At 48.9% G+C, this 288,358-nt stretch overlaps 2 protein-coding genes and 1 long non-coding RNA gene across 4 annotated transcripts; 2 read left to right on the top strand and 1 right to left on the bottom strand.

The window, feature by feature from the left end:
- Positions 1-22,757: 22,757 nt before the first annotated feature.
- Positions 22,758-25,024, bottom strand: LOC119974165. Its single transcript, XR_005462467.1, has 2 exons — positions 24,914-25,024; positions 22,758-22,858 (listed from the first exon to the last, which is right to left on the bottom strand). It is a non-coding gene; the product is annotated as an uncharacterized LOC119974165 (long non-coding RNA).
- A 48,874-nt stretch (positions 25,025-73,898) lies between these two features.
- On the top strand, positions 73,899-206,430 carry LOC119975129 (flotillin-2). 2 transcript variants are annotated; one of them, XM_038814693.1, is made up of 11 exons: positions 73,899-74,069; positions 126,349-126,430; positions 154,885-154,975; positions 174,914-175,037; positions 182,320-182,438; positions 190,636-190,749; positions 193,240-193,359; positions 194,432-194,646; positions 197,381-197,564; positions 201,413-201,562; positions 203,480-206,430. In XM_038814693.1, exons 1-11 carry the CDS (start codon positions 74,021-74,023, stop codon positions 203,516-203,518), a joined length of 1,287 nt encoding a protein of 428 aa, XP_038670621.1. In that variant the 5' UTR covers positions 73,899-74,020; the 3' UTR covers positions 203,519-206,430. The 2 variants fall into 2 exon arrangements, with proteins under 2 accessions (XP_038670621.1, XP_038670618.1); XM_038814690.1 differs by lacking the exon at positions 154,885-154,975 and adding an exon at positions 155,880-155,970 and having other exon boundaries at positions 73,900-74,069.
- Positions 206,431-257,838: 51,408 nt separating this feature from the next.
- LOC119974351 (pinopsin-like) lies at positions 257,839-281,474 on the top strand. Its single transcript, XM_038813122.1, has 5 exons — positions 257,839-258,184; positions 260,121-260,303; positions 263,590-263,735; positions 268,189-268,428; positions 280,672-281,474. Exons 1-5 carry the CDS (start codon positions 257,839-257,841, stop codon positions 280,819-280,821), a joined length of 1,065 nt encoding a protein of 354 aa, XP_038669050.1. The 3' UTR covers positions 280,822-281,474.
- The last annotated feature ends 6,884 nt before the right edge of the window (positions 281,475-288,358 follow it).

Below are 288,358 nucleotides of genomic sequence, written 5' to 3'. Positions count from 1 at the left end.
ATCACTCGCAATCACAAGGCAGCCTCAAACGTCACCCAAGCACAACGCAACGCCATCCGCACTCTCAAGACCAACCGCAACATCGTCATCAAACCAGCAGACAAAGGAGGGGCCACCGTCATACTGAACAGAACGGACTACTGCAAAGAAGTATACCGACAACTCGACAACCAGGAACACTACAGGCAGTTACCCGCAGATCCAACCAAGGAACACATCCGCCAACTCAGCAGACTGATCAAGACCTTAGATCCAGACCTTCAGAACACCCTACGTGCTCTCATCCCACGTAATCCCCGCATTGGAGATCTCTACTGCCTCCCGAAAATACACAAGGCCAACACACCAGGCCGTCCTATCGTTTCAGGCAATGGGACCCTGTGTGAGAACCTCTCTGGCCACATCGAGGGCATCTTGAAACCCATCGTACAAGGTACACCCAGCTTCTGTCGCGACACGACGGACTTCCTACAGAAACTCAGCACCCATGGACCAGTTGAACCAGGAACATTCCTCGTCACAATGGATGTCTCGGCACTCTACACCAGCATCCCCCATGACGACGGCATTGCTGCAACAGCCTCAGTCCTCAACACCGTCAACTGCCAATCTCCAGACGCAATTCTGCAACTCATCCGTTTCATTCTAGACCACAACGTCTTCACCTTCGACAACAAATTCTTCATCCAGACGCACGGAACAGCCATGGGGACCAAATTTGCACCTCAATATGCCAACATCTTCATGCACAAGTTTGAACAGGACTTCCTCACCACACAGGACTTTCAACCGATGCTATACACCAGATACATCGATGACATTTTTTTCCTTTGGACCCACGGCGAGACATCACTGAAACGACTACACGATGACATCAATAAGTTCCATCCCACCATCAAACTCACCATGGACTATTCTCCAAATTCAGTTCCATTCTTGGACACACTCGTCTCCATCAAGGACGGTCACCTCAGCACCTCGCTTTACCGCAAGCCCACAGATAATCTCACGATGCTCCACTTCTCCAGCTTTCACCCGAAACACATTAAAGAAGCCATCCCCTATGGACAAGCCCTCCGTATACACAGGATCTGCTCAGACAAGGAGGAGCGCAACAGACACCTACAGATGCTGAAAGATGCCCTCGTACGAACGGGATATGGCGCTCGACTCATTGATCGACAGTTCCACCGCGCCACAGCAAAAAACCGCACCGACCTCCTCAGAAGACAAACACGAGACACCACTGACAGAGTACCCTTCGTCGTCCAGTACTTTCCTGGGGCGGAGAAACTACGACATCTTCTTCGCAGCCTCCAACACATCATCAGCGAGGATGGACATCTTGCCAAGGTCATCCCCACACCCCCACTACTGGCCTTCAAACAACCGCGCAACCTCAAACAAACCATTGTTTGCAGCAAATTACCCAGCCTTCAGAACAGCAACCACAACACCACAAAACCCTGCCAGGGTAAACTCTGCAAGACATGCCAGATCATCGACATGGACACCACCATTACACGTGGAAACACCACCCACCAGGTACGCGGCGCATACTCGTGCGACTCGACCAATGTAGTCTACCTCATACGCTGCAGGAAAGGATGTCCCGAAGCGTGGTACATTGGCGAGACCATGCAGACACTGCGACAACGAATAAACGGGCATCGTGCGACTATCAACAGGCAGGACTGTTCCCTTCCAGTTGGGGAACACTTCAGCAGTCAAGGACATTCAGCCTCTGATCTCCGGGTCAGCATTCTACAAGGAGGGCTTCAGGAGACGCGACAACGCAAAATTGCTGAGCAAAAACTTATAGCTAAGTTCCGCACGCATGAATGCGGACTCAACCGGGATCTGGGATTCATGTCGCATTACATTCGGCCCCCACCAACAAGCCTGGACTTGCAGAGGCCTACCGACTGAACTGGCTTGGGACAATTCACACCTCTTTAACCTGGAGTTACCTCTCTCTCTGCATCTTTGATGATTTGATTGCCTGCAGGTGCTCGCATTCCGGGGCATCTCTGACTGTGTCTATATAAACATTTCTGGAACAAGCCTTTCCATTCACCTGAAGAAGGAGCCGTGCTCCGAAAGCTCGTGTTTGAAACAAACCTGTTGGACTTTAACCTGGTGTTGTAAGACTTCTTACAATTAACCCACGTCGCTGCTTTACCGATTTGTCTGTCTTTACAAATCTGGGCAGCACCGTAGCTCAGTGGTTAGCACTGTTGCTTCACAGCTCCAGGGTCCCAGGCTTGGGTCACTGTCTGTGCGGAATCTGCACGTTCTCCCTGCGTCTGCGCGGGTTTCCTCCGGGCGCTCCGGTTTCCTCCCACAAGTCCAGAAAGACGTGCTGTTAGGTGAATTGGACATTCTGAATTCTCCCTCTGTGTACCCGAACAGGCGCCGGAATGTGGCAACTAGGGGCTTTTCACAGTAACTTCATTGCAGTGTTAACGTAAGCCTACTTGTGACAATAATAAAGATTATTATTATTACCCCGGATCCCTTTGTCCCTTGACCACATTTAGACCCTTAGTATCCAAGTAGCAAGAGTCCTTATTCTTCATATCAACATAGACCGCCTCAAACTTATTTTTATTAGAGTTTATTTTGCAAATGACATGCCCATTCTAAAAATTAATGTCTATCTGTCACACACACACTGGGGCTGGTTTAGCACACTGGGCTAAATCGCTGGCTTTGAAAGCAGGCCAGCAGCACGGTTCAATTCCCGTACCAGCCTCCCCGAACAGTCGCCGGAATGTGGCGACTAGGGGCTTTTCACAGTAACTCCATTGAAGCCTACTCCTGACAATAAGCGATTTTCATTTCATTTACATTTCACTTGCTCCTTGGCACTAATCCCCCTCCCCCCAATTTAGTGTCGTCCACAATCTTTGGGATTTGTAATCACAGTCTAAAGTATTCATTTGTATTGTGAACCCTCCATACTGTCAGAAGCAGATCTTCTCTGGCCCCTGGTGATGTTTGATTTAATTTCGATGAGGGTAAGTAATTGCTATTTTGCATTTATTTTTAACTGAATGGAAATCTTGCCGCAGACGTTTTATTGAAGGGAGACTGCGCGTGATGCCGCTGTGTTGGTCAGCTGCTCGACTACTTCTCAGATTTATATTTGTTTGATTGACAATCGGAGTTGGTACCTGCCTCATCCAATTTAAGGTGCTGCACAGAGCCCATATGACGGGGACTAGGATGAGTCGGTTCTTCGGGGGGGAGGACAGGTGTGTTAGGTGTTCGGGAAGCCCTGCGAACCATGTACATATGTTCTGGACGTGTCCGGCACTGGAAGAGTTCTGGGAGGGGGTGGCGGGGACGGTGTCGAGAGTGGTGGGAACCAGGGTCAAACCAGGGTGGGGGCTAGCGATTTTTGGGGTTGGGGTGGAGCCAGGAGTACAGGAGGCAAGGGAGGCCGGAATATTGGCCTTTGCGTCCTTGGTAGCTCGGAGAAGGATCTTGATTCAGTGGAGGGACACAAGGCCACCAAGCGTTAACACCTGGTTAAACGACATGGCAAGCTTCATCCAATTGGAAAGAATCAAATTCGCCCTGAGAGGGTCGGTACAGGGGTTCTTCCGGCGGTGGCAGCCCTTCCTTGACTTTCTAGATCAGAGATAGGAACCGGAGGCCGAAACAGCAGCAACCCGGGGAGAAAAGGGGGGGGGGAAGGGAGGGGGGGGGGGAATAGCAACAAAGGGAGCACGTCAGCGGGGGGTCGCGGGCAAGGACTGCCCGAGGCCATCGGCAGAAAGGGAAAAACGGTTTGGTTGCTAGACTGGTAGCGCGGAGGGGGGGGGGGGGGGGGGGGGGGAGGGTGGGGGGGTGCGCGCGGGGGAGGGCGTGGGGAGGTTTTTCCAGGGGGGACTTGTGGTGTTATAATTTAAAATGTAATAGGGGTAAATGTTTGTATCGAAAAATTTCAATAAAAATTATTTAAAAAAAAAAAAAAGGAGTTGGTACCTGGAGGAGTCACAAATCCACAGCGCGTGATTCAGCCCCTCGCACCCTCCCGCTTGGTTCCTTCCTGGCTGCTGAGGTGAGTTTGGGAGCAGCAGTATAACCCTTACCAGTACTTAAACAAGTAATGGTAACGGTTTAACCGACACTCCCTTCTGAGTCCAGCGATCCATCCTGAGAATAAAGAGGGAAGAGAAAGGGTTTCATTGCAAACCAAGAGCCACAGAGATCAGGAACGAAGACTGGGTTGGGTTTCTCTCCTCTGGATTGAAGATGTCCAAAGAGCTTGTCTTCATTTGGATTGGATTGATTTATTGTCACGTGTACCGAGGTACAGTGAAAAGTATTTTTCTGTGAGCACCCCAACAGAGCATTAAGTACATGAAAAGAAATAAAAAGAAAATACAAAATCAGGCAACACAAGGTACACAATGTAACTACATAAACACTGGCATCGGATGAAGCATACAGGGTGTAGTGTTAATGAGGTCAGTCCATAACAGGGTCGTTTAGGAGTCTGGTAACAGCGGGGAAGAAGCTGCTTTTGAGTCTGTTCATGTGTGTTCTCAGACTTTTGTGTTTTTTAACAATGTTAAGACTTGTAATCATTGAACAACAACTTGTTTTAATACAGCATCTTTAACATAGTAAATATCCCAAAGCGATTGCTGATAGTAACCCAACACTGCTCTTTTCCTCATCCTCCTTAATCTGTGACAACATTCACATTCTCCAGGTTTGCCTTTGTGCTGCAAACTACAGGCTTCAAATCTAAAGCTTAACGTCACTCAATAAATCCACCGAAACCCCAGGAGACCATTCAGCCCCTCGAGCTTGCTCTGTCATTCACTTAAATCATGACTGACCTGAATCTTAACTCCCAATTGGCCACTGTGGTTCTGAATCTCTAAATTCCCTTGCCCAATAAAATATGTATCAGTCTCATCCTTGATTTTTCAATTGACCCCCAGCATCTGCAGCTTTGGCGAGGGGGGGGGGGGGGGGGGGGGGGGGGGGGAGTTCCAGATTTCCGCTCCCCTTTTGTGTGAAGAAGTGTTTTCCGACATCACTTCTGAACATCCTGGCTCGAATTTTAAGTTTGGGCCCCCAAGCAGAGGAATTGGTCTCTCTCTAACTTGATTAATAAGGGGATCAGGGGTTATGGGGAGAAGGCAGGAGAATGGGGATGGGAAGCACCATCAGCCATGATTGAATGGGGATGGGAAGCACCATCAGCCATGATTGAATGGGGATGGGATGCACTATCAGCCATGATTGAATGGGGATGGGAAGCACCATCAGCCATGATTGAATGGGGATGGGATGCACTATCAGCCATGATTGAATGGGGATGGGATGCACCATCAGCCATGATTGAATGGGGATGGGAAGCACCATCAGCCATGATTGAATGGGGATGGGAAGCACCATCAGCCATGATTGAATGGGGATGGGAAGCACCATCAGCCATGATTGAATGGGGATGGGATGCACCATCAGCCATGATTGAATGGGGATGGGAAGCACCATCAGCCATGATTGAATGGGGATGGGATGCACCATCAGCCATGATTGAATGGGGATGGGATGCACCATCAGCCATGATTGAATGGGGATGGGAAGCACCATCAGCCATGATTGAATGGCAGAGCAGACTTGCTGGGTCAAGTGGCCTAATTCTGCTCCTTTGTTTTATGGCCTCACTACTCCAGTGAACCCTTTAATCCGTTTCAGTACCTCAGTCTGTTCACTCCTTTAATCTTCTAAACATTATAGTTTATGACCATTGTGTAAACTGTCCTCTTAATTTAACCCTTTAAAGCCCCGGTTAACGTTCTTCATCAACTTTCTTAGGTTCTAATGGTGCCCTGCTCTATCGACAACGGCCCTTTCACCCCAATGTCTGTTTTAAACGTGACATTTTTCAGCAACAGATCCGAGGCAACTCATTGGTTTGAATCTAACACTTTAATCTAATTGGTTAAACTTTTCTGATACCGAATAAATTCAAAAGAGGCTCGATCTGGCACAACATTAAACATCAGACCCCGGCTTCACAAAGGCCAGATGATGGCATTGTTGGCACCCACAATATTGACAGAAGTTACAGTTTGTTCTCTGTTTGGCAAAGAATTGCGAAACACCCGTTGAACAATGAAGTGTGAATTGTCAGAGGTTAAAAATAACTCGGCTGATTTGAAGGCTCAGTGAGTGGTACAGGAAGGAAGCAAAATGAAGAGGATAATCAAACGGCTCAGGGCAGGAGAAGCAAATGAAAACATCGGCAAACATTAGAATGGAAGCCATTGTCTGAATATTGAACTGATCTTTGCTTCCCTTCCAATCTCTGCCTTCCTATCACACGGGGACGGTAATGTAATGGTAATATCATTGACCTAGTAATCCAGAGACCCAGGTTAATGCTAATGTCTGGTTCACAATGTGATTCAGGGAAGGAAATCTGCCGTCCTTACCCGGTCTGGCCTACATGTGGCTCCAGATTCACACATTGCGGTTGACTCTTAACTGCCCCTCTGAAATGGTCCCGCAAGACACTCATTTCAAGGGCAATTAGGGATGGGCAACACCTACTGGCCCAGCCAGCGACGCCCACCTCCATGAAAGAATTTATTTAAATTAGAAGCTGGGTTTCACTGCCAGTTGAGGCCAGCGCAGGCTGTGATTGGTGCTGCTGGTGGGAAGGTTCACGTGAGGACCAGCTGTGTGGATGACCCAGGGCCTGTACCTTCAGCCCCTAGTCCCCAGCTCAATGAGGACAGGGAGGCAAAACTCGCCTTCGAATATGTCACTTGGTAAATCATTGATTTGTCTGTTCTCTCCTCCTTCTGTGATGATGTGTGGGAGGTGGGGAGATGGTTTACAGTTCTGACTGCACTCGAACAGATAATGTACTATAGATACTGAGCGACAGTGTGAGGGAGCTCGATTAACATCCGTAACACAGGGTACTGGGGGGAGAGGGGTTACTAAGTGACAGTGTGAGCGAGCTGGATTAACATCAGTAGTGACACAGTCAGTAACACAGGATGCTGGGGGAGAGGGGTTACTGAGTGACAGTGTGAGGGAGCTGGATTAACATCAGTAGTGACACAGTCAGTAACACAGGATGCTGGGGGAGAGGGGTTACTGAGTGACAGTGTGAGGGAGTTGAATTAACACCAATACAGATACAGTCAGTAACACAGGGTGCTGGGGGGAGGGGTTACTGAGTGACAGTGTGAGGGAGCTGGATTAACATCAATTGCGATACAGTCAATAACACAGGGTGCTGGGGGGAGAGGGGTTACTGAGTGACAGTGTGAGGGAGCTGGTTTAACACAGGGTGCTGGGGGAGAGGGGTTACTGAGTGACAGTGTGAGGGAGCTGGATTAACACAGGGTGCTGGGGGAGAGGGGTTACTGAGAGACAGTGTGTGCGAGCTGGATTAACACAGGGTGTTGGGGGAGAGGGGTTACTGAGTGACAGTGTGACGGAGCTGGATTAACATCCGTGGAGATACAGTCAGTACACAAGGTGCTGGGGAGAGGGGTTACTGAGTGACAGTGTGAGGGAGCTGGATTAATATCAGTAGAGATACAGTCAGTAACACAGGGTGCTGGGGGGAGTGGGGTTACTGAGTGACAGTGTGAAGGAGCTGGATTAACATCAGTAGAGACACAGTCAGTAACACAGGGTGCTGGGGGAGAGGGGTTACTGAGTGACAGTGTGAGGGAGCTGGATTAACATTAGTAGAGACACAGTCAGTACCACAGGGTGCTGGGGGAGAGGGGTTACTGAGTGACAGTGTGTGCGAGCTGGATTAACACAGGGTGCTGGGGGTGAGGGGTTACTGAGTGACAGTCTGAGGGAGCTGGATTAACATCAGTAGAGACACAGTCAGTAACACAGGGTGTTGGGGGAGAGGGGTTACTGAGTGACAGTGTGAGGGAGCTGGATTAACACAGGGTGCTGGGGGAGAGGGGTTACTGAGTGACAGTGTGTGCGAGCTGGATTAACACAGGGTGCTGGGGGAGAGGGGTTACTGAGTGACAGTGTGGGGGAGCTGGATTAACATCAGTAGAGATACAGTCAGTAACACAGTGTGCTGGCGGAGGGGGGTTACTGAGTGACAGTGTGAGGGATCTGGGGGAGAGGGGTTACTGAGTGACAGTGTGAGGGATCTGGGGGAGAGGGGTTACTGAGTGACAGTGTGAGGGATCTGGGGGAGAGGGGTTACTGAGTGACAGTGTGAGGGATCTGGGGGAGAGGGGTTACTGAGTGACAGTGTGAGGGAGCTGGATTAACATCAGTGATACACATCTTACCTTCGCTTCTTGGTGGCTGCTGAGATGAGTTTGGGAGCAGCAGTATAACCCTTACCAGTACTTAAACAAGTAATGGTAACGGTTTAACCAACACTCCCTTGAGAGTCCAGCGATCCATCCTGAGAATAAACACACGAGAGACGAGACAAAGGTTGTCGGGAGCTACAGAGACCTGGAGAGTGAGTGTCTTGGGACCCACCAAGCAGCAAGAGTGGAGCTCCTGGTTGACCAAGATGGTAAATGGTGACTAAATAGAAAGGGTACAGAAAATTCCATTCTGCACAATATTTGTTTTAAATAGAGTAGATCATCAGATACAAAAAGAATTGTCAATAGACCTGAAGAAAGATGCAAAAGTCCTCATTTTGCACCTGGAACTAAAGACAAAATCAGTGATGCTATTTCTGTCTCCTGTGCTGGAAAATAAAGATTGTTTCTGTGGGGTTTTTTTTGAGAGATTATTCCCGCCACTTACAGTCTCAAGCCCACTGCTTCTTTGGGTTGATGTTGATTGGCACCGTTCTCCCAGCCCTTGTGTTGGCTATGTAAGCGAACACTGAATAGTACATCATCTATACTGTAGTACATTAATAGTGAACTTACAGTATATGATGATATCCTAGCCAGAGCCAAAGGCAGCTCTTCATTCTGTCCTTCACGTACAGCCTGCAACAGAGATCAGTACAATCACTGAATACACACAGTCAAAGCTGAGGCCCTGTGACCCACCCTCACACTTCCATCAATCTGGACCTTACTGACACTCAAGACAAATGTTGCAGTTCAACAATTTTACACAAAGTGAACATGGAATGAAGTTAGCAGACAACCTTCCTTCTCTGGCTCACAACGTGTTTTGAGTAAGCTTGAGACATTTGAGAATGTAGAATATAGAGTAAACTTTATTGACACCCAGGATGCTCGGGGATCAGCTCAACCTGGAACAAGAGACTGGCGTTTGGGCTTCTAGTCCTGGAATTCAAGCCCTCTGAAGAATTGTTGAATACCACACTGCCTCATATTTATCATATTTATCAACATTAAAGGTACATGTCGTAGATAAGGCCTCGTGATGTAACTATTCCCAAATCCTTTTGAAGACAACCCATTCATGTGAACAGCTGTAGTTGTTTACTCCAAAGTTATTTCTCACAAACCCGACTTCCTGACCTAACTGATCATATCCTCTTTGAAGAACATTTATTTTTAAAAAAAATTTAGAGTACCCAATTCATTTTTTCCAATTAAGGGGCAATTTAGCGTGGCCAATCCACCTACCCTGCACATCTTTGGGTTGTGGGGGCGAAACCCACGCACACACGGGGAGAATGTAGAACAAGCTTTATTTACGTTTCTATACCACAGTTAATGGATCCATCTATACATATTTATTTCCTGAACCACAAAAGATACACTTTAAATATTCATGGCTGACATCATTACTGAAATGTGTTTCCTTGCCCAAGACACATTTCCTATTAGAAGACAAGCCATACATTCCTGTCACAACACTATACATTGGGAAAGCTAACAGTCCAAGATGCAGGAGCATCGATCCTTAACTATTGCTGGGTCAAAATCCTGGAACTCCCTCCCTGACAGCATTGTGGATGTACCTGCACCACATCACAGAATCACATCGTGCAGACGAGGCCCTTCGGCCTATTGACTCTGCACTGAAAAGTGAAAAACACCTGACCTGCCTTCCATATCCCCTTTGCCAGCACTTGGCCCTTGGCCTTGAATGTTATGATGTGCCAAGTACTCATCCAGGTACTTTTTAAAGGATGTGAGGGGCAGCACGGTGGCGCAGTGGTTAGCACTGCTGCCTCATGGCGCCGAGGTCCCAGGTTCGATCCTGGCTCTGGGTCACTGTCTGTGTGGAGTTTGCACATTCTCCCCGTGTCTGCGTGGGTTTCACCCCCACAACCCACAGATGTGCAGCATAGGTGGATTGGCCACGCTAAATTGCCCCTTAATTGGAAAAAAAGAATTGGGTAATCTAAATTTATATTTAAAAAAAGGATGTGAGGCAGCCCGCCTCTCCCAGGCAGTGCATTCCATCACCACCCTCTGGGTAAAAACGGTTTTCCCCTCGCCTTGATCTTGTGTCCCCTTGTGATTGACCCTTTAACTAGAGGGAACAGCTGCTCCCTATCCCCCCTGTCCATGCCTCACATAATCTTGTAAACCTCGATCAGGTCACCACTAACCGCTCAGTCTTCTCTGCTCCAGCGAAAACAACCCAAGCCCATCCAACCTCTCCTCATAACTTCAGTGTTCCATCCCAGGCAACATCCTGGTGAATCTCCTCTGCACCCCCTCCAGTACAATCACATCCTTGCTATTACTCCAGCTGTGGCAGGGCCAGCGGCAGGGTTCTGAGGAATGTGGAGGAACAGAGAGATCTTGGGGTTCATGTCCACAGATCTCTGAAGGTTACCACTCAAGTGGATAGAGCCGTGAAGAAGGCCTATAGTGTGTTAGCGTTTATTAACAGGGGGCTTGAGTTTAAGAGCCGTGGGGTTATGCTGCAACTGTACATGACCCTGGTGAGACCACATTTGGAGTATTGTGTGCAGTTCTGGTCACCTCACTATAGGAAGGATGTGGAAGCATTGGAAAGGGTGCAAAGGAGATTTCCCAGGATGCTGCCTGGTTTGGGGGATAGGTCTTATGAGGAAAAGTTGAGGGAGCTAGGGCTTTTCTCTTTGGAGCGGAGGAGGATGAGAGGCGACTTAATAGAAGTTTATAAAATGATGAGGGAGATAGATAAAGTGGACGTTCAGAGACGATTTCCTCGGGTGGATGTAGCTGTTACAAGGGGGCATAACTATAAGATTCAGGGTGGGAGATATAGGAGGGATGTCCGAGGTAGGTTCTTTACTCAGAGAGTGGTTAGGGTGTGGAATGGACTGCCTGCTGAGATAGTGGAGTCGGACACTTTAGGAACTTTCAAGCTGTTATTGGATAGGCACATGGAGCACACCAGAATGGCAGGGAGTGGGATAGCTTGATCTTGGTTTCGGTAAAGGCTCGGCACAGCATCGAGGGCCGAAGGGCCTGTTCTGTGCTGTGCTGTACTGTTCTATGTTCTATGACCAAAGTTCTATTCAACTCCAACATGACCTCCCTGCTTTTGTAATCTATGCCTCGATTGATAAAGGCAAGTATCCCATTTGTCTTTATCACCCCCTTATTAACCTACCCTTCTACCTTCAGAGATCTATGGACAAACATGCCATGGTCCCTTTGTTCCTCAAAATTTCCTAGTGTCCTGTATTCATTGAATACTTCCATCAAAATTATTCCTTCCCAATTTGACTTCACACTTTTCAGAGTTGAATTCCATCTGTTCATTTGACCACCCCGTCTATATATTCCTGTCACCCAAGACACTCAACCTCACTGTTAACCTCCCGGACAATCTTTGTGCCATCTTCCCCATAGAACCATAGAATCATACAGTGCAGAGGTAGGCCATTCGGCCCATCGAGTCATCACCGACCCTCGGAGCACCCTACCTAGACCACTCCCTCGCCCTTTCCCCGTATCCCCATAACCACACCTAACCTACACAGTTTTGGACACTTAGGGGCAATTTAGCACGGCCAATCCGCCTGCACATCTTTGGACTGTGGGAGGAAACCCACGCAGATGGGGGGAGAAAGTGTAAACTTCACACAGTCACCCAATGCCAGAATTTAACCCAGGTCCGTGGCTCTCTGAGGCAGCAGTGCTGTGGTAAACCACGTTATTGTATTATATTCACTGGGGCAGCGCGGTAGCATGGTGGTTAGCATAAATGCTTCACAGCTCCAGGGTCCCAGGTTCGATTCCCGGCTGGGTCACTGTCTGTGTGGAGTCTGCACGTCCTCCCCGTGTGTGCGTGGGTTTCCTCCGGGTGCTCCGGTTTCCTCCCACAGTCCAAAGATGTGCGGGTTAGGTGGATTGGCCATGCTAAATTGCCCGTAGTGTCCTAAAGAGTAAGGTTAAGGGGGGGTTGTTGGGTTATGGGTATAGGGTGGATACGTGGGTTTGAGTAGGGTGATCATTGCTCGGCACAACATCGAGGGCCGAAGGGCCTGTTCTGTGCTGTACTGTTCTATGTTCTATGTGTTGTATTGTACATGCCTGGGCTTGTCCAGGTGGGCTCTGCCTCTGGCTCCTCCCCTCAGGCTTCTGTATAAAAGTGGCAAGTCTCCGAATCCAGACCCAGTTCGGATCCAGAGGCAGGAGACTTGCTGTTTAGTGCATTAAACCCTCAGTTCCGTTTATCACTCATCGTCTATTATTGATGGTGTATCAAGTGCTAACCACCGTACCATCGTGCTGGCTATCATAGTCATCTCTGTTGTTTATATGAATGCCAAATAATAGGGGGCCCAGCACAGATCCCTGTGGTACGTCACTAGTCACTGGCTTCCAGTCACTAACGCAGCCGTCTGTCATCACCCTCTGTCTCCTACAGCTCAGCCAATTTTGAATCCACCTTATTAAATTACCCTGTCTCCCATGTGCATTTGTCTTCTTTATAAGTCTCCCATATGGAACCTTGTCAAAGGCTTTGCTGAAATCCATATAAACTACATCAACTACATGGACTGCAGCAGTTTAAGATCACAGCGCACTCCCCCCACCTCGAGGGCAGATAGAGATGGCCCAACCAGCAACACTCATATCCCATATTCACAAATAAATGGGAAAAGGAGCTTGCTTATTAACCCTTAACTCCCCAAGACATCAAACATTCAACTCTCCAGCATCTGTGGCTGGTGGAAAAAATGAAATGAAAATCGCTTATTGTCAGGAGTAGGCTTCAAATGAAGTTACTGTGAAAAGCCCCTAGTCGCCACATTCCGGCACCTGTTCGGGGAGGCTGGTACGGGGATTGAACCCGCGCTGCTGGCCTGCCTTGGTCTGCTTTCAAAGCCAGCGATGGAGAGGAGTGTGGAGCGAGAGGAGGAGAGTGTGGAGCGAGAGGAGGAGAGGAGTGTGGAGCGAGAGGAGGAGAGTGTGGAGCGAGAGGAGGAGGAGAGGAGTGTGGAGCGAGGGGAGGAGAGTGTGGAGCGAGAGGAGGAGAGGAGTGTGGAGCGAGAGGAGGAGAGTGTGGAGCGAGAGGAGGAGAGGAGTGTGGAGCGAGAGGAGGAGAGGAGCGTGGAGCGAGAGGCGGAGAGTGTGGAGCGAGAGGAGGAGAGTGTGGGGCGGGAGGAGGAGAGTGTGGAGCGAGAGGAGGAGAGTGTGGGGCGGGAGGAGGAGAGTGTGGAGCGAGAGGAGGAGGAGAGTGTGGAGCGAGAGGAGGAGAGTGTGGAGCGAGAGGAGGAGAGTGTGGAGTGAGAGGAGGAGAGGAGTGTGGAGCGAGAGGAGGAGAGGAGTGTGGAGCGAGAGGAGGAGAGTGTGGAGCGAGAGGAGGAGAGTGTGGCGAGAGGAGAGGAGTGTGGAGCGAGAGAGAGGTGTGTGGAGCGAGAGGAGAGTGTGGAGCGAGAGGAGGAGAGTGTGGAGCGAGAGAGAGAGTGTGGAGCGAGAGGAGGAGATGTGGAGCGAGAGGAGGAGGAGTGTGGAGCGAGAGAGGAGATGTGGAGCAGAGAGGAGAGTGGAGCGAGAGTAGGAGAGTGTGGAGCGAGAGAGAGGAAGAGTGTGGAGCGAGAGGAGGAGAGTGTGGAGCGAGAAGGAGGAGTGTGGAGAGAGGAGTGGAGCGGAGAGAGGAGAGGAGTGTGGAGCGAGAGGAGGAGAGGTGTGTGGAGCGAGAGGAGGAGAGTGTGGAGCGAGAGGAGGAGAGTGTGGAGCGAGAGGAGAGTGTGGCGAGAGGAGGAGAGTGTGGAGCGAGGAGGAGAGGTGTGGAGCGAGAGGAGGAGAGTGTGGAGCGAGAGGAGGAGAGTGTGGAGCGAGAGGAGGAGAGGAGCGTGGAGCGAGAGGAGGAGAGTGTGGAGCGAGAGGAGGAGAGGAGCGTGGAGCGAGAGGAGGAGGTGTGTGGCGCGAGAGGAGGAGAGTGTGGAGCGAGAGGAGGAAGTGTGGAGCGAGAGGAGGAGAGTGTGGAGCGAGAGGAGGAGAGTGTGGAGCGAGAGGAGGAGTGGGAGCGAGAGGAGGAGAGTGTGGGAGCGAAGGAGGAGAGGAGTGTGGAGCGAGAGGAGGAGAGTGTGGAGCGAGAGGAGGAGAGTGTGGAGCGAGAGGAGGAGAGTGTGGAGCGAGAGGAGGAGAGGAGTGTGGAGCGAGAGGAGGAGAGTGGTGGAGCGAGAGGAGGAGAGTGTGGAGCGAGAGGTGGAGAGTGTGGAGCGAGAGGAGGAGAGTGTGGAGCGAGAGGAGGAGAGGAGTGTGGAGCGAGAGGAGGAGAGGAGTGTGGAGCGAGAGGAGGAGAGTGTGGAGCGAGAGGAGGAGAGGAGTGTGGAGCGAGAGGAGGAGAGGAGTGTGGAGCGAGAGGAGGAGAGTGTGGAGCGAGAGGGGGGGAGTGTGGAGCGAGAGGAGAGGAGGTGTGGAGGAGCGGAGGAGGAGAGGGAGTGTGGAGCGAGAGGAGGAGAGGTGGGAGCGAGAGGAGGAGAGTGTGGAGCGAGAGGAGGAGAGTGTGGGGGTGGTGTGAGAGGAGGGGAGGTGTGCAGCGAGAGGAGGAGAGTGTGGAGCGAGAGGAGGAGTGTGGAGCGAGAGGAGGAGAGGAGTGTGGAGCGAGAGGAGGAGAGGGGGAGCGAGAGGAGGAGGAGGAGTGTGGAGCGAGAGGAGGAGTGGTGGGCGAGAGGAGGAAGGAGTGGAGCGAGAGGAGGAGAGTGGTGGAGCGAGAGGAGGAGATGTGGAGCGAGAGGGGGGTGTGGAGCGAGGAGGAGGGAGTGTGGAGCGAGAGGAGGAGAGTGGTGGAGCGAGAGGAGGAGAGTGTGGAGCGAGAGGAGGAGAGTGTGGAGCGAGAGGAGGAGAGTGTGGAGCGAGAGGAGAGAGTGTGGAGCGAGAGGAGGAGTGTGGAGCGAGAGGAGGAGAGGAGTGTGGAGCGAGAGGAGGAGACTGTGGAGCGAGGGAGGAGAGTGTGGAGCGAGAGGAGGAGAGTGTGGAGCGAGAGGAGGAGAGTGTGGAGCGAGAGGAGAGAGTGTGGAGCGAGGAGGAGGAGAGTGGAGCGAGAGGAGAGGAGGAGGAGTGTGGAGCGAGAGGAGGAGAGGAGAGTGAGCGAGAGAGGAGAGTGTGGAGCGAGAGGAGAGTGTGGAGCGAGAGGAGAGGTGTGGAGGCGAGAGGAGAGTGTGTGGAGCGAGAGGAGGAGAGTGTGGGGCGAGAGGAGGGGAGTGTGGAGCGAGAGGAGGAGAGGTGGAGCGGAGGAGAGGAGTGTGGGGGAGGGGAGAGTGTGGAGCGAGAGGAGGAGAGGAGTGTGGAGCGAGCGGAGGAGATGTGTGGAGCGAGAGAGGAGAGGAGTGTGGAGCGAGAGGAGGAGAGGAGTGTGGAGCGAGAGGAGGAGAGTGTGGAGCGAGAGGAGGAGTGTGGAGCGAGGAGGAGGAGAGTGTGGAGCGAGAGGAGGAGAGGAGTGTGGGAGGAGGGAGGAGAGTGTGGAGCGAGAGGCGAGAGTGGGAGCGAGAGGAGGAGAGTGTGGGGCGAGAGGAGAGTGTGGGCGAGAGGAGGAGATGTGGAGCGAGAGGAGGAGAGTGTGGAGCGAGAGGAGAGGAGGGAGTGTGGGGCGAGAGGAGGAGAGTGGGGAGCGAGAGGAGGAGAGGATGTGGAGCGAGAGGAGGAGAGTGTGGGGCGAAGAGGAGAGTGTGGAGCGAGAGGAGGAGAGTGTGGCGGAGGAGAGGAGAGGAGTGTGGAGCGAGAGGAGGAGAGTGTGGAGCGAGAGGAGGAGAGTGTGGAGCGAGAGGAGGAGAGTGGAGCGAGAGGAGGAGAGTGTGGAGCGAGGAGAGAGTGTGGAGCGAGGAGGAGGAGAGTGTGGGCGAGAGGGTGGAGAGTGTGGAGCGAGAGGAGGAGAGGAGTGTGGAGCCAGAGGAGGAGAGTGTGGAGCGAGAGGAGGAGAGTGTGGATCGAGAGGAGGAGCGTGTGGAGCGAGAAGGAGAGTGTGGGGCGAGAGGAGGAGTGTGGAGCGAGAGGAGGAGAGTGGTGGAGCGAGAGGAGGAGAGTGTGGAGCGAGAGGAGAGAGGAGTGTGGAGCGAGAGGAGGAGAGTGTGGGCGAGAGGAGGGAGTGTGGAGCGAGAGGGAGGGAAGAGGATGGAGCGAGAGGAGGAGGGAGTGTGGAGCGGAGGGAGGAGGGGAGAGGTGAAGGAGTGAAGTGGGAGCGGAGGAGGAGAGTGTGGAGAGCGAGGAGGGAGGTGAGGGAGCGAGAGGAGGAGAGTGTGGAGCGAGAGGAGGAGAGATGTGGAGCGAGAGGAGGAGAGTGTGGAGCGAGAGGAGGAGAGTGTGGAGCGAGAGGAGGAGAGGTGGGGCGAGAGGAGGAGAGGAGTGTGGAGCGAGAGGAGGAGAGTGTGGAGGGGAGGGAGGGAGGAGAGTGTGGAGGAGAGGGAGGAGAGTGTGGGCGAGAGGAGGAGAGTGTGGAGGCGAAGAGGAGAGAGGAGTGTGGAGCGAGAGGAGGAGGGAGTGTGGAGCGGAAGGGAGAGTGTGGAGCGAGAGGAGGAGAGTGTGGAGCGAGAGAGAGAGGATCGTGGCAGAGAGGGGGAGAGTGTGGAGCGAGAGGAGGAGAGTGTGGGGCGGGAGGAGGAGAGTGTGGAGGGAGAGGAGGAGAGTGTGGGGGGGAGGAGGAGAGTGTGACGGGGAGAGAGGAGGAGGAGAGTGTGGAGGAGAGGGAGGGAGGAGGAGAGTGTGGAGGGGAGGGAGGAGAGTGTGGAGGAGAGGAGGAGGGAGTGTGAGAGAGGAAGGAGAGAGTGTTGGGAGGCGGATAGTGTGGCGAGAAGTGTGGAGCGAGAGAGAGGAGAGTGTGGAGCGAGAGGAGGAGTGTGGAGCGGAGGAGGAGAGTGTGGAGCGAGAGGAGGAGAGTGTGGAGCGAGAGGAGGAGAGTGTGGAGCGAGAAGGAGAGTGTGGAGCGAGAGGAGGAGGAGTGTGGAGCGAGAGGAGGAGAGTGTGGAGCGAGAGAAGGAGAGTGGAGCGAGAGTAGGAGAGTGTGGAGCGAGAGGAGGAGAGGAGTGTGGAGCGAGAGGAGGAGAGTGTGGAGCGAGAGGAGGAGAGTGTGGAGGAGAGGAGTGTGGAGCGAGAGGAGGAGAGGAGTGTGGAGCGAGAGGAGGAGAGTGGAGTGGGGAGCGAGAGGAGAGAGTGTGGAGCGAGAGGAGGAGAGTGTGGAGCGAGAGGAGGAGAGTGTGGAGCGAGAGGAGGAGAGTGTGGAGCGAGAGGAGGAGAGTGTGGAGCGAGGAGGGAGAGTGTGGAGCGAGAGGAGGAGAGGAGCGTGGAGCGAGAGGAGGAGAGTGTGGAGCGAGAGGAGGAGAGGAGCGTGGAGCGAGAGGAGGAGAGTGTGGAGCGAGAGGAGGAGAGTGTGGAGCGAGAGGAGGAGAGTGTGGAGCGAGAGGAGGAGAGTGTGGAGGAGGAGAGGAGGAGAGTGTGGAGCGAGAGGAGGAGTGTGGAGCGAGAGAGGAGGAGAGTGTGGAGCGAGAGGAGGAGAGGAGTGTGGAGCGAGAGGAGGAGAGTGTGGAGCGAGAGGAGGAGAGTGTGGAGCGAGAGGAGGAGAGTGTGGAGCGAGAGGAGGAGAGGAGTGTGGAGCGAGAGGAGGAGAGTGTGGAGCGAGAGGAGGAGAGTGTGGAGCGAGAGGTGGAGAGTGTGGAGCGAGAGGAGGAGAGTGTGGAGCGAGAGGAGGAGGAGTGTGGAGCGAGAGGAGAGGAGTGGAGTGTGGAGCGGAGGAGGAGAGTGTGGAGCGAGAGGAGGAGAGGAGGAGTGGAGCGAGGAGGAGAGGAGTGTGCGAGACGAGGGAGGGAGCAGTGTGGAGCGAGAGGAGGAGAGTGTGGAGCGAGAGGAGGAGAGGAGTGTGGAGCGAGGAGGAGGAGAGGAGTGTGGAGCGAGAGGAGGAGAGTGTGGGAGAGAGGAGGAGGAGAGTGTGGGAGAGAGGAGGAGAGTGTGGGCGAGGAGAGGAGGAGGAGAGGAGTGTGCAGCGAGAGGAGGAGAGTGTGGAGCGAGAGGAGGAGAGTGTGGAGCGAGAGGAGGAGAGGAGTGTGGAGCGAGAGGAGGAGAGTGGGAGCGAGAGGAGGGAGGAGTGTGGAGCGAGAGGAGGAGGGTGGAGCGAGAGGAGGAGAGGAGTGTGGAGGGGAGGAGAGGAGAGTGTGGAGCGAGAGGAGGAGAGTGTGGAGCGAGAGGAGGGGGAGTGTGTGGAGCGAGAGGAGGAGAGGAGTGTGGAGCGAGAGGAGGAGAGGTGGAGCGAGAGGAGGAGAGTGTGGAGCGAGAGGAGGAGAGTGTGGAGCGAGAGGAGGAGAGTGTGGAGCGAGAGGAGGAGAGTGTGGAGCGAGAGGAGGAGAGTGTGGAGCGAGAGGAGGAGAGGAGTGTGGAGCGAGAGGAGGAGGACTGTGGAGCGAGAGGAGGAGAGTGTGGAGCGAGAGGAGGAGAGTGTGGAGCGAGAGGAGGAGAGTGTGGAGCGAGAGGAGAAGAGTGTGGAGCGAGAGGAGGAGGAGAGTGTGGAGCGAGAGGAGGAGGAGAGGAGGAGAGTGTGGAGCGAGAGGAGGAGAGGAGTGTGGAGCGAGAGGAGGAGAGTGTGGAGCGAGAGGAGAGGAGTGGAGCGAGAGGAGGAGAGTGTGGAGCGAGAGGAGGAGAGTGTGGAGCGAGAGGAGGAGAGTGTGGGGCGAGAGGAGGAGAGTGTGGAGCGAGAGGAGGAGAGTGTGGAGCGAGAGGAGAGGAGTGTGGAGCGAGAGGAGGAGAGTGTGGAGCGAGAGGAGGAGAGGAGTGTGGAGCGAGAGGAGGAGAGTGTGGAGCGAGAGGAGGAGAGGAGTGTGGAGCGAGAGGAGGAGAGGAGTGTGGAGCGAGAGGAGGAGAGTGTGGAGCGAGAGGAGGAGAGTGTGGAGCGAGGGAGGAGAGTGTGGAGCGAGAGGAGGGAGGGAGTGTGGAGCGAGAGGAGGAGAGTGTGGAGCGAGAGGAGGAGAGTGTGGAGCGAGAGGAGGAGAGTGTGGGGCGAGAGGAGGAGAGTGTGGAGCGAGAGGAGGAGAGTGTGGAGCGAGAGGAGGAGAGTGTGGAGCGAGAGGAGGAGAGTGTGGGGCGAGAGGAGGAGAGTGTGGAGCGAGAGGAGGAGAGGAGTGTGGAGCGAGAGGAGGAGAGTGTGGAGCGAGAGGAGGAGAGTGTGGAGCGAGAGGAGGAGAGTGTGGAGCGGAGGAGGAGGAGGATGTGGCGCGAGGAGAGGAGAGTGTGGAGCGAGAGGAGGGAGTGTGGAGCGAGAGGAGGGAGAGTGTGGAGCGCGAGGAGGAGAGTGTGGAGCGAGAGGAGGAGAGTGTGGAGCGAGAGGAGGAGAGTGTGGAGCGAGAGGTGGAGAGTGTGGAGCGAGAGGAGGAGAGGAGTGTGGAGCCAGAGGAGGAGAGTGTGGAGCGAGAGGAGGAGAGTGTGGAGCGAGAGGAGGAGAGCAGTGTGGAGCGAGAGGAGGAGAGTGTGGAGCGAGAGGAGGAGAGTGTGGAGCGAGAGGAGGAGAGTGTGGAGCGAGAGGAGGAGAGGAGTGTGGAGCGAGAGGAGGAGAGGAGTGTGGAGCGAGAGGAGGAGAGTGTGGAGCGAGAGGAGGAGAGTGTGGAGCGAGAGGAGGAGAGTGTGGAGCGAGAGGAGGAGAGTGTGGAGCGAGAGGAGGAGAGGAATGTGGAGCGAGAGGAGGAGAGTGGGAGCGAGAGGAGGAGAGTGGAGCGAGAGGAGGAGAGTGTGGAGCGAGAGGAGGAGAGGAATGTGGAGCGAGAGGAGGAGAGTGTGAGCGAGAGGAGGAGAGTGTGGAGCGAGAGAGGAGAGTGTGGGCGAGAGGAGGAGAGGAGTGTGGAGCGAGAGGGGAGGAGAGTGTGGAGCGAGAGGAGGAGAGTGTGGAGCGAGAGGAGGAGAGTGTGGAGCGAGAGGAGGAGAGTGTGGAGCGAGAGGAGGAGAGGAGTGTGGAGCGAGAGGAGGAGAGGAGTGTGGAGCGAGAGGAGGAGAGTGTGGAGCGAGAGGAGGAGAGGAGTGTGGAGCGAGAGGAGGAGAGTGTCCAATTACCTCATGACCTGGACGTGGACTCTTCCTTGCCAGCATGTCTGACCCGTTAAACTATGGTTCCTACATCTTAACTGTCCAGTGTGCAGAGAGAGAGGAGCAACAACCTGTCCAGTTTAAAAGAAAGACTATCAAATTGTTGAGGAATAAAGCACACATTATCCTTCAGAGCTCAACGCCTCTGCATCAACACTGACTCTAGTTGGAAATGGATACTCAGCAAGGAACAGGGACTTACAACTGCTGCACGATTAGATTCACGTTGAGGAATTCACAGTAAAAGCCGTGGTTACCTCACACATTACCCTGTCATTTAGCTTTGCTCTATGTTATGTCCATCTTACTGACACAATAACATTTGTACACAAGAATTAATCATAATAATAATCGCTTATTGTCACAAGTAGGCTTCAATGAAGTTACTGTGAAAAGCCCCTAGTCGCCACATTCTGGCACCTGTTCAGGGAGGCCGGTACCCGCGCTGCTGGCCTTGTTCTGCCTTACAAGCCAGCTGTTTAGCCCCTACCAGCTCTTGTGTCATTGCGACAAAACATCATAATTCATCAAAATCATCTGTTTTGATTGGCATGCATCTGATGTATAGAATTATACAGCACAGAAAGAGACCAGGCTGAGGGTTTGGAAGGTAGGAGTGGGCCCGGCCAATGGGAGGGGGAGCAGAGCTGAGCCAGGGGGGAGGCCAATTCCTGGGGGAGGAAGGAACGGGACCAGGGTAGGAGCCAGATGCAGGGCCGAAGCCTGGGGGCTGTGTTCTGGATGAAGGGTTGGTGAGGGAAGGGGGGAATGGGAAGTGGTGAGCAGGGCTGAGCCTGTGGTATAGGCCTTCTGTCAGCCGCTACTCTCTCACATCGCTGAATGTTTCATTCAGGTTTGGAGGGTTTGAGCCTAATTTCTAAAATGTTTCCCTTTTGATCCCTGTGTCCGGGTCAGCTGGATAAATCCAGGTGGAGAGAGAGGAGCAGTGAATGAGCGAGGCGGGACATGAGTGAGTGGGATGGGAGGGAGGAGATGTATGAATTTGTGGGGGGAGGCGGGTTGAATGTGTGGTGGGGAAGAGCTGATTACAGTATGTGTGGGGGAGAAGTCAGTGCCAATTCTGACACCGTACAACTTAGAGAGTTGGATTGAAACCATGCACGAGTACAGAAAATAAGAACGTTTTTAAAAAGTTCAGATAAACACAGATTTTCATAGATGATGAATTGTACACAAAGCTTAATAATAACATTGAGCTGTTTTATTGCTGTTTGGTTTTTAATTTTCAAGAGTTTAAAAAAATATATAGATTTGTTCATGAGATGCGGACTTTGGTAATAATTGCCCAGCCCTAATTGCCTTCAAGAAGGTGGTGGTGAGGTCACGTTGGAAAATAGTTTGCAAAGTGCTGCCTATGATCTTGCCCACACCTCTCATGTACTCAGCCCAGAAATGATCAGATTCTGTTGTCAGTGAGGACTTCATCTTGTATTACATCCCCTAATCCCATGAACCCTGTAATCCTGGGGTAATGTTTGGTGATTTGATGCAAATGCATAGCTCCGAAGTTGGAAGGGAAATAAAAAGGAAAATTTATGTTTCTCCCACCTGAAGTCTAATAATTCCACCCATTTGAAATGGCCTGGAAACATTTGCATTTCACAACAGGTCATTAAAAAACTAAGTATAGGGCAGCAGGGTGGCGCAGTGGGTTAGCACTGCTGCCTCACGGCGCCGAGGTCCCAGGTTCGATCCCGGCTCTGGGTCACTGTCCTTGTGGAGTTTGTACATTCTCCCCGTGTCTGCGAGGGTTTCACCCCCACAACCCAAACTAGGTGGATTGGCCACGCTAAATTGCCCCTTAATTGGAAAAAATTAATTGGGTACTCTAAATTTGTTTAAAAACTAAGTACACAATAAATTTCCAGACTGTTTTGTCTTTGGCCACGCTCAACCCTGGGCAGTATATTACAGATCACAGCAATTCGCTGAGTGAAAGCATTCTTCATCCCTCCTCGGGCTCCTTCGCCGATCCTCTTAAATCTGCGCCGCTGGTTATTGACCTTCCTTCTCTTGGATACAGTTTCTCCTTTCTTTACTCTATCAAAATCCTCTATGATTTTGAAGACTTCCATTAAATCTCACTCTAACCTTCCCTGCTCTAAGGAGAACTGCCCCAGCTCCTCCAGTATTTCCCTGTATGTGTTGCTCAAATGAAAACTCAGCAAAATTCTCCTCAATCACCGTTAACTGCTGTTCTAATCAACACTCACAAATACTCACGGCTGGAGCAGATTTATTTTTACGCCTGAATCAGAATCCGTGTGTCGAACTCTGAGCTGTGTCCCCCCTCCCTCGACCGTTCCTTCCTTCTCCGTTCTGAGGTTTTTGCGTTCTGTCGCTGCGGAGGTTGGGGTTCAGAGCTGAAGGAGGAGCGTCCAACTCTTTTAATTGGCTAGTCTCTCTCCCTCCATCTGCGGAAGACAATTTGACAATTTTTAGTTCAACAGCAGTTGAATTTTTTTCTTGGAAAAGAGAACTGAAACTCTGAATTGAGTGAACATAACAAGATTTTTTTTTACAAAAAGCATTAAATATAAATTTATAGATGGAAAGATAAACTTCCTGCACATTGTGTGACCTGACTGACGATATCTCACATTGAATGCTTTCTCACGACAATAGGTTGGAAAAATTATTTATTTAAAAAATATATTTTAATTTAGTGCTTCACACAGAGACAGTGTATGGTCACACTGTAATAAGATGCTAAATCTTAAAGAGGAACTCCCTTTTTATACATAACCACACAATCTATAAGAGGAGATGGAGGTACAGTCATAGCATTCTCTCAAGTTCCACTCCATTTCCCACTGAGTAAAATAGACTTCAGATTGCGAGGCATGGCTGGATTTAGGATGGGAGTAAGAGTTTCTCAAATAAGACAGTCACAGACACCCTTATTTTCTCAGTTTGACCTTTCACACCAGTGTCAAACCAGGTTTCGACAATGCTCCTATGGAGTTTCCAGGACACTTTGTTACTATTCTTTATTCGTGTCACAAGTAGGCTTACATTAACACTGCAAAGAAGTTACTGTGAAAAGCCCCCAGTCGCCACACTCCGGTGCCTGTTCGGGTCCACGGGGGGAGAATTCAGAATGTCCAATTCACCTAACAGCAAGTCTTTCAGGACTTGTGGGAGGAAACCGGAGCACCCGGAGGAAACCCAGGCAGACACGGGGAGAACGTGCAGACTCCGCACAGACAGTGACCCAAGCCGGGAATCGAACCTGGGACCCTGGAGCTGTGAAGCAACAGTGCTAACCAAGGCGGTGAGGAAAGAGCATGGGTTGGAAATGAAGTGGGACTAATCGAATGGCTCTTTTAAAAAAAAAACAGCACAGACACATTGGGCTACATGGTCACCTTATGTGCTACAGGATCTAAATTCAATGACATTTCCACGCCTCTGTGAGATCAGACCCTGTATCAAAGACATTTACAACAATCTGCCATACACCTCTCAAGGTCTTGTCCTGTGGTGCGAACAACAGCCTACCTGGGCCTGTACAATCTGCAGAGACATTTAACACTTACCCCCTGGACGAAAATAGGATTGATCTGAATATTATTTAAATGGTGAAATACTGAGAACAGTGGAGTTTTAGAAATCCATGAACACAGATCGCTAAACTCTGGTAGCAATGTAGAACAGAGCAATTAAAAGTCTTATTTTTATAAATTTAGATTACCCAATTCTTTTGTTTTCCAATTAAGGGGCAATTTAGCATTGTCAATCCACCTACCCTGCACATCTTTGGGTTATGGGGGTGAGACCCACACAGACACGGGGAGAATGTGCAAACTCCACACGGACGGTACCCCGGGGCTGGGATCGAACCGGGTCCTCGGAACTGTGAGGCAGCAGTGCTAATCACTGCGCCACCGTGCCACCCCAATAATTAAAAGTCTATTGGAGTGTTATCCTTTCTATCGAGGGGACTGCCATATAGAGGGGAGGAAGCTTTGCTGCCACTCCTGCTCTGGTTAGACAAGATCTGGAGTAATGTTTACTGTTCTGAGCACTGCACCTTTGCATGGATATATTCACCAGAATGTTCCGGGGGCTCCGAGGTTCGACCATAAGGAGAAAACACAAGTATGGTCTTGTATTGCCTGAAATATAGAAAGTAAGGGATGATTTGATTGAGGCTTCAGGAATTTAAAAGGGTCGTTGAGATAATTTTTTTTTGCTGATGGGGTATGCAGAACCAGGTGACATAATGTTGAAACCAGAGCCGGCCGGTTGAGGTGGGAAAGCGGGAAAAGCTGAGGGGAGAGAACGTTAGCCATTGAGCAGCAGCTGATACGGAACGCCTTCTCACTTTAAACTTGCTCACTGTCCGCGGGATAATGAGGCAACACAAAGACCAAAGGAGAATCTAAATTACAAAACAGAAAATAAAGAAAACTGCGAGAGAAAGTACAGGTTAAAGTTTTATGGTGAGATGGCGTGTCCCATCCTACCTCACTCCTCTTCTATCAAAACGTAGTTTCTGTCTTTGGCTTCTTCGGTCAAAGGCATCGGAGATTCAGGATTTGCAGCTCGGACTTTTTTTCTCCACTCCGCTCAACCTCTCTCCCTCTCTCTTTCTCTCTCGCGCTCCCTTCTGTAACTTTATTATGGGCTGACTTCATTTGCATATCTTCGCACCCAGAACCTCTCTGGTTGACCTTCTGGTTGGCCTCTCATTGGCTGGTTGCTCCAGAAAAGGGCAAAGGGGAGGTTGGAATACTGCGAGGCAGGGGAGGGAATGGACTTTGCTGCGGTTTGGGTGGAGGTGTTACGTCACGGTCAACACCCTGGGGGTGAGCAGCCTGATAAGGAACAAGTCACTCTATCTGTCCCTCACCATCTTGTATTCATCAACAGTAAAAAACAAACAGCTTCCAGGAACTCAGCCCCACCAGTCTCTTTGATGACAGAATGTATGGCCTGTGTGTGTGTCTATAGTTGGGTCAGGTATGAATTGATCTGGTATTGACTCTGGTGGGTTTAGTTATTAGTTCTGTACTGTTTCCGCAGCAGTAAGTGATCAATAATTACTGATCTACAGCGAGTCAGGACACACAGACAGGTTGTTGGGCCCAATTAGTCCCTGGTATGTCCTCTGCATGATCTGTAATCCCGATCCCAATATCCCTCACTCTTCCCTTCTTTCAACCGCACATCGAACCGATGTTGAATTTCTTTTTAATTCATTCAGGTGATGCAGGTATCGCTGGCAAGGCCCATCCCTCATCCTTTTACAGCAGAGAGTCACAGGAGAGCATTAGATAGAAGGACATGAGATTCTCCCATGTTGGTGTGGGACTGGAGTCACATAGAGGTGCAGATTGGGTTCTGCTTCCACCTACTCAAGCAAAAGAATGTAACTTTGACAAAGAGTCGTCCAGACTCAATACTTCGGGCTGGATTCTCTGTTTTTGGGACTATGTCCCCACTCCGTCGTAAAAACTGTGGCCTTTCACTCCCAGAAAAACTGGCGTGAAAAGGCCACTTATTCATAGCCCTGGAGGGGGCTAGCTGGGACCCGTCGTGAATCTGGCAGCTTTAGCTGCAGATACGAGCCCCCGCACTTCCGTTCCGTGCTCCATGGTGGCCTGCCGTGAAGCTGGACCCTCCAAATAGTGCCCCCGATCAGCCGCACGCCCAACCCGGACCGCCCGCCCAAACTTAGCGCGGTGGCCCTGATCGGCCTGCCCCCGACCATGGCGGCCGCGGACCATGTTAGATCCCCGCCGTGGGGGCTTGAGCCAGTCGGGGGTGGAGAATGGCGGGATGGGCCTCCAGCAATGGCCGCAGGTAGGCGATATGAGACGTGGTGTACTTGGAGACCACTTTTCGGGGACGGTCCCGATTCCATGCGGGAAACTGGATTCTCCGCCCCGGCGCCAGCCGCGATTTCGGCGTCAGGGTGCGGAGAATCCAGCCCTTTAGCTCCCTTTACTCTCCCTTTACTCTCCACAGATGCTGTCAGATTTGCGGAGATTGTCCAGGATTTTCTGTTCAGAGAGTCTCTGCTGATGTGGGAGCTCTTCCAGGCCGCCCCTCATACCCCAGCAGTATTATCAAGGGGATGGGCATGGCCACGCTCAATCACCAGCCCACCAGCTGTTGGCAGTCCTCGGAAGCGCTGCCCCACCAAACAAAGGACACCTGCACCGTGGCCTTTGGAGCCCACCCTTGTACTCTGCCCCTCTCTGGGCTGAGGCCTCACCAGAGACCCCCACCCCCTCAGGATCACAAACTGTCTCCTCGCCTCCTGGACAGGCTGGCAGCACTGACTGCCTCGGCCACCCCCTCCCAGGAGCTGTTCAGGAGGGCGGGTTTGAGTCTGCGGCCCACCCTGGGGAAGAGGGTGTCCCTCCTCTCCTCACTGGCATCGAGCAGTGGGTTCACCTCAGACTCCTGAACTCGGGGTGGGGGGGGGGGTCTCTGAGCCCTCTTTATGGCTGCAGTGAGTGTGAGGTGAATGGAACATTTAAAAACAGCTCCAGCTGTCAGGCTCTTTAGCACTAATTCCATCTCCAGGGTTACACCGCCCGCTGGGTCGGCAATTGCTTCTAATTTGCACCGACAGACATTGGCATGTCCTGAATTGCGGAATGGATCGCTCCCCCAGTGGGAACGTGAATCACACGCTATTCAATTCAGGCGAGAACACCGAATCCAGCCCAACATCTCAGTATCTGTCCTGCCAAGGCCCCTTTCTTTCAATGTGAATATAAGCCAATTTATTCAGACTCATCCCAGGATTGGTCAGCACGGTAGCACAGTGGTTAGCACTGTGGCTTCACAGCGCCAGGGTCCCAGGTTCGATTCCCGGCTGGGTCACTGTCTGTGTGGAGTCTGCACGTCCTCCCCCTGTGTGCGTGGGTTTCCTCCGGGTGCTCCGGTTTCCTCCCACAGTCCAAAGATGTGCAGGTTAGGTGGATTGGCCATGCTAATAATCCCTCCTAACCTTTTTGCTCACTAAGGACAATTTATCATGGCCAATCCACCTAACCTGCACATCGATGGGCTGAATGGCCTCCTTCTGCACTGCACTGTTTGTTCTATGTTCTAATGCAAGTCCATCTTTCATGAAATTACACACAGCATTCTTGGTATGGTCTCACTAAAACATGGACAAAAGAGCTGAACTCTGGAGGTGAGGTGGGAATGACTGCCCTTGACATCAAGGCAGCATTTGACTGAGTATGGCATCAAGGAGCCCCAGCTAAACTGGAGTCGATGGGAATCAGGGGGGAACTCTCCGCTGGTTGGAGTCATACCCGGCACAAAGGAAGGTGGTTGTGGTGGTTGGAGGTCAATCATCTCAACTCCAGGACATCACTGCAGGAGTTCCTCAGGGTAGTGTCCGAGGCCCAACCATCTTCAGCTGCTTCATCAATAACCTCCCTTCCATCATCTTTTAAAAAAAAATTAGAGTACCTAATTATTTTTCCAATTAAGGGGCAATTTAGCGTGGCCAATCCGCCTACCTTGCACATCTTTGGGTTGTGGGGGTCAAACCCACGCAGACACGGGGAAATGTGCAAACTCCACACGGACAGTGAGCCAGGGCCGGGATTCGAACGCCGTAGGCAGCAATGCTAACCACCGCCACCGTGCTGCCCCCTCCCTTCCATCATAAGGTCAGAAGTGGGGGTGTTCGCAGATGACTGCACAATGTTCAGCACCATTTGTAACTCTGCAGATAATGAAGCAGTCCATGTCCAAATGCAGCACGACCTGGACAATATCCAGGCTGACACGTGGCAAATAACATTTACGCCACACAAGTGCCTGGCAATAAACATCTCCACCATGAGAGAATCATACCATTGCCTCTTTACATTCAATGGCGTCACCATCACTGAATCCCCCATTATCTACATCCAGGGGCTTACCATTGGCCAGAAACTGAACTGAACAAGCCATATAGACACTGTGGCTAAAAGAGTAAACCAGAGACTAGGAATCCCGCAAAGATTAACTCACTTCCTAACAGCCCAAAACCTCTCCTCCAACCAGAAGGCACAAGTCAGGGGCATGATGGCATCCACTTGCCTGGATGAGTGTATCTCCAAAAACACTCAAGAAGCTCGACACCATCCAGGAAAAAGCAACCCACTTGATTGCTCCTCCTTCCACAAGTATTCAAACCCTCCACCACCGACGCACAGTGGCAGCCGTGTGTACCATCTGCAAGATGCATTGCAACAACTCACCAAGGTTCTTTAGACAGCACCTTGCAAACCCACAACCACTACATCTAGGAGGACAAGGACAGCAGATACCTGGGAACCCCACCACCTGGAGGTCCCCCTCACCCCTCACGTCACTCACCACCCCGACTTGGAAATATATCGGCTGTTCCTTCACTGTCACTGGGGCAACATCCTGGAACTCCCTCCCTAACAGCACAATGGGTGGACCTACACCATATGGACTGCAGCGGTTCAAGAAGGCAGCTCCCCAGCACCTTCACAAGGGCAATTACTGATGGGCAGTAAGTGCTGGCAGAGCCAGTGATGCCTACGTCTCATGAATGAATTTTCAAAAGTTGTTGCCCATGCCTAATTGCCCTTGAACTGAGGGTTTGCTGGACCATTTCAGAGGGCAGTTAAGAGTCAAGTACATCACATGTTGGCCAGACCAGGGTAAGGATGCAGATTTCCTTCCCTCAAAGACCTGAGTGAGCCAGGTGGGTTTTACAAGAATCAACAATAGCTTTGAGATCACCATTACTGAGAATATACTAGATTTATTAATTGAACTAAAATTCAGTTATCTTTGTGGAATTTGAACCCTCAGGACATGAGTCTGTGCCTCTGGATTGTTAGTCTAGTGACATTACAGCTACACAACCTTCTCCTCAAATTGTATCAAGGTTTCCACATTCCTGAACTCTAATCCCTTTGCAACGAAAGCTACCATCCCATTTCCCTTTCTAATTGCTGTAACTGCATGTTAACGTTCTGTGTTCCTTGTGTAAGCACAAACAAGCCCCTTTGAAAATTAACATTTACATGTTTCGCACGGTGGCGCAGTGGGTTAGCCCTGCAGCCTCATGGCGCTGAGGTCCCAGGTTCGATCTCTGGGTCAGTGCAGAGTTTGCACATTCTCCCCGTGTCTGCGAGGGTTTCGCCCCCACCATCCAAAGATGTGCAGGGTAGGTGGATTGGCCACGCTAAATTGCCCCTTAATTGGAAAAATTAATTGGGTACTCTAAATTTATTTTAAAAAACATTTACATGTTTCACAACTTGTAAAAATATTTTGCAATTCTATTCTCACTACCAAAGTGAATAATCTTATATTCCATCTACCACGCTATTGGCCATTCACTTAAGCTGTGTATATCTCTTTGCAGCCTCTTTATGTCGTCCTCACAGCTTATATTCTCACCTAGTTTTGTATCATCAATAAACTTGTTTTTTTAAAATTTAGAATGCCCAATTATTTTTTTCCAATTAATGGGCAATTTAGCGTGGCCAATCCACCAAACCTGCACATCTTTGGGTTGTGGGGGTGAAACCCACGCAAACACGGGGAGAATGTGCAAACTCCACATGGACAGTGACCCAGATCCGGAATCGAACCTGGGACCTTGGTGCCGTGAGACAGCAGTGCTAACCACTGTGCCACTGTGCTGTCCATCATCAATTTTTTTTTTTTACATTTAGATTACCCAATTATTTTTTCCAATTAAGGGGCAATTTTAGCATGGCCAATCCACCTACTCTGCACATTTTTGGGTTGTGGGGGCGAAACCCACGCAGACACGGGGAGAATGTGCAAACTCCACACGGACAGTGACCCAGAGCCGGGATCGAACCTGGGACCTCAGCGCCGTGAGGCGGTTGTGCTAACCACTGTGCCACCGTGCTGCCCTCTGTCCATCATCAATAAACTTAGATACATTACTCTCTGTCTTTTCACCTAAAGCACTAATATAAACTTTAACTAGCTGAGACCCCAGTAATGGCCCTTGCAGCTCTCCGCAAGTTAGTCTGCCAACTTGAAAATGCCCCAATTATCCTGCCTTCTATCATTGCTCATATATCATCCCCAACTTCATGAGCTCTTATCTTGTGCATTAACCTTTTGCATTGCACCTTATTGAATGACTTTTGGAAATCAAAGTATAACACATCTAATTATTTCCGTTTCTCTATGCTCCCAGTTACATCCTCAAAAGCTCAAATGAATTTGCCAAACATGATTTCCTTTCTGGAAAACCATGTTTTTTTTTAAAATAATTTTTTTTTCCCAATTAAGGGGCAATTTAGCATGGCTAATCCACCTACCCTGCACATCTTTGGATTGTGGGGGCGAAACCCACGCAGACAGGGGGAGAATGTGCAAACTCCACACGGACAGTGACCCAGGACCAGGATTCGAACCCAGGTAAGGAAAACCATGTCGACTTGGCTTGATCATATTGTTATGTTCAACGTGCATTGTGAAGAACACAGGAATCGGAGAAGGCCATTCAGCCCCTCGAGCCTATCTCGCCATTCGCTGTGATAATGACTGAAATGTGACCTACCTCCATATAGCTGCCTTTGGCCCATATTCCTTAATACCTTTGCTTAACAAAATCTATCTATCTCAGATTTAACATTAACAACTGTTCCAGCTTCAACTGCTGGGTGTGGGAGGGAGTTCCAAACCTTTACCGCCCTTTGAGTGAAGTAGTGCTTTTTAACATCTCTCCTGAACGGTCTAGCCCTCATTTTTAGTCCATGCCGCCTAGAATCTCCAATTCGTGGAAATAGCTTATCCTTATCTACTCTGTCTTTCCCTGTTAATATCCTAAATACTTTCATCACATCACCCCTTATCCTTCTAAATTCTAGCGAAAGTAGGTCCAAATTGAGTAATCTCTCCTTGTAACTCAACCCCTGTAACCCAGGTATAATTTGTGTAAACCTATGTCGCCCTCCCTCCAAAGCCCAAATATCCTTCCTGAGGTGTGGTGCCCAGAACTGCTCCCAGTGACTCTGAGTGGGGTCTAACCAGGGGTTTGTAAAGCTGCAGCATAACCCCCAGGTCTTTATACTCCAATCCTCTACATAGAAAAGCTAGCATTCGATTAGCCTTTCTGATTATTTTCTGCACTTGTTCCAGACATTTTAAGGACCTAGGCACCTGAATCCCTTCATAAGGACTTCCATTATAATACAGTCCAGCACTTTCCCACGATTGACAACAGGCTAACTGGCCAACAATTCCCACCTTTCTGGAATAGTGGTACTTCCAGTCAACCAGGATCATTCTAGAATCTAGGAAATCTAGGGAAAACCGCTGACAGGCACATCCACTATCTCCAGCTATCTCGTTTTGAATCCTCGGTGTGGAGTATCTTGTGTTGCCAACTGTGATTAAAAGTATTCCTGGAGGTTTTGTCACATGACCTGCCCCCCTCCCCCCACTTGAGCCAATCGTTGGTCAGCACATCCATCTTGTGATGCAATGCCTTCCTGAACCAATTGGACAGCTGAAAGACTCTCGACCCAATTGACTGATGGGTGACCAGCAGCCAAACTGCTGATACCCCCCCCCCCCCCACCTATTTTCAAAATTGCGAAAGAGAAATGGTCCAACAAAATGTTTTTTAAAATATTTATTCCGCTGTGCCGACGACTTCACTCCAGGTTTCACACAGCTGTGACATCGACACAGGTCTCCAATTCCTGGAAACTCCAGGCCAATCCTGGAGGGTTGGCAACCAAAAACCAATCAACTTGTGGGATTTTAGGTCTTTATGTTTTTCCAGTACTTTGTTTCTGTTGATGTTAGTTCCTCATTTTTCTCATCCCCTTGGTTACCGTCTATTTCTGGCACCTTCAACTGTGAAGCCAATTCCATTCTTTCGTAATTTTAGAAACTTTGGGTAACGTGCTCCTCAATCTCCATTGGTGTCGTGGAAAAAGCCCAAGTTTCTCAAATATTTCCTCACATTTGAGTTTCCTGACAACCGGCAGTATTTCCGTCAGTCTGTCCTTCCCTATTGCTTCAACATCCTTCCCATAGCATGAGATGAAATAAATCACACAATACGCCAACTGTCATCTCAACAGGTTTTTATGGCAATTCACCAAACCATCGACTTCACCTTCCAAATGGACAGGATCAGTTGGTAGCGCTCCAGAGATTTAAGAACATGTCAAAGTTGGCACTCCCAGTGTAGCACTGTCAGAGGGTCAGTACTGAGGGAGTGCTGCACTGTCAGAGGGTCAGTACTGAGGGAGTGCCGCACTGTCAGAGGGTCAGTACTGAGGGAGTGCCGCACTGTCAGAGGGTCAGTACTGAGGGAGTGCCGCACTGTCAGAGGGTCAGTACTGAGGGAGCGCCGCACTGTCAGAGGGTCAGTACTGAGGGAGTGCCGCACTGTCAGAGGGTCAGTACTGAGGGAGTGCCGCACTGTCAGAGGGTCAGTACTGAGGGAGTGCTGCACTGTCAGAGGGTCAGTACTGAGGGAGTGCTGCACTGTCAGAGGGTCAGTACTGAGGGAGTGCTGCACTGTCAGAGGGTCAGTACTGAGGGAGTGCCGCACTGTCAGAGGGTCAGTACTGAGGGAGTGCCGCACTGTCAGAGGGTCAGTACTGAGGGAGTGCTGCACTGTCAGAGGGTCAGTACTGAGGGAGTGCTGCACTGTCAGAGGGTCAGTACTGCACTGTCAGAGGGTCAGTACTGAGGGAGTGCTGCACTGTCAGAGGGTCAGTACTGAGGGAGTGCCGCACTGTCAGAGGGTCAGTACTGAGGGAGTGCTGCACTGTCAGAGGGTCAGTACTGAGGGAGTGCCGCACTGTCAGAGGGTCAGTACTGAGGGAGCGCCGCACTGTCAGAGGGTCACTACTGAGGGAGTGCCGCACTGTCAGAGGGTCAGTACTGAGGGAGTGCCGCACTGTCAGAGCGTCAGTACTGAGGGAGTGCTGCACTGTCAGAGGGTCAGTACTGAGGGAGTGCCGCACTGTCAGAGGGTCAGTACTGAGGGAGTGCCGCACTGTCAGAGGATCAGTACTGAGGGAGCGCTGCACTGTCAGAGGGTCAGTACTGAGGGAGCGCCGCACTGTCAGAGGGTCAGTACTGAGGGAGCGCCGCACTGTCAGAGGGTCAGTACTGAGGGTGCTGCACTGTCAGAGGGTCAGTACTGAGGGAGCGCCGCACTGTCAGGGGGTCAGTACTGAGGGTGCTGCACTGTCAGAGGGTCAGTACTGAGGGAGTGGCGCACTGTCGGAGGGTCAGTACTGAGGGAGTGCTGCACTGTCAGAGGGTCAGTACTGAGGGAGTGCCGCACTGTCAGAGGATCAGTACTGAGGGAGCACTGCACTGTCAGAGGGTCAGTACTGAGGGAGCGCCGCACTGTCAGAGGGTCAGTACTGAGGGAGCGCTGCACTGTCAGAGGGTCAGTACTGAGGGAGTGCTGCACTGTCAGAGGGTCAGTACTGAGGGAGTGCCGCACTGTCAGAGGGTCAGTACTGAGGGAGTGCTGCACTGTCAGAGGGTCAGTACTGAGGGAGTGCCGCACTGTCAGAGGGTCAGTACTGAGGGAGTGCCGCACTGTCAGAGGGTCAGTACTGAGGGAGTGCTGCACTGTCAGAGGGTCAGTACTGAGGGAGTGCTGCACTGTCAGACGGTCAATATTGAGGGAGTGCTGCACTGTCAGAGGGTCAGTGCTGAGGGAGTGCCGCACTGTCAGAGGGTCAGTACTGAGGGAGCGCTGCACTGTCAGAGGGTCAGTACTGAGGGAGTGCTGCACTGTCAGAGGGTCAGTAATGAGGGAGGGCCGCACTGTCAGAGGGTCAGTACTGAGGGAGTGCTGCACTGTCAGAGGGTCAGTACTGAGGGAGTGCCGCACTGTCAGAGGGTCAGTACTGAGGGAGTGCTGCACTTGCACTGTCAGAGGGTCAGTACTGAGGGAGTGCCGCACTGTCAGAGGGTCAGTACTGAGGGAGTGCTGCACTGTCAGAGGGTCAGTACTGAGGGAGTGCTGCACTTGCACTGTCAGAGGGTCAGTACTGAGGGAGTGCTGCACTGTCAGAGGGTCAGTACTGAGGGAGTGCCGCACTGTCAGAGGGTCAGTACTGAGGGAGTACCGCACTGTCAGAGGGTCTGTACTGAGGGAGTGCTGCACTGTCAGAGGGTCAGTACTGAGGGAGTGCCGCACTGTAAGAGGGTCAGTACTGAGGGAGTGCCGCACTGGGAGTGGGTCAGTACTGAGGGAGTGCTGCACTGTCAGAGGGTCAGTACTGAGGGAGTGCCGCACTGTCAGAGGGTCAGTACTGAGGGAGTGCTGCACTGTCAGACGGTCAGTACTGAGGGAGTGGACTTCCGGTTGCGGCTATGACCAGCTAAGTCGCACATTTGGCAGCTCCTGCGACAAAGGTGTTTAAGGGCCGATTGGAGGGCCCCGACGGTAATGTAAAGACGAATCCCGGTGGGGGAAGGCTCCCTGAGGAGAGTGAGACCAACTTTATGGTCGGTACTCGGAGAGGGGCGACAAAAAAAGCGGCAGCAGCTCCCCGAAAAAAGCGGGGGAAGAGGACCAAAATGGCGGCCGGTGGCGCACTAGAAGATTGGAGAAAATGGGCGGAGGAGCAGCAGGCCGCTCTCCTCCGGTGTTTTACGGAGCTGAAAGTGGAACTCTTAGAGTCCATGAACGCGACGACCACAAGGCTGATGGGGGCCCAGGCGACCCAAGAGGCGTCGATAAGAGAGCTGCAGCAGGAGATGGCGGTGAGGGAGGAGGAAGCCACGGTCCTCGTGGGAAAGGTGGAGGTGCACGAGGCACTCCACCTGAAATGGCAGAGCCGCTTTGAGCAGCTGGATACGCGAATGAGGCGGAAGAACTTGAGGATCCTGGGCCTAGCAGAAGGCCTGGAGGGGCCTGATCTCCCGAAATATGTAGCGGAGATGTTGAGCTCCCTGATGGGAGAGGGGGCCGGTCCATCGCCCCTGGAGCTGGAAGAAGCATATCGGGTCATGGCTAGGCGGCCCAGGGCAAACGAGCCCCCGAGGGCGGTGCTGGTGCGGTTCCAGCGTTTCTGCGATCGGGAGAAAGTGCTGAGGTGGGCCAAGAGGGAGAAAAGCAGCAAATGGGAGAATTCGACGGTGCGGATATATCAGGACTGGAGTGCGGAGGTGGCAAAGCGGCGGGCCCGGTTTAACCGAACGAAGGCGGTGCTGCACGCAAAAAGGATCAAGTTTGGAATGCTGCAGCCAGCGCGCTTGTGGGTCACCTACAAGGACCAGCACCATTACTTTGAGACCCCAGAGGAGGCATGGACTTTTGTTTCGGGAGGAAAAGCTGGACCTGAACTAGAACTTGGGAACGCCGGCGGTCGAGGCCGCCGAGTACCCTTGACTGATCAAGTGGCCCATGTCTTTCTTAGGCCAGGTCGGAACTTGGTTAAAGTTGATGGTTCGTTTGGTTTCTTTGAAACTTGTGTTATGGGGGGTTTCTTTGTTCCTTTTTGTGTGTCTCTTCCCGTTGCCAACTTCCCTTAATTATTGTTGTTGTAGGGGGGGCTTTTTTACTGTTTTTTGATCTGTTCTTTAAGGGTTATGGTTACTGTTGGTTAAGTACGTTATTATTGGGTAGTTATTTAGTTATTTAGTTATGCAGGCATAGTTATGTATTTATGTATTTATTTGCGATTTGTTATTTATATTGTTATATTGTTAAGTTGGGGAGGCGGGACGGGGGGGGGGAGCAAGTGGGTTATGCGTGTTTTCTTTTTCTCTTTTTTCTTCCTCTCGTTTTAAGGGGGCTTTGTTATCGGCGTGGATGGGGACGGGGGTGGAATTGAAGATGGCGGGGTAGGGTGTGGCCGGGCGAAAGCGCGGGCTCTCCCCTGTTTCCCGCGCGCGGGACGGAGGAAGGGGGAGGAGAGAAGAGTGGGGTGGGGCCAGCAATGGCGGCTTTTCCCGTGCTGAAGCGGAGTCAGAGAGGGATGGCAAGGGGGGGGGGAGGCCCCTCCCCCCCCACATCGGGAGGAGTCGGAGTGTGGCAGGGGCAGCCGGGTCAGCGAAAACCAGCTGACTCTCGGGAGTACGATGGTGGATACACTGCGGCTAGGAGGGGTCCTAGCCAGGGGGGGGGAAGGGGGGTTAGGGGGGGATACCGGGTTGCTGCTGGAAAGGCTGAGGACGGGAAGGGAAGAACGGGAGGAGAGAGGGGGGGGGGCCATCGCCATGGGGAACGGGTCAGAAGGGGAGGGTCGACCCGGGGCGAACAGGGGACAGAACATGGCTAATAGACAGGGGAAAGGGACGGGTCGCTCCGCGACCCGGTTGATTACTTGGAATGTGAGGGGGCTGAACGGACCCGGTCAAGAGATCAAGGGTTTTTTCACACCTAAAGGGACTGCAGGCGGATGTGGCAATGTTGCAGGAGACTCACTTGAGAGTAGTAGACCAGGTGCGCCTGAGAAGGGGGTGGGTGGGACAGGTGTTCCACTCAGGCTTGGACGCAAAGAACCGGGGGGGTGGCGATTTTGGTGGGAAAGAGGGTGTCGTTCGTGGCGGCGCAGGTGGTAGCAGATAAGGAGGGTAGGTACGTGATGGTGAAGGGTAGGCTGCAGGGAGAGAATGTGGTGCTGGTAAATGTATATGCCCCGAATTGGGATGACGCGGGTTTTATGAGGCGCCTGTTGGGCCTCATTCCGGGTCTGGAGGCAGGAGGCCTGATCATGGGGGGGGACTTCAACACAGTGCTCGACCCTGGGCTGGACAGATCGAGTTCCAGGACGAATAGGAGGCCGGCAGCGGCGGAGGTGCTAAGGGGGTTCATGGAGCAGATGGGGGGGGTAGACCCTTGGAGATTTGGCAGGCCAAGGGCGAGGGAGTATTCTTTTTTCTCCCACGTCCACAGGGTGTACTCCAGAATAGACTTTTTTGTACTGAGCAGGGGGCTGATTTCGAGAGTGCAGGACACGGAGTACTCGGCCATTGCGATTTCGGACCATGCACCACACTGGGTAGAGGTAGAACTGGGGGAAGCACGGGACCAGCGCCCGCTGTGGCGCCTGGATGTGGGGCTGCTGGCGGACGATGAGGTGTGCGGAAGGGTCCGGAAGGGCATTGAGAGATATCTGGGTACGAACGACACGGGCGAGGTGAAGGTGGGGGTAGTCTGGGAGGCCCTGAAAGCAGTGATCAGAGGAGAGCTGATCTCCATAAGGGCACACAGAGAAAGGAAGGAGAGGCAGGAGAGGGAGAGACTGGTGGGGGAACTTATAGAAGTGGACAGGAGATATGCGGAGACACCAGAGGAGGGGCTGTTGAGGGAGCGGCGCAGTTTACAGGCCCAGTTTGACCTACTGACCACTAGGAAGGCGGAGACGCAATGGAGAAGGGCACAGGGTGCGGTCTATGAGTACGGGGAAAAGGCGAGCAGGATGCTAGCACACCAGCTGCGCAAGCGAGATGCAGCCAGAGAGATTGGGGGAGTGAGAGAGAAGGGAGGGAACGTAGTGCAGAAGGGGCAAGAGGTGAACGGGGTCTTCAGGGATTTCTACAGGGAATTGTACCGGTCTGAGCCGCCCAGGTGGAGGGGGGGAATGGAGAACTTCCTCGATAGATTGAGGTTCCCAAAGGTCCAGGAGGAACGGGTGGAGGGGCTGGGGGCGCCGATAGAGCTGCAGGAACTAGTTAAAGGGATAGGCCAGATGCAGGCGGGGAAGGCGCCGGGGCCGGATGGGTTCCCGGTGGAATTTTATAAGAAGTATGTGGACTTGGTGGGTCCAGTGCTGGTGCGAGCCTTCAATGAGGCGCGAGAGGGGGGGCTCTGCCCCCGACAATGTCACAGGCCCTGATCTCCTTGATCCTGAAGCGGGACAAAGACCCTGTACAGTGCGGGTCCTATAGGCCTATCTCCCTCTTGAATGTAGATGCCAAACTGTTGGCAAAGGTCCTGGCAACCAGAATAGAGGATTGTGTGCCAGGGGTAATCCATGAGGACCAGACGGGTTTCGTAAAGGGACGACAACTTAATACAAATGTCCGGAGGCTGTTGAATGTAATTATGATGCCAGCAGTGGAGGGGGAGGCTGAGATAGTGGTAGCACTGGATGCGGAGAAGGCATTCGATAGGGTGGAGTGGGAATACCTGTGGGAGACGCTGGAACGGTTTGGGTTTGGGGAGGGATTTATCAAGTGGGTGAAGCTGCTGTATTCGGCCCCGATGGCGAGTGTGGTTACAAACGGGAGGAGGTCGGAGTATTTTGGGCTCCATCGAGGTACCAGGCAGGGATGCCCCCTATCCCCCTTACTATTTGCATTAGCGATCGAACCGTTGGCGATGGCACTGAGGGGTTCAGGGGGTTGGAGAGGACTGACAAGGGGAGGGGAGGAGCATCGGGTATCACTCTATGCGGATGATTTGTTGTTGTATGTGGCGGATCCGGAAGGGGGAATGCCGGAGGTAATGGAAATACTAGCGGAGTTTGGGGACTTTTCGGGATATAAATTAAATGTGGGTAAAAGTGAGGTCTTTGTGATACACCCGGGAGATCAGGGGGAGGGAATTGGGCGGCTCCCCTTTAGGAGAGCAGTAAAGAGCTTCAGGTACTTGGGGGTGCAGGTGGCAAGGAACTGGGGGACCCTCCACAAGCTGAACTTTTCAAGGCTGGTGGAGCAGATGGAGGAGGAGTTCAAGAGGTGGGACATGGTACCGCTGTCGCTAGCAGGGAGGGTGCAGTCAGTCAAAATGACGGTCCTCCCGAGGTTCTTGTTTCTGTTCCAGTGCTTGCCCATCTTCCTCCCCAGGGCCTTCTTCAAGAAGGTAACTAGCAGCATTATGGGCTATGTGTGGGCACATGGCACCCCTAGAGTGAGAAGGATTTTCTTGGAACGGAGTAGGGACAGTGGAGGATTAGCGCTACCCAATCTTTCCGGATACTACTGGGCGGCGAACGCATAGATGGTGCGCAAGTGGGTGATGGAGGGGGAGGGGGCAGCTTGGAAACGTATGGAGAGGGCGTCCTGCGGCAATACAAGCCTGGGGGCGCTAGTAACGGCACCATGGCCGCTCCCCCCCACAAGGTATACCACGAGTCCGGTAGTGGCGGCCACCCTTAAAATCTGGGGGCAGTGGAGGCGACACAGGGGGGAAGTGGGGGGTCTGATGGCGGCGCCACTGAGAGGGAACCACAGATTTGTCCCGGGGAACACTGGCGGGGGATTCCAGAGCTGGCACAGGGCGGGCATCAGGCAACTGAGGGACATGTTCATAGAGGGGAGGTTTGCGAGCCTGGGAGAGCTGGAGGAGAAATTTGAGCTCCCCCCGGGGAACACGTTTAGATACCTGCAGGTGAAGGCATTTGCCAGACGACAGGTGGAAGGATTCCCCTTGCTTCCCGATGGAGGGGCGAGTGATAGGGTGCTGTCAGGGGCCTGGGTCGGAGAAGGGAAGGTCTCGGACATCTACAAAATAATGCAGGAGGTGGAGGAGGTACCGATAGAGGAGCTGAAAGACAAGTGGGAAGCGGAGCTGGGAGAGCAGATAGAAGATGGGACATGGGCGGATGCCCTAGAGAGGGTCAATTCGTCGTCGTCGTGCGCAAGGTTGGGCCTCATCCAATTTAAGGTGCTGCACAGAGCCCATATGACGGGGACTAGGATGAGTCGGTTCTTCGGGGGGGAGGACAGGTGTGTTAGGTGTTCGGGAAGCCCTGCGAACCATGTACATATGTTCTGGATGTGTCCGGCACTGGAAGAGTTCTGGGGGGGGGGGGGCGGGGACGGTATCGAGAGTGGTGGGAACCAGGGTCAAACCAGGGTGGGGGCTAGCGATTTTTGGGGTTGGGGTGGAGCCAGGAGTACAGGAGGCAAGGGAGGCCGGAATATTGGCCTTTGCGTCCTTGGTAGCTCGGAGAAGGATCTTGATTCAGTGGAGGGACACAAGGCCACCAAGCGTTAACACCTGGTTAAACGACATGGCAAGCTTCATCCAATTGGAAAGAATCAAATTCGCCCTGAGAGGGTCGGTACAGGGGTTCTTCCGGCGTGGTGGCAGCCCTTCCTTGACTTTTTGGATCAGAGATAGGAACCGGAGGCCGAAACAGCAGCAACCCGGGGAGAAAGGGGGGGGGGGGGGGGGGAAGGGAGGGGGGGGGGATAGCAACGAAGGGAGCACGTCAGCGGGGGGTCGCGGGCAATGACTGCCCGAGGCCATCGGCAGAAAGGGAAAAACGGTTTGGTTGCTAGACTGATAGCGCGGGGGGGGGGGGGGGGGGGGGGGGGGGGGGGAGGGAGGGTGGGGGGGTGCGCGCGGGGGAGGGTGTGGGGAGGTTTTTCCAGGGGGGACTTGTAGTGTTATAATTTAAAATGTAATAGGGGTAAATGTTTGTATCGAAAAATTTCAATAAAAATTATTTAAAAAAAAAAAAAAAGTACTGAGGGAGTGCTGCACTGTCAGAGGGTCAGTACTGAGGGAGTGCCGCACTGTCAGACGGTCAGTACTGAGGGAGTGCCGCACTGTCAGAGGGTCAGTACTGAGGGAGTGCCGCACTGTCAGAGGGTCAGTACTGAGGGAGTGCCGCACTGTCAGAGGGTCAGTACTGAGGGAGTGCTGTACTTCAGAGGGTCAGTACTGAGGGAGTGCTGCACTGTCAGAGGGTCAGTACTGAGGGAGTGCCGCACTGGGAGTGGGTCAGTACTGAGGGAGTGCTGCACTGTCAGAGGGTCAGTACTGAGGGAGTGCCGCACTGTCAGAGGGTCAGTACTGAGGGAGTGCTGAACTGTCAGACGGTCAGTACTGAGGGAGTGCTGCACTGTCAGAGGGTCAGTACTGAGGGAGTGCCGCACTGTCAGACGGTCAGTACTGAGGGAGTGCTGCACTGTCAGAGGGTCAGTACTGAGGGAGTGCCGCACTGTCAGAGGGTCAGTACTGAGGGAGTGCTGTACTTCAGAGGGTCAGTACTGAGGGATTGCTGCACTGTCAGAGGGTCAGTACTGAGGGAGTGCCGCACTGTCAGAGGGTCAGTACTGAGGGAGTGCCGCACTGTCAGAGGGTCAGTACTGAGGGAGTGCTGTACTTCAGAGGGTCAGTACTGAGGGAGTGCTGCACTGTCAGAGGGTCAGTACTGAGGGAGTGCCGCACTGTCAGAGGGTCAGTACTGAGGGAGTGCCGCACTGTCAGAGGGTCAGTACTGAGGGAGTGCCGCACTGTCAGAGGGTCAGTACTGAGGGAGTGCCGCACTGTCAGAGGGTCAGTACTGAGGGATTGCTGCACTGTCAGAGGGTCAGTACTGAGGGAGTACCGCACTGTCAGAGGGTCAGTACTGAGGGAGTGCTGCACTGTCAGAGGGTCAGTACTGAGGGAGTGCCGCACTGTCAGAGGGTCAGTACTGAGGGAGTGCTGCACTGTCAGAGGGTCAGTACTGAGGGAGTGCTGCACTGTCAGAGGGTCAGTACTGAGGGAGTGCTGCACTGTCAGAGGGTCAGTACTGAGGGAGTGCCGCACTGTCAGAGGGTCAGTACTGAGGGAGTGCCGCACTGTCAGAGGGTCAATATTGAGGGAGCGCTGCACTGTCAGAGGTTCCATCCTTCAGATAGTTCGTCAAACTGACATCTGTCTGCCCTCTGGAGTGAGTGTAAACTATTCAATGGCTTCATTTTGAAGTGAAATGAAATGAAATGAAATGAAAATCGCTTATTGTCACACGTAGGCTTCAAATGAAGTTACTGTGAAAAGCCCCTAGTCGCCACATTCCGCCGCCTGTTCGGGGAGGCTGTTACGGGAATTGAACCGTGCTGCTGGCCTGTCTTGATCTAATTTCGAGTCAGCGATTTCGCCCTGTGCTAGACTAGCCCCTTGGAGCACCGGAGTTATCCCCAGTGACCTGGCCGATGTATCAACACTTTTCCGATGTTTCCTATGTTGACCCCTCATTTTAGTTATGCCCTGTGTTGCTCCTGGCCTGGCTCTCCTGCACTCTTCATTGAACCAGGGTTGATCCCTGGCTTGATGGTAATGGCAGAGTGGGGGATATGCCGGGCCATGTGGTTGCAGATTGTGGTTGAATACAATTCTGTTGCTGCTGATGGCCCACAGCGCCTCATGGTTGCCCAGTCTGGAGTAGCTAGATCTGTTCTCAATCTGTCCCATTTAGCACCGTGGTAGTGCCACACAACATGATGGACGGTATCCTCAGTGTGAAGATGGGTCTTTGTCTCCACAAGGACTGTAAGGTGGTCATGCCTTTTTAAAAGAAATTTCAACTGAGGGACAATTTTAGCGTGGCCAATCCACCTACCCTGCACATCTTTGGGTTGTGGGGGCGAAACCCACGCAGACACGGGGAGAATGTGCAAACTCCACACGGACAGTGACTCAGAGCCGGGACCGAACCTGGGACATCAGCGCCGTGAGGCAGCAGGGCTAACCACTAGGCCACCATGCTGCCCTCACCAGGGCTGTACCTTGACTGGAAGCCCCTGTGCCAGTGGGACAGTTCATGCCCAAGGATGGTAGGAAGGACTTTACAGGGTCAATAGGACTGAGTTTACCATTGTCCTTTCCAGTGGTCTATCCATGATCCGGCCCAAACGAGAGTCACATGTAGATTTATTTTGCTAAAGGGCATCAGAGAACAAGATGGGTTTTTACAATAATTATTATTAGACTTTTAATTCTAGACTTTTTACTGATTGAATCCAAAATTTCTCATTTCCATGGTGCAATTTGAACCTGGGTCCCAGGAACATTACCCTGAGTCTCTGGATTACTGTGTCCTGTGAGAATACCACTTTGCCACCGCCTCCCGCCCACATTACAATACTGCCGAAGTATTTCATTGGCTGTAAAGTGCTTTAGGATATCCTGAGGTGGCGGAAGATGGTTTCGAAATGCAAGACTTGGTTTGTTGAGGAGGGAGGTTTCTCTGCGATGGTGGTCACTATGGGCTAGGATGGGCGTCCCTTCCTTGGGGTCTTTCCTCTTTGTCCGGGTGAGCATTGTGTTGGTTCCTACCCAGATCTGACCTGGTGGATCGGGGGGGTGTTTCGCTGGGCACCAATTGTTGGGTGTTTAGACGGTTCTTCCTCTCAGGTTGGGGCCCACCCTAGGCTGGGACTGGGGTAATTGTCCTCTTCCTATTGTGTGATGGATGCTACGTTGCCCTGGATGGGGTTGGAGAGGTCTGGGCTGGGCATGGGGGCAGGTTTTTGAGGTGTCCTGGAGGTCCTGTGGGTATAGTTTCTTGTATATCAGCTGGAGCTGGGTGGGACCAGGCCCAGGGCTGTGGCTGTTACCCTGTGGCCCCGAGGGGTGCAGGATGTCCCTCTCCGAGGCTGCTTGCAAGGGGAATCCTGGGGCTCTGTTTTGCTTCTGTGGTGCACGGGTGCCTGGAGATGGGCTGGGTTCTGTGACTTGGTGGATATCCTGCTGCCCCCCTGGGGGTGGGGGGGGGGGGCACCTCCTTGTTGATTGAATGGCCCATTCTCCTCTTCATTGGTGGGTGCTGGTTGGGTCCAGGGAGGTCTGGTGTCTGGGTTGGAAGCTGACCCTGTCGGATGGGTTAGTTCTGATAGTGCTAGATCTTCCTTCCTTCCGTTTCCCCCTTGGCAGGCCCTGAAGGCTTAATAATAATCCAAACATGTTGTTGTTGTTGCCGGTCCGCTCTTCACAATTCTATGGAACGATTTTTGATCTGCCCTGGGCCTGTATTGGGGTTCAGTTACGTTTTATGGTATGTATGTAACTTCCGGGCGTCACGGTGGCTCAGTGGTTAGCACTGCTGCCTCACGGCGCCGAGGACCCGGGTTTGACTCCGGCCCCGGGTCACTGTCCGTGTGGGGTTTGCACATTCTCCCCGTGTCTGTGTGGGTCTCAGTCCCACAGCCCAAAGATGTGCAGGGTAGGTGGATTGGCCACGCTAAATTGCCCCTTAATTGAAAAAATAATTGGGTACTCTAAATTTAACAAAACAAAATGGATGTAACTTCCCTGAGAACTGGGGTTTCCGCGTATTTTCTTTAGTTTTAATAAGGGTGACAAACCCACTCCTGGCTCCCACATGGGTGCAGAGGGTCTGATATTGGAACGAGGAGGGTGTGATGGGCCATTGATGCATTGGCACTGCTGGAGCTGAGGGGGAGGTACGTTGGCGGCGTCTGATCATGGCGCAGGAAGGTTATTCCGATTTCCCGTGATGATTGCGGGCATGTGCAGGGTGGGGAGGGAGGGGCTGGTGATGGTGCGTGTGTGCCATTTTGTCATGTTTTCATGCTCTCAATCCGTTTCTCCCTCGGTCTCTGGTGGGGTGACATGAATATGGAGGTTTGTCTATTGATTGTATCGAGCTGATTGTGATATCGTTCTCCTGGTCCATTCTGTACTCCTGTACGTTGAGTCGATTTTCCCCTTCCTTACAGCCATTATTATTTTTTTTTAACAATCTTCATTATCCCAAGTAGGCTTATAGTAACACTGCAATGGCAGCACGGAGACGCAGTGGGTTAGCCCTGTTGCCTCACGGCGTCGAGGTCCCAGGTTCCATCCCGGCTCTGGGTCACTGTCCGTGTGGAGTTCGCACATTCTCCCAGTGTCTGCGTGGGTTTCACCCCCACAACCCAAAGATGTGCAGGGTAGGTGGATTGGCCAAACTAAATTACCCCTTAATTGGAAAAAAAATAATTGAGGACTCTAAATTTATTTTAAAAATATATTAACACTGCAATGAAGTTACTGTGAAAATCCCCTAGTCGCCACATTACGGCGCCTGTTCGGGTACAGAGAGGGAGAATTCAGAATGTCTAATTCACCCAACAGCACATCTATCATGACTTGTGGGAGGAAACCGGAGCACCCGGAGGAAACCCACGCAGACACAGGGAGAATGTGCAGACTCCGCACAGACAGTGACCCAAGCCAGGAATCGAACCTGTGACCCTGGCGCTGTGAAACAACAGTGCTAACCACTGTGCTACCGTGCCGCCCATAAGATCCATTTCTTGCCCATTCCAATAATTGATCAATTTCTACTAGGGAAGGACGGCACGGTGGTGCAGTGGTTAGCATTGCTGCCTCATGGCGCCAAGGACTCGGGTTCAACCCCGGCCCCAGGTCACATGTGGAGTTTGCACATTCCCCCCGTGTCTGTGTGGGTCACGCCCCCAAAAGCCAAAGATGTGCAGGTTAGGTGGACTGGCCATACTAAATTGCCCCTCAATCGGAAAAAAAAGTTATTGTGTACTCTGAATTTAATTTTTAAAAATTCCACCACGCAACTTTCTGTGGCCCTCAGAGTTATCCACTGTGTTTTCTAGTTTTGTGTTGTTTCAGAATTTGGCCGTCACTCCCTCAGCTCCAATATCTTTGATGTACACAGCGAAGAAAAGTGGTTTCAGACAGAAAGATGTGGTTCACCACTTCCCGCTTAAATCACTCTGAGAAACTGCCTTAACTCCAACTTCCTCCCTCTCTCCACTTCTGAATCCAATTTCCCGCCTCTCCCCTCCCCCCAGTAAATTCCAGCCCCCCTTCCACTTGTGTTGACTCCAGACTCCACTGTGCCAATAATCAGAGAACATGGCGGTGCAGAAAGAGGCCATTCAGCCCCCCCCCATGCCCGTGCTGCCCCTTCCCTCGCTTTTGGTCCTTAACTCTAAACATTCCTCAACCTCAAGTGCTTATCTTAAATTCTTACATGGGTGTTGATGTCGCTGGTGAAGCCGGCATTTCTATCCCATCTCTAATTGCCCTTCAACTGAGTGACGTCTTCAGCATTTCAGAGCGTCGTGAAGAGTCAACCACATTGCTGTGGGTCTCGAGTCACATGTAGGCCAGACCAGGTAAGGACGGCGGATTTCCTTCCCCAAAGGATATTAGTGAACCAGATGGTTAATGACAACCATTCTTGCTTCATATCCCAGATTCATTAATCGCATTTATATTCTACCAGCTGCCGTGGTGGGGTTTGAACCCTTGTCCCAAGGGGAATAGCCTGGTTTACTGGTCCAGTGACATAAGAACAGAACATTAGAACATTTGGACATAAGAATAATATCCTAAATTATTTCTCAAATCAGTTTCCAACTAATTTTCAGGTGAAGCGATCCAGATACTGACAAGCCTGAGTGAAAACAGTTTCTTCACGTCTTCTTTAAACACCTTTTGAATCTATGACCCCCCCGCAACCACTCACAGGACATGTGTTCAGTATCATGGTTCCGAGAGTAACTCCCTCACCTCTGAGTCACATGGTTCAAGCTCCACGCACAAACCTGAAATTTAAAACTGAGGCATGCAGACCTGAGGGGGTGCCGCACTGTCAGAGGGTCAGAACTGAGGGAGTGCCGCACTGTCAGAGGGTCAGTACTGAGGGAGTGCCGGACTGTCAGAGGGTCAGTACTGAGGGAGTGCCGGACTGTCAGAGGGTCAGTACTGAGGGAGTGCCGCACTGTCAGAGGGTCAGTACTGAGGGAGTGCTGCACTGTCAGAGGGTCAGTACTGAGGGAGTGCTGCACTGTCAGAGGGTCAGTACTGAGGGAGCGCTGCACTGTCAGAGGGTCAGTACTGAGGGAGTGCTGCACTGTCAGAGGGTCAGTACTGAGGGAGTGCCGCACTGTCAGAGGGTCAGTACTGAGGGAGTGCCGCACTGTCAGAGGGTCAGTACTGAGGGAGTGCCGCACTGTCAGAGGGTCAGTACTGAGGGAGTGCCGCACTGTCAGAGGGTCAGTACTGAGGGACTGCTGCATTGTCAGAGGGTCACTACTGAGGGAGTGCTGCACTGTCAGAGGGTCAGTACTGAGGGAGTGCTGCACTGTCAGAGAGTCAGTACTGAGGGAGTGCTGCACTGTCAGAGAGTCAGTACTGAAGGAGTGCTGCACTGTGAGAGGGTCAGTACTGAGGGAGTGCCGCACTGTCAGAGGGTCAATACTGAGGGAGTGCCGCACAGTCAGAGGGTCAGTACTGAGGGAGTGCTGCACTGTCAGAGGGGTCAGCACTGAGGGAGTGCCGCACTGTCAGAGGGTCAGTACTGAGGGAGCACCGCACTGTCAGAGGGTCAGTACTGAGGGAGCGCCGCACTGTTAGAGGGTCAGTACTGAGGGAGTGCCACACTGTCAGAGGGTCAGTACTGAGGGAGCGCCGCACTGTCAGAGGGTCAGTACTGAGGGAGTGCTGCACTGTCAGAGGGTCAGTACTGAGGGAGTGCTGCACTGTCAGAGGGTCAGTACTGAGGGAGTGCTGCACTGTCAGAGGGTCAGTACTGAGGGAGCGCCGCACTGTCAGAGGGTCAGTACTGAGGGAGTGCTGCACTGTCAGAGGGGTCAGTACTGAGGGAGTGCCGCACTGTCAGAGGTGCAGTACTGAGGGAGCGTCGCACTGTCAGAGGGTCAGTACTGAGGGAGTGCTGCACTGTCAGAGGGTCAGTACTGAGGGAGAGCTGCACTGTCAGAGGGTCAGTACTGACGGAGAGCTGCACTGTCAGAGGGTCAGTACTGAGGGAGTGCCGCATTGTCAGAGGGTCAGTACTGAGGGAGTGCTGCACTGTCAGAGGGTCAGTACTGAGGGAGTGCTGCACTGTCAGAGGGTCAGTACTGAGGGAGTGTTGCACTGTCAGAGGGTCAGTACTGAGGGAGCGCCGCACTGTCAGAGGGTCAGTACTGAGGGAGTGCTGCACTGTCGGAGGGGTCAGTTCTGAGGGAGTGCTGCACTGTCAGAGGGTCAGTACTGAGGGAGTGCTGCACTGTCAGAGGGTCAGTACTGAGGGAGTGCTGCACTGTCAGACGGTCAGTACAGAGGGAGTGCCGCACTGTCAGAGGGTCAGTACTGAGGGAGCGCCGCACTGTCAGAGGGTCAGTACTGAGGGAATGCTGCACTGTCAGAGGGTCAGTACTGAGGGAGTGCTGCACTGTCAGAGGGTCAGTGCTGAGGGAGTGCTGCACTGTCAGAGGGTCAGTACTGAGGGAGTGCTGCACTGTCAGAGGGTCAGTACTGAGGGAGTGCCGCACTGTCAGAGGGTCAGTACTGAGGGAGTGCTGCACTGTCAGAGGGTCAGGACTGAGGGAGCGCCGCACTGTCAGAAGGTCAGTACTGAGGGAGTGCTGCACTGTCAGAGGGGTCAGTACTGAGGGAGTGCTGCACTGTCAGAGGGTCAGTACTGAGGGAGTGCCTCACTGTCAGAGGGTCAGTACTGAAGGAGTGCTGCACTGTCAGAGGGTCAGTACTGAAGGAGTGCTGCACTGTCAGAGGGTCAGCACTGAGGGAATGCTGCACTGTCAGAGGGTCAGTACTGAGGGAGCGCCGCACTGTCAGAGGGTCAGTACTGAGGGAGTGCTGCACTTGCACTGTCAGAGGGTCAGTGCTGAGGGAGTGCTGCACTGTCAGAGGGTCAGTACTGAGGGAGTGCTGCACTGTCAGAGGGTCAGTACTGAGGGAGTGCCGCACTGTCAGAGGGTCAGTACTGAGGGAGTGCTGCACTGTCAGAGGGTCAGGACTGAGGGAGCGCCGCACTGTCAGAAGGTCAGTACTGAGGGAGTGCTGCACTGTCAGAGGGGTCAGTACTGAGGGAGTGCTGCACTGTCAGAGGGTCAGTACTGAGGGAGTGCCTCACTGTCAGAGGGTCAGTACTGAAGGAGTGCTGCACTGTCAGAGGGTCAGTACTGAGGGAGTGCCGCACTGTCAGAGGGTCAGTACTGAGGGAGTGCTGCACTGTCAGAGGGTCAGCACTGAGGGAATGCTGCACTGTCAGAGGGTCAGTACTGAAGGAGTGCTGCACTGTCAGAGGGTCAGCACTGAGGGAATGCTGCACTGTCAGAGGGTCAGTACTGAGAGAGTGCTGCACTGTCAGGGGGTCAGTGCTGAGGGAGTGCCGCACTGTCAGAGGGTCAGTACTGAGGGAGTGCTGCACTGTCAGAGGGTCAGTACTGAGGGAGTGCTGCACTGTCAGAGGGTCAGTACTGAGGGAGTGCTGCACTGTCAGAGGGTCAGTACTGATGGAGAGCTGCACTGTCAGAGGGTCAGTACTGAGGGAGTGCCGCATTGTCAGAGGGTCAGTACTGAGGGAGTGCTGCACTGTCAGAGGGTCAGTACTGAGGGAGTGCTGCACTGTCAGAGGGTCAGTACTGAGGGAGTGTTGCACTGTCAGAGGGTCAGTACTGAGGGAGCGCCGCACTGTCAGAGGGTCAGTACTGAGGGAGTGCTGCACTGTCGGAGGGGTCAGTTCTGAGGGAGTGCTGCACTGTCAGAGGGTCAGTACTGAGGGAGTGCTGCACTGTCAGAGGGTCAGTACTGAGGGAGTGCTGCACTGTCAGACGGTCAGTACAGAGGGAGTGCCGCACTGTCAGAGGGTCAGTACTGAGGGAGCGCCGCACTGTCAGAGGGTCAGTACTGAGGGAATGCTGCACTGTCAGAGGGTCAGTACTGAGGGAGTGCTGCACTGTCAGAGGGTCAGTGCTGAGGGAGTGCTGCACTGTCAGAGGGTCAGTACTGAGGGAGTGCTGCACTGCCAGAGGGTCAGTACTGAGGGAGTGCCGCACTGTCAGAGGGTCAGTACTGAGGGAGTGCTGCACTGTCAGAGGGTCAGGACAGAGGGAGCGCCGCACTGTCAGAAGGTCAGTACTGAGGGAGTGCTGCACTGTCAGAGGGGTCAGTACTGAGGGAGTGCTGCACTGTCAGAGGGTCAGTACTGAGGGAGTGCCTCACTGTCAGAGGGTCAGTACTGAAGGAGTGCTGCACTGTCAGAGGGTCAGCACTGAGGGAATGCTGCACTGTCAGAGGGTCAGTACTGAGAGAGTGCTGCACTGTCAGGGGGTCAGTACTGAGGGAGTACCGCACTGTCAGAGGGTTAGTACTGAGGGAGTGCTGCACTGTCAGAGGGTCAGTACTGAGGGAGTGCCGCACTGTCAGAGGGTCAGTACTGAGGGAGTGCTGCACTGTCAGAGGGTCAGCACTGAGGGAATGCTGCACTGTCAGAGGGTCAGTACTGAAGGAGTGCTGCACTGTCAGAGGGTCAATACTGAGGGAGTGCTGCACTGTCAGAGGGTCAGCACTGAGGGAGTGCTGCACTTGCACTGTCAGAGGGTCAGTGCTGAGGGAGTGCTGCACTGTCAGAGGGTCAGTACTGAGGGAGTGCTGCACTGTCAGAGGGTCAGTACTGAGGGAGTGCTGCACTGTCAGAGGGTCAGGACTGAGGGAGCGCCGCACTGTCAGAAGGTCAGTACTGAGGGAGTGCTGCACTGTCAGAGGGGTCAGTACTGAGGGAGTGCTGCACTGTCAGAGGGTCAGTACTGAGGGAGTGCCTCACTGTCAGAGGGTCAGTACTGAAGGAGTGCTGCACTGTCAGAGGGTCAGTACTGAGGGAGTGCCGCACTGTCAGAGGGTCAGTACTGAGGGAGTGCTGCACTGTCAGAGGGTCAGCACTGAGGGAATGCTGCACTGTCAGAGGGTCAGTACTGAAGGAGTGCTGCACTGTCAGAGGGTCAGCACTGAGGGAATGCTGCACTGTCAGAGGGTCAGTACTGAGAGAGTGCTGCACTGTCAGGGGGTCAGTGCTGAGGGAGTGCCGCACTGTCAGAGGGTCAGTACTGAGGGAGTGCTGCACTGTCAGAGGGTCAGTACTGAGGGAGTGCTGCACTGTCAGAGGGTCAGTACTGAGGGAGTGCTGCACTGTCAGAGGGTCAGTACTGACGGAGAGCTGCACTGTCAGAGGGTCAGTACTGAGGGAGTGCCGCATTGTCAGAGGGTCAGTACTGAGGGAGTGCTGCACTGTCAGAGGGTCAGTACTGAGGGAGTGCTGCACTGTCAGAGGGTCAGTACTGAGGGAGTGTTGCACTGTCAGAGGGTCAGTACTGAGGGAGCGCCGCACTGTCAGAGGGTCAGTACTGAGGGAGTGCTGCACTGTCGGAGGGGTCAGTTCTGAGGGAGTGCTGCACTGTCAGAGGGTCAGTACTGAGGGAGTGCTGCACTGTCAGAGGGTCAGTACTGAGGGAGTGCTGCACTGTCAGACGGTCAGTACAGAGGGAGTGCCGCACTGTCAGAGGGTCAGTACTGAGGGAGCGCCGCACTGTCAGAGGGTCAGTACTGAGGGAGTGCTCCACTTGCACTGTCAGAGGGTCAGTACTGAGGGAGTGCTGCACTGTCAGAGGGTCAGGACTGAGGGAATGCTGCACTGTCAGAGGGTCAGTACTGAGAGAGTGCTGCACTGTCAGGGGGTCAGTACTGAGGGAGTACCGCACTGTCAGAGGGTTAGTACTGAGGGAGTGCTGCACTGTCAGAGGGTCAGTACTGAGGGAGTGCCGCACTGTCAGAGGGTCAGTACTGAGGGAGTGCTGCACTGTCAGAGGGTCAGCACTGAGGGAATGCTGCACTGTCAGAGGGTCAGTACTGAGAGAGTGCTGCACTGTCAGGGGGTCAGTACTGAGGGAGTACCGCACTGTCAGAGGGTTAGTACTGAGGGAGTGCTGCACTGTCAGAGGGTCAGTACTGAGGGAGTGCCGCACTGTCAGAGGGTCAGTACTGAGGGAGTGCTGCACTGTCAGTGGGTCAGCACTGAGGGAATGCTGCACTGTCAGAGGGTCAGTACTGAAGGAGTGCTGCACTGTCAGAGGGTCAGCACTGAGGGAATGCTGCACTGTCAGAGGGTCAGTACTGAGAGAGTGCTGCACTGTCAGGGGGTCAGTACTGAGGGAGTACCGCACTGTCAGAGGGTCAGTACTGAGGGAGTGCCGCACTGTCAGAGGGTCAGTACAGAGGGAGTGCCGCACTGTCAGAGGGTCAGTACTGAGGGAGTGCCGCACTGTCAGAGTGTCAGTACTGAGGGAGTGCCGCACTGTCAGAGGGTCAGTACTGAGGGAGTGCTGCACTGTCAGAGGGTCAGTACTGAGGGAGTGCCGCACTGTCAGAGGGTCAGTACTGAGGGAGTGCCGCACTGTCAGAGGGTCAGTACTGAGGCAGTGCCGCATTGTCAGAGGGTCAGTACTGAGGGAGTGCTGCACTGTCAGAGGGTCAGTACTGAGAGAGTGCTGCACTGTCAGGGGGTCAGTACTGAGGGAGTACCGCACTGTCAGAGGGTTAGTACTGAGGGAGTGCTGCACTGTCAGAGGGTCAGTACTGAGGGAGTGCCGCACTGTCAGAGGGTCAGTACTGAGGGAGTGCTGCACTGTCAGAGGGTCAGCACTGAGGGAATGCTGCACTGTCAGAGGGTCAGTACTGAAGGAGTGCTGCACTGTCAGAGGGTCAATACTGAGGGAGTGCTGCACTGTCAGAGGGTCAGCACTGAGGGAGTGCTGCACTTGCACTGTCAGAGGGTCAGTGCTGAGTGTGTGCTGCACTGTCAGAGGGTCAGTACTGAGGGAGTGCTGCACTGTCAGAGGGTCAGTACTGAGGGAGTGCTGCACTGTCAGAGGGTCAGGACTGAGGGAGCGCCGCACTGTCAGAAGGTCAGTACTGAGGGAGTGCTGCACTGTCAGAGGGGTCAGTACTGAGGGAGTGCTGCACTGTCAGAGGGTCAGTACTGAGGGAGTGCCTCACTGTCAGAGGGTCAGTACTGAAGGAGTGCTGCACTGTCAGAGGGTCAGTACTGAGGGAGTGCCGCACTGTCAGAGGGTCAGTACTGAGGGAGTGCTGCACTGTCAGAGGGTCAGCACTGAGGGAATGCTGCACTGTCAGAGGGTCAGTACTGAAGGAGTGCTGCACTGTCAGAGGGTCAGCACTGAGGGAATGCTGCACTGTCAGAGGGTCAGTACTGAGAGAGTGCTGCACTGTCAGGGGGTCAGTGCTGAGGGAGTGCCGCACTGTCAGAGGGTCAGTACTGAGGGAGTGCTGCACTGTCAGAGGGTCAGTACTGAGGGAGTGCTGCACTGTCAGAGGGTCAGTACTGAGGGAGTGCTGCACTGTCAGAGGGTCAGTACTGACGGATAGCTGCACTGTCAGAGGGTCAGTACTGAGGGAGTGCCGCATTGTCAGAGGGTCAGTACTGAGGGAGTGCTGCACTGTCAGAGGGTCAGTACTGAGGGAGTGCTGCACTGTCAGAGGGTCAGTACTGAGGGAGTGTTGCACTGTCAGAGGGTCAGTACTGAGGGAGCGCCGCACTGTCAGAGGGTCAGTACTGAGGGAGTGCTGCACTGTCGGAGGGGTCAGTTCTGAGGGAGTGCTGCACTGTCAGAGGGTCAGTACTGAGGGAGTGCTGCACTGTCAGAGGGTCAGTACTGAGGGAGTGCTGCACTGTCAGACGGTCAGTACAGAGGGAGTGCCGCACTGTCAGAGGGTCAGTACTGAGGGAGCGCCGCACTGTCAGAGGGTCAGTACTGAGGGAGTGCTGCACTTGCACTGTCAGAGGGTCAGTGCTGAGGGAGTGCTGCACTGTCAGAGGGTCAGTACTGAGGGAGTGCTGCACTGTCAGAGGGTCAGTACTGAGGGAGTGCCGCACTGTCAGAGGGTCAGTACTGAGGGAGTGCTGCACTGTCAGAGGGTCAGGACTGAGGGAATGCTGCACTGTCAGAGGGTCAGTACTGAGAGAGTGCTGCACTGTCAGGGGGTCAGTACTGAGGGAGTACCGCACTGTCAGAGGGTTAGTACTGAGGGAGTGCTGCACTGTCAGAGGGTCAGTACTGAGGGAGTGCCGCACTGTCAGAGGGTCAGTACTGAGGGAGTGCTGCACTGTCAGAGGGTCAGCACTGAGGGAATACTGCACTGTCAGAGGGTCAGTACTGAGAGAGTGCTGCACTGTCAGGGGGTCAGTACTGAGGGAGTACCGCACTGTCAGAGGGTTAGTACTGAGGGAGTGCTGCACTGTCAGAGGGTCAGTACTGAGGGAGTGCCGCACTGTCAGAGGGTCAGTACTGAGGGAGTGCTGCACTGTCAGTGGGTCAGCACTGAGGGAATGCTGCACTGTCAGAGGGTCAGTACTGAAGGAGTGCTGCACTGTCAGAGGGTCAGCACTGAGGGAATGCTGCACTGTCAGAGGGTCAGTACTGAGAGAGTGCTGCACTGTCAGGGGGTCAGTACTGAGGGAGTACCGCACTGTCAGAGGGTCAGTACTGAGGGAGTGCCGCACTGTCAGAGGGTCAGTACAGAGGGAGTGCCGCACTGTCAGAGGGTCAGTACTGAGGGAGTGCCGCACTGTCAGAGTGTCAGTACTGAGGGAGTGCCGCACTGTCAGAGGGTCAGTACTGAGGGAGTGCTGCACTGTCAGAGGGTCAGTACTGAGGGAGTGCCGCATTGTCAGAGGGTCAGTACTGAGGGAGTGCCGCACTGTCAGTGGGTCAGTACTGAGGGAGTGCTGCACTGTCAGAGGGTCAGTACTGAGGGAGTGCTGCACTGTCAGAGGGTCAGTACTGAGGGAGTGCCGCACTGTCAGAGGGTCAGTACTGAGGGAGTGCTGCACTGTCAGAGGGTCAGTACTGAGGGAGTGCTGCACTGTCAGAGGGTCAGTACTGAGGGAGTGCTGCACTGTCAGAGGGTCAGTACTGAGGGAGTGCCGCACTGTCAGAGGGTCAGTACTGAGGGAGGGCTGCACTGTCAGAGGGTCAGTACTGAGGGAGCGCCGCACTGTCAGAGGGTCAGTACTGAGGGAGTGCTGCACTGTCAGAGGGTCAGTACTGAGGGAGTGCTGCACTGTCAGAGGGTCAGTACTGAGGGAGTGCCGCACTGTCAGAGGGTCAGTACTGAGGGAGTGCTGCACTGTCAGAGGGTCAGTACTGAGGGAGTGCTGCACTGTCAGAGGGTCAGTACTGAGGGAGTGCTGCACTGTCAGAGGGTCAGTACTGAGGGAGTGCCGGTTCTGGGTCACTGTCCGTGTGGAGTTTGCACATTCTCCCCGTGTCTGCGTGGGTCTCACCCCCACAACCCAAAGATGTAGGTGGATTGGCCACGCTAAATTGCCCCTTAATTGGAAAACGAATGAATTGGGTACTCTAAATTTCTTTTTAAAAAAAGAAATTGGGAGAATGACGGATTGGGGTTTGAGTGTGAATTTGGGAAACATCAAAAGTGGGACTGTGGGAGGTCCGGTGATCCCGGTAAGAGCGAGGCTGGACAATGATGGCACTGGTCAGCAGAATACTGAAGGAAGGACAGTGGGGTTGTGGGTAGTGGCCCAGCTGAGACTGCTTGAGCCTGTGGCGCTTCATCACGTCCCTCGTTGTGTACCCACACCCCCCCTCACACATGTTAAAAAATGATGCAACAGTGTTTGTGGCATTGTAACCGTCCCCTCCCCCAGAACCAAGAACAAGAGGATTTGGAGATAGTGTTATAGCGAGTGGCCAGCTGGAGGGTGCGGTTTGCCGATTCACTATCAGAGGCCTACACTCACCCCCAGAGAACCCATCCAGCTCATCCAGTCCCCGGGGTGTGCACCAAAACCTCTCCACCTTATCTGCCTGACGAGAGTCTCTGCCCGACAGGGGCGGGGGGGGGGGGGGGGGGGGGTGGGGGGGGGGGGGGGGGGGGGGGGGGGGGGGGTACACTTCACAAATTTAAGAATATACAAAGAGGGAATGAAACATTCCAAAAAAGAAAGAAATTGAGAAACGACATAGAGTAAAAGGCCAGCATTTCTGTAGCGACTTCTCCAACCCTGAGGCATCACAAAGCATTAACAGCGAATTAAGTAACGAGCTCCACCATATTTTGTGTTTAAATGTATGTTGAGAAATCCAAAAATTGTTGGGATGCGTTGTTAATTTTTGGAAGGAACACACCGTGGACGACACGGTGGCACAGTGGTTAGCACTGCTGCCTCACAGCGCCAGGGACCTGGGTTCAATTCCGGCCTCGGGTGTCTGTGCGGAGTCTGCACGTTCTCCCCGTGTCTGCGTGGGTTTCCTCCGGGTGCTCCGGTTTCCTCGCACAGTCCAAAGATGTGCAGGTTAGGCAGAATGGTCATGCTAAATTGCCCCTCGGCAGGGTTACAGGGCAGGGTACAGGATTGAACCTGGGTAGGGTGCTTTTTCAGAGGGTCTGTGCAGACTTGGTGGGCCAAATGGCCTCTTTCTGCATTGCAGGGATTCTATCATTTAGATATATAGAAAATAGAAGCAAGAGGAGACCTGTGGAGCCTGCTCTGAGGCGTTTGTTGTGGGATTGCTCAGTTCTGTCTATTACTATCGGCAGCACGGTAGCACAGTGGTTAGCACTGCGGCCTCACGGCACCGAGGTCCCAGGTTCGATCCCGGCTCTGGGTCACTGTCTGTGTGGAATTTGCACATTCTCCCCGTGTCTGCGTGAGTTTCACCCCCACAACCCAAAGATGTGCAGGGTAGGTGGATTGGCCATGCTAAATTGCCCCTTAATTGGAAAAAATGAATTGGGTGCACTAAAATGTTAAAAAATACCTCTGTCTATTACTTGCTGCTTATGCTGTTTGACACAAGAAGTCCTGTGTTGTAGCTTCACCAGGTTGACACCTCATTTTTCGGTTTGCCTGGTGTTGCTCCTGGTATGCTCTCCTGCTCTCTTCACTGAACCAGGGTTGATCCCCTGGCTGGGTGGGAATGGCAGAGTGGGGGATATGCCGGGCCATGAGGTTACAGGTTGTGGTTGAGTACAATTCTGTTGCTGCTGATGGCCCACAGCGCCTCATGGATGCCCAGTCTGGAGTTGCTAGATCTGTTCTGAATCTATCCCATGTAGCACGGTGGTGGTACCACACAACACAATGGACGGTATCCTCAATGTGAAGATGGGATTTTGTCTCCACAAGGACTGTGGTACAACTCCCTCCTGACAGCATATCACTGTGCTGCCACCTCTGCTGGCTCTGCCCTGGACAAATGCATTTGTAACAGGCAGATTGGTGAGGGTGAGGTCCCATATGTTCTTCCCTCTTGTTGATTCTCAGCAGACCCAGCCTAGCTCCTGTGTTCCTTAGGACCCGGCCACCTCGGTATGTGGTGGTACCACCCCCAACTCTGCGTGCAACCTCCAACCCGCCTTCCATCCCCCCTCTCCCTTCAACACCCCCAAACCTTTCCTACACCACCCCCACCTACCCCCCACAGTGAACCACGAGTGTGGCTGACGATACCCACAATCACTGGGAGAGGGCCGAGTCTCGCGGTGGTGTCCCAGATGTAATGATCCTCACCACCTTCGAGGAGCATGGCCTGGAGGTGCCTACATAGATTACATAGAATTTACAGTGCAGAAGGAGGCCATTCAGCCCATCGAGTCTGCACCGGCTCTTGGAAAGAGCATCCTACCCAAGGTCAACACCTCCACCCTATCCCCACAACCCAGTAGCCCTACCCAACACTAAGGGCAATTTTGGACACTAAGGGCAATTTATCACGGCCAATCCACCTAACCTGCACATCTTTGGACTGTGGGAGGAAACCGGGGCACCCGGAGGAAACCCACGCACACACGGGGAGGATGTGCAGACTCCGAACAGACAGTGACCCAAGCCGGAATCGAACCTGGGACCCTGGAGCTGTGAAGCGATTGTGCTATCCACAATGCTACCGGGACTGGTGTGGCTGAGGACAGAGTGGTTACCCATGTGGAGGTTGGCGGACGCCGCAGAGGTGAGGAACCAATGGGCCCAAAGGACCTATCAAACGTGAGTTGTTATTGCCTTACTGACTGACCCATCCCTCCCACTGACCACATGTCCATTCGCCCTCAGGTCCTCCAGTCGATGGCGCAGGGCCCATACCGAGCTGGCCCCTCACTCCAGCCTCCCAGGAGAACACCTCACAGGAGAGCTCCGAGGATGCCACAATCGAGGTCTCACAGCTGTTGTCCCCACCCTCCCCCAGCGCAGATACACGCACCTCGGTGGGAAATGTTCGTGGTCAGGCTTCTGGGCACAATCTGGTGAGCACCACACCGCTGCTGATGCACATCAGGTGGAGGCAGGAACCCCCAGGAGAGACAGCAGTCGGAGGGAGGGCTGCTGGATCCCAGGACCCAGCTGAGTCCCAGCCTGATGCTGAGCCTGTGGAACAGGGTTACCCGGAGCTGTTGGAGACGTTAAGAAGCGGCCGGGACATTCAGAGGGAGATGTCAGCGACACTCCAGCTGATCCATAGTCGCTTGGAGGAATCCCGGAGGCTACAGGTGCAGGAGGTGTCTCCGGTAATGTGTGGCACTGAGGCCAACACTACTAGGGTGGCGACTGGACTGGAGAGCCTGGTGCACAACATTGTCACCGTTAGTGAAGGTGTCCAAGGCGTCGTGTAGTCGATGACGGCCATGGCTGAGGGTCTCGGCAGAATGTCTACCTCGCTGGGGGATGTCACTCAGCACCAGGCTGATCTTGATGAGGTTCTGAGGGACATGCCTGGCTCTCAGATGGGAATGGCCGAGACGCTGCGGAGCTTGTCCCAGTCGCAGATGGGCATTGCTGAGGTGCTGCAGAGCATGGTCCAATCGCTGAGGAGCATCACTGAGGGAGCGACACAATGGTGCGGACCATGGGGAGCCGCCAGAGCCAGATGATGCAGGGGCAGCCTGGGGACACACCTAGATGTAGCAGTAGAGCTATGAAGACCAAGTACATTGAGGATCACTGAGGGCACCGGGGAGAGGGGGTGGGGTGTAGGTAGGGAGTGTTGGGGGGGGGGGGGGTACCATTGGGAGGATGGGGAATTGTTACACACACTAAATACCTTTGTGAACAACCACCGTGACGCCTCTGTCACTTTCTTCCGCAATGCGGGCCGACCTCCGAACCCTTGGCCCATCTCTCCAGGCATCTCCCCCTCCCTGTGGCATCCACCCACCCTCTGGCCGTGGACATGTCCCCGGAGCTATTTCCCATCCCCTGAGTGTTCGGATGTTGGCTGCTGTGTGTGTGGTGTTGCCTCCGCAGTGTTCAGGCATCACGGTCTGATTGGGATGCGAGGCAATGACACCCACATGCTACATGGCCCGCCCGCCCATGGGGATCCACTTGGGTTGTGTGAAGTGCTCACTTAACCACGATTGCCAATTCCTTTTTAGCGATAACCTTCAGCCGCACGGGCAGTGGCCTCAGCAGTTGGTGAGGGTTATGGGGTGGTTGGTGGGGCAGACGGGCAGGGACAAGGGTCGCCCACGGAATGGGTACTCATGATCCAGGGTTGGCATGCTGGTGCCACATGCTATTGCCCCCGGTTGCCCCCCTCCCAGGGCCACCCTTGTGGAGGGTCCCCCTCCGCCAACCCCAGGTGAGGGTCCCTAACCCCCCCGTCGAGCACTGGGGTGGCAATCTCAGCGTTCCCGGGGCTCTTTCCCTGCGAGCAAAGATGGCTACTCCCCTCCTCGGCTCCCCACAGCGGCCCTTCCGCCAGGTTCATGTTTTTCAGGAATTGGCACCAGTGTGAGCACTTGCTGGGGAAGCCGCTGAATGACGGCAGGCCGTTGGATATGGAGTGGCTCTCATTAACTGTGTGGAAATACCCTGCTGCCTCACGGCGCTGAGGTCCCAGGTTCGATCCCGGCCCTGGGTCACTGTCCGTGTGGAGTTTGCACATTCTCCCCGTGTCTGTGTGAGTTTTGCCCCCACAACCCAAAGATGTGCAGGCTAGGTGGATTGGCCACTCTAAATTGCCCCTTAATTGGAAAAAATTAATTGGGTACTCTAAATTTTTTTTTTTTAAACTGTGTGGAAATGGGGCTTCAGTGATGATAATTGGTTTCTCGCCTCGCTACAGTGAGATCCCGATTTCGCCTACGGGAGTGGGACGGTTGCTTCACAAACTGTTTGGTGCGGTTCGTTCTCTTTCTCGGCCTCTCCCGCTATTCACTCGCTTTGTTTCACTCGAGCGAGAGCGCAACGCGGTCGGGAGAATCGCGCCCTAAATCACATTGCCCTGCTTCTAAACTCTCCCCATACTCCTTAACATTTTTAGAGTTTAGAAAATCCATCTAATTCCTTCTTAAATATATTCAGTAACTTGGCCTCCGGAGCCTCCTGTGGTAGAGAAATCCACAAGTTCGCCACCCTCTGACTGAAGTTTCTCCTCATCCCAGTCCTAAGTGGCCCATATCCTGAAACTGTGCCACTTTGAGAAAAGCAAATTACAGCGGACGCTGGAATCTGAAACGAAAGGGAAAATGCTGGAAAATCTCAGCAAGTCTGGCAGCATCTGTAGGGAGAGGAAAGAGCCAACGTTTCGGGTCCGATGATTCTTTGTCAAAGCTGATTGTGTGGAAAGCTGATTTGACAAAAAGTAATCGGACGTGAAACGTGAGCTCTTTTCTCTCCCTACAGATGCTGCCAGACTTGCTGAGATTTTCCAGCATTTTCCCTTTCGTAACTGTGCCTCTTTGTTAGGCCTATCCAAGCCTGATTGAGACTCCTGTGAATCACTGACTGTGTCAGACTGTCGCTTGTTACAAAAGACTGCGGGTGCTGGAACAAAAACAGAAAATGCTGGAAAAACTTCTTTCTTGACTAGTCGGTGAGTCAACTCTCCCAATTCTGGCACAACCCCCCCCCCCCCCCCCCCCCGGATGTTAGTGAGGAGGATTTGCAGGCGCGACAGGGCTGGGTTTGCCGCTGTTGTTTCCGGTGCCAGGGTTGATACCGGCTGGTCCGTCCACTTCCGTTTCTTGGGAGACTTTCCATCGAATGTTGCTTCACAGCGCCGGGGTCCCAGGTTCGGTTCCCAGCTTGGGTCACTGTTTGTGCGGAGTCTGCACGTTCTCCCCGTGTCTGTGTGGTTTTCCTCCGGGGGCTCCGGTTTCCTCCCACAAGTCCCCGAAAGACGTGCTTGTTAGGTGAATTGGACATTCTGAATTCTCCCTCAGTGTACCTGAACAGGCGCCGGAATGTGGCGACTGGGGGCTTTTCACAGATGATAGGTCATCAAAAGCATGTCAAAGAGATATGTCTCAAGAACGACGGCGAGGGGTGGCACGGTGGCGCAGTGGGTTAGCCCTGCAGCCTCACGGCGCTGAGGTCCCAGGTTCGATCCCGGCTCTGGGTCACTGTCCGTGTGGAGTTTGCACATTCTCCCCGTGTTTGCGTGGGCTTTACCCCCACAACCCAAAGATGTGCCGGCTAGGTGGATTTGCCACGCTAAATTGCCCCTTAATTGGAAAAAATGAATTGGGTGCTCTAAATTTATATTTTAAAAAAGGACAGCGAGTTGGAGAGGTTTTGAGAGGAAATTCTAGAGATCTGGAGCCCAGGCATAGCCGGCGATGGTGGAGACTTAAAATGAGGGATGCTGAAGAAGCCACAATTAGAGGAATGCAAAGGGTTGTAGGGACTGGGGAAGATGTGTATCTGCAGACATTTTAAATTGAAGAAATCCCCGTGAGCGTGTTGATATTTACACTGGGTCACCGGGATTGTGTCAGAGGGGGAGATGTGGAAGGGGGAAGACGGGGAGATGGGGGAAGGGGAGACAGGGATGGGGAGGTAGAGATGGAGAGCAAGAGGGAAATGCGAGACATCCCTGATCCTGACATTGTGCACAGGGCCACCTGGTGGGGAAGCGATGCGACAGACACCGAGCGTTTGACTATTCGACTACAGACAGTCCGACACTCTTCCCAGTCATGATGAAGAGCTTGGCTGGTCAGTATTTTCCACATGGAAATCAGCCACAAACATTCCATCCCTGCTGTTTAACAAAAGCCAGCTGATTAATTCTCCACTGAGACAAGATAAAGAATAAATTCCTTTTCTGAAAGCATTTTATTGAAGCTTTTAATTTTTTTTAACAAACAATTTTATTGAGGTATTTTAGGCATATAGAAAAAGTGACATTGTACAGTACATAAAAAAAGTCAATACACAAATTAAACATAGTGCAAACCACGGCTCTGTTCACGCACGGACCTGCCTCAATATCCCCCTACTCTACTCCCCCCCCCCCAACCCCCCGCTGCTGACGCTTACCCCTCTGCGAAGAAGTCAATAAATGGCTGCCACCTTCGGGCGAACCCGAGTAGCGAACCTCTCAAGGCGAACTTGACTTTCTCCAGGCCAAGAAAGCTCGCCATGTCCGATAACCATACCTCAGCCCTCGGGGGCTTTGAGTCCCTCCATGCTAACAGTATTCGTCGCCGGGCTACCAGGGAAGCAAAGGCCAGAACGTCGGCCTCTCTCTCTTCCTGGACTCCCGGGTCCTCCGAAACCCCAAAGATTGCCACCTCCTGGCTCATTACCACCCCAGTTTTCAGTACCCGGGACATGACATCTGCGAATCCCTGCCAGTACCCCCTGAATTTAGGGTACGACCAGAACATGTGCACATGATTAGCCGACCCTCCGGCGCATCTAGCACACTTGTCCTCCAGCCCGAAGAATCTGCTCATCCGGGCCACCGTCATGTGGGCCCGGTGCACGACCGTAAACTGGATCAGGCTGATCCTGGCGCATGTTGCGGTCGTGTTTACTCTGCTCAGGGCTTCTGCCCAAATACCGTCCTCCAGCCCCCCCCCCGAACTCCTCCTCTCACTTAAGCTTCAGGTCCTCGGTCTGCGTATCCTCAGCTCTCATTAGTTCCTTGTAGACGTCTGAAACTCTACCCTCTCCCACCTCTTCCCTAGAAACTACCCTGTCCTGCCTCCCCTTCGGCGGGAGCCGTGGGAAGGACGGCACCAGTCTGCATACAAAATCCCTCACCTGCAAGTATCTAAAGTCGTTCCCTCTCGCCAGCCCAAACTTCTCCTTCAGCGCCCTCATGCTCGGAAAGCTCCCTTCCAGGAACAGATTCCCCCCATCCTCACAATCCCCGCCCTCCTCCACAGTCGATACCCCCCGTCCATGTTCCCCGGGGCAAATTGGTGGTTGCCGTAGATTGGGGTCCACACCGATGCTCCTACCTCCCCTACATGCCTCCTCCACTGGCCCCAGATCCGGAGAGCCGCCACCACTATCGGGCTGGTGGAGTACCGCGCCGGCGGAAGCGGCAGAGGCGCCGTGACCAGGGCTGCTAAGCTGGTGCCCCTGCACGAAGCAGCCTCTATCCGCTCCCAAACCGACCCCGTACCCACCATCCATTTCCTTATCATCGCTATGTTGGCCGCCCAGTAATAGTTGCTGAAGTTCGGCAACGCCAGCCCCGCTCTCCTCTGTTCCTTTCAAGCATCACCTGCTTCACCCGCGGTGACTTCCCTGCCCATACAAATCCCAGAATAATTTTATTCAGCCTCTTAAAGAAGGATCGCGGGATAAAGATGGGGAGACACTGAAAAACAAACAAGAATCTCGGGAGAATCGTCATCTTAACAGTCTGCACCCTCCCTGCCAATGACAGCGGGAGCGCATCCCACCTCCGGACCTCCTCCCTCACTCGTTCCACCAGTCGGGATAGGTTGAGTTTATGCAACTTGCCCCAGTCCCGTGCTACCTGAATCCCTAAACATCGGAAACTCTCCCCCACTAGCCTGAACGGCAATCCCTTCAGCCTGCTCTCCTACCCCCTCGCCTGAATTACAAACAACTCGCTCTTAGCCATGTTCAATTTATAACCTGAGAACCGGCCAAATTCCCTCAGGATTTCCATAATACCGTCCATCTCCACTATTGGGTCCAATATATATAACAGCAGATCGTCTGCGTATAATGAGACTCTATGTTCCATTCCCCCCATGGACCAGCCCTTTCCAGCCCCTAGAAGGTGCGTCTCCTGCAGCAAGACTGTGTCCGCCTTCAGAACCCGCAGATGCGCAAACACACGCGCCCTCTTCACTGGCCCGTTTAACCCTCTAACATTCCAGGTGATCAGCCTGGTTGGGGGGCACTTCGTCCCCCCCCCCTTTGCCGATCAGCCATTCCCTTTCCTTGGCCAGCCCCCCAGCCATGTGTCGCGCTTCATCTGGCCCGCCTCCTGACCGGCTCCACCCATGACCTCCTCACTGCTACCATGCCCAGTTTCCATCCCTGTCAGCAGAATGACTCTCCCCCCTCTCCCCCCGCCTAGAACACCATCCTATCACCTAACCCCAGCTCTAATCTAACTATATGGACACCCCCCCACCTCGGCTTCCATTGACTAGCCCCACTCAGCTAACCTGGGGCTCCCAGCCTCGGCGCCAGCCCGTCTCCCACCTATTGTTCCCAGTCACCCCTTCCCCCGACCCATCCACACCACTTCCCCAGATCAGCCCTACTTAAGCAAACACTCTGTACAAGTCATAACCAACCCCCACAATAGCACAATTCAAGTTAAACAAGACAAAAAAAAGAGATAAGAAGTAACAGGCACTCCCAGTCCTTCCCATACAGACACAGAAAAGATTGCACAAAGTTCCCCTGAAGCATCCCTCTTAACCCAACCCTTTAAACTGTTTTCTTTATTATTTTCCCCCCAGCCAAGCTCCAACTAATCAAAGAGCCCAAAAAGGAAACATTCAGGTAAACCACGCAAAAAGCACGCAAAGAAACGACAAAAACGGACCCAAACATACAGGCAATTTTCCGATCAGGAGAGACACCACATATACTTAAAAGTTCTAACATGAGTCCAAACGGTCTCAGCTCAGGGCTAGCCCTTGCTTCTTAACGAAGTCCATCGCCTCTTCGGGTTCCTCGAAACATTGGTGCTGACAGTTGCGCCGGGAAAAGCAGCCCGAATTTCACCTTGTTTTTATACAGTATCTCCTTCACCTGCCTGTAGCCTCCCCTCCTCCTGGCCGGCGGGCGCGGGAACACCTCATTCCCCAGCAACTTCTGAAACATACCCTCCACAAACGCGGCAGGGCCTGGCCCTTCTGCCCCCTCCGGGAGCCCCACGATTCTCACGTTCTGCCGGCGAGATCTGTTGTCCAGGTCCTCCAGCCTTTCCAGAAGCACTTTTTGCTGGTCCCTATTGAAAGTCAGCCTGCTCCTCCACTGACTTCTCCAACTGCTGGAGCTTCTCAGCCTGATCATCCAGCCTTTTTCCCATCCGGTCAATCAACTTCTGTAGCGGCTCCAAAGTTGTCACACTTCAGAACCAAAAAGCCCTCCTGCATGGTCCGCAGCAGCTGCTCCATTGTGGGCTGGGCTGTCGGCTCCTTGCTCTGAACACCAGCCATGCTGGTCTCTCTCACAGCCTCCACTGTGCCCTTACTCAACCACTTCTTCTGCTGCTTACGGTCCCTCCTGCTTCTTAGGTCCAGACATATCTGTATGGGTCCTGTGCCTGAGTACTATTGCTTTCCAGTTCCGCGCTCAAAAACGCAAAAAACGTCAGGGGAAAAGGTCCAAAAGTCCGACCGATACGGGAGCCACCAAATGTGCGACCTACTCCCTCATAGCCACCACCGGAAGTCCGAAGCTTTTAATTTTTAACGAATAATGCAACAAAAACACAGGAATGGGACAGCTCAGCACAAAGTAAAAGTCTGAACATACATAGATACAGAGAACAGCAATAGAACTGCCTCAGTACAATCATTACATTCAACTTGGTGCCTCTAAACGGACCACTAGAGAATGGGGGGACAGAGGATAAAGCCAGGAAAACATGGTAAAATGCTCCACACCTTTCCACCCACCGATTACTCGCAACGACCACGAGTTCAGGATAAATGTTCACGCTTTAATGTCTCACAGGAGGCTGGCGGTTAACTAACAACAATTTATTTACACTATTTACAAAGGTCGCATTAACCCAGCATCTCACTCCCAGTACAGTCCTAGCTGGGAGGACTAACCACACCAGGCCCTGTTTTGGGCCTGGTTTTCGTTGGCTCATTACGAACCTCAGGTGGTTGTCATCCGCCCCCTGCCTGGGAAGCTCGTTCTCCACGGGTCCCACGCGGAGCTCAATGATGGTTTCCCCGTGGTCCTCGTGGGGGTAATGACACCCCTCTCCCCAAAGTCCGAAACTCCCCTTTCAGCCGCCAACGATGGAGGCCTTCTGTGCCGCTTCGCCCTCGGCTGCGTTTCTGCCTGTGGCGGTTCTGGGTCAGGTGGAGTTTATCGAGTGTAATACACCCGTCGTCCAAATAGACGGCCACCTTCGGTAAGCCCGACAAGATATTTTCCGGGTCGAGTTGTACCTGCAAGTCAGCTTGGCTCATGTGCAGTTTCATGAAAGAACATCCTCCAGCCAAACTGGGGAACAAAACCTCGACCCAGGGCATCGGGTACCATGCAGACACAAAGCCCTGGTCACAGTGAGCTTCAAATCACCGCAGAGCCGGATATCGAGCTTCATCACCAGCACCATAGGTGCAGCTCATTCCGCAAACTGAACAGGGCGTATGACCGCCAGATCCTGCAGGCGCCGTAGTTCCACGTCGACTTTCGGGAGGAGTGTACAAGGGACAAGCCTTGTCCTGAAGGAATGGGACTGAGCAGCGGGATCCACGGAGCTACGGGCCTTGGCCCCTTTATTCTGCCCAGACCCTCCTGGAATACCTCAGGATATTTATCCAGCACATCATAGAGATTCCCGGTGTCCATCCGGAAGACCTGTTGCCAGTCGAAACGTACGACTCTTAACCAGTCTTTCCCCAAAAAGTTTGGACCGGGTCCCCGCACCACAACCAATGGAAGGTGGACCGAGACTGACCGTACGTTACCGCAGTCACGATGGACCCCACGATCTTCAAAGCCTCCTCCATGTAGTTTACCAACCTTGTGTTGGTATCACCCAATGCCAGTGGTATGATGGCACCAAAATGTGCGGATGTCAACAATGGAGACGGTGGCACAGTGTCCATTTCCATCGGCCCTGGATGGCCATTGAGCTGCAGGTGATTTGAATCGGTGCAACTCTCGGAGCTGAGAGACGGTTTAGCGAGTTGCCCTGGTTCACGGCAACCTAAGTGGTTGTCATGGACACATTCCCTATGCTGAACCGAGTGACCCTGACCCTCACGAGTCCTTTGACCACACAGTGGACAATGTAGCTGACTCTCTCCATCGTCCTCTAGCAAAGGATCCCACTGGGTAGCGGCAGCAACCGAGATCCGAACTCTACTGTGGAGCTGCCTCGGGGGATGATCTTTCGGAGGACGTCTGGCCAGACCAGCACCGTCCCGGGGCCTAGAGCGAGATCGAAAGGGTGAGCGGCTCAAACTATGGACACTGTAGTCCATGGAACTCGACACCTCCTTCACACCTTTCTCTGCGTGTTCACAAGAGAGGGCCGGCTTAAAATCTAGAGTCGCTTCTGCCAACAGTGTTCTCTGCGTGGCCGTACTATTAATACCACACATGGGCCGGTCCCTCAACATCACAGAGAGGGACAGCCCGAACTGGCAGTGTGCAGCCAGACACCATAGGCGGGTCAAGATGTCCGTGACTGATTCACCAGGAGAGCGCACCGCCATATTAAAATTATACCGATGCATAAGTACGGGAGGCTTGGGGTCACAGTGTTCCGAAACCAAAGCAACCAGCTCATCAAAGTCCTGGAGTCGGGTACAGCCGGGTAAGTCAGACTTTCTATGATCCCAAAAGTCTGGAGGACTTTGTCCGTCTTCCCTCAAAATCCCGCTCACCTGGGAAAAGTACATCATGCGCTCTGCATACTGGTGCCAACCTTCCAGGTCTGCTTCCAACTTTCCAAATAATGGCATCTCAACCCCAAACAGTGAACTTCCGGTGGCTCGGCGAATCTCTGAGTGAGTCCGGAGTTTCCTTTAATCCTCGTCGCTAGAGGCGGAACGGTGGCGCAGTGGTTAGCTCTGCTGCCTCACGGAACCGAGGTCCCAGGTTCGATCCCGGCTCTGGGTCACTGTCCATGTGGAGTTTGCACATTCTCCCCGTGTCTGCGTGGGTTTCGCCACCACAACCAAAAGATGTGCAGTGTCGGTGGATTGGCCACGCTAAATTGCCCCTTAATTGGAAAAAATGAATTAGTCTAAATTTTTTTTTAAATCCTCATCGCTAATTTAATAACTCAGAGGAGGCAGGTGGTAAGCAAACATAGATTTATTTCACTATTCACAAAGGTCTACATAACACAGCATATTACTCCCAGTACAATCCTAGCTCGGAGGGCTAACCATACCAGGCCTTTTTTTCTTTTTATAAATTTAGAATTTATAAATTTACCCAACTCTTTTTTTCCAATTAAGGGGCAATTTAGCGTGGCCAACCCATCTACCTTGCAAATCTTTTTGGGTTGTGGGGGTGGGACCCACACAGACACGGGGAGAATGTGCAAACTCCACACGGACAGTGACCCGGGCCCGGGGTCGAACCCGGGTCCTCGGCGCCCTGAGGCAGCAGTGCTAACCACTGCGCCACTGTGCTGCCCTTGGGCCCGGAGGAGTTGAAGGAAAAATGCCAATCTCGAGGGGGAGGGGGTTTAGGTATCTGCAAGTACAGGACTTTGTTCACAAAGAAATCTCTTCATTTCCCCCCGTTACCGAGACCTACACTGATTGACATGTTGTTGTCTTGCAATGAGCTGGGGGAAGGGAAGATCTCGGACATAAATAGTGGTTGGTGGAGACGGGGAAAGGTCTGTTGGAGGAAATAAAGGGAAGTGGGAAGAGGAATCTGGCCTGGGGCTGGAGGGAGGGGACTGGAGTGAGATTTTGTTAGGGATAAACTCCAGCTCCTCTTGGGGCCAGGCTGAGCCCGATACAATTAAAAATAGTCCATACGGTGTTCCTGACTACAGCGCGCATGAGTGGGTTCATCCCCAGTGTAGGGGGCAGGTGTGAGAGGTGTCTAAGGTGGCTGGCAAACCGCCCGCACACGTTCTGCCCAAAATTGGTCGAGTTCTGGGACTCGGTCTTTGGGACAAGGTTGGAGGTCATGGGGGTTAGGCGGGAGCTGTGTACACCGGTGGCGATTTTTGGGTTGTCGGATTTGCCGGAGTTTCCTGAGGGGAAGAAGGCCAACACCTCGGCCTTCGCCTCTCTGATTGCCTGCCGATGAATCCTGCTTGGGTGGAGGTCGACGTTGCCACCTCGGACCCCGGCTTGGTTGGGGGGCTTGGCAGAATTTCTGAGATTGGGAATAACCGAATATGCCATTGGAGGGAAGGAAGAAGAGTTCTACTCCGGTGGAAGCCATTCAATTGCTTTGTCAAGAATCTGTTTGTGGTCAGGGAGGAAGGAGGGGTCGACCGGGGAAGGGGGGGACTAGGGGTTCTTGGGGTTTTGGGTTCATTACTGTTAATTTGTAAAAACAAAAAATGACAAAATGTTTGTATTATATTTGAGTGTTTTTTTTATGTGTGTGTGAGGGTTTTGCAATGTTTGGAATAAAAATATATTTTTAAAAGAAGTCAGCCCCACCAAAGTCTAAAATTCTAGTATCTCATGAAAGAATTAATGGACTGTTTCCTACATTACAGCAATGGCAACACTTCAGAAATATGTCATTGGCGGCAGAGCATATTGTGACATCATGAAGTTGTGAAAAGTGCTATATAAATGCAAGTTTCTATTGTGCCCTTGACGTTGTGCTGCAGTTACACCATTCGCCAGCAGAGGTCAGTCATTCAGGTTTCTTGTTGGAAACCCGGTGTAAGCCGAACACAGACAACGTGGAAACTTTTCATACGTGCACAGGGGAAACGTCTTTAAAGCCCCTGAGAAACAACTTGCATTTATCTCGCACCTTTTACATCCTCAGGACATTCCAGAGCTCTCTACAGCCACTCCAGAAAGTAGCCTCCTTGCTCTTCTTCAAAACCACGCTGTGGGAGAGTGGGTAGCTAGGGTTTCATTTTAACATGCATTGCTTGCAGCTCAGAAGAAGGCCATTCTGCCGGTCACCTCTGTGCTGGTTCTCTGTAAGAGCTACTCTGTTGGAGCCACCCAGTTTCCCTGTTGCCTTGAATGTTATTGCTGAGAAAGTGCTGCTCGATAGCCCTGCTGGTGATTCTGTCCATCACTTTGCTAATGACACATAGTGGTTAGCACTGTACAGTGCCAGGACCCGGGTCTGATTCCCGGCTTGGGTCACTGTCTGTGCGGAGTCTGCACGTTCCCCCCGTGTCTGCGTGGGTTTCCTCCGGGTGCTCCAGTTTCCTCCCACAAGTCCCGAAAGACGTGCTGTTAGGTGAATTGGACATTCTGAATTCTCCCTCTGTGTACCCGAACAGGCACCGGAATGTGGCGACTAGGGGCTTTTCACAGTAACTTCATTGCTGAATGTAAGCCTACTTGTGACAATAATAAAGGTTATTATTATGGAGCTGTGAGGCAGCAATGCTAACCACTGTGCCGCCCACACTCTCAGCATTCCTGGTCCTAACCACTTGGTGCTTCAAAAACAAAATCCTCATGTCACCTCTGGTTCTTTTGCCAATCAGTTTAAATTAGTGCCCCCATATGGAATGTGCTGACAGTGTGCTGGGCACCTCACCCTGCAGTGGGAGTGTCCTGGATGTTTCACCACACAACCTGATCCTCACGTTCATCCTTGGAGTGCAATGCCCTCCTACGCCAATTTGAAAGTACAATGTCAGCCAAACACCTTCCCCTGAGCCTTCCGCCAGCTTTCAATCTTTCCGGTGAGTTTTCTCCCGCTTTGCACAAACCTGGAGATTGAACTTCAATTCCTGGAGATGCCAGGTGCGGTAAATAGCGAGGAGGAAAGCCTGAGATTAAAAGACGACATAGACGGGCTGGTCAGATGGGCAGAACGGAGGCACATGGAATTAAACCCCGAAAAGCGTGAGGTGATTTTGAGAGGACTAGTGAGGCAAGGGAATACACAATGAACGATAGGGCGCTGGGAAGTACAGAGGACCAGTGGGACCTTGGGGTGCATGTCCAGAGATCCCTGAAGATAGCAGTACAGGTAGATAAGGTGGTTAACAGGGCATATGGGCCACTTGCCTTTATTGGCCAAGGCAGAGAATCTAAACGCAGAGAGGTTATGATGGAGCTGTATAAAATACTCATTAGGCCACAGCTAGAGTACTGTGGGCAGTTCTGGTCGCCACACTATCGGAAGGATGTGATTGCACTGGGAAGGGTGCAGAGGAGATTCCCCAGGATGTTGCGTGGGCTGGAACATTTCAGCTGGAAAGAGAGGCTGGTTCGGCTGGGGTAGTTTTCCTTCGAGCAGAGAAGGCTGGGGAGGGACCTGATTGAGGTGTACAAATTTGTGAGGGACATGGATAGAGTAGGCAGGAAGAAACTTTTCTCCTTAGGAGAGGGGTCAATAACCAGGGAGCATAGATTTAAAGGCAAGTGGTTCGGACCAGGAATGCATTGCCTGAGAGTGTGGTGGAGCCAGGTTCGATCGTAGCTTTCCAAAGGGAATTATATAATTATCTAAAATGAAGGGCAGGAGATTTCGAGGGGATCTGAGCAAAACCCTTTTCACCCAGGCAAATAAAGAGGCAAATGGAATGTTAGCGTTTATTGCAAAAGGACTGGAGTATAAAAGTAGAGAAGTGTTGTTGCAGTTGTATAGGGTGTTGGTGAGACCACATCTGGAGTTTTGGGAAAGAATGTGGTGGCATTGGAGGCAGTTCAGAGGAATTCACCAGATTGGTTCCGGGGATGAAAGGGTTGGCGTATGAGGAGAGATTGAACAGTGGGGTTTATATTCACTGGAGTTTAGAAGGATGAGAGGGGATATGATCAAGGTATATAAAGTAAACATAGACCAAATGTTCCCCCATGTGGGGCAATCTAGAACAAGAGGACATATATATAAGTTGAGAGGTGGTGGATTTAGAACTGAGAGGAGGAGGAACTACTTCTCGCAGAGGGTGGTGAATTTGTGGAACTCACTGCCCCATAGTGCGGTGGAGTCAGAGTCATTAAATGGTTTTGAGAGGGAGATAGATGGGCAGCACAGTGGCGCAGTGGTTAGCACTACTGCCTCACGGCGCCACGGTCCCAGGTTCAATCCCGGCTCTGGGTCGCTGTCCGTGTGGAGTTTGCACATTCTCCCCGTGTCTGCGTGGGTTTCGTCCCCACAACCCAAAGATGTGCAGGCGAGGCGGATTGGCCACGCTAAATTGCCCCTTAATGGGAAAAAATGAATTGGGTACTCTAAATATAATGCCTAATGGTTGAAACCGGCTTAAAAAATGCCGGGAGCGACCGACTTGTGAGATTGCCGGCTATCCTGCGCATGTCCTCCCCGTGTGTGCGTGGGTTTCCTCCGGGTGCTCCGGTTTCCTCCCACAGTCCAAAGATGTGCGGGTTAGGTGGATTGGCCATGCTAAATTGCCCGTAGTGTCCTAAAAAGTAAGGTTAGGGGGGGTTGTTTGGGTTACGGGTATAGGGTGGATACGTGGGTTTGAGTAGGGCGATCATTGCTCGGCACAACATCGAGGGCCGAAGGGCCTGTTCTGTGCTGTACTGTTCTATGTGTGCTGGATCAAGCAGTGCGCAGGCCCGGAGCCCAGCAGGGTGGACCGCCTCCTCCTGACGTCAGCGTGCTGTCCAGCACCAGTATTCTTTCAGCAAGCGATGAGTGTGGCGGCAGAGAGTAGGTCATGCAGCCCCATGCACTGACATCACGAGTTCTGGGTGCGAGAGCGATTACTCCATTTTGTAGCTGCCAGCAGTACTGGTGTGAACTTCAGGGCCTCTGGTGAACAACCCATGAGGAAGATGCTGAAAACAGGAACAAAGCAGCATAAAGATGATTACTTGAGGTTTGGGTTATTAATTGTTTCACTGCAAATCAGGATTCAATGTTCATGTCTGTTAAATGCAAGGAAGCACTGGCAAGTGAAAGTTTAAAACCCTCAAAACCAAAGACATTTGAAGACTAAACATGGCGAGTTTGAGGACAAACCTCTTTATTTTTTTCAACCGATGCGGAGATCTTAAATCATCAGGGGAATCATTATCAGAAATGGAGCACTGATTAACAAAGCGAATGAGATCGTGAGGACCAAGCAGGCTCACCTGTCACATTAAAGGTAAGTGAAAATGGTGGGTCCTGAAGGTCGGCGGGTGGGGGTCCTGAAGGTCAGCGGGTCACAAAGGTTGGAGGTTAGGGGTCACAAAGGTCGACAATGGTAAAGGGCGGCGGTTGGGGTTGCGAAGGTCAGCGGGTCACGAAGGCCGGAGGTTGGGGGTCACGAAGGTCGGCGGTGGAGGTCGGCGGTTGGGGTTGCGAAGGTCAGCGGGTCACAAATGTCGGAGGTTGGGGGTCACAAAAGGTCGACGGTGGCGAAGGTCGGCGGTTGCAAAGGTCAGCAGGTCATGAAGGTCAGCCAGTTGGTAAAAATGTGTCTCGGGTTAAAGGTTTGATAAACTCTGACCTCCAGGATGATCCAAACCAGTGACTGCGGGGAAGGAAACTTCATTTTAAAAAACGTTGATTTTTCTCCTGCATTACAACCTGGGTGGATGATCTGAGATTGTGACATTAATGTCTGTTAAATTGCTGGAGAATAAGCAGGCGGCAGTTGGTGATGAAGTAACAGCGCGCGTGCGCGCCAAACCTTTCCGGTGCGGTTTCAGTGTGACACCCGAGGCGGGTGTCTCCGAGCGGCTTCCGCCCCGCAACGGGAACAGTGTCAGTGTGACACCCTCCGCCCCCCCCCTCCCCAGAGCAGCTTCCGCCCCGCAGCGGAACAGTGCCAGTGTGACACCCTCCGCTCCCCCCGAGCAGCTTCCGCCCCGCGGGGAAGGGTTTGGGTGTGGCGGCTATGGGGGCGGCGGCGGCAGGGCTGACTGACTGACTGACTTCCGCCCCGCAGAGAGACGGCGTTGGGTGTGGCGAGGCGAGGCGGGTTTCTCGGCCGGGGATCGCGGCCGCTGCCTGTTGTTGTGAAGAGGCGAAGGGGGAAAGCGGCGGGCAGCGAAGATGGGCAATTGTCACACGGTGGGGCCCAACGAGGCGCTGGTGGTGTCAGGTAAACCGCTTCCAGCCTCGCTGACTGCAGCAGCGGCGCGATTATCCCGGGGGGGGGCGAGGCTTTGGGGCGGGGGGGACATTAAAATAAAGGTGGTGGGGGGGCTCCTGAGAAACTAGGCCTCACTGACCCAACCCCAAACAAATGCTCAGATAGTCAGTGGGGTTAAATTAGCCGCAGTCTCTATTTGCTCAGGTTTATTTATTTATTTGTTTGTTTGGGGGGGGGGGGGGGGGGGGGCAGGTTTTTATTATTTATTTTATTCCTTTCCATAAAAAACTTTTTTCCTCCCTCTTCACTCAATGTTTAAAATCGTGAACCATGTTTAAAACTTGATTTCCAAACCACTTGATTAAAGTTTCTGAGATTCCTGACATGGCAATTGGGATGAAATGTGTGTTTTTTATGGATCTAGTGGGTCTGGTTTTTTTTGTTGTGTAGCTGCTGTTGTTTTGCTTTCTTGCTGAGGGGTTTAAATGCCAGAGTTGGAGGAATCTGAATCCCTTCCCTCCCTTCCTTCCTTTACAATCTGTTTATTTTAAAGAACTGACCCCCCCCCCCCCCCCTTCTCCCCCCCCCCCCCCCCCAGGTTCAATTGTTTGGCTTGTGTTAATAATTTATTGCAAAAGGAACGCTTTCCATCAATAAAATACCGAAAGTTTGCTCCATTCCCACAATCTGCATTGGCTGGCGGTTCGAAAGTAGCAGGAGCCTTTCTGTTTTTGAGGTGATTTTTATATGCACCTTGTTCAAATGCACGGCTGCCAACTGGTGTCAATGAACCACAAATGGAAAGCTGCATTGTAGTAGATCACACAATGGTTCTCTCCCCCCCCCCCCCCCCCATTTAAACACAGGCTGTCTTAGATTTTGTTTTCAGTCCAACCTCTTGAATTTTCCTGTCTTGTTTACGTAAGCACACTTGAAGGCTGGCTCATTAACCCTTTGATTGTAAAGGGAGTTTGCATTTAACCCACTGTATAACACCTGTATGTGTGTGTACAGCACACCCCTGTCATGTGTGCAGTCAACGTTGATTGGTGTGCTATGTAAGGAGGCAATATCATTCCAATATGAATTTTTCAGTTAATAAAATTAGCCTTCGGATGCCATTTCATCTGTTAGTTGAAGGGGTGTGGCTTCTCTGGGTGGAGACATTGAATTTGAGACCTTTGCATTTATTTGCATCTCTTGAAGCTGATAGTGGGGGAAATCATGATCACTACCCAAGGTTCTAAGTCATGCAGGCCATGCAACAGTATTAAAAGCAGTAAGAAATAAGAGCAAGAATGAACTGCATAGCCCATTGCCTCAACTCCACTTTCCGACCCCCGCACCGTATCCCTTGATTCCCCTTGAGACCAAAAATCTGTCCATCGCCGTCTTAATCCTACACAATTATGGAGCATCCACAACTCTCTGGAATGGACAAGTCCGAGGATTCATAATCCTTTGAGGGAAAAAATGTACCCTCATCCCACTCTTATCCTGAGAATGTGACCTGTGTTCCATTTTCCCCAAGCAGGTGAAGCAACCCCTGTGTCCACCCTGTCAAACAAACAAAAGGGTGAAATATAAATAGAAAATGCTGGAAACTGGGCAGCATTTACAGAGAGCGAGGACCAGTTTACATTTCAGAGTGATGACATTTGATCCCCTGTTTCTTGTATGTGCACCTTACCTGCTAAGTATTTCTAGCATTTTCTGTTTTTATTTCTGATTTCCAGCATTATTTCCCTCTGAAGAAAAACTGAAAACTAAAATCACTTATCTGTGATAGATCTTGAATTGTACCTATTGTGTGTGTGTTAACTTTTTAAAAGAAATGTTTCCAATTAAGGGGCAATTTAGCGTGGCCAATCCACTTAGCCTGCACATCTTTGGGTTATGGGGGTGAGATCTACGCAGACACCGGGAGAATGTGCAAACTCCACATGGACAGTGACCTGGGTCTTGGGATCGAACCTGGGTCCTTGGCGCCATGAGGCAGCAGGGCTAACCACTGCGCCACCGTGCCTGCCTGTGTTTTAACTTGTTACACTTAACAGCGAGTGGGGAAACTGGATTGGGGTGTGCAGTTAAAAAGGAAACATCAGTGAAGGCAGGAATTAGAACAAAAAATAGGAAGCGTATCTGACATAGAAGAGAGGCAGCTTAAAGTTTGAGCTATGACCCTTTGTCAAAGAAAGCACTCCAATTTTTAATGTATATTTCACCACATCAGGGCACCCCCAAGTGTTTTCCTGCCGGTTTCAGTTTCTTTAGAAGTGCAATCGGAAATCACTGCTGCCAACTTGTGCACAGCAAGCTGTATATTGCAATGAGATAATGGCCAGCTAATCTGTTTTCCGCGTAATGTTGGCCAGGATACCAAAGAGTATTGCCCTGCTGCTGTTCCCTCCAACAAGAGAGAATCTGACCACAACCTTTTTGACATTCAATGGCATTACCATCACTGAATCCTCCATTATCAACATCCTGGGGGTAACCATTGACCAGAAACTGAACTGGACTAGCCATATTAATACTGTGGTTACAAGGGTAGGTCAGAGGCTAGGAATCCTGTGAGTAACTCGCCTCCTGACTCCTCAAAGCCAACCCACCATCTACAAGCACAAGTCAGGAATGTGATGGGATTCTCTCAAGAAGCTCGCCACCATCCAGCACCCCTTGATTGCTGCCCCTTCCACAAACATTCAATCCTACCAGTGAAGCAGGAGTGTGTACCATCGAAAAAATGCACTGCAGGAACTCAACAAGGTTCCTCAGGCAGAACCTTTCGAACCCACGACCACTACCATCTAAAAGGACAAGTGCAGCAGATACCTGGGAACACCACCACCTGAAGTTCCCCTCCAAGTCACTCACCACCCTGACTCAGAAATATATCACCGTTCCTTCACTGTCGCATGTACAAAACTTTGGAACTCCCTCCCCAGCAGCACAGTGGGTGTACTGCGATTCAAGAAGGCAACTCACAACCACTACCTCAGCTACGAATAAACAATAAATGCTGGCATGCCAGAGGCACCCACATCACTTAAATTAATTAAAAAGAGAATAATACCTTGGAATATATTAAATCCACACGAGTGGGCAGACAAGGTCTCTGTGGAATTCTCTCATCTGATAGACAGCACTCTGCAACTGGGAGTGTTGGCTTGGATGATGTGCCGGATGGATCTGCTGATTCTGAAGTGCTGCTCTCTGAGCCTATGTGGATACCTTTTTTCAGAACTCCAGTCTGCCGCAGGTTTACACTCGAGGCTAACTTGTTTTTCCCGCAAACACAATTGTCATGTTTTTACCAAATTTTCAGTTTTTGGATCTCTTGTGGAATTGCTCAAATTCCTGAGGTCAATTTGTGAGGGACATAATAATCATTTATTGTCACAAGTACGAAGTTACTGTGGAAAGCCGCCAGTCGCCACTTTCCGCCGCCTGTTCGGGTAAGCTGGTATGGGAATTGAACCCGCGCTGCTGGCCTTGTTCTGCATCACAAACCAGCTGTCTAGCCCACTATACAATCTGTTAGCGATTGAATGAGTTTTCTATGTTGGGGGCTGGTCACACAGTTGTGTTTCCAAATTCATCTTCCAGTGGTGATCATCGTGGAAGATGACGGGGGTTAGTTTTTCAGATTCAAAGTATGGGTGTTTGATAGGGTTCGATTTCCAAAAAGACTAGTTATCCATTGATAACCCAGATGTTGTACAGCACACTGACTCCCATCAGCACTTGTTGCCTGACCACTGATATTTACTCACCTTTGTAGCCCATCCCTTGTACGTTCAGCAATGAATATGAGCGAGTGAGATTTTGGCGAGCAATGTGGAAAGTTGACTATTCAATCTTAGCCACATAATCTTTATTATCTTATTGCCAACTTTATTTTTAATAAATAAAGCTGGGTCTGTCTCTGTCAGTTCATTGGTCCATTGTGATCTGTCTGGCTTCCAAGCTCGACTACAGACTCCGTCCCAAGCTATTGTCATGGTTGGTGGCAAAGCACAAGCTGTCCTTTGGAGAGATCGAACCTTCTGATGAGGAGTTTTCGATTACAAGAGGATATAGAAGGGCTGGTCAGTGGCAAATGGAATTCAATCCGGATATTCTCCCCGTGTCTGTATGGGTTTAACCCCCACAACCCAACAATGTGCAGGGTAGGTGAATTCACTACACAAAATTGCCCCTTAATTGGAAGAAAATAATTGGATACTAAATTTATTTAATTTAAAGAAAAGGAATTCAATCTGGATAAATATGAGGTGATGCACTTGGGCAGGATAAACAAGGCAAGGGAATATATGATAGCGGCAGGGCCCTGGGAAGCACCGAGGATCAGAGGGACCTGGTGTGCTTGTACACCCATCCCCTAAGGTAGCAGGGCAGGTGGATACAGTGGTTAAGAAAGCATATGGTATACTTTACTTGTCTTTATTAACCGAGGCATAGAGTTTAAGAGCAGGGAGGTTACGCTGGAACTGTATAAACGTTGGTTAGGCCACAGTTAAAGAGTATCGTGTGCCGTGCTGGAATCCACATTATAGGAGGTGTGCACTGGAAAGGGTGCAGAGAAGATTTACCAGGATGTTGTTCCAGTGAAGAGCTGACAAATGCTGGGCTGAAGAACGTCTTTCCATGCTGCCAAAATATTGCAGTGTGAATTAGAGAAGAAGGGAGAAAGTTGGAGTGAAATGTTTTGTAAGAGTAAAGTTTAAAAAAAAATGTTTATTGAAAATTTTCATTATAAATCAATTAATTCAAGTTACAATGACAAAGAACACGGCAAACATTCAAAGTCACTAATTAACCGAACTCCCCAAACCTAAACAAAACTCCTTAACAACTGACGGTGACGAGCTATTTAAAAAGGGAAATGAGTGACTGCCACAGTAAGAGTATAGTTAATTAATTCCCTAATGCGTACTAAGACACAGGCTGAAAAACAAGCTTCAATTTTTCAAAGTTCATGGATACATTTCATTGCTTCTTGTCCAATCACCCTGTTCCCTCACTCTTCACCCCCCCCCCCTCTCGCTCTCTCACGCGCACACACACACACATTTTATCCACGCAGGTTATCACTCTTCATGTGTACTGAGGCATTGAGGGGTTTATTTTAAGCTAACCTGCCCTGATTTTACCGTCCATTGAAATTGCTGTGTAAAGTGGGTGGTTGACCAGATCCCCTTTCGCTCACCTTGTGTGTTAGCTGGTCAGAGGTTGATCCTATTTTCACTTCTAACCTGGCCAAACTCTGATCCTGCCTCAGTTCATCTACTGCTATGCATTTTGTTATCGTTGCATTTAACTGTTCTGACATTGCCCTGGGTGGACTCCCATCCAGCACCCTGCACAAACCTCCCTCCAGCACCCTGCACAAACCTCCCTCCAGCACCCAGCACAAACCTCCCTCCAGCACCCAGCACAAACCTCCCTCCAGCACCCAGCACAAACCTCCCTCCAGCACCCAGCACAAACCTCCCTCCAGCACCCAGCACAAACCTCCCTCCAGCACCCTGCACAAACCTCCCTCCAGCACCCAGCACAAACCTCCCTCTAGCACCCAGCACAAACCTCCCTCCAGCACCCAGCACAAACCTCCCTCCAGCACCCAGCACAAACCTCCCTCCAGCACCCAGCACAAACCTCCCTCCAGCACCCAGCACAAACCTCCCTCCAGCACCCAGCACAAACCTCCCTCCAGCACCCAGCACAAACCTCCCTCCAGCACCCAGCACAAACCTCCCTCCAGCACCCAGCACAAACCTCCCTCCAGCACCCAGCACAAACCTCCCTCCAGCACCCAGCACAAACCTCCCTCCAGCACCCAGCACAAACCTCCCTCCAGCACCCAGCACAAACCTCCCTCCAGCACCCAGCACAAACCTCCCTCCAGCACCCAGCACAAACCTCCCTCCAGCACCCAGCACAAACCTCCCTCCAGCACCCAGCACAAACCTCCCTCCAGCACCCAGCACAAACCTCCCTCCAGCACCCAGCACAAACCTCCCTCCAGCACCCAGCACAAACCTCCCTCCAGCACCCTGCACAAACCTCCCTCCAGCACCCTGCACAAACCTCCCTTCAGCACCCTACTGCCTCTCCCATCTCATTCAGTCCTGTTCACCTGTCACCTGGGGGCTGATTTAGGACAGGGCTAAATAGCTGGCTTTTAAAGCAGACCAAGGCAGGCCAGCAGCGCGGGTTCAATTCCTGTACGAGCCTCCCCGAACAGGCGTCGGAATGTGGCGACTAGGGCTTTTCACAGTAACTTCATTTGAAGCCTACTTGTGACAATAAGCAATTGTCACAAGTAGGCTTACATTAACACTGCAATGAAGTCACTGTGAAAAGCCCCCAGCTGCCATATTCCGATGTATTCGGGACTTGAGGGGAAACTGGAGGAAACCCACACAGGCACGGGGAGAACATACAGACACCGCACAGACAGTGACCCAAGCCGGGAATCGAACCTGGGAGCCTGACACTGTGAAGCAACAGTGCTAACCACTCATAGGTTTTGTGAACCTATCTGAAAACCACCTAATGTGGCTGGCTGTCTTGTTTTGTTTGATAATACGCCTATGAAGACGCTTTCTAAATTGAAGGTGCTACACAAATGCAAGTTGTTATTCCTGCCTAATAGCTATCCACACTGCACTTGGCAGCAGGGTCCCTGGAGAGTGGTTGACGGTGAGAAAACCGGCTTTCTGCTTGTCCCCAGTCCTGGGGAGGCTCCTTCCAAATGTTATTGGCCCAACCACTGTCCCAGCTGTGATCAGCATATTGAATGTAGGGTGGAGACAACAGCTAACTGCCTGATTTTAAAAAAATAAATAAATTTAGAGTACCCAATTAAGGGGCAATTTAGCGTGGCCAATCCACCTCACCTGCACATCTTTTGGATTGTGGGGGTGAAACCCACGCAGACACGGGGACAATGTGCAAACTCCTCACGGACAGTGACCCAGCTAACTGCCTGATTAACCCTTTTACTTGCAGCCCTTCAAAGGATTGTTCAAGCTGCACATATTCTTTGTTTCTACCCAATAGCGGACAGTGGGTGAGGTGCAGTGATGAGATTACAGGAACATAACTGCCCTCATCTCCAGTCCAACTAGTGCCTTGGGGAAGTGCGGCCAATAACCTCGACACTGCATCAAAACACTGAGACATAAATAATCTAGCATTGAACTGTTAAGAAGCAAAGCTAATGGTTGGACTGGGAGCCTGAGTTTGGAACTCCACATCTAACCACATTGTTACTTGCTGATGTGCTGAGTAACTTAATGGCTTCAAGGCGTTTGGCCAATAATGTGCTCAGAGCTGGTGAATAGTTTTGTTCTGATGTTGTTTGGGAATCTGAGACACTTTTACAAAACTGTCAGGCTTATGCAAATTTCGAACAAGTTGGGCAATAATGAAGACAAATCATCAAAGTGGGGAGAAATTTGTATTTGCCTTTCTATCGTCCGAATCATTTGCATTTCATTTTTCCAATTCGCTTAAATTGCACAATTCCTGGAAATGTCTTTATTAGGAAAATATACATTCGACTTTTTAAACTAATTGAACAAAATTTGCTCAGTAAGGCAGCTAGTTTGAATAAAAGCTGGCTACTATCCTGTGGTGCAGCTGGGGAGAGGAAGAGGTGAATTGCCTTTTCACTTTCCTGGTCTGAATTGGGGCAGCAGGGTAGCATGGTGGTTAGCATAAATGCTTCACAGCTCCAGGGTCCCAGGTTCGATTCCCGGCTGGGTCACTGTCTGTGTGGAGTCTGCACGTCCTCCCCCTGTGTGCGTGGGTTTCCTCCGGGTGCTCCGGTTTCCTCCCACAGTCCAAAGATGTGCGGGTTAGGTGGATTGGCCATGCTAAATTGCCTGTAGTGTCCTAATAAAAAGTAAGGTTAAGGGGGGGGTTGTTGGGTTACGGGTATAGGGTGGATATGTGGGTTTGAGTAGGGTGATCATGGCTCGGCACAACATTGAGGGCCGAAGGGCCTGTTCTGTGCTGTATTGTTCTATGTTTCTATGAATCTCCGGTAAGATTTGCTCAGAGGCAGTCCATCAGCCAGAGGTCCCCCCACCTCCAGCTCTGGATGTGGTCCAGTCTCCACAGCAGGAGTCTGGTGGATAAGACTGTGAGCAGGGAATTCTCACCAAAGTTCTGGTCAATATTCGTCCCTCAATCAATAGCACTTCATCCATTACCTGCTCATTATCTTGTTGCTTTATCTGGGTGTTTGCTATGTATGAATTGGCTGTTGCAATTCCAACAGCTCTGATATGAATAGGGCTTTGAGACAACAACGTGAACGCTGCAGGTCTGGTCTCCACATTTAAGGAGGAATATAATTGCACTCAGGGCTGGTTAGCTCCGGTGGCTAATGTGTGGTTCAGAAAAATGCGAACAGCGCAGGTTCAAATTCTGTCTTGGCTGAGCTAGACTTTGGACCGGCCTCCCTGCCCTGCCCATGAGTGGGATGCAATGGTAAACCACCACTGACAACACTGCCAAGAAAATAGCTCACAAAGAAGCTTCAGACAATGAGGCAAGCACCAGGCTTCAGGCAAAGCAAACATACCATATTGTACTTTCATCGGAGGCGGTACATCAAAGGTTCAGATTGGTCACTGGATCAGAGGGTTGTCCTGTGAGAGGCTGAGTAAATTGAGCCTTTAATCTCTGGAGTTTAGAAGACTCGAGTGGAGAACTCATTGAAACCTGGAAGATTCTGAAGAGGATTGGCAGGGTGGATACTGGGATGATGTTTACCCTGCCTGGGCAAGCTAGAACACTGGGGGCACAGTCTCCGGATAACATCATTAGCATTATGATGAGAACTTCCGTCACTCAAGGACAGTGATTCCTGGAATCCTGTACCCCAGTGGGTTGTACTCATCTTTGGGCATATTCAGATAACAGATTTCTGGTGTGTCAGGAATGGAGGGATATGGACAGAGCAGGCAAGTGGATACCGAGTCCAATATCAGTCATGATCTTACTGAATGGTGGAGCAAGCTTGATGGGTTGAATGCTATTCCTATCCCTTGTATTCTTAAGATACCAATGACTACATTTCAAGGCTCTTCACTGTAAAACTCTTTGGAGCATCCTGAGGTCGTAAAAGCTGTGGTCGGGGCGGCATGTGGCACAGTGCCAAGGCGCTGAGGACTCGGGTTCGAATCCCGGCCCTGGGTCACTGTCCATGCGGAGTTTGCACATTCTCCCTGTGTCTGCGTGGGTTTCACCCCCACAATCCAAAGATGTGCAGTGTAGGTGGAATGGCCACGCTAAATTGCCCCTAAATTGTAAAAAATATAATTCGGTACTCTAAATTTATATTTAAAAAATGAAAACTGTGGTCGATTATAGACATGCTGGAATTGGAGATTCATGAAGATCTCAGAGGGTCATCGGGCTGGAGGAGGTTACAGAAGTCTGTGAGGAGTGTGGGGCTGGAGGAGATTTCAGAGATCTGAGGAGTGTGGGGCTGGAGGAGGCTACAGATCTCTGAGGAGTGTGGGTATGGAGGAGGCTACAGATCTCGGAGGAGTGTGGGTATGGAGGAGGCTACAGATCTCTGAGGAGTGTGGGACTGGAGGAGATTTCAGATTTCTGGAGTGTGGGGCTGGAGGAGGTTACAGAGAATCTTGATAAGAGCAGTTTTTTTCACTAACTCCAAGAGTAAAAGCAAAATGACTGAACATTGAAGGAAGTTACAGACAGGTTGGTGCAAGACATTGGGTTGTTTTATTTGGGAAGTTGCTTTTTGTGAATTGAATGAACCATGAACGTTTAAAAATAAACTTTTAAACTTTGCCCTCTGAGTTAGGTCAGGGCAGAAGTAAAGCTGCAGGATGGCTTTGTGGGTCAGTTGGTAGATTGACCAATCTGAATTTTGAAATATTAACTTCACTCTGAATTGTGGGAGGACCTTCTTATAAATGTGCCAATTTTGTGTAACCCCGCTGAGAAATGATTGACTCGATTTACTGGACCAGGGAGAGACTTGGTGTTGTGGATGCTGCACTCAATCCGTGCTCTGTATGTGCTTGCTGATCTGAGCTGGGGCAGTGGAGGACGTCCAGCAGCAACGTGAGGGTGAAGGGGCTTGAATGAGGAAGATAAAGATTGGTCCAAATTTCCACTCCTGGTCCTAACCTTGGGACAGAGAGCAGCAGAGAATGCATGTCATAGAATCATAGAATTTACAGTGCAGAAGGAGGCCATTCAGCCCATCGAGTCTGCACCGGCTCCTGGAAAGAGCACCCTACCCAAGGTCAACACCTCCACCCTATCCCCATAACCCAGTAACCCCACCCAACACTAAGGGCAATTTTGGACACTAAGGGCAATTTATCATGGCCAATCCATCCAACCTGCACATCTTTGGACTATGGGAGGAAACCGGAGCACCCGGAGGAAACCTACGCACACACGGGGAGGATGTGCAGACTCCGCACAGACAGTGACCCAAGCCGGAATCGAACCTGGAACCCTGGAGCTGTGAAGCGATTGTGCTATCCACAATGCTACCATGCTCGACTCTCCTCACCCAGGCTTGACTGGTTCTGACTACATGATCATACCTCTTCCTGTCAAATAGGTCGCCAACTATGCTCTTTGCTATCAAGGCCATACTGCTCACCCTCGCCGTAGCAAGCGGGCAGTATTACCTCCATCACTTGAGTGCACAGTACAAGATTTACTGTTTATCTGGTACAACCTTTCAATCCAGCTTTCCAGCAATCCCTATTAATAATGGGAAAGAAGTTTGTGGAAGAAGCTGGGACCGACATGAGGCAGAGGGCTGCTGTCAAGTTGCATCACATCTATTTGAAGCTAACGGCAGAGCTGTTAGAGTCTCAGGCACCCGAGGATTTTGATTGTGGAGTAGTCGTGCTCAGATAGAGGGAACTGAGCCCACAGCTTCTTGAATGTGAAAAACACCCCAACGTGCTCTACAAGAGTGTATGGAATAGAATCTGACACAGCCACGTGGAGCTATTCAATCTAATAGCTTGGTTAGAGAGGGAGGTTTTAAAGGGCATCTTGGAGGGAGGGGGACGGGAGTGAGGGAGGGGTTTAAGGAGACATTTCCAAGCTCCAGGCCCAAGCAGTTGAAGGCATGGCCACCAATGGTGAAACAATGGATATCAGGGATGCTCAACAGGCCAGAAGAGTGCAGAGACCTTCAAGGGTCGAAGAGCTGGTAGCATTTAGAGATGGGGAGGGGTGGGACCATGGAAGGATTTGAAAATGAGGATGAGTTTTAAAATGTAGGTGAGAAAGCTGTACAGAAACGCTGGTCTTCACGGTGAATTGAGTTTGAGAAATTGCTATCTCCTTGCATTCCAGAATGTCATGAAACCAGTGGAAGATGAGTTGGGCAACAGTCGAGTACATCCTGATCTCTAACCATCCTGTTTTTCTTTATAAATGTAGAGTACCCAATTCATTTTTTTTCCAATTAAGGGGCAATTTAGTGTGGCAATCCACCGACCCTGCACATCTTTGGGTTGTGGGGGCGAAACCCACGCAAGCACGGGGAGAATGTGCAAACTCCACGGAAAGTGACCTGGGGCTGGGATCGAACCCGGTTCCTCGGTGCCGTGAGGCAGCAGTGCTAACCACTGCACCACCGTGCAACCCCTCGAGCCATCCTGTCAACAGTGAGGCTGTGAGTAACCCACAGCTAAAATATTTGTCCATTCTCTTAATTTAATGCCTGTTGAGCAAGGAAGAATAAACAAAATGTGTAACATTATCCTATTTTTGCTCAATGTGAATACAAGAGTATATTATCCTGGAAGCACTGTTTAATGGGGTTCATTTTACTTCTGAGCATGACGACCAGACTTAGCTGCTTAATAAATTTAATTCCACAATTGCATTTCTACCCCTGAGACATCCTGACTGTCTTAATAATTCAATTTAAAATTCAATTTAAAGCACCGTTGTGTAACCTGCTGATTGGGGTAATCGCTATCTGTGTATCAATGTAATACTAGTCGTTTTGTGGTTTTTTCAGGAAACTCGTGGCTCCATCTTGAATGGTATGTGTTTCCCAGCATATGCCAGTATAAATAAACTGACCTTGAACGAAGAAAACTGTTGAGAGTCTAAGGAATTGGAGTGTATCTTTCTCTCCCTATCAATGGGCATAGCCGGGAAATTCTGTAGACTGGCTGCGTGAAGATAGGACAATGACCTGATGAGTGTTGTTCACATGAAAGAATACTTGCTAGCAGTTGGTCAGTTTGGAGTGTAGCCCCGAAAAGATGGATCCAAACACTGGACGAGACGGCACAGTGGTTAGCACTGCTGCCTCACAGCCCCAGGGACCCGGGTTCAATTCCAGCCTCGGGTGACCGTCTGTTGTGAGTTTGTACTTTGTCCCCGTGTCTGTGTGGGTTTCCCTCCGGGTGCTCCGGTTTCCTCCCACAGTCCAAAGATGTACAGGTTAGGTGGATTGGCCACGATAAATTGCCCTTTAGTGTCCAAAGGTTAGGTAGGGTTACTGGGTTACGGGGATAGGGTGGAGCATGGTCTTAAGTAGGGTGCTCTTTCTAAGGGCCGGTGCAGACTTGATTGGCCTCCTTCTGCACCGTAGGGAATCCATGATTCTATGAGACTTGGAGGATTGGGTGCACTCGGAAGCAGGTGTGAAGGAGAGTAGACTGGGGGGCCGAGCGGAGTCTGGTAAACGAGTAGAACGCTCTCTACTTAACCGCTTTCAGCAGACAGTTGATTTGTTTTTAAATCTCCACGCAACTTTTGTTTTTTCAAGTAACCTCTTACAAAGGCTGTACAGCACCGGAGACTGCAAATGACCTATAACCTACTATTCAAAGTGATCAATAAGAAACAATCCCCTGTGGCGGCTGGGTTAGTTCCAGTGCATTAAAGCACTAGACTGTGCTGCATGGGCGATCAAAGTAAATGAGCCAAATACCAGGTTGGAGAAGTCGTTGTGCACACTGCACACACCCATTGTGCAATTCTGAATACTGTACTGAAAACCTGGAATCAGTATCAAATGTTGGTTTAGCACAATAGGCTAAACAGCTGGCTTGTAATGCAGAACAATGCCCGTACCGGCCTCCCGAGCAGACGCCGGAATGTGGCGACCAGGGCCTTTTCACAGTAACTTCATTGAAGCTGACTATTGACAATAAGCGATTATTGTTATTGTTATTATTATTATTGTTATTAGAGCGAGAAGAATATAAGAGATTATTTTAACAATCCCGCAAGATTCATGAATATAATAATGGAGGGAGGAAAGCCATATACCTGTTGTGGCAGAAGTGACGACGAAGTGGATAGAGTGGGGGGAGCATTTGGAGGGAGTTCTTTAAAAAAATTCCAATGGAGGCGCAATTTAGCGCGGCCAATCCACCTACCCTGCACACCTTTGTGGGAGTGAGACCCATGCAGACACAGGAAGAATGTGCAAACTCCACACAGACAGTTACCCGGGGCCGGGTTCGAACCCGGGTCCTCAGCGGCGTGAGGACCTGCTTCACCGTGCCGCCCAGCACGACAAGTTAATTAGGGAGTTAATACAGGCTGTGCTTCAGAAGAAGTGTTGATTAAAATTAAAGCACGTTGGAAAATTGACACACCAGAGCAGTTAGGTAACAGTGAGGTTGACCAGGCAGCCAAAGAGGCTGCGGAGGTAGAAGAGGGGGTGGAATTGTTAAGTGTGATAACCAAACAGCTGGAAGAAATTACAGACGTAAATGCTGTGAGTCTACAGACACAAGCAAAGAGAGCATGGAAGGAACGGGAAGAGAGGGAAGAGTCACCAGATGCAGATGGAGTATGGAAAAAGGAAGGGAGAGTAATGATTCCACACGGAGTCAGACAAACTGTTTGGGAATATACCATGGGAATCAGCATATGAGCGGAACAGCTGGTTAATAATGAGTTGTTGGTGGAAGGGTGTGGGTCAGGAAGTTGCTAAGTACCTGTGCCCAGCATAACCCAGGAAGGGAGTCACAATTAAATTACACCACCAGCCATGGACCATGGGAACAAGTGCAGATTGATTTTACGGGACCATTCCCTCCATCGAAGGAGAAGCAATACTGTCTGTTGATGATTGATCAGTTTACCAGAAGCATTCCCAACAAGGGATTTCTCCACTTTGACGTAACCAAGATATTAGCAGAGGAGTCTAAAACCCAATGGGAGGGTGGCAACACAAATTGATTCAGACCAGGGTACACATTTTACCGGGAAGGTTATTAAGGAAGCATGAAAACAGATGGTGATAAAACAAAAATTTCATAGTGTTCAGGAATGGTGGAGAGAAGGAATAAAACTTTAAAGATACCCATAGCTGAAGCAATCCAGGAGATGGGGAAGGGTTGGGTTATCGTTCTAGCTCGCATTCTAATGCGCCTGCGGGCCACCCCAAATACAAGCACCGGTGTTACTGCATTTGAGTTGATGACAGGACAAGCAATGGAGTTACCAGGGGAAATAATAACTGGGTGGGCAGACGTAGGCCCTCTGAGGCAGGATTCGAGAGGATGGTCGGGAAATGAGTAAGCAATTCCATCAGATTAAACAAGAAGCGAAGGACAGGCAAGCAGTTAGAGATGTAGAGTTAGATCAGTGATTGGAGAAACAAAAGATGCCCAGGATAGCAGATACGGTCATAGTAAGTGTGGGCCCAGAACTCAACCCGGATGACAGTGGCCATACGAGGTAATTATGAAAGGTAATATGTGTACACTTGTAGACATGAAACCTGGGGGTAAATGGAAACATTTTACTCAAAACTATATGGAAACCAAGAGATCCAATGTCGATCCAGGCGACGGGAGCTAATGTTAATGTCGTTACAAGTTTCTTTGTAGCGTGGGAGGCAGAGATACGTTTGGTAGCTCCAGGAATACCAGTAACTCAACCTCTGTGTCTTTGGAAGTAACATACAGTGTAAGTATAATAACCTTTAATATTGTCACAAGTTGGCTTACATTAACACAACAAGTTACTGTGAAAATCTCCTAGTCGCCACATTCCGATGCCTGTCCGGGTGCAAAGAGGGAGAATTCAGAATGTCCACTTCGCCTAACAGCACATCTTTCGGGACTTGTGGGAGGAAACCCACACAGACGCTGGGAGAACGTGCAGACTCCGCACAGACAGTGATCCAAACCGGGAATAGAACCTGGAACTCTGGAGCTGTGAAGCAACAGTGCTAACCACTGAGCTACCGTGCAGCCCTCTGGCCTGGTAACAGCATGTAAGGGCAGTGTTCTCGCCACCCGAGTTCAATTAGATGGGCACATCATTAGTTAGAGCAGCTTATAGGGGAATATAAAACTCAGATTGTCCCTGAGATCAGGAGGCAAGAAAGGTGAACTTGGAATACTGTAGGAAGACTCTTTGGAAGTGCTAACTCAGCATTGAATTCCGCTCAAAGTTATGATGCAAATGGTTATATATCCTCGATGGTGGATGAAACAGCTAAAGGGTTACGGTATAATACCCACAGGATAGAGTACACCTTATCAGCCAATAAAATACAAGGGGAACGACTGATGAGAGAGAGCCTTGAAGGTTTCCAGTTGAAGGATTAGTCAATACTAATGCAAATATGTTGGCCCAGGATTTGATTGATGGAATAAAATCAGATATAGAAGACCTCTGGTTTGAAATTGTATACGATTATTATTTATATTTTATATATAAACTCAACCTCATAAATTTACATCATGACCAACGAGAGCTCGTGGTTACTCAGCCCCAAAATGGAGGGTTACTAAGTTCCTGCTGACGATTCCACAAGAGCATCACCCAGAAACATCCTTTAATGATGGGCGGTACAGTGGTTAGCACTGTTGCTGCACAGCTCCAGGTTCGATTCCCGGCTTGGGTCTTTCCAAGGGCCAGTGCAGACTCGATGGGCCGCATGGCCTTCTTCTGCACTGTAAATTCTATGATTCTTTGAAAGCTAATGATTTGAGTCTTACAGAATCTATTGGGCAGGATCTCATGGATATCTCACTTATCTCAATGACTCCATCTGGATGAACGCAAGGACTGTTGTACAGAATCCAAGAATTGCATTGTATGCATCTGTCACACTTCAGAGTTCTTGACAAATGCAGTAAAGTCACACCTGTTTGTAAAAAAAAATATTTTTATTGAAGAAATGTTTCATTCCAACAAAATAAAACCACATTACACCATCCATACATTAAAAAAAAATTAAAAATACATTTAGAGTATCCAATTATTTTTTTTTTCCAATTAAGGGGCAATTAAGAGTGGCCAATCCACCTGAACCTGTACATCTTTGGGTTGTGGGGGTGAAACCCACGCAGACACTGGGAGAATGTGCAAACTCCACTTGGACAGTGACCCTGGGCCAGGATTCGAACCCAGGTCCTCAGCGCCATAGTCCCAGTGCTAACAACTGTGCCACATGCCACCCATGCATAAAGGTACAATGCAAAAATAGCACAATCAATACTCAACAACCTCACTAAACCCAACCCTTCAAACTTATGGCTAATAAAACTCCCCCCAACACCTGACGGTGACTAACTCTTAGAAAAAGGAAGTGAATGGCTGCCATCTCCAGTAGAACCCTTCTACCAATCCGCTAATGATGTACCTGGCCATCTCCAGATATAAGAACTCCATTTGGTCACCCAACCAGGCCGAGGTGCTGGGCGGAGTTGGAGATCTCCGCCCAAGTAGAGCTCGGTGCACAGCTATCAATGAGGCAAAGGCGAGGACATCCACTTTCGTCCCCGCCTGCAGCACTGGCGAATCAGAAACTGCCACCAGCAGACAAAGCTCCAGCTCGATATGAAGAATCTCTGACATGGTGCTAAAGAAGGCGATCCAGAAATTTTTGGGTTTAGGACAAAACCAGAACATGTGGGTATGAACGATGATCGCACTATTCCTCCCACAGTCCAAAGATGTGCAAGTTAGGTGGATTGGCCATGATAAATTGCCCTTGGTGTCCAAAATTGCCCTTAGTGTTGGGTGGGGTTACTGGGTTATGGGGATAGGGTGGAGGTGTGGGCTTGGGTAGGGTGCTCTTTCCAAGAGCAGGTGCAGTCTTGATGGGCCGAATGGCCTCCTTCTGCACTGTAAATTCTATGATAATGAAGCTGAGCCGAGCACATGAGGAGGTGGAGTTGACCCTGTGAAGTGCCTCACTCCACTGCCCCGTACCAATCCAAAAACCGGGCCCAGTTCATTCTCCACTTCCTCTTCACCAAATCTGATGGAGCCAGCTCTGCCAACAGGACCTGGACATAAATGTCCGAAATCCGCCTGCATCGGCCAGAAATGAGATCCTATTCAAGAGAGGGAGAGCAAAGGTGCCAAGGGATATGAAGAAAACTACGCAAGAAATCACGCACTTGGAAATAACAAAATAAATTAGTCCTCGGGAGTTGGAATTTGTCCAACAAAAAACCCCTGCAAACCTATTCTCCACAATCAGGTCCCCAAACCTCTCCAGACCCCCCTCCCCCGCCCATGGGAAACATGAAGCCGAGCTTAAAATGTCGCCTGAGTTGCCTTCAAATCCTCAAGAGTGGGCACCACTATCGTACTCGAGGGAGATTTTGCATGGGAAAACGGAAGCAAGGCAGTTACCGAAGCCCCCAGGCTGGAACCACTGCAAGAGCTCGCCCCTAGCTGCCCCCATATTGGATTTCGGCTCCTTCAGCCACCCCAGTAACTTTTCAATATTAGCTGCCCAGTAATAAAATAACAAATTAGGTGAAGCTAAAGCACCCGATTGACTCGCTCCCTCTGACAAAACGCCCTATGAATCCTTGTATTCTTGCCCGCTTAAAGGAAGGAAGCTATCATTTGTTGACTTTTACAAAGAAAGGTGGTTCTGTGATATAAAGAAGCAGATCACCTGCGTACAAGGACACCCTATGCTCCCTCCCTCCCCACAACCCTGCCCCGTACCCCTATTCAACTGAAAGTAACCTGAGCTCAAGGCATTTGTGCGAACACTTGCAGTCGGGCCCTGTACAGAAGACTAATTCAGGGTATAAACTTTGGTTCAAAACCCAACCTCCCAAGAATCTCAGAGATACCACCCCCACTCCACCCTATCAAACGCCTTTTTGGTGTCCATTGAGACAGCCACCTACAGTCGGGTACTGGAGAGTGGCTGAGGACGACATTCAATAATTAACGTATATTGGTGGACATGACGACCCTTTACAAAACCTGTCTGCTCTTCCGAGATCACCTCTGGAAGGCAGAGTTCCAACCGCAGTGCCAGCACTTCAGCCAGCAATTTAGCATCAACATATTCCCCCCACCCTCCCCATACCATAGGGAAGGATAACCCATCCAAAAACGGCATCATGGGCGAACTCTCCTCCTGGAGCTTTGATTTATAAAGACTTTGATAAAACGCTTCAAACGAAACATTAACCTTCAGTGAGGCAGAGACCAAACTGCTACCCGAGTCCCTTTCCTGTGCCATCTCCTAGGAGGCAGCCAGCCGCCTCAGCTGGTGCACTAAAAGACAACTGGCTTCCTCCCTGTGTTCATAGAACCAAGCATCACAGGCTGGGTCTCCGTCTTACCCGTTGGGAGTATCTCAATTTGTGTCTGCAACTTCTTCATACTTGCCATCAACTTCAGTGCAGGGGCAAGCGAGTACTGATCGTCCATCTCACGGATGGAATCCACCAGCTTCTGCTGCTCTACCTCCCAATCCCTTTCTTTTGTGCCATGTAAGAAATCATCTCCACCCTAATAACCACAATAAGGGCCTCCCACAATGTAGAAGGTGAGAGAGACTCGCCCTTATTAAACGTAATGTACTCCCTGATGGGGAAGGATATGCGCACGCAGAATCCTTAGTCTGCGAACAACGTTGTGTCCAATCTCCATGGCGAGCGTTGAGAGGGACCTGGCTCTAATACCAACAAGTGTGGGGCATGGTCTGAGATCACAATTGACGAGTATCCCGCTCTCCACCCAAGGAAGGAGAGACCTATCCACCACAAAGAAGTCAATCCAAGAATAAACCTGATGCACATAATAAAAGCCGTATCATCCCAATTTGGCGCATACACATTAAGGAGGACCACTGGGGTACCCACCAAAGGCGCATTGACAATCGCATCTCCTGTTCAGGTCCACCAAGATCTTGGCCACCAAAAATGGAACCCAATTTATTTATTTTTAAAAATAATTTTTATTCAAATTTTCACAAAATATCAATAACAGAAAATACTAAGAACAGAAAGAATAACCCCCCCCCAATGTATACAAAAAGGAAGAAGTAAATTAATGCCCGTCATTAGCAAAGAACATATATACACGTCCCAAAACAAAGAGACGACCCCCCCCGGGTTGCTGCTGCTGCTGGCCTTTTTCTACCGTTCTGCCAGGAAATCTAGGAATGGCCTCCTGAAGAACCCCTGCACCCATCCCCTTAGGGCAAATTTCACCCTCTCCAATTTAATAAACCCCGCCATATCGTTGATCCAGGCCTCCACGCTTGGGGGGCCTCGCACCCTTCCACTGAAGAAGAATCCTCCGCCGGGCTACTAGGGACGCAAAGGCCAGAATGCCGGCCTCTTTCGCCTCCTGCACTCCCGGCTCCTCTGCAACCCCAAATATTGCGAGCCCCCAGCCCGGTTTGACCCTGGATCCTACCACCCTCGACACCGTCCTTGCTACAGCCTTCCAAAATTCCCCCAGCGCTGGGCATGCCCAGAACATATGGGTATGGTTTGCCGGGCTCCCTGAGCACCTAATACACCTGTCCTCGTTCCCAAAAAACCGGCTCAGCCTTGTCCCGGTCATGTGAGCCTTATGCAGCACCTTAAACTGTATGAGGCTAAGTGTCGCACAAGAAGAGGAGGAGTTCACCCTTCCTAGGGCGTCCGCCCACGTCCCCTCCTCACCCAGCTCCTCCTCCCATTTACCCTTCAGCTCCTCCACCGAGGCCTCGTCTACCTCCTGCATCACTTGGTACGTTGCCGAGATCCTCCCCTCTCCAACCCACACCCCCGAGAGCACCCTGTCCTGAACCTCACGTGGCGGCAGCAGAGGGAACTCCGCCACCTGCCACCTGACAAACGCCCTTACCTGCATGTACCTAAAGGTGTTCCCCGGAGGGAGCCCAAACTTCCCTTCCAGCTCACCCAGGCTCGCAAACTTCCCGTCTACAAACAGGTCCCTCAACCTCCTAACACCTGCCATGTGCCAACTCAGGAATCCGCATTCAATTCCCCCCGGGACAAACCGGTGGTTCCCCAGTATCGGGGACCCCATCGAGGCCCCCACCTCCCTCGTGTGCCGCCTCCATTGCCCCCAAATTTTGAGGGCCACCACCGGGCTCGTGGTATACCTAGTTGGAAGGAGCGGCAGCGGCGCCGTTAGCAGCGCCTCCAGGCTCGTGCCCACACAGGACGCCATCTCCATCCTCTTCCATGCTGCACCTTCCCCGTCCATTACCCACTTACGCACCATCGCTGCGTTGGCAGCCCAATAATACCCACAGATGTTGGGCAGCGGCAACCCCCCCCTACCCCTGCCCCGCTCCAAGAACACCCTTCTCACCCTTGGGGTCCTGTGCGCCCACACAAACCCCGTAATGCTCCTGTTAACCCGCCTGAAAAAGGCCTTTGGGATAAGGATGGGGAGGCACTGGAACAGGATCAGAAATCTCGGGAGCACCGTCATCTTGACTGATTGCACCCTACCCGCCAGAGACAACGGCAACATGTCCCATCTTTTGAACTCCTCCTCCATTTGCTCCACCAGCCTTGTGAGGTCAAGCTTATGCAAGGCCCCCCAGCTCCTGGCCACCTGGACCCCCAAGCACCTGAAGCTCCTCTCCGCCCTTTTTAGTGGGAGCCTACCAATCCCCCCCTCCTGGTCCCCCGGGTGTACAACGAACAGCTCGCTCTTCCCCAAGTTGAGCTTGTGCCCCGAGAAATCCCCAAATTCCCTGCGAATCCTCATCACCTCCGGCATTCCCCCCACCGGGTCCGCCACATATAACAATAAGTCATCCGCATAGAGCGACACTCGGTGTTCCTCCCCACCCCGCACCAGCCCCCTCCAGTTCCTCGACTCCCTCAGCGCCATGGCCAGAGGTTCAATTGCCAGCGCAAAAAGCAGGGGGGACAAGGGACACCCCTGCCTCGTCCCTCGGTATAACCGAAAATACTCCGACCTCCTCCTATTCGTGGCCACACTCGCCATCGGGGCCTCATATAACAGCCTCACCCACCTGACAAACCCCTCCCCAAACCCGAACCTTTCCAGCACCTCCCACAAGTACCAGGAACCCATTTATTAATCAACACTGCTGCCAGCCGGGCCTTACCATTGAAACCCAATACCTGTCCACCCACCCCTTCCGTAACCTTGTCTGGTCCCTGCCTCGCAAATGAGTCTCCCGGCAGGAACACGACATCAGCATTGAAACTTTTCAGATGAGCAAATATCCTTGACCTTTTCACTGGGCTGGTCAACCTCCTTGCGTTCCAAGTAACCAGCCGAATTGGGGTCTTCCACTCCTCCATCCCGCCCACGACCCAAAGAAGTGTGAAGTGGTACATTTTGGTCAGTAGAATCAGGAGAGGCGTCATGAAATAAATGGTACAATTCTCAAGGAAATGCAGGAGCAGAGAGAGACCTGGGTGTATCTGCATAAATCATTGAAGGTGGCAGGGCAGGTTGAGAAAGCAGTTCATAAATTATGCTGAATTTTGGGTTAAATGGGGGGGCAGGAACCTTCATAAAGCACTGGCTCAGCCACAACGGGAAGGATGTGAAGGTTTTAGCAAGGGTGCAACATAGATTTACGAAAATGGTTCCGAGGATGAGAGACTTTGGTTATGTGGCTAGACGGGTGAAATGGAGGCTGTTCTCCTTAGCAAAGACAAGGTGAAGAGATTTGTTCGACATGCTGAAAATCATGAGAGGTCTGAGTAGAGTAAATGGGGAGTAACTGTTGCCATTGCCAGAAGGTCAGAACCAGAGGCGATACGAGGAAAAATCTCTTAATGCAACTGATGTCTTGCATCTGAAATGCACTGCTTGGGGTGTGGTGAGATGGATTCAGTTGCGGTTTTCAAAAGAGAACTGGGTCATTATCGGAAGAGAAAATATTTTACGGGGCTACAGGGTATAGGTGGGGCAGTGGGACTGGCTGAGTTGCTGATGCAGAGAACTGACACGCGCACAATGTGCTGAATGGCCCCCTTCTGTGCTTTTAATCATTCGATGAATTTAGAATAGATACATTCAAGGAACTTGTTAAAAACGAGGAAGAAAGATGCTGATGTTCACCATGATAGTGTGATCAAGGGTAGGTGGAGTTCTTCTGTGGAACATAGATTACCCAATAATTTTTTCCAATTAAGGGGCAATTTAGCGTGGCCAATCCACCTACTCTGCACATTTTTGGGCTGTGGGGGCGAAACCCACGCAGACACGGGGAGAATGTGCAAACTCCACACGGACAGTGACCCAGAGCCGGGATCGAACCTGGGACCTCAGCGCCGTGAGGCGGTTGTGCTAACCACTAGGCCACCGTGCTGCCCTTCTGCTTCTGTGGAACATGAGCACTGACATGGTTAAGGTGGGCCAAATGGCCTGCTTCCGTACTGCAAATTCCATGTAAAGCTGCCAGCAGAAAATACAAACACTCGCAACATCTCGTCTTCCGGTTAGGCACGCGACAGCCTTCCGGCCTGAACATCGAATTCAACAACTTCAGATGATCAGCCCCACCTCGACCCATTTGTTTTCATTTCATTTTAACTGTCTTATACCATTTCTTTCTTTCCTGCACCTTTCTCCTCTTTGCTTCCCCCTTCCCCTCCCCCCACACCTACAGTTCATCCTCTGATGTTAGTTTCCCTGCTGTTTGACTGTTCACATCTTTTGTCCTCTCTGGGGACTGCCATTAACACTCTTTCCCCTTGGTTTCTGTGGCCATTAGCGCCAAGTTTCCCTGGGTTTCTGTGGCTATGACTCATCTTTCTTTCTCACTCCACAGTATAAATATTTCCCACTTTCTCTGTCTGTTAGCTTTGACAAAGAGTCATCGGACTCGAAACGTTAGCTCTTTTCTCTCCCTACAGAGATGCTGCCAGACTTGCTGAGATTTTCCAGCATTTTCCCTTTCAATACAAACACTATTTGCATTTCAAATTGTCTGGCCACCACAGACAAGGAATTAATGTTCAGGAGTCAAACACAACAGAGGTTTTAGGGATATTGATGTTGCTTTGGAAACTCTGAAATAGCTGTTGATGAGAAAGTTGTGTGAGGGTAGTTGGAAAGTCTATATTTTATTTTACAATCAGTAAGCTGCAAATGGGAACTTTACTGCTGTTGTTGCTGCTGCACGTTGACTCCCAAGACATTCAGACGAAGCAGCGTGAGGCCTGGTACCCTGGGCCTGGCCATTCCCTCCACCACCTCTTAACCTCCTCGGGCTCCAGATTCACAGCCGCACTTTGAGCTCCCGATAGTCCGGTCAACCTTGAACTCAAACGGCCTGAACTCAAACACCAGGAACTCACGGTCAAACTTGCCCCACATAATACTGCAAGTAGAATCCACTCAAAGTGGTCTCTGCGCCAGCTGCCCCGTATCACAAGTTACGCAGTGCCACGTGATTGCAAGAGGATTTCCCCACAGTTCTGATTGTTGCTGTCAATGAGCCAAATAATGATAATCTTTATTATTGTCACAAGTAGGCTTACATTAACGCTACAATGAGGTTACTGTGAAAATCCCCTAGTCGCCACACTCCGGCGCCTGTTCGGGTATACGGAGGGAAAATTCAGAATGCCCCGTTCACCTAGTAAGCATGTCTTTTGGGACTTGTGGGAGGAAATCGGAGGACCCGGAGGAAACCCACGCAGTCATGGGGAGAACGTGCAGACTCCACGCAGACAGTGGCCCAAGCGAGAATCGAACCTGGGACTGTGAAGCAACAGAGCTAACCACTGTGCTACCAAATCCCCCTACATGTGTAACTCCTGGAAACCAGTAGCTTCCAGAATGAAGGCAGTGAAGATCAAAAGCAACACCAGTCTTACAGACTGAAGATCCAGTCAGACAATTAATGGAGTGGATCCCACTGGGATCAATGGAAGTTGGGTGTATACCAGATGACCAACCAGAGAAGGAGGTACCCTCCAGTGGTAAATAGTAAAAGCTTTAACTAGCAGGTGTTGGAGTGGTGCTTGCCAGCACCGCACCCCTGGGCAACAAATGTTGACTTTGCCAGTGGTGCCCATGTCCCATCAAAGAATGGGAAACATACTGTGCACGTCCCAGGGTGGACTGCAACCTCTCTGGTTTATAGTCTGCTCTGCACTGTGCTTAGAAAACCCCACCCAACTGCTGGAGACTTCACTTTCCATGTACTTGCGCAATCTGATCTCTACTAAACAGCAAGGCTAAATTTGGTGTATATGTAACTTTAAACTCTACTGATGTGCTTCTTCCTGGAACTAATATCAGATTGCCATTCTGTTACATCTAGGAATTTTCCAAACCTTTGTTCCACTTAATTACTGCTATGCACCAACGAGTAGGCTTGCAGCTGCCTATAAACATGTTTTATATCCTTTGTGAGACGATGCATTTGAATCCCAATCCCAAAAGTGAAAATATGTGACTGTCAGCACAGTTTTCAGGGAGTGAAGCAATGACGCACACTAGTGCGATTTGGGAAAATTTATCATTTTTATAGTGCATCATTTAGAGTTATAAATGGTTTGTGAATGTGCTCCACTGTGTTTGTCATAACCCATGAAATTTTGTGCACCATAGTCACTCCTCAAAATGTCTCATCTGTTGAGGCATGTTAGTTATCACATTTCAGTGCTGGTCATAATTGTGTAACATTTTTGCTAGGAATCCGGCGTTATGATACACAAGGTTCCAAAATTCTTTCCGCTAAAATGTTACAACAGCTTCAGCATCTTGTTTGTTCTCTGACTTGTCAAAAAAAAGTCATTTTGGGAAGCGCAAAATAACAAGTGTGAAATTTAAAGGTGTATCATTCTCAAAATGCAGGAGGATGAACAAACACAACTGCTATAGATAGAGAAACTTTGATGGAGGAAAATGTTCCAGGGCACTTAACAAGAATGAGATTATTAAAATTCAAGGTGGTTCAGGAATGGGAGCAAGCTTTAAGAAATAGAATTTTGATAGAGTCCCCACGACGTTTCAATGGGTATTTTCAATGCGGTAAAATGCACTCATTAGGAGGCGAAAATGGGCAGGGAGCAGCATTGGGAGGTGAACGAGGAGAGCTGTTTGAAGACAGTGACACAAAGTTTGGGCTAGTTGTGTTTTGATAAAAGGAAGAACAGCATAGCTGGAGTATTCCACTGCAGAAAACTGAGCTAACTGGAAGCAGTTATTGAAGGTGGGAAAGGCTGGAGAGTGATAGGTGGCTGGATTTCGAGAGTGGAGACCATATTTGTTCCAAAATAAAAGAAAACTTGCATTTACAAATTCCGTCCATTTTCGACAGCGGGAACTTCTGGTCTCGCCGGCAGCAAACCCCTGCCGCGGGTTTCCTGGTGGAGCATTCATGCCTACAATGGGAAATCCTATTGACTACGCCGGCCAATGGTGGGCCACATCCCTCTGCCATGGAATACGCCATTGGGGGAATGGAAAATGCCGCCTATGATCTTTCAAAACCTCTGGAAACCCCAGAGCGCTTTACAGCCACTGATTTGTTTTTCCAAAGTGTAGTCACGGCTGTAATGTGGGAAATGTGGCGGCCAGTTGTTGCGCAGCAGGATCCCAGAAAGAGCCATATAGTAATGAGCAGATAATCTGTGTTTTCTGATTTCGATTGAGGGACAGACATTGGTCAGGGCTTTGAGAAGGCATTCCATTGCTCTTGTTTGAAGTAGTGTCCAAATGAGGGACCAGATTGGGGGTCTTCATTTAATATCTTATCTGAAACCTGCACCAATGTTGACCTAGCCAGCGATGCCCATATTCTGTATATAAATTTTTAAAAATCTGTCAGTACTGCACTGTAAGGTCAGCCTGGATTTAGTGCTCAAGACCAGGAATAGGATTGGAACCCACAACTTTCTGACTCCGGGACGAGAGCGATGCTGAACCAGGTGGGCAAAGACTGGGTAATCGGGGGAATAAGATGAGAGGCGGAGTTTTGGGAAAGAAATGTAGTTTCTGTAAAATAGAATTGGGTAATTGAACAGGGCAGTGGGGAAGGTGATGCTGGAGGCAGCGGGTAAGTGTGGACTCGGACAACCCTATCCAAGTGGTAGTTGGCAGGTTCACTGGATTGAGTTAAATACCCATTTGGCACATGCTTCCTGGTTGAACTTGAGTGGACGGTTGAGGAAATGGGAGGAGTCAGAGGTTCTGTTGGGTGTTTTGGGAGTTGGACAGAATGACCATGAATTTAGAGGCTGAATATCAAATCTCAGAGTACAGTGAAAAGTCAGGAAGGAGAATGATCAATGGGACAGGGTATGAGGGCAGCACGGAAGCACAGTGGTTAGCACTGTTGCTACACAGCGCCAGGGCCCCAGGTTCAATTCCCGGCTTGGGTCACTGTCTGTGAGAAGTCTGCACGTTCTCCCCGTGTCTGCGTGGGTTTCCTCCGGGTGCTCCGGTTTCCTCCCACAAGTCCCGAAAGACGTGCTGTTAGGTGAATTGCACATTCTGAATTCTCCCTCTGTGTACCTGAACAGGCGCCGGAATGTGGCGACTAGGGGCTTTTCACAGTAACTTCATTGCAGTGTTAATGTAAGCCTACTTGTGACAATAATAAAGATAATAGATTATTATACTGGGAGTTTAGGTAATACTCAGAGAATCAAAAACGGCCAATTTTTAAAATTGATCTCTTTTTAAAAAGCCAGGAATCCTGGTTCCATAAGCTTTTCGGAAGCGGTTGATTTCTTAACTGCTGATTGTTAAATTTTAATGAAACAAAATGAAGAACTAAAACAAACTGCCAACAAGTTGCCAGAGGTGGAGTAAGAGAATTGACACGTGGTATCTTGAAGTTGCAAAACTTGAACCCAAATGTAGTTTCGAAATTGGAGCAGGAAAAGCTCACTCCTGACCTTGAAAGTTTTGCAATAATTTGGATGTATGAAGCTGTTTTGAATATTGCAACAGGCAAAGGGGAATGTAATCCGACTGGAAATGCATGTGAATGGAGCAATTTCCTCTTGACATTGACTGCATCGCACCAAAATGTAATGGTAAACAATCTCGGTGTGCAAAAACGTCCATTGTTAACAGCTTGCTATGCAACCCCGATTTCCTTCGCTCCATCACTGGCAGCCGTGCCTTTAGCTTTTCAGGCCCCAAAACTCTGCTGTTTTCTCTGTAATTCCCTCTGCTTCTCTCCTCCTCAGCCCTCCTAAAACATTTCTTAAAATCTGCCTCTTTGATCAAGCTTTTGGTCTAATATTTTATGGCTGGTATGTCAAATTTTGTTTGAGAATCAATTGTGTGAATGCTTTATGGTAAAGTCGCTCTGTAAATGCACATTTTTGTTGGATATGCCCAGCATTTTCTGCCGTTACAAATTGTCTTTTTAAAAACTGCATTTTCATTGGGCCCATCTTCAAAATCCTTAAAATGTCAAATCTCGTGCTAAGTTACTACTCGGGCTCCTGAACAACCAATCTGGCAAGATTCATCTGCTTTAACTGAACCAAACAACAGTATCTAGACATTGGGGTGGTTCAGGCTGTGGTCTTCTGTCCCTGCTGCAAACTCCCATTTCCTAGCCACTGATTCCATCCCTCACTTTAGCATGTCTCTGAGGTTGAACCAGACTTGGTTTGACCACAAGATGAGCTTCAACTCCTCATCATCGCTAAGACCATCTATTTCCATCTCCATAACATCATGAGTCGCTGAAAGCACTGATCCGTCTTTGTTACCTCCAGATTTGACTATTCCAACACCGTCGTAGCCAGCCTCCCAACTCCTGGAAAAGTTGAAGTTATCCTAACTCGGTCAAGTTCCATTTATCTATTCTTCCTGTGCTTGCAGACCGGTTAAACAATACCTTCATTTTCAAATTCTCACCCGTTTTCAAATCCCTCACAGGCTCACCATTTCACATCTCTGTAAACTCCTCCAGCCCCACAGCCCTCTAGAAATATTTGTGCTCCTCTACTTCCAGCCTCTCTTTTTTAAAATATAAATTTAGTGTACCCAATTCATTTTTCCAATTAAGGAGCAATTGAACGTGATCAATCCACCTACCCTGCACATCTTTTCGGTTGTGGGGGCGAAACCCACGCAAACACGGGGAGAATGTGCAAACTCCACACGGACAGTGACCCAGAGCCGGGATCGAACCTGGGACGTCGGTGCCGTGAGGCTGCAGTGCTAACCACTGTGCCACCGTGCTGCCCCTAATTCCAGCCTCTTGAGCATCTCTGATTTAAGCTACCCACCATTGGCTGTGCCTTCAGCTGCCTGGCCCCAACCTCTGGGCTGCCCTCCCTAAATCACTTCCACCTCTTCCAAGACATTCCTGAAAACCTGCCTCTTTGAGCCTTTGGCATTCAAGCCCAATATCTCTTTGTGTAGCTCTGTGTCAAATTTTGTTCTGCCACTGTGAAGCCCATGGGACATTTTACTGAGTTGAAGATGCTGCATAATGGAAGTTGTTGGGTTCTATTGGAACACTTGCTCAGCTTAAAATCCTCTGTTCTCACCACCTTTGCTGCAGCTTGAGAGCGCTCACTGTAAAGATGAGACGTCTGAAGTATAGTGCTTTGGTTTCTACCTATTGAACTATATCACAGCAAAGATTTGCTGCCTTCGAGAGAGGAAAGAAAATTTGGTGAGAAAAGTGTGGGCGTGGGGGATGGTGTGGAAACTCCAGCCCATAACATGAAATATTATTCCCAAGTCATGGCTCTTAAATTTTGTTGGCAGATTCGAAACAGATGGCTGCTGACAATTTTGATGTCTAAATAATCAATCTTCTTTTGGACTGTGTTCAACCATAAACCACATTAGCAGGGTATTGTACAGTGCACCAAGTTTCAGCATCATCCGGTGCCCTAGATATGGGTAGTACTCTGTTGCCTTTGACTATAAAGAGTCTAGCATTAGATGGCTTGTTACAGTTAAGTGCTTAGATAATTGCATCTCAGTTATGTTGCAGGAATATTGTCTTTGAATAAAGTGCTTACTGTCTGAGGCAAATCTGATCGTAAATTGGATACCCAAAGTGTATGGTGAATGAAGCCTGACCTCCTGATATCTGAAATTTACTGGCTGCGAATTTTGGCTCCGTGGTAATGTCAGGTGAAGACTTTTTTAAAAAGATGTACAGGGTAAGCACTGTAATTCTAATCTGTGTTTTGCCATGGTGGGCGGAAGAGGAGGCTCTGTGTTGCAATCAGTGACTAACTAGCAATTTATTTTTGAGACCTTTGTATATTGAAACATAGAACAATAGTGCCACAGATGTGTGTGGGGGTGGGTCCATGGTTTGGGCTATGGAAGTTAAGGGACATATAACCTGTCCATTGCAATGTTCATGTACTCTTGCTGTTTTTGATTTGTCGCTTTGTTAGCATTTTTATGTTCAGCCTTTCCCGAGTGTCTATGAGCAGTCTTCCATGAATAATCTTTGAATAAGCATTTCCGGGAAGTGAGTGGAGACTTTTGTACATCGTAAGATATGTAGGTACTCCACTTGAAAAATGCTCAGCAGTTTAATTATAGATTTTATTCTCAATTTGTGTGGAGAGAACATTTTGAGCTATTGCAATAGCAGGGTGAAATGCTGGTGGTTACAAGTCTGTCATTAGCAGTGGACGTGGTTTGAATTGAGACTATTGCACACAAGAAGGCTATCACATTTTGGAAGACAGGCAAAAATGTATTTTCCCCTCGCTTTCTGCCAAATCAGGTCAGTGACTGCAGGAAAAGGGGCTCAATAAAGTTAAAGGCCTTACTGCAGAAAGTCTGAACTTGGTTTCCCATTTTTATTCTGAGAGAATGGAACAAAGTAAATCCCTTTTAAAACTAGGACGTGCCGCATGTTGCCTGGGAACTGTAAACAGCTCAATTTACTGAGCCATAATTGTGGGGTGCTTAAAAATCTGAAATACCGCCTCCACCATGTAACTTTTGTTGTGAAACTTCAGCTGGGAGATATTTGAACCATCACACACTTCATAGAAAGTACAAAGTTTATTTGAAATCAGTCGTGAAATACTGTGTCCAATTCTGGTTACCACACTGACAGAAGGACGTGGAGGCTTTGGAGAGAGTACAGAAAAGGTTTACCAGGATGTTGCCTGGTATTAGCTATGAGGAGAGATTGAATAAACTGGGATTGGTCTCCCTAGAAAGACAGAGGCTGAGGGGCGACCTGATAGAAGTTGATAAAATGATGAGGGGTATACATAGGGTGAACAGTTGGAGGCTTATTCCCGGGGCGGAAATGGCAATTACAAGGGGGCGCAAGTTCAAGGTGAGAGGGCATAGGTTCAGTAGAGATGTGTGGGGTATGTTTTTTTACAGAGGGTGGTGGTGTCCGGGAATGCACTGCCAAGTGAGGTGGTTGAGGCAGATACTTTGGCGACCTTCAAGACTTACCTGGATGGACACATGAACAGACAGGGTATAGAAGGATACAGGAGTTTGGCCTAGATAGGACATGTGTTCGAAGCAGGTTTGGAGGGCCGAAGGCCTGTTCCTGTGCTGTATTGTTCTTTGGTTCTTGTTAAACTATGCACATTGTACGATACCCTTGGCTCGTGCGCGGTCAATTCCTGTCCCACTTAACCCAGAGTGAATTAACACAAGTGAATTAACCAATAATTTACCCGAAGTAAGGGTGGCATAGTGATTAGCACTGCTGCCTCACGACGCCAAGGACCGGAGTTCGATCTGGTCTCTGGGTCACTGTCCGTGTGGAGTTTGCACATTCTCCCCGCGTTGTGTGGGTCTCACCCCCACAGCCCAAAGATGCGCAGGGTAGGTGGATTGGCCACGCTAAATTGCCCCTTTAGAACAGTACAGCACAGAACAGGCCCTTCGGCCCTCGATGTTGTGCCGAGCAATGATCACCCTACTCAAACCCACGTATCCACCCTATACTCGTAACCCAACAACTCCCCCTTAACCTTACTTATTAGAACACTACGGGCAATTTAGCATGGCCAATCCACCTAACCGGCACATCTTTGGACTGTGGGAGGAAACCGGAGCACCCGGAGGAAACCCACGCACACACGGGGAGGACGTGCAGACTCCGCACAGACAGTGACCCGAGCCGGGAATCGAACCTGGGACCCTGGAGCTGTGAAGCATTGATGCTAACCACTATGCTACCGTGCTGCCCTTAATTGACAAAAGACCCGAAGTCTTTGGTCCTTGGCCGGAATCAAGCTGAACTCTGAAAATCGTTCCAGTGGGATAGGATCCAATCGCCACCTGTTATTGGGCAAAGTCCAGCGTTTTGGACAAATTCATTGGCCAGCCACCAGGCAATCAATCAAACCAAGTCCCACCCATCTCTCTCTCTCTCTCTCTCTCTCTCGTGCAGGCAAGTCTGGAACGCCTGTTTAAACCCGCAGAGACCAGCAGAAGTGTTCTCTGTAACCTTGACTTCTGATGCTTGCCTTAAAGCCATTAATCATCCATGCATCAAAAATAAGAAGGGCAAAATTAAAGAAAGGAGAAAGAAAGGAATAAACAGGAAGGACCCTTGCATCATGGCGATAAAGACCTCTAATGCAGAACCAGGAGAGAAAGTGGCCCTTTATTTGCTTCTTGCAAGAATAATTGCTTAGAATTAGAATTTTGTAAAATAACTAAGTTTGGTTTGAGATGGAAGCTGTCGGTAGAAGATTCATGTTGTTTGTTGGAAATTGCATTTAAAATGCAACCCCAAATAAAAAAAAATTTCTTCATCACCATCCGCTCCATTGGGCCATAATTTCTGTCTTTCTTGTCCCTGTGGATCTCTTTACCTAACTCTTTTCTAGCTGGTGCATATCCAGTTCTCGTTGATTGGGAGTGAACAGTGAGGTTTCAATACTTTCTGTGCCTTGAGTGAATGTTTGCACATCATGATGAAAGATATAGTTGTTGGATGTGAATCATTGACCCATGACTATCAAATAAGAACAAATGAAATGTCATCCCTCCTCCCCCTGAAGAGCTCTGGCTGCTCTGATACCCCGAAGATCGCCGCTACTGGGTCCAGCTCCACCCTCACTCCCACAACCCTAGACTTGGCCTCAAGGAAGGACGTCATGTACCCGGCAAGTCTGTGGCAGGCCCAGAACATACGGGTGTAGTTGGCCAGGCCTCCCACTGTTCACATTTGTCTTCCATCTCCAGGAAGAACACTGTATTCGTATTCTGGTTAGATACGCCCTTTGCATTACCTTTAGCTGCGTTAAGCTCAGTTCTGCACACGTGGAGGTGAAGTGCCTCCCCGAACAGGTGCCGGAATGTGGCGACTAAGGGCTTTTCACAGTAACTTCATTGAAGCCTACTTGTGACAATAAGCGATTATTATTAAAGCTTGCCCAGTGTACTGCTTAGATCCAGGTCTGCTCAATGTCCTGATTGTATTCCTCCCATGTATAGCACCAGGATCCTATATCCTGGTGCTAGTGCAGCAATGATGGCCCGTGGTTGCTCTCCCAGTTTTGGCCTCGGCTGGAGTGACCTGTGGACTCTGTCTATCTCTGGGGTTGGGGAAGTCTCCCCGACGAACTTATCCAGTATCTGGGTCCCGTACTCCGTGGGGTTCCTGCCCTCAATACCCTCCGGTAGGCTCCCAATGTGGAGATTCTGGTGGTGCGACCGCTTCTCCTGATACTCTACCTTCTCCTTGAGTGTTCCTTGAGTCACCACCCATCTTCCGTCTCTTCCGTCTCCAATGGGCGATTGGGTCGCTTTGGTTCCATCTTTTCCAGCGCCTGATTGAAGGAGGTGGCCATGGTTAGATAATGTTAAACTAAAAACCTGTGGATTGTTGGAGGAAGAGGAAGACTGAGAGGTGCAACGTTCCGCAAGCCCTTGGAAATCATGAATTTGAGTTAAGAGCGCAATATTATGATTTCAACATGCAAATAGCGAGTATGGGATGAATTATTTTCAGTTTAGGAGGAACTAGAAAAAAGGCAGTGATCATTATCCGTTCCAATGTTAATAATGTAGGGACAGGACACGTTTTTGAAAGGAGTTGCAGTTGGAGGCTAACACTGCAGGATAGATTGCATTTCTAGTGGGCACAAGCTTTTGGATAGGCTATTCAACCCCTCTAACCTACCCTGCCATTCAATAAAATCATGGCTGATCTGGTTGTGGACTCAGCTCCGTTTTTGTGTCCCACGCCCCAGCCCTACAAATGACCCGTGACTTGTCTATCAAAAATCTGTCCAACTCTGCCTTGAATAGATTCCATGATAGTAACTTCATTGCAGTGTTAATGCAAGCCTAACTGTGACAATAGTAAAGATTATTATTAGTTGTGCCTTCAGCTATCTGGACTCTCAGCTCTGGAATTTTCTCCCTAAATCTATTCCCCTTTTCCTTTTTTTAAAACACCCTATAAAGTATAAAAAGATAAGTTTTAGGTCACTTGTCCTAATATTTCCTTAAGTGGCTTGGTGTCAGATTTTGTTTGCAACATTCCTGTGAATTGCCCACGGTAGGATTTCTATGTTAAATGCACCATATGAAGCTTTCAGTTGACCCATTTGATATCTCCCTCAGCTAAGCATTCATGTTCTTTTACTGATTTCCTTTTTGTAAAGGCATTTAGACTTTTTTTCTGCTTTAAAGGTGATAAGAAAAATGTAAGTTGCCATACAAAAATGTGACTTGGTTCAATGTATTGTCCTTAAAATTGAACACAAACTCCCGTGTGTTCATGCAGTCATTCTTTGCATTTCTTATCGTCAATCTCATTTCCAATATTTCACTGAGACTGATTGACGGCTGGGAAATAGCTTTGAGTATCTGATCATGACCTGGTATCTGCTTTTAAACCTCAGTGATATGGTATTGCTCTTCGAGTGAGCTTGTAAAATATTAAAAAGGACAGGATTGTATTTGGGTGGGGTGGGAGGGAAGATGAATCCAACTAAAGTAAATTAAGGTAAATGGGAGCACGTGGCAGCAAATCTTCTGTCCACACTAATGCACCAATCTGTCTCTCCATCCTTGCCTTTTGGGTTTGTCCAGCGTTAATTAATTATTAACAGAAACAGAAGCTGGAAACTCGGCAGGCCTGGCAGTGGAAACAGAGTTTTTTTTTATTTTTAAAATTTTAAAAATAAATTTAGATTACCCAATTATTTTTTCCAATTAAGGGGCAATTTAGCGTGGCCAATCCACCTACTCTGCACATTTTTGGGTTGTGGGGGCGAAACCCACGCAGACACGGGGAGAATGTGCAAACTCCACACGGACAGTGACCCAGAGCCGGGATTCGAACCTGGGACCTCAGCGCCGTGAGGCGGTTGTGCTAACCACTAGGCCACCGTGCTGCCCTGTGGAAACAGAGTTAACGCTCTTCAGAGCTGTTCCTTTCTCATGTCTTTATTTCTGATTTCCTGCATCCACAGTATTTTGCTTTTATTTTGATTAATTCAAGGGTGTAGTAAATCACTGCAATGCACGTCCAATTTTCCACATAAGGCCCCTGACATGTGCTAAATCACAAAATAACTTTGAACCCATAAAATGAATCTGAAGCTTTAAAATTTTCAAGTGTCAATGTGAGCATGGATTCATGTCTTGAGTCACTTATCTGTTTCTGCTGTTTGAGTTACAGCAGTTTGTAGTTGTCAAATGAAGCTGTGTATTTCTAGCAGGCGAGGGGAGTTCATAGAATCATAGAATTTACAGTGCATCGGCCCATCGAGTCTGCACCGGCTCTTGGAAAGAGCACCCTACTTAAGCCCACTCCTCCACCCTATCCCCGTAACCCAACCTAACCTTTTTGGATACTAAGGGCAATTTATCATGGCCAATCCACCTAACCACATCTTTGGGCTGTGGGAGGAAACCAGAGTACCCGGAGGAAACCCACGCAGACACGGGGAGAACGTGCAGATTCCACACAGGTAGTGACCCAAGCTGGTAATCGAACCTGGGACCCTGGAGCTGTAAAGCTACTGTGCTGCCCACAAGTTGTGTCTGCAATTGGACGCCATTATTCCTCCAAGCACACAGCTCACTTAAACTGTCTTCCCCCTCTGTAAGTTAGTTTCTATGAGTGTGGTCTTCCCCTGTAGCTCTCGTGTGGATCTGCTAACTACCAAAATACCGCATCAGCTCGTCAAAGTAAAATTGCTAACATTGCAGATTTAAAAAAAATGTGTGAACCATATTGAAAGAGCTGCAAAGTGAGCGAATGTAGGAAAATAGGCCAAAATAAAACCACTTCAGGGAGTCTGAAGGATCACCTTGCGGTGCTCCAAGAGTCCATGGTCCTCACTTGTAAACCTGTGTTTATGGCAATGGAGGTTATGGAGTGTTTTAATTGAGTTGTACAAGATTCTGATCAGTTTGGATATGATACACAAGGAAAAATTTCTCGAGTTGACAGTACAAGGGCTAAGCTCACAGATGTACGTTTTTGGGCATTAGATACAGGGCGAATATTAGGAAGAGCTTTTTCATGCAGTGAGTGGTAATGATGTAGAACCCGCTGCCCGTGGCTGAAGCAGAGATGATCAATGATTTGAAAAGGAAGTTAGATAGGTACTTGGAGACGGATAAATAAATAAACTCGCAGGATCATAGGGATTGAACAGTGGAATGGGACTGACTGGATTGCTCTGCAGAGAGCTGGCATGCAGTTGATGCACCATATCTCCTTCAGTGTCATAAATGACTCTTGACGGTATACTTTAAGCTTTTTTTCATTCATTCATGTCATGCTGGTGTTGCTGGCCAGGCCAGCATTTATTGCCCATCCCTAATTTCCCTAGAGAACGTGGTGATGAGTTGCTGCTGTAAACCACTGCAGTCCGTGTGGTGTAGGTACACCCACTGTGCTGTTAGGCAGGGACACAGAAGACACACACACACGGCTAATGGGGAGGGATAAAATAATAATAGGAATTAAAATGAAATGACAGACGAGTGTCCTTGCTTCCGATGTCGAGGTCGTTGCAGCAGGCTGTCCTCCCAATTGCTTAGGGATCAAAGCCACCGGCTGGATAGTTCATGATCTTCTGGCATGACCATTTAATCACAACTCCCAGGCTGTAGGATTCCCTCTGGGGAGTCACTAACCTTTATTAACCTGGGCCTTCACTCAAAAGGATCCACTTCAGGGCTGTTTAATTCTTTCTTGTTTCCAACTCCACCAGAATAACTAACAGCACTACTGACATGAGAACAAATTTCCCCACGTGAGATTTTAGAAATGTGCCTGCAGCTCATGGCTGGACTGAATTTCCCTGCAGTTCAATATAGCTGGAGAGATAAAGGTCTTTACTTCAGATTTTCAGAAAGAGTCCATTAGATGACCCTCCAGCTTCTGATCAGAACGAAAGTAAAAGCAAACACAGTCACACAGAGGAAGCATCATTCCAGAGAACACCCCAACCAAGCAGCAAGGGCCTTTTAAAAATAAATAAATAAATTTAGAGTATCCAATCAATTTTTTCCAATTAAAGGGCAATTTAGTGTGGCCAATCTACCTACCCTGCACATCTTTGGGTTGTGGGGGCAAAACCCACGCAAACAACGGGGAGAATGTGCAAACTCCGCACGGACAGTGACCCAGGGCCGGGATTGAACCTGGGACCTCGGCGCCGTGAGGCTGCAGGGCTAACCCACTGCGCCACCGTGCTGCCCGCAGCAAGGGCCTTTGATAAGGGTTGGCAATTTGAAACAGTCCATTAGCTGACAGCCAAGTCCATCACGATGCATCAGCACTGATCTCCCTTGAATCTGCTGATCTGAAATATAAACAACTCTTTTCAGCCTGCCGTGCCTGAGGTCATAACCAGTCCTCAGTTTACCAGCCACTCAAATTAAAGGTGCAGTTCATCTTAAAGGTATAGGTCCCATTTATTCTAATTGAAATAGCAAAATAACACAAATTAAAAGGGAAAAACAAGGGAGTAACAGGAGTTCCTTACGTAGGTAACACTTCAACCAGAGGAGTGCTTTTCACTTGATTCCAGTTGACTCCAATTTTGCAAGGGCTCCTTGATGCCACACTGTCAAATGCAGCTTTGATGTTCAGGACAGTCACTCTCGCTCCACCTCTGGAATTCAGCTCTTTGCCCACGTTTGAACCAATGCTGGAATGAGGTCAGGGGCTGATTGACTGGGGAGCCCAAACTGAGCATCAGTGAACATGTTGTAGCAAAGCAAGTGCCACTTGATAGCGCTGTTTTTTAAATATATATATTTTTATTAAGGTTTTTGAAATTTTTTTAAATAATGAAATTGACAATGACGTCAACATGGCATAATAAACACCCCCCCAGCCCAATCTTCACACACCCCAACCATAAAACAACCACACACCCTCTAAGCTTCGGGCATGCCTGAAACATATGGACATGATTTGCTGGGCTTCCCACACACCTCACACACCTGTCCTCTACCCCGAAAAACTTGGTCATCCTAGCCACTGCCATGTGTGCCTGGTGGACTATCTTAAATTGTATCAGGCTAAGCCTGGCACATGATGAGGTATTAACTCTGCTTAGGACATCCACCCATAGACCTGTCTATCTCTCCTTCTAGCCCGTAAGCTCCTCCGCTGGAGTTTCCTCTGCCTCCAAAAACTCCTGGTAAAGATCTGAAAACTTCCCCTCCCACCCAGGTACTGGAAACTATTGTATCCTGTTTCCCCCATAGCGGCAGCAGCGGAAAGGCCGGAACCTGCTTTCTCAGAAAGTCTCTCACCTGCAAATACCTAAACTCGTTCACTACTGGCAATTCAAATTTATCCTCCAAGGCTTTCAAGCTGGGAAAGCTCCCATCTATAAATTGATCCCCCATCCTTCTAATTCCTGCCCTCTGCCAACTCCGGAACCCGCCATCTAGCCTACCCGGTACAAACCTATAGCGATTATAAATCGGGGTCCAAACCAATGCTACCTCCACTCTCTTATATCTCCTCCATTGCCCCCAGATCCTCAGAGCCGCCACCACCACCGGACTTGTGGAGTATCGGGCCGGCGAGAACAGACGAGGTGCCGTTATCAGTGTTCCCAAACTGTTATCTTTGCATGACGCCACCTCCATTCACTCCCACACTGACTCCTCCCCCACTACCCACTTCCTAATCATGGCTATATTAGCCGCCTAGTAGTAATTGCAGAAGTTGGGCAGCGCCAACCCACCCTCCCCCCGACTGCGTTCCAGCAACACTTCCTTCACTCGCGGGGTTTTACCCTCCCACACAAAGCCCGAAATAATCTTATTCACCCGCTTGAAAAAAGGCCTTTGGGATGAAGATGGGGAGGCACTGAAAGACAAACAGAAATCTGGGGAGGACCGTCATTTTCACCGTCTGTACCCTCCCCGCCAGTGACAGCAGGAGAATGTCCCATCTCTTAAAGTCCCCTTCCATTTGTTCTACCAACCGGGATGCGTTTAACTTGAGTAGTGCCTCCCATTCCCAGATACCGAAAGTTCTTTCATCTGCGTGAAGCGAGACCTGGTGCCCCTCCCCCCCCCGCCCCACCAGCCCTTTCCAGTGTCTAGAGGCTCTTAATGCCATGGCTAATGGCTCTATGGCCAGAGCAAACAGTAAAGGGGAGAGGGGACACCCTTGCCTCGTCCCTTGGTGTAGTTTAAAATACCCTGACCTCAGCCGGTTTGTACTCACACTTGCGACTGGTGCCTGATAGAGCAACCGCACCCAGTCAATAAAGCCCTCACCAAACCCAAACCGCACCCGGCGCCTCCCACAGGTAATTCCACGCCACCCAATCAAAAACCTTCTCTGCATCCATCGCTACCACCACCTCCGCCTCCACTCCTTCTGAGGGCATTATAATTACATTCAAAAGCCTTCGAACATTGGCCTCGAGTTGCCTATCCTTTACAAATACCTGGTCTGGTCTTCCCCTATTACCCCCAGGACATAGTCCTCTATCCTCGTGGCCAGTATCTTAGCCAGCAGTTTGGCGTCCACATTCACTTGATAACGCTGATGATTACCCTTTCCATTCCTTTACTGATGATCAACAATAGGCTGATAGGGCGGTAAATGGCCTAGCTGGATTTGTTCTGCTCCTTGTTTGCAGGATATGCCTATGCAATTTTCCATATTGCTGGGTAGATGCCAGTTTTTTGGCTGTACTGGAACAGCATGGCAAATTCTGGAGCACAGGTCTTCATTATTACTGCAGTATTGTCAGGGCCAATAGCTGTTGCAATATTCAGTGCCTTCAGATGTTTCTTGATATCACGTTGTGTGAATCGAATTGCCTGAAGGCTCGGATCTATGATGCTGGAGACTCAATGGACCGTATGGCTTCCTTCTGGACTTTAAATTTTATGAACCCTAATAGCTCTAGGCGACTGTATGAAATAATGAAGAAATACTGCAAGACATTCTGTATATGTACTTTTGATTAGGTAGTCAGGACTGGTGTCTGCAAAACTATTTTTCTGTGCTCAGGTCATGATTCTTGGTCAGATGAAGAGTTGTAATTTTCCTTCTCACTTCCCCCACCCACTCCTCACCCTGCAACATGGATGCTTTGGATGTTAAATTATTTTGTAAATATGCTCTGCTACTTTTAGCCTTTTCATTGCCTTACTTGTGCAGTTGTATGTTTACAGAACAATTCTGCTAAATAATAGCGTAGTGGTTCGTTAGAATTGCTCCAGAATCTAGCGGTTGTATAGTGATTTTGATTTCAGTTTACTTGAAAATAAATCCTCCTTTTGTTTTGCAAGGATGTGACTCAGCACAATTATAGGAATTATGTAATCTGGTGTCTCAAACATTTAACAGAAGCATTGACAAGGTGGTGAGTGGGAGATAGGTGACTGATGATAGCACTTAACTAAGAATTATTTGGAGCAGGTAATCTTCAGTAATTGGCTGTGTTGAAGGTTATGTTACTGAGGAGGTACACAAATAGACTGATTTAGCTGCTGTTATGACAACCCTGGGCTAGTGTGTGGTCATTCCCTGCCCCGGAGTCCCAACAGAAGTGAATTAACCAACAATTTATAAGTTTCCCTGAGATCTTTGACCCTTCACTGTTCCAATGAATTACAGGCACCAGGTTTGTAAGTAAAACATAAAAATATTGGTTATTTGTATCAAGAGAAGAGATAAACATGTAATGGAAATAATAGAACAATGGTCTACTAATCTAACTATTCCCCAAACCCCGTCCCACCATCCACCCAGACACACGAGACAGACAAGTGGTGGGCGGGTAGGAAAGGTTCAAAATAACAGGGATTAAATAGCGGGTGAGAGATGTGTACCTTCGCTGCTACTGTTGTGGTCTTTGTAGGCAATGATATTCTCTGGACATGAAGTGTTGAAAACCATCGGTTGGTTCTGACCTTTTAGTATCTGCCTTCAGGCTGTAAGGCTCCCTCTGGGAAATTACCTTCACTTCCACTGACTTGGGCTTTCACACTGATGATTCCCCTTAGGACTATGCAATTCTAGCTTGTGTCCACCAAATGGACTATCAGCCTCATTGAGGTGGATCTACACTTCTCAACAGGAGGGTTTTAAATGGATTCTTTAAACCACTGGCATTGCCTGCAGCTGCTGCTGGACTGAACTTCCTGGAGTCCATCTGACTGTAGAGAGAAAGGTCTTTACTTTGCACCTTCAGACAGAGGCCCATCAGATCAGAGAGATCAGAGCTTGTACTCTCCAGCTTCTTGATCCAACCGAAAACTAACTTGGAAAACAAAGAACAAAGAAAATTACAGCACAGGAACAGGCCCTTCGGCCCTCCCAGCCTGCGCCGATCCAGATCCTTTATCTAAACCTGTTGCCTATTTTCCAAGGATCTACTTCTCTATGTTCCCTGCCCGTTCATATATCTGTCCAGATGCATCTTAAATGATGCTATCGTGCCCACCTCTACCATCTCCACTGGCAAAGCGTTCCAGGAACCCACCACCCTCTGCGTAAAAAACTTTCCACGCACATCTCCCTTAAACTTTCCCCCTCTCACCTTGAAATCGTGACTCCTTGTAATTGACACCCCCACTCTTGGAAAAAGCTTGTCGCTATCCACCCTGTCCATACCTCTCATAATTTTGTAGACCTCAATCAGGTCCCCCCTCAACCTCAGTCTTTCCAACGAAAACAATCCTAATCTACTCAACTTTTCTTCATAGCTAGCACCCTCCATACCAGGCAACATCCTGGTGAACCTCCTCTGCACTCTCTCTAAAGCATCCACATCCTTCTGGTAATGTGGTGACCAGAACTGCACGCAGTATTCCAAATGTGGCCTAACCAAAGTCCTATACAACTGTAACATGACCTGCCAACTCTTGTACTCAATACCCCGTCCAATGAAGGCAAGCATGCTCTATGCCTTCTTGACCACTCTATCGACCTGCGTTCCCACCTTCAGAGTACAATGGACCTGAACTCCCAGATCTCTCTGTACATCAATTTTCCCCAGGACTCTTCCATTGACCAGATAGTCTGCTCTTGAGTTAGATCTTCCAAAATGCATCACCTCGCATTTGCCTGGATTGAACTCCATCTGCCATTTCTCTGCCCAACTCTCCAATCTATCTATATTTTGCTGTATTCTCTGACAATCCTCCTCGCTATCTGCAACTCCACCAATCTTAGTATCATCTGCACTCACTAAACGCCAACATGCTGAGCTGAGAAAACATTGCCTCCAACTGCGGGTTTGAGGGAGACCCACCTTCTTCAGGAAGAGAGAACTTCAAGCCTTCTTCAACTATCTTAAAGTGAAATTAAAACCTGAGAGCCAGCCTGCCATTCCTTGCAGAACTTTCTGGAACAACCTATACCAATGAGAATTGAGAGCCTGTCAAAAACCCAGATTTCAGAAGAGCTGATTGGCTGCTAGCCAAGTCCACCAGAATGACGTAATGGGACCCTGCCATGCAGCGCATTGGATTGATCGAGGGGTGTGCGTGGGCCAGTTCAAATAGCAGCTTCTATCGGGGAGAGAATTCAAACATAGTTTAAAAGCAGCCAGAAAGACAGGAATTTGAAGGGGAAACCAGGATTAGACAAGGATTTTAAAAAGGTTCCTTACACTGCAAGAGCTTATGCTTGAACGATGGAAATGGATTGTGTTCGTTTTTCAACAAGCTCACTCGTTGTGTGTCTGTAAACTCTTAAAGTTTGCACTTGTGGAGCGGAAGTTCTCTATTTGAAAATGAAGAACAGAAATTGAGATTAGGAAAAGCCACCATATCATAATCATACCACTACCTTCACTTTAAATTAAGTGTAGTTTGGGGAAATTATCTGGTGGAACATCCACTTTTTTTAACGGGTAGCTAGTCCTGTATGTTCAGTGTCTGTGCTCTGTGTGAAGTAAAGCAGCATTGACACTGATGGCTATGCATTTACTTCCAAACACTCAGAATGGCAACAACTGGTCCATCAAGCTAAATCACACTTTGAGTCACAATGTACAATGAGGCAGGATTAATTAATGACCTCATAGTAAAGGAACCTCTGGTGATCAGAATATGATTGAATTTGACAGGGGCGGCAAGTGGCACAGTGGTTAGTACTGGGACTGCAACGCTGAGGACCCGGGTTCGAATCCTGGCCCCGGGTCACTGTCCGTGAGGAGTTTTCACATTCTCCTAGTTTCTGCGTGGGTTTCACCCCCACAACCCAAAAGATGTTTGGGTTAGGTGGATTGGCCACACTAAATTGCCACTTAATTGGGGGGAAAAATGATTGGGTACTCTAATTTTTTTTTTAAAAGATTGAATTTCACACTAAATTTGAGGGAGAGGCGAGTGGTTCCAAAACTAGTGTATTAAACGGCAATTGGAAGCAGATGAAGACAGAACTGGTTAAAATGAACTGGAAAAATAGGTCAGTAGAAATGCAATGGCAGATACTTAAGGACATATTTCCTGACACTCTGCAAAGATACATTCCAGCGAAATAGAAACATTGTAGGAAATTAATGTGCCACCTATGGCTAACTAAGTTCAATATAGTGTCAAATTGAAAGAACATACAGTTTTTCTAGTAGAATATAAAAACCAGCAAAGAACGACTAATAAAGTAATAAGGAGTAATAAGCTACAACCAGGACTACTTGCATGCCAGACAACATAAGCAGCAAGGGATAGACAGCTGAGCAATCCTACAATCAACAGATCAGATCTAAGCTCTACAATCCTACTGCATACAGCCGTGAATGGTGGTGGACAATTAAACAGCTCACGAGGAGGAGGCTCCACAAATATCCCCATTCTTAATCATCGAGGAGACTGGCACAGTGCAAAAGATATAGCATTCACGATGATCTTCAGCCAGAGGCCAAGTGGATGATCCATCTCTGTTTCATCCACAGGTTCCCAGCATCACAGATGTCAGTCTTCAGCTAATTTGATTCACCCCACGTGATATCAAGAAACAGCTGAAGGTATTGGGTACTGCAAAAGGTTATGGGCCCGGACAATATTCTGGAAATAGTACTGAAGACTTGTGCTCCAGAACTTGCCATGTCCCTAGCCAAGCTGTTCCAGTACAGCTACAAGACTGGCATCTGCCCAGCAATGTGGAAAAATGCCCAGGTGTGTCCTGTACAAAAACAAAATCCAACCCAGCCAATTACTGGCCAATTAGTCTACTCACAATCATGAGTAAAGTGATGGAAGGAGTCATCAACAGCGCGAACAAGCGACAATTACTCTGCAATAACCAGCTCACTGACGCTCGGTTTGGGTTCTGCCAGAGTCACTCAGCTCCTGACCTCATTGCAGCTTTGATTCAAAAACAGACAAAAGAGCTGAACTCCAGAGGTGAGATGAATGATTGCCCTTGACATCAAGGCTGCATTTGATTGAGCATGGCATCAAGGAGCCTGAGTCAATGGGAATTGGGGAGAGGGAGAACTCTGCACTGGTTGGTTCAAACAAGGGAAGGTGGTTGGTGATCAATCATCTCGGCTCCAGGACGTCATTGCAGGAGTTCCTCAGGGTAGTGTTCCAGGCCCAACCACCTTCATCTGCTTCATCAATGACCTTCCTTCCAACATAAGGTCAGATGTGAAGGTGTTTGCTGATTAGTTTGAAGAAGCCCCCAGGATCTGATGGCCTGAATCCTAGGATCCTAAAAGAAGTGGCTGCTAAGATGATAGATTGGATGTAATTTTCCAAAGTTCCCTGGGTTATAAAAGACCCCATCAGATTGGAAAGTAGCAAATGTAACTCTATTCAAAAAGGAGAAAAATAGAAAGCAGGCAGTCACAGGCCAGTTAGTCTAACATCTGTCATAGGGAAAATGCTAGAATCTATTGTTAAGGAGGTTATAGCGGTGCACTTAGAATATCTTAATGCAATCAGGCACAGGTAACATGGTTTGGTGAAAGGGAAATAATTTTTTTCTTCCAAGTTGGTCTGTGGAATTCTCTTCCCAAGCCCACAGTAAAGGCTGACCATTTGCATATTTTTAAGCTGATTCAGATGGACTCTTTATTGTCATAAGAGTCAAAGATTGTGAGGGTTAGGCAGGAAAGTGGAGTTGAAACCACATTTAGATCAGCCCTGATATAATCAAATGGCCGAGCAGGCTTGAGGGGCTGAACGGCCTGCTCCTGCTGCTAATTAATGTTTGCACATACAACATCTTCACCATGAGGCAGAGCAGGAACAAAGAAAAACAAAAGGAAGCAAACCCTGCAGTCTGTATCGAGCTGCCTCGTGAGACACCCAAGTCACGTGAAGACCCGTGATCTTGAGCAGATTTTATTCTTGAATCAAGAGGGTTCACCCACTGAGACCAAGTGCCCTCTTTTACAAAAACAGGTCCTGCATTCAGATGGCATGGGGTTCACCCTGCATTGGGGAAAATCAATTTAGACTTTCTTACGTTGTAGAGTCTAGCCAATGGAGAGTGATTGAGTCCCATTGTGTGGAGATTGTTACGCTGTCGGCAGTGCCATCTTTTCAATCAGTCATCACCCAGATGTTTATCAAACACCTCTCGGGTATTTGTTTTAGATACCTTATTTCCACTATTTTCCGATGAGTTTTACTGGCCTTTTTCACATTGCTGTTCATTGACCTTGCTGTGGGCAAATTGATTTCAGGGCCAGGTATCTTATAACAGTGGCACTGCTTCAAAAGTACTTTTGTTGGTGGAATGATATTTGGAATGATATTCTGGGGTTACTTAAAATCATCAAATCATAGAATATACAGTGCAGAAGCTGGCCATTGGGCCCATCGAATCTACACCCCAGCCCTTGAAAGAGCACCCTACTTAAGTCCACGCCTCCACCCTATCTCCGTAATCCAGTAACCCTACCTAACCATTTGGACATTAAGGGGCAATTTAGCATGGCTAATCCACCTAACCTGCACATCTTTGGACTGTGGGAGGAAACTGGAACACCCAGAGGAAACCCACGCACACACGGGGAGAAAGTGCAAACTCCACACAGTCATTCGAGGCCGGAATTGAACATGCAGCAGTGCTAACTACTGTGCCGCCTCTGAACCACTTAAAGTTTAATGAAAATTTCCCCCCCTTACACCTCGCCCGTGCCTCTGGAAGGAGAGCTGGAGCTTTCTATTGAGCAATATATAGGATGGCCGAGGGAATGCAACCTTATTGTGAGGTACCTAAAATACTATATGTTTCACCTTGTTTAGAGGTTTTGGTATTAGAACATCTCAGCCTCGAGGGAAATGTAAGAAAAAACATGTTCAGAGATAGAGCTTCTGTGAGGCAAGATCATAGGTCTGACTAAAATAAACAGATGAGCTTGTATTTGCATTATACCTTTCATGACCTCAGGACAGGTTAAAACATTTCATAGCCACTTAAATACCTTTGCCCTGCAGATGCTGTTGGTTTAAAGAATAGGGTGTTCAAGAAGAATCCTTTTAATACGATATTGACTGAACCATTGTTCTAATAGCTCCAAATGTGGCTTGGTGCGTAGCACCGTGCGCCATTGACTATGTTAAAGGTGTTGCATAAATGCAAATTATTGTTTAATTTGTAGTTTGTTTCCCTAGTTGCGTACTGGATCTAAGTTCTTCTGAAAAACTGTCTTCTGTCTCATCCACTCTTTCCAAGCATGACATGAAATCCTTGTGGAGATTAACTAAGGGAGATTAACTAAGGGAGATTGTCATGTTGAGATTCCTTTGCCTTTGCCTGGAAAGCATTTTTCAATTTGCACACTTGCAAGAATCAGCTGCTGTCAATCCGAGAGAGTGGAGAGTGTGCAATGAGCCATATTTGTCGTACTACAGACCATTTGTTTGAAAAATACAGGATACGTTTGAGTGACGTCTTGAATAAAAGAGCTTTGTTGAACTGCAAGAATTAGTATATAGTTAGATTATTGAAGTCACATGAATCCTATTGACTAAAATCTAATACCATCACACAGTTAAGGCCTGTGTTCGCCAATAATCTGTTAGTTATGAAATCTGGCTACAAATGACTGCAGTAAACCTCTTTATTGTTTGTCCTGAAACTTTAGGGATTTTGAGCTTGACCTTGAGTGCTTTATTCTACAATCTACTTCTGTCCTACACTCTGAACTAAAATGTCAAATGTACATTTTGTAATTGTGGTTTAAAAACTCCAGTTATATATTTTTGCCTGCCATTTGTGTTTCTCCCAGATGCACATCTGGTAGCTCAAGTCATTGAGACTGAACCAGACTGCTTGCAACCGTGCTGTTGTATTTAATCCTGAGATGAACTGAACACGCATCCACTCCAGCACAACAGATCACCTACCTCCACCACCTGATCTTCACCCGCCTTCTCCCACTTGTCTGCTGCTGAAATTATTCTATTGCTCTTCTGGACAGCCTCCCATCTTACACCCGATGTAAACCTGAGAGTTCATCCAAAACCTTGCTGCTGTATTTTAGTTGGCTCCAGATCCAGCAACACCTCGATGTTACAGTTAACATCCTTGTTTTTGAATCTCTCCGTGGCCTTGCTTCTACCTATCTTTTCGTCTTTCTCCAGCCCTACAATATTCCGAGATCTCTGTGCTTCTACAATACAGGCCTCGTGCGCAACTTTGATTTATTTTTTAATAGCTTCATCATGGGTGATAGTGCTTTAAACCTAGGCCCAAAGCTCTGGAATCCCCCCCCCCCCCCCCCCCCCCCCCAACCAAAGTTCTTTGACTTTTCTCTTCCTTGATGCCCCTTAAAATCTACCTCTTTGACAAAACTTTAGATCATCTGTCCTAACATCTCATTACATGGCTGAGTGTGAGATTTTGGGATGTTCACGGTGTTAAAGGTGCAGTGTAATTGGAAATTGTTGTCTTATCCTGCCCCCCCATGTTGGGGGCCTGGAGACGGTGAGGAGAAATCAGGTAAAAGCATCACTAACAACTTGTGCCGAATTGACCTTTTCCTGGAGCATTTTCTACAGCATTTCAACATAATGCATTTATTTCTTTGATGCTGTGTGGCTTGAATAGCCGTTCTGATGGTGACAGGCCAACTGAAAATGCTGCAATCTCAATAGCCATGAGCAGTGTGTGTTAGTCCAAAGCTGTGCAGAAACTGTTTACCGCTTAAAGGGCAAATGTCCAAGCCCTGTTAAATTGTGATCTTTGTCAGGTTATTCTGTAACCGTTGCTAAGAGTAGCTGAGAAATATTCCAATAGGAAATGAGAGCCTGAATTTTAGAGACCCCTCCCTCTGCACATAAATGGCAGCAGAGGCCGGAATCTCGACGTCCCAGCCCAAACCTGGCCTCCACCATTTTTACAAGAGGAAATGGGGATGGGTTCAAAATTGCACATCTGCGATGCATAGAGGGTTTGAGGGGGGGGGGGGGGGGGGGGGGGCGTGTGGCTGGGGACTGAGGTGATATAGATTGGTGTGGAGCGTGTGAAAGGGGTAAGGACTTCAGGGCTGCTTTTTAGTTTTATTCCTTTTTATAGAACATAGAACAGTACAGCACAGAACAGGCCCTTCGGCCCTCGATGTTGTGCCGAGCAATGATCACCCTACTCAAACCCACGTATCCACCCTATACCCGTAACCCAACAACCCCCCCTTAACCTTACTTTTTAGGACACTACGGGCAATTTAGCATGGCCAATCCACCTAACCCGCACATCTTTGGACTGAGGGAGGAAACCGGAGCACCCGGAGGAAACCCACGCACACACGGGGAGGACGTGCAGACTCCGCACAGACAGTGACCCAGCTGGGAATCGAACCTGGGACCCTGGAGCTGTGAAGCATTTATGCTAACCACCATGCTACCGTGCTGCCCCGGTTTGAATAGCTTCCACAAAGTGCAGGAGCACAGAAGGCAGGCCGAACTTCTAATCACCACCACTCCACCAGTTCCCCTCCCTCCAAATAAAAATCCAACCGCCTGGACCCCTCTCCTGGGTTGGATTTGTAGAGTCGGGAAATGTCCTGAATCTGTGCACTCGACCGGGGAATGAAAATCCAGGCTTGGGTCTCTATCTGGCACAATTGGTAGTGGGAGTTGATGAATAGGATATGTTGTGTGATGATCGGAATACCATGCCCCTTTAAGAGGCTTGGAACCCTGGGGGACCCCGCATCTGGCTACGCCCCCTGTAAACAGTATTTAAGATGAGACTCCATTTTGCGAGCACACTTCTCTTGGATGCTGCCATCGTTCTCTGTTCATTAAAGCCTTTGATTACCGACCTCGCTTTCGCGTCGTAATTGAGAGTGCCTCATGTTGTAATTATGCTTAATGTATGGAAAACGGCACCTTCTTTCCTTGTGTGTTCTCTCTCTCTATCTCTCACCCCACCACCCTAGTTGCTTTTCTTAAACGGCATACTCCCCATCTCCTGGAGACTAGACTGTTAAATCATTGTATGGTAATCAGCAGAAAGGTTGTGTGTGTGTTTTAAGGAATTATCCTCCTCCATGCAACAGCTCCTTTGGAGAGGTTATTTTCTGTGTAATAAATAACTGATCTGAAGCTCTGAATCTATGTCTCTGCTCCATGCTGTTGTGTAGTAATGCTGTAACAGTCAGCTATTCCAGCATCTACAAGGAACAATGCCAAAAATGATGTGAATTATAGTTTACAGGGAGTTGGCACGTGATGTGTTGTTTAAGTGAAATTCACTATTGCACAAGAACTCTAGCAGTGGTTGACTGAAATGTCAGGGCTGAACATTTTTACAATTGACAGAGGATTTTTTTGGGCTTCATGTTGCTCATAACACGTCATACTTGAGAACAACTTTCCCAAGCGACCAAACTATCACGGGAGTTCATGGTAGTATTGGGAAAGGGACTGTATGGGCCACAGAAGGAAAATATATTTGGGCCTCTTTCCAGAACTGTTTGCTTGGTTGGTGCCTCTGTCGTCAAGTTATGTCACCACCATCTCTGTACCGTGGCCGTTGTGTGTACAATCCACAGCAGCTCCTCAAGGTTACTTGTTAGCACCTCCTCAACCACAATCCCTACTACAGAGGCGACCAGAACACCAAAGGGAAACCCTCCTCCTTCCACGCCCCCCCCCCCCAAAGGTAAAGCCCTACTCCTTTCTCCCTCCCCCCCCCCCCCCCCAATCTATCACCACCATCAACCAAACGATCACCACAAGGACTATGTTGGCCTCAGGAAAACCCACAACCATCTTGGGCAAATGGAGATGATCAGCAAATGTGGTCTTACCTGTAATTCCCACATCTCAAAAAATAAGTAATTTGTTTTTATCCCATCCTTAAAGTTACAAAGCCAATACGCAGAGCTAAGAAGGCAAATCCTTAATCCATCTCATTGTTTGCTCCCAATACCAATTCAAATTGAAGCCAATCCATTGTCTCCGCCAGGGAGACATACAGGATCCAAGCTGACAAGAAAAGGCATCGTACCTCATCTTGGGCTTGATCTGACACTCTTGATCTTAGTCAAAAGGCCGAGAAGCAATTGAGAACAAATAATTTCACAACTCTTTATGTTTGTGTCACATCTTTAAAACACAGAAAGATCCTGATCCTCTTACACATTAATCAGATGGAATTTGACAGCAGGCCAGATTAAAGAGTTTAAAGAATGACTTTGGGGCGGCATGTGGCACAACGGATAGCACTGGGACTGCGGCGCTGAGGACCCGGTTTCGAATCCCACTGTCCATGTGGTGTTTGCACATTCTCCCCATGTCTGCGTGGGTCCCACCCCCACAACCCAAAGATGTGCAGGTTAGGTGGATTGGCCATGCTAAATTGCCCCTTAATTGGAAAAAAAATAATTGGGTACTCTAAAATTATATTTTTTTAAAAAAGAATGACTTAGAAGAGTGGGAGAGGGAGTTGGGGAGTTTTAGGGAGGAGATTCCAGAACTTGTGGCGTTGCTGGCTGAAGACTCAGCCAAAGGTGAAGCAATGGAGTGTCAGCTCTTTAAAAATCAGCAGCTGATTCTCCTGACATAAAATTATCTGGAACTCGTATTACGATCCCCGACCCGACCCCAACAGTGGCTGGGATACGGGACCAAAACCACAAAATTTTCTTTTTAAGACTGTGTGGAAAGGATACATCACTTCAGGAGTGATTGTACAAAGAAATAAGTATTTTAAAGTATTTTAAAGCAAAGCTTTATTATTAACTCAATATTAAAATCTTTTAACATCACACCCAAAAATAGCTTACAATTACCCCTTAAACAATACTCCTCAATACAGTAAATACAATACACTAATTACTATCTTTATTCCCAATTAAACGACAAGAAAAAAAAAACATCCCGCTCTCAATCCATCCTACATCCCAATGGCATGGCACTTTCCAAAACAGATTTGGCTCTTTTAGAATCCCTGTAGACTTTGGCTGGATGTATTCACAAAGCTGTTTCGACTGGTTTGTTTCAGCTTTCCCCTTGTCCTCAGACAAGTCTGCAATGCTTTAAATACTATTAATCCTTCTGTGAGAGTGAAATACCTTATTGTGGTCTAAAGGGTTAGCCAGATCAGAACTCCACTCCAAAGCTTTCTCAAACTGTCTGAATGCCTTAGCTCCACCCAGCAATGGCACAGCCCCAAGCTGAAAACAAATGACCTCCCCAGGGACTCCCCCTGGTCAAACAACAATGCATTAGGCCAGGCGTTTTACTCTGGTCACTCACCTCTGACTCCTAAAAGCTTTCTGGTCTTGCAAAACAATCTTCTTTTAGAAACATGACTGCTGCAGTCAAACACACTTTAACCCAGGTGTTTAACCCTTAAATTGCCAAATGTTTATAATCCTATATATCTAATATCCTGCATTCACCACACTCCAGAAAGCAGTCTTGACATCATTTAACCTTCTCTCCCCACACAAAAAAGAATTGGGTAACTTGATCTATTTTGACCATTCTTTGCAGTTATCTATGGGAATGGAGTCAGCTATTCGTTGATGCTGCAAAACTGTTCTGGGCAGTGTTCCCCCTAATCTTTCCAAGTTGCAAACAGCCTATTTTTTGTACTGTGCATCTTGAAGGAAGCAAGATTTGTGGGCGGCCTGTTCCTTGCATTTCAAATTGGCCTCAACCTGTCTTGGAGTTCCTTGAGCGTAGACATTTGAGGGGTGATCTGGTCAAATAGTTTCAACAGTATCTGGATATGCAACCGCACAGCTATGGACCCAATGCTGGAAAATGGGATTAGGCTGGATGGCTCATTTGCCATCTGGTGCAGACATGATACGTCAAGTGGCTTTTCTGTGCCATGAACTTTCTATCATTCTATGATTCTACATCACCTGATTTGGGACCCTTTCCTTTGGGCCCATAATATTTACTGCAAGTCCAATAGCAGTGCGCCCAGGGCTGACTTCTAAAGAGAAAAGGCTACGATAGCCTATCAGATTTCTGCAGGTGCAGGCTGGCTTAGCCCAAGGACCTCCATCCTCTGACCAAACTTGGCATCCAAGTCTTTGTCACTGAACATTGCCACCCTAGTGTACAATTGTATTGGTTACAGACTCTAAATATTCAAGCATGGACTCCATTCCATAAAAGGAATGTTCCACAATTTAGTTTCAAAATGGTTCAATTTGTAATGAAGTGTTTCTTGTTTCTGTTCCAGGTGGCTGCTGTGGATCAGACCAGAAGCAGTATGTCATTGGAGGATGGGCCTGGGCTTGGTGGTGTGTCTCGCAGACACAGAGGTAAGGCATCCAAGAATTATCCCCCCTCCCATTGTGCTTTCTTCCGAAGACTCCCTTCCACACTATACAATTCATATTTAAGAATTGTTATTTTTTGTAATTCTCTTTAAATACTTTTTTAAAAAAGGATGCAGAGAAATGGATGTGATGGTAATTGTGTGCTGTGCAAAGCCATATTTGATGGGTCATGAGATGCAGTGTTCAAAATTAAACTTGATGCAAATGATTGCAAATGAAACATGGGAAATGAGCAGAGCTAACAGGCTCTCCGCAATGGTGGATGATGGCAGGAACAAGGTGAGGGTGGATGAAACTGCAAAACGGTAAATATAGCTCCAGCAATGAGAATTTCTGGTCACCTTCTTCTCAGGAACATGCACGTGAAAGGAATGTGACTTGTACTTAAAATGCATCTTATTTTCCATTGGGTGCAATATCAGATTACAGTGAACTCCAATAATTTAAGTTCAGTTTGTTTATTCGCCAGCTGGCATCATGTCACCAAGGACTAGTCATTTTCCTCAAAACGGTTGTCATGTTTCAGGTTTTATGTAGGCCAGTCACCATTTTTGTTTCTGTTTTGGTGATGTTGTTCCAGTGCTTTCTGTGAGCGTGTGTACAACATAACCGCGTCTGCTACTGTTACAAAAACACAACAGGAACACTGCCATAATCTGCTGCGAACTAATTCATTACCTTGTGTGTGGTTTGGGAATTTATTTAGCCTGGACAGACAACTAAAATGCCCTTTTTTGGGTCACACCATTCACAGCATTATGTATTTGTTCTTCATTTCCAGTTTTAAAACATGAAGTTCAAGTTTTAAACTTGGGGAAAGTGAAGGAGAAATGGAAGAATGGGGGCGGCACGGTAGCACAGCGGTTAGCACTGTTGCTTCACATCACCAAGGTCCCAGGTTCGATTCCCGGCTTGGGTCACTGTCTGTGCGGAGTCTGCACGTTCGCCCTATGTCTGCGTGGGTTTCCTCCGGGTGCTCCGGTTTCCTCCCACAGTCCAAAGATGTGCAGGTTAGGTGGATTGGCCATTCTAAATTGCCCTTAGTGTCCAAAATGATTAGGTGGATTTAATGGATTCCGGGGATAGGGTGGAGGTGTGGGCTTAAGTAGGGTGCTCTGTCCAAGGGTCGGTGCAGACTTGATGGGCCGAATTGAAAAAAATTCAATGATATGAAAAGAACACGCTAAATAAACGTTTTTGCAAGCTTGGTCACTTTATAGTATGGTCGCTATGTCATTTTTAGGTAATTTGTTGCCACATTTTTTATTGGAGCGGGACACATTCTTCAAAATCATTTGATTTCCTGGAAAGAATGAAAGAAAACTTCGATCTTCCACAAGAGATCATCTTTAAACACAGCTGAGAGAGAGCAAGGTGGAGCCAAAATCTTCCAGTCACGCACAGTCTTTGAAAAATTGAACTGTTTGGAAAGTCAGCTCTTTGTTGAAAGCTTAGTTTTGATGAAAAATGTCTCCTTTTGTTTAAAAAAAATAATTCTGACCATGAAGAACATTAATCTTAGGCCCCCTGTAAAACATGTGACGCTAGAGTAATGTACTTGAGTAACATGTTAGTGGAAAATCAATTTGTTATTGGCTGGCATCCAACTCATTCGCCTTTTAACCTCGAGCGTTGCGTCTCTTAAACGCCCTGAACTATTTTCAATACCACGCCAATAATTGTGCATTTTATTTTTCTCCCGTCTCAATGCTAGAGTGGCAATTTATAGGAAATGGCTCTCCGTCCCTGGTAATGTGAGAGATTTTGTTTTCACATCCATTGCAAATCTACATAAATGAACAAGACTGGATTTGTTGGTCGAATTGTTTTTTAAAACCTTTCTGTGGTAATGGAAAATGTTTCCTGATGCTCTCTGTATTCTAGAGTCTTGACACTCCAGCTTTTTTTTCTTGTAGACATAAGGCAGGGAATGAAGAATATAGCCACTGTATGTATACAAAACTTCCCCACCCTATCTAAACTCCAGAAAAAAAATGTACAGTGTTTTTAATTCCTCCACAAATATGTGCAAAAATGAACAAGCACTTCCTGAAGGTTTTTGTTTGTGTGCTTTGAGCTTTCTGTTCTGATGGATTGTTTGCTGCATAAAAACTAACTTATACTTCCTTTCCTTCAGCCTTTGAATGCTGAAGATCTCTGGCACCATTCAGACGCTGTGGTCATTTTGCAGCCTGTTTCCTATAAAGATCAAATGCTGAACTCTAATTTAAAAAATATTCCCTTTCAGACAAAGCTTACCAATCCCTGCAGCAAGTAACTTCTATTTCCTATCGCCTCTCTTCACTTCTCCCCTCCATCCCCCCCATGGGAAACCTCCTACTGTTCAGCTGGCAGCTTCCACCCACCTCCCCACCCACTCAAAAAGCTCCCAACCAACATCTCCTTTGCCATGCGGGACAGCATTAGCAGAAACTTGAATGTGGTGTCCCACCCTGTAGAGCCCATCGCTGCTGCAGCATTGTTGATTGCCTAAAGTGTGTATTGATTCCCTATATAAATAATATATAAATTACCCGTGCTCCCCTTTTGAATGTTCATCTGAAATGGTTTCCTGATAATCAATGAAAGAAATGTAAATTCAAGCAATCCATCTGAGATGTGTGTGAAATCCAGTTCTGGCAATAACAATTCATTTCTCACATCCTGTTTATACTGTATATTAAATTCAACAGGATGCCACTGGTTCTGGTTTTGATTAATCTGGAGAGGCAGTGTACAATTGCTGATGCAAAGATCTTTAAAACCTCCCCTCGGAGCATCGTTACTGCTGTTGTGATGCCTCTTAACCAAATGGCTCTGCTCTTTGCCCTTCTCTCTTGAAATACTAATGCATACACACACTCGCCACTCTGGCACCCGACTCAAGTGACTGTTCCTTGAAGATTTGCTTGTTGAAGATTTTGTACACTATTCAACCACACAGTACGCCATTTCCCAGTCTGATCTTGCCCCTACCTGGCATTCCCACGTTTGCATCTTTTTGTGCAGATCATTGGATGGATGTCAAGACCAGGAATCTGGACTTTTATTTGCCTCCATTAATCAATTTGGGGGAACTAATCCCTTTCCAAAAAAACTTGGAACAGTAAAGCATGGGCAGCAGGAACATGTGCTGCAGGTGCCCCATTGAGCCTCTTCTGAATGTTCACCCCCCCTGTCTCTCAGGAAGCTTCCATCAGAACAGCAGGTAAATGGTTTCACAAGTAATACTTTCGGGAGCATCTCAATTATCAGTGTATCATTTTGGTCAGTAATCTCTACATAAACTATGAGTAATAATAACAACAACAATGTAGATTTTTATTGATCAGGACCAGACCTGAGGCTGACCATTGGCTCAGGTAATGAAAATTAATTCAATTAACTAGACAGCTCTTAAATTTTGCACAATATGCACTATTCTGAAATCTGAAAATAGCTTCCATTTTGTAGTGTCTTTTTTTTTTGCACCTATTTAAAATTGGGCTGATCCAGCTTTACTGCAAGGACTAACTGAAGAGGAGATTTCAATCATGATGAGATGACAAAAGCTGTGGCTTGTGCATACCGAGTACCGTAAGAATTTTGAAGATGCTGAAAGTAAATTGTAGACCTGCCCTTGTATTTCAACCACCTGCTGGTAAAGCAATTGATGGTTTCCATAGAAAGGCTATGATGGCAGCCTACTGTTTCCACAATTCATGTTCCAGAAGGAGCTTTGATTCTTTTTCATATTCCATCTCCATTTCTCCGTGTGACGAATGTGAAATCTTTATTTCTTCTTCTTTTGTATTTATCCTTTCCATGTTTATCAAGCACATTTGTGAATATTTCGGCTGCTATTTCAAATCCTCTACTGTGGCATGTCATGACTTGAAAATACAAAAACTGAGAACCGCAAGCTTGGTGTGGGGAGTGGGTAGAGAATTTGCCATTGGGGTGGGCAGTATGTGGAGAACATGACTGATTTCACTTTTTAAATAAATTTACAGTACCCAATTCATTTTTTTTTCCAATTAAGGGGCAATTTAGCGTAGCCAATCCACCTACCCTGCACATCTTTTGGGTTGTGGGGGTGAAACCCACGCAAACACGGGAGAATATGCAAACTCCACACGGACAATAACCCAGAGCTGGGATCGAACCTAGGACCTCGGCGCGCGCGAGGCAGCAGTGCTAACCACTGCGCCACCGTGCTGCCTGACTGATTTCACTTGATGTGAATCCTTCAATTAATGTGAGATTCAGTTTTTTAAATGCTATTATTTCTTGCTGTTTCTCATCAATTTGGCTAACAATCTGTTTTTGAGACTTATCTTCTCTGATTTCAGGCCCACCCAAGGACAATATTTTGTCTTTTTTCTTTGTCAGCAGCTGATTGTTGTTGTTACTGGTGAAGTTTTCAAAAAGTTGTGGTTTTTTTAATGTACTTTATTTGTAAAATTTCTGGAAGAACATCACAAGCATTTTGAAATGGTCATTATGCAGTGGTTTTCTACAAGCTTATGTTGCACTCTGGGGTGCTTCAATACAGTCAAATAACCATAAAGTTTTGGAGTTATCAAGCTTGTGGTATTTCTTTCAAAGAGCAGGGAGTTCTGAGTGTCCCAAACAACATCCCATGCTTAACCAAAAGGTCAGACTAACTGGTTACTCACTTCGTTTGCTTTTTCTTTGACAAAATTGGCCGCTGTGTTTAACTACATAACAATGGTGACTGTGCTTCACAATGGCTTCTTCCCTGTAAAAGAGTTTTGGGACAGCTTAAGCAGATGCGTGTACTTGGACTGTAGGATGCTTCATGTCGTTCATGTAATGTGATGAGCAGCTACCTTGAAAAGACATTGGAGTTACTCGATGCCTCCATTCATGAGGGCCTGCCTTGAGGAAGCAATACAATGGACAAACGGTGAAACAGCACATGTATTTGCAACAGAGAGCTTTCATTCTCCTAGCACCCACCTCTGCCTGCGGGGGAGCACTCCTGTGAGTCTATCTTCATGAAAGGATGCAAGGGAGGATAGGCCCTCTATATCCTCAACGTGGGACCTGAGCTTTGTTTTCTCTTAGGGCTCTTCTTTCAAATCAGTGTGCTCTTTTAAGCCTCGCATTTTCTTAGCTTTAGCTTCTTCACCTTGAGAAAATGAGTTTCAAACTCTCGGGTGGATTCACCAGTTTTCATTTGACAACGAGATGAAACCATCGTTAAGCTTTATCTGATGTTATTTCTCAACATCACAGGACTTGTTAAGCAGCCCCCTTTTCATCCACATTTCTCAATGATCAAATATCGACCGTGCTAAAGAATTGGGTGAGTCTGGATGGCTATTGAGTTTCTCTATTCAATTTATTTTTTAAAAGGGCCATTGTGAAATAAGGCATTGCGCATTGGCTTATGAATTTGATACCTTTATTCGTTAACTACAGGATAAAGGGACATTGAGGTATGCAGAGGGACTCCGCTCAAGACCAATGTGCCGTTATCGATTTGCACAATGTTGGGTATTCCTTTGCTGGATCCATCTGGTCTACATTTGCTGCCAAAAGAACATCTTTTAATGCACATCAGTTCTTAAGATAAGCTTTAACGTTAAATCTAAGTAGCTAATGCCTCTTGTTTTTGGCATTGCTATGATGTGATTCAAGAAAGATTACTGAGATTCATTATCATATGAATATATCGTATCCCCTCACATACTCTGCTTTAACCCTTCTCGCAACCTCAGAGTTGAAATGTGACGATTCATCATCACTGTGCCTGCTCAAAGGCAGATCCTTGGCTCAGAGTAGCCTTTTTGTGTCTCTCTATCCTGGCCATTCTTTTCATTTCTTAATAACTTACTTAGATTTTGATGCTCTCTTCTTTCCTCTTCCTCTTCTTCTTGAAACCTTCCCTCCATAACATCTCTTACAAGTCCTTGACTCTTAAACATGTGTCCTACCCAATCTCTCTGCCTTTTTCCAATTATGATCAACAAATTGCTTTGTTCATTCACTCTCAACAGCACCACAGCACTTCATCATTGTTCTTTTCTATCCAACAGATCCTTTCTATTCTTAACCAAGCCCACATTCCTAAACCATGTAGCAAGTTGGTCCCCTCTTTCTGTGAGGTCCCCTGGCTCTCATCCATACAAAACCACACTCCAAATCAAGCTCTTTAAAAGTCACTTTTTGAGTTCATTCACCGTTCCAATTAGTAACTGTTTCTTCTTACCAAATTTTTAATTTGGTAAAATTTAGCTAAGTAAGCTACAATCGTGGCCAGGCTAGCTTGAAAGTGGCCCGTAAGCAAAGATTTTAGGTTTACCAGACTAATATCTGGAATGGACAGATTGTCTTATGAGGGCTAGGCTTGTATCTACTGAGGTTTAAAAGAGTAAGAGGCGACTTGATCAAAGCCTTTAAGAGACTGAGGGGTCTTGACAGGGTGGTAGTATCAGGAACGAGAGGTCAGTGTTTAAAAATAAGAGAGTCGCTCATTTAAAACAAAGATGAGGTGAGAGTTTTTCATTCTGAGGGCAGAGATTGTTTGGAACTCTCTCCATGAAAACGGAGCGGAAGCAGAGTGTTTATATATTTTTAAGGTGGATGGATAGAAACTTGGTAAGCAGTAGGGTGATAGGTTAAACGGGGTAGGTGGGCTGCAGATTTGAGGTTGTTATCAGATCAGTTGTGTCCTTATTAGATGGCGCGGCAGGCCTGAGGGGCTGAATGGCCTGCTCCTTGTATGTTTGTATGTGGTCTTAAAGAATTTTGTGGCTCCCAGGTGGAGTCGATGAAAGCCCTAGATGAATAAGATACCAGATCTGTAGCCTTGTCCTCTGCATAGGCTCAGAATGGGGAAGACTATGCCATTAGCATATCATCTCATGCCATTTGAAAACTCGGAACTCCTCACAGATCGTGAACACTCTCTCCCCCAAAATAACTGTTGAAGGCTGGGGACACAATTGAAAAATTCAAGACATATTGCCATTTTGTTTGTGTTGTAATGTACAGTGAGGAGTATGGAACCAAGATGCGATGAAGACACAGATCAGTCACAATCTAAATGTTGAGGGGACTGAATGGCCTCTTCCTGTTCAATTTTCTGTGGTGAAGATGTGTTTAATGTTAATGCCCTATTTGAATTTTGTTTTTTAAATTTAGAGTACCCAATTTATTTTTTCCAATTAAGGGGGTTTAGCGTGGCCAATCCACCTACCCTGCACATCTTTGGGTTGTGGGGGTGAAACCCACGCAGACACGGGGAGAATGTGCAAACTCCACACGGACAGTGACCCAGAGCCGGGATCGAACCTGGGACCTCAGCACCGTGAGGCAGCAGTGCTAATCACTGTGTCGCTGTGCTGCCCCATGTATGCCCAATTTGTGTTGCTAACCTGTGCAGGTTTGCCAGGAGGTTAAAGAGCACATTTATGAGGAAACATTAAGGAAAATGGAAAAATACGGAATAAAGATTCTTTATATCCAAAACCCGCCCCCACAACCCAAAGATGTGCAGGGTAGGTGGATTGGCCACGCTAAACCCCCCTTAATTGGAAAAAATAAATTGGGTACTCTAAATTTAAAAAACAAAATTCAAATAGGGCATTAACATTAAACACATCTTCACCACAGAAAATTGAACAGGAAGAGGCCATTCAGTCCCCTCAACATTTAGATTGTGACTGATCTGTGTCTTCATCGCATCTTGGTTCCATACTCCTCACTGTACATTACAACACAAACAAAATGGCAATATGTCTTGAATTTTTCAATTGTGTCCCCAGCCTTCAACAGTTATTTTGGGGATCGAGAGTGGTGGGAACCAGGGTCAAACCAGGGTGGGGGCTAGCGATTTTTGGGGTTGGGGTGGAGCCAGGAGTACAGGAGGCAGGGGAGGCCGGAATATTGGCCTTTGCGTCCTTGGTAGCTCGGAGAAGGATCTTGATTCAGTGGAGGGACACAAGGCCACCAAGTGTTAACACCTGGTTAAACGACATGGCAAGCTTCATCCAATTGGAAAGAATCAAATTCGCCCTGAGAGGGTCGGTACAGGGGTTCTTCCGGCGGTGGCAGCCCTTCCTTGACTTTCTGGATCAGAGATAGGAACTGGAGGCCGAAACAGCAGCAACCCGGGGAGAAAGGGAGGGGGGGGGGATAGCAACGAAGGGAGCACGTCAGCGGGGGGTCGCGGGCAATGACTGCCCGAGGCCATCGGCAGAAAGGGAAAAACGGTTTAGTTGCTAGACTGGTAGCGCGGGGGGGGGGGAGAGGGTGGGGGGGTGCGCGCGGGGGAGGGCGTGGGGAGGATTTTCCAGGGGGGATTTGTTGTGTTATAATTTAAAATGTAGTAGGGGTAAATGTTTGTATCGAAAAATTTCAATAAAAATTATTTTAAAAAAAAACAGTTATTTTGGGGGAGAGAGTGTTCACGATCCCCCCCCCCCCCCCCCCCCCCCCCCCCCCCACCTTTTTGTGAAGAAGAAAAGCACCAAATACCCGTGGGAATGTGCTGAGAGCGAACAGTGTAAACTTCTTCATAGTTGCCCTAAAAACTATAATCACGGCAGTTGAAGTGTGGAATTTAGTGGGATCCAGATTTCTGAGATCACTTCTGCTTATTTTTCTTGCACACAATTTTCATGTGCACTTGCTTCATAATTATCATGTCACAATAATCAGTAAGTGGTTACAAAAGCTCCCCTTTGGAAGCAATGCAGTCACGATGTTCTGTGAAACTAGTAGCCACCTTGTAAAAAATACTAAACACATCAAACTGACTGCTTTAATGGTGCATTTTATTGCATGTGAATCTCATGGAAACCTTCTACTGAGGGATACTTTGTCCTGTTCCGGTTTCCTCCTTATCTAGATTTCTGGATCACAGTATTACTGTGCAGAGCAGGCAGTGTAGATGTACATTAAATGTCTTGTTCTCCTCCTCTTTCCTCGTCTCTCTCTCTCCCTCTCTCTCTTCTCCTCCTCCTCCTCCTCCTCCTCCTCTCTCTCTCCCCCCCCCCCCCCCCCCCCCCCCCCCCCCCCCCCGGTGGCTTCATTCCTCCACTTCCCTGTAGAACTGTGCATGTTTTGTCTCCGCTGTTCTATGCAGTCTGTGTTTCTAAGATTGCTCTGACCTATTTACTTGGACGGCAGAATCTGTGCCGTGTTGCACAATATGCGCAGCGCATGCATCGCACCTGCAGTGATTTACATGGCCATCAATTGCTTGTGCCCTCTGTTGGTTTTGTCCAGCTGTGGGAATGTTTCAGCATCGATCGATGAGGATGCACTGTGCTCTCCTTAGAGCATTCAGATCAGTGTGAGGTTCAGCTACGTCTTGGCCGCATTTTGAAAAGAGATGCAGTGTTTGTGCAGTACAGACACAGCAAAAAAATAAATATAATTCCTGTCAACCTCCTTCTCTTCAATCCTTTCTCAGATCTCCCCAGCTGCAGTCCCTGTTATGGCTCACCAGGTGACCTGTTGCAAGTTGTGCTGCAATCTGGCTGCCGCTAGTTATGCTCGGCTGTTTTGTCTTCTATGCGATAGAAGGGCCATGTCTTTGAACATTATTTCACCACGATGACATGATTAAAACAGCAACTGTTAGCAATCACGGCCGTATCACAGTGAGCCACTCTGCCTTCTCCGAGCACTGATCATTGTAGTAAAAGTAGATTAAATGTTGGCACCAGAACAACTCTTGGTTCCAAGTGAGGGAGAGGTCACCCTGCATTCCTCAAGGGTACTTGTTTTGAATTTGAAGTGGCGCGCGAGGCTATTCCAGCATAGTTGGGAATAGAGTCACGTCCCATGAAACTGTGGCTCTCTTTGAATAAATGGGACCATTCAGCAGGTTTATTGATATTAAAACAACCTGTATCAGTGCAAGTTAAACTTCAGTTCTCAAACGTTATGATTTTGCCCTTACTGTCATTCATGTGATCTGGCACACAACTTTCAATCCTAACAATCCCAGTCCTTTCACCCTATTGTATTTACCACCATCAATTTAAATTTTGGGCCAGACATAATACAATTTCTAATGTTCCACATTGCTAACTTGGCACCTCTGAAACCGAATGATATAAATGCCACGGTCACTGCACCTCTTTGCAATTGAATACTTAGCGATCCCCAAAATAACCCTATTAGATCATCATCAAATATGTTGCATTTCTGTAACTAACTTTAAAAAAGAAGATCCTTGAGCACAGTGGGTATGATGGAAACCTTCATCAGGAATTCGGTTTATGACAAATAGAATTTTAATACATTAGCCATGTGTAAATTGGTTAGATAACTGAGAATACCACATTATGGGACTTGATCCTGATGATATTTTAATACTATGAAGACAAATGTATTCCTGATTCCTGAGAGGATCGTGAATCTTTGGAATGCTCTCCTCCAGAGAGAGGGGGGCGGGGGGGAGACAATTAATATTTATTTTTTAAAAATTTACATTACCCAATTCATTTTTTCCAATTAAGGGACAATTTAGCATGGCCAATCCACCGAGCCTGCACATCTTTGTGCTGTGGGGGCGAAACCCACGCAAACACGGGGAGAATGTGCAAACTCCACACGGACAGTGGCCCAGAGCCGGGATCGAACCTGGGACCTCAGCGCCGTGAGGCTGCAGGGCTAACCCACTGCGCCACCGTGCTGCCCTCCAATTAATATTTTTAAGGCAGATGTAGCTAGATTCTTGACTAACAAGGAGTCAGCCGTTATCTTGCTGAATGGCGGAGCTGGCTTGAGAGACCAGTACTCTTGTTCTCAATTCATACGTTCATACATACCTAGTCTCAGAAGTCATTTTGGTAACTGGTTATTTTGTGCCATACACACCAAAGCTACACATCCCTGTAGACAAGCCACCTTGCCGTTATGTGAAAGGTACGGTGACAGAGGAGATAATATTGCAAGAGTTCGAAGCAAGCATTAACACAAAATTAAGTCTCTCAATACTAAAGCCTCATAGAACATAGAACATTACAGCGCAGTACAGGCCCTTCGGCCCACGATGTTGCGTCCTGTGAAACCCCTCTAAAGTCCCTCTACACTATTCCCTTATCGTCCATATGCCTATCCATTGACCATTTGAATGTGTTTAGTGTTGGCGAGTCCACTACTGTTGCAGGCAGAGCATTCCACGCCCTTACTACTCTCTGAGTAAAGAACCTACCTCTGACATCTGTCCTATATCTATCTCCCCTCAATTTAAAGCTATGTCCCCTCGTGCTGGACATCACCAACCGAGGAAAAAGGCTCTCACTGTCCACCCTATCTAATCCTCTGATCATCTTGTATGCCTCAATTAAGTCACCTCTTAACCTCCTCTCTAACAAAAACAGCCTCAAGTCCCTCAGCCTTCCCTCATAAGATCTTCCCTCCATACCAGGCAACATTCTGGTAAATCTCCTCTGTACCCTTTACAATGCTTCCACATCCTTCCTATAATGTGGCGACCAGAACTGCACACAATACTCCAAATGCGGCCGCACCAGAGTTTTGTACAACTGCAACATGACCTCATGGCTCCGAAACTCAATTCCTCTACCAATAAAAGCTAACACACCGTACGCCTTCTTAACAACCCTCTCAACCAGGGTGGCAACTTTCAGGGATCTATGGACATGGACACCGAGATCTCTCTGCTCGTCCACACTACCAAGAATCTTACCATTAGCCCAGTACTCTGCCTTTCTGTTATTCCTTCCAAAATGAATCACCTCACACTTTTCTGCATTAAACTCCATTTGCCACCTGTCAGCCCAGCTCTGCAGCTTATCTATGTCCCTCTGTAACTTGTAACATCCTTCTGCACTGTCCACAACTCCACCGACTTTAGTGTCATCTGCAAATTTACTCACCCATCCTTCTACGCCCTCCTCCAGGTCATTTATAAAAATGACAAACAGCAACGGCCCCAAAACAGATCCTTGTGGCACACCACTAGTAACTGGACACCAGTCAGAGCATTTCCCATCAACCACCACTCTTTGCCTTCTATCAGCTAGCCAATTTCTGATCCAAACTGCTAAATCATCCTGAATCCCATGCCTCTGTATCTTCTGCAATAGCCTACCGTGGGGAACCTTATCAAACGCTTTACTGAAATCCATATACAGCACATCAACTGCTTTACCCTCATCCACCTGTTTGGTCACCTTCTCGAAGAACTCAATGAGGTTTGTGAGGCACGACCTACCCTTCACAAAACCATGTTGACTATCTCTAATCAAATTATTCCTTTGCAGATGATTATACATCCTATCTCTTATAAACCTTTCCAAGACTTTTCCCACAACAGAAGTAAGGCTCACTGGCCTATAGTTACCGGGGTTATCTCTACTCCCTTTCTTGTACAAGGTGACAACATTTGCTATCCTCCAGTCTTCTGGCACTATTCCTGTAGACAAAGATGACTTAAAGATCAAAGCCAAAGGCTCAGCAATCTCCTCCCTAGCTTCCCAGAGAATCCTAGGATAAATCCCATCCGGCCCAAGGGACTTATCTATTTTCACACTTTCCAGAATCGCTAACACCTCCTCCTTATGAACCTCAAGCCCTTCTAGTCTAGTAGCCTGTATCTCAGTATTCTCCTCGACAACTTTGTCTTTTTCCTGTGTAAATACTGATGAAAAATACTCATTTAGCACCTCTCCTATCTCCTCGGACTCTACGCACAACTTCCCACTACTGTCCTTGACTGGCCCTACTCTTACCTTAGTCATTCTTTTATTCCTGACATATCTATAGAAAGCTTTAGGGTTATCCTTGATCCTACCTGCCAAAGACTTCTCATGTCCTCGTCTGGCTCTTCTTAGCTCTCTCTTTAGAGCCTTCCTAGCTAACTTGTAACTCTCAAGCGACCCAACTGAACCATCCCGTCTCACCTTCACATAAGCCTCCTTCTTCCTCTTGACAAGTGATTCAACTGCTTTAGTAACCCATGGTTCCCTCACTCGACCACTTCCTCCCTGCCTAACAGGTACATACTTATCAAGGACACGCAGTAGCTGTTCCTTGAACATGCTCCACATTTCCATTGTGTCCATCCCCTGCAGTTTTCCTCTCCAGGCGATGCATCCTAAGTCTTGCCTCATCGCATCATAATTGCCTTTCCCCCAGCAATAACTCTTGCCCTGCGGTTTATACCTATCCCGTTTCATCTCTAAAGTAAACGTAATCGAATTGTGGTCATTATCACCAAAATGCTCACCTACCTCCAAATCTAACACCTGTCCTGGTTCATTACCCAGTACCAAATCCAATACGGCCTCACCTCTTGTTGGCCTATCTACATACTGCATCAGGAAACCCTCCTGCACACATTGGACGAAAACGGATCCATCTAAAGTACTCGAACTATAGTGTTTCCAGTCAATATTTGGAAAGTTAAAGTCCCCCATAACAACTACCCTGTTATTTTCGCTCCTATCCAGAATCATCTTTGCAATCCTTCCCTCTACATCTCTGGAACTTTTCGGAGGCCTATAGAAAAGCCCTAACAGGGTGACCTCTCCTTTCCTGTTTCTTAACTCAGCCCATACTACCTCAGTATTCGAGTCCTCATCAAATGTCCTCTCAGCTACCTTAATACTGTCCTTGACTAAAAATGCCACCCCTCCCCCTCCCTTACCACCTTCCCTGAACTTACTGAAATATCTAAACCCCGGCACCTGCAACAACCATTCCTCGCCCTGCTCTATCCATGTCTCCGAAATGGCCACAACATCAAAGTCCCAGGTACTAACCCATGCCGCAAGCTCACCCACCTTATTCCGGATGCTCCTGGCATTGAAGTAGACGCACTTTAGACCACCTTCCTTCCTACACTCCTGCAACTTTGAAACCTTACTCGTGACCTCACTACTCTCAGCTTCTTGTGTACTGGAGCTACAATTCAGGTTCCCAATCCCCTGCTGAACTAGTTTAAACCCTCCCGAAGAGCATTAGCAAACCTCCCCCCGAGGATATTAGTACCCCTCTGGTCCTGGTGTAGACCATACCGTTTGTAGAGGTCCCACCTACCCCAGAATGAGCCCCAATTGTCCAGGAATCTGAAACCCTCCCTCCTGCACCATACCTGCAGCCACGTGTTCAACTGCTCTCTCCCTATTCCTCGACTCGCTAGCACGTGGCACGGGTAACAACCCAGAGATAATAACTCTGTTTGTTCTAGCTCTAAGTTTCCACCCTAGCTCCCTGAATTCCTGCCTTACATCCCTATCCCTTTTCCTACCTATGTCGTTGGTACCTATGTGGACCACGACTTGGGGCTGCTCCCCCTCCCCCTTAAGGATCCCGAAAACACGATCTGAGACATCGCGGACCCTGGCACCTGGGAGGCAACACACCAACCGCGAGTCTCTCTCGTTCCCACAGAATCTCCTATCTATCCCCCTAACCATGGAGTCTCCAATGACTAATGTTCTACTCCTTTCCCCCCTTCCCTTCTGAGCAACAGGGACAGACTCTGTGCCAGAGACCTGTACCCCATGGCTGACCCCTGGTAAGTCGTCCCCCCCCCAACAGTATCCAAAGCGGTATACCTGTTACTAAGGGGAACGACCACAGGGGATCCCTGTACTGACTGCTTCCCCCCAGCCCCTCTCACCGTCACCCATCTATCTTTATTCTTTGGCGTAACTACCTCCCTGAAGCTTCTATCTATGACCCCCTCTGCCTCCCGAATGATCCGAAGTTCATCCAGCTCCAGCTCCAGTTCCCTAACACAGTTTTTGAGGAGCTGGAGTTGGGTGCACTTCCCACAGATGAAATCAGCAGGGACACTGACGGCGTCCCTCACCTCAAACATTCTGCAGGAGGAGCATTGTACTGCCTTCCCTGACATCACCTCTAGATTTTTTAAAAAACAAGAAAAAGAAAGGAAGAGCTTACCTGATATTCTCTCAAACCCTGCTCCCGCTGAAAGGTAAGCAAATTTAAAGGCACTCACTCACCTTCACGACAGGCCCCTGCTCCCGCTTCCCAACGACCGTGGTTTTTTTTTTGGTTAGAGGAGGAGGCAGGGGGGGAAACACTGACTAAGTGTTTCAGGTTTAACTGTCACTTGACAACAGCCCCATCACAAACCACCTTCAAATTAGGCTGACCGCACTGCACGTATGAAAATTTCCCCAGAACAGCCAATCAGTAGCTCTGCTCTGCTGCCCTCTGCTGGATGCTTGCCTTCACTCAAACTCCTCTGGTCTCCTTCGCAGGTACACCTTCAAATTAGGCTGCACGTACGCAAATGTCCCCGGAACAGCCAATCAGTAGCTCTGCTCTGCTGCCCTCTGCTGGATGGTTACAAGAACTTTTGTTTTTTTAAAGAAGAGCTAGAAAGCAGCAAACTCAGGAATGCCCCTGGGCTGGGGCATTTCAGCTATGACGAGAGATTGGTACGGCTGGGGCGAAGAGCAAAGGATGAGAGTGGAACCTGAAATGAAATGAAAATCGCTTATTGTCACGAGTAGGCTTCAATGAAGTTACTGTGAAAAGCCCCTAGTTGCCACATTCCAGCGCCTGTCCGGGGAGGCTGGTACGGGAATCGAACCATGCTGCTGGCCTGCTTGGTCTGCTTTAAAAGCCAGCGATTTAGCCTGGTGAGCCAAACCAGCCCCTACACCAGATTGAGGTGTACAAAATTCTGAGAGACAATGGTATGGGGCTGGTTTAGCACACTGGGCTAAATAGCTGGCTTTCAAAGCGGACCAAGGCAGGCCAGCAGCATGGTTCAATTCCCGTACCAGCCTCCCCGAACAGGCGCTGAACTGTGGCTTTTCACAGTAACTTATTTTGAAGCCTACTTGTGACGATAAGCGATTTTCATTTTCATTTCATGAGTAGATAGGAAGGAATTTGTCCCCTTAGTAGAGGGGCCAATGACCAAGGGGCATAGGTTTAAGATAAGGGGCGATTTGAAATGCCATAGAATGCAAAGCTATGGACCAAGTGCTGGAAAATGCTGCACTGATCACTTGGTGTACCTGCAAACTAACCTTTCTTGATTCATGTACCAGGACACCCAGATCCCTCTTCACCTCAAGAGTTCTACAATCTCTCCATTTGAATAATTTTTCTTGCTAAAGTAGACCAGTTTACATTTTCCCACATTGTATTCCATTTGCTATATCCTTTCCCACTTAACCTATTTATATCTCTATCGTTCTTATGTCCTCTTTGCAACTTACTTTCCTACCTATCTTTGTGTCATCAGCAAATTTAGCAACCATAAACTCGACCCCTTCATCCAAATTATTCAGATAAATTGGAAATAGTTGAGGCCCTTGCACTGGTCCCTGTGGCACGCCTATTGTCACATCCTGCCAACCAGGAATGACCCATTTATGTGCATTCTCTGCTTCATGTTAGCTAAACAATCCTCTATCCATGCAAATATGTTACCCCCTACACTATGAGCGCTAATTTTCCATAGTAACACTTTCTCAAATGCCTTCTGGAAATTTTAAGTACCACCACATTCTCAGGTTCCCCTTTATCCACTTTGTTTATTACTGCCTCAAAGAACTTCAATAAATTAGTTAAATTTGGTTTCCTTTTAAAACAAAACCAGGTTGATTCTGCCTGATTGCATTGTGATTTTTCCCAGTGCCCAGCTATAACCTCATTAATAATAGATTCCAGCATTATCCCTGTTACAGATGTTAAGCTAACTGGCCTTGGATTTCCTGCCTTTTGTCTTCCTCAAAATGATCTCCGGAGACTCTGGTACAGCACAATCGTTTATTCTTCCAACGTATGCTGGGAGATGGCTACATCAGAGGGACTTCCACAGCAGTACTCAGCCAGTTTACAGATCTGCAAACACCTTTACACACAAAGTCATGGATGCAGAACATTGTGTTCGTTGTTCCAAAGATGTCTGGTGACATTTGCACGAAATGATCTCCAGAGACTCTGGTACAGCATTGGACACGCATGCCCTTTAGCCCTGGAGAGAAACAAATGTTGTTTAACGAGTTGCTGAGACGTAACAATCCAGAATACTGGACTAAATTACAGGAATTGCAGGACTTCCATGTAATGCACCGTTATGGACAAGCACATCTTGGTAAAGCCATGGGATGTTTGGGGGCAATTGTCCTGGCAAAGGTAAAATGGAGTCGAGAAATGACACAGACCTACATAGGAGATTTGAGTGACAGGTCAAAGAGGCCCTGGGAATAGGTGAAATAAACTGGGGATATATGACTTCAGTTGCCCAAAGATTGGGTGAATCAGTCATGAATTATGTGGAGTGAAAGTAGGAGGCGTACATACAGTTTTCAGGGACCATTGTCTCGACTGGGACAAATAAACTTCCTTGAAAATGTTAAAGGAGGGGTTCAGTCCAGAGCATCAGAAGACCATTTGGTTGGGTCTCTCGGTGAGTGGAAATTATATGGATATTATGTGATGGGCTACGGAATTTCAATGTCAGGAAAATAAAGTCACACCAGTAGGGGAGGTGGTGGTTCATTGGTACTGCCGCTGGACTGGTAATCCAGGGTAATGTTCCACAGCAGATGGTGAAATCTGTAATTAAAAGTCTAATAATGTTCTTGATTGTTGTAAAAACCCATTTGATTCACTAATGTCCTTTAGGGAAGGAAATCTGCCATCCTTACCTGGTCTGGCCACCATGTGACTCCAGACCCTCAGCAATGTGGTTGACTCTTAAATGCCCTTTAAAATGGCCGAGCAAACCACTCAGTTCAAGGGCAATTAGGGATGGGCATTAAATGCTGGCCAAGCTCTGAACGAATATATTTGAAAATAAGCAGCAGTGACCCCCAAGGAGGGAATGTTTCAGCTATAGAAAAGGAGCGAAATGTGTCCGGGGACGGTAGGGCTCCACGGAAGGGGATACGTTGTGCAAATTGCAGGAAGCTTGGACACCCCGGGAACGATTTCTGGAAGGAAGGGGATGGGAAAGTCAGGGGCCAAGATAATCCTCGGAAATAGACACAAGGCAGACACCCCATACAAGGATGAAGCCTTGAAACTTTTCCAGGATTTAGCTGATAAGAATAGGTGGTGCCGATCTTTTGAACATCCCTGTATATTTGTTGACGTGCTATTGGGGAGCTGGTATACAGTATGTCAATAGACACTGGAGCAGCCATTTCAATTATGGACCTGAATTTGCTGACAACTCATGCTACATTAATGTGGTATGTAGATCTGCTGGTTACCTCAGAAACCGCTAAAGAACACTGGGGTGCTGTTTCATATCTGTGGATTATTGGATGCAGCCGGAATCCAAGCTAGTCCAAAGAAAGCTCAGCTAGAAAAACAAGTAGTACAATATTTGGGCTATATGATAGCACGACAAACGGGAATTTCCCCACAGCCTAAAAAAGGTTATAGAAAGAATGGAAGACTTGTAGACATGTGAGGGATTAGATACATTTTGGGATTATTTAGTTATTGCTCAACTTTCATAGAAGGCTTGCTAAACTGACCACACCCATACAGTTGTTAATTAAAGGGGGGGTTTCTCTGTGCACATTTGAATCCTGCTGACCACGCCAAATTGTTCTGATAACGTTTGTACAAAATGATCTTGGGAGACTCGGGTACAGGATGATTGTTTATTCTTCCAACATTGCTCGGAGAGAACTACTTCAGAAGTCCCTCTGATGTGGTTCTCTCCCAGCGTGATCGTGCTGTACTTCAGTACTCCGATTGTTTTGTGCAAACGTCACCACAAAATCCTCCTTTATTGATTAAAGGAGTCACATTTGTTATTGTCCAATCTGAATATGGGAAATTTTGGCAAATTGAAACAATGCACCGACTATTTTGACAACGACTTCTTTTAAGATCCTCGGGTGAAGTCCATCAGCATCTGGGGACTTGGCAACTGTTAGTTCTAATCATTTTCTCAGTATTCTTTCCATGGTGATTGTGATTGTTTTAAGTTCTTCCCTCTCACCTCTTGATTCACGCTTATTTCTGGGATGTTATCCGTATTCTCTGCAATGAAGACAGACATAGGAACATAGGAATTAGGAGTAGAAGTTGGCAATTCAGCTCTTCGAGCCTGCTCCGCCATTCAATCAGATCATAACTGATCGGATCTTCAACACCTTCCTGATCTCAAATAAACCTCCCCACCTGATTCCCATATCCCTTTATCCCGCTTTTTAAAATCAGAAATATGTCTATCTCTTTCTTGAAACCATTCAATGACCCCGATTCCACCGCACTATGGGTCAGCGAGTTCCACAAATTCACCACCCTCTGCGAGAAGTAGTTCCTCCTCCTCTCAGTTCTAGAGTTTCTCCCCATCTCGGACGCAAGATATTTGTTCAGTTCATCCGCCATTTCCTTATTTTCCATTAAATAGTTCCTCAGACTCTCTAAAGGGCCAACTTCACTTTGCTATTTTTCATTTTTGAATAGCCGCAGAAACTATCGCCAGTATTTAGATTTGTAGCTAGCTTTCTCTCGTATTCTTAATTTCTCCCTCTTTATTAATCTGTTAGTCATTCTTTGCTGTTGTTTATGTTCTGTCCAATCTTCTGACTATCACAATGTCGTAGTACAGTTTCTCTAATGTAAATGCAAGTCACTGAAGCTGGTATTTTTTTTTTAAATTTAGATTAGCCAATTATTTTTTCCAATTAAGGGGCAATTTAGCGTGGCCAATCCGCCTACTCTGCACATTTTAGGGTTGTGGGGGCGCAACCCACACAGACACGGGGAGAACGTGCAAACTCCACACGGACAGTGACCCAGAGCCGGGATCGAACCTGGGACCTCAGCGCCGTGAGGCGGTTGTGCTAACCACTAGGCCACCGTGCTGCCCTACTGAAGCTGGTATTTGACCAGAAAGGTTTGATGGACTTTGACTCCACGTACAGTCTGAGCATCCTGGATTCGCTGCTGCAGCTCTGGAGCACCTGCTGCTGGTCCTAACAATACATAATGCGAGATCGGATCTTCAACACCGCCGGGCTGAAAAGACGAGGAACCGGCTGAACGTGGAGCCTGACGTGAGACTGAAGCTTCCCAGCTTTGAACCAGGCATCACCCCCTTGGTGTCTCATTAAAAAGCAGCTCCATTCTTCCCATATATCTGATTCGATGTTCACACCTGTGAAAGCAGGTGTGATAGGACTGCCGATGTCTTTGGACCTGAATGAAGAAGTTTGAGAACTTTTGCTGCAATGTAACTGGAGGAACATAGCATACCAAATACACCTCCAATGGCAATTTGTTTCCCAAACCTGTATTCATTAACTCAGCAGACTCGGAAATCAAACTTTGTACCTCAATGCCTTGGTACTACATCACAAAGCTTATTTAACCAGTTGACGAGGGAGCTCGGCATTTTTATTTAGTCAATTCCCACAATATAGAATAGGTGTGAAATCAGAATAATTGCAGCCTGGGAGTTGGATAATGTAGCTCTTGCAATTCTAATTACAACACATTTAATCTTACAGGGGCATTGTTGTGTTTGCACATTTCCCAACAACTCCGCAATTTCTAACTATTCAGTCGCAGTTATTAATTGCTTTTTCGGATTTCACAATCAAACTTGTATTTTGATCTATAAAGGCCACACCCACATCCGCCCACATTCCTGCCCACCCACACACACACACACCCGCACATACCCACAGGGACCTCTGCCTGCAGGCCCACCTCTGCGAAGCCCCCCCCAGGCCCAATGAAGGGTGGTGGAGAGGGAAGAAAATAATCATAACACAAACGGATAAAGGATCTCTGATAGACTCGGTTGGCTTCCAGTTAATGTCTTTCAGGGGTTCAAGCTTTTGTTTCAGTTCCTTCCAGGTAAGAGTTGGTTTTCTCTGGCAAAGTTGTCTGCTCTCTGTAGGTTCAAGATCATTTCAAAAATATATCAAAGATGTCCGAGGCCCTCTCTTGTTTTGGAACATTAAAGCAGTTCTTTACTTCAGCAGCGAGAGAGATTGTTCCTTCTGCTTTCAAGGTCTAATGACTTCTGCCCAGCTCTCGCGGAAGCATCACGCAGGAATTGACTGTTGTCAGCCAGAATATTGTCCCTGGCCGACCCACAGGTTGTAGCCGGCCAATCAAACCGACTTCCTCCGAAGCTGGTTCTTAAGATTCACTTACTGCCGGCGAGTCTGCTTTCTCCTCTCCAAAATACAAAACGTGGAACACACTGTCCGGAGTAACAGGCTGTCTCAGCTTGAGTCCTCTGCTTGAAGACCCATTCCAATTATTGGTCCACGGGCCAAAAGTAATAAAATAAAAGAAATGGCAACAAAGGAAAATCAAAAGGAGGGACTCCGAACAGAGGTCAGAGGGGCACGTGTTGAATTTAGGTACAAGTTATTCTGCCTTGAAATCTGCAAACGCTGGAATGCTGAATAGGCTGATGGCCGAAGGCGTGTATCTTTCCTTTTTTTGTTGTGTTGCTTTTCTTCTCCTGTGTGAGTGGGACCCAAGCCACACCTGCTTTTCTGCTTTGACTTGTTGATCACTGCTTTGTTCAAAGATAATTATAGCTCGTGATTCAGAATGGACAAGGTACATCAGAGAAATGCATTGCTCCGGAATGTCCCAAATCTCCACGTCATTTCGATAATCCGGCAGCAAAATATTAGCTGTTCTGTGTACATCATTCACAGCAGCGATGCTGAGTGTCCATGTGCTATTGAGCTGTACACCATGTGGGAGTGCAGGTAATGTGAAACAGTTGTACTGATGGTGGACGGACACGGTCAAAGCATTCCTTTTGTTCCAGATAGCTGGTCTTGAATCCAACCACTTGCGAGTAGTGTGAAGGCTGTCTTTGCAAAATTGAGTTTGGAAATTTTCAACCCAATTCCTTATTCCTATAATTCAGTCAGAAAAAATGACCAGTCTTTCTCTGAGACATGTATAATATGACTGGAGGGTGTTTCACACTGCACTCAACTGTACTGGAGACCTCAATGCCTCTTTTATGTTGATCCATTGCATTAGTTCATGGTTATGTTTGGCAAAGTATTGCAGTGAGTGGTCGATGATTTCTACAGTGTGGTTGACCACGAAACACTCCTGCACTTGCAGCCTTCCATCAGATGCCCTGAAAAGGTTTACTGGCTGATAAGCAACCTGTTTGTCCACGTTATGAGCGCACTTTGCTTGGCCACTACTCACTGCTCCGCAGGATCTCCTTCAATGATAACATAATGCAAAAAGAAAAATGTCAACTTGTTTCAATCTTGGTGTGGTCATTTGTTACCTTGTTGACACCAAGCAGAGCTTTCCGACTGAAAATACTAATTCCATCCTGCGGTGATCTGTTTAAGGAGTGGCATAATCACTCTCAAGCACCAGGAACTGCACTCGACTGAAATGCATTGAATTTTCATTGGGGACAATGCAAAATTAAATCTGCCAGTTGTGACCAGGATCTCCTTAATCATGAATGGTAAAGGTGTTTGTGTTACATGTAAGTGACCAGTGGTGTCCCGCAAGGATCTGTTCTGGGACCTCTGCTCTTTGTGGTTTTTCTAAATGACTTGGACGAGGAAGTGGAAGGGTGGGTTAGTAAGTTTGCCGATGACACGAAGGTTGGGGGAGTTGTAGATAGTGTCTAGGGCTGTTGTGGGTTACAGCAGGACATTGACAGGATGCAGAGCTGGGCTAAGAAGTGGCAGATGGAGTTCAACCTTGATAAATGTGAAGTGATTCATTTTGGGAGGTCAAATGCTGAATGCAAAGGCAGGATTCTTGGAAGTGTGGAGGAACAGAGGGATCTTGGGGTCCACGTACATAGATCCCTCAAAGTTGCCACCCAGGTTGACAGGGTAGTTAAGAAGGCGTATGGTTTGTTGGCTTTCATTAACAGAGGGATTGAGTTTAAGAGCTGCAAGGTTTTGTTGCAGCTTTATAAAACTCTAGTTAGACCACACTTGGAATATTGTGTCCAGTTCTGGTCGCCTCATTATAGGAAGGATGTGGATGCTTTGGAGAGGGTACAGAGGAGATTTACCAGGGTGCTGCCTGGACTGGAGGGCATGAAGAAAGGTTGAGGGAGCTGGGGCTTTTCTCACTGGAGCAAAGAAGACAGAGAGGTGACTTGGTAGAGGTGTACAAGGTTATGAGAGGCATGGATAGAGTGGATAACTAGAGACTTTTCCCCAGGGTGGAAATGGTTGTCACGAGGGGACATAATTTTAAGGTGACTGAAGGAAGGTGTAGGAGAGATGTCAGAGGTAGGTTCTTTACACAGAGTGCTGGGTGTGTGGAATGCACTGCCAGCAGAGGTGGTGGAGTCAGAGTCATTAGGGACATTTAAGCGACTCTTAGACAGGCCTGGCCTGTACTGTTCTATGTTCTATGTAATAGGTAATTCTAGATAGTTGTAGAAGCTGCTGGAAGGTTTGCTTGATGCATTTTTGAAGTAGGATGCATTTGTTGAGACTGCCTGATCAATATTGATGGATGCTAGATTGCTGTGGTATTTTATTGAACAAATGGACTGGGATAGCTAAGCAACATGGAGCCCTGATTGACTTTACAGGGCAGTAGGTTACTTAAAATCCGATTTGTAAAGAGCTCACTCTGGAGCTGAGTGTCAAACTTTACTGAACAGGAAAAACCCATGACTGATCTGCCAATCATTTGATCTTCATGTCTCTGGGCTGAGGAAGTGAAAATCTCAATTCCTCCTGATCACAAACCATCTTTGTGATGTCAAGAGGGGTGTGTTTCTTTAATTACATCCTTTTATGTTCCAACTTGGAAATGCTACAGAATGACTTCCGGAAGCAGTCATCCCGCAATATTGTAGGTTACGCTTTAAAATTGCTGGTCCCTAATAAGTTATGTAAATTCTTGACTGTTTCATGATATCCTTCAAATCCAAAGAAAATTGTATTTCATTCCTGTAACTCCAGGTACTTGAAAAAAAATAATAATTATAAAAACTGCTGAAACAAGACAGCTGTGAAATCTAGAAAACATCCAAGGATGATTTGGGGGATTATCACAATTCGAGTGAACCCATACTGTGCGATTAAATAACAATTTCTGCTGGCGTATGCAATCATTGCTCTGCGTATTTTTACATTCCAAAACACAATCATTCCATTCATCAACGCAGAATATCAAATGGTGTGAAGCTTGAGAAGAGTAGCCACAAAAATAGGTGGGTTATACTTCAGCATATGTGGAACTGGCTTCGGTTTCACAATGCTCCAGCCACGCAACCCAATACCTAAGAAAATTCCACAAGAATTATTTAATTAAAAGTAGATTAAAATCTCACAGGGTGTAAGCTAAAATGCTAAACTGCGGTGAGAGTTGAAGTCTAGATGATCATGTGCTGCCTGTGAATTCTGCCAGCTCCACCCTTCGTTTATGGCCTCAGCTGAACGCCTTAATCATGTCAGCCCTGCCAACTACCCATTATTTCATGTAAAATACTTCTAACACACACTTCACGGGTTCCATCCATATTGGTTGTGCTCTTGTGTCCTTTTCAAAAAATATATACTGATTATTTTACCATCTAACTTTGCTGACTGCTGAAACTGAAACAGGGGAAAGGAAGAAAAGGTGTGGAGGTGTCATATATTCCATTGCTCATGATTTAAGAGGTCTTGCACACCTCTCTTATTCTGATCAAGTCTTCAATGGCTTTGAAGGAACAGGGCTCCCTTTGAAAGTGGAATAACCATGATGTAGTACAACACTTGATTCATTGTTCACAGGCCATGGATGTTAAAATGCCACAGGAAATATTCTGCTTAGAATCATAGAATCGCTACAGTGCAGAAAGAGGCCATTCAGCCCTTTGAGTCTGCATCGACCTTCTGAACCAGCACCCCGCTTAGGCCCACTCTCGCATCCAGCATCCCCACCCAACCTGCAAATCCTGCAATCAGTATCAATAATAATCTTTATTATTGTCACAAATAGGTTTACATTAACACTGCAATGAAGTTACTGTGAAAATCCCCTAGTCGCACATTCTGGCGCCTGTTTGGGTACACAGAGGGAGAATTCAGAATGTCCAATTCACCCAACAAGCACCTCTTTTGGGTCTTGGGGGAGGAAACCGGAGCACCCGGAGGAAACCCATGCAGACATGGGGTGAACGTGCAGACTCCCCACAGACAGTGACCTAAGCCGGGAATCAAACCTGGGACCCTAGCGCTGTGAAGCAACAGTACTAACCCTGCAATCAATACCTAAAGTTTGCTTTTTTAAAAAATCCTTGATGTTTTGGGTCAGTTGGATCTTACTCCAGTCTTCAATTTGCCCGAACACTCCTGACTTGTCCCAAGTTGATTCCAAAAATCGCTACCAAAGTTTCAAACCACAATGCAATTAAAGGCAAATCCTGGCAGAATCTGGTGCTGTTAGAATTCCCAGCAACCATATCATCAATGATTCTTTTTTCTAGATTTGGGAAGACTGATTTAAAAAAAAAAAATCTCCAGGGAGACGCATTCATGTGAGGGAGGAGATTCCAGCATTTTATTGACCTGCTGGAATCAGACATTCCTGGTTTGATAACAGAAATAGTATCTTGTTTCCTGCGCGATTATTTTTATTATGCGCCATTTACACACACTCATCGAGCTGGACTGTGTTTTGTTTATTCAGTGCTCTGGCCTAAAAAGCTGAGGAAGTGTGAGTGCAATGTAATCCTGGGCATGAAATATGGATTGAAATGCAGAACATTTAATCTGTAGTAGTTGGAGAGAACTGAGAAAATATTTTGCAAGGCATTAAGGCATGTACGATCACTTACCCAATTGTGGATTGCTGTACTTGTGCCAAGTGAGATGTTCCAAACTGGGAGCTTACACAAGAGGATGGAAAACTGAATGTTCAATTCCTACAGTGTCACAACAGTAACTCCTGCTGTAACACTGCAATGTGCCGCAGACCTCTTAATCTCTCAAAGTACAGTACTTCCCTTTGGCATGTGCAATCCAGTGGCAGGAAACAGTCCTTGTTTGCAATCTTTCATCGTGGTTAGTTTCCAGTATTGACTGGCTGGCTAAGAGAGGCAATCTCTCTGCCAGCCCTCCCCATGTGGGAGTAAGAGAATATTTGAGAACCAACCCTTGCTGCCATTGTGACTTGCCACCTAGTGGCTGCCATAAATGGTGGATTTAGTTATGTCCCACCTCAAATTAAGGGTGGCTGCAGATCCAGCAGGAATCTTTTTGTTTAAATGTTTTATACTTTTTTTTATTATCGCTGGGGCTTAAGTCCCCGGTAGCGAAGTGGTTAGCACTGTTGCTTCACAGGACCCGGATTCGATTCCCAGCTTGGGTCACTGTCCGTGCGGAGTCTGCACATTCTCCCCGTGTCTGCGTGGGTTTCCCCCGGTTTCCTCCCACAAGTCCCGAAAGACGTGCTGGTTAGGTGAATTGGACATTCTGAATTCTCCTCTGTGTACCCGAACAGGCGCCGGAATGTGGCGACTAGGGGCTTTTCACAGTAACTTTTTTTTTAAATTTAGATTACCCAATTATTTTTTTCCAATTAAGTGGCAATTTAGAGTGGCCAATCTACCTATCCTGCACATCTTTGGGTTGTGGGGGCGAAACCCACGCAAACACGGGGAGAATGTGCAAACTCCACACGGACAGTGACCCAGGGCTGGGATTTGAACCCGGGTCCTCAGCGCCGTAGGCAGCAATGCTAACCACTGTGCCACCGTGCTGCCGTCACAGTAACTTAATTGAAATGTTAATGTAAGCCTATTTGTGATAAAGATTATTATTAAGTGGCTCACAATGTAACAAAACTTTGAATTGGAGTGGAACAATCAGCCACTTTAGTTTGCTGTGCCATTCAATTAGATCATCACTGATCTATACCGTAATCTTATTTACCCACCTTGATTCCGAATCCCTTCAAACCCTTGCCTCCCTAATATCTATCAACCTCAAGTTTTAAATTTTCACTTGGCAGCTTATTTTGTGAGGGGAGAGGTCCAGATTGCCCCCATCCTTTGCATGAAGACGTGCTTGGTGCCATCACCACCACCATCTTATATTCACGGCAGTCATTTGTTCATCACCAACAGGGCTTCCTTCCTGATTTGAGACCCTTTGCTGGAAGAATATGCAGGAGGCTAGTATTGGGTGCAGCCTCACTGCCGATGTCAGCCAACCCCTCACTATTGGAGCTCACCACTCGAGAGTTCTGAATTGCCCATCTTAAACATTCGCTTCCTCCTTAACCAACACTGAATGGCCGCAGTGTATGTGATCTACATATTGCATTGCAGAAACTTCCCAATGCTTCCCTTGACAGCACTTCCCAAACCCATGACCTCCACCAATTCGAAAGACGTCGGCTGTAGATCTGTGGGAATGCCACTACCTCTAAATGCCTCTCCAAATCTCATAGCATCTTGATTCCGAAATAGGTCACCGTTACTTCATCATCACTGGTACTGCCTAACAGCACCATGGGAGCACCTTCAACACGAACTGCAGCGTTGCAAGAAGGTGGCAATTGGGGACCGGCAATAAATATCGACCTTGTCAGTGATGCCCACATCCTATTAATGAATCCGTTTTGAAAAAGCCAATAGCTCAAGCAGGGGGCTGGCAGGCGTCCTTCAGGGGAATGGGGGAGCTGATGTGTGGAAGAGGGCACAAGATCCACTGATTTCTTTTCTCAAACTGCTCATGGCTTCACACCACTTGATGATTGTGTACTCCCGATTTTAAATATTTCTTGCTGCTAATGGGCTGTTAGCTTAAATATAGCGGACCCATCAGCGTTTTACTTACATCCTCGTAACAGGACACTCGGAACCCGAAGCCTACATCCTCCAGTGTCCCTATCATTGAAGTAGGAAGGTCACCATAAGCACAGACAGCGTCTTGTCTTCAGTCGGGGAGTTTCAGGAAAGCAGATCTCACCTCCAACTCTTTGATGTTATTTGATGTTTTCTAAAATAAAATGCCATCCAAAAGCTTTCAGGGTGCCTCGCATGTCAAAGTAGATCATCTAACTGGAAGCCTTTTGCAGCTGTCAAATGCTTCTGACTCTGGATATAGTGATTGTAAAACTGATTTAATGGGCTTTCTAGTTTGGTTTTAGGAAGCGAAGAGTCACAAGTGTGTAAATCATGCACCCCAAACTCCAAGACACTTGATTCCCAATATTACTGGAATTACAGCTCGCAAGTGGAATCTCCAGCGGACTTTACTGCAGACACAGCAAACCAAAAGCAAATTATCCCTGCTGTGCAGGGAAAATGAGTGATGTATTGGGCTGCCAAATTGCTATAGCAGTTCTCAAAGGGTTAAATCACTTCGACCACACATAGCAAAACATGGAATGATTTACTTAATGTCTCTGGGAGTTGGATTTCTCATGCTTTGTTATGATAATTGCTCTGACTGAATATGTGCTGTCCCACCTCCTTCCCCCACCCCCCCTCAAAACGCTAACCTGCTGCATAGACTACCTCTGGAGATCATGACCGTCGTCTGTCAGTGTGAGGATATAGAAACCATTGAGGGGGTCCCTGTATATGTTACAGGGGTCGCACAGGTAACTTGATCTTAACCTTGCTCGTATGATTGTCTCTCTTTTTTTCTACCCCCTCCCTCTTTGCCCCATTACCTCAATCCACCCACTCCCTCCCTCCTTGCCCCTTTCCTCCCCAGCAGCAACTGAATGTTGACCTCTAATGCAGCACCTTCACCGCTTTACTCCCCCCAGCATCACGGCCAAGTGGCATGGTCTGTAGCTCTGTGGGTATTGCTCAGCAAGGAAATGGAGTAAACCAAATGAAGAGGGAAGAAAAAGGTTGGAAGGGACAGACTGTTTTAAATTTCAGTGAAGGAAAGACCAAAATGGGTGCACCTTTAGTGCGTTTGTTCCCCTGCCACCTCCACATCAGAAGGACAGGAATGTCTAATGCCCTTCGGAATGAGCTGTTCTGGGCATTGATCATGGGTTGCATTTCTCAAATGGACAGCCACAGATTTCATCAGGATTTATCAGGTCTTCGAATTATGAAATGCATCTATTGCAATGATGACAAACAGAACTCCTTTCTGAAGAAATGTTGCTGTCTTCCGCACCAGGTTATGGGGATTGACTTGATGTTACGAATTATTGAGTGGCCCAAATTATAAGCCACGTTTGTGTGTTCTTTAAAGTAGATTATTTCTTTGTATGTATTACTTTATTGCATAAAATGGTTGGTGCAGCAATTTCTTCAGAAGGAGTTCTAACTAAGTGGGATCACCCACACCGTGACGATCTCAAGACCCATGCGATGATCTTTCTTTGATGCTAATTATTTAGCTTGGCTTTGTTTTCGAGCCCGGTACAGTATCTCTAGTTGGGCTTCAAAGGTGAGCGATGAAAAGATTGGAATTAAAAAGGAAGTGGGGCATGAGGCCTGTCATGTGACCTGGAATTTGCGAGTGTTTTACGTTTTTCACAGGATTTCCCTTGAGATTATGACGCTTCAGCCCAAGTGTGAGGATGTAGAGACCGCAGAGGGGGTAGCACTAACTGTCACAGGGGTCGCTCAGGTAAATAACCCCAAAATCCCAAAGAAAATCTAATTTCTAAAAACTCTTTGCAGCCTGAGTCTGTCAAAGGCACAAAAAAAACTTACTAATGCTTTTTGCTATCTTAACAAAACAGTAGGAGGCCACTTATTCTGTAATTCTTACATGAATGACATTCAAGGGTGGAAAATGTGTTTCAATAGGACCTGACTGTGATAACATTCAGGCTCGTTGCCATCTATATTCAAGCATCCTCCATGTTATTCACATAATGCAGCACAGGGCTGTGTGAGATTTGAAACTTGTAGTGACATAAAACAGACCCTTGGCAAGTGCCAATGGACAGCCCAAAGGCCTCGGCAACAAAATTTGTACAGTTGTGGTCGAAAAAGTCCCAAAGAATCTGGTATGAAAACTCTCTCTCGTACAATTTTCCACCCCTGAATATTAATGGTGAGCTGATTGTTCACTTTGAAACCATGGGAACATATTCTGTAACGTTCAATTAACTTTGCAGGCTTTGGTAATTTTATTCTTTTTGTTTCGTTGGTTATTCTGCCTCAACTGGTTAAGTGGAACTGCATGACCGTAAGATGAATGGCATTGTCCCTGGTTTGAGCCCACACAGCATGGGAAGTCGCAAGCATCCTGAGCTCTCTTAGTGTCTCCTATTGGGGCTCCAATCCATTACAGTGCAACATGTGCCCAAGTGATATAACTTGCAGCAAGTTACCTGTGCTTTCACTGGACATTTTTGACAAATATAAAAAAAAAATCCAGACGCATTCAACTTGCTGCTTATAAACTGCCTCGTTCACGGATAAATTGTTGCTTTTAAAAAACAGCCGAATGGGTGCTCTGCTTTACAAGTAGAGGCACTGAGTACTAAAGCATGGAAATTATGTTAAAACTTTAAAGATCACTGGTTAGGCCTCAGCTAGAGTATTGTCTTCAGGTCTGGGCTCCAGGGTAACAGCAGCATGTGAAGATAATGCATATAATAAATTAAGTATTACATCTGGTAATATCACAAATGATTTTTCCATGTGCCAAGAATTGCGATATTTTACTATGCCATTTCACCTATAAATCGGCAGGTATAAATCGGCTTCTTCACCCGACAGTAATAACCCTTAATCTAGAATGAGTGACAGCAGACCTTTTTTTTAATGCTTCTTCAAGCCCTTGGCATCAAATAGGTTTTTTGACGCAGCATAATAGGTCGGCGATGCAGTGAGACACTTTAACAATGAATTTTAATTTCCCACAATGGAGTGACTAGATCAGGACCGCAGATTAAACTATTTGAGGCAGACTGAAAGGATAGAGCTAGATTAATTTATTTGCAGAGAGCTAACCGACTAAGAGAAAATTAATTGAATTGGGGGGGGGGGGGGGGGGGGGGGGGGATGCAGGAACAAACTTTTTCTTGACATCATGATCAAAGAGAAGAGAGACGAATTGGTTGGAAAAACTGCAAAATAGAACAAAGATTTTTTATCGTTAACATTGGGAAATTCAGGGCAGTACGGTGGCCTAGTGGTTAGCACAACCGCCTCACGGCGCTGAGGTCCCAGGTTCGATCCCGGCTCTGGGTCACTGTCCGTGTGGAGTTTGCACATTTTCCCCGTGTCTGCGTGGGTTTCGCCCCCACAACCCAAAAATGTGCAGAGTAGGTGGATTGGACACGCTAAATTGCCCCTTAATTGGAAAAAAATAATAATTGGGTAATCTAAATTTTAAAAAAAACAAACATTGGGAAATTCATCTTCAATGTAAGTGGGTCATTTTGTTGTTGTGGAACCAAATTCTTTTTTCCTGTCGCAGCTGAGAGTGTCTGATGCACACGGGAGCCAGGAATCTCCAAACTAAGCGGCAGTAAAGCCATCCTTAGTGGGGTGTTTGTTTGTTGGATATGGAGTGCAAGCACTGCTCTCTGGGGACACACCACGTATTCAGGTCCCAACTGCTGAGACAGAGTTCGGGAGGAGACCATGCTCAGGAGTCCCCATATGTGCACAAGATTACGTTTGGAGTTTAATTTGCTAAATCAGTGCAGCCCATCAGCGTCATTCATTGCTGAGCTGTTTTTTTTTTAATTGGCTTCATAAATAGAGGCATGTTGTGCAAAAGCACCAATGTTATGCTGTACCTTTTACAAGCTGCTGCTTTGCTTCAGCTGGAATGCCAGCCTTGGTTCAATGAATCAAAAGTTTATGGGTTCATGTCACACTTCAAAATCTTAATCAAGGCTGGAGTGACCTATTGAGGAAGTACAGCACTATCAGAGGTGCAGTCATTTGGAAGAGACATAAACTGAGGTCCCAGTCTGCTCCCTCCTCAGGTAAAATATTTCATGACATCTCAAAGAGCACGGAAGTTCAGTCTGATTTCCTGGCCAATATTTATCCCTCAATCAATATCTGATGTTGTCACAGTATGTTATGTTATTTTCCAATCGGCAGTTAAGTTTCCGACATTGCAAATTTAACAGCGCCTCAAAATAATGTCATGGCTTTAAAACACATTGGGAAATCCTGAACCCGTGATAGTCTCCATGATATTGTAAGTGTTCCTTGCTGTCTGAATTATTGTCCAATTCCAGTCACACTTTAGGAAGAATGGAGTGGGAGGGTCAAGGAGTTTTAGCAAAGTTATACAATAATACCAAGGATGAGGGACCTCAGTTATATAGAGGGATGGTAGAGAGGGTACAGAGGACATTTGCAAGAACGTTGCCAGGACTGGAAAATTGCAGCGACGAGGAGAAATTGGGTAGGCTGGGGTTTTTCCTCCTTGGTACAGAGGAGGCTGAGGGGAGATTTGATTGAGATGTACAAAATGGTGAGGGTTCTGGATAGGGTGAATGAGAAGGGCCTAATGACCTTAGCAGAGAGAGAGGACCAGGGGCAATGATTTTAAAATGATTAGTAGAAGGATTAGAGGGGAGATGAGGAAAAGTGTTTTCATCCAGAGGGTGATGGGGGCCTGGAACTCACTGACAGAAAGAGTCGTAGAGGCATGGAAGCTCATCTCATTCAGAAGGTGTCCGGATATGCACCTGAAATGCTGCAGGACAGCACACCAAATGGGCTGGAGAGTGGGATTAGGCTGGGTGGTCCGTGCCTCCTGTGCCGTAAACTTTCTGTGATTCTAGAGAAGCTAGAGTTAATCTCGTTAAAGCAGAGATGATTTAAAGGACGATTTAGTAGAAGTTTTTTAAATGATGGAAGTTAAATAAAGAGAAACCCTCTCCATTGACAGGTTTGATGGTAACCAGAGAAACATCGAAAACAAGATTTATAATCATGAGTTATGATCTGGTATGCGCTGCCTGAAAGGTCATGGGAGGTAGTTTGTCGTATCTTTCAAAAGGGAATTGGTTAAATACTTGAAAAGTGAAATTTCGCAGTAAGCATAGAGAAGCGACCCTTCCCCATAACGATGACAATTTGCATTTATATAACTTTTTCAAAGTAGGAAAACATCGCCAGGCAATCAGCCAACGTAGGGGACAGTGGAAGGGGCTCAATATTTCAGTCGAAAGATGGCAATTTCTTTTAAGGGATGCAGACATCATTGGCAAGACTGCCCATCAACTGAATGGCTTGCCAGGCCATTTCAGAGGGCAGCTAAGAGCTGACCACATTGCTGTGGCTCTGACGTCACATGTAGGCCAGGCTGAGTAAAGATGACCAATTTCTTTCCCTAAAGGACGTTTGTGAACCAAATGGGTTTTATGACGATCGATAGTTTCATGGTCACCATTACAGAGACTAGCTCTTGATTCCAGATTGAATTTAAATTCCACCTGCTGCCATCATGGGAGTTGAACCTGTGTTCCCCAGAATGTTAGCCTGGGCCTCGTTATTAGTTGTCCAGTGACATGACCACGTCATCACCACCTTCTTCTGACAGTGCACCGCCTCCTCGGTGCTGCACTGAAGTGTTAGCCTGGATTATGTTAAAGTTTCGGGGTTTGCCAGTGATCTATCCTGGACTGCCTCTTCCTCAGGTACATGCTGCCCCTTGACCACATGGGGTCAGCTTGTACGATCACACTTGTGTCCACCTCGCCAACATCTCTCACAGTCAGTCGACTGGCAAACTTCTTATCTGACATCCGATCTTGGATGTCAGCAATTTCCACACGTTTAAACGTTGGGGACACTGAAGCCATCGTTACGCTCTGCCATGTCTTGTATATTGATCTTGCACCACTCTCCCCAAACACTATCTCAAGCTGAACATTGCTCGCCACCTTGGTGTCCTAAGTTACTGTGTGTCTAAACCCTTTGCCTCTGCATCCCAAAGGATCCCGTAACACAAAAGAGAAATAATGCAGATGATCCCATGACCTGATTCAGAGGCAGAAATGCTACCCCTAAAATGGCCCCTGTCTAGTAAGGTTTGGATAAGTTGAATGTCTTGGACTGGATGTCAGAGAAGAATCTGGCAGTGGAGACAGAGAGATGGCAGAGAGGGTAGCAGAGAGGGTGTGTTTGTACAATCTGAACCCATGTGACCAAGAGGCTGAGGAAGACGGAGTCTAGGAAACCCAGAAAGAGCAGCACAGAAATGAATTAGATCCGATCAGCTTACTTTGGATGTGTAGCAGAGATAAGGTTAGCAGAATGGCAAAATTGGCAGTGTTCCAGTACTCATTAACAGCACATGTCATGAGCATTTTAGAAATTTATAATTTAAAGAATTTGAGTTTGCAGGATATTGAATAGATGGCCGGGGCTGGGTTGTGATGCGGAGCGACGCCAACAGCGCAAGTTCAATTCCCGTTTTGGGTGAGGTTATTCATGAATGGCCCGCCTTCTCAGCCTTGCTCCTCGCCTGAGGTGTGGTGACCCTCAGGTTAAATCACCACCAGTCAGCTCTCGAAGGGGAGAGCAGCCTATGGCCCTCTGGGACTGTGGCAACATGACATATACATTTACTTACCTATGGATGGCTATAATTCAGTGTTTGCTCTAATTACATTTTGAGTGATGCAAACCACCATATATTGGGGTATTTGAAGAGTTTGCAGTGTCGGGGATTCCCACAGCCGAGTTTATTGTCCTGCTAACTATTCTTTTTTTCCAGTTGCACATTCAAGCTTCAAACTGGAACAGATTAATGCCAAAGCTATTTGCAACAGACTTATAATACAGGAATAGCGTTTATGTGGCTCTCAAATTTTGAGAAATGGTAGCAATTTGCACTTGGACAGAGAAAACCTTGAATCTGGAGGGAGAGGGTGATAAGGCACATGCTCCCAAATGCCACAATTAAGAGGCTTTTATCTGGAATGCGGCTTGAAGACTGCTCACCTCCGAGTTCTGTTACAAACTTGCCCTGAACGCAAAGCTAAGAAGTTGCACCAGACTGTGAAATTTGCCTGTAGTGATCTCTTGACTTCACACACGCTCAGCTTTTCCCGTGACCCAGTATTAATGAATTCAACATGGGATAACATTTTGAGGTTTTTATTTAAACCCAACTGTAGAGGAAACCACTAGCTGTGGTACTGAGGCCAGAGGATCCTGTATTTGACATCTGGTCCTTGGTCCAGTCTACTTTTACTTTTAAGTTCATCATTTCAAATTATGTTAATTAAAAAGAAAATTAATTGAAGCTACTGTATCATTTTATTCTTTCTCCTTGCACAAAATTTTAATTTGAACTCGACAGGGTAGACATCGGCCTTCAGATCTGTAGGTTAGAAAGTGGAGAGAAGGCATCAAGAAATTCATGGCGCCCCGTTGCTACATAGTGACAGTTACTGGGAAGAGCACTTGTGAATGTCCAGGTGAGGACAGCATTGGGCTCAATTGTAATGCTCTCCCAAGTCGATTCTCCTCGTGCAAACCCCCTGGCCAGGCTCTTGCATGTGCAGCAAGGCACCTGGACTCCAGTAAGAACCTTAGGCAGTGAGGGTGAAATTAGGCAAACACAATATTACTGTTGAAAGTTCAAGATATTCCATTTATCATGTCTACTTTTTTTTTAAAGTTTCTGTCCCTCAAATGACAATTTGGAATACAGGAACATCCATCAGATTTTTGGAATTCAAATTGAGTCGTAATTAAGCTGCAAGTTTTTTCCTTTGGCAATAATTTGCACAAGTGATCACACTAGTTAGTGTAGGCGGCAAGTTTTCCAAGGTGTATTTGTGCTCAGTGAATTGCAGGTAAATTTTAATTTTGGGTTGTTTTCCCTTGGAGAAAACCACCAGGATATCGTTTCCCCTTTCCGCACCTGCGGACTAGCCTTTGTTGCCAACTTGTTGATGCACCTATCAACGTGGGAGTCTTTTTTGACCAATGGAATGATATTCCTACAACAGTTTCAACGCACTGCCATCCTGTCTGCTCCATTGCCCACTGAGCCCCAAGTCCTGGCTGATGTTGCATTGTAGGGGGCATCGATGTTGTCTGGCTGTTTTCCTGCTGTCCTTTAAGGGCAAGTGATGGTTGTAATTCATTCTCCCCTTTTAAAGTTGGCTGCCAATCACACTGATCTAACCGCTTGCAAAGAAAAAACTCACCTTTGTGTGTGGAATGGGAGTGTTTCAGAACTGCGGCTGATTGAGGGAGACCTATATATTTCCTCTGTGCTGCTGCTTAATGTAAGCACCTACATTCTCATGATGCACTGCAGGGCTGAATCTTCTAAACAAGACTAAAATTGCATTTTGTGCTTGGAAAATCTATCAATCCCAATAGAAAATATCACAAGTATTATAAGCTACCATTTTCAACACTGCAAAACAGTCAATCTGAAAGAGATTAGTCCACCTGTAGCAAGGCACCACTCAAGTCCAATCTATGTATCATTTTTTCATGGGCCCCCTCCTCTGCAGTGCACAGGATCACCTCTTTTGATTCGCTACATCAATGAACAGCTAGGTTCCTGCCCCTGAGGAAAATATTAAACATGGGGCTCTGCTGTGGAATCCTATTTGTTTGACGGAGAGGGAATTGCTCACTCTTCCTCGCATTAGCACCTGAGCTGAAGCTGCTTTAAAAAAATTAGATCCAGGACATTAGCAGCGATACTCTCTCCCTTCAGTATTTCCTTTGTTTGCAGCAAGTGGGAGGCAGCTTCTAGTGAATTCTCACAATAAGTACCACTTAAGAGCTGGCTGTAGATCATCTGTGTGAGCCACTCCAGCCTAATATGATTTTTCAAAAATTGTGTTTGCCACAAATTGAGTCTCACGTTAGCAGCAGTAACCTTACAGTTAATCGAATTTTACACCTCAGTGGGTTATTCAGCTCGTTGGTGCCTGTGCCCGTGCTTTGAACAAGCTATTCAATTCGTCATAGGAGCCCTGCTCTTTCGCCAGACCTCTGCTGACTTCACTTTCAAATACTTATCCAGTTCCCATCAAATAATTTGAGTAGTCCCAGGCATACTGAAAGAGACTAGCCAACCTGTAGCAAGGCGTAGTAATTTGTCCCATCAACTTGGTGCCTCCTTAATGGGATTTGCACTTGTGCCACTGTTCATGGTTGGCATACCCCACTCAATCCACTGCAGGATAAAAGGTAAATGCCACTGTACTACAGACCCAGTCTATCCCGAATCTCCCAATCTGCCTCCTGCTTTTGGTTTGGTAAACAATATTCATTCAATTAACATGCATTGTTACTAATGCAAAAGGACACACTGGTTCCTGGACCCTAGCTGTGTTTGTTATTTAAAAATATGATATTCCGTATTTCTACTGCTCAGTGGTCTGTTTCCAGAAGAAGCCAATTTAGGACATTGACTGGTCTCCTCGGTTCGAGTGAGTGATGCCAGAGGCAGTATTTAATCATGGAGAAATGATGCAGAGGGAACTCAAAGTGCTTGAAGCTGAAGTGTTGCCAACAGTTCACTTATCGTTAGGACTGAGTGAGTTAGAATTAAAAGAGAAGTGAGTGAGAAGCTTGGTGCTGCTCGAGTTCCTTGCTGTGCACATCCATTTCAAGGAGCTAGAATAGATGAGATGTGAAAGTGACAACAACTAGGGTTTCTTATGGAGTTGACTTGCCAAAAGTGCACTCGTCCAGCTTCACTCTACCTGCCCCCCTGCACTGGACCATTCCAGCATCCCCAAAAGGGTCATTGTGAGGTGGGAACTGCGACAATTGAGGCCGAAGGGATGGGAGTTACAATACTATCTGTGGCGAGGGACTTAACCACTGTTCGTTAGGCCATGGTGGCCAAGCATGTCTGCAAATTGGTTGCATTGGGCTGTGTTTGTTCACCATGTTGTGGATTCTAGTCGGATAATATTTCTGCAGACCATAAACAAGTCCTCTTGTCGAAGGATCCTCTGCGTATAAGCAGCTGTAATCCCTTCAAGCTCTTCCACTATTAATCACTGAAAGTCCACTGGCACCACCCTTGGTTAAAGCTTATGACCCTGAGCATGGGACCCTTACTGGGGCAAATCCCTCTCTCTCTCAGGGAGGGTGGGGGGACTGTGATAGTCATAGTCAATGTCCTGGCAACATTCACTGTGTAGGCTCATAGACACTTGGCCAATGTACTGCAAAAGAGCATCCTCCTGTCCCCTGGGAACCATATACCGGCAGGGTTCTGTATCTTCAGAAGAAGAAAGGGGTGGGGGGTGGGGACACCAAAATTGACCAAAAAAATCCTTTCGGAAAGTACTTGAGTTGATTTAATTTTTCAAAGATGCTGTCCCTCTGCTTCTAAACGATAAGTTCTCTGTGTCCCCTTAGGCAGAGAACGCGACCTACAAAATTCCAGGCTGCCACAAGAAGGTGGAATGAGAAGATAGAAAATAGATTATATCTATTCAAATTTGGGTGTCACAAAGTTAAATTTCAATCATCAACATTTTAAAAATGGAAATGATTCGCACTTTATTATTCAGTGTAAATTGAATCTGGACAGCACCTTGAGTTTAGATTTCACAGCCTCTGATGCACTGCTGACCACTTCAGAAATCTTTTTCTTCCCCACCTGAATTTATAAAATCACTTTTTGTCTAATCTCTCATTTCTGCATGTACATCACAGGACAGTTTGTCAGGTTGTGCTGCTGTTGTGAAAGGGCTGGTAGAGACTGAAAGGAAAGGTGCATGGTTGCTGACCATTCAATTAGAGACCACTTAGCAAACGCACTTTATTCTGCCATGTTGGAGCATTGGCTCAATTGGCTCAATAAAACTTTGCAGCCTTGGGCGGGTGTTTTAGACTATAATTCTGGTGTGAACCACCCTTCCATAATGGGGTACACGGTGATCATATTTGACATTGCAGCATGTGCAACTCAAAAGTGGAAAGGTTCATGGATATTTATAATTCCTTGCCAACCCATTTGATTAATCTTTGCTTATAAATAATATCAGTCAAAATGCAGCCAAGAACTGACTCCAAAGTGGCAGATAGATCACTGACTCGGCACTTGTTGGCAGTGCTAAACCCACACTGTGCTTGCTTGCCATGTTAAAGCACAGAAGGCGGGTGGAGGCAGTGACAGGTGCAAGGTTTGAAATACCGGAGGGGTGAAAAGGCTGGGGTGGAGGGAACACCCAAATTAAAATAGAGAAATTGTAACTTTCAAAAGCATTGGCAGCACAAAGCTTCTGTTTCCTATCTCTTCAGCATCTTTCACTACAGGCTTTATTGTGTTTTGTTTGTAATTTCCCTCACTATTTCCCTTGCTGTTTCTCCTTCCTCCTCCCCACTTTAAACATTCTTGATAATAAAAGGATGAGCTCAGGAATTTGGGTGAATATTCATCCACAACTTCTGCTCATTGAACTAAATGCTTCCTGATTGCGTGCACCCTTGTAATTTATTCTGTGGGGTTATGAACCATTGTTTTATATCTTTGATCTGTATTTCTCTGCGCATAAGGTGTGGCCACGTTTTGAAGACTATTTTAAATGTTTGCTTTTGGCTCCCCCCCGACCACTTTGAATATCCATGCACTGTGGGTGGAGAGGCTGGATCGAAGACTGGCATCCCTGTTAAGTGGAGATTCCACTCTTATTAGACTTGTTGTTGGGATAAGTGTAAATCACTCAGAGGAGTATACAGTAACCCCCCCCCCGCCCCCAACCCCAGTTTCTTGGTCATTACTTGACCAGCAATTGCTGGGAAATGCAAGTGTGTGGACGGGGTCAGATTCCAATGTGATGCTACAAGTGGTCGAGCAACATTTGTTGTTTGAGCTCACGTGAAGGTCAAGCTAGTGGAGAGTCACCAGTGGCATGAAATCGGCTTGCAAGGAGTAAGGGAGACTTATTGACTGGTGGAAAACAGGAGAATGCCAGTGCCAGAAGCATGTTTAACAACTGTTGGGTGTGTGGGAGGGAGCGGAGGGGGGGGGGGGGGCTCGCAGGGAATGACAAAATTGGACTAATTTAAATGCATTATTAACTTTCAGGCAATTCAATTGAATTTGTGTGAGATATGGTAAATACCTGCCATTGGTCATGATCAGGATATATATGTACTTATGTATATAGTATGGTTTCCGTATGACCCAAATCCCACATTATTTAATTTGATACACGTGATGTGCAGTAAAACTTTCTATATTTTTATTATGTACACATTTCCTCAAGGTCTTGGATATTGTCCCATTAATGGCAGTACGCAGGTCCAGATTTCCTTCCCCCCCTCCCCCCGTGCCAATTTATAGTGCTCTTTTGGCACTATGCAATGCTTCTTGCAGCAAGTCAAGTGAGCAATCACATTCCAGGCTAGAGCTGATTAAGTTAAAATAGTGGAGCTGCTTTATTGTCTTATACCCTATTGAAGTTCAAAATTCTTCAATTTAAGAATAAAATTGAAAAAAAAGCAAACTAGGGCAGCACAGTAGCATTGTGGATAGCACAATCGCTTCACAGCTCCAGGGTCCCAGGTTCCATTCCAGCTTGGGTCACTGTCTGTGCGGAGTCTGCACGTCCTCCCCGCGTGTGCGTGGGTTTCCTCCGGGTGCTCCGGTTTCCTCCCACAGTCCAAAGGTGTGCAGGTTAGGTGGATTGGCCATGATCAATTGCCCGGAGTGTCCAAAATTGCCCTTGGTGTTGGGTGGGGTTACTGGGTTATGGGGATAAGGTGGAGGTGTTAACCTTGGGTAGGGTGCTCCTTCCAGGAGCCGGTGTAGACTCGATGGGCTGAATGGCCTCCTTCTGCACTGTAAATTCTATGAATAAAATTCTATAAACAGTGTCAAGCCAATTTCCCCTATTCCCTCTTCTGCAGCTCTCATTTTACCTTTAGCCAAGGGGTTATAGATCAAGAACAATTTACATGTATCCAACGCCTTTAATGTGCACAAGCGCTGTCATCTCAGAACAATAACTGCACAGTACTTTTCAGCTGCAGTGCAGCTTCGCAGGAACATTAGTTGTAGAACTGGAGAAGGTTACAGAGAAGGAGAGGGGCAATTTTTTAATTGAGGCATTGCTAGACAGAGAGTTAGGAAATAGGCAGCAGAGTTTTGCAAGTGCTGAAGTTTACAGTCTTTGAAAGCAGTTTTCTCTACAGTTCCTCGAGTTCCGGCAGAGAAACATAGAAAATAGGAGCAGAAGGAGGCCATTCGGCCCTTTGAGCCTGTTCGGCCATTCATTCTGATCATGACTGATCATCCAACCCAATAGCCTAATCCCACTCTTTCTCCCCCCCCCCCCCCCCCCCAATCCATTGATCCCCCCCACTCCAAGTGCAATATCTAACTGCATCTGCCCTGTCTAGTCCTGCTAGAATTTTATATGTTTCTATAAGATCCCCCCCCCTCATTCTTCTGAACTCCAGCGAATACAATCCTAACTGACTCGATCTCTCCTCATACATCAGTCCTGCCATCCAGTCTGGTAAACTTCTGCGCTTCCTCTAAAGCAAGAACATCTTTCCGCAGATAAGGAGACCATGTCATTGTAACGTGTGCCAGGAGTGAGCTGGCAATGTCAAAATGGGCTAAATGCCCTCTTTCAAGCGATATCATTATTTGATTTCCTCCACCTCCCACCTTCTGTTTTCCAGTGGTTAAGTCATTATTGCCTTCTGGCCTGTATTGGGCACAGTGACGAGGCTGTGATAAGGAATTCTGTTAAATATAATCAGTCCATTCAAACTTGCAGTTTGATATGGATTGTGAAATATAAAAACGCTCAGTGGAAATTGAAATATTCCATAACGAAGAGGCCAACCATTTCCTTAAATGTCACAATGCAAAATAGCAAAGTGATTCAAAACCAAATTGGAGTTGATTGAACAATTTTATTAAAAATTGAAATATGAAACCGTAGAGAGACTGGCGAAACTGTAGAGACAAATAGCTCTTCCATTGCTAATAACTGACGAAATCAGGTTGACTTTAGATTAGTATTCCAGGATAAAGGTTCTTGGTGACCATTGACGTGTTAAATATGTCGTAAAAACAAATTTCAGTAATTAACATTTGGACATGTGAAATACAAGGTTGGGCAGTACAGTGGCGCAGTGGTTAGCACTGCTGCCTCATGGCGCTGAGGTCCCAGGTTCGATCCCAGCTCTGGGTCACTGTCCATGTGGAGTTTGCACATTCTCCCTGTGTTTGTGTGGGTTTTGCCCCCACAATCCAAAGATGTGCAGGTTAGGTGGATTGGCCACACAAAAATGGCCCTTAATTGGAAAAAATGAATTGGGTACTCTGAAAAAAATTTTAAAATGTGAAATACAAGGTAGATGAGATCACCCCCAATTCTGGTCTCCATTAAGTTACACCAAGACTGAAGTATTGAGTGGAGTTGCAATTGTTGTCTGCAGAGCAGAGAGAGAATCTCCCTTTGGTGCTCTGTGGTAGGTCTGGGAAAAGGGTAAAATACTCTGGTAGCAGCAGCAGGTCTGGACTGAGAAAACCGTGGATGAATAAGAGACGAGTTATTAATTCAAATGTCCTAATTGAATTTTAACATTCTGAAATTGGGTGACTGTGCGGAGTTTGCATGTTCTCCCTGTGCCTGGTGGGTTTCCTCCCACAGTCCAAAGATGCGCAGGTTAGGTGGCTTAGCCATGATAAATTGCTCCTTGGTGTCCAAAGGTTAGGTGGGGTTGCGGGTTTGAAGGGGAGTGGGCCTAGGTAGACTGCTCTTTCAGAAGGTCGAACAAAGAATGATGCTATGCGCTCGACAAGGCAAAGAAAGGAACGGATAAAAGATGTCAGTGTGAACACGACATGTAGAATGGCAGCTGGAAGTGCAGTGAGAGAGCTATGATTTGGTGGGCAGCACACTTGTCCCTGAGTCACAAGGCTGTGTGTTCAGGTCCTACACCAGAAGCTTGAACACGCAGGTCCTAGGCTGGTGCTCAAATTCAGTGGAGGAGGCGCTGCATTGGCAGAGGCGACATCTTTTGATTGATAAGTTAAATTGAGTTCCACCTGCCCTCTGGTTTAAATAAAAGATCCTATGGTGTTATTTCAAACAGCAGATCTTTTGGCCAATATTTATTCCTCAATCAACATCACAAAATCTCATGGCTGACTGTGGGAGCTTGCTGTGCACAATTTGGCTGCTGCGTTTCCCACGTTGCAACAGTGACTTTACTTAAAACGCTTTAGGATGACCAGAAATTGTGAAAGGTACAATGGAAATGCAAGTCTTTCTTTTTCGCAGTGGTCTACTGAGAGAGGTGTTAAGAGAGAGATAGAAATACTCTTGTGCGCTACATGGGGTGAAGAATGTCAAAGTGCTCATGGGAGTGACAACAGGAACTGGGTAAAGGTGAGGAGAGAGGGAAAGCACAGCGTAGGGTGGTGGGGAGGAGAGAGGGAAAGCACAGCGTAGGGTGGTGGGGAGGAGAGAGGGAAAGCACAGCGTAGGGTGGTGAGGAGAGAGGGAAAGCACAGCGTAGGGTGGTGGGGAGGAGAGAGGGAAAGCACAGCGTAGGGTGGTGAGGAGAGAGGGAAAGCACAGCGTAGGGTGGTGGGGAGGAGAGGGAAAGCACAGCGTAGGGTGGTGGGGAGGAGAGAGGGAAAGCACAGCGTAGGGTGGTGAGGAGAGAGGGAAAGCACAGCGTAGGGTGGTGGGGAGGAGAGAGGGAAAGCACAGCGTAGGGTGGTGGGGAGGAGAGGGGGAAAGCACAGCGTAGGGTGGTGGGGAGGAGAGAGGGAAAGCACAGCGTAGGGTGGTGGGGAGGAGAGAGGGAAAGCACAGCGTAGGGTGGTGGGGAGGAGAGAGGGAAAGCACAGCGTAGGGTGGTGGGGAGGAGAGAGAGATAAATCACAGCGTAGGGTGGTGGGGAGGAGAGAGAAAGCACAGCGTAGGGTGGTGGGGAGGAGAGAGAGAGAAATCACAGCGTAGGGTGGTGGGGAGGAGAGAGAGAAATCACAACATAGGGTGGTGGGGAGGAGAGAGGGAAAGCACAGCGTAGGGTGGTGGGGAGGACAGAGAGAAAACACAGCGTAGGGTGGTGGGGAGGAGAGAGGGAAAGCACAGCGTAGGGTGGTGGAGAGGAGAGAGAGAGAAATCACAGCGTAGGGTGGCGGGGAGGAGAGAGAAAGCACAGCGTAGGGTGGTGGGGAGGAGAGAGGGAAAGCACAGCGTAGGGTGGTGAGGAGAGAGGGAAAGCACAGCGTAGGGTGGTGGGGAGGAGAGAGAAAGCACAGCGTAGGGTGGTGGGGAGGAGAGAGAGAGAAATCACAGCGTAGGGTGGTGGGGAGGAGAGAGAGAAATCACAACATAGGGTGGTGGGGAGGAGAGAGGGAAAGCACAGCGTAGGGTGGTGGGGAGGACAGAGAGAAAACACAGCGTAGGGTGGTGGGGAGGAGAGAGGGAAAGCACAGCGTAGGGTGGTGGGGAGGAGAGAGAGAGAAATCACAGCGTAGGGTGGCGGGGAGGAGAGAGAAAGCACAGCGTAGGGTGGTGGGGAGGAGAGAGGGAAAGCACAGCGTAGGGTGGTGAGGAGAGAGGGAAAGCACAGCGTAGGGTGGTGGGGAGGAGAGAGGGAAAGCACAGCGTAGGGTGGTGGGGAGGAGAGGGGGAAAGCACAGCGTAGGGTGGTGGGGAGGAGAGAGGGAAAGCACAGCGTAGGGTGGTGGGGAGGAGAGAGGGAAAGCACAGCGTAGGGTGGTGGGGAGGAGAGAGGGAAAGCACAGCGTAGGGTGGTGGGGAGGAGAGAGAGATAAATCACAGCGTAGGGTGGTGGGGAGGAGAGAGAAAGCACAGCGTAGGGTGGTGGGGAGGAGAGAGAGAGAAATCACAGCGTAGGGTGGTGGGGAGGAGAGAGAGAAATCACAACATAGGGTGGTGGGGAGGAGAGAGGGAAAGCACAGCGTAGGGTGGTGGGGAGGACAGAGAGAAAGCACAGCGTAGGGTGGTGGGGAGGAGAGAGGGAAAGCACAGCGTAGGGTGGTGGGGAGGAGAGAGGGAAAGCACAGCGTAGGGTGGTGGGGAGGAGAGAGAGAGAAATCACAGCGTAGGGTGGTGGGGAGGAGAGAGGGAAAGCACAGCGTAGGGTGGTGGGGAGGAGAGAGGGAAAGCACAGCGTAGGGTGGTGGGGAGGAGAGAGAGAGAAATCACAGCGTAGGGTGGCGGGGAGGAGAGAGAAAGCACAGAGTAGGGTGGTGGGGAGGAGAGAGGGAAAGCACAGCGTAGGGTGGTGAGGAGAGAGGGAAAGCACAGCGTAGGGTGGTGGGGAGGAGAGAGGGAAAGCACAGCGTAGGGTGGTGGGGAGGAGAGAGAGAGAAATCACAGCGTAGGGTGGCGGGGAGGAGAGAGAAAGCATAGCGTAGGGTGGTGGGGAGGAGAGAGAGAGAAATCACAGCGTAGGGTGGTGGGGAGGAGAGAGGGAAAGCACAGCGTAGGGTGGTGGGGAGGAGAGAGGGAAAGCACAGCGTAGGGTGGTGGGGAGGAGAGAGGGAAAGCACAGCGTAGGGTGGTAGGGAGGAGAGAGAGAAATCACAGCGTAGGATGGTAGGGAGGAGAGAGAGAAATCACAGCGTAGGGTGGTGGGGAGGAGAGAGGGAAAGCACAGCGTAGGGTGGTGGGGGGAGAGAGAAATCACAGCGTAGGGTGGCGGGGAGGAGAGAGAGAGAAATCACAGCGTAGGGTGGTGGGGAGGAGAGAGGGAAAGCACAGCGTAGGGTGGTGGGGAGGAGAGAGAGAGAAATCACAGCGTAGGGTGGCGGGGAGGAGAGAGAAATCACAGCGTAGGGTGGTAGGGAGGAGAGAGAGAAATCACAGCGTAGGGTGGTGGGGAGGAGAGAGGGAAAGCACAGCGTAGGGTGGTGAGGAGAGAGGGAAAGCACAGCGTAGGGTGGTGGGGAGGAGAGAGGGAAAGCACAGCGTAGGGTGGTGGGGAGGAGAGAGAGAGAAATCACAGCGTAGGGTGGCGGGGAGGAGAGAGAAAGCATAGCGTAGGGTGGTGGGGAGGAGAGAGAGAGAAATCACAGCGTAGGGTGGTGGGGAGGAGAGAGGGAAAGCACAGCGTAGGGTGGTGGGGAGGAGAGAGGGAAAGCACAGCGTAGGGTGGTGGGGAGGAGAGAGGGAAAGCACAGCGTAGGGTGGTAGGGAGGAGAGAGAGAAATCACAGCGTAGGGTGGTGGGGAGGAGAGAGAGAGAAATCACAGCGTAGGGTGGTGGGGAGGAGAGAGGGAAAGCACAGCGTAGGGTGGTGGGGAGGAGAGAGAGAGAAATCACAGCGTAGGGTGGCGGGGAGGAGAGAGAAAGCACAGCGTAGGGTGGTGGGGAGGAGAGAGGGAAAGCACAGCGTAGGGTGGTGGGGAGGAGAGAGAGAGAAATCACAGCGTAGGGTGGCGGGGAGGAGAGAGAAATCACAGCGTAGGGTGGTAGGGAGGAGAGAGAAATCACAGCGTAGGGTGGTGGGGAGGAGAGAGGGAAAGCACAGCGTAGGGTGGTGGGGGAGAGAGAAATCACAGCTTAGGGTGGTGGGGAGGAGAGGGGTAAAGCACAGCGTAGGGTGGTGGGGAGGAGAGAGGGAAAGCACAGCGTAGGGTGGTGGGGAGGAGAGAGAGAAATCACAGCGTAGGGTGGCGGGGAGGAGAGAGAAATTACAGCGTAGGGTGGTAGGGAGGAGAGAGAGAAATCACAGCGTAGGGTGGTGGGGAGGAGAGAGGGAAAGCACAGCGTAGGGTGGTGGGGAGGAGAGAGAGAGAAATCACAGCGTAGGGTGGCGGGGAGGAGAGAGAAATCACAGCGTAGGGTGGTAGGGAGGAGAGAGAGAAATCACAGCGTAGGGTGGTGGGGAGGAGAGAGGGAAAGCACAGCGTAGGGTGGTGGGGGAGAGAGAAATCACAGCTTAGGGTGGTGGGGAGGAGAGGGGTAAAGCACAGCGTAGGGTGGTGGGGAGGAGAGAGGGAAAGCACAGCGTAGGGTGGTGGGGAGGAGAGAGGGAAAGCACAGCGTAGGGTGGTGGGGAGGAGAGAGGGAAAGCACAGCGTAGGGTGGTGGGGAGGAGAGAGGGAAAGCACAGCGTAGGGTGGTGGGGAGGAGAGAGGGAAAGCACAGCGTAGGGTGGTGGGGAGGAGAGAGGGAAAGCACAGCGTAGGGTGGTGGGGAGGAGAGAGGGAAAGCACAGCGTAGGGTGGTGGGGAGGAGAGAGGGAAAGCACAGCGTAGTGGTGGGGAGGAGAGAGGGAAAGAAAACCCAGTATCCAATCAAATAAGCAGGAGGCAGCTTGGCTCATTATTAGTGTCACAGTGATAGCTACCAGTTTGAAACCAGCTGCCATACCTGTCAAGTGAACATTTTGTCTTCCAATGAGAGAAGCAAATTGCACCGGTGCGGACATAGGTAGACACATGAGAGAAGCTTGAAGTGGATGTGATGATGCTGCTGTTGGCAAGAGCACTGGTTGTGTTTGGTTGATCATCAGCTTGTTGTTTCTGGAAGAGATGTATCTGTGTTCCAGGTCGCAGTTTGTTTTGGTGCAAACATTCTTTGTCTTTAGACTGCCCCTTGAGCCCTTGGTTGTAGAACCTGACTAAAAAGAACAGTTCCACATGCCACCTTGTAGATCGGAGAAAGGATCTTAACTAAATATAAGTTTGTTACTGAACACTTTGCTTTACCTGAAGTGAGGGAGGGAAGTACCAGCCCAGGTGATTGAAGCTACCTGCAATTCATTTCAACTGTTCCCTCAAGTATCCTGCTGAATTGTGGTTTATTGAGAAGGTTGATCTGTTTGGCATTACCTTTCCTTCGAAACTTGCCCTTTGAAATTAAGTGACTTGAGATTCTGTTACCACAGCAGTGCTGTATAACTGGGGCATTTTTCACATGCTCCAGTGCTCACAGCTCTATAATTCCTTGGACTTCTCCAGCCCTTCCACATGCGACTCTTCCCTTCCCCCTCATTGTCAACTCCACGTTTTGCTTTTTTAATTACTTTGCCAGTTAGACCTTGACGGTCAAAACTGCATGCCACGTTGTGTCATTTTGAAAGTGCTTTGGTGTAACGTATGTGGTGGTGTGATTCACGCAAATGCATGTGCTGGTGAGACCTCCATTCGAGCCAGTCAAATTCAATTTTAAAACAAGTTGTGATTGGTAATTTAAAAAAAAAGTGTTTTGCCTCTGAACCCTGCAACAGTTTAGCTTAGCAACACGCGCACACAGAAATTCAATGCGCGAATCTGAATATCCTAGCTTTCTCAGATGGTCAGAATGAAAATCCCTTTTATTAAGCCTTAATTTCAATACCTTGTTGCCAAGTTGAAGTGTTGCAGGGTGCAAATACTGTTTTGTTGCTTTGTGCATCAGCGTGATTTTTGTTCATATTAGTGTGCTTTGTTTAGTTTTTGCTGCGCTAATCTGCTTTCATGGTGCAATCCTGCAATTTTTAACACCTGCTTTTAGTCATCTTTAGAAGCATTACAGAACTGTAGTCTTATTTTAATTCTAAGTTTTAAAACCTGCTTCTGTTAATAGCCTTAAAGTATTAAGAGTGTTATATAACTGCTATGTGTTGTTGGTTTATATTGTGCTCCCTGTGTGCAGGTGAAGGTAATGACTGAGATGGAGCTGTTAGCTGTGGCTTGTGAGCAGTTCCTGGGGAAAAGTGTCCAGGAGACCAAAAGCGTGGTGTTACAAACCCTCGAAGGACATCTCCGAGCAATCTTAGGTAATTGGTGGGCCTGAGTTTCTTTAAATTCTTGTTGCAAGTCTGTTGCTCCTCACTCCTACCCCTCCTCCCCGCCAAAAAAGACTATTTGCGCACACATGATGAGTCGCCATTGTCTTTTTAAAAAATATTTTTATTCTCCATTTTCACATTTTCCTTCAAAATTTATACCCCCCAACAAGCAATAAGCGGTAACAAATACAGAGTCAATACCCTTAACATCAACAACGATCCCATTCTCCCACCACCCCAACCAACGGCTCACCTGTCAATATATGCATCAAATCAAACAAACCCTCCCACGGTGGAAATAAAAACAAAGGAGAAAAAGAAAAAGGAGTCTGGAATCGCCCAGGGTCACGATTAACCTATAGAGTCGTGTCTCTCTCTCCTCCCCCCCCCCACCCACCGAACACTCAATGCCATCCAGCCTCCGAAAGAGTACTGTAAATGACACCCAAGAGTTGTAAACCCACCCACCTCCCAACTCCCCCCCTCCACTTCCTCTTGTAAAAGCTCCTCCCCCCAACCTCGGTTCCATCCCCCCAACTTTCCACCCCGGCTAGACTCATCGGACCCTGTTCCGCCAGGCTCTGATGGCTGCAGCCCCTCCCCCCACCTCACCCCCGTTCACTGGCCGGCTTAAACCGGCCAGCGTGGAGTCTCTTTCCACCTTGCCCGGCCCCAGGAAAACCCAGAAGTCCCCTTTAGCACACAAACCTCGTATACACACCCACACCCCAAAGAACCCTCAATACGACTGAAAGTCCCATTTCTTCCCTTGTCCAAATATAAACAACGTTGGCTCCTGTAGCCCATACACCAGCACGCATTGAAACAAAAAAGAAAACATAGTCATGAGGCTACATCGGTACATGACCGTTTCTCAATTCTGCCACAGTCCTTCTGCCTTTGCAAACTTCTCCGCTGCTTCCGCCGTCCCCAAATAAAAGTCCTTGAACTTGTAGGCCACCCTCAGCTTTGCTGGATATACAATGCCGCACTGCACCTTGCTGATGTACAGTGCCCTCTTCACCCGGTTGGAGGCAGCCCGCCTCCTCGCCAACTCCACCGTAAAGTCCTGATATACACGTATACCAGCTCCAGCCCACTGCACCACCCGCTTCTGCTTGGCCCAGCACAGGACCTTCTCCTTTACACTGTACCTACGGAAGCACAAAGTCACTACTCTTGGCAGCTCACTCGCCTTTGGTACAGGCCTCCATGACCAATGAGCCCGACCAGTTCATATCGGGAGGGATCCTCCCCCTCCCCCAATAGCTTTGCCTTCAACGTGGCAAAATACTCAGTCGGCCTCGGCCCTTCCACTCCTTCGGGCAGCCCCACAATCCTCAAATTCTGTCACCTAGATCTGTTTTCCAGGTCTTCCATTTTGCCTCGCAGATCCTTATTGATCTCTATCACCTTCCGCATCTCCTTTTCCATCGAGGCCAGTTGATCACTGTGCTGCAATAATGTCTCTTCCACTTCCTTCTGTGCCTCGCCTTGCTCCCGCACCTCCGCCGCTGCGCTCGCCACCGCCATCCTCACCGGGGTAATCGCCTCCTCCACCAGCACTTTCAAAACCGCCTCCATCTCCTTCCTCATTGCCTCCATGTGTTTTGTGAACTGCCTTTCGAATTCTACGGCCATCACCTTAGTTACCTCTTCAGCCGTAGGCAATGCGGCTTCCCCCTGGTGCTCCAGCCTCCATTTTCTTTACCGACCCCGCGATGACCTTTCCACTCCCCGACGGACTTTCGGCTGCTTTTTCCACTGCCTTTTTTTACTGATCCTCGACATTTCCCTTCCCTGTGCTTTCTCCTGACTTTTACTGCCTTCGCTGCCCCTAGGACCAGGCTTTAACTCCCGACAATGCCGTTCCCGAACGGGAACTCTCCAACACGCGGCTGCCTCCCGCCCGCCGTCACCGGAAGTGCCCCACAGTCGCCATTGTTAATAACCCGTGTATTAGTGTTTGGCCCACTGTTAATGTTGGATAGTGAGCCGTCAATTACGGCTGTAGCCATCTTCAGAATAAGTACTGGGAGCTGTGAATAGGGCCACGAGCATATTCCCTCTTACTTCAGGCATCACTCCATGCTCCCCAATTTTAATATTCTTTCCTACACAGTACGACTCTCTTCTGATTGAGCACACTCGCCCTGTGTTTGACGACATCCCTCCTCAATTCAATTCCCCAAAGGATAGGGCGGAGTTCTACCAGCAACTCAACTCCAGGAGCATTGAAGGCAGGAGGCATATTTTGTGCATTGCCGATACGTGGACCTTAAGTTGATGTACCCTCTCATTGTACCAGTGGAATTTAAATCTTTTCTTTAGGTTTGCATCTGCCATGACCTACTTGATAGCACTCTCACCCCTGGCTCGGCACTCTCACCCCTGGCTCGGCACTCTCACCCCTGGCTCGGCACTCTCACCCCTGGCTCTCAAAAGATTTAGGTTCAAGTCCCACTCCAGGTCTTGACAACAAAGATCAGGCCTGCCACTGCAGTGTGGTACTGAGGCACGTGCTGCACTGTCAGAGGAGTTGTCTTTTGGATGAAACACTAAATTGAGGTACTGCTTACGGGTGGATGTAAAAAGAAACTAGTTTGAAGAAGAGTAGGGGAGTTAGCCTAATCTCCTGGTCAATATTTACCCCTCAACCAACAGCACAAAACACCTGCTTATTATTATCACCTTGTTTGTGGGGGCTTGCTGTGCATAAGTTGCCTCCTGCAATTCCTACGTTACAACAGGAACTTACACTTCAGAAGTTCTTCATTGCCTCCACAGCAGTTTGAGATGTCCATTGGTTGTGTAAAGTTTGTTAAATAACGTTTTTTCTTTCTTTAATACAGTGGGCGAGGCTGTACTGAAAGAAAATCTATTAATGATGTGCATTTGGCCACATTTGGCAACTACATTTTCTTTCTTGTCCAGGCTTATCTCCTTCACGGTTGATCAGATAATACAGTGAACCCGACTTCCAACTTTGATGTTACGCACGTCACTGAGTTCCCTTGGAATGAGCAGCTGGCCCTGAACTAGCCTCTTTCAATCAAGCGCAGACCAGTAGTATTTAGACTACATGTCACTGGCTGCAAGGGTTGCAGCTGCATTGTTCCTCAAATAAACTTGCAGAGTTCTGAACACTCTACAGAGGATTTCCATGCCACAGACATAAATTTTTGTCGTGGGATTAAATTGCCCTTCTAAATCAAAGAAAGATTTTCCATGTCACAATGTAATTCGATAATGTGTTTTTCACAAGAACATATACAATACAGATATCAGTAATGAAACACCTCAATGATCGGTAAATCCTAAATTTGCAATAAATTGTTGACCTAAATCAAAATTTAAAATCCAAACTTGGATATCTTGCTGATTTAGCTTATCTCTGTTAAGTAAAAGATTATAAAGTGCTTCTCACAACCTCAGACCCTCCCAAAACACTTGACAGCCGTTGCAATCTTTTGCCGCAGCTAATTTGCTGGCAGCTAAGTTGCACAATAGATAATCTGTTTTTAATGATGTTGGTTAGGGGGTAAATATCGTCTAAGACACCAAGGAGAACTCGCTGTTCATCTGATTAGAACCATTGAGAGGAGCCTCAATTATCTGAGAGACAGGACCTCTGACAGTGCAGCACACCCTCAGCACTACACTGGGAGTGTCAGCCTGAAGTTTGTGCTCAGCCTCCAGAATGGGATTTGAACCCACAGCCGTCTAACACTCAAGTTTGTGATTTTTATATTGTGACCCTTCACCCTTTACTTAAATTTGTGTTATTTGAAATGTTGTTTCTGCTCTGCTTTCAATTTCCAGCAGTTTATATATTAGCCCAATCACTTTAATTGAGTTAAACTTTCACAGATTCACTTTAAATCTCCTCTCATGCTGACTCAACATTCCAGAAGCTATGTCAAAGCTAGTTTAATCTTCAGTGAGGGTTGTTAATGAAGGTGAGAAAAAGCATAATAATTGAGAAGAATTATCTGTCTCTGCTACAGAATAATTAACTTTATTCCAACCCAAATCCTGAATAACAAATCAAATTGGTGCTAATCATAGGAGATGGTTTTTTGTGGTTATTCTTAAGGGAGAGAGAGAGGAGCAATGCATGTTCCTGTCTCACTGCAACATGACTGATGATGGGTCTTCTCCTGTACCTGTGTGGAGATGTAAGGGACTGTGTGGGCTCGGCGTTTCACTCTGGTGGTTCCTCCACTCTGCCTCTGAGTACTGAGAAATGCAACAGCTTTTAATTCAGTCATTTTCAAATTCAGAGTCGCAACCCGTGGGTGGGTTGTGGGCAGGTGTCAGGAGGGTCGCAGAATGATCAGTTGCGACATTCCTGGAAGTGCCCAACGGCCTGACTGGCTTTTTAAAATGCCGGATGTCCCGCGCATGCGTGCCCCTCAGCCGGATGTAGCAGTGCATAGGGTCAGAGCCCAGTGGGCAAGCCGCTTCCTCCAGATGTCAGCACATTGTTCCAGAAGCAGAATATTTTTTAATCGATGGAGTCTTCCTGCCAGAAGCGGCAACAGAGAGCAGATCACGCAGTACACTGATGTCGCGTGCTTTGGCACAAAATCACTGAAGAGAGATTCCTCCGTTTTGTAGCTGCCAATGAGCAAGCAACAGGACTGAAACATTTCAAATTCATCCTTTTGTTATAAGGAAGAGAGAGCCAGAGACACAAAGAGGCCAGAATCTCTCAACTAAATCTGCTGGAGAGAGCTGCTAAGGAGAGTCCACAGCAGGACAAATCAGTGGTCGTGTGAGCCACTCGGAAGAATCCACAACAGGATAAAGCAGTGCTGGTGTGAGCTCCAGGGCCTCTGATGAACAGTCCATGAAGAAGAAGTTGAAATCAGGAACAAAGCAGTATAAAGATTATTTTGTGAGGTATGGTTTTATTAATTGTGCCAGTGCAAATCAGGATGCAAAGCCCATGTGTGTTAAATGCAGGGAAGTACTGGTAAATGAAAGTTTAAAACCCTCAAAACTTTAAAGGCATTTGAAGACGAAGCATGGCGAGTTTGAGAACAAACCTCTTGTTTTTTTTATTCAAAGGATACAGTAAGAACATAAATCATCAGCTGAAGTCCTTAGCAGAAATGTAACATTGAGCACAATCAGACTCTTACATGATAGCTTACCATGTAGCTGGAGAGAAAATGGCCCACACAGTTGCAGAGAGATTAATTCTCCCTCCAGCAATACACATGGTCTGTACTGTCCTAGATGGGAGGTTAGCTGAAATGCATCCCACTTAGTGATAACACAGTGGATCGCCGGATTTGTGATATTGCTGAGAATTTACAAGCCCAGCTTATTTCTCGTTTAAAGTCAGCACAGGAGTTCTCAATACAACTGCATGAAAGTACAGAGGTTTCAGATTGTGTAATCTTGCTAGTTTACTTTAGATATGTTTAGCACAATTAATTTGTTGAGGATTTGCTGTGCTGCCTGATATTGCCGACCCACACGACTGGTGCAGAGATTTGTGAAGCATTGAGTGGTTATGTGGTTGGAAAGTGCAGGCTCGACTGGGTTCATTGCAGAGGAATCACAAGCGATGCGCCAGTCAACGTGACTGGGAAAACAGTGGAGTTATATTAAGGATTAAGGAGGTAGCTGGTCAGGACAGTTGTTTGGAATCATTGTTTTATTAATCGTGAGGCATTGGCATCGATAGGAATTCCATCTGACCTTGAAATGTTGTTGAAAAGAATTGTGGAAGTTGTGAATTTCATTAAATGCAGTGCACGCAATACCAAGCTTTTTGAGGCTCTGTGCTCCAACATGGGAGCCAAGCGCACACATTTGTTGTTCCACACGGCAGTACGTTGGCTGTCAAGGGTTTGGGTGTTTGTCAGAGTTTACGAACTGAGGTACCAAATCCACACTTTCCTCCTTGAGAAATGGTCCCTTCTGGCATCTTCCATTGGTGATGAAACTTGGATGCTATCTTTGTCTTTACCTTGCAAGCGGGGCAGCACGGTGGCGCAGTGGCTAGCACTAGGACTACGGCACTGAGGATCCGGGTTCAAATCCAAGCCCTGGGTCACTGTCCGTGTGGAGTTTGCACATTCTCCCCGTGTCGGCGTGAAGTTCACCCCCACAACCCAAAAGAATTGCAGTTTAGGTGGATTGGCCACGCTAAATTGCCCCTTAATTGGAAAAACAATTTTGGGTACTCAAAAAAAAAAGCTTTGCAGGCATTTTTTTCAATTGCAAACTGAAAACCTCAAATTGCAAGGGAAGGATGATGATGGCTTTCGGCACTGTGAAGAAATAGATGCTTTCCAAAAGTAATTGAAAGTGTGGCAAGTGCGAGTACAAAGCCAAAACTGCTACATGCTCCCCACACCGCTACAATACATTGAAGAAAGCAGTGTCAATGGACTGGCAAGATATATTTAGTCGCATCTGGGTCCGCTGATCAACAGTTTTTGTTGCTATTTTCCTGAGAAGTTTCAGATTTTGAAAGAGAAGAGGTGGGTGAAAAATCATTTTGAGTTTGAGACCCCAGAGTTAATAATTTACAGCTCACTCCAAATGAAGAGACTGAACTTCTGCGCCTCACCTGTGACAGCACATTAAAAACATACCGCAATTCTATGAAGCTGTCTGCATTCTGGAGTAGTGTCTCCAAGGAGTATCCAGTGCTGAGTAAAACAAGCATTTTGTTGCTATTGCCATTCACAATGACCTACATGTGTGAGGTTGAATTTTCCATCCTCACAAAGATGAAGATAACACAAAGGAACTTGCGGAACTCTGACCTGATATGCACATTGACGTCTCCTCCTGTGAACCCGATTGGAATGAGATTGTGAGGACCAAGCAGGCTTACCTATCACATTAAAGATGAGAGAAAATGGTGTGTTGCAAAGGTCGGCCGGGTGGTAAAAGTGGGTCCCAGGAAAAAACATTTGAAAAACACCGTTCCAGTTGATGCCTCACTCACTCGACACAACTCTCAATAACTGAGCAGGGCTCACTTAAATTCTGTGCCTCCCCTACTCCTACTGTGTGTCTCCGTCCACTGTGTACACATTGAAATGTTTTCAAAAGCATTTAATTGCAACTTTAAATTTGTCGTATTGGCGTTTTATCACTTTAAACTTTTGAAAAATCTTGACTCCCTTGTGGAATTGCAAATTAATATGTGGTTTCCTCCTTCCTCTCTCTTCTCCCCCCCCCCCCCCGAAAATTGTTTGTAAACTTTCAGATTCATAGAAGTGATTTTTTTTTTCTCCCACAGGAACACTGACAGTTGAAGCCATCTATCAGGACCGAGATCAGTTTGCCCAGCTGGTGCGTGAAGTGGCCTCTCCTGATGTCGGTCGCATGGGAATCGAGATCCTCAGTTTTACAATCAAGGTTAAAAATAAAAAACATACTTTGAACGCAGATTTATCTGTGGCCAACTTTAGTTTCACTTGCTTTTCATTTTTAATGAATTCAGAAATATCCCATCGGTAGCTGGATCCAAGGTTTGCAAAGATCAGACAGAGTCAAATGGAATAAGCATGATGAATATTCGCTGTGTATTGAGGATCTGGCATTGCTTCTGCTTGGAGTGGGTCCATGGAAACAAAATATGGCCATTCAGTCCCTCAAACCTGTTGTGTCATTCAATTAGACACTGGCTGTTCTGCAATTTTGACTCCATCTATCCAATTGGGATTTGGGTTTTTGTCACGTGTACCGAGGTATTGTTCTACCTACAGTCCGGATTGTTCCACACATGAAAAAAAACATAGGACCTACAATAGATACACAATGTAAATACACAGACATAGACATCGGGTGAAGCAAACGGAGTGTAGTCCTACTCAATAGAGAAGATATGTGAAGAGATACGTTCAGTCCATAAGAGGTCGTTCAGGAGACTGCTAACAACGGGGCAGAAGCTGTTTTTGAATCTGTTAGCGGGTGTTCGCAGACTTTTCCAACCTCTTCCGTTGGGTAGGAGATACAAAAGAGAATAACGGGTGGGAGGGGTCTTTGATTATGCTCCCCACTTTCCCAAGGCAGTGGGAGGTGTAGACACAGTCAATGGATGGGAGGCGGTTTTGCGTGATGGACTGGGCGGCGTTCACGACTCGCTGTAGTTCCTTACAGTCTGTGTTCACTCGGTTCTGTGTTCCCTAATGCTGTTACCCAATAAATATCTATCAATCTCAGATTTGAAATTTTCAATTTGCCTCCCCCTCCTCCAGCCTTTTCTTTGGGGTTGTGGGGGGGGGGGTCCAGATTTCCCCTAACCTTTGCGTGAAAAAGGGCTTCCTGACATCAACTGTGACCTAACTCTAATTTTAGTGTTCTGCCCCCTTGTTCTAGATTCCCACGCCAGAGGAAATTGTTTCTCTGTTTATTCTATTAAACTCTTTAACCATCTTAAACATCTCAATTAGATCCCTACTTGATATACTATATTCAATGGAATACAAGTCTTCTCTACACAATCTGTCCTTGCAAATTAGCCCTTTTGTCCCGGATATCATTCTGGTGAATCTGCTGCACCCTTCCAATATCCTCCTTCAAGCACCAAAACTCTTCTTCAGGTGGAGTCCAACCAGTTTTACATAATGGCAGCGTGACTTCCATCCCTTGGTATTGTAAACCCCTTGAGATAGAAAACAATATTCCATTAGCTTTTTCTATGATTATTTTTGTACCTCTCCACTTGTGATTTTTGTTTTTCCATTCCAAATCACATATGGGTTGAAAGTTGATTTTTGTGCGTGTGGGTTTTGAAAGGGAAGTATTTTGTGGTATATTTGCATTTAAATGACAGAGCTGCCCACACTACACTATCAATTTGAATCAGCCAATCTGAGGGGGAGATTGCAAATGAAGATGAGCTGTTTCTACACCGAGATTGTTGGTAAACCCAGGCTGCCGTTTGAATATCACTGTGTGCTCAGTTGTAGAGCGGAACAGGCAGGGCATCGAGAGCAGATGGCCTGCCTACCTTCTTGGCTACAACGTGGTGCATTTTGGGAAGGGGAACTGAAGGGGCCGTGTCCAAACAGCTCCTTGTGGCTTCTGCTGCAGAGGGGTGCTTTTGTCTTGGGAGTTATGCTTCTGTTTTGTTTTGGGATTATCTGTTTTTTTTGTTTTCAATTGCCAAGGGCCAGATTAATTTCCAATGTTCTTGGGCTGTGGCAGGGATTACTGTAGCAGGATGTAGATGATTCAAATTGCACCAAGGATCGGCGTTGAGCCCCTTCCTCCTGATTGTCGTGGACGTTCTAACTGAGCAAGTGAGACAAGAAGTGCCGTGATCAATGGATTTAGCAGCTTACGTTGAGCTGTGTGATGGGGATGATGAGAATGTGACCCAAGCATGTTGAGAAAAGCACTGGAAGACGGGTATGAAGAAGAAACAAAAGAAAGATGTAGATCAGTGTTGTTCAAACTTTTCTTCCTGGGACCCACTATTTTACCCGCCAGCTGGTCTTTGTGACCCTCGGCGGCCGACCTTCGCGACCCAAGCCTTTCACTAAACTTTAATGTGTCAGGTGAGTCAGCTTGGTCCTCATGATGTCACTTCAATCAGGTTCACAGGAGGAGAGGGCAATGCAAATACCAGGTGCAGATTTCAGCTGGTTCCATTGTGCTGTCTCCATCTATGTGAGGATGGAAAATCTAACCTTGCACATGTAGGTTGTTGTGAAGGAACAAAATGCTCTGGCATTGCTGGAACTGAAAAATTATTTTTTTCCAATTAAGGGGCAATTTAGTGTGGCCAATCCACTTACCCTGCACATCTTTGGGCTTTGGGGGCGAAACCCACGCAAACACGGGAGAATGTGCAAACTCCACACGGACAGTGACCCAGAGCCGTGATCGAACCTGGGACCTCAGCGCCGTGAGGCTGCAGTGCCAACCACTGCACCTCCGTGCTGCCCTCAGAACACCCTACTTAAGCCCACGTCTGCACCCTATCCCTGTAATCCAGTAACTCCACCTGACCTTTTGGACACTAAGGGGCAATTTAGAACAGCCAATCCACCTAACCTGCACATCTTTGGACTGTGGGAGGAAACCAGAGCACCCGGAGGAAATCCACGCAGACATGGGGAGAAAGTGCAAACTCCACACAGACAGTCACCCGAGGTCTGAATTAAACCCAGGTCCCCAGAGCTGTGAGGCAGTAGTGCTAACCACTGTGCTGCTGTTCCTCGGGCTTGTGGACTCAACATTGAGTTCTGCAATTTCAGACCATACTCTGCATGTTTCTAAATAAAAACTGTCATGTGCACATGTCCTTGGGGAATTTTCAGTCGCAGCCGGGTACTTAGCACAGATAGCTCAACGTCGATCCATAACTTCTCCCCAAGCCATATGAATTATTTAAAAATGGAGCGCCGGCTTGCACTAATTGAAGTGGCAAGGGTTGTGTGGATCAAGCCGACCGAACAGACACAGCACAAGAAACTGTAGATTTTAAGCAGGCTTTTGAAAGTTCCACCGTGCGATGGCATTATGCCTGAAAGCTTCACCACAGGTGGTACATCATTGTAGGGGGCATGGAGGCAGAATGGCACTGCTGGAGGAGATTATAATGGTAGGGAGGTGGGAAGTCATGGAGAGGTTATTAGGGAAGAGCATAATACATAGGAGCAGGAGTAGAGCACACAGCCTGGAAAACCTGCACTGCCGTTCAATAAGGTTATGGCTGAATTCCTGCATCAACCCTACTGGTAGATTGGGAGCTCCCGGAGGTAAGGGCAGGAGTGATGGTGAGTGGGATTTTGCATCGTGTGTGACGCAGGTGGAGAAATGCTAGACTGGTTTGAGTTTACATAAAGTGGAGCTCTGGTTCCGAGGGTGGTGTTTGGTCTAAAGCATGAATGAGATTTTTATCACCGATATGACAAAGTAAAGTTGGAGATGGATGAAAGTTGAGATACAGGTAGACAGTCCTGATGATTGCTCAAATGTGAGGTTTGAAAGAGTGCCGAAGAATACTGAGTTTGTGTTGTGCAATGTTATTTCAAAACCATTAATTGCGGATGAATATGAACCATGTTGACCTGTGCTTGAAATACTGGTTTTCTTTAACAAGTTGCATTTCAGGCAAGGAAGATTTATATTGCACCTTGACTGTGCCCCGAAGAACCGGGCAGCCAATCAAATGCTTTTGAAGTTCAGTTACTGCTGTCGTGTAGGAAACAGCCAATTTTGGCACAGCAAGCTCCCACACACACCAACGTGATGATGACCAAATAATCTGTTTTGGTGATGTTGGTTGAGGAATAAATTTTGGCCAGGGACTCTTGGCGAGAAACCCCTCCTCCCTTGCTCTTGTGACATGGAATAATTTACATCCAAACGGGCAGACAGGCCTCAGTTTAATGTTTCACCAGAATGATGGCCCTTCTAAGCTTGCAATGCCCCTTCTGTACAGCGCTAGAGCATATATCAGTCATGTGGAAACCTCGATTGTGTGTCAGCAAGCTAAATTACCATGGGCAGCATCTTGGTCAAGACTGTCCAACCTGTCACCCAGCATAGAGTAAGTCTATCGGTGGTCGGCAGGTGTTTATTTTGACTTCAAGCTCTGGGGCTGCCTGTCGTTCAGCGAACACACTCCTGACTGAGATCAGCTAACTCCGTGGGCCGACTACAGGGAAGCTGTAATGAGGTTTATGTAGAATGATCTGCTTCTGCGCTTATTTTGCTTTACACATGACTCCTCCCACACCTCTTCATCTAATGCCATCAACATTACCTCTCTACCTTTCTCCTTCACGTGTTTATCTCGCTTCCCTTATGCATCTTAAACTGTGCCAGTGGGAATACCCAGTCACATTTTCCAGTAAGATCGCAGGTACCTATACCACTTTCCGTTTCAAAAGAGGGGTGAGAATTTTAAGACAACCCCTCCTAAGGTGGGTTTAAATACCCTGCAGTATTCAGTGAGTCATAACATTGTATAGTAGGAGGCTATTTCTTTAACACGTACCTGCCCCATTACATTCTAGCTCCCCTCTATCAAGCACACATTCACTCATCTCCGTGCAATTCTCTAGAGCTGTGTTATTTTCAGACTGAAATTCTAAAGCCATGTTAAGAATGTGGTGAGAGGCTTTGACTTTATATTTTAAGACCTGACACAGTATTTGCTGTGTTTGCATTTAGAAATATTGGGGATGTGTAACACTTTAACCCTCTCGTTGCTTCATAATTCTCATTTGAAAAGAAATACGCATTTTTCGTCTCACAATAAACACTTGGAGAATTTGTGTCGGGTGGTTTCCAGCTTTTGCTGATATGATCAAAACAGGCGAACTAGGCATCAGTTTAGCCACATCTTCCGGAGAATGGGACCCAGTGTTGTACTGAGGTGTCATCTTACCCAAGCCCGAGAGTGGAGCTTGAAGCAACGGCCACATAGCTGGAAGGTGATGGTGTGACCGACTGAGCCTAAATCTTCTCACTGGGTAGAAATAGTGAAATCCTCGAATGATTTAATTTGTGCAATTCTCTGACTTGAAATCTAATTGAGTTCCCTAAACTGTGGTGCAGAAATAGTACTGTAATTCTGCAAGGATTAAACAGCAAGGGACACAGGGTATATGAGCTAATGCATTAACCTAGGGATGGAAGCAATTTGTTAAGTGCTGCCATTTCTTTCCATTTCTTTTTCTGGGAATTTCCATTCAGTGAAAAAGTACAAAGAATTTGCTTTCTTAGCCAACATTCACTGCCTGGTTGACTCCTTTCGTTTACAATGGTCATTGAAACATTTTTCCTGTGTAATGAAAATGTCCTGTGGAGCACTAATTTAAATTAATATGGTCTTGACTTTTAAAGATTCACCAGTAAAATTCACATCACAGAATCAATTGGCCCATCGGGCCTGCACCGACCCTCAAAGAACACCCTTCCTAAACCCCCGCCCTATTCCCATAACCCGACCTAACCTGCACATCCCTGGACACAAAGGGGTAATTTAGCACGGCCAATCCACCGAACCTGCACATCTTTGGACTGTGGGGAGGAAACCAGAGTAGCCAGAGGAAACCCACACAGACACGGGGAGAACGTGCAAGCTCCATATAGTCTGGAATTGTCGAATTCTGGAATTGAACCCAGGGTCCCTGGTGCTGTGAAGCAGCAGTGCTAACCACTATGCCACCGTGCTGCCCAGAAAATGGTGATTTCCCCCTTTTGTTTGTGACAATCCTGACTTGCCTTCTCAGGCCTGTCAGTAATGGCATTCTTCAGATTCTTCTGTATTTTTCATATGGAAAATGCTCCATCATTGCCAATATTGCATTTGTCTCAGATTTTAAACGTTCCAACCTGACTTCACACTGGAGTTTGAAAAAGTCAGGATTAAATTTACAATCAATTTCTGACTCTGCATGTTGCTCTCAAAATAGCCCCCAACTTTGTCATCCCCTGTTGTTTCTTCCACCATTGCAAAGTGTTTTCATTCTGTGCTCCTTATTCAGCATGGCTGAGATCGGGGACTTGTGGAGTGGGGAGTCTCAGCCCTTAGCGCTCAAGCCATCCTGTTACTGGAGGCAAGGTGGGGCAAGAGTTATTTCAAGCTATTGATCACCAGATGCCCTGCCAAAACGTAATTTAAAAGCTACTTTTTGGCTTTGTTTGAGGAGGGCGGGGATAAAGTGCAGATGTGATTTGTTGGAGAAAATAGTGAAATGAAATTGAAAATCGCTTATTGTCACGAGTAGTCTTCAATGAAGTTACTGTGAAAAGCCCCTAGTCGCCACATTCCGGCGCCTGTTCGGGGAGGCTGTTACGGGAATCGAACCTGCTGCTGGCCTGCTTGGTCTTCTTTCAAAGCCAGCGATTTAGCCCTGTGCTAAGCAGCCCCTAGTTTATAGCCACGTGTTTATAAAATAGTTTATAAAATAGTTTATAAACTATACTAAAAATAGTTTATAACCACGTGGGTGTCTGTTGATCTTGGAGATGGGTGTTTTGAGGAAACTTGGTGGGTTTCGTTGAAGGAGCAGAGAATTTTTTTAAAATACTGAAATCTGTATCGGGCATTACCCCCAGCCAAGATTTAAATGAAAGGGAATTAGTTGATGGTTTTCATGTCAGCTCTCACTCAGTTGACAGCGCACTCACCTCTGAGTAAATAAGGTGTTACGGATGCAAGTCCCATTCTGGGACAAAAATAAAGACTGACACTCCAGTGCAGTACCAAAGGAGTGTTACTTGTTGGACACAGAGAACATAACATAAGAACAAAAGAACTAGGAGAGGTAGGAAAGTAACTTGTGAAGAGGATGTAAGGAGGCCACAAAGGGACACAGACAGACAAAGTGAATGGGCAAATATCTGGCAAGTGGAGTATAATGTGGGCAAATGTGATATTGTCCTTTTTGGAAGGAAGCATAAAAAAGAAGCTTATCTAACGGTGAGAAATTGCAGAGCTCGGGTACAGAGGGATCTGGGTGTCCTAGTGCATAAATCGCAAAATGTTAGCATACGGGTGCTGCACATAATTAGGTGGGATAATACACGGTTATCATTTATTGCAAGGGGAATAGATTACAAAAGTAACTTAATTGAAACATATAAGACCCTGAGGGGTATTAACAGGGTGGTTGTGGAGAAAATGTTTCCTCTTGTGGGAGAATCTCGAACTAGAGGTCACTGCTTAAAAATAAGGGGTCACTCCTTTAAGACGGAGATTAAGAGAATTTGTTTCTGAGAGTTGAAAGCCTTTGGAACTCTCTTCCTCAAAAGCTGATGTAAGCTGAGTCTTTGAATATTTTTAAGGCAGAGGTGAATAGATTCTTGAGAAGCAATGGGTTGAAAGGTTATCCGGGATAGGCAGGAATAAAGAGTTGAGCTTCGAATCAAATCAGCCACTATCTTAATGAATGGCGGATCAGACACTCGGGGGTGGAGTAGCCTACTCCTCCTAATTCATACATTCAGAAGAGCAGCAGAGATGTTCTGGCCAATATTCATCCCTCAATCACTCACACAACGCAAGAACTGGTCATTATCAGGTTCATGTTTGTATGGAACCTAGCTGTGTGTGAATTCCCTCCCGCATTTCACGCATTACTGCAGTGACTGTACATCAAAAGTATTTCATAGGTGGCAGCACGGTGGCATGGTGGTTAGCACTGCTGCCTCAAGGCGCTGAGGACCGGGTTCGATTCCGGCCCCGGGTCACTGTCCGTGTGGAATTTGCACATTCTCCCCGTGTCTGCGTGGGTCTGACCCCCACAACCTGAAAATGTGCAGGGTAGGTGGAATGGCTAAATTGCCCCTTAATTGGGAAAAAAAAAGAATTGTGTACTCGTATTTCATTGGCTGAAGAGTGAAATTAAACTAAGTGGCTAAAACAAAGTGAAACACTGGTGCACAGCCGATTCTGCAGAATAACCTTCTGTGGGTCTGTGCCCAATGTTTTGTTTCACTGAACCATTTACCAACATGTTCACTGTTGTCGATTGTTGATTTTTGCCAATGTGAGCTCCATTATTGATTTTTATGATTTAATGTGTTTCACTGATGAGAGCCTGTTCAAGGTGCCAGTGATCTCTTTTGTTCTCTTTTTGTGTTACAGGATGTTTATGACAAAGTGGAATACCTAAGCTCATTGGGGAAGTCGCAGACAGCGATAGTGCAGAGAGACGCAGAGATAGGAGTGGCAGAAGCCGAGAGAGACGCCGGAATTCGGGTAACTGTGATTCACGAATCATTAACTGGAAAGCTCTGAGATCAGTGTGGCTTTCATTCTGATCAGTTCAGCAGGAGTGGCACTCAGCGTGGAACACACATGCATAGATCCTGTACATTACTCACTCTTTCGCGTGGTGCCCAATCCATACATCCTTAGATCCTTGCTTCTAACAATGTGAAAATGGTCAGACTTGATCTGCGGTTAGCACCAGTGACACCTGGATTGGTGCTTGTCATTGATTGCAAAATGACTCCACTCTGTAGCTATCATGTACAACCGGAAAAGTCCATAATATAGGTTACTAACAGTTTCTGCCAGTGCTTTGTCCTCATAAACCCATTGAACAAGTTTGTATCGTTACTATGACATGTTAGGCCAGTGCACGGTCAATTGCAGCCCCGGAGTCCCAACACAAGTGAATTAACCAACAATTTCTATGAAATCTTTGGCCCAATAATTTACAGTCACCAGGTTGGTAAGTTGAAACAGAATTACCATTTATTTATAACAGAAATAAAGATGAAATATGCAGTAATTAAAATGGAAAAATGGCCAGCTAATCTACTACCTCCCCTTTACTGTCCCACCCATTACCCACGCACACAAGACAGAAAAACACAGATGGGTGGAAATGGTTATCAATAATAAGTATTGTGGTAAAAGAAAGAGAAGAGTCCTTGGTTTTGACGTTGAATTTTTGCAGCAGGCTGCCCTCCCTGCAGGCTAATTGATCGAAGCCACCGGAGTACAGTTGGTGGTGGTCTTCTTGTCGAAACATTCATTCAGTACTCACATGCAGCAGACACTTTAGCCTGTAATAAACTGGGCCTTCAACTCAAAGATCCATCTTTGAGTCTGTCTCTCTCTTAAGACTCTGTTTTGCATCAAACCCAGTTTCTAGCCTGAATTTTAATCTCAACCCTTTGCGGTTTCAATAAAATGACATCCCACCTTACTGGGGAGCGAAAATAGTTTGTACAGTGGATTTTTAGGGAGAATTCCTCAGACTTTTGAGAGGGAGAGAAAGCGAGTTAGAGCTCCTCCATCCAGGTTTCAGAATCCAAAGTGAAACTAAAACCAGTCTATATTATGGACTATATCATAAACATTTTGAGTTTGAGGACAAAGCACTGGCAGAAACTGTTAGTAACCTATATTATGGACTTTTCCTGTTGTACATGATAGCTACGGAGCGGAGTCATTTTGCAATCAATGACAAGCACCAATCCAGGTGTCACTGATGCTCACCACAGATCAAGTCTGACCATTTTCACACTGTTAAATGTGCCAGAGGAACATTCCAGAGAAATCAGAGCTAATCACCACTGGTTACCCACAAAACCCAGCACTTTGTGCCAGTTCACTGGCCGCCAGCCAAGTCAGTCAAACTGAGTCATCACTGATTTCTCCTGCTTGAATTAAAGGCAGAAGCCTGCATTACAGGTACAGGCCCATTAATCGTCCATGGATAAAAATTGTAATCGCAAAAATAAAATAAAAGAGGAAAACCAGGTTTATGCAGGAGGATCCTTGCAGTATGAATCACCCCTCATGATGTAGTGGTGTCTGAATTGTGTTAACGTTTCTCCAGATTGAAGGGAAGTGCAACAAGAGTTTCCTGGATTCACCTCCAGTCTGAACTAGGGTTTGTTTGTTTTTCTTGCTCCCAGACCTTTCTCCTCTGCTCAAGATGTTGACCGCTATAATCAGTCTATAATATCTTAGCAAGCATTACCAACTCTGCTTAGGTGCATTCCTGGAGAAATCTGCACATGACCAACTCCCACTGCTTGCCACCCACCATCATTGGTCCATCCACTGGGTGTATAACTTGTCGCAGCCAATTGGAACGGAAACACAATCTTTGTTACGCAGGTGGATTCATCTTGACGTTTAATGAAATAAGTTTCTCTCTGACACTCCCCCACCCCCACCACGCCCCAATGGCCTCAATGCTGATTAATTGCTCAAAGGACATGCTTTTTTTTTAAATCCTTCTGATTTTTTTTTTCCCTGGGTATTGCTCACAGTAATGTCCAGTTATTAATCTTGAATTCCTGGAAATTCAGGAACAAGCCTGGAGGATTAATCGTAATTTAAGACAATTATTGTACTGTGTCAACTTCGGTTGCAAGCGTTGAGAACAGGTAATTGAAACCACAGAGATGTTTGCAGCTGAGCCCCAGCCCTTCTGTCTCACCTGAGCATTGGGTAATAATCGAGAGTAGAACTCTGCTTCCCTTCCTGCCTCCTCAGATACAGGTACAACCTCCACCGCAAATCAGGTGAGAGCAGCTAACTCACCTTCCACTCAAAACTGAGATCCATATAACTCCAGTATTCACTGGGGAACTCCAGGTTGTCTTTATTAATGTTAACTTGCAAAACCATTTACATATGTGTTATGATGTCTTGCTCGAGTCTTGCTCATCCTGCCTGGCTAATCCAAATTATTCTCTTTGTTTTCTCCAACCACAAAATCCACAGGAAGCTGAATGCAAGAAAGAAGCCATGGATGTTAAGTATAGTGCTGACACCAAGATGGCGGACTCCAAGCGAGCATTCGAAATGCAGAAGGCATCCTTCAATCAGGAAATAAATACGAAAGTAGGTATATTTTCTTCTGCCGCTGCCGCCGACTCTCATTCTCAATGACAATGTGAGGTCAGGGAATCTTTGGCAGATCAGAAATGATTCCGTCGTAATGACACTGTGGCGTACGGTGCGAGGGTTTGTCTCTGTGACATAGGCCTGCAGGGACAGAGGGTGGGGGTGACAGTGAAATAGCAGGAGCCACATCTGGAGGGCTCATCAGCTGGACTGGATCCTTATCAGCCATACGCTGTGAGACCTTTTTTATCGGCCCTGTCATCATTTTTCTGACAGTGGAGCGACCTTCTGCCATGTGGAGAGATTGCCACCTTAACGGAGGTGCCCTCCCCACAACCATGCTCAATTGCGCAGCAATGCACAATTAGTAAATTGGGGGGCTGCCAGTAAGCACAGACTCGGGATCTACGTTTTGCTGTGACTCCGGTGTCTGTGGTAAAATTCCGGCCATTGATTCCACAGCACAGAAACTGGCCATTCAGCCCATCGGGTCTATGCTAGTATTTACCCTCCATGCAAGCCTGCTCCAAATCTTTGTGCTTGTCCAGCTTCTCCGTCAATACTTATGCATTTAATGCATAAAATACACCCAAGTTCCACGGTCTAATCATTCTCTAGGTAAAGATGTGGGATTTATGACTGATTATCTAAGCTTTCTGATCCTTGTTTTAGTCTATCCCACAAGCTAAAATATTTTCTCCATTTCCACCCTATCAAATCCCTCAATTATCTTAATGCCCATCTATTCGCCTCTCCACCTTCCCTTTTCTGGAGGAAGGAGCCTCACTCACTCAGTTCATCTTCCCTGATCGTTATAACCCCTCCATTCTGGTCGCCTTCTTGTCGATCTTTATTGCATCTTCTGCAATGCCCTTCTTTGATATGGCGACCTGATTTGTGGGCAGAAATTTATAGAACTTCTCTGTAATTCGTGATATTTGAATCCCATTTTTCAACCTAAGCTTAATTTGTAATGTCCTGCAAGTACGGTGAGGATTAAAGCTTTGGCGTCACTGTCTGGGCCGAGCTAGATTAATGCTTTGTCTTGTATTTTCTTGGCTCTATTTAGAAAGCAGAGGCTCAACTGGCTTACGAGCTGCAGGGAGCTAAGGAGCAGCAGAAAATCCGTCAGGAAGAAATAGAGATCGAGGTGGTCCAGCGCAAAAAGCAGATCGACATAGAGGAGAAAGAAATTGCTCGTATGGACAAGGAGCTGATAGGGACAGTGAAGAGGCCGGCAGAAGCAGAGGCCTTCAGAATGCAGCAGATTGCAGAAGGGCAAAAGTACGTGCTCCCCCTTGATGTGCTCTGTCTCCCCAGAACCAGTATTGTACATTATTGAAATTGTGCAGCTGTCACCTTGTCACACAAAAATACCTCTAAATTGTGATGGATCCTCTACAAAACGTTCGGTAGTGAAGTGTGATTCACGGTAGTTCCCAATCTCAACAGGTTCATTTAGCAACATCAGAACCTGACCTTTATGGGCCTGTTTTGCCATTCAGTTAGATCATGGCCGATCTGTATCTGAACTCCCATCTCCTCTCCTCAGTCCTATACTCCTTATATCTTTGTTGAATCTGCATGAATCGATGAACATGAGGAAAGTTCACAATGATGCTAAGTGCTCCCTGTACCCCAGCACCGTTCAAAGCAACAGCTTACATTGAGACCACCTCACCTTGCGGTTTTTAACATTGTTTCTAATTGCAATGGAATATTTTCCTTCAAAAGAGCTTTTCGGTATTTAGCCAGATAATAAAAACAGACTTCTGTTTATGTTGAGTGCCCGATTCTGCCTCTCCGAGACATCTGAAAAGGGCACATGTGCAATGATTATTTTTGAAGTATAGTCACCATTTATGTAGGTAAGATTGACGCATCTTGCAAAGTAATATAGAAAGGATTATTTGAATTTTTTTTAATTTTAATTAAGGGGCAATTTAGCGTGGCCAATCCACCTACCCTCACACCTTTGGATTGGGGGGGTGGGGGGTGTGGGGGGGGGGGGGGGGGTGAGACATATACAGACATGGGGAGAATGTGCAAATGGACAGTGACCCAGGGCCAGGATCAAACCCGGGTCCTCGGCGCCGTGAGGCAGCAGTGCTAACCACCGCGTCACCATGCTGCCCCTGGGATTATGAAGTGAACAGTAAATATAATTAAGGGGCTGATTTAGCACAGTGGGCTAGAACAGTTGGCTTGTAATGCAGAACAAGGCAGCAGCGCAGGTTCCATTCCCGTAACAGCCTCCCCGAACAGGCGCCGGAATGTGGCGATTAGGGGCTTTTCACAGTAACTTAATTGAAGCCTACTTGTGACGATAAGCGATTATTATTATTAGGACACCACGGTAGCATAATTGGATAGCACTGTGGCTTAACACGCCAGGGTCCCAGGTTCGATTCCCCGCTGGGTCACTGTCTGTGCGGAGTTTGCACATTCTCTCCATGTCTGCATGGGTTTCCTCCCACAGCCCAAAGACATGCAGGTTAGTTGAGATTGGCCATGATAAATTGCCCTTCGTGACCAAAAAAGGTAAGATGGGGCTATTGGGTTACGGGGGTAGGGTGGAAGTGAGGGCTTAAATGGGTTGGTTCAGACTCGATGGGCCGAATGGCCTCCTTCTGCACTTTATGTTCTATAAACAGTGGAGCACTGCTCCAAAGCCCCTGTGTGGAGGCACGGCTCATATGTCACACCCTATTTGATAGAGTCATTAAATAAGGAAAATAGATTCACTTAAAAAAAAGTCTAGATGTAATTTTAAAGCTACATTTTAAACCTTGTGATGTCACAGATATCATCGTCAATCTATCTCGAAGCAAAATGCTGCAGAAGCTGGAAATTGAAGTAAAAACAGAAAATGCTGGAATAATCCAGCAGGTTCTGGCAACCTGAGAGAAACGGGTTGTGGCCTTTCGTCAGAACGCTCTCTCCCTCTGCAACTCATCATGATGGACCAGTGTTGAATGAATTTACAACGCTCTCCCATATTGTTGCTTCACGTGGACTATGCTTTGCTTCCAGAAGGAAGGACCATGTGGAAATGTGTGGAGACCAAGCGAGCAGAACCTTGTCACGCTTGAACATTTGGAGGGCATGAGTGGGCAATGTTGTCTATTTCAGCCATACAGGACATTGATGAAACCATATCTGGAGTATTGTGTTCAGTATTGGTCTCCTTATTGAAGGAAGGATGTAAATGCGTTGGAAACAGTTCAGAGAAGGTTAATTGGACTTGTATCTGGAATTGGCAGGTTGTCTTCTGAAGGAAGGGTGGACAGCCTAGGTTTGTATGCGCTGGAGTTTAGAAGACTAAGAGGCAACTTGATTAAAGATAAGATCCCGAGGGGTCTTGGCAGGGGAGATGTAGAGAGCTATTTGCTGCTTGTGGGATATTCTGGAACTAGGGGTCACTGTTTAAAATTAAGGGGTCGCCCTTTTCGGACAGAGATGAAAATTGTTTCCTGAGGGGACTGCAATTTTGGAGCTCCCTTTCTTGAAAGGCAGTGGGAGCAGAGTCTTGGAATATTTTTAAGGAGAGCTGGATAGATTCTTGATGAGCAACGGGTGGAAGATTATTTGGGATAGGATGGAATGTTGCGTTGAGGTTACAATTAGATCAGCCACGATCTGATTGAATGGCCGAGTAGGGCCGAATGGCCTCGTTTAGATGTGAAGGCAGCACCTGTTCACATCGGTCATGTATTGGTGAACAATATTTCAAAGAATAAAACGTGGACAATATTTATCCCCCAATTAATCAGCAATGCTAAAGTAGGTGATCTTCCCTTTTATCATGTTGTTTGTTAGATTTTGCTTTATGCAAGTTGGCTGCCTTGTTTTCTGTGTTACCCCAGTCATTACATTTTGCAAAGTACTTGACTGGTTATAAAGCGGTTTGTGCTGTCTTGAGATGGTGAAAAGTGCTATATAAATGCAAGTCTTTTGTGTTTGTTTGGTCGCCCCTGCCTCCACAGTTCTCTTACCCCTCTTGTTTTTTTCCCGCAAGAGTGAAACAAGTGCTGATCGCCCAGGCTCAGGCTGAAAAGATTCGCAAGATTGGAGAGGCAGAAGCTTCCTCCATTTCAGCGATTGGCAAAGCTGATGCTGAGAAAATGAGATTGAAGGCAGCAGCTTACCAACAGTATGGAAAAGCAGCCAAGATGGCACTGGTGCTCGATGCTCTTCCAAAGGTAACGTGGTGATTTAGATGTCCCAACGGTAATGAAGCCCATTTAATTTCACCGTTTGCCACCTGTAGCCCTGTTGTGTGGTTGGTGAACTGGAGGTAGCTCGAGAACAAGAGGTGGAAACTGGAAGTGATTGTTATTGCTCAGCGTCTGAGCAATAACAGTCTGCTACTTAAAATCAAAAGAGAGGTAGATATTCATTTGGAGAAGGAAGATTATAAATAAAATGGGAAGTAAACTCATTGTGGAAGAGCTGGCATCTGCAAATTGTAAATTCTGAGTTTATAAATTGCATGTCTGGCATGTGATTGCACCTTCTAACGGTCTGGTTCTGTAATCTCAATAGGCCTTTTATTGTCCGTAACCCTATTTTCCCCCAGCTGTAACTGAATGCTGGTCTCATTGACTGGGTTCAGAGTTATAAGAACATAAGAACTAGGAGCAGGAGTAGGCCATCTGGCCCCTCGAGCCTCCTCCGCCATTCAATGAGATCATGGCTGATCTTTTGTGGACTCAACTCCACTTTCCGGCCCGAACTCCATAACCCTTAATCCCTTTATTCTTCAAAAAACTATCTATCTTTACCTTAAAAACATTTAATGAAGGAGCCTCAACTGCTTCACTGGGCAAGGAATTCCATAGATTCACAACCCTTTGGGTGAAGAAGTTCCTCCTAAACTCAGTCCTAAATCTACTTCCCCTTATTTTGAGGCTATGTCCCCTAGTTCTGCTTTCACCCGCCAGTGGAAACAACCTGCCCGCATCTATCCTATCTATTCCCTTCATAATTTTAAATGTTTCGATAAGATCCCCCCTCATCCTTCTAAATTCCAACGAGTACAGTCCCAGTCTACTCAACCTCTCCTCGTAATCCAACCCCTTCAGCTCTGGGATTAACCTCGTGAATCTCCTTTGCACACCCTCCAGTGCCAGTACGTCCTTTCTCAAATAAGGAGACCAAAACTGAACACAGTACTCCAGGTGTGGCCTCACTAACACCTTATACAATTGCAGCATAACCTCCCTCGTCTTAAACTCCATCCCTCTAGCAATGAAGGACAAAATTCCATTTGCCTTCTTAATCACCTGTTGCACCTGTAAACCAACTTTCTGTGACTCATGCACTAGCACACCCAGGTGTCTCTGCACAGCAGCATGCTTTAATATTTTATTGTTTAAATAATAATCCCGTTTGCTGTTATTCCTACCAAAATGGATAACCTCACATTTGTCAACATTGTATTCCATTTGCCAGACCCTAGCCCATTCACTTAGCCTATCCAAATCCCTCCGCAGACTTCCAGTATCCTCTGCACTTTTCGACTTACCACTCATCTTAGTGTCATCTGCAAACTTGGACACATTGCCCTTGGTCCCCAACTCCAAATCATCTATGTAGATTGTGAACAATTGTGGGCCCAACACGGATCCCTGAGGGACACCACTAGCTACTGATTGCCAACCAGAGAAACATCCATTAATCCCCACTCTTTGCTTTCTATTAATTAACCAATCCTCTATCCATGCTACTACTTTACCCTTAATGCCATGCATCTTTATCTTATGCAGCAACCTTTTGTGGGGCACCTTGTCAAAGGCTTTCTGGAAATCCAGTTATACCACATCCATTGGCTCCCCATTATCTACAGCACTGGTAATGTCCTCAAAAAATCCCACTAAATTAGTTAGGCACGACCTGCCCCTTATGAACCCATGCTGTGTCTGCCCAATGGACAATTTCTATCCAGATGCCTCGCTATTTCTTCCTTGATGATAGATTCCAGCATCTTCCCTACTACCGAAGTTAAGCTCACTGGCCTATAATTTCCTGCTCTCTGCCTACCTCCTTTTTTAAACAGTGGTGTCACGTTTGCTAATTTCCAATCCACTGGCACCACCCCAGAGTCTAGTGAATTTTGGTAAATCATCACTAGTGCATCTGCAATTTCTCCAGCCATCTCTTTTAGCACTCTGGGATGCATTCCATCAGGGCCAGGAGACTTGTCTACCTTTAGCCTCATTAGCTTGCCCATCACTACCTCCTTAGTGATAACAATCCTCTCAAGGTCCTCACCTGTCATAGCCTCATTTCTATCAGTCGCTGGCATGTTATTTGTGTCTTCCACTGTGAAGACCGACCCAAAAAACCTGTTTAGTTCCTCAGCCATTTCCTCATCTTCCATTATTAAGACTCCCTTCTCATCCTCTAAAGAACCAATATTTACCTTAGCCACTCTTTTTTGCTTTATATATTTGTAAAAACTTTTGCTGTCTGTTTTTATATTCTGAGCAAGTTTACTCTCATACTCTATCTTACTCTTCTTTATAGCTTTTTTAGTAGCTTTCTGTTGCCCCTTAAATATTTCCCAGTCCTCTAGTCCCCCACCAGTCTTTGCCACTTTGTATGCTCTTTCCTTCAATTTGATACTCTCCCTTATTTCCTTAGATATCCACGGTCGATTTTCCCTCTTTCTACCGTCCTTCCTTTTTGTGGGTATAAACCTTTGCTGAGCACTGAAAAATCGCTTGGAAGATTCTCCACTGTTCCTCAACTGTTCCACTATAAAGTCTTTGCTCCCAGTCTACCTTAGCTAGTTCTTCTCTCATTCCAATGTAATCTCCTTTGTTTAAACACAAAACACTAGTATTTGATTTTACCTTCTCACCCTCCATCTGTATTTTAAATTCCACCATATTATGATCGCTCCTTCCGAGAGGATCCCTAACTATGAGATCACGAATCAATCCTGTCTCATTACACAGGACAAGATCTAGGACCGCTTGTTCCCTCGTAGGTTCCATTACATACTGTTCTAGGAAACTATCGCGGATACATTCTATAAACTCCTCCTCAAGGTTGCCTTGACCGACCTGGTTAAAGCAATCGACATGTAGATTAAAATCCCCCATGATAACTGCTGTACCATTTCTACATGCATCAGTTATCTCTTTGTTTATTGCCTGCCCCACCATATCGTTACTATTTGGTGGCCGATAGACTACTCGTATCAGTGACTTTTTCGCCTTACTATTTCTGATTTCTACCCAAATGGATTCAACCTTATCCTCCATAGCACCGATATCATCCCAAACTATTGCCCGGATGTCATCCTTAAATAACAGAGCAACACCACCTCCCTTACCATCCACTCTGTCCTTCCGAATAGTTTGATACCCTCGGATATTTAACTCCCAGTCGTGACCATCCTTTAACCATGTTTCAGTAATGGCCACTAAATCATAGTCATTCACGATGATTTGCGCCATCAACTCATTTACTTTATTCCGAATACTACGAGCATTCAGGTAAAGTACACTTATGTTGGTTTTTTTACCTCTGTTTTGAATCTTAACATCTCCAGTTTTACTCCTTTTAGTATGACTGGGCCTATTCACTGAGCTCCCCTCAGTCACTGTACCTTGTACTGTCGCCCTTTTTGATTTTTGACTATGTCTTCTCTGTCTTGCACTTTCCCCCTTACTTCCTTTTGCTTCTGTCCCTGTTTTACTACCTTCCAACTTCCTGCATCGGTTCCCATCTGGAGGTTTGATGGCAAACTTCACAAGCCTGCACTCACAGTGCAAAGCTTTGCACGTTGGCAGCGCGTGTTGGGGTACTGGGCCCCTCCGGAATTTCATGCACCCTTGTGCTCAGTGGGTTTAACTCCCAGCTACAATTGGAACCTCTGCAATGAGGGGATAACCGAAAGAGCATTGGATGTTAGAAAAAGGAGAACAGGAAATAGCTCAGAAATACTTGGATTAATCTAATGATCAGTAAGTGGAGGGGGCGGGTGGGCTTTGTGTTGCCTCAATGTCTTTCTTTTGTAATTATGGTAAATTGTCTCCAGATCGCTGCCGAGGTGACTGCTCCTCTTGCTAAGACAGATGAAATTGTGATTCTTGGAGGAGACAGTAACCGTGTTACATCAGAGATCACACGCTTATTGGCAGAGGTCCCAGCCTCTGTCCACGCTCTCACGGGAGTCGATCTAACAAAGGTCAGTGCCACATCTCTTTCTAGTATCTGAGTATTTTCATATTATATAGAAACATTTTTGTTCATTTAACTAGTAAGCACTTTGTATGTTTGACAAAATTATTAATCAAATAACAATTTGATGGAAACTTATGGTTTTATTGAAGTAAGGCCCATGGAAATTGGAACTATGGGTATCCCAGCTCGTTCGGCAACAGCACTTTCACCTCTTGGGTTCAATCGATTTCTAGCCACTCTCAATAACTGTTTTATATTTATGCAATTCCGTTATCACAGTAAAATGTCATAGGGGTGTTAGCAATTACAAATCGGCACTGCGCCACATAAGAATATATCGGGGGGGCGGGCGGGCGGAACGGTGGCACAGTGGGTTAGCCCTGCTGCCTCACAGCACCGAGGTCCCAGGTTCGAATCCCGCCCCTGGGTCACTGTCCGTGTGGAGTTTGCACATTCTCCTCATGTTTGCATGGGTTTCGCCCCCACAACCCGAAGATGTACAGGGTAAGTGGATTGGCCATGCTAAATTGCCCCTTAATTGGGAAAAATAATAATAATTGGGTACTCTAAATTAAAAAAAATAATAAGAAGAATATATCGGGGGTCAATGGATAAAGAAGTAGGTTTTTAAAAACAATTTGGGCACCACGGTAGCATGGTGGTTAGCATCAATGCTTCACAGCTCCAGGGTCCCAGGTTCGATTCCCGGCTGGGTCACTGCCTGTGCAGAGTCTGCACGTCCTCCCCGTGTGTGCGTGGGTTCCCTCCGGGTGCTCCGGTTTCCTCCCACAGTCCAAAGATGTGCGGGTTAGGTGGATTGGCCAGGCTAAATTGCCCTTAGTGTCCTAAAAAATAATGTTAATGGGGGTTGTTGGGTTACTGGTATAGGGTGGATACGTGGGCTTGAGTAGGGTGATCATTGCTCGGCACAACATTGAGGGCCGAAGGGCCTGTTCTGTGCTGTACTGTTCTAATTCAAATTTTTTTTTAAAAGAGGTAGAGGGGGAGCAGGGAAGGGGGATGTGGTGTGGGAGAAGAGGAGGTTTGGGGAGGGGGTCCCCAGGCAACTTGAGGCATGGCTGCCAATGGTGGAGCAATTAAAACCTGGCATGCTTAGAAATGGAGGAGTGCAGGCATCTCCGGGTTGTAAAATTGGAGGAGGTTACAGAGATGGGAAGGAATGAGGTCATGGAGGTATTTGAAAACCAGGAAGAAATTTTTAAAGTGAGGTATAGTTTAACCACGTGCTCATTTCATAGAATCACAGAACTTACAGTGCAGAACAGAAGGAGGCCATTCAACCCATCGAGTCTGCACTGGCCCTTGGAAAGAGCACCCTAGTTAAGCCCCATGCCTCCACCCTATCCCCTTTATCCCAGTAACCCCTCCCAACCCTTTTGGACACCAAGGGCAATTTATCACGGCCAATCCACCTAACCTGCACATCTTTGGACTGTGGGAGGAAACCGGAGCACCCGGAGGAAACCCACGCAGACACGGGGAGAACGTACAGACTCCACACAGACAGTGACCCAAGCGGGGAATGGAACCTGGGACCCTGGCGCTGTGAAGAACTGTGCTAACCACTGTGCTACCGTGCCCCCCCCCCCCCCCCCCCCCCCCCCCCCCCCTCCCCAACTGTGCTACCGTGCTGCCCTGGTTTAAGTCAGGGAGCACGGTGGTGAGTGCTTAATCTGGACTGACACTTTCACTGATTCAATAAAGGGGGTGCTCTGTAAATTCAACCAAGGCCCTGTTGCATGTTCGGGTGGCTGTCAGGATGTTCTCCTATTGTGGTGGTCCCTTGATCATTCAGGGTAGCTCAAAGTGAAACCCTAACCATGTAATCATAACCCAAGTATAAATTCCAGGTTGCTATTTTTTAGCATTCTCTCAATATTGCATTGTCTTTCTTTTCTAGGTACCTTTAATCCAAAAATTAACCAACGCCCAGGCCTGATCATGAAAAAGCCACAACAAATTCAGGATATTTCTCTATAGAAAATACTATTCCACAGACCTCCACCTCAGAACACTTGTATAAGGAAACACCTTTTCTACTGACAACTTGTGCGATTTTCCTTTTTTTTTTAACTTTTATTTTTTTTTCCTCTTTAAAACCTCCGGTGCCTTAATTTAATCTGGGTCAGAATTCAGTGCATAACAGGCATTCTTTTATTTTCTCCCTTCAAAGCCAAACTTTCAATGATAGTTTTCCATTTGTTGCTAATCACTTAAGGAAAAAAACAGGTTCTGATGGATGTCCATGTTGTAGGTTGGCTGGAGCGGAATGGTCCAGCTCTAATGAAACGTTTGCCCATTTCAAACTTTCTTACTGCTCTACCCTTGAATGTCTTTGTCCGCTGATTATCACGCCAGTGCCAATGTTGATCCCAGCTTCATACCCTGCTGGAATCGGGCTCTATTTTCTCGGCGTTGAGGGTGAGGGGCGCGATTTCCTCAAATTCGCCCTCTCACACCTACGCCAACTCTGTAAATGATTTGAAGCCACAAGCTGGTCTATCACAGCTCTCACATTCAAATAGAGTTCCCAAATACCTAAACTTAAATTTCCACTAAATTTCAAATGCTGCTGCCTTTCTGGCCCTGAAGTGTTTTCTTTTAAGTTTAAATTTCACTCCCTGGACATTCCTAGATCTAGATGTCTGACCCTGCATTGTGGACACAGACAAATCAGATAGAAAATGACAAATTCTAAAAGCCATAAGTAACTCCAGCAAGCCAGGCGTGCTTCTGCTGCCAGGGATGTCACTGGTTTGATGTGATCATGTAAAGATGATGCCATGAGACATTATTAATCGTGTATTTTTTTTGTAAGCCATTTCTGTTTTGTCCCGAGATGGGAGAAAATTGATTTGTGGTAATTGCCATGGGTTGGTGATGTGTAGAGGATATTTCCAGATGTTGTCCTGGAGTGTAGTGGGGTGTGCTCCTTAATTTGAGGCTTACGTGAACGTGTATGTTAAAATATGCAATCTTATTTTAAACTGAAATTCACAGCAGAGTTTGGTACAAGGTACATAACCTACAAGAATAAAGTTTGTAAGAAGGTAACTATTTTGTCTTGACTGTTGAGTGTCTTGTATGTTGTATGTGTGGCTAAATCACACATGTACACCACAATATGATCTCCAGTGTGGTTTAACATCAACTTAAAAATTGTCCTCTACACACCAGCGATCAAATATCTGTTTTACTCTTTCTCCCCTGTTAAGGGGCAAAATTGATGAACGCGAGCACAAGTGATCTTTTCCTGACTTTTAAAGTGTCCTTCGGAGGTCAGAGAACAAATTTCACCGGTGCAAATAATAGTTTCAAACCTCGGTCAGTGACTCTTCCCACGAATTGAAGTAAATCTGATGCCGTGAGGGCCCCGGTGACATAGGGACACCCCACGTGGAATAGGTGATTAGTAATACTGGGCCTCATTGGATCTAGGTTGTCCATAACCTGCAATTGAACCATTGACAGCCAATGCAGAATAAACGGAGGGCACTCGCACCACTGCAGGAGTGCAGGTTCTCCCACCGATCCGGGTGCAAACTCCACTCAACAGCTCAATACCGGCTGTTCAATTTATGAAAAGTCTTAACTTCAATTGGAGGGGTAGGGGGAGGATGGTGGAAATCACATATTATAAGCAAGTTTGTATGACATTTATTTGCAGGCTGCATCAACCTAACAAATTAATGATTTATTTTAAACAAATCAGTGACTTGTTGAAAAAGCAGAGAATCATTACACAATTATTGGTTACTGTGTATGACCACATGTGATTTGAACTCCTCAAAGGTGACCTTCCTCCCCAGTAGAGTAGATGGAGTTGCACGGTGGTTAAGGCAACTGGTGATGTCTCGTTCCTGACCGTGGTCTAATATGCAATTTCTGGAATGCCGTTTGCAAGCCCATGTTGATGAGAGTCACTGTTTCCAACATCTGTGGTACAACTCACAAAAGACCAGAACCAAACGGGTGCTGTCAGATATTCCTGTTTTGGAAACAAAAGCCTTAATACACATCTCCTTCGCAACTTGGGGAGGGGGGGGGGGAATCATTTTAGTTGAGCTTGGATTGACGTACGCTGTGTTTTTTTTTCGTGCACTGCTAATCGGTCCCTTGTCGGGTAATTCCTCCTTGCCTATTTCTTGTTTTCCCTCTATCTCTTGTACAGTAAGATTCAGTGTCTCAGTGTAGCTTTCTGCTCTGTGTTGATTCGATTTATAACTGAGTTTAGTTCTGGGCAGGATGGAGTTGTTTCTGTGTGGCAGAGGGCAAGGTAGAGAGTGACCATTTTAGCAATCAGTACAGAAGTATGATTTGTTCGGAGTTGGGATGGAATTGCTGACAGGGTGTGTGAAAAGTACGATGACGTGTTTTGTCTTGAGGTTGTACATCTGTTCTGGTCAGACCGCAGGTAAATGAGGAAATCCCAAACTAATGCTGAGCCAACGGGACACTGTTAACTGGACAATGGTTGCTGCCCTGCACAGACCCGAATTGTTGGTCACACTTATTTTTTATTGTGTAGAGAGCTGAAAGCATCTTTTTTATCAATAAATATTTTTAAATTTTATCTAATTTCTTCACCTGCCAAAAAATGATTTTGCTTCAGTACAGTTGGTGCATCTGTTTGAATGAATCAAAATTATGGTTTTAAAATAAATCTTAAAAACAAAATAAGTAGAAAAAGAGACAAATGTAGTATATTTAATATGTATTCTTATCAGTTCTATAGAGTTAATGCTAATATTATGTATGCAACACTAGTGATTGTTCATGTAATCATATTTTAGGATGGATTTCCATCCATCAAACACGCCACATGGTGACTATTATAAATGTTGACATGGAGTCTTTTGTCCTGTTTTTCTTTCTTCATTATTGGTCACTGCTTAATACAAACAGCATGTCGGTTTTGCTTACCTGAGCGCGCACGCCTCCAAATTCAAAAGCCACATAGCATTTAAACACATCATTTGCAAAATTGCAACACTGAGGGAGTCTGGCCGCATTGATGATAAATCAGGGCCCAGTCACTGTCTGGAAAGCATCTCTGTCTGTGAAGGAATTCCTCCACCTTCTCAAAGGCAATTGGGGATGGTCAATAAATGCCCTTGCCAGCGACACCCACCTCTCGCGAATGAATACATTTTAAAAATTGAGATGATTAAATTGTATTTATTTACAAGACACAGAAGGGGGCAGTCTCTGTCTGACTGTGAGAGCTTTACAATTTTTCCTTACAGTCTTCCTGAGTGATTGGGTGAGTGGAGTGCAGACCGGGGGACCACACATTAAATTTACTGCAACAGAGCTAACTCGAGAGCTATGCCATTAGTTGTGTTTGTGTTGCTGTTCCTTCCATTAGCGAAGCCAGAGGCTCATCCTGATATCCTGCTGTGCATTGTGATAGCACCATGTACTCTGGGAGTACTGGGCCTGGACCGCACTGGAATCATAGAATCCCTACAGTGCAGAAGGATGTCATTCAGCCCATCGAGTCTACACTGACCCCCCCCCCCCCCCAAGCAGAAAGAGCACTCTACCTAGGCCCACTCCCCTGCCCTATCCCCTCAACCTAACCTACACACTTTTGGACACTATGGGGCAATTTAGTATGGTCAATCCACCTCGTGCACATCTTTGGACTGTAGGAGGAAACCGGCCCACCTGGACGAAACCCACGCAGAGACTGGGAGAACGTGCAAATACCGCACAGTCACCCGATGCTGGAATTGAACCCGGGTCCCTGGTGCTGTGGGGCAGCAGTGCTAACCACTGTGTCACTATGTGCTCAGATAGCAGCACTGCTGTAGCTCCATCTCTTTGGTACAGTCTTTGTTGGGCCAGATAGGGGCAATTTTATGGGTCTATCTGTCCTGAGGCAGCCGTGTCTCCTCGAATGTAAACGCAAAACCTGATTTCCAGACCTGAAGCTCAGGGCGCGGTTTTCAAAAAGTGAGCAGGTTCCTTGCTCTACAGCATCTGCTAAATGTGCTTCATTGGGGTGAATGAACTCCCGTTGAACCAGGACTCTGACCTCTCTTTCAGAGAGATCAAGTGGTTGCTCCCAACTATGTGGGAGCTTAACAAAGAATAAAGAAAAGCACAGCTCCGGAACAGACCCTTCGGCCCCCCGAGCCTGTGCCGATCATGGTGCCCTAACTAAAAAAAACCTTCTGCCCGTACTTGGTCAATATTCCTCTATTTCCTCCCTATTCATATATCCATCCAGATGCCTCTTAAATGTTGTTAATGTGCCTACTTGCACCACATCCTCTGGCAACGCGTTCCAGGCACCCACCACTGTCTGCATGAAAAACTTAACCTGCACATCTCACCTTGAACCTGTGCCCCCTTGTAATTGTCACTTTCAACCTTGGAAAAAGCCTCTGTCTATCCACCCTGTCTATGCCTCTCATAATTTTGTAACCATGATGTGGAGATGCCGGCGTTGGACTGGGGTGAGCACAGTGAGATGTCTTACAACACCAGATTAAAGTCCAACAGGTTTGTTTCGAATCACTAGCTTTTGGAGCACTTCCTCAGGTGAATCTCATAATTTTGTATCAGGTCTCCCCTCAGCCTCCTCCTTCCCAGTGAAATTTATTCAACCTCTCCTCACAGCCAATACCCTCGAAACTAGACAATATCCTGGTGAACTTCTTTGCACTCTCTCCAAAGCGTCCACATCCTTCTGATAATGTGGTGACCAGAACTGCACGCAATACTCCAAATGCGGCCTAACCAAGGTTTTATATTGATTTCCCAACTCCTGTACTCAGTGCCCCAGCTGATGAAGGCAAGCCTGGCATATGCCTTCTTCATCACCTTGGCCCACCTGTGCTTCCACATTTAGTGGACCTGCACACCCAGATCCCTCTGTATGTTAATGTTCTAAGGGTTCTGCCATTTACAGTATAACTCATACCTAGATTTGATCCTCAAATGCATCACCCTACATTTGTCCGGATTAAACTCCACCTGCCATTTCTGTGTTCAAGTCTCCAATCTATATATAACCTGTTGTAGCCTCTGACAATCGTTGGCACTATCAGCAACTCTGCCAATCTTCGTGTCATCTGCAAATTTACTAATCAGGCCACGCACATTTTCCTTCAGATCATTTATTTATACTACAACCTGGGTCCTGAATTATTGAGTCCTGTTAATTTTTAAATTGTTGCTCTAACTCACCCAGCAGAATTTTTCCCCCCTCCCAGTTAATTTCTGAATCAGTTTTGAGTTTCTCGGGAGCCATGCTCTGGGATATGGATGACATTTCATGTGGGGGAGATTCTGGGCAAATTAGTTGAGCACAATTGGCCGACAATGGATTTCAGGACTGATAAAATAATCGGAATTTCAATTTGAACAAAAATCACAAATGGGGTGGGGGTGGTGAGCAGACAGCGGTTACGAGTGAGAGTTACCAGTAACATTGCGACAGAATAAATTTCCTACAGGCTGAAGCAGATTATTTAAACGCCAGGTAGCTCGCTGGCCAGGTCACATTTCAAAAGCTGGGTGTGGAATTTTCCCAACCCAATCTTCACAACGCCAGACAGATAAATCTCCAAGAACGTGACCCGAGCCCAATACTGTAAGTTTATTAAGAACGAATGTACGGTAAGTGTTTGTTGTATTTAACAGATTGTTCAGACTCAGCGGCACAAGTAACGCAGGTTTTTGGGCGATTTTAACTACAGATGACAGTGTGTCTGAGAACCTGACAAATTAATTGGGAAGTTTGAATTTGAATAATTAAAGTGCGTCAATCGGACATTAATGAATGTATAAGTGAGGTTGATCTTCCAGGGTATTGAATTAATCTGCTTTCAGATCAGTTTAAACATGGAATTATCTTCCAAGGTTCAATCTACAAGCACAGCTCCCGAGCTCCAACCTTAGAGGTTTAGCCACGACCTTGGCCGTAAAGTAGAGCAGACAGTGCCCTGGAACAGACTTCATTTCACTTCAAGCCTCCTCTCAGGAAGCAGGAAATAGATTGGAGTAACTGCAATTTAGCCTTTTTCTTAGTGGACAGGTTAATTTAGGAATTTGAAAAGCTTTGACCTGACTTTGCAACAAATCCCCCCTGTGGGCTCGTTGTAACAATTTGGAATTTCATTTTTCAATCCTAATGTGTACACATTATGTCCACTACAAATATCGGCCTTTCTAATTCGCAATTATTCACATGAGGTATTTGGGCTTTGACTGTGGAGGGATGTGTAATATTGGGCATTGACTGTGGAGGGATGTGTAATATTGGGCATTGACTGGAGGGATGTGTAATATTGGGCATTGACTGGAGGGATGTGTAATATTGGGCATTGACTGGAGGGATGTGTAATATTGGGCATTGACTGGAGGGATGTGTAATATTGGGCATTGACTGGAGGGATGTGTAATATTGGGCATTGACTGGAGGGATATGTCATATTGGGCATTGACTGGAGGGATGTGTAATATTGGGCATTGACTGCAGGGATGTGTAATATTGGGCATTGACTGGAGGGATGTGTAATATTGGGCATTGACTGGAGGGATATGTCACATTGGGCATTGACTGGAGGGAATTGTCACATTGGGCATTGACTGGAGGGATGTGTAATATTGGGTATTGACTGGAGGGATGTGTAATAGTGGGCATTGTGGAGGAATGTGTAATATTGGGCATTGACTGGAGGGATGTGTAATATTGGGCATTGACTGGAGGGATGTGTAATATTGGGCATTGACTGCAGGGATGTGTAATATTGGGCATTGACTGGAGGGATGTGTAATATTGGGCATTGACTGGAGGGATATGTCACATTGGGCATTGACTGGAGGGAATTGGCACATTGGGCATTGACTGGAGGGATGTGTAAAATTGGGTATTGACTGGAGGGATGTGTAATAGTGGGCATTGTGGAGGAATGTGTAATGTTGGGCATTGACTGGAGGGATGTGTAATATTGGGCATTGACTGGAGGGAAATGTAATATTGGGCATTGACTGTGGAGGGATATGTCATATTGGGCATTGACTTGAGGGATGTGTAATATTGGGCATTGACTGCAGGGATGTGTAATATTGGGCATTGACTGGAGGGATGTGTAATATTGGGCATTGACTGCAGGGATGTGTAATATTGGGCATTGACTGCAGGGATGTGTAATATTGGGCATTGACTGCAGGGATGTGTAATATTGGGCATTGACTGGAGGGATATGTCACATTGGGCATTGACTGGAGGGAATTGTCACATTTTGCATTGACTGGAGGGATGTGTAATATTGGGCATTGACTGGAGGGATGTGTAATATTGGGCATTGACTGGAGGGATGTGTAATATTGGGCATTGACTGGAGGGATGTGTAATATTGGGCATTGACTGGAGGGATGTGTAATATTGGGCACTGACTGTGGAGAGATGTGTAATATTGGGCATTGACTGGAGGGATGTGTAATATTGGGCATTGACTGGAGGGATGTGTAATATTGGGCATTGACTGGAGGGATATGTAATATTGGGCATTGACTGGAGGGATGTGTAATATTGGGCATTGACTGTGGAGGGATGTGTAATATTGGGCATTGACTGGAGGGATGTGTAATATTGGGCATTGACTGGAGGGATGTGTAATATTGGGCATTGACTGGAGGGATGTGTCATATTGGGCATTGACTGGAGGGATGTGTAATATTGGGCATTGACTGGAGGGATGTGTAATATTGGGCATTGACTGGAGGGATATGTAATATTGGGCATTGACTGGAGGGATGTGTAATATTGGGCATTGACTGTGGAGGGATGTGTAATATTGGGCATTGACTGGAGGGATGTGTAATATTGGGCATTGACTGGAGGGATGTGTAATATTGGGCATTGACTGGAGGGATGTGTAATATTGGGCATTGACTGGAGGGATTTGTAATATTGGGCATTGACTGCAGGGATGTGTAATATTGGGCATTGACTGGAGGGATATGTCATATTGGGCATTGACTGGAGGGATGTGTCATATTGGGCATTGACTGGAGGGATGTGTAATATTGGGCATTGACTGGAGGGATGTGTAATATTGGGCATTGACTGGAGGGATATGTCACATTGGGCATTGACTGGAGGGAATTGTCACATTGGGCATTGACTGGAGGGATGTGTAATATTGGGCATTGACTGCAGGGATGTGTAATATTGGGCATTGACTGCAGGGATGTGTAATATTGGGCATTGACTGGAGGGATGTGTAATATTGGGCATTGACTGGAGGGATATGTCACATTGGGCATTGACTGGAGGGAATTGTCACATTGGGCATTGACTGGAGGGATGTGTAATATTGGGCATTGACTGGAGGGATGTGTAATATTGGGCATTGACTGGAGGGATGTGTAATATTGGGCATTGACTGGAGGGATGTGTAATATTGGGCATTGACTGGTGGGATATGTAATATTGGGCATTGACTGGAGGGATGTGTAATATTGGGCATTGACTGTGGAGGGATGTGTAATTTTTAGAGAAATACAGCACAGAACAGGCCCTTCGGCCCACGATGTTGCGCCGAACTTTTGTCCTAGGTTAATCATAGAATTTTGGACAATTTTTCATGGCCAATCCACCCAACCTGCACATCTTTGGACTGTGGGAGGAAACCGGAGCACCCGGAGGAAACCCACGCAGTCACGGGGAGGATGTGCAGACTCCACACAGACAGTGACCCAAGTCGAAATCGAACTTGGGACCCTGGACCTGTGAAGCAATTGTGCTATCCACAATGCTACCGTGCTGCCCTTAAGAAGTTAACCTACACTCCATTATTCTACCCTAATCCAAGTACCTATCCAATAGCCGCTTGAAGGTCCCTAACTTTTCCGACTCAACTACTACCACAGGCAGTGCATTCCGTGCCCCCACTACTCTCTGGGTAAAGAACCTACCTCTGACATCCCCTCTATATCTTCCACCATTTATCTTAAATTTATGTCCCCTTGTAATGGTGTGTTCCACCCGGGGAAAAAGTCTCTGACTGTCTACTCTATCTATTCCCCTGATCATCTTATAAACCTCTATCAAGTCGCCCCTCATCCTTCTCCGTTCTAATGAGAAAAGGCCTAGCACCCTCAACCTTTCCTCGTATGACCTACTCTCCATTCCAGGCAACATCCTGGTAAATCTCCTTTGCACCTTTTCCAAAGCTTCCACATCCTTCCTAAAATGAGGTGACCAGAACTGCACACAGTACTCCAAATGTGGCCTGACCAAGGTTTTGTACAGCTGCATCATCACCTCACGGCTCTTAAATTCAATCCCTCTGCTAATGAACGCTAGCACACCATAGGCCTTCTTCACAGCTCTATCCACTTGAGTGCCAACTTTCAAAGAACTATGAACATAGACCCCAAGATCTCTCTGCTCCTCCACATTGCCAAGAACCCTACCATTAACCCTGTATTCCGCATTCAGATTTGTCCTTCCAAAATGGACAACCTCACGCTTGTCAGGGTTAAACTCCATCTGCCACTTCTCAGCCCAGCTCTGCATTCTATCTATGTCTCTTTGAAGCCGACAACAGCCCTCCTCACTATCCACAACTCCACCAATCTTCGTATCATCTGCAAATTTACTGACCCACCCTTCAACTCCCTCATCCAAGTCGTTAATGAAAATCACAAACAGCAGAGGACCCAGAACTGATCCCTGCGGTACGCCACTGATAACTGGGCTCCAGGCTGAATATTTGCCATCCACCACCACTCTCTGTCTTCTATCGGTTAGCCAGTTTGTTATCCAACTGGCCAAATTTCCCACTATCCCATGCCTCCTTACTTTCTGCATAAGCCTACCATGGGGAACCTTATCAAATGCCTTACTAAAATCCATGTACACTACATTCACTACTTTACCTTCATCCACATGCTTGGTCACCTCCTCAAAAAATTCAATAAGACTTGTAAGGCAAGACCTACCCCTCACAAATCCGTGCTGACTATCCCTAATCAAGCAATGCCTTTCCAGATGCTCAGAAATCCTATCCCTTAATATTGGGCATTGACTGGAGGGATGTGTAATATTGGGCATTGACTGGAGGGATATGTCATATTGGGCATTGACTGGAGGGATGTGTAATATTGTGCATTGACTGCAGGGATGTGTAATATTGGGCATTGACTGGAGGGATGTGTAATATTGGGCATTGACTGGAGGGATATGTCACATTGGGCATTGACTGGAGGGAATTGTCACATTGGGCATTGACTGGAGGGATGTGTAATATTGGGTATTGACTGGAGGGATGTGTAATAGTGGGCATTGTGGAGGAATGTGTAATATTGGGCATTGACTGGAGGGATGTGTAATATTGGGCATTGACTGGAGGGATATGTAATATTGGGCATCGACTGGAGGGATGTGTAATATTGGGCATTGACTGGAGGGATGTGTAATATTGGGCATTGACTGGAGGGAAATGTAATATTGGGCATTGACTGGTGGGATATGTCATATTGGGCATTGACGGTGGAGGGATGTGTAATATTGGGCATTGACTGCAGTGATGTGTAATATTGGGCATTGACTGGAGGGATGTGTAATATTGGGCATTGACTGGAGGGATATGTAATATTGGGCATTGTGGAGGGATGTGTAATATTGGGCATTGACTGGAGGGATGTGTAATATTGGGCATTGACTGGAGGGAAATGTAATATTGGGCATTGACTGGAGGGATGTGTAATATTGGGCATTGACTGCAGGGATGTGTAATATTGGGCATTGACTATGGAGGGATGTGTAATATTGGGCATTGACTGGAGGGATGTGTAATATTGGTCATTGACTGGAGGGATATGTAATATTGGACATTGTGGAGGGATATGTAATATTGGGCATTGATTGTGGAGGGATATGTAATATTGGGCATTGACGGTGGAGGGATGTGTAATATTGGGCATTGACTGGAGGGATGTGTAATATTGGGCATTGACTGGAGGGATGTGTAATATTGGGCATTGTGGAGGGATATGTAATATTGGGCATTGACTGTGGAGGGATGTGTAATATTGGGCATTGACTGGAGGGATATGTAATATTGGGCATTGTGAAGGGATGTGTAATATTGGGCATTGACTGGAGGGATGTGTAATATTGGGCATTGACTGGAGGGAAATGTAATATTGGGCATTGACTGGAGGGATGTGTAATATTGGGCATTGACTGCAGGGATGTGTAATATTGGGCATTGACTATGGAGGGATGTGTAATATTGGGCATTGACTGGAGGGATGTGTAATATTGGGCATTGACTGGAGGGATATGTAATATTGGACATTGTGGAGGGATATGTAATATTGGGCATTGATTGTGGAGGGATATGTAATATTGGGCATTGACGGTGGAGGGATGTGTAATATTGGGCATTGACTGGAGGGATGTGTAATATTGGGCATTGACTGGAGGGATGTGTAATATTGGGCATTGTGGAGGGATATGTAATATTGGGCATTGACTGTGGAGGGATGTGTAATATTGGGCATTGACTGGAGGGATGTGTAATATTGGGCATTGACTGGAGCGATATGTCATATTGGGCATTGACTGGAGGAATGTGTAGTATTGGGCATTGACTGGAGGGATGTGTAATATTGGGCATTGACTGGAGGGATATGTAATATTGGGCATTGACTGGAGGGGGATGTCATATTGGGCATTGACTGGAGGGATGTGTAATATTGGGCATTGACTGGAGGGATGTGTAATATTGGGCATTGACTGGAGGGATATGTCATATTGGGCATTGACTGGAGGGATATGTCATATTGGGCATTGACTGTGGAGGGATGTGTAATATTGGGCATTGTGGAGGGATGAGTAATATTGGGCATTGACTCGAGGAATATGTATTATTGGGCATTGACTGGAGGGATGTGTAATATTGGGCATTGAGGGATGTGTAATATTGGGCATTGTGGAGGGATGTGTAACATTGGGCATTGACTGGAGGGATGTGTAATATTGGGCATTGACTGGAGGGATGTGTAATATTGGGCATTGACTGGAGGGATGTGTAATATTGGGCATTGACTGGAGGGATATGTAATATTGGGCATTGACTGTGGAATGATGTGTAATATTGGGCATTGTGGAGGGATGTGTAATATTGGGCATTGTGGAGGGATGTGTAATATTGGGCATTGTGGAGGGATGTGTAATATTGGGCATTGACTGGAGGGATGTGTAATATTGGGCATTGACTGGAGGGATGTGTAATATTGGGCATTGACTGGAGGGATGTGTAATATTGGGCATTGACTGGAGGGATGTGTAATATTGGGCATTGACTGGAGGGATGTGTAATATTGGGCATTGACTGGAGGGATGTGTAATATTGGGCATTGACTGGAGGGATGTGTAATATTGGGCATTGACTGGAGGGATGTGTAATATTGGGCATTGACTGGAGGGATATGTAATATTGGGCATTGACTGTGGAATGATGTGTAATATTGGGCATTGTGGAGGGATGTGTAATATTGGGCATTGTGGAGGGATGTGTAATATTGGGCATTGTGGAGGGATGTGTAATATTGGGCATTGACTGGAGGGATGTGTAATATTGGGAATTGACTGGAGGGATGTGTAATATTGGGCATTGACTGTGGAGGGATGTGTAATATTGGGCATTGACTGGAGGGATATGTCATATTGGGCATTGACTGGAGGGATATGTCATATTGGGCATTGACTGGAGGGATATGTCACATTGGGCATTGAATGCGGAGGGATGTGTAATATTGGGCATTGACTGGAGGGATGTGTAATATTGGGCATTGACTGGAGGGATGTGTAATATTGGGCATTGACTGGAATTGGAAATTCTTTTGCACATTCTCCCCGCGTGTGTGTGACCTCCACAATCCCCAAAAGATGTGCAGTGCAGGCGGATTGACGCTAAATTGCCCCTTAACTGGAAAAAAAATAGGTACTCTATTCTTTTTTTAACAATAAATTTAGTGTATCTTACCTCCGAGTGTAAGAACATAAGATCCAGGAGCAGGAGTGGCCATTCGGCCCCTCGAGCCTGCTCCACCATGCAGGAGTGGCCATCTCACCCCTCGAGCCTGCTCCGCCATTCAATGAGATCATGGCTGATCTTTTGTGGACTCAGCTCCACTTTCCCGTCCGAACACCATAACCCTTTATTCCTCTAAATTCAAAAAATTATCTATCTTTATCTTGAAAACATTTACTGAAGGAGCCTCAACTTCTTCACTGGGCAAGGAATTCCATTGATTCACAACCCTTTGGGTGAAGAAGTTCCTCCTAAACTCAGTCCTAAATCTACTTCCCCTTATTTTGAGGTTATGCCCCCTCGTTCTGCTTTCACCCGCCAGTGGAAACAACCTGCCCGCATCTATCCTATCTATTCCCTTCATAATTTTAAATGTTTCTATAAGATCCTCCCTCATCCTTCTAAATTCCAACGAGTACAGTCCCAGTCTACTCAACCTCTCGTCGTAATCCAACACCTTCAGCTCTGGGATTAACCTAGTGAATCTCCTCTGCACACCCTCGAGCGCCAGTATGTCCTTTCTCAGGTAAGGAGACCAAAACTGAACACAATACTCCAGGTGTGGCCTCACTAACACCTTATAAACCACACATAATCGTCTGTTCTGTTCATGGGGTGCAATGATTTTCAGTGTTAAACATTCCCCCCCCCCCCCCCCCCCCCGCTGCACACATACACTTTCTTTTGGATGTGAGTTGCATTTTGGACCTTCTGAAAGGTTGGGAAGGGGCTGAGAGAGTTGGAAAGTACCTTAACGCTGACCAACCAGCAGCTGCCAGGTTACGTCCTGGGCTTCACTATTAATTGGTTTGCATAAGGCTCCTCCCCATATTATGCATTAGAACGATACAGCGCAGTACAGGCCCTTCGGCCCTCGATGTTGCACCGACATGGAAAAAATCTAAAGGCCATCTAACCTACACTATGCCCTTATCATCCATATGCTTATCCAATAAATTTTTAAATGCCCTCAATGTTGGCATGTTCACTACTGTTGCAGGTAGGGCATTCCACGGCCTCACCACTCTTTGTGTAAAAAACCCACCTCTGACCTCTGTCCTATATCTATTACCCCTCAATTTAAGGCTATGTCCCCTCGTGCTAGCCACCTCCATCCGCGGGAGAAGGCTCTCGCTGTCCACCCTATCTAAACCTCTGATCATTTTGTATGCCTCTATTAAGTCACCTCTTAACCTTCTTCTCTCTAACGAAAACAACCTCAAGTCCATCAGCCTTTCCTCATAAGATTTTCCCTCCATACCAGGCAACATCCTGGTAAATCTCCTCTGCACCCGTTCCAAAGCTTCCACGTCCTTCCTATAATGAGGCGACCAGAACTGTACGCAATACTCCAAATGCGGCCGTACTAGAGTTTTGTACAACTGCAACATGACCTCATGGCTCCGGAACTCAATCCCTCTACCAATAAAGGCCAACACACCATAGGCCTTCTTCACAACCCTATCAACCTGGGTGGCAACTTTCAGGGATCTATGTACATGGACACCGAGATCCCTCTGCTCATCCACACTACCAAGAATTTTACCATTAGCCAAATATTCCGCATTTCTGTTATTCTTTCCAAAGTGAATCACCTCACACTTCTCCACATTAAACTCCATTTTCCACCTCTCAGCCCAGCTCTGCAGCTTATCTATGTCCCTCTGTAACCTGCAACATCCTTCCGCACTGTCTACAACTCCACCGACTTTAGTGTCGTCTGCAAATTTACTCACCCATCCTTCTGCGCCCTCCTCTAGGTCATTTATAAAAATGACAAACAGCAATGGCCCCAGAACAGATCCTTGTGGTACGCCACTCGTAACTGAACTCCATTCTGAACATTTCCCATCAACTACCACTCTCTGTCTTCTTTCAACTAGCCAATTTCTGATCCACATCTCTAAATCACCCTCAATCCCCAGCCTCCGTATTTTCTGCAATAGACGACCGTGGGGAACCTTATCAAACGCTTTACTGAAATCCATATACACCACATCAACTGCTCTACCCTCGTCTACCTGTTCAGTCACCTTCTCAAAGAACTCGATAAGGTTTGTGAGGCATGACCTACCCTTCACAAAACCATGCTGACTGTCCCTAATCATATTATTCCTATCTAGATGATTATAAATCGTATCTTTTATAATCCTCTCCAAGACTTTACCCACCACAGACGTTAGGCTCACCGGCCTATAGTTACCGGGGTTATCTCTACTCCCCTTCTTGAACAAAGGGACCACATTTGCTATCCTCCAGTCCTCTGGCACTATTCCTGTAGCCAATGATGACCTAAAAATCAAAGCCAAAGGCTCAGCAATCTCTTCCCTGGCTTCCCAGAGAATCCTAGGATAAATCCCATCCGGCCCCGGGGACTTATCTATTTTCACCTTGTCCAGAATTGCCAACACTTCTTCCCTACGCACCTCAATGCCATCTATTCTAATAGCCTGGGTCTCAGCATTCTCCTCCACAATATTATCTTTTTCTTGAGTGAATACTGACAAAAAGTATTCATTTAGTATCTCGCTTATCTCCTCAGCCTCCACACACAACTTCCCACCACTGTCCTTGACTGGCCCTACTCTTACCCTAGTCATTCTTTTATTCCTGACATACCTATAGAAAGCTTTTGGGTTTTCCTTGATCCTACCTGCCAAAGACTTCTCATGTCCCCTCCTTGCTCGTCTCAGCTATCTCTTTAGATCCTTCCTCGCTTCCTTGTAAATATCAAGCGCCCCAACTGAAACTTCACGCCTCATCTTCACATAGGCCTCCTTCTTCCTCTTAACAAGAGATTCCACTTCTTTGGTAAACCACGGTTCCCTCGCTCGACCCCTTCCTCCCTGCCTGACTGGTACGTACTTATCAAGAACATGCAATAGCTGTTCCTTGAACAAGCTCCACATATCCAGTGTGCCCAACCCTTGCAGCCTACTTCTCCAACCAACACATCCTAAGTCATGTCTAATGGCATCATAATTGCCCTTCCCCCAGCTATAACTCTTGCCCTGCGGGGTATACTTATCCCTTTCCATCACTAACGTAAAGGTCACCGAATTGTGGTCACTGTTTCCAAAGTGCTCACCTACCTCCAGATCTAACACCTGGCCTGGTTCATTACCCAAAACCAAATCCAATGTGGCCTCGCCTCTTGTTGGCCTGTCAACATATTGTGTCAGGAAACCCTCCTGCACACATTGTACAAAGAATGACCCATCTAATGTACTCGAACTATATCTTTTCCAGTCAATATTTGGAAAGTTAAAGTCTCCCATAACAACTACCCTGTTACTTTCGCTCTTTTCCAGAATCATCTTCGCCATCCTTTCCTCTACATCCCTAGAACTATTAGGTGGCCTATAGAAAACTCCCAACATTGTCAAGATGTGCATATTTCCAGTGGATTACAGAATGGTGGGTGACTGGCTCAAGGGATGTTGTTGCTGAAGGTTCCTGTGCAGGAGGATGCCATTTGGCCCATCATTGCCCACTTGGAAAAACTAACCCAGAGTTCCACTCTCCTCTTTCCTGAGTGTCCGACCAATGTCTTCCTTTCACATATTCATCCCTAATTCCCCTTTTGTTTGGGTCAAAATTAGGCTTGCGTGGTGCATAAGCAATGCCATCGACTGGGGGAGGGGGGGGTGTGAATGGCCTATTTCTGTACCATACTATCTATCCAGTGTGAAAAGATTTTAAACTCTGGTGCAGGAGTAGTTGAGGTGAATAGCAGTGATGCATTAAAGGCGAATTTGGATCAACGTGAATGAGAAATGAATTGAAAGATACGATGGGAAGAGGCAAGTTTGATGCCAGTGACATCATGGGATTGTGATCATGGAAAGTGAGGGTTTTTTTAAATCAAGAAGCTGGAAACTGAAGATTGCTGAGGGTCACATAACTCCCATTTTTACCCAGTGTACAGGCATACAGCCACCAAGGCGCCATTCCCCTACCAGCTCTCTCTGTTGAGGGGTAGCAGTGTTTGCCAGTGAGAATCTGCAACGGGAGAAGTGTTGCGCCTGTTTGGGTACACAAAGGGAGAATTCAGAATGTCCAAATTATTAAACAGCACGTCTTTTGGGACTTGTGGGAGGAAACCGGAGCACCCGGAGGAAACCCACGCAGACACGGGGTTAACGTGCAGACTCCACACAGACAGTGACTCAAGCCGTGAATCAAACTGGGTCCCTGGCGCTGTGAAGCTACAGTGCTAACTACAGCACTACCGAGCCGCCCACATGAAGGCAAGTTGTCAAAAATATGAACTTGATTCCTTGGCAGTTCAGGGTGATAACTTTGCCTCGATGGTCACATTGTATTTGTACTGATTGATTTGAAACTATCATGTGAGAGGAGAGAGGCGCCAATTGGGCTAAATAGCTGGTGTCTCTGTAATTCCTCTCTGCTCAGTGGGGAGCGAGTTTGCATAGCTGAGCCTTTTGTGAACGGCTGAGTGGCAGCCAGCAGTTACAAACATTCTGCTGTTCCGAGTGTCGAGGTTCCCTCTCCAAACTCGGCTCCTGTATCCAGGACACAGTGAGGTTTCCAATGTCAGTGTTGGGAGCTGCAATCAGGAAATGCTGCGGCTGCCAAGAGCCAATTCCAGCTTCCTGCCCCCTGTCCACAATCATCCCCAAGCTGCCGGTGTCTAATGTCCCATTCCTGTGCTCGGCCTGTGGCTGTTGCCTGTGTATCCCGGAGGAGACGCAGCTCATGTGGGATCGAATCACTGAGCTTGTTATATTGCGATTGTAATGTGTTGTGTGCAGCAAAATATAATTAATAAAGTGCTTCCACCCGTGTCTTTTTCATCCAAGAATGTTCCCAGGTGTGAGGGAGAACGTTGACGTTAAACTCGGGATTGGGATTGGGGTCGGGGGACCAGAACATTGTTGCCAACCTTGGTTGGGTTTATTCCTGGAGATTCCTTCCCATGATCGCCTTCCTCAAAGAGCTCCTCTCCCACACCTGCCATTGATCCAGACAATTGGAAAGGGAGCAGAACCTTTGTTGCTCAGTTGGAAGAATCTTGACTCTTAACCAACGGCCTTTTCCTCTCATTTCCAATGTTTTTAAAGCAAATCAAAATGTTCAAAGATAATGGAATAAAAAGACTTGTTGGGACGCCCCAATGACCCTTCAATGCGTTGCACCTAAATCTTCAATTCCGAGACCCCTGGGCCATCGTGGCGTCTTCGCAGCCTTGGGAGAAGTGGAATGTGTTTTTCAGTTCTCTAGGTCCCAGTTACAGGGTCAGGCTCTCCACCATGGTTAGGAGAAGGAGACGGGTCCCAAATCCACCTTCCACCCCCACTACACAGAACAAGGATCAAACCCCATGCTGTTACCCCCAATGTGATCGCACTGGCCATGCAGCCAACTGAGGCACCCAACACTCCAAGCAGGCCCAAGTTGATGTGCCAACATGTATTTTTACATGCTTGTTATACTGTGCAGCCATGGGTAGCAATGATCACGTGGCATGCCAGGAATCCCCCACTCCTACCGCCTGCCATTGGCATATGTTGGAAGAATTTACAGGGTTGATAGTCCAGCTGTTTGGCCACTTTATGAAGACACCGCCCTAGGCAATGCATTACAAACCTCCAAATGGACAGTAGCTCCATTTAGCTCTAATGTGTTATCATTTGATGAATGGGAGCATGGGTTCACAGAAATACGGAAAATAGGAGCAGGAGGACGCCGTTGGCCTTCGAGCCTGCTCCGCCATAAATTCTGATCATGGCTGATCATCCATTTCAATAGCTTAATCCCGCTTCCCCTCCCCCATGACCTTTGATCCCCTTCGCCCTAAGTGTTATATCTTTGAAACATAGTATTTGGCCGCAACTGTTTTCCATATTAGCGAATTCCACAGGCTGACCACTCTCTGGGTGAAGAAATTTCTCAACATCTCTGTCCTAAATGGTCTATCCCATATCCTCAGACTGTGACCCTGGTTCTGGACACTCCCACCATTGGGTACATCTTCCTGCATCTACTCGGATAATAATGATAATCTTCATTGTCACAAGTGGGCTTACATTAACACTGCAAAGAAGTCACTGTGAAAAACTCCTATTTGCCATATTCCGGCGCCTGTTCGGGTACACGGAGGGAGAATACAGGATCTCCAATTCACCTGACAGCATGTCTTTTGGGACTTGGAGGAGGAAACCGGAGCACCCGGAGGAAACCCACGCAGACACAGGGAGAACGTACAGACTTTGGACAGACAGTGATCCAAGCTGGGAATCGAACCTGGAACCCTGTTGCTGTGAAGCAATAGTGCTACCCACTGTACTAGCATGCTGTCCAGGTCTGTCTAGACCTGTTAGAATTTTGTAGAGTTCTGTGAGATCCCCCTTTCATTATAGAATCCCTCAGGGCAGAAGGAGGTCATTTGGCCCATCGGGAATGCACCAGCCTCTGCACTGATAGAGCACCCTACCTAGGCCCAATCCCCTGCCCTATCCCTGTAACCCCACCTAACCCTTGGACACTAAGGGGAAAGTTAGCGTGGCCAATTCACTTCGTCTTTAGACTGGGAGGAAACTGGAGCACCCGGAGGAAACCCACGCAGACACGAGGAGAACATGCAAACTGCACACAGTGACCCAAGGCGGGAATTGAATCTGCATCCCTGGAGCTGTGAGGCAGCAGTGCTAACCACTGCAAAAGTTCAGTGACCCTTGTTCTGCTAACAATTGCCCTGCCTTTAGGTTTTGTCCATTAGACACTACGACTGGTACCCTTTGCTGCAGCTCTCTGATCCTCCATCTCACAACCGATCTGCTGAATTATCTGTCAACTCCATTCCGTCTTTGCCAGGAGACCAGGAATAGGAAAACCTGTCTGCAGAACTCCCGGCAGCTGAGCAGAGGAGTTCTCTCTGGTGTTTTGGCCAATAGTTATCCCTCAACCATCATCCCAGCAGCAAAAATAATCTGAACATTTATCACGTTGCTATTTGTGGGACCTTGTGCAAATTGGCTGCTGCATTTCCCAATTTATAACAGTGACTACATTTTTAAAAAGTACTTCACGGGCTGCAAAATGTTTCGGAATACCCTGAGGCTGAGAAGTTTCTTTGTGAGCAAATTTAACCCACGGTTACCCGGTGGGATTCGAACCATTCCTTGGAAAGTGAATTTTGTCAAGAAGCTGCAAATGGAAGATTGCTATTGAGGGTCAGTCACACAATTCAATCTCACCTTTTGGAGCTTGGATGTGACGCAAGTTCCTGTCAGGTGGATGACGTACCTTTGGATTGGGCGTGTGAGTAGAAATAATTGGCCTTAGTGATTCTGGGTGAGAGACAGAGGGAGGGGAATGGCCCCTCATGATCACTGTCCATGATCAGATGATCAGCTTTGTTTCAAACACTAGCTTTTGGAGCGCAGCTCTTTAATCAGGTGAGTGACCTGAGGAAGGAGCAGTGCTCTGGAAGCTCGTGATTCTAAACAAACCTGTTGGACTTTAACCTGGTGTAAGACTTCGAACTGTGCCCACCCCAGTCCAACGCCGGCAACTCCACAGCATGGCTGGTAAATGTGCAACACTGATGCTTCGCTGTAGATCATCAGCTGATGTTCACTGCTGTATGAATGGGTGGGGTGATGTCAGCTGTGGAACTGGCCAATGAGAGCCAGGACCTTGGAGGAGTTGGGGTGGGGATATATAATTTAGAGTACCCAATTCTTTTTTTCCCCCATTAAGGGGCAATTAGGGCAGCACGGTGGCCTAGTGGTTAGCACAACCGCCTCACGGCGCTGAGGTCCCAGGTTCAATCACGGCTCTGGGTCACTGTCCGTGTGGAGTTTGCACATTCTCCCCGTGTCTGCGTGGGTTTCGCCCCCACAACCCAAAAACGTGCAAGCTAGGTGGATTGGCCATGCTAAATTGCCCCTTAATTGGAAAAATGATTGGGTACACTAAATTTATAAAAAAAAAAAAAAAAAATTAAGGGGCAATTTAGCGTGGCCAATCCACCTACCCTGTACATCTTTGGGTTGTGGGGGTGAGACCCACACAGACACGGGGAGAATGTGGGGGTGGGGATATATAACACGAACACTTATATAGACACCTTAACCATGATGGGTATGCCCATTGAAACTAGGATGTGTGCGATTAGATCGGATACAAGTACATACTTCCGTGAACCTCCAAGTTCCATTTTCAGTATTACATGAATTTTGTCAAATAACCCTCGCGACCCAAGGGATAACCCAATTGATCTCCCCGTGCCCGCTGAGGGACGGAGGTCGGCTGCTGGGGCTTGTGAAACAGGCACTTAAAAGCCGGCCCAGATTGGGACTGGCAAGACCAGTAGTCCCGGCTGGGTCTTATGTGCTGTAGGGCGCGTTTGGGCTTTTACTTATGTTTGACTAAATAAACATTTATTGTTAAACCAAAGATGCGCAGGTTATGTGGATTGGCCATGCTAAATTTCCCCTTAGTGTCCAAAAGGTTAGGTGGGGTTACGGGGATAGGGTGGTGGTGTGGGCTTAAGTAGGGTGCTCTTTCCAAGGGCCGGTGCAGACTCGATTGGTCAAATAGCCTCCTTCTGCACTGTAATTTTCTATGATCTATGTATGATAACCTCCGTGGGACTCCTGAGGATATTATACTTTGAAAGGATAGATTCTGTGAGAAATCATCAGGGCAACAAGCTGCCAATTTACAGAATTAGATCATTGTTATGGCACTGAAAGAGGCCATTCAGCCCATCGGTCTGTACCTGTATATTCGGCCCACAGGTCTGTACCTGTCCTCGAGTGAGCTGAGTGCCATTCTCCCACCTTCTCGCCGTAATGCTGCCCATTGCTCCTTTTCAAATAACAATCAAATTCCCTTTAGAAAGCCTCACATGCACTTACCTCCACCTCCCGCTCAGACAGCGCATTTCGCACCCTAAATACTCGCTGCGTGAAGAAGACATTTCTTATCGCACTTTAGTTTCTTTCGCTAATTCTTGATTCTTTCATGAGTGGGAACAGCGTCTCCCTCGTGATTTTGAATACCTCTATCAAATCACCTCTCAGCATTCTTTACTCCAAGATAAACAGTCCCAATTCCTCCAATCTATCTTCACAGCTGAAGTTCCACGTTCCTGGAACCATTCTTTTCCCCATCCTCTCTATTGCCTTCACATCCTTCCAAAAGTGCGGAACCCACAACTGGACACAATATTCCAGCTGAGGCCATACTAGTGTCTTATAGAAATTCAACATAACCTCCTTGCGATTTACTCTGTGCCCCTATTAATAAAGACCATTAACTACTCTCTCCACCTCTCCTGCCACCATCAATGACATATGCACATGTACACCCAGGTCCTCTGATTCATTTTGATAAAATTGCCCTCTTGGGTGCTAACAGAACAAAGAGGCCAAGATGTTAATTTCTTTTTTTAAAATAAATTTAGAGTACCCAATTATTTTTTCCAATTAAGGGGCAATTTAGCGTGGCCAATCCACCTAGCCTGCACATCTTTGGGTTGTGGGGGTGAAACCCACGCAGACACGGGGAAAGATGTTAATTTCTGAAGGGCACATCTTCCAGACTGGATGTGAGGCAGGTGGTGACTCAGCTTGGTCCTTAACCATCTACCGTCACAGATACATCTGTCCATGACAGTGTTGATGAAGACCACGTCCTGTCTTCGCATTGAGGGTACTCTTCATCGTGTTGTGTGGCACTACAACTGCTCAATGGGATGGATTTCACCAGATCCAGCAACTCAAGACTGGGCACCCATGAGGGTTAGTGGGCCATCAGCAGCAACAGAATTGTACTCACCCATAATCTGTAAACTCATGGCCCGGCATATCCCTCATTACCATCAAGTCATGGGATTAACCCTGGTTCATTGAAGAGTGGAGGAGGGCATGCCAGGAGCAGCTCCAGGCACACTGAAAAATGAGGGTAAAGCTGCAACACAGGACTATTTGGGTGCCAAACAGTGGAAGCAGCAAACGATAGACGGAGCTAAACCATCCCACAACCAACAGATCAGATCTCAGCTCTGCAATCCTGCTACATCCAGTTGTGAATGATGGTGGAAAATTAAACAAACAACTGAAGCAGGAGGTTCCACTAAGACGTCCTTGAATTCTCTGCCCAGAGGCAAGGTGGACACACAATCTCCACCAGGGGTAGAGCAAGGAGGCAGGTCCCAAATCCACCCAGCCAGAATGGAGATTGAACCCCATGCTGATCCACACCGGCCATCCAGTCAACGGAGACAACCAGCTTCCCGTAAGGAGTCCAAGTTGCTGTGGCAACACACATTTCTAAACGCATGTTGTGGCCAAGAGCTGCGGATAGCTGTGCTACAGGAGCCAACTTGTTTCGATCACATCACAACCAGAAATCTCCCACTTTTACCATTGCCCTTTGGTATATGCTTGAAGGATTTACTGATTGATACTCCACCAGTTTGGCTGTTTTATAAATGTAACTTCCTCAGCCACCAGGTCCTGTAGTGGGACTCGAACCTGGAGCTTCAGGCTCGGAGGAAGGGATGACAACCCACTGCTCCACAAGTATCCCCTTCCTGGGAGCCCGGCACATCAGTACAAAAGACAAGGCAGAAGCATTTGCAACCCTCGTCAGCCAGACTGGTGAGCGGTAAACCCACCTCCGCCTCGTCTGGAGCTCCCTGGCACCACAGATATCAGTCTTCAGCTAACTGGGATTCACTACACATGTTGTCAAGGAACCGCTGATGACACTGGACACTGCAAAGGCTCTGGGCCCTGTCGACATTCCAGCATTGGGACTGAAGATGGAAGAAATAGCTGTGCCCGTAGCTAGTATAGCTGCAGCACTGGCACCTACCCAACAACGTGGAAAATTGCCCAGATATACCCTGTCTACACAGTGTAGAACAAATCCAACCGGCCATTTACTGCCACATCAGTCTACTCTCAATCATCAGGAAAGTGATGGAATTGATCATCAATAGTGCTATCAAGCGACACTTACTCAGCAATAACCTGCTCACTGATATTCAGATTAGGCCTCGCCAGGGCCACACAATTCTTGACATCATTATAGCTTAGGTCCAACCATAGAGCTGAACACAATAGATCAGAGCGATTACCCTTGACATCATGACCGCATTTGAGTGAATGTGACAGCAAGGAGTCCGAGCAAAACTGGAATCATTGGGAATCATGGGGGAACTCTCCATTGGATGGAGTCAAACCTGGCAGAAAGGAAGATCATTGTGGAAGTGCTCAGACTCGGGCCAACCATCTTGAGTTGCTTCATCGATAACCGTCCTTCCATCATGAGGTCAGAGGTAGGGAGCTTATGATTACCTGGGCAATATCCAGGCTTGGGCTGTTGGTGAATGTAATTTGCCACGCAAGTGCCAGACAATCTCTAACAAGACTAAATTTAACCAACACCGCGTTACCACCACTGAATGGGGGGGGGGGGGGGGGGGGTTTACCCATTGACCAGAAACTGAACTGGACCAGCCATATAAATACTGTGGCTACCAACACAGGTCAGAGACTGGGAATCCTGCGGTGAGTAACTCACCTCCTGACTCTCTAAAAGCCTGTCCACTGTAGCCATCTAAGATGGCCACCTGCAAAGGACCATGGGAATTATGGCCAACCCAGGACTCAGACAGATACAGAGCCTATGTATATCTGAAACACAGGTAACCAGGCCTGATCGAAACCCCCGCTCATTTGCATTTTAATGGTCCATTTTCCCAGGACAATAGAACTCCAATCAAGCAACCGGTACAGCCACAGACTGATCGGCGCCACTCCCGTTACTCAGAAAGCCCAACTGCCAAGGTCAATGACCGCTAAGGACCCGCCCAGCTACCAAGGCACCCGCCCCTTTATTGGCCGAAATCGAAGACAGTGATCAGAGCCCTGTCGAACTATTGAGTCCAAGGTTAAGGACCGCCCCAAAGAGCGCAAAATCCCAGAGGGATAAAAGAGGAGACAGCCATGTGTTCTGCCTCTTTTGGATCCGGCCTGTGCCAACCCAATTGCAGCAGGAACAGCCAACTAAGTTCAAGACCAACGATCGCTACCTGACAGATGAGCCCAGCAGAGACAGAGCCACTTTCTTCGAACCAGCCAAGTGAAATCCAGATAAAGGCCGTATCCATTTGCACAGTGCCGGTCGCCCTGAAGTTAAGTATAGGTTATTGTAGTTGATAGGTGTAGTTTAACTCGTAGTAGATATTGTGTTTGTATGCCGACATAACCCTTGTGTATGTAAATAAACCAACTTTTGAACTAACTAGCTGGTTGTGTGGTCATTTGATCGATATAAGGGAAGGCTTGTGGTTCACCAACATTATTAATAGAGCGACACCACCATCTACAAGGCATAAGTCAGGAGTGTGGTGAAATACTTTCCACTTGCCTGGATGAGTGCAGCGTCAATAACACACAAGAAAAGCTTGACACTAGTTAGGACAAAGCACCCCATCCAACAACCTAACGATTCACTCCCTCCACCACCGGCGAACATAATCTACAAGATGCACTGGAGGAACTCGCCAAGGTTTCATCAACAACACCTTCCAAGCCTCCAGCCACTGCTAACTAGAAGGATATGTGTAGTGGATACCTGGGAACGCTACCACCTGCAGGAATCTTCCAAGTCACTCACCATCCTGACATGAAAATATTGATTGATTGATTTATTGTCACATGTACCAAGGTACAATGAAAAGTATTTTTCTGCAGCCAAGGGAACATACACAGGAGATAAAAATAATAATCTACAGAGTACATCGATAAATAGTGATTGGTTACAGTGTGGAACAAGGGGCCAAACAAAGCAAATACATGAACAAGAGCAGCATAGGGCGTCGTGAATAGTGTTCTTACAGGGAGCAGATCAGTCCGAGGGGGAGTTGTTGAGGAGTCCTGTAGCTGTGGGGAAGAAGCTGTTCTTATGTCTGGATGTCTGGGTCTTCAGACTTCTGTATCTTCTGCCTGATGGAAGGGTCTGGAAGAGGGCAATGCCTGGGTGGGAGGGGTCTCTGATAATGCTGTCTGCCTTCCTGAGGCAGCGGGAGGTGTAGGCAGAATCAGTGTGAGGGTGGCAAGCTCGTGTGATGCCTTGGGCTGAGTTCACCACACTCTGCAGTTTCTTGCGATCTTGGGCCGAGCAGTTGCCGTACCAGGCTGTGATGCAGCCGGATAGGATGCTCTCCATCGCACATCTGTAGAAGTTTGTGAGAGTTGATGCAGACATGCCAACTCTTTAGCTTCCGTAGGAAGGAGAGCCGTTGTTGGGCTTTCTTGACTGTTGCATCAACGTGATGAACCGGGGCAGACTGTTGGTGATGATGACCCCCAGGACTTGGAAATATATCGGCTGTTCCTTCACTGTTGTTGGGTCAGAATCCTGGAACTCCCTCCCTAACAGCACTGTGGGTGTACCTACGTTGCAGAAACTGCAGCGGTTCAAGAAGGCAGCTCACCACCACCTTCTCGAGGGCAACTAGACTGGGCAATAAGCACTGGCCTAGCCAGCGAAGCTCACATCGCATTAATGCATTTGAGAAAAAAGTTCTGTGAATTTTAAACTTGCCTTTGTTCCTTGTATAGTGAAGATCTCTTTCTCTGCTCTCCTTTTTCTGTCCCTGCCTGTCTTTTTCCTGCTCCTCTTGCTTTTTCGCAGAGAATGGCCACAGCGGGGAACGCAATACCACAAAGGGTGTTTGGGATAAATGGTGGAGATTCATTTAAGAGGAGGTTCGATAAGTACATGAGGGAGAGAGCGATAGGAGAAAATGGTATAGGTGGGTGGAGCCCAGACTATGTGGGTGAAATGGACTGTTTTCACTGTGTAACAGTGTGTAGGAAAGTGACACAAATCAACACTTTGTCTGCTGATAAGCTGTATATTAAATAATCAGTGCTTAATGTGGTTTGAAGATTAATCAAGCTCGGAGTGTATAAGATAAGCTTTAGATTGTATCTGTGTGTTCATTATCCTTATCATTATTGCGGTTTGGAAATTATAAATCAACTGATAAACTAACCAAAGGTCAGTGAGCAGCAGTCAAAGGAAATCTATGTTTAATTAAGATTGCTGCTGTACATATATTACTGGGTTTTTTTTTTGAATTTTTTATTTAACACAAATTTGTAACATTTACAGAGAGAAAAATGGCCCTGTGCAAAGGGCCTTAACATAGTGAAAACGAACAGTTGGAAAGAATAAACATGTTAATAAGGCACTTCCCCTGCCAGCTCTGTTTGCCCATGCCACACGTGTTCAACAAAACTAACGTGGCCCTAACCCTCTCTCTCTCTCTCTCCTCCCCCCCCCTCCCCCCCGGGCCTCCCCTGCCCCCCGGGCCTCCCCTGCCCCCCAAGGCCAGCCCTGCGCTTGGCCCTAGCCCGCCACGCCCCCACCTCCAACTCTCCCTGGTGCCCCCTGACCTACGCTAGCTACGCTGACCCCTGCCCTTGGCGCCTGCCTGTCTCCCATTCCGAGCGCTCAGGCCCTCCCCCCACACACCAGGGGCCCATTAACCTAATTGTATCCCACCGTGCCCTTTCAAGTCCCGTAACCAGCCCCTAGCCCATCCCCCTATCAGAGGCCCCGATCTCCCACCAAAAGGTACCAATTGCAGGGCCCCTCTCTTTCCCCCCCCCCCCCTGTTGCAATCCCCCAAAACACCCTAAACAGTGCGCCCTCCAGCCCCCACTCTCTGTCCAGGCTGAAAACAATCTTGGATAAAACATTACAGTACAGGATAGTTTAACAAACCGCCGCCACACAAAAGCTCTGAGAGCCCCAAGTCCTTTAGTTCAAGTCCAGCTTCTTTTAATAAAAGTCCCACCTAATCAGAGCAAATTAGGTTAACCGACCTCCGCCACTCTACAGCACTGAAAGAACCAAGTGCCCATTAGTTCAAGTCCAGTTTCTTATCTTTAATAAAAGTCCAAACCTGTTCTGGTGTCTCAAAATAGTAGTGGAGTTCCGGAAACGTAACCCAAAGCTTTGCAGGATATAGCATTCCAAACCTCACCTCCACCAGCGCCTCAAGCATACCCGTCACGTATGCGCCCACATCCGACCCCTCGCAGCCCTCGGGGAGGCCAATGATCCTTAAATTCTGCCTCCTGGCTCTGTTCCCCAGCTCTTCAAGCTGCTCCTGCATCCTCCTCTGACGGGCGTTCAGCTCCTCCACCTCGTGCTCCAGCTCCGTTACCGTGCCCTCCTGACTGGAGAGCTTCACCTCGACCTCCCTGAGCGCCTTCCCTTGTGCCGCCTGTGTCTCGTCCATTCGGTCCATCACCGCTCTCATCGGGTCCAGCGTGTCCCTCCTCAGCTCGGCGAAGCAGTTCTTGTAGAACTCCATCTGTTGCTGCTCCCTTGGCCAGTGAGCCTCCGCTCCCCGGTCCCCGCCGTCTGCCATGCTTGGCCGCCCGGTCTGGGGTCCCCGCTGCTCCCGCTTCGATCCTTGCCACTCCACTCGTCCAGCTGCCCATACCCCGGAAAGGAAGCCTCTTCCCTATCGTCTCCTCCACCGGTTCAGGCTGCCAGGTACCAAAACAGTCCGTTGAAAAAGGTCCGTTTGCCCATCGTGGGCGGGAGCGATCCGACCTGCCACCTGTCTCCTCGAGGGGGCCACCGGAAGTCCCATATATTACTGTTAATCAGTTTTTGATAATTCTCGATGGTATCATTGGGTCTTCAGACCTTACCTCAGAGCGTTGGATGTTCTGCAGCTGGATTGGATAATCTTATGCTTTTAAAAATAAATTTAGAGTACCCAATTCATTTTTTCCAATTAAGGGGTAATTTAGCGTGGCCAATCCACCTACCCTGCACATCTTTGGGTTGTGGGGGTGAAACCCACGCAGACACGGGGAGAATGTGCAAACTCCACACGGACAGTGACCCAGTGACAGTGGCCATAAGGCAGCAGTGCTAACCACTGCACTACCGTGCTTATGTTTTTTTGGACCTGGGCCATTCCCCATGCTCAGCCAGGGCACAGTTAGACACAGGAGGTGTTGAACATCGTAGCTGATCTTTTTCTGACTTGCAAAATCAGGCCAAGCCAAGCAAAACATACAATACATAACGCTACCCGGTGAGAAATTGAGTTCTGCTGCCCGTATCTTGCACCCAATCCCATTCACCTTGCACCCTGTGCTTTTTTTCAAATGTATTTTATTCCAAACTTATTCAAACAGTTACAAATCCGGGAAACATATTCTCCATCACACAATTCTGCAGTTGATACAGAATTTCCCAATTTTCACCCCACACCCCCCTCCCCCTTACCTCTTCCCCCTCCCTCACTACCACCTCGATGACCAGCTCCTCAAACATGGTCACGAACAGCCCCCACCCCCAGCACCGACCCAGCCAGGCCCCCGGCACCAACCCAGCCAGGCCCCCACCCCCGGCACCGACCCAGCCAGGCCCCCACCCCCGGCACCGACCCAGCCAGGCCCCCGGCACCGACCCAGCCAGGCCCCACCCCCGGCACCGACCCAGCCAGGCCCCCACCCCCGGCACCGACCCAGCCAGGCCCCACCCCCGGCACCGACCCAGCCAGGTCCCCGGCACCGACCCAGCCAGGCCCCCACCCCCGGCACCGACCCAGCCAGGCCCCCACCCCCGGCACCGACCCAGCCAGGCACCCACCCCCGGCACCGACCCAGCCAAGCCCCCGGCACCGACCCAGCCAGGCCCCCACCCCCGGCACCGACCCAGCCAGGCCCCCACCCCCGGCACCGACCCAGCCAGGCCCCCGGCACCGACCCAGCCAGGCCCCCGGCACCGACCCAGCCAGGCCCCCACCCCCAGCACCGACCCAGCCAGGCCCCCACCCCCAGCACAGACCCAGCCAGGCCCCCACCCCCGGCACCTACCCAGCCAGGCCCCCGGCACCGACCCAGCCAGGCCCCCGGCACCGACCCAGCCAGACCCCCGGCACCGACCCAGCCAGGCCCCCACCCCCGGCACCGACCCAGCCAGGCCCCCAGCACCGACCCAGCCAGACCCCCACCCCCGCCACCGACCCAGCCAGGCCCCACCCCCGGCACCGACCCAGCCAGACCCCCGGCACCGACCCAGCCAGGCCCCCACCCCCGGCACCGACCCAGCCAGGCCCCCGGCACCGACCCAGCCAGGCCCCCACCCCCGGCACCGACCCAGCCAGGCCCCACCCCCGGCACCGAGCCAGCCAGGCCCCCGGCACCGACCCAGCCAGGCCCCCACACCCGGCACCGACCCAGCCAGGCCCCCACACCCGGCACCGACCCAGCCAGGCCCCCACCCCCGGCACCGACCCAGCCAGGCCCCCGGCACCGACCCAGCCAGGCCCCCGGCACTGACCCAGCCAGGCCCCCACCCCCGGCCCAGCCAGGCCCCACCCCCGGCACCGACCCAGCCAGGCCCCCGGCCCCTGGCCCCCGGCACCGACCCAGCCAGGCCCCCGGCCCTGGCCCCCGGCACCGACCCAGCCAGGCCCCCGGCACCGACCCAGCCAGCCCCCACCCCCGGCACCGACCCAGCCAGGCCCCCCACCCCCGGCACCGACCCAGCCAGGCCCCCACCCCCGGCACCGACCCAGCCAGCCCCCACCCCCGGCACCGACCCAGCCAGGCCCCACCCCCGGCACCGACCCAGCCAGACCCCCGGCACCAACCCAGCCAGGCCCCACCCCCGGCACCGACCCAGCCAGGCCCCCGGCACCGACCCAGCCAGGCCCCACCCCGGCACCGACCCAGCCAGGCCCCCACCCCCCGGCACCGACCCAGCCAGGCCCCCGGCACCGACCCAGCCAGGCCCCCACCCCCGGCACCGACCCAGCCAGGCCCCACCCCCGGCACCGACCCAGCCAGGCCCCCGGCACCGACCCAGCCTGGCCCCCGGCACCGACCCAGCCAGGCCCCCACCCCCGGCACCGACCCAGCCAGGCCCCCGGCACCGACCCAGCCAGGCCCCCACCCCCGGCACCGACCCAGCCAGGCCCCCACCCCCGGCACCGACCCAGCCAGGCCCCCGGCACCGACCCAGCCAGGCCCCCACCCCCGGCACCGACCCAGCCAGGCCCCCGGCACCGACCCAGCCAGGCCCCCACCCCCGGCACCGACCCAGCCAGCCCCCACCCCCGGCACCGACCCAGCCAGGCCCCACCCCCGGCACCGACCCAGCCAGGCCCCCCCCCCCGGCACCGACCCAGCCAGGCCCCCGGCACCGACCCAGCCAGGCCCCCACCCCCGGGCACCGACCCAGCCAACCCCCACCCCCGGCACCGACCCAGCCAGGCCCCACCCCCGGCACCAACCCAGCCAGGCCCCACCCCCGGCACCGACCCAGCCAGGCCCCCGGCACCGACCCAGCCACGCCCCACCCCGGCACCGACCCAGCCAGGCCCCCACCCCCGGCACCGACCCAGCCAGGCCCCCGGCACCGACCCAGCCAGGCCCCCACCCCCGGCACCGACCCAGCCAGGCCCCACCCCCGGCACCGACCCAGCCAGGCCCCCGGCACCGACCCAGCCTGGCCCCCGGCACCGACCCAGCCAGGCCCCCACCCCCGGCACCGACCCAGCCAGGCCCCCACCCCCGGCACCAACCCAGCCAGGCCCCCACCCCCGGCACCGACCCAGCCAGGCCCCAGGCACCGGCCCAGCCAGGCCCCCACCCCCGGCACCGACCCAGCCAGGCCCCCACCCCCGGCCCCGAACCAGCCAGGCCCCCACCCCCGGCACCGACTCAGCCAGGCCCCCACCCCCAGCACCAACCCAGCCAGGCCCCCGCCACCGACCCAGCCAGGCCCCCACCCCCGGCACCGACCCAGCCAGGCCCCCGGCACCGACCCAGCCAGGCGCCCACCCCCGGCACCGACCCAGCCAGGCCCCCACCCCCGGCACCGACCCAGCCAGGCCCCCACCCCCGGCACTGACCCAGCCAGGCCCCCAGCCCTGATCCCCGGCACTGACCCAGCCAGGCCCCCGGCACCGACCCAGCCAGGCCCCCGGCACCGACCCAGCCAGGCCCCCGGCACCGACCCAGCCAGGCCCCCACCCCCGGCCCTGGCCCCCGGCACTGACCCAGCCAGGCCCCCGGCACCGGCCCCCGGCACCGACCCAGCCAGGCCCCCGGCCCTGGCCCCCGGCACCGACCCAGCCAGACCCCACCCCCGGCACCGACCCAGCCAGGTCCCCGGCACCGACCCAGCCAGGCCCCCGGCACCGACCCAGCCAGGCCCCCGGCACCGACCCAGCCAGACCCCCGGCACCGACCCAGCCAGGCCCCCACCCCCGGCACCGACCCAGCCAGGCCCCCGGCACCGACCCAGCCAGGCCCCCACCCCCCACCCCGGCACCGACCCAGCCAGGCCCCACCCCCGGCACCGACCCAGCCAAAGCCCCGGCACCGACCCAGCCAGGCCCCCTGGCACCGACCCAGCCAGGCCCCCGGCACCGACCCAGCCAGACCCCCGGCACCGACCCAGCCAGCCCCCCCCCCCCCACCCCCCCGGGGCACCGACCCAGCCAGGCCCCACCCCCGGCACTGACCCAGCCAGGCCCCCACCCCCTGTGCACCGACCCAGCCAGGCCCCACCCCGGCACCGACCCAGCCAGGCCCCACCCCCTGGCACCGACCCAGCCAGGCCCCACCCCCACCCCCGGCACCGGACCCAGCCAGACCCCCACCCCCGGCACCGACCCAGCCAGGCCCCCACCCCCGGCACCAACCCAGCCAGGCCCCCGGCACCAACCCAGCCAGGCCCCCACCCCCGGCACCGACCCAGCCAGGCCCCCGGCACCGACCCAGCCAGGCCCCACCCCCGGCACCGACCCAGCCAGGCCCCCGGCACCGACCCAGCCTGGCCCCCGGCACCGACCCAGCCAGGCCCCCACCCCCGGCACCGACCCAGCCAGGCCCCCGGCACCGACCCAGCCAGGCCCCCGGCACCGACCCAGCCAGGCCCCCGGCACCGACCCAGCCAGGCCCCCGGCACCGACCCAGCCAGGCCCCACCCCCGGCACCGACCCAGCCAGGCCCCCACCCCCGGCACTGACCCAGCCAGGCCCCCACCCCCGGCACCGACCCAGCCAGGCCCCCGGCACCGACCCAGCCAGGCCCCACCCCCGGCACCGACCCAGCCAGGCCCCCGGCACCGACCCCAACCAGGCCCCCACCCCCGGCACCGAGCCAGCCAGGCCCCCGGCACCGACCCAGCCAGGCCCCCACCCCCACCCCCGGCACCGACCCAGCCAGGCCCCACCCCCGGCACCGACCCAGCCAGGCCCCCGGCACCGACCCAGCCAGGGCCCCCACCCCCACCCCCCGGCACCGACCCAGCCAGGCCCCCACCCCCACCCCCGGCACCGACCCAGCCAGGCCCCACCCCCGGCACCTGACCCAAGCCAGGCCCCCGTCACCGACCCAGCCAGACCCCCACCCCCGGCCCCGACCCAGGCAGACCCCCACCCCCGGCCCCCGACCAGGCAGACCCCCACCCCCGGCACCGACTCATCCGGCCCCCGGCACCGACCCAGCCAGGCCCCCGGCACCGGACCCAGCCAGACCCCCACCCCCGGGCACCGACCCAGCCAGACCCCCCACCCCCGGCACCGACCCAGCCAGGCCCCCGGGCACCGACCCAGCCAGGCCCCCACCCCCGGCACCGACCCAGCCAGGCCCCCGGCAACCGACCCAGCCAGGCCCCCACCCCCGGCACCGACCCAGCCAGGCCCCCACCCCCGGGCACCCGGAACCCAGCCAGGCCCCCGGCACCGACCCAGCCAGGCCCCACCCCCGGCACCGACCCAGCCAGGCACCCGGCACCGACCCAGCCAGGCCCCACCCCCGGCACCAGACCCAGCCAGGCCCCCGGCACCGACCCAGCCAGGCCCCCGCCCCCGGCACCGACCCAGCCAGGCCCCCGGCACCGACCCAGCCAGGCCCCACCCCCGGCACCGACCCAGCCAGGCCCCCGGCACCGACCCAGCCAGGCCCCCCCCCCTGGCACAGACCCCAGCCAGGCCCCCACCCCCGGCACCGACCCAGCCAGGCCCCCACCCCGGCACCGAGCCAGCCAGGCCCCCACCCCTCGGCACCGAGCCAGCCAGGCCCCCACCCCCCGGCACCGACCCAGCCAGGCCCCCGGCACCGACCCAAGCCAGGCCCCCGGCACCGACCCAGCCAGGCCCCCACCCCCGGCACCGACCCAGCCAGACCCCCACCCCCGGCACCGACCCAGCCAGGCCCCACCCCCGGCACCGACCCAGCCAGGCCCCCAGCACCGACCCAGCCAGGCCCCACCCCCGGCACCGACCCAGCCAGACCCCCACCCCCGGCACCGACCCAGCCAGACCCCCACCCCCGGCACCGACCCAGCAGGCCCCACCCCCGGCACCGACCCCAGCCAGGCCCCCGGCACCGACCCAGCCAGGCCCCCACCCCCGGCACCGACCCAGCCAGGCCCCACCCCCGGCACCAACCCAGCCAGGCCCCCGGCACCGACCCAGCCAGGCCCCCGGCACCGACCCAGCCAGGCCCCCACCCCCGGGCACCGACCCAGCCAGGCCCCCACCCCGACACCGACCCAGCCAGGCCCCCCCCCCCCCCCCCGGCACCGACCCAGCCAGGCCCCCGGCACCGACCCAGCCAGGCCCCCACCCCACGGCCCCGACCCAGCCAGGCCCCCGGCACCGACCCAGCCAGGCCCCCACCCCCGGCCCCGACCCAGCCAGACCCCCACCCCCGGCACCGACCCAGCCAGGCCCCCGGCACCGACCCAGCCAGGCCCCCGGCACCGACCCAGCCAGACCCCCACCCCCGGCACCGACCCAGCCAGACCCCCACCCCCGGCACCGACCCAGCCAGGCCTCACCCCCGGCACCGACCCAGCCAGGCCCCCGGCACCGACCCAGCCAGGCCCCCGGCACCGACCCAGCCAGGCCCCCACCCCCGGCACCGACCCAGCCAGGCCCCCACCCCCGGCACCGACCCAGCCAGACCCCACCCCCGGCACCAACCCAGCCAGGCCCCCACCCCCGGCACCGACCCAGCCAGGCCCCCACCCCCGGCACCGACCCAGCCAGGCCCCCACCCCGGCACCAACCCAGCCAGGCCCCCGGCACCGACCCAGCCTGGCCCCCCATATATAAAAGGTAAGAGAGGCAGAAATAGACATTGGACCACTGGAAAATGTGGCTGGAGAAGTAATAATAGGAAACAAAGAAATGGCAGAGGAACTGAATAGTTACTTTACATCAGTCTTCACGATGGAAGACACCAGTCGAATGCCAGAGCTCCAGGAGAACCAGGGGGCAGAGGCGATTGCAGTGACCATCACTAAGGAGAAGGTTCTGGGGAAACTAAAATGTCTGAAGGTGGATAAATCACCTGGACCGGATGGACTACACCCCAGGGTCCTGAAAGTGACAGCTGAGGAGATTGTGGAGACATTGGTGGTCATCTTTCAGGAACCACTGGAGGCAGGAAAAATCCCAGAGGACTGGAAGGTGGCTAATGTAACACCCCTGCTTAAGAAGGGAGGGAGGCAGAAGACGGGAAATTATAGCCGGTTAGCCTGACTTCAGTCATTGGTAAGATTTAGAGTTCATTATTAAAGATGAGATCGTAGCCTCTAAGGCGGCACGGTGGCGCACTGGGTTAGCACTGCTGCCTCACGGCACTGAGGTCCCAGGTTCGATCCCGGCCCGGGTCACTGTCCGTGTGGAGTTTGCACATTCTCCCCGTGTCTGCGTGGGTTTCACCCCCACAACCCGAAGATGTGCAGGGTAGGTGGATTGGCCACGTTAATTGAAAACAAATTACAAATATCGCCACCATCGGGTACGGCCTGACCCCTTCACCCTGACCCCTTCACCCACACCCCTCCACCCTGACCCCTTCACCCTGACCCCTTCACCCTGACCCCTCCACCCTGACCCCTCCACCCTGACCCCTTCACCCTGACCCCTCCACCCTGACCCCTCCACCCTGACCCCTCCACCCTGACCCCTCCACCCTGACCCCTCCACCCTGACCCCTTCACCCTGACCCCTGATCTACATTGGCTTCCAGTTAAACAACGCCCACATCAGGAACCTAACGCTGAGCAGTATTGGCCACAGAAACTTTATAAAGCCTCCCCCTGTAGATTTACTTCAAATTTCTGCAGTTTCACTCGGCCCTGTCTCTGTCACCTCCTTCAGCCACACAACCCACCCATTTGAAAGAGGGAAAACCTCACAAGAGTCTGGGGATAGAGTGGGAAGCGGAACTCGCTGGAGTGCTCTTTGGGCTGAATGGGTTCCTTTTGTACCATTCTGTGATTCGAATATAAATTGTGGTGTTTACACTTGCTGTTCTAATGACAGCACATTAGAACCGCAGGATAGACTGAGAGGCCCACCCTCCCTCCTCTCAAAATAAGACATGATGTGGAGATGCCGGCGTTGGACTGGGGTCAGCACAGTAAGGTGTCTTACACCAGGTTAAAGTCCAACATCTTTTGTTTCAGGTGAACCTGAGGAAGGAGCAGTGCTCCGAAAGCTAGTGTTTGAAACTAACATGTTGGACTTTAACCTGGTGTTGTAAGACTTCTTACTGTGCTCAAAATAAGACCGCTAAGGTCCTGACCAATACCAGCTTCACATAAAACATGATCACTATCACATTGTCCGTGCGACCAATCTCTGTGCGCAAATTGGTTCTCACGTTTCCCAGTTGCAACAGTGACTCACTTTCAAAAGTACTTCATTGGCTTTGGGACAACTTGAGGTCTTGAAAGGCGCTATAGCAAGGCAAGTCTTTGAGTATTCCAATGCTCTCCGGTTTAGAGGATCTGCTCCCTGCTGAGTCATTCTTCCATAAACCTGGTCTAACACTGACCCCTGGTGATCGTAATGTGGAAGTACAAGCCCCAAGAAAGAAGATTGATGTTTATATATAATCAATAAACATGATAAGCTTGTCTGAGATTTGATGTGTTTGAAATATTTATTGCTCTTGCTGTTGACTGTTCCTGTCAGGAGGATTATTTTTCCTCCACCTCTAGCATTTATCTCTCAACGTTCAAAACACATTTTACCTGGTCACCTACCTCATTACTGTTTGTGAGGTGGCTCGTGACTGCTCTGTTTAAGCTTACAACAGCCATTACTCTTTAAAATCAATTCATGCTGCAGATTGAGATGGAGAAGCTGCAATCAGGTGTAACGGTATTACAATTAAATAAGGGTAACTACAAAGACATGAGGGAGGAGCTGGCCAGAGTTGATTGGAAGGCGAGCCGAGCAGGGAAGACAATGGAACAGCAGGTGTTTTGGGGGGTTATTGGGGAGGCACAATACAAATTCATCCCAAGGAGGAGGACAAGGCATCCATGGCTGACAAGGGAAGTTAAGGGCAGCGTAAAAGCAAAAGACAAAGCATACAAAGTGGCGAGGTTTAGTGGGAAGCCAGAGGATTGGGAAGCTTTTAAAAGTGAGCAGAGGACAACTAAAAAAGCAATAAGGGGGAAAAGATGAAATATGAGTGCAAGCTAGCTAGTAATATAAAGGAAGATAAGAAGAGTTTTTTTCAATATATAAAAGGTAAGAGAGGCAAAAATAGATATTGGACCACTGGAAAATGTGGCTGGAGAAGTAATAATAGGAAACAAAGAGGAACTGAATAGTTACTTTGCATCAGTCTTCATGGTGGAAAACCAGTCTTACGAGGAAAGGTTGAGGGTGCTAGGCCTTTTCTCATTAGAACGGAGAAGGATGAGGGGCGACTTGATAGAGGTTTATAAGATGATCAGGGGAATAGATAGAGTAGACAGTCAAGAGACTTTTCCCCCGGGTGGAACACACCATTACAAGGGGACATAAATTTAAGATAAATGGTGGAAGATATAGGGGGGATGTCAGAGGTAGGTTCTTTACCCAGAGAGTAGTGGGGGCATGGAATGCACTGCCTGTGGAATTAGTTGAGTCGGAAACGTTAGGGACCTTCAAGCGGCTATTGGATAGGTACATGGATTAGGGTAGAATAATGGAGTGCAGATTAATTTCTTCTTAAGGGCAACACGGTAGCATTGTGGATAGCACAATTGCTTCACGGCTCCAGGGTCCCAGGTTCGATTCCCGGCTGGGTCACTGTCTGTGTGGAGTCTGCACATCCTCCCCGTGTGTGCGTGGGTTTCCTCCGGGTGCTCCCGTTTCCTCCCACAGTCCAAAGATGTGCAGGTTGGGTGGATTGGCCATGATAAATTGCCCTTAGTGTCCAAAATTCTATGATTAACCTAGGATAAAAGTTCGGCACAACATCGTGGGCCGAAGGGCCTGTTCTGTGCTGTATTTCTCTCTCTCTCTCTCTAAGACATCAGTGGGATGCCAGAGCTCCAGGAGAATTAGGGGGTAGAGGTGAGTGCAGTGACCATCACCAAGGAGAAGGTTCTGGGGAAACTGAAATGTCTGAAGGTGGATAAATCACCTGTGATTACACATGGACTACACCCAAGGGTTCTAAAAGAGACAGCTGAGGAGATTGGTGGTCATCTTTCAGGAACCACTGGAGGCAGGAGGTGTCCCAGAGGACTGGAAGGTGGCTAATGTAACACCGCTGTTTAAGAAGGGAGGGAGGCAGAAGACGGGAAATTATAGCCGGTTAGCCTGACTTCAGTCATTGGTAAGATTTTAGAGTTCATTATTAAAGATGAGATCGTAGCCTCTAGGGCGGCACGGTGGCGCAATGGGTTAGCACTGCTGCCTCACGGCACTGAGGTCCCAGGTTCGATCCCGGCCCGGGTCACTGTCCGTGTGGAGTTTGCACATTCTCCCCGTGTCTGCGTGGGTTTCACCCCCACAACCCGAAGATGTGCAGGCTAGGTGGATTGGCCATGCTGAATTGCCCCTTAATTGAGGAAAAGATGGCGCCGGAATGAGGCGACTCTCTGCCAGCTCTCCCCAACAGATCCACTTTTAACTTAACTTATACTCGTTCTAACCTTTTAAAAATTAATTCTAAAGCTAACATTATTACTAACCTCTCTCTTTTATCTTGTGTTGCCCTATTATGTATTCTCATGTATTTTCTTGAATTTTGTTTAATTCCCTTTTCTTCCATGTACTGAATGGTCTGTTGAGCTGCTTGCAGAAAAATACTTTTCACTGTACCTCGGTACACGTGACAATAAACAAATCCAATCCAATCCAATAATAATTGGGTACTCTAAAATTAAAAAAAAAGATGAGATCGTGGAGTACATGGAAGTGCATGATAAAATAGGACTGTGTTAGCACAGCTTCGTCAAGGGAGGTCATATGTGACAAATCTGTTAGAGTTCTTTGAGGAGGTAACAAGGAAGTTAGACAAAGGAGAACTAGTGGATGTGATTTCTTTAGATTTCCTGAAGGCCTTTGACAAGGTGCCACACAGGAGACTGTTAAATAAGTTGAGAGCCCATGGTGTTAAGGGCAAGATCCTGGCATGGATAGAGGATTGGCTGACTGGCAGAAAGCAGAGAGTGGGGATAAAGGGGTCTTTTTCAGGATGGCAGCCGGTGACTAGTGGTGTGCCTCAGGGGTCTGTGGTGGGACCACAACTTTTCACAATGTACATTAATGATCTGGAAGAAGGTACTGAAGGCACTGTTGGTAAATTTGCAGATAATACAATGATCTATAGAGGGACAGGTAATATTGAGGAAGCAGGGGGGCTGTAGAAGGACTTGGACAGGCGAGGAGAGTGGGCAAGGAAGTGGCAGATGAAAAATGAAAATGAAAAATGCAATGAAAAAGGAAATTAATGGAAAATCGCTTATTGTCACAAGTAGGCTTCAAATTAAGTTACTATGAAAAGCCCCTAGTAGCCACATTCCGGCACCTGTTCGGGGAGGCTGGTGCGGGACATGAACCGTGCTGCTGGCCTGCCTTGGTCTGCTTTCAAAGCCAGTGATTTAGCCCTATGCTAAACAGCCCCTTATAGAACAGCCTCTTGGGGCCCATTATATTATAGAATACAATGTGGAAAAGGGTGAGGTTATGCACTTTGGAAGGAGAAATTAAGGCATAGACTATTTTCTAAATGGGGAAATGCTTAGGAAATGAGAAGCACAAAGGGACTTGGGAGTCCTTTTTCAAAATTCTCTTGAGGTTAATGTGCAGGTTCAGTTGGCAGTTAAGAAGGCAAATGCAATGTTAGCATTCATGTCGAGAGGGCTAGAATACAAGACCAGGGATGTACTTCTGAGGCTGTATAAGGCGCTGGTCAGGCCCCATTCGGAGCATTGGGAGCAGTTTGGGCCCCGTATCTAAGGAAGGATGTGCTGGGGCCTTGGAAAGGGCCCAGAGGAGGTTCACAAGAATGATCCCTGGAATGAAGAACTTGTATGAGGAATGGTTGAGGACTCTGGGTCTGTACTCGTGGAGTTTAGAAGGATGAGGAGGGATCTTATTGAAACTGACGGAATACTATGAGGCCTGGATAAAGTGGATGCGGAGAGGATGTTTCCACTGGTAGGAAAAACTAGAAGCATAGGACACAATCTCGGACGAAACGGACAATCCTTTAAAACGGAGATAAGGAGGAATTTCTTCAGCCAGAGGGTGGTGAATCTGTGGAATTCTTTGCTGCAGTAGGCTCTGGAGGCCAAATCACTGAGACAGAGATAGATAGGTTCTTGATTATTAAGGGGATCAGGGGTTATAGGGAGAAGGCAGGATGAGAAAAATGTCAGCCATGATTGAAAGGCGGAACAGACTTGATGGGCTGAGTGGCCTCATTCTGCTCCTATGTCTTATGTCCTCGGTAGATGGAAGATACTTCTACAAAATTCTGCTTTTGGTGGTGTTAGTTAAGGGATATGTCAGGATATTGGGGTGGGGTGGGGGGGGGGGGGGGGGGGGTGGGGGGGAGGGAGGGAGGGAGGGGGGGATCTCTCCAGCTTTCATAATAGAGTCAAGGGATCTTCTACGCCAACCTGAGGGGGTAGACAGTGCCTCATGTATAACATCTCATCTCTGTCAGGTTGCTGTCCCTTGCATCTGCTGGTTTGGGTCCCGGGGTTGTCGAAGGAGCCTTGACGAGTTGCTGGGGGTTGATGTGTTGGCTGGTGTAGGCTTGAGAGATGAACAGACACTTCCAACACAGATGAAGGTTCAACTCAATTTTATTAACTACTTCTAACTAACTAACACACGATGACTGTGGGTCTAAATCAGGGGTGGGCAAACTACGGCCCGCGGGCCGCATGCGGCCCGCCAAAGGTATTTCTGCGGCCCACCAAGTCATTAAAAAAAAAAAAAAAAAAAAAATTTTTTTTTAAAAAAATTTTTTTTTTTTTTTTTTTAATTTTTTTTTAAAGGTTAATGGGTGGGGGGGCTGTTGGGTTACTTACTGGTATAGGGTGGATACGTTGACTTGAGTAGGGTGATCATTGCTTGGCACAACGTCGAGGGCCGAAAGGCCTGTTCTGTGCTGTACTGTTCTATGTTCTATATGAGGCGCCCAGAATCATAACCGGGTGAAGTAATTATTTTACTTAATATACTATGCGGCCCTTTGTGAATTGTGAATTTCTGAATGCGGCCCTTGCACGGAAAAGTTTGCCCACCCCTGGTCTAAATGATGCTAACTTAAACTAGAGTTTAAGAGGACTCTAAACTGGAGGGCTTTAGAGGAAGGACTGGACAAGTTGAAGAAAATGTGAGGGAAGGATGTCCGAGGAGGATCACGGAGAGTTAGGGAATGAGCGAGAGGCGCCATATAAATGCACGTCTTTTCTTGTTCTATGATAATCCTGGGCTGTGAGTGGGGACATCCCATTGCATCACCACACGGTCACATCAGGAATCTAACTGCTGATCAGTACTGGCCACAGAAACCTTCTAAAGGTTTATAAGGCCTAGTGAATTAGGCCTGGGTGTTTGTCGAGAATCACTTCATTCAATCTTGTCCCATCCCAAAAAGCGGACAAGCTGAGATGCCTACGAGGCTTATCCAGGATCTGCGTGTATGAAGGTTACAGACGCATCGTGTTAATAAACTTAATTAACGTTAAACCACAGGGCAGGGATTACAGAAGAAAAAGGAGCTTTCAGTTGAGAAGAAAAGCCTGACGTTCATTTATCGCACAGCCACCTGTCCACAGGAGACAGGGCGTTATTTCAGAAGGACATCTCACCATGCTAACTGAAAAATCATTTTTCCCTCTTATATTTCAATCTGCCTCCCTGCTCAGTACAAAGAATATTCTCCCAATGCTTCACCGCAGAGGCCAGGTTGTGTGTGTGAGTCACCAATCCTGATTCTATTCCTTGCCTGACACCCACAATCATTTATATTCCTTACGGACGATTTTGTAATTAATTCTTGGAAGGTGGGTGTCATTGGCAAGGCTGCCATTTTTATTATCTGTCACTTGTTGTCCTGAGGAAGATGGCGGCTTCATGAATCGTCTCAGTGCCTTGTAAGGTGTAGGTACACCCACAGCGCGGTTAGAGAGGGAGTGCCAGGAATTTGACCCAGCAACAGTGAAGGATATTCCCGAGTCAGGCTGGTGAATGACCTGGAGGGGAACTCGCAGGTGGTGCTGTTCCCTTGCATCTGCTGGTTTGGGTCGCGGGGTTGTCGAAGGAGCCTTGACGAGTTGCTGGGGGTTGATGTGTTGGCTGGTGTAGAGATGAACAGACACTTCCAACACAGATGAAGGTTCAACTCAATTTTCTTAACTACTTCTAACTAACTAACACACGATGACTGTGGGTCTAAATGATGCTAACTTAAACTAGAGACCGAAGCCTTGTCCGATCCAGTTGATTCTCTCAGCACGTGGTGTGAGTCTGTGCTGGGCTGGATGAGTTCTTGTTACTCTGAGAGGCAGCACCCAGAATGAGTGGGAACCGTGGTGCCCTCTGCCTTTATAGTGTGTGTATTCTTTTTTTTTTATAAATTTAGAGTACCCAATTATTTTTTCCAATTAAGGGGCAATTTAGCGTGGCCAATCCACCTATCCTGCACATCTTTTGGGTTGTGGGGGTGAAACCCACGCAGACACGGGGAGAATGTGCAAACTCCACACGGACAGTGACCCAGGGCCGGGATTCGAACCCGGGTCCTCAGCGCCGTAGGCAGCAATGCTAACCACTGTGCCACCGTGCTGCCCTATAGTGTGTGTATTCTAACTGGTGATTGGCTGCGGTGTTTGTACATGTTGATTGGCCCCTGTGTGTGTCCGCACTATGATATACTGGTGTATATTATGACAGGTATCAAGAGCTGCTTTTGTTAATTGCCTCCCTGGGGGTGGTGAGACCAGTCACAATGCCAGCTCTTTGTCATACTGCTGACTGTGGGATCTTGCTGTGCGTAAATCAGCTGCCACTTTCCCTACATCGCAACAGTAACCGCATTTCAAAAAGTACTTCATTAGCTGTGAGGAGCTTTGGGAAATACTGAAATCACGAGAAGTATTCACTGCCTTTTAAATAGTTCACATTGGGACATTATGATTCCTCACTGATTTCTGTTTCATCGGAACGAATTAAATTGGTGTGGTGAATTATAAACCTCAGTAATTCACTCTGTATTGTACCACATGTATTGAGCCTGTACTCTGTACCGGATTGTGTGTAATCGCGCGGCCCTGCCCATAGGGGGAGATGAGGAGTTTGTAATGGGCTCCACCCTTGGCTCCGCCCATGGCTCTGCCCATGGCTCCTCCCCGAACCGGAAGTATAAAGATCAGTGCTGTGAGCCTGCTGCCAGTTCATCTGGAGTTCATCTCGTCACAGGCAGGCTCTGTTGTAAGACGATTAAAACCACTGTTCACTTCTAACCACGTGTCGCGTGAATTGATGGTCTCATCAATTGGCAAGTGTCAAATGATGACAGTGACCTACATGGGTTCAGACACCTGAGATTCACTGAACGAACCCACTCACAACCTCTTCACTCTGATTGTCACCATTAGATCATCGTCAATATCACTCATTCATTGTACCTGTAATTGGCATAGACTCCGCAAGATATCACATCTCGGAGTTAAGCCCCAGGAAGCTGCTTTGTTTCACATTCTGAAATACCCAAACGGAGCTTCATCGCCACGTTAAATAACCGGAAGACTGAGAGAATTCGCACCATCACAGATGCCATCACAATCATCACAGTCATTGACAAGGAGAGAGCCCCCACTTTCCCCAGTTTAATCTACTGGAGGCCCAGTACATTGTACATCGTGTGCGATGTGGGAGCTCAGGGACACGTCCACTGACCCTGGCTCTTTCACGTGCAAGAACTGTGTTCAGTTGCAGCTCCTGTTCGACCGCTTGACGGCTTTGGAGCTGCGGATGGACTCACTTTGGAGCATCCGCGATGCTGAGGAGGTAGTGGATAGCACGTTTAGCGAGGTGGTCACACCGCAGGTGAAAGTTACTGAGGGAGATAGCAAATGGATGACCAAAAGACAGAGCAAGAGTAGGAAGGCAGTGCAGGTGTCCCCTGCGGTGATCTCCGTGCAAAACAGATATACCGCTTTGGATACTGTTGAGGGAGATGGCTCACCAGGGGAAGGCAGCAGCAGCCAGGTTCATGGCACCATGGCTGGCTCTGCTGCACAGCAGGGCAGGAAGAAAAATGGCAGGGCTATAGTGATAGGGGACTCAATCATAAGGGGAATAGACAGGCGGTTCTGTGGACGCAATCGAGACTCCAGGATGGTATGTTGCCTCCCTGGTGCAAGGGTCAAGGATGTCTCGGAGCGGCTGCAGGACATTCTGGGGGGGGGGGGGTGAACAGCCAGCTGTCGTGGTGCACATAGGCCCCGACGATATAGGTAGAAAATGGGATGAGGTCCTACAAGCGGAATTCAGGGAGTTAGGAGTCAAACTAAAAAGTAGGACCTCAAAGGTAGTAATCTCAGGATTGCTACCAGTGCCACGAGCTAATCAGAGTAGGAATGTCAGGATAGATAGGATGAATGCGTGGCTCGAGAGATGGTGCAAGAGGGAGGGATTCAAATTCCTGGGGCATTGGGACCGGTTCTGGGGGAGGTGGGACCAGTACAAACAGGACGGTCTGCACCTGGGCAGGACTGGAACCGATGTCCTAGGGGGGGTGTTTGCTAGAGCTGTTGGGGAGGGTTTAAACAAATGTGGCAGGGGAATGGGAACCGATGCAGGAAGTTGGAAGGTAGTAAAACAGGGACAGAAGCAAAAGGAAGTAAGGGGAAAAGTGCAAGGCAGAGAAGACACAGTCAAAAATCAAAAAGGGCGACAGTACAAGGTACAGTGACTGAGGGGAGCTCAGTGAATAGGCCCAGTAATACTAAAAGGAATAAAACTGGAGATGTTAAGATTCAAAACAGAGGTTAAAAAAAAACCCAACATAAGTGTACTTTACCTGAATGCTCGTAGTATTCGGAATAAAGTAAATGAGTTGATGGCACAAATCATTGTGAATGACTATGACTTAATGGCCATTACTGAAACATGGTTAAAGGATGGTCACGACTGGGAGTTAAATATCCAAGGGTATCAAACTATTCGGAAGGACAGAGTGGATGGTAAGGGTGTAGCTCTGTTATTTAAGGATGACATCCGGGCAATAGTTAGGGATGATATCGGTGCTATGGAGGATAAGGTTGAATCCATTTGGGTGGAAATCAGGAATAGTAAGGCGGAAAAGTCACTGATAGGAGTAGTCTATCGGCCACCAAATAGTAACCTTATGGTGGGGCAGGCAATAAACAAAGAAATAACTGATGCATGTAGAAATGGTACAGCAGTTATCATGGGGGATTTTAATCTACATGTCGATTGGTTTAACTAGGTTGGTCAAGGCAACCTTGAGGAGGAGTTTATAGAATGTATCCTGGAACAGTATGTAATGGAACCTACGAGGGAACAAGTGGTCCTAGATCTTGTCCTGTGTAATGAGACAGGATTTATTCATGATCTCATAGTTAGGGATCCTCTCGGAAGGAGCGATCACAATATGGTGGAATTTAAAATACAGATGGAGGGTGAGAAGGTAAAATCAAATACTAGTGTTTTGTGTTTAAACAAAGGAGATTACAATGGGATGAGAGAACTAGCTAAGGTAGACTGGGAGCAAAGACTTTATGGTGGAACAGTTGAGGAACAGTGGAGAACCTTCCAAGCGATTTTTCACAGTGCTCAGCAAAGGAGGTAGTGATGGGCAAGCTAATGGGGCTAAAGGTAGACAAGTCTCCTGGCCCTGATGGAATGCATCCCAGAGTGCTGAAAGAGATGGCTAGGGAAATTGCAGATGCATTAGTGATAATTTACCAAAATTCACTAGACTCTGGGGTGGTCCCGGTGGATTGGAAATTAGCAAACGTGACACCACTGTTTAAAAAAGGAGGTAGGCAGAGAGCAGGAAATTATAGGCAAGTGAGCTTAACTTCGGTAGTAGGGAAGATGCTGGAATCTATCGTCAAGGAAGAAATAGCACGGTAGCATGGTGGTTAGCATAAATGCTTCACAGCTCCAGAGTCCCAGGTTCAGTTCCCAGCTGGGTCACTGTCTGTGCGGAGTCTGCACGTCCTCCCCGTGTGTGCGTGGGTTTCCTCCGGGTGCTCCGGTTTCCTCCCACAGTCCAAAGATGTGCGGGTTAGGTGGATTGGACATACTAAATTGCCCATAGTGTCCTAAAAGGTAAGGTTAAGGGGGGGTTGTTGGGTTACGGGTATAGGGTGGATACGTGGGTTTGAGTAGGGTGATCATTGCTCGGCACAACATCGAAGGCCGAAGGGCCTGTTCTGTGCTGTCCTGTTCTATGTTCTAAATAGCGAGGCATCTGGATAGAAATTGTCCCATTGGGCAGACACAGCATGGGTTCATAAAGGGCAGGTCGTGCCTAACTAATTTAGTGGAATTTTTGGAGGACATTACCAGTGCAGTAGATAACGGGGAGTCAATGGATGTGGTATATCTGGATTTCCAGAAAGCCTTTGACAAGGTGCCACACAAAAGGTTGCTGCATAAGATGCATGGCATTAAGTGTAAAGTAGTAGCATGTCTGGACTATTGGTTAATTAATAGAAAGCAAAGAGTGGGGATTAATGGGTGTTTCTCTGGTTGGCAATCAGTAGTTAGTGGTGTCCCTCAGGGATCCGTGTTGGGCCCACAATTTTTCACAATTTACATAGATGATTTGGAGTTGGGGACCAAGGGCAATGTGTCCAAGTTTGCAGATGACACTAAGATGAGTGGTAAAGCGAAAAGTGCAGAGGATACTGGAAGTCTGTGGAGGGATTTGGATAGGTTAAGTGAATGGGCTAGGGTCTGGCAGATGGAATACAATGTTGACAAATGTGAGGTTATCCATTTTGGTAGGAATAACAGCAAACGGGATTATTATTTAAACGATAAAATATTAAAGCATGCTGCTGTGCAGAGAGACCTGGGTGTGCTAGTGCATGAGTCACAGAAAGTTGGTTTACAGGTGCAACAGGTGATTAAGAAGGCAAATGGAATTTTGTCCTTCATTGCTAGAGGAATGGAGTTTAAGACTAGGGAGGTTATGTTGCAATTGTATAAGGTGTTAGTGCGGCCACACCTGGGGTATTATGTTCAGTTTTGGTCTCCTTACTTGAGAAAGGACATAGTGGCACTGGAGGGTGTGCAGAGGAGATTCACTAGGTTAATCCCAGAGCTGAAGGGGTTGGATTATGAGGAGAGGTTGAGTAGACTGGGACTGTACTCTTTGGAATTTAGAAGGATATGGGGGGATCTTATAGAAACATTTAAAATTATGAAGGAAATAGATAGGATAGATGCGGGCAGGTTGTTTCCACTGGCAGGTGAAAGCAGAACTAGGGGACATAGCCTCAAAAAAGGGGAAGTAGATTTAGGACTGAGTTTAGGGGGAACTTCTTCACCCAAAGGGTTGTGAATCTATGGAATTCCTTGCCCAGTGAAGCAGTTGAGGCTCCTTCATTACATGTTTTTAAGGTAAAGATAGATAGTTTTTTGAAGAATAAAGGGATTAAGGGTTATGGTGTTCGGGCCGGAAAGTGGAGCTGAGTCCACAAAAGATCAGCCATGATCTCATTGAATGGCGGAGCAGGCTCGAGGGGTGAGATGGCCTACTCCTGCTCCTAGTTCTTATGTTCTTATGTTAAGTGGTCAGAGTTGGTTCAGGGTTTAGTATGGTACAATCAAACTTTGGCGCTTACAGTTTGAGAGAAAGTTGGTCTTTGAGCTCCCAGCTCCTGATCTCGATTCAGTGAGCCCTGTTGGAGAGTGAGTGTGTACGAGTGTGCATGGATGTGTGAGTGTAAATGAGCAAGTGTATACTTGAGAGTTTTATTTATGGCTGTAGGTGTGTGAATGGGTAATTGTGTATGCGTGAGAATGTAAGTATGTGTGTAGTGAGAGTACATGTGTGAGTGTGTGAGAGAATGTGTGTGTGTAAGAGATTGTGTGAGAATCAGTGTGTGTGTGTGTGAGAGAGTGCGTGTTTGTATGTGTGAAAGGTTATTCATGAAGGCCCCCCCATCTGAACCTTGCCCCGTGCCTGAGGTGTGCTGAGCCTCAGGTTAATTCACCACCAGTCAGCTCCTCCCCTCAAAGGGGAAAGCAGCCTATGGGCATCTGGGACTATGGCAGATTTACCTTACCTGCATGTGTTTGGTGTGTGCATGTGTGCGTGCACATGCGTGTGTCAATGAACATGTGTAAGTATGTGTGCTTATGTTAGTTTGTGTGTGAGTGTGTCAATGTGAGTGAGTGAGTGTAAGTGAGTGAGTTTGTGTGAGTGTAAGTGAGTGAGTGTGTGTGTGTATGTGTATGAATGTGTGTGTGTGTGTATGAATGTGAGTGTGTGTGTATGAGTGTGAGTGTGTGTATTAATGTGAGTGTGTGTATTAATGAGTGTGTGTGTGTGAGTAAGTGAGTGAGTTTGTGTGTATGAGTGTGTGTGTGCATGAGTGTGAGTGTGTGTGTGTGTGTATGAATTTGAGTGTGTGTGTATGAATGTGAGTGTGTGTATTAATGTGAGTGTGTGTGTGTGTATTAATGTGAGGTGTGTGTGAGTGTGTGTATGTATGAATGTGAGTGTGTGTGTGTATGCATGTGAGTGTGTGTGTATGAATGTGAGTGTGTGTATTAATGTGAGTGTGTGTGAGTGTGTGTATGAATGTGACTGTGTGTGTGTATGAATGAGTGTGTGTGTGTATGAATGTGTGTGAGTGTAAGTGAGTGAGTTTGTGTGTGTCTGAGTAAGTGTGTGTGTGTGTGAATGTGTGTGTGTGTGTGTGTATGAATGTGAGTGTGTGTGTCTGTATGAATGTGAGTGTGTGTGTGTCTGTATGAATGTGAGTGTGTGTGAGTGTCTGTATGAATGTGAGTGTGTGAGTGTGTGTGTATGAATGTGAGTGTGTGTGTATGAATGTGTGTGAGTGTAAGTGAGTGAGTTTGTGTGTGTCTGAGTGAGTGTGTGTCTGAGTGAGTGTGTGTGTATGAATGTGAGTGTGTGTGTGAGTGTGTCTGTATGAATGTGAGTGTGTGTGTGTGTATGAGTGTGAGTGTGTGTCTGTATGAATGTGATTTTGACCCAGCGACAGTGAAGGAATGGCGATATATTTCCCAGTCAGGGTGGTGAGTGACTTGGAGGGGAACCTCCAGGTGGTGGGGTTCCCAGGTATCTGCTGCTCCTGTCCGTCTGGATGGTAGTAGTTGTGGGTTGGAAGGAACCTTGGTGAGTTACTGCAGTGAATCTTAATAATAATAATCACTTATTGTCACGAGTAGGCTTCAATGAAGTTACTGTGAAAAGCCCCTAGTCGCCACATTCCGGTGCCTGTTCAGGGAGGCCGGTACGGGAATTGAACCCGCGCTGCTAGTCTTGTTCTGCATTACAAGCCAGCTGGTTAGCCCACTGTGCTAAACCAGCCCCTACAACCATCTTGTAGATGGTACACACGGCTGACACTGTGCGTCAGTGATGGCTAGTTTGAATGTTTGTGGAAGGGGAGCAATCAAGCGGGTTGCTTTGTCCTGGATGGTGTCCAGCTTCTCGAGTGTTGTTGGAGCTACACCCATCCAGGCAAGTGGAAAGTATTCCATTACACTCCTGATTTGTGCCTTGTAGATGGTGGACAGGCTCTGAGGGGTCAGGAGGTGAGTTACTCGCCGTAGGATTCCTAGCCTTTGACCTGCTCTGGTAGCCATAGTATTAATGTGGCTAGTCCAGTTCAGTTTCTGATGGTAACCCCAGAATGTTGATTATGGGGGATTCAGTGATGGTAATGCCATTAAATGTCATGGGGCGATGATTAGATCCTCTCTTGTAGGAGATGGTTATTGCCTGGCACTTCTGTGGCACAAATGTAACTTACCACTTGTCAGCCCAAGCCTGGATATTGTCCAGGTCTTGCTGCATTTGGACATGGACTGCTTCATTATCTGCGGAGTTGTGAATGGTGCTGAATGTGAACATCCCCACCTCTGACTTTATGATGGAAGGGAGGTCATTGATGAAGCAGCTGAAGATGGTTGGACCTAGGACACTACCCTGAGGAGCTCCTGCAGTGATATCCCAGGTCTGAGATGATTGACTCCAAACATCACAACCATCTTCCTTTGTGCCGGGTATGACTCCAGCAGCAGAGAGTTTTCCCCCTGATTCCCATTGACTCCAGTTTTGCTAGGGCTCCTTGATCAAATGCTGTCTTCATGACTCTCACTTCACATCAGGCTTTCAGCTCTTTCATCCATGTTTGAACCAAGGCTGTAATGAGGTCAGGAGCTGAGTGACCCTGGTGGAACCCAAACTGTGTGTCAGTGAGCAGGTTATTGCTGAGTAAGTGCCGCTTGATAGCACTGTTGATGACCCCTTCCATCACTTTCCTGATGATGGAGAGTAGACTAATACGGCGATAATTTGATGGGTTGGATTTGTTCTGTTTTTTGTTTATAGTTCACACCTGGGCAGTTTTCCACATTGCCGGGTAGATGCCAGTGTTGTAGCTGTACTGGAACAGCTTGGCTAGAAGTGCGGCAAGTTCTGGAGCACAAATCTTCGGTACTATTGCCAGAATATTGTCAGGGCCCAGAGCCTTTGCAGTAGACAGTGCCTTCAGATGGTTCTTGATGTTACATGGAGTGAATCGTATTGGCTGAAGACTGGCACCTGTGATGCTGGGGAGTTCCAGAGGAGACTGAGATGGGTCATCCACTCGGTACTTCTGGCTGAAGATTGTTGCAAATGCCTCAGCACAGATGTGCTGGGCTCCTTCATCATTGAGGATGGGAATAATTGTGGAAAATCCTCCAGTGAGTTGTTTAATTGTCCACCACCATTCACGGCTGGATGTGGGAGGACTGCAGAGTTTAGATCAGATGCGTTCACTCAGCTCTGTTACTTGCTACTTAGAACATAGAACAGTACAGCACAGAACAGGCCCTTCGGCCCTCGATGTTGTGCCGAGCAATGATCACCCTACTTAAACCCACGTAACCCGTATACCCGTAACCCAACAATCCCCCCATTAACCTTACACTACGGGCAATTTAGCATGGCCAATCCACCTAACCTGCACATCTTTGGACTGTGGGAGGAAACCGGAGCACCCGGAGGAAACCCACGCACACACGGGGAGAACGTGCAGACTCCACACAGACAGTGACCCAGCCGGGAATCGAACCTGGGACCCTGGAGCTGTGAAGCATTGATGCTAACCACCATGCTACCGTGAGGCCCCTGCTTATGCTGATTGGCGCACAAGTAGTCCTGTGTTGTAGCTTCACCAGGTTGACACCCCTTTTTTCAGTCTGCCTGGTGTTGCTCCTGGCCTGGCTCTCCTGCACTCTCCATTGAACCAGGGTTGATCCCTGGCTTGGTGGTAATGGTAGAGTGGGGGATATGCCATGAGGCCAGATTGTGGTTGAATACAATGCTGCCGCTGATGGCCCACAGCGCCTCGTGGATGCCTAGTCTTGAGTTGCGAGATCTGTTCGAAGTTTATCTCATTTAGCACAGTGGTTTGCCACACAACACGATGGAGGGTACCCTCAATGTGAATATGGAATTTTGTCTCCCCATGGACTGTGTGGTGGTCGCTCCTACCAATACTGCACAGTAAGACGTCTTACAACACCAGGTTAAAGACCAACAGGTTTGTTTTGAATCACTAGCTTTCAGAGCGTAGTTCCTTCACTTACATGATGAAGGAGCCGGTGTCGTATGCCTTCTTACTGTGTCCACCCATAGTCCAACGCTGGCATCTCCACGTCAATACTGTCATGGACAGATGCATCTGCAGCAGGCAGGTTGATGAGGATGAGGTCTAGTTACTTCCCTCACCATCTGATCAGTCCCAGTCTTGCAGTTATGTCCTTTAGGATCCAGCCAGCTTAGTCTGTAGTGGTACTACCGAGCCACTCCCCAGAGTGCGTCCTTGTCACCCTCAGTGTTTCCTCCAAGTGGTGTTCAACATGGAGGAGCACCGATTCATCAGCTGATGGTGGCCGGTACGTGGTAATCAGCAGCAGATTTCCTTGCCCATGTTTAACCTGAAGCCAGGAGACTTCATGGGGTCCGGAGTTGATGTTGAGAATTCCCAGGGCAACTCCCTCCTGACTATATCCCACTGTGCCGCCCGCTCTGCCAGGTCTGCCCTGCCAGTGAGACAGGACATACCCAGGAATGGTGATAGGGGTGTCTGGGACATTGTCTGTAAGGTATGATTCTGTAAGTGTGACTGTGTCAGCCTGTTGCTTGACTAGCCTGTGAAACAGCTCTCCCAGCTTTGACACAAACCAAGTAAGGATGATTTTGCAGGGCGACAGGGCTGGGTTTGCCGTTGTCATTTCCAACGCCTGGGTCGATGCCGGGTGGTCCGTCCAGTTCCATCCCTTTTTTGTGTTTTCGTAGCGGTTGAATACAACGGAGTAGCTCGCTCGGCCATTTCAGAGTCAACTCCATAGCTGTGGAGTCACGGGTGTGTGCAAGTGAATGTGTGTGTGAGTGAGTGTGTGTTAGCGAGTGTGTGAGTGAGAGTGTGACTGAATGAGACTGAGTGTGTGTGTGAGTGAGTATATGTCTGTGTGATTGAGTGTGAATGACTGTGTCAGTGAGTGTGTGTGTCTAAGTTTGCAGATGAGTGAGCATGTGATTCTGTATGACTGTGTGTGTGTGAGCGAGTGAATCTGTGTGTGTGAATGAGTGTGTGTGTGTGTGTGTAAGTGTGTGAGTAAGCGAGCGAATGTGTGTGTGAGCGAGTGAATGTGTGTGTGTGTGAGTGAGTGTGCAAGTGTGTGAGTAAGCGAGCGAATGTGTGTATGAGTGTGTGTGTGAGTGAGTATATGTCTGTGTGATTGAGTGTGAATGACTGTGTCAGTGAGTGTGTGTGTATAAGTTTGCAGATGTGAGTGAGCATGTGATTCTGTATGACTGTGTGTGTGTGAGCGAGTGAATCTGTGTGTGTGAATGAGTGTGTGTGTGAGTGTGTGAGTGAGCGAGTGAATGTGTGTGTGTGTGTGAGTGTGTGTGTAAGTGCGTGAGTAAGCGAGCGAATGTGTGTATGAGCGTGTGTGTGAGTGAGTGTAGAACAAATTAGAACACAGTTGAGCGCCATGTCCCTTACTGTCTGGGCTCAATGTCTGGGGTCACCGATGAAAGTTGACCTTTGCATTAGCATTTGTGTTTGAAGTCGAGTCGCTCCCCACCCCCACCCAGCACCCGCACCCCAACCCCCTCCCCCACCCAGCACCTGCACCCCCCCCCCCCAGCGCCCCCACCCTGCACCTGCACCCCCACCCAGCACTTGCACCCCACCCAACACGCCCACCCAGCACCCCCTACCTCTACCCAGCACCCGCAACCTGCACTCCCACCCAGCACCCTACCGACAGCAGAGAAACAATGCTGGAGGAAATCTTCTTGGAAATAAAACCAGACGTACTCTGCACGAGGGATGAATGGAAATTAGCCGCAGATTCTGAATCCTGATTAATGAAAGCACTTTAAACAGAAATCCACTCGAAGCTACTGGTTATTTTAAATCGATGTCAAGGAAGATTACGACATGGTGGAGGGAAGAATCTATTTGATGATGTTGTTAAGCTGTTTCAGCCTTATAAGGTTCAGCAACCCTGCAGGGCGGCAATGACCAGTTAATCAAACTCTGCAGAGACAGAAAGAGAATCAACGGACTCGGGTTCAGTGAATTTCCCCCTCGAAGACCGATGGGTTTTTCCACAGTTGCCATCATCACTCACAATACGACCATCGGTACTTTTGATGGCCCCCAGTGGCCACATGTTGCTCCAAAGAGTACCTACATGGCCGTGGCCACCCTCATGGGTACGGTGGTCATCTTGGCCTCCTTCATGAACGGGATGGTCATGCTCGTGTCCATCAAATACAAGAGGCTGCGCTCCCCGCTCAACTACATCCTGGTGAATCTGGCCATCGCTGACTTGTTGGTCACTTTCTTCGGCAGCACCATCAGTTTCTCCAACAATGTCCATGGCTACTTCACTCTGGGGGAGTCGATGTGTCAGTTCGAAGGTTTCATGGTGTCCCTGACAGGTGAGTGTTTCTGAGGCGTCTCCATTTCTCTGCAGGACATGCGCGCACCTCCCCCACTGCAGCCTATCCCTACCACCAGGGCCCACCCCCCCCCCCCCCCCCCACACCAGTACCACCCACCCCCCCCCCCCCCCCCCCCCCCCCCCCCTTCGCCCCACCTCTCCCCCAACGGCCCTGGTCCCATTGTTCCGAGCACGCTTTTCCCAGACTCGGTGAGGAGCTAAGCTGCGCACATCTGGCCCCACCCTGTTTTGTGTGAGGAACCTCAGGAACAGGAGTCACTCGTTGAGTAGTTTTGGATTGTTCTGGCGCTCACTCAGAATATGGCTGACTCCGTCTGCGCTCCTCTACTTCATCACCTTGACCTAACCAAACACTTATCAATCACAGTCTCACACTGTCCGTGTGGAGTTTGCACCTTCTCCCCGTGTCTGCGTGGGTCTCGCCCCCACAACCCAGAGATGTGCAGGGTAGGTGGATTGGCCATGCTAAATTGCCCCTTAATTGGGAAAACAAATAATTGGGTACTCTTAAGTTTATTTTGAAAAATCAATCACAGTGTGCATGGTTCGTTTTGTGGGGAGCAGTTCCAGATTTCGATGACCCTTTGTGTGAATGGATGTTCCCGAGATTGTCCTCGAACATCCTGGCTATTAATTTCACGTTGTGCCCCCCCCCCCCCCCCCCTCTCCCCCCGCGCCGCCGCTTGCTCTGGATTTCCCACCCCCACCCAGGGAGATGATGGCACAATACACAACAAGCAAAATTTTGCTGGTACACGCCAGGTATATTCAACTGGCTCTCCCAATTTAACCCCTAAATCACATCTAATTGTTTCAGTGATATCGCCCTGGTAAATCTCTGATGGGTTTCCTGCAAGGTTGCTTTCTCGGTCCCGAGGTGCTGTGCCCAGAACTGGATATAGTCACTCCGGGTGGAACCTGATCCGGACTCCCTCTGACAGAAGCGTCAGTTCCTTGCTTTGTATTCTTGAGGCAAAGGCTAGTCCCATCAACCTTGTTGATCACTGTCTGTAACCCATTCACTATTTTTGATGATTTGAGCGCTCAAATTGACAAGTTAGCTGATTTGAGGCGATTGTAATTTAGTGATCATTAGCCACAGTGGCTATGGGTTACAGAAGGGGAAATCAGCCAGCGTGCCTGAGAGCAGGCTGCCCAATGATTCAACGAACCCCCCCCCCCAACCCTTCTGCTCCCTCCCCATCCCAACCAAGGGACACCCATCAATAAGGCCATGGGGTGAGGATGGGGCTGGGCTTGGCCATGATATTGATGAGTTATTGGTGTCAATAAATAGTTATCTGGGTAATGGGATTCTCGTTGCCATTGGAATGCATTGAATAAGCAAACCCTTCAGGAAAGGAGAAAAACTCAGGCGGAAAAACGACACCAGCTGGAGGGTCGGGAACCAGAGGGACACAGATTCAGCAAACAGGCGAGAAGAACAAGAGGAAGTGTGAGGATTTTGTGAACACAGTGAGTTGCATTAATCTGTAATGTGCAGCCTGACAAAGCCGTGGAATTCAGTCGAATAGTAACTCTCCACAGGGTACTGGATGAATATTTCAAATATTTTAAAATTTGCAGGGCAAGGGGAAAGAGTGGGAGAATGGGATTAATTGGATCACTCTTTCAGAGAGGTAGCACTGACACAACGGGCGGAATGGCCTCCCTCTTGGCTGAAAGTTCCTGTGGGTGGGATGGGGAAAACAGGAGAAATTCTGCAAACTGTGCTCCTCCCTGGTGGGTGGGTGGGTGGGGGGGGGGGGGGGGGGGGGGTGTTACACAGATAGCATGGGAAGGGAATCAGAGTGACATTGAGAGTTCCTCCGGCCCATTATGGGAATAAAACGCGAGAGAGAGAAAGGGGAAGAGAGAGAAGCTAAGATGTCTTGTTTGTCTTTTCTGAGTAGGTATTGTGGGACTGTGGTCCCTGGCAATCTTGGCCTTCGAGCGGTACATTGTTATTTGCAAACCGATGGGCGATTTTCGATTCCAACAAAGGCACGCTGTGGGGGGGTGCCTCTTCACCTGGATCTGGTCATTCATCTGGACTGTGCCACCTCTCATTGGCTGGTGCAGCTACGTACCTGAGGGTAAGGCAATGTGAGACCAGGATCCTGTACACACAACCACCTCACACTTCATTGTCAATTCCCGCTATTATTTTCTTCCTTGTGGGATTACACACCTCCTCGTTAAATAAACCGATACTATTCACCTCAACCACTCCCTGTGATAAACAATTCCATAATTTCAACACTACCCAACAAACATATTTCTCCTCAATACCTCTCAGCCCATATTCATCATGACTCAGGGAGCGCTGTACTGTCAGAGGGTCAGTACTGAGGGAGTGCCGCACTGTCAGAGGGTCAGTACTGAGGGAGTGCTGCACTGTCAGAGGGTCAGTACTGAGGGAGTGCCGCACTGTTAGAGGGTCAGTACTGAGGTAGTGCTGCACTGTCAGAGGGTCAGTACTGAGGGTGTGCCGCACTGTCAGAGGGTCAGTACTGAGGGAGTGCCGCACGTTCGGAGGGTCAGTACTGAGGGAGTGCTGCACTGTCAGAGGGTCAGTACTGAGGGAGTGCCGCACTGTCAGAGGGTCAGTACTGAGGGAGTACCGCACTGTCAGAGGGTCAGTACTGAGGGAGTGCCGCACTGTCAGAGGGTCAGTACTGAGCGACTGCTGCACTGTCAAAAGGTCAGTACTGAGGTAGTGCTGCACTGTCAGAGGGTCAGTACTGAGGGTGTGCCGAACTGTCAGAGGGTCAGTACTGAGGGAGTGCCGCACTGTCGGAGGGTCAGTACTGAGGGAGTGCCGCACTGTCAGAGGGTCAGTACTGAAGGAGTGCTGCACTGTCAGAGGGTCAGTACTGAGGGTGTGCCGCACTTTCAGAGGGTCAGTACTGAGGGAGTGCCGCACTGTCAGAGGGTCAGTACTGAGGGAGTGCTGCACTGTCAGAGGATCAGTACTGAGGGAGTGCTGCACTGTCAGAGGATCAGTACTGAGGGAGTGCTGCACTGTCAGAGGGTCAGTACTGAGGGAGTGCCGCACTGTCAGAGGGTAAGTATTGTGGGAGTGCAGCACTGTCAGAGGGTCAGTACTGAGGGAGTGCTGCACTGTCAGTACTGAGGGAGTGCTGTACTGTCAGAGGGTCAGTACTGAGGGACTGCTGCACTGTCACAGGGTCAGTACTGAGGGAGTGCTGCACAGTCAGAGGGTCAGTACTGAGGGACTGCTGCACCGTCAGTACTGAGGGAGTGCTGCACCGTCAGTACTGAGGGAGTGCTGCACTGTCAGACGGTCAGTTGAGGGACTGCTGCACTGTCAGACGGTCAGTACTGAGGGAGTGCTGTACTGTCAGTACTGAGGGAGTGCTGCACTGTCAGAGGGTCAGTACTGAGGGAGTGCTGCACAGTCAGAGGGTCAGTACTGAGGGACTGCTGCACTGTCAGAGGGTCAGTACTGAGGGAGTGCTGCACAGTCAGAGGGTCAGTACTGAGGGACTGCTGCACTGTCAGAGGGTCAGTACTGAGGGAGTGCTGCACTGTCGAGGGTCAGTACTGAGGGAGTGCAGCACTGTCAGAGGGTCAGTACTGAGGGAGTGCTGCACTGTCAGTGGGTCAGTACTGAGGGTGTGCTGCACTGTCAGAGGGTCAGTACTGAGCGAGTGCTGCACAGAAGGTCAGTACTGAGGGCGTGCCGCACTGTCAGAGGTTCAGTACTGAGCGAGTGCTGCACTGTCAGAGTGTCAGTACTGAGGGAGTGCTGCACTGTCAGAGGGTCAGTACTGTACAGAGGGAGTGCTGCACTGTCAGAGGGTCAGTGCTGAGGGAGTGCTGCACTGTCAGAGGGTCAGTACTGAGGGAGAGCCGCACTGTCACAGGGTCAGTACTGAGGGAGTGCTGCACTGTCAGAGGGTCAGTGCTGAGGGAGTGCTGCACTGTCAGTGGGTCAGTACTGAGGGAGTGCTGCACTGTCAGAAGGTCAGTACTGAGGGAGTGCCGCACTGTCAGAGGGTCAGTACTGAGGGAGTGCCGCACTGTCAGAGGGTCAGTACTGAGGGAGTGCTGCACTGTCAGAGGGTCAGTACTGAGGGAGTGCCGCACTGTCAGTGGGTCAGTACTGAGGGAGTGCCGCACTGTCAGAGGGTCAGTACTGAGGGAGTGCCGCACTGTCAAAGGGTCAGTACTGAGGGAGAGCCGCACTGTCAGAGGGTCAGTACTGAGGGCGTGCTGCACTGTCAGAGGGTCAGTACTGAGGGAGTGCTGCACTGTCAGAGGGTCAGTACTGAGGGAGTGCTGCACTGTCAGAGGGTCAGTACTGAGGGAGTGCCGCACTGTCAGAGGGTCAGTACTGAGCGAGTGCCGCACTGTCAAAGGGTCAGTACTGAGGGAGAGCCGCACTGTCAGAGGGTCAGTACTGAGGGCGTGCTGCACTGTCAGAGGGTCAGTACTGAGGGAGTGCTGCACTGTCAGAGGGTCAGTACTGAGGGAGTGCCGCACTGTCAGAGGGTCAGTACTGAGGGAGTGCTGCACTGTCAGAGGGTCAGTACTGAGGGAGTGCCGCACTGTCAGAGGATCAGTACTGAGGGAATGCCGCACTGTCAGAGGGTCAGTACTGAGGGAGCGCTGCACTGTCAGAGGGTCAGTACTGAGGGAGTGCTGCACTGTCAGAGGGTCAGTACTGAGGGATTGCCGCACTGTCAGAGGGTCAGTACTGAGGGAGTGCTGCACTGTCAGAGGGTCAGTACTGAGGGAGTGCTGCACTGTCAGAGGGTCAGTACTGAGGGATTGCCGCACTGTCAGAGGGTCAGTACTGAGGGAGTGCTGCACTGTCAGAGGGTCAGTGCTGAGGGAGTGCCGCACTGTCAGAGGGTCAGTACTGAGGGAGTGCTGCACTGTCAGAGGGTCAGTACTGAGGGAGTGCTGCACTGTCAGAGGGTCAGTACTGAGGGAGTGCTGCACTGTCAGAGGGTCAGTACTGAGGGAGTGCTGCACTGTCAGAGGGTCAGTACTGAGGGAGTGCTGCACTGTCAGAGGGTCAGTACTGAGGGAGTGCCGCACTGTCAGAGGGTCAGTACTGAGGGAGTGCTGCACTGTCAGAGGGTCAGTACTGAGGGAGTGCTGCACTGTCAGAGGGTCAGTACTGAGGGAGTGCTGCACTGTCAGAGGGTCAGTACTGAGGGAGTGCCGCAATGTTGGAAATGTGCTTTTCGCTGAAATGTTAAAATAAGGCCACATTTGTAAAAGGAAATGCAGGAACAAGAGCTCTCATCAATGTCCTGGCCAGTATTTGCTTTACATGTTGGGTGATTGCACTATTCATTTGTCAGGTCGCAGGTGAGATGTTAAGGACAATTTATTTTTCGTCTTCAGGTTTGCGAACATCTTGTGGACCGAACTGGTACACTGGAGGAAGCAAAAACAACAGTTACGTGGTGGCGCTTTTTGTGACTTGTTTCCTGATGCCTTTGAGTCTGATCATCTTCTCCTATTTCAGCCTTCTGGTGGTTCTCCGAACTGTGAGTATGGACAATCTCTGAGTTTGCACCCTCCTGTATAACCACTCGTTCCATGGTTTGGTTTCTCTCACTCCCCTCTGGTACTAATTCACAAACATCAACAAGGAAGGTTTGGAGGCTGTTGCATGATTGAAGCAGTTAATGGGTGTGGCATGAACAGCAACATTAACAATCTCGGCCTCTTCCCACGTCCTCCCCCCCCCCGAGGTCGCCCTGTCCAACCCTCACCCTTCCATTGCCCCTCCACCTCTCCCTACCATCGTCTTCACTATCCTGCTTTCTCCCCTTCCCTCTGCTGCACCTATCCCACCATCCTCCTGTCCACTCTTTCACCTTCCCAACTGCCCCTCTCCTCTCCCTCCCCTTCTCTCCCTTCACTCTTCCTCCTCCCTCCTGATCTCCTCTCCACCCCTTCCGTCTTTCATCCTGTTCCCCCTCTCCTCCCTCACTCCCCAGTCCCACTCCTCCGAAGCACAGCGTCCCTTTCTATTTTCCCTCCTGCTCCCCCTCATTTATTCCTCATCTCCTCCCTTCCCCTTTTCTACACCCCTTACACCTCCACACTCATTCCCGCTCCTGCTCTCCCTCCCCCACCGCTCCAGCTCAACTCATCGTCCGCAGTCCGCTCCCTCACCACACCTCCATTACTTTATTCTGTATCTAACCCCGTGCTGTACCTGTCCTGGGAGTGTTTGATGGGGACAGTGTAGAGGGAGCTTTACTCTGTATCTAACCCCGTGCTGTCCCTGTCCTGGGAGTATTTGACGGGGACAGTTTAGAGTGAGCTTTACTCTGTATCTAACCCCATGCTGTACCTGTCCTGGGAGTGTTTGATGGGGACAGTGTAGAGGGAGCTTTACTCTGTATCTAACCCCGTGCTGTATCTGTCCTGGTAGTTTTTGATGGGGCAGAGTAGAGGGAGCTTTACTCTGTATCTAACCCCGTGCTGTACCTGTCCTGGGAGTGTTTGATGGGGACAGTGTAGAGGGAGCATTACTCTGTATCTAACCCCGTGCTGTACCTGTCCTGGGAGTGTTTGACGGGGACAGTGTAGAGGGAGCTTTACTCTGTATCTAACCCCGTGCTGTACCTGTCCTGGGAGTGTTTGATGGGGACAGTGTAGAGGGAACTTTGCTCTGTATCTAACCCCGTGCTGTACCTGTCCTGGGAGTGTTTGATGGGGACAGTGTAGAAGGAGGTTTATTCTGTATCTAACCTCGTGCTGTACCTGTCCTGGGAGTGTTTGATGGTGTCATGATATGCAGACATGCACATAATGAGATACAGATAGGCAACTAATGAACACAGAGAACAGGACATGACCAATCAGCAGGCAGAACAGTTGGGAGTGGTTTCCCACTATAAAAGGCACGCAGCACTCACACTCCGCCTCTTTCCACTGGGGACATTTACAGAGTGAGTCAGGTGTATACATCACATAACATCTGCAGCACGTGGCTAAGAGCTAGTCTGGTTCAGTCAGACAGAGTAATCATATTTAAGTTAGCAGAGAGTCGAACTCACAGAGAACTGAGCTAACTGTGTGACAGGTTCAATAAATCAAATAGAACAAACATCAAGGTCTGGAGTATTTTTCAGTTATCGCTGCATCCAGTTGCAGCCCGTGTTATCCCCGTGTGCTTAACACGACATGGTACCAGTAGACTGCTATCCTTAGGTGGTTTACCTCAATCTGTTCCGTGATGACCAGAAAATGTATCCCGGCACCAGGGAGAAGATCCAGGCTCCTCAACAGCTCAGGACCTCCGGCAATCTCAGTGCCAACTGGCGGACTTTCAAGCAAAGGTTTCTGCTGTACATCGCAGCCTCAGACCTCGAGGGTGTGTCTGATACAAGAAAGATCGCGCTTCTCCTCTCAACAGCGGGGTATCAAGCCATCCAACTCTTCAACTCGTTTAACTTCACCAAAGGCCAGGACAAAACAAAGTTTCAGACCATCCTGTACAAGTTTGATAGTCATTGTGAAGTGGACACCAATTAAATCTTTGAGCGATATATATTCCAACAACGCCTACAAGGTAAAGATGAATCTTTCAACTCCTTAACTAATCTCCGCCTGCTGGCGCTGTCCTGCAACTTTGGTGATATTGCTGACTCCATGATCAGAGACCAAATCGATTTTGGAGTTCACTCTAATTCTCTGAGAGAGCAGCTTTTAAAAATCAAGCATATGACCCTGCCAGTCATGATTGAAACCTGTACAGTGCATGAGCACGCAAAAAATCGGTATTCCCAATACAAATCGGCTGAAATTGAGAAACTTGTACAGGCCATCGCCCGGATGCAGCGCCTCAGCATTGATGAAAGCGGCCATTTTGTCCGCTCTTCCTGGTGCCCCCTGCATGCGCGATGCGAACAGGATAACGAAGCGGCCAATCACCACACTGCGCAGGTGCGAACATCTGCTGACCACGCTGTGCATGTGCGACAACGCACGGAGCGTAACAACGTCATGACGTGCCCGAACTGCGGCACCGCCCACTTAAAGAAACACTGCCCTGCAAGAGGTAGACGATGTTTAAATTGCGGAAAGCCTGGACACTATGCAGCCTTGTGCAGGTCTGCACCACCAGCCAGGCTTCAATCCCGCCTATCAAGGCCCCTTCGTCCCCACCACCACCTCTCCAGCGGTCCACCAGGATCAGAGGCAAGCCCCAGTGACTGGACCTATGAACAGTTGTTTTGTTTGCTATGTTCTGTTTCCGCACATTAGACACCTGTTTTCACATGTACATATGTTCCCATCTGCCATTTTTTGTAAATAAGTTATTTTTCGGCCTACACATTTAAATACTTTCACATATGCTGCATAAAAACATTTCAAAAGGGGAGATGTCATGATATGCAGACATGCACATAATGAGATACAGATAGGCAGCTAATGAACACAGAGAACAGGACATAACCAATCAGCAGGCAGAACACTTGGGGGTGGTTTCCCACTATAAAAGGCACGCAACACTCACACTCCGCCTCTTTCCACTGGGGACATCAACAGAGTGAGTCAGGTGTATATATCACATAACATCTACAGCACGTGGCTAAGAGCTAGTCTGGTTCAGTGAGACGGAGTAACCACACTTAGGTTAGCAGAGAGTCGAACTCACAGAGAACTGAGCTAACTGTGTGACAGGTTCAATAAATCAAAAAGAACAAACTTCAAGGTCTGGAGTATCTTTCAGTTATCGCTGCAACCTGTTGCAGCCCGTGTTAACTCAGTGTGTTTAATACAATAACGGGGACAGTGTAGAGGGAGCTTTACTCTGTATCTAACCCCAAGCTGTACCTGTCCTGGGAGTGTTTGATGGGGACAGTGTAGAGGGAGCTTTACTCTGTATCTAACCCCGTGCTGTACCTATCCTGGGAGTGTTTGATGGGGACAGTGTAGAGGGAGCTTTACTCTGTATCTAACCCCGTGCTGTACCTGTCCTGGGAGTGTTTGATGGGGACAGTGTAGAGGGAGCTTTACTCTGTATCTAACCCCATGCTGTATCTGTCCTGTGAGTTTTTGATGGGGCAGAGTAGAGGGAGCTTTACTCTGTATCTAACCCCGTGCTGTACCTGTCCTGGGAGTGTTTGATGGGGACAGTGTAGAGGGAGTTTTACTCTGTATCTAACCCCGTGCTGTACCTGTCCTGGGAGTGTTTGATGGGGACAGTGTAGAGGGAGCTTTACTCTGTATCTAACCCCGTGCTGTACCTGTCCTGGGAGTGTTTGATGGGGACAGTGTAGAGGGAGCTTTACTCTGTATCTAACCCCGTGCTGTACCTGTCCTGGGAGTGTTTGATGGGGACAGTGTAGAGGGAGCTTTACTCTGTATCTAACCCCGTGCTGTACCTGTCCTGGGAGTGTTTGATGGGGACAGTGTAGAGGGAACTTTACTCTGTATCTAATCCCGTGCTGTACCTGTCCTGGGAGTATTTGATGGGGACAGTGTAGAGGGAGCTTTACTCTGTATCTAATCCCGTGCTCTATCTGTCCTGGGAGTGTTTGATGGGACTGAGTAGAGGGAGCTTTACTCTGTATCTAACCCCGTGCTGTACCTGTCCTGGGAGCGTTTGATGGGACTGTGTAGAGGGAGCTTTACTCTGTATCTAATCCCGTGCTCTCTATGTCCTGGGGTGTTTGATGGGGACAGTGTAGAGGGAGCTTTACTCTGTATCTAATCCCGTGCTCTATCTGTCCTGGGAGTGTTTGATGGGACTGTGTAAAGGGAGCTTTACTCTGTATCTAATCCTGTGCTGTACCTGTTCTGGGAGTGTTTGATGGGACGGTGTAGAGGGAGCTTTACTCTGTATCTAACCCCGTGCTCTCTATGTCCTGGGGTGTTTGATGGGGACATTGCTCTGTTGACCAATGCTGCATTCCTTCACCATTTTCTTAAAGGAGAGACCAAATGAGTTAAAGAACCGTTCACTTCCTTCTTCTGCAGGTTGCTCAGCAACAGAAAGAGTGTCAGACAACACAGCGAGCGGAGAGGGAGGTGACGCGCATGGTAGTTGCCATGGTGATGGCTTTTCTGATATGCTGGCTCCCCTATACTACCTTTGCCCTGGTTGTAGCTGTAGATAAGGACATTGTGATCCACCCCACTTTGGCATCCATGCCCTCCTATTTCTCAAAGACCGCCACTGTCTACAATCCCATTATTTATGTCTTCATGAACAAACAGGTAAGGCCAATTCTTCGCTGTGTATCCGTCTTTGCCATCTCGACTTGCCTATACACCTGGAAGTTGCATCACATGTTACCCACCCCACCCTCACAAACTCTTACCATTGGTCAGTTGACATATCAATCATCTCTAAGCTCCGCCTCTCTGCAGCAAGGAGATTCTGCATTGTCTGATTGGACAATCCTGCTCTCACAATCAAAACAGCTGATTTCTTTTTCCATCTCCAGTTTGTTTTTGGATCATGAATAAATAAAACTCTTCAGGGAAAAAGATAAGGCCACAGTTTTTAATGATGCCGCAAGTTTCCTCCCTGCTTTACCTCGCTGCAGTGTTTGGGAGATTTAGCTGCAGTCCCTGGAGTCACTCAGATAACCCTGGAGAGTTGGTAACTCGAAATAGAAAATCATTTTCACAATTCCTGGGAACTCTTTTCAAAGTTGGGAGTGTTACAGAAACAGGAAGATGATGCAGGTGGCTAAGGATTCTGACAAGTCTTTGTTACCTCCAAACTAATCCAGTACGCTCCTGGCTGGCATCCCATGTGCTACTCTGCTGTAAATTGAGCTCATCCATCACTCAGTTGTTCATGTCTTCTCTCGTACCAAGTCCCGTTCACCCTCCTCCCTGGTGCTAGCTGACCGACGTTGACTCCCAATTAAGCAACTCGATTTTAAAACTCTCATCTTTCTTTCCAAACCTCCTCGTAGCCGCACACCCTACAACCCCACACAAACCCTGCCGGTTCAAATGGAGAATTCACGGGTGTTTTACAACCCAAAAATCGGCGCTGACCCCACACCGATTCCGGGACCGGTGAGGGGCTAGAAGCGGCACTGGGTGAAACTCCCGGCTCCGGCGCCGAAAAAGGCTGGAGAATGGCCGGGCCCCTGGCCACCCGTGCACACAGTGACCACCTGCAGCGGTCGTGCTGTGCAACATGATGCCGTCCGTGTGCGGACCCGATCCACCATCCGCGACCCCACAGGCCTACCTCTGGCCACGCCCCCCCCACCAGTCCCCCCAGCCCTCACGGAAGCCTTAACCCCCCACGCCGAGTTCCCAACCGCTGATACCGCACCGTGCGGTCGGGAACTCAGTCCATCGGGGGCGGAGCATCGCGGGGGGGGGGCTGCCGATGACGCGCCAACGGCGTTCCAACGGCGTGACGCGATGACACCATTTCAGAGGGGGCGGAGCATGTCTGACCAGCGTCAAATCGGCGCCAGCCCCGATTTGGGTGTCAGAGTCCATTCTCCGCCTGATCGCCGGCTACGATATTGGCGTCGGGCAATGGAGAATCTCGCCCCCTATCTCTGTCACCACGGAGCTCCACAACCCTCCGCAGATTCTCTCACTCTGTGGCTCCCTTCACTCCACCGGGCGTGGCTGTGTCCCAGTTGTCAAGCCCCTAAGCTCTGAAATTCCTGTCGACCTCACTCTCTACCTTTAAGGTGCCCCTTCACGCCAACCTCTCTCTGTTGACCAATTGCCCTGATATCACTTTCTGTGGCTCAGTAACATATCTGTATTTATCTTGTGGCTCTGTGAAGTATCTTGTGACGTTTTATTTTATTAAAGATGCTGAACAAATGTAAATTGTTATTGTATCCTCTCAATTGTGCAACTTCCAGGGATTTTAGATGAAGTTAATCTGTTCTTTCCAGTCTTGTTCTTTGCCTCAATCCCTCCATTAACACCTGAGTTCAACCCACAGCTCTCCCCTGGTCATATGGCTAAGGATGGGCAGGTGACACTGTTTGGGCAGAATTTTCCTTTCTGGAGACTCAGGCTGAAATTTCCCGGCAGTTTCCGCCGGGGGATCATGTTGTCCTGCCGATGGCGGCTCCCCCGCGCCCCCCCAACTGTGGGTTCCCCGATGACGGAGGGGGTGAACAATGAGAAAATCCATTGGCATTGGTGGGGACCAGAAGATCCCACCACCGGCGCAAAATATGTCGCAGAGGTGTGTGGAATCCCTCCTTGAGTGCGATGGGAGGCAGGTTTTGTGGCATGTCTCCCACCGGATGGTGTGGCGGGAAATCATGCCCGAATTCACGCTCAGAAGCACATTGGTGAGTAGCTCTCCGAGTCATGTGGTCAGCTGGGCAGCGATTCATCTGCCCCACCGGCATGGAAAGGGGTCGAAGGTCAAACTGTCTTCGGGTGATGTCCCGGAGGACTGGAGAATAGTCAATGTTGTTCCTTTGTTTAAGAAGGATAACCCAGGGAACTACAGGCCAGTGAGCCTTACGTCAGTGGTAGGGAAACTACTGGAGAGAATTCTTCGAGACAGGATCTACTCCCATTTGGAAGCAAATGGACGTATTAGCGAGAGGCAGCATGGTTTTGTGAAGGGGAGGTCGTTTCTCACCAACTTGATAGAGTTTCTCGAGGAGGTCACAAAGATGATTGATGCAGGTAGGGCAGTGGATGTTGTCTCATCGACTTCAGTAAGGCCTTTGACAAGGTCCCTCATGGCAGACTGGGACAAAAGGTGAAGTCACACGGGATCAGAGGTGAGCTGGCAAGATGGATACAGAAGTGGCTAGGTTATAGAAGGCAGAGAGTAGCAATGGAAGGGTGCTTTTCTGATTGGAGGGCTGTGACTAGTGGTGTTCCGCAGGGTTCAGTGTTGGGACCTTTGCTGTTCATAGCATATAGAATTGATTTGGAGAAAAATGTAACTGGTCTGATTAGTAAGTTTGCGGGTGACACAAAGGTTGGTGGAATTGCAGATAGCGATGAAGACTGTCAGAGGATACAGCAGGATTTAGATCGTTTGGAGACCTGGGCGGAGAGATGGCAGATGGAGTTTAATACAGAGAAATGTGAGGTAATGCATTTTGGAAGGTTTAATGCAGGTAGGGAATATACAGTGAATGGTAGAACCCTCAAGAGTATTGACAGTCAGAGAGATCTAGGTTACAGGTCCACAGGTCACTGAAAGGGGCAACACAGGAGGAGAAGGTAGTCAAGAAGGCATACGGCATGCTTGCCTTCATTGGCCAGGGCATTGAGTATAAGAATTGGCAAATCATGTTGCAGCTGTATAGAACCTTAGTTAGGCCACACTTGGAATATAGTGTTCAATTCTGGTCGCCACACTACCAGAAGGATGTGGCGGCTTTAGAGAGGGTGCAGAAGAGATTTACCAGGATGTTGCCTGGTATGGAGGGTATTATCTATGAGGAGAGGTTGAATAAACTTGGAAGTAGGGACAATAGCGACGTTTAAGGGGCATCTTGACACATACATGAATAGGATTGGAATAGAGGGATACGGACCCAGGAAGTGTAGAAGAATTTAGTTTAGACGGGCAGCATGGTCGGCACAGGCTTGATGGGCCAAAGGGCCTGTTCCTGTGCTGCACTTTTCTTTGTTCTTTGTCTGGTTGCTACGTTGGAATGCTACCTGAACACACATTCCTCTCTGCAGCCCAGCTGTGCCCCGGAGGTGTCTTGAAATGATTGCACCAAAGACAAAAGCTGCACACAGATTCAACGTTGACTCCCTTGAAGCCCTCAATCGTGGGGTACGCCAGCACCACGATGCCCTCTACCCGAGGGATGGGCTGCAGGAGGCACATCTGCCTCACCTTGGTCAGCCAGGGAGGCGCAACCACATGAGAAACCCATCCACCAGAGGAAGAGGATGAATGGCTTCATTTGTTTGGCCGGGGTATGCCAACTTTCAGCTCACTCCAGCCTCACGCTCATCATGCCCTCAAAGGGCTACACAGTTCACAGATCTCACACAATCTTAGCAAGGGAGACATCAACACTGCTCACCTCGCAGACACTTTAACATTACCAGAATCTCATCGGACAGTTCTTGGACAAACTGTATCCTCTTCATGCAGGCCCTGCTCACCCACAACTGGAGGTCACCCTCCAGATGGGAGGAGGAATGGCAGACATAAAGGTTTTGTCCCACTTTGAGGAGAATGTTGCTGGGCTGGCAGGCGAAGAGAAAGATCACTCCTGTGGGGAAGGCAAGGTTGGCCTCTCCCAGCAGGCCAGTCCAGATCACCCCTCCATGAGTTTAATCACATCCTGACATTCTCAGTGAGTGACATACAATGTTGTCTTCAGCCTGTCCATGAACTAAATCTATCTTCTCTCTCTTACAGGTACATCCAGGCCCAGACAGACCACCAGAGTTACCATAAGCCCCAGACCCCCACAGGGAAGGATGCTGAAGATACATCTGTCACTGCATTCACCTACACCTTCCGCCAGCGCAGAGACGTACTCCTCGCTGGGTCATAGATCCAGATTAGACTCGGGGTTACATGTCGGGGAGTACCCCACTGACACATCTCTGCAGCAGTCGTAGAAGTGGACAGTCAGTTCTCTGGCATTTGAAGGACTGCTGGAGATCAGGAACCTGCTGAGCCTTAGGAAATGGCTGGAGGTAGAATTGCGAGAGACAGTCAACAGACTAGAGCGAATGACGGAGGAATCTGTCTGCAACCTCAACCTCAACCTCAACCTCAACCTCAACCTCAACCTCAACGTCACCCCAGGTGCCCCTTCTCCTCGGGGTGTCAGACAGGGGCCCTCAGGCACCCACAGGGAGGAGGACCAGAAGCTGGAGATCCTTGAGCCGTGCAGCCAGGTGACTCTGAGAGTATCTAGTCTTACCTAATCACCTCTACCTATGACCCCTTCACCTCCAGTCATACAGGCCGAGAACCAAGTGCACCTGTCCCACTGCAGGACACCCAAAGCAGACCGGGGCGCCCAGCTTTCAACCCTCGAGAGGACCCCTTGACAACAAGGCGTACCAATCAGCAGGCTGCCTCCATCTCAGCTGCGGATGTCGGGGATGTATTTAGATGTCGCAATAGGGTTATAAAGATTAAGAAATGTGGACACAGGGCAGCACGGTGGCCTAGTGGTTAGCACAACCGCCTCACGGCGCTGAGGTCCCAGGTTCGATCCCGGCTCTGGGTCACTGTCCGTGTGGAGTTTGCACATTCTCCCCGTGTTTGCGTGGGTTTCACCCCCACAACCCAAAAATGTGCAGAGTAGGTGGATTGGCCACGCTAAATTGCCCCTTAATTGGAAAAAATAATTGGGTAATCTAAATTTTAAAAAAAAGAAATGTGGACATCACTTCTGATTCATGGGTGTTCAATCACTGTATGTATCTTGCACCTCTGTAAATACATATGTTGTTTATGAGAATGGTCTCGTCATTTGAAAGTGTGGTCCATAACCAAATCTGTGCCCTCTGATTGTGAGGATGAGCCATCCTTCCAATCTGTGATCACCTCCTTTTGAGAACTTCACATTCAGGTGACATCTACTTGACTCGTGATAGTCACAGGGCTCTTGCGTGATGTCAGGGAAAGTTCTTTATTGAAATGTGTTCGGAACCTCTGCTCCTTACAAGACCATGGAGTTAGAAGGCTCGTTGGCCTTCGAGGTTTAGCTGTAATTATTGCTCAAAATGAGATTGGCACTGGCAAAGCACAAGATCTGCCACCATGATGATCTCTCCAAACATATCCTCATCTCAGTGTCTGCTAAAGGTTTCTCATTAAGGTGGTGATGACTGCATCAGGTTCTTTGACACAGTATTTGCGCTGCTGTGCTGACCTTCTCTCGCAGAGTATATGGATACAGGGTTCGCTGCTGACCTTTGCAAAGATAAGGACTGGTGAATCATGAGGGTTGAAGGGGCAAGTCCCAATGAACTTGCTGCCGATATTACTGGCTATAAAGGCCATCTATGCACTGGCATGGCACTAAGGGACAGCAGGAATGTGACCGTGTCCCTGCTGCCTGCACCTTAATCTTCCTGGAATCATGCGGCTCTCGGTGTGGCATGGCCACGTTTTCCATGTCGGGTTTCTTCAATGGCACCGCCACGTGGAAGCTGACCCTCACCTCACTCGTCCAGTTCTTTCCTTTCCTGCTCTTCATCATCCAAGGAGCTCTCGGCCTTCTCCATATCTCTCTCGGTCGAGGGAACCCCCCCCCCCCTCTGAACTGCTACTTTGTGAAGGATGTAACGGAGCATGACTATGTGGGTCACCCTCTCTGGGGAGCTACTGCAGAGCCACACCTGAGTGATCCAAACATCGGAAGTACATCTTCAGGATGCCAGTGGTCTGCTCGATGGTGAATTGTATGGAACTGTGCACGTCGTTGTACTTCTGCTGAGAAGTACTCTGAGGACGACGCACGGGTACCATGAGCAATCGTTTGAGAAAGTTATCCCCAAGTTGACAGCCCTGTATTCATTGAGGCCCTTTGAATATCTGAGGCACAGGGAGTATCTCTGAATGTATGTGTCATGGGAGCCCCCAGGATACCTGGCACAAATGTGCGTGTTGTGTTTCTAATGACCGATCACCGGCTGAAAATTCAGGAAATGGATTGATGAACCACGGAGTTCTCAGTGCCACATATGTGCAGTCAATGGCACCCTGAACTCTTGGGATGCCTGAGACACTTGCAAACCCCAGAAATGTAGCGGTCTAGCAAGTTTCATTGAGTGTTAACTTCACAATGATGAGCCTTACTGGAGAGGACACCTGTCACCTTGATGTATTTATGAGTTGAGAACTGCGAAATGCCATATAGATCCCCTGTGGATCCCTTGAATAGATCACCTACGGATCCATGGAATAGACCCCCCCCTTCATGGATCCCTGGAACAGATCCTCTGTGGATATCTAGAATGTATCCTGAAAATGAAAATCGAATCCTATGTGGATCTCTGGAATACTGGAATAGATTCCATGTGGATCTCTGGTACAGACCTCCCCCCCCATGGATCCCTGGAACAGATACCCTGTGGATCTCAAATAGATCCCATGTGGATCTCTGGAATAGATTCCATGTGGATCTCTGGAATATATCCCATGTGGGTCTCTGGAACAAATCCCAGGGGGTCCCTGTAATAGATACCATGTGGATCCATGGAACACATCCCCACAGATCCCTGGAATAGATCCCCACATGGATCCCTGGAATAGATCCCCTGTGGATACCGGGAATGGATACTGGGAATATATTCCCTGCAGATCCTAGGAATAGATCCCCTGTGTATCCATGGAATAATCTGCAGGTAAAAAGTTTAACGCGATGGTGACCTTCTGACAGGAGATACCCTCCCACTTCGTGGAGCGTTAGATCCTCCAATTGAAAAAAGCACATTAGAAGCTTTAATTGATGATCTGGAAGATGTGCAGGAGCTGTTCTTCTTTAGGAGAGCTATGAGTATCAACCCCCACCTGTCCCGCTTATTAAATTTTCTCCATTTGCAGGCTGCAGATGCCTCTAAACTGTGACCATCCTATCTGCAGCTCAATACCGAGCCAGACAACCTCATCGCCACCAATGAGAAGACAGTGAAGGTGCCATGCACACAAAGCTGTGCCTTATCCCAACTGAGCACACATACATACCTTGCCCCTCTCTGCTGTGTGCATGCCATGCAGAGCCCTGTAGCATGGGCTGCAAAACCCCAGGATTGACTTTGCTCTCTCACTGTGACCTCTTGTCGCCTATGACTGCGACTCTGTTTCACTAAGCTGTGGGTTCCTTCATTTAAAAAAAAAAATTTAGATCAGCCAATTATTTTTTCCAATTAAGGGGCAATTTAGCGTGGCCAATCCACCTACCCTGCACATTTTTTTGGGTTGTGGGGGCGAAACCCACGCAGACACGGGGAGAATGTGCAAACTCCACACGGACAGTGATCCAGAACCGGGATCGAACCTGGGACCTCAGCGCCGTGAGGTGGTTGTGCTAACCACTAGGCCACCATGCTGCCCTGTGGGTTCCTTCATGACTGATCACAACAGTCTGCTTCTCGTTCCACCCCCCTCTCCAGGAGTCTCTGTGTAACCCATCTCTTGTGTGCCACACTAACACAATCACCCCCTCCTATTACAGGGTCTGTATGCATCCCCTCCTATTCGTACAGTTCGATTCCCATCCAGCCACTTCTGTGTCTACATTCTAGTCACCCATGTTGGGAACCAGCTTCTCCACCCTTGGTGTTTTCCTCATCTGTCTGCCATTGTCCCCCTGCTTCTCCAAACCCACCATACCCCATTGTTCCCCACATTTCTGTCATCCTTGCCCCCCCCCCCACCTCCTTGGTCGCAATGCTGGTCTCTGTTTCTGAAACGTTCTCTCAAATGTTCCGTCTCGCCGATGATGATGATTCCCATGATGGGCGGGACCAGTAAATGTGGGTTACTGAGTGCTGACCTCCCAGAGTACCCACTGTTCGGAGACCAATCCCACATACCCACCAGTGTGGCATCACACTGGCAGTGTTGTGCACTCGGAGCAGTGCTGTAACAGGAAGGTTTGAGTGTTGCACCAACCTCAAAGTCACGAGCAAAGTGAAAACAGACACTGTACACCATTTATATCTGATGGTGATTTGGTCCATTTCCCACTGATGCGGCGTGTAATTGGGAGGGGAATGTGATTCCAGCAATTAACATTTTTAGTCAGTATTTGTGACATGGTAATGCTCACAAATGGTGTTCCCAACATGGATCAGCAGGAAACCCGACCTGCCATCAACCCGCTGGAAAGTTGGGAGGGGACAATTCCGGTTTGATTTCCTGCTGGCAATGACAAAAAGCAGGACAAATCCAATCCGGACATTTACCGCCCTATCAGTCTACTCTTGATCATCAGTATTGTGATGGAAGGGGTCATAAACAGTGCTTTCAAGCAGCATTTACTCAACAGTAACCTGCTCGTGGATGGTTTTTGAGTTCTACCAGGGTCACTCAGCTCCTGACCTCATTACAGCCTAGGTTCAAACATGGACAAAAGAGCTGAACTCCAGAGGTGAGGCGAGAATGACTGCCCTTGTCATCAAAAGAGTACTTGACCAAATAAGGCCCCAATGTACTTGTTGGAGTGTCCTTGAGCCCCCCCCCCCTCGCCCCATCCAGGGCACCCCAAGACCCTGGTCCCCGGTATGGGCAACCTGCGAACCGGGCACTTTGCCGTTGCCAGCCTGGTAGTGCCACTCGGATAGTGCCGGGTGGCAATGTCAAGGTGCTCAGGTGGCAACAAGAGTGTCAGGGTATCACCCTGCCCAGAGCCTGACCACCCAGAAGCCTCTGATGGCCTGGGAGACCGTGGACCAGTGCTAAATGGTGCCATGGCGAGGTCTCCCAGGTGCGGGGGTTCGACCCCGGGTCTTGGGAAACTCTGGCGTCGACATCTTTAAGTGAGGCTAGCTACTCACTCAAATATTCAAATCTGGATCCTGCCCAGTGAGGGTGGGATCCAGATAGCGAGGCATCCCCAGCATAGCAGATTCCGCGGGAGACCTCTCGCGAGATTTCACGGCCTTGCCGCGTTCCGAGTCAGCCACGATGAAGCCATTCGATTGGTCCTCCAGGCGGTCCTGCTCCCCCCGCTCTATCCCAGTCGCACTGTAAGTTCATTTATTTTGGTAAGTTTATTTCTGCTAAGCGTCCACCCAGTTTCCTTTTGAAATCATTCATCGTCTCTGCTTCCACCCTCCTCACAGGCAGCATGTTCCAGGTCATTGCACTCGCTGCAAAAATTATTTCATCCCCGCTGCTGTCCATGTGGTGGAGGTACACCCACCGTGCTGCTAGGGAGGGGGTTCCAGGATTTTGACTCTGGAACCTAACCCAATAACTAAAATTCCCCATCCCTGGAATCATTCTGGTGAATCTCCTTCTCAAGGACCCTCACATCCTTCCCAAAGTGATGACCAGAGCTGGATGCATAGTCTAGTTGTCACCTATCAGTGCTTAACTCCCTCTCTTTTGTGCTCATTACCTCTATTTATGAAGCCCAAGACCCCATATTCTTTGCACCCAACCCACTCAATGTGTCCTGCCACCTTCATAGTATGATTCACATTAACCCTCAGGACCCTTTGACCCCCTCCCACCCCGTACACTCTTCAGAACGATGAAATTAAGTCTGTATTGCCTCTCCCTATCCCTGTTACTGTTGTTGTGATGAAGCAGAAACAATTGGCCTCAGTGCCCTGGGTAAGGGAGGGAGAGTAAGAGGAAATCACTGCAGGTTCTTCTGGAGCAGGCCCTGAGAGAAAGACCTTACTGGTTTGGTGAGATATCGGACACCACGGTGCGATATCGGACACCATGGAGAGATATCGGGCACTATGGAGAGATACCGGACACCACGGTGCGGTATCGGACACCATGGAGAGATATCGGGCACTATGGTGAGATATCGGACACTATGGTGAGATATCGGACACCACGGTGCGATATCGGACACCATGGAGAGATATCGGGCACTATGGTGAGATATCGGACACTATGGTGAGATATCGGACACTATGGTGAGATATCGGACACTATGGTGAGATATCGGACACCACGGTGCGATATCGGACACCATGGAGAGATATCGGGCACTATGGTGAGATATCGGACACTATGGTGAGATATCGGACACTATGGTGAGATATCGGACACTATGGTGAGATATCGGACACCATGGAGAGATATCGGACACCATGGAGAGATATCGGACACCACGGTGAGATATCGGACACCATGGTGAGGTATCGGACCCCATGGAGAGATACCGGACACCATGGAGAGATATCGGACACCATGGTGAGATATCGGACAACACGGTGAGATATCGGACACCACGGCGAGATATCGGACACCACGGTGAGATATCGGACACCACGGTGAGATATCGGACACCATGGAGAGATATCGGACACCATGGTGAGATATCGGACACCACGGTGAGATATCGGACACCGTGGAGAGATATCGGACACTATGGAGAGATATCGGACACCATGGAGAGATATCGGACACCACGGAGAGATATCGGACACCACGGAGAGATATCGGACACCATGGAGAGATATCGGACACTATGGTGAGATATCGGACACCATGGAGAGATATCGGACACCATGGTGAGGTATCGGACACTATGGTGGGATATCGGACACCATGGAGAGATATCGGACACCATGGTGAGGTATCGGACACCATGGTGAGGTATCGGGCACTATGGTGAGATATCGGGCACTATGGTGAGATATGGAGAGATATTGGACACCATGGTGAGGTATCGGACACTATGGTGAGATATCGGACACTATGGTGAGGTATCGGACACCATGGAGAGGTATCGGACACCATGGAGAGATATCGGACACCATGGAGAGATATCGGGCACTATGGTGAGATATCGGACACCATGGTGAGATATCGGACACTATGGTGAGATATCGGACACCACGGAGAGATATCGGACACCACGGTGAGATATCGGACACTATGGAGAGATATCGGACACCATGGTGAGGTATCGGACACTATGGAGAGATATCGGACACCATGGAGAGATATCGGACACCATGGAGAGATATCGGACACCATGGAGAGATATCGGACACTATGGTGAGGTATCGGACACTATGGTGAGATATCGGACCCCATGGAGAGATGTCGGACACCACGGTGAGATGTCGGACACCACGATGAGATGTCGGACACCATGGAGAGATATCGGACACCATGGAGAGATATCGGACACTATGGAGAGATATCGGACACCATGGTGAGATATCGGGCACTATGGTGAGATATCGGACACCATGGTGAGATATCGGACACTATGGTGAGGTATCGGACACCATGGTGAGATATTGGACACCACGGTGAGATATCGGACACCATGGAGAGATATCGGACACCATGGAGAGATATCGGACACTATGGAGAGATATCGGACACCATGGTGAGATATCGGGCACTATGGTGAGATATCGGACACCATGGTGAGATATCGGACACTATGGTGAGGTATCGGACACCATGGTGAGATATTGGACACCACGGTGAGATATCGGACACCATGGAGAGATATCGGACACCATGGAGAGATATCGGACACCATGGTGAGGTATCGGACACTATGGAGAGATATCGGACACCATGGTGAGGTATCGGGCACCATGGTGAGGTATCGGACACCATGGAGAGATATTGGACGGGAAGAGGATGTGCCCATGGGATCTCAGACTTTTTTTTGGGGGGGGGGGAATCAGTTGCCTCATTTCCCACATTTGGCACAGTGTGTGCACTTCAAAAGCACCTCATTGGCTGTAAAGTGCTTTGGGCTGTCCTGAGGTTGTGGAAGGCGTTATAGAAATGTAGCTTCTTCCTTCCTTTCCTGATTTTAAGTGACTTTCCCGTTTCTCTTCTCTCTCCAGTTCCGGAATTGCTTGATGACCACTCTATGCTGTGGGCGTAATCAGTTCCCTGGGGATGAAGACACATCCACCAGCTCTGCCAGCAGGAGTCGCACTGAGGCCACCAACATTTCCGAGGGAGGAGGCGGCAACAGAATCTCACCAGCCTGAAACCCCCGTCAGAATCCAGCACCAGCCGCAGGGTTGGACCCGAGAGACAGGACTCTGGTTGATGGCCGCTGAATTCCCACGTGCGCTCTCTGGACAATTGGCTTCAGTCCTCCCACCAGCAGCAAAGCTCCTTTGTTGTACTTACAAGGGCCCATTGAATAGGATTTACTAAATCAGTTTAAACATCACTCACTGCAGTTTCAGTACCAGCTTTCAGTGCATCAGTCAATAATTCACACACACCAATTGTCTGAACCCCTCTCTTATCTTGCAATTTATTGTCTGCCCCGCCTCACTAACCATTCACAAAGACCCCATCCCAGCCTCGGACCCGCTCTCCCAGCTCCTAAATCTCCACAATGTCCTGCTCAAGGACACCTTTTCCTCCCTCCCAAAGCCTTCCCCACACCCCCACTTCCCTCCACTCGAGATGTCCCCTCCAGAACCTCGCTGAGAAAATCCCATGAATGTGATTCCCAGTATGGGAATGTGAGCAGGAGAATGGGGTTAGACGGGTGGGATGTGGGGAACATAGGAATTGGAGGAGGTTATTTAGCCACTGAAGTCTGTTCCATGGTTCTTTATAATTGTAGCCAATCTGTGACCCAGCTCCATCGGTGGGCCCCGATTGGGGGCCAGGCCACATCGGAGGCCCCCCGGGTTGGACCCCCCCCCCCCCCCCCCCCCCCCAAAGGCCGCCACCCGACCCTTACATGCCAAGGTCCCGCCGGCCCAGAGCAGGTTAGAACGGCACCGGCGGGACTCTGCTCTTTTCTTATGGCCGCTCGGCCCATCCGGGCCGGAGAATCGGTGGGCCTGCCGCGTAGAGCAGCCCGCGACCAGCGCAGCGCCAACCACACCGGCGTCGGGGCGGTGTGGCGTGATTCACGCGGCCTGTCGGCGATTCCCCAACCCGGTGCGGTGTCGGAGAATCCCGGCCCATATTCCAGCCTTTGCCCCATTTCCCTTAATACCTCTGGACAATAAAAATAAATCTCAGATTCAACATTAACAATTAATCTTGCATCAATTGTTATTTAGGCACGAGTGTTTCCTAATTTCACTCCTGAAAGGTCTCCCTGTGCTACTCAATATCTTAAAACCTTTAACCAAATTACCCCTTAACATTCCAAGTTCCAGGGAATATACCCGGTGAATAACCCTTATTGTTTAACGCTTGGAGTCCCAGTATCATTCCGATAAATCTACACTGCCCTCCCTCCAAGGACAATACATCCTTCCAAAGATGTAGGGGCCTCACGGTAGCATGGTGGTTAGCATCAATGCTTCACAGCTCCAGGGTCCCAGGTTCGATTCCCGGCTGGGTCACTGTCTGTGTGGAGTCTGCACGTCCTCCCCGTGTGTGCGTGGGTTTCCTCCGGGTGCTCCGGTTTCCTCCCACAGTCCAAAGATGTGCGGGTTAGGTGGATTGGCCATGCTAAATTGCCCGTAGTGTAAGGTTAATGGGGGGATTGTTGGGTTACGGGTATACGGGTTACGTGGGTTTAAGTAGGGTGATCATTGCTCGGCACAACATCGAGGGCCGAAGGGCCTGTTCTGTGCTGTACTGTTCTATGTAGTGGCCAAAACTGCTCACCATGCTTCAGGTGCGATCTAAACTGGCCTTTGTCGAGATGGAGCGTAGGTTAATGCCCTTGTATTATTGTTCTCTAGATATAACGGTCAACATTCCAATTCCCCTTTGGACTCTCTATTCCTGCTCATCACATTTTAATGATTTATATACAAGGACCTCCAATTCTTTCCACTGGTCCTACCTTTTAACAAGTAGTAAGGCCCCTATTCTACCCTTTTTGGGTTCAAAGTAGATGGTCTCACATTTTCCCGCTTCGAGCTCCCATTTTTCCACAGTTTTGCTCATTCACTTCACCTATCAATATCGCTTTGTAATTTTACACTTCCACCCACACTCCTGGCACTGCTATCTATTTTAGCATGTTGGCAAATCTGGCTACGTGGCTTTTTATCCCATCCTCACAGTCATTAATAAATACAATTAACAGTTGATGCCCCCCCCGCACAGATTCTTGTGGGACACCACTGGTCACATTCTGCTGAGTAGAGTGTCTGCCCATTCTCCATCACTCTCTGACTCTGTCGCTCAGCTGGTTTCCAAACCAGGTCAATAATTTGTCTTCAGTTCCTTGAATTTGAACTTTAGTTACGTTTCTTATATGGGACTTTAAATTCCACCCATAGACATTTCCCTGTGCACTATTGGGTGGGACATTAAAGGGTGCAGGGAGCGAGGAGGTGAATGGAATTAAACTATGTGGAATATTAAAGGTTGTGGGGATTATACTAAGTGGGATATTTCTGGTGATGAAGAGTGACCAGGAGCGTGCGATTAGTCTGTGTGGAAAGTGGGGTGTGAGTAGGAGAGTGCGATTAGACTGAGTGGGATATTAAAGGTTGAGGAAGTGAGGGGGAGAGTGGGATTAGACTGCGTGGGATATGAAACAATTCTAGGCAATGAATACCAGAGTGTAATTCGGCCGGGTTGGATGTTAAAGGGTACAGGGAGGTCTCATTGGGCCCATTTAAAACTGAGATGCCCCACTCCCGTTTTCCCTGGTAAGATTCACTTTGAGCCCAGTGATGATAGCCACTTTGAGGATTTGGAATCAGTTTAGGAAGCATTTTAAACTTGGCTCCATGTCACTGTTGGCTCCAAAGTGCAGAAACCATAGGTCTGTGCCATCTGCAGTATCTCCCGGGAGGCAACCTGCCACGTCAGCTGGTGTGCTAACAGGCGACTGGCCTTCTCCCCATATTTATAAAAGGTCCTCCTCTCAGGCAGCACGGTGGCGCAGTTAGCACCGCTGCCTCACGGCGCTAAGGTCCCAGGTTCGATCCCGGCTCTGGGTCACTGTCCATGTGGAGTTTGCACATTCTCCCCGTGTTTGCGTGGGTTTCATCCAAAGATGTGCAGGCTAGGTGGATTGGCCACGCTAAATTGCCCCTTAATTGGAAAAAATGAATTGGGTACGCTAAATTTTTTTTTTTTTTAAATGTTCCCCTCGAGTGTCAGAGCTGGCTCACCCAGCCATTGACAAAAACTCAAACTCTGTCTGCGATTTCGTTATGCTCGCCAATAACTCCGGTGTCAGGGCAATGAAGTACCGGCGGTCCACCTCGAGGATGAAATCCACCAGCTTCTGCCTCTCCATCCTGCCAGGTTTATCCCTATGCACCTTGGAAGAGATTATCCCCCCCCCCCCCCCCCCCCCCGGCGCAATGACCGCCTTCAGGGCTTCCCAGTGGCAGGCGAGACGGCCTCGTTCCTGTGAAACTCAACATACTCTCCAATGGCCGAGGGTACATGCTCACCAAATCTCTTATCCACAAGCCACACTGTGTCCAATCTCCACGGAGCTGCCTGGCTCCAACATCAGGTCCACAAAATGCAGAGCACGATCCGAGATAATGATGGCCGAGTATCCCATCCCCCTCACCCCAGGGGAAAAGCCCGAACCCATCACAAAGAAGTCAATCTGGGATTATACCTGATGTACATGGGGGGGGAAGAAAGAAACCTCATTATACCCCGGTACCTAAATAGCCATGGGTCTGCGTGCACCCCCCCCCCCTCCCGCCCCCCCCAATCTGTTCCACGAATACCAATAACTCCTTTGCTACTCCTGATGGACTCAGAGACTTGGTCCATCCTAGGATCTAGAATGCAATTGGAGTTCCCCCCCTCCCCCAAAATAATTAGCTGATGTGAATCCAAATCTGGGATAGAAACCAGCATCTTGTTAATGAATTTGTGTCATCCTAGTTCTGTGCACACACATTGACCAACACCATCGACGTGCCCGCCAATGACCCCCTGATGATTACACACCTCCCACTTGCTAATATATTAACCACAGAAAAAGACACCGTCTTATGAATCAACACAACAGCCCCCACACACAGGCTACCACCGTAGGATTATCCTACAATCAAACCCCGAATTATATACCTCACCTACCACACCCAACCCTTCCGCAACCTTGTCTGATCCTTGATTCTCAAATGGGTGTCCTGCAGAAAAACGACTTCTCCGATGCGTAAACACCCGGCATCTTTTTACTGTGACATTTAGCCCCCTTACATTCCAAGTTATCAACTGGTCGGAGGCCTCCAACCAACACACCCCCCCCCCCCCCCCCCAACCCAGCATCAGACGTATCCACCATGTGAGCAATCCAGCAGTGCCTCAGCCTGCACCAGCTCTGGGCCCACCCAAGGTGGCCACCATACCACACAAACAAAGAAACTGTCACCGTCGGCAGTCTACCCCTCTCTCCCTCCCCACCTCCCAGCTCAATCCCACCCTGATTACCAAACAAACAACAGAAAAACAAAATCCCCCTTCCCTATCCCCAATCCCAAACATAAAACCTACGCTCATTTTCTTAAAAAAAAATCCCCAGCAGTAACAAGTTGCAGATATCCCCCTGACCCCCCTTCTCCGTTCCCGTTAACTAGCTTTACAGTTAGCAGGGTGATCCCTGCTAACAACTAAACAGAATATTACCAATCAGCCCCCCGCCCATATCAAACTTTAATACAGAACAACCCTCATACATCTCCAACAGTTCAATATACAAGCCCCAAATTTGCAGATAAAACACCAACAAAGCCCCAGAACAACCCCTTGCCCTCCCCCACTGTACAAAAACCCCACAATATACACAGATACAGATGAACCTAACAGTGAACAAACATCTAACTTATTAGTCCTTGAGCACTTTTAATTGTCTTTGATTTTTACCCTGTGCCTGTGATCACCCTGCTAGCTGTAAAGCTAGTTATCACCCCCTTTTCATGCTTCTTGATGAATTTATTTGCATTCTCCAGTGCTGGCTTTGAAGGCAGACCAAGCAGGCCAGCAGCACGGTTCGATTCCCGTAACAGCCTCCCCGAACAGGTGTCGGAATCTGGCAACTAGGGGCTTTTCACAGTAACTTCATTTGAAGCCTACTCGTGACAATAAGCGATTTTCATTTTCATTAAAGTAATAATCTCAGTCGGGCAGCACGGTGGCGCAGTGGGTTAGCCCTGCAGCCTCACGGCGCCGAGGTCCCAGGTTCGATCCCGGCTCTGGGTCACTGTCTGTGTGGAGTTTGCACATTCTCCCTGTGCTTGCGTGGGTTTCACCCCCACAACCCAAAGATGTGCAGGGTGGGTGGATTGGCCACGCTAAATTGCCCCTTAATTGGAAAAAAATTAATTGGGTACTCTAAATTTATAAAAAAAGAAAAAAACAAAAAAAAAGTAATAATCTCAGTCCTTGAAAGTTACCCAAAGATGAGCCGGATACACCACACCAAATCTCACATTGCTCTTGTACAGCATGGTCTTGGTCTTATTTCACGCCGCACCCCTTCCTGCCAGCTCTGCCCAACATTCTGGTATATTCTGATGGTGTCGCCCTCCCATCTACAGTCTCGATGGTCCTTTGCTCACCTCAGGACCCGTTCCTTGTCCAGATATCTATGAAACCTGACGATGGTCACCCGTGCTGGCTCCCCAGATCTAGGCCACTTCCTCAGCGACCGATAGGCCCGGTCCAATTCAGGATGGGATGGCAAAGCCCCCTCCCACACCAACGTTGCAAACATCTTAGACATATAATTCATAGAGTTTGAGCCTTCCAGACGTCCCCCCCACAGTAGACCAACGATTCTTAGGTTTTGTCGTCTGGAGCAGTTCTCCAGCTCGTTGACCTTGGCCTTCAATGTTTTACACTCGTCAGCCAGCAACACCATTTCTGCCTCCACGGGGACACTCCGATCACTATGCTTTGAGAGCGCCACCTCCACCTTCTGTGTTGCGGCATCTTGCAACTCTATCCACCGGTCCTTCTTCTCCCAGACCACCCGAAAAGGGGCCCAAGCCCCCTCCATTGTCTTCCCCAGGTCCTCAGAGACTGCCTGCCGCTGCTTCTTAAAGTTGTCCGTCAAGAAGCTAGCCAATATCTTGGTCGATCATGGAGGGGCCAACGACGCAGCTGATGCCTCTGCCATGTGCTCGAGGAACTTTTGAGTCTGAAGACGGTCCCTTATCCGACTTCTGCTTTGTATTGTACATGTCAGACGTTACTTTTATGAGGGGACCCTATCCCATCAAACTAATCAAATTTCTCCCGAAAGATCACCCATAGACCAGGCAAAAAGGGCCAAAATCGCAGTACCCTGGCAGGAGCCACTGTGTGTGCGACTGCTCAACACATAGCTGTCACTGGAAGTCCAGGTGAGGAGAAACATTTCCTCTTGAGAATGTTATTGGTCTGTGGAATTCTGTTGCCCAGAGTGGGGGAAGGCAGGTTCATTGACTGAGTTAGATAGACTCTTAACTGACAAGGGAGTCAGGTTTATGGGGGTAGAGAGTAATCTTATCAAATGGTGGAGCAGACTGGAATAGCCGAATCATAGAATTTACAGTGCAGAAGGAGGCCATTCGGCCCATCGAGTCTGCACCGACCCTTGGAAAGAGCACCCTACTCAAGCCCACGCCTCCACCCTATCCCTGTAATCCAGTAACCCCACTTAACCTTTTTGGACACTTAGGGAAATTTAGCACACCCAATCCACTTAACCCACACATCTTTGGACTGTGGGAGGAAACCGGAGCACCTGGAGGAAACCCATGCAGACACGGGGAGAATGTGCAGACAGTGACCCAGCAGGGAATCGAATCTGGGACCCTGGAGCTGTGAAGTGACTGTGCTAACCACTGTGCTGCCCACGGCCTACCCCTGCTCCTAATTCACGTGCTATTGAATGGCCTGTTTCCATGTTGGATGGTTCTGTGGACCACGAGTTGTTAAATTGAAACATTTCCCACACATTTGCCACTGTTAATATTTGTTGACTATAACTTGAAATCTCAATTGTTATGAAGGCTACCCTGTTTCGACTTTGTGTTCCTCTAACCAGACTGAACGTTCTGTGACTGACTCATTGCAAAACCTGATTCCTGTACCTTGTCCACTACTTGTTTCCACTGCTATTACAGTAAACTGTATGAGAATGAATGGGGCTATTTAGTCCTTTGCTTCTTTGTCCCTTGCATTTCTCCTGCATGAAATTACCCAAGGATGTCTGATAACTTTTCTAGTTGCCAAGTCTGCACTAATTTTGACATGACCCTATGATCAAATATTAAAACCCTGTTATTTACAACAGCAACAAATTGCCTTTATAGAGTAACTTGTATGTAATCAAATATCCCAATGTGTTTCACGGGGTGTTATCACATGTTAGGACAGTTGATCAAAAACATGGTCAAATAATGGTGGAGAGGTTTAAGGAGGGAATTCCAGAGTTTAGACAGCTGAAGGGACAGTAGTTGGTGGTGCAGCAATAAAAGTGGGAAATGGAGTTGTGCAGACATCTTGGAAGTTTGTGGGCTGGAGGTGGTTACATAGATAGGGAGGTGCAAAGTTTCGTGGAAGATAATTTTGAAAATGATGTAATACGAGGCTGGGAGCCCGGGCTGGAAGGGCGGCACAGTGGTTAGCACT

This window comes from Scyliorhinus canicula, chromosome 12 (assembly GCF_902713615.1).
Source record: "Scyliorhinus canicula chromosome 12, sScyCan1.1, whole genome shotgun sequence".
Classification (NCBI taxonomy): domain Eukaryota; kingdom Metazoa; phylum Chordata; class Chondrichthyes; order Carcharhiniformes; family Scyliorhinidae; genus Scyliorhinus; species Scyliorhinus canicula.
This window is presented reverse-complemented; position numbering and strand designations above follow the sequence as displayed.

Excerpts from the sequence above, each read along its gene's own strand:
- LOC119975129 (XM_038814693.1), top strand. The coding sequence starts at position 74,021 with ATGGGCAATTGTCACACGGTGGGGCCCAACGAGGCGCTGGTGGTGTCA. Across the intron at positions 126,431-154,884 it reads TGTGTCTCGCAGACACAGAG|ACTACCTCTGGAGATCATGA; the intron begins GTAAGGCATCCA and ends CCTGCTGCATAG. Across the intron at positions 190,750-193,239 it reads AGAGAGACGCCGGAATTCGG|GAAGCTGAATGCAAGAAAGA; the intron begins GTAACTGTGATT and ends CAAAATCCACAG.
- LOC119974351 (XM_038813122.1), top strand. The coding sequence starts at position 257,839 with ATGGGTTTTTCCACAGTTGCCATCATCACTCACAATACGACCATCGGT. Across the intron at positions 258,185-260,120 it reads TTTCATGGTGTCCCTGACAG|GTATTGTGGGACTGTGGTCC; the intron begins GTGAGTGTTTCT and ends TTTTCTGAGTAG. Across the intron at positions 263,736-268,188 it reads TTCTGGTGGTTCTCCGAACT|GTTGCTCAGCAACAGAAAGA; the intron begins GTGAGTATGGAC and ends CTTCTTCTGCAG.